Below are 288,358 nucleotides of genomic sequence, written 5' to 3'. Positions count from 1 at the left end.
TTCATTAAATATGGAGACAGATTGTACAATCTCCCTGATATGTATGAAAACCTATAACTTTCCTTTTTAAGAGTTTGTAATAAGAGTGAATGTGAGCCAACACTGTGCACATTAAATAGTCTATTTCAATTAAGTATAGTTGTGGTTCTTCTCATTTCCCTGATTTGGCTCCAAGAAATGGAAACTTCTAAAGGGCTATTTTCCTTTTGGGAGGGTATTGAATCTTCATCTGAGTTTACACTTCAGTTCATGAAGAGTCTACATTTTATATACGCTCTGCTAGATTAGAATAACTTTTCTCTGACCAAAGTCATATTGATGCATTCACCTGGCTCATAGTCTTGTTAATCAGATGAGATGGACCAAATTCTTCCCTGCTCTATGTCTCGATGATCAGGCAGTTTCTGTTGGTTGTTTTCACAGTATGATCTTGAATTCTTTATTAATGAAAGACCAAAGATTTATGAGAGCACATAGTTTGTTGTGAGGAAAGGAATGTGTTCCTCAAGGAAGCCTGTTCCCGAACTGAATGGCTTTGATTATTCAATATTTGGAAACCAATTTTGCATATGTTAAAATGCATGATTTCTTCACCACTGATGTCTTCAAGATAATTTCATGGATAAGTAAGATACAGATTAAAAAATGAATGAAATATTGGCAACAATAAAACAATTCAATGAGAAAAAAGACAATACCTTCCTAATTTGAAATAGACACTGAATTCAAAACTTTTGGCTAAGAATCTGAAGAGCAGGACAAAAGTAAATGTTTCTGAGGAGGGGTCAAAACTGAAATTTTGTGAAGATGAATTAGAGTGCATTTGTTGTCTTTGCTTAGCTCAGTTGCCTTTGACAGTAAACATTGGGTTTCACCAAGAGCACATAAATCTTCAGCCATGGCACTTGTGATCAGTGAGTGAGCTGAACTGTTGAGAAACCTATCATTTGCTGAGAAGGAGAATGAAGTGTGGTGGGATTGCCAGAAAGATATTGAGGCCTAAGGCTCAGTGCCCAAGCAAGAAATTCACAACTTCTGTCAGTTTGAGAAATTAGTACTTCATTTATTTGTTCCTTTTTAACAAGTGAAATGTTAGTTAAAACATGGATAACCTTTTTTCTTCTTCTTCTGCATGCCAGAGTTTATTTTATTAAGAAATTTTCAGGCTCCTTTCATTTTTGATAATCAGAATTTACTTAGATAGATAGATAGATAGATAGATAGATAGATAGATAGATAGATAGATAGATGGGTGGGTGGGTGGGTGGGTGGGTGGGTGGGTGGGTGGGTGGGTGGGTGGGTGGGTGGGTAGGGAGGGAGGGAGGGGGGGAGAGAGAGAGAGAGAGAGAGAGAGAGAGAGAGAGAGAGAGAGAGAGAGAGAGAGAGAGAGAGAATTTGGTGGTTTACCATTGAGGTTTAGTACCATAATGTAGGTGGGCTAAGTGTTACATGTAGGCCATGAACTATGTATTAACCACTTCTGGACTAGTCAAGATCATGACTTTAATTTAAAAGGGCACAATCCTCTGAACTACAAGACATCAAGAACTATACCATCTCACTCTCTAATTTTACTACAACTATTTTATCAGGTTTGTTTGTTTACAATATTGGAATGCTGCCAAATCCAACAGACTGACAGCTTATAGAAAATCTAAAATTCATTTTATGTAGGAACATTAGTGAATATTGTAATATTCACTAATGAATCTTCTTTCACTATCCTTTTTCAGTATTTAAATAAATGTATTTTGGTGTAGGTTTCTATGATTTAGAATGCTTTCCCTTTCCTTCAAGAAATTTTAACAGCTCACTTGTGGGGATTTTATGTCAAATATATTTGCATCTGTTTTGAATTTGGTCTTTTCTCACCTGGAATAAACTACTAGATTATGTTAAAAACAAACCTGTATAGAGAAAATTTGTAGCAGCAAAAAATTTAAAAACTTCCTTTGGGATTGGCTGTTTGGAGCAGAATAGCAATATGTAAGAGATGCAACCTGAAAAACTAAATTACACTATAACCCTTAAATAAGATCACCCACTCAGATAGGTTGGAATTATTATAGTTGGATTTGTCTATTTCTGGCCACAGAATCATATTTTGACATAGCAGCTGTTTTTGATGTTGTGAGCCCAGCCTGCATTAATGAACTTCACCCTCATTATAGCTGTCTTTAAAACTGTCTGTCATGACAACCCCTGATATTGAATGCTGAAACTGCCCCAAATTGGGAAAACTTACATTAAATAGCACTGAAGAGATACCCGGGACAATAATCTTGGTCTGATCTGATCCTCAAATATGCTTGATAATGATTTTGAGTCAAGGGTGGCTGCAGGGACAGCCTTTAATGGGACAAAATGGGACTCAGGTGGGAAGAGTGACCCACGGGAACCCTAACTGTGCCCCTTAAAGAAGATTGCCTTGTCTTTCAAGTGTGTTGAAGGACACCATCCTATCAGAAGCATGGAAGCAAAGTGCAACTGTTTCTGTTCATGGAATGCAAATGAAGCCATTTTTTTTAATCTCTTTGGGTAGCAAAACCTTTTGCAAACCAGAAGATTTCAGAGTTTCTGATCTACCAGATTGTCACAATAATCACACGACACTGAACCGCAACTACTCAACCACATTTTAGTGGTTAATTTATTGTCCTTTTTGCTGTGTAAATCAAAAAATATGTGATTATGTCAACTGACTTTTCGTTAGCAACCCAATCATTTTTTTTCTGGATTTCCATAACATAAGGGATAATAAATAAATAACTACACAGACTAAAATATGGTTGTGGTTCAGTGTTTCATTTGATCATTGTCACTCTACAATAATTGTTAACTGAAGCACAACTAGATGTGGGGTCTGATGCAGAGTTGGTATTCAGCAGGTTCTGATCAGTTCTGGAGAACTGATAGCAGAACTTTTGAGTAGTTCAGACAACTGGTAAATACCACCTCTGATTGGCCTCGCCCCATCTATTCTCTGCCTCCCGAGTCCCAGCTGCTTGGGAGGAAATGGAGATTTTGCAATATCCTTTATTAATTTTTTATTTTTTATTTATTAATTTAATTTATAGGCCGCACCCTCTCCACAAAGGGACTCGGGGCGGCATACAACTCAATATACAAATAAATAACAACTAAATAACAAGGAGGAGGTAATCAAAAAACATTGTACAATTCATAAATAAATAATCATAAGTTAAAAACAACACAAGAAAATTTAAAACAATTAAAATACCCAAAAAATCAGTTAATTTAAATTTAAAATTGTCCAGGGGGGATTAGAGAATGTAGATTATAATTCAGGCCATGCCGGCTAGTTGGAACAGGTGGGTCTTGAGTTTCGTGCGGAAGGAGCGGAGATCTGTAGTTGTCCTAATGTCGGGGGGGAGGTCATTCCAGAGGGCTGGGCCCATCACAGAGAAGGCCCTTCCCCTCGGCGCCGCCCTCTGGCATTGCTTAGTGGACGGCACCTGGAGGAGTCCCTCTCTGTGAGAGCGAATTGGTCGCAGGGATGTATGGGGCAGGATACAATCCCGCAAATAACTAGGTCCCGTGCCATGGAGCGCTTTAAAGATGGTAATCAACACCTTGAAACGCACCCGGAAGGCTACAGGAAGCCAGTGCAGCAGCACAGGAGAGGCGTCACATGGGAATACCTCGTACTCCCCATAACTGCCCGCGCGGCCGCGTTCTGGACCAACTGCAGTCTCCGGGTGCATCTCAAGGGAAGCCCCATGTAGAGAGCATTACAGTAATCCAGACGGGACGTCACCAGTGCATGAGTGACTGTGCGAAGGGCATCCTGGTCCAATAGGGGGCACAATTGGCGCACCAGGCGAACCTGGTGGAACGCCCCCCTTGCCACGGCTGCCACATGGTCATCCATAGACAGCCGGGCATCTAGGAGGACGCCCAAATTGCACGCCCGCTCCACGATGGCCAGCGATGGAATCAGCTGGTTGAACCGGGGGGCCGGTAGCCACAGCCACTCCATCTTGGAGGGGTTGAGTTTAAGTCTGTTGTCTCCCATCCAGACCCGTACGGCTTCCAAACACTGGGACATCACGTCAACGGCCTCGTTGGGGTGGTTCGGGGTGGAGATGTACAGCTGCGTGTTGTCAGCATACAGATGGTATCCCACCCCAAAACCACGGATGATCTCACCCAGCGGTTTCATGTATGTGTTGAACAGGAGGGGTGAGAGGACCGACCCCTGTGGCGCCCCACAAGTGAGCGACCTTAGGGTCGACCTCTGCTCCCCTGCCAACACACATTGCGTCCGGTCAGAGAGGTAGGAGCAGAACCATCGTAAAACGGTGCCTCTTACCCCCAGCCCCTCCAGCCGGCGCAATAGGATACCATGGTCGATGGTATCGAAAGCCGCTGAGAGGTCTAATAGAACCAGGATAGAGGAACAACCCCTATCCCTGGCTCTCCAGAGATCATCTACCAACGCGACCAAGGCCGTCTCTGTGTGCTGTGCCCGGGTCGGAAGCCGGACTGGCGCGGGTCTAGATAATCAGCTTCCTCCAGGTGACGCGGGAACTGTATAGCAACCACACTCTCTACAACCTTCGCTAAGAAGGGAAGGTTGGAGACAGGACGATATTTAGCTAGCTCAGTTGGGTCCAGAGAAGGCTTCTTGAGTAAGGGCCTCACAACCGCCTCTTTCAAGGCAGCTGGTAGGAACCCCTCGCTCAATGAAGCGTTCACTAGTCCCAAGAGCCAGCCTCGTGTGACCTCCCAGGATGCCAGTACAAGCCAGGAGGGACATGGGTCCAATAAACATGTGGTGGCTCGCAGTCGCCCACGCAACCTGTCCAAATCATCGGTGGCAACAGAGTCAAACTCCTCCCAGAATGGTCTCTCAAGACTAGCCTCGGACGTCTCCCCTGGATCACTGAAGGAGACCCATTCCCTCCGTATCTGAGCGATTTTATCCTGCAGATATTCCCCAAATTCCTCTGCCCTGCCCTGCAAGGGGGCTTCCCGTGGCCTCTGTGCAGGAGGGAGTGGGTCACCCGAAATAGGGCGGCAGGGCGGTTGTCTGCAGATGCAATGAGAGTGGCACAATATCGACGTTTGGCCACTCTCAATGCCACAAGGTATGTCCTTAAATAGGTTCTTACCTGTGTTCGGTCAGATTCGGAGCAAGAGGATCTCCATCTGTTCTCTAGGCATCTCTTGTGGTGTTTCATCACCCTCAGCTCCTCGGTAAACCAAGGGGCCAGGGTGGATCTTTGCCTCAGGATAGGCCGCAAAGGCGCAACACGGTCTAAGGCCCTGGCGGCCGCACTATTCCATGCGGCCACCAGGTCCTCCATCCGGGAGCGGGTCAGGTCGACAGGAAGTGGCCCAAGCTCCATCTGGAACCTATCCGGATCCATCAGGCGCCTGGGGCGGAACCATCTAGGACAGTCTGGTTCCGCCTCCCCGCGGTGGGGGGTAGTGCCAGGGAAGTCAAGCCGGAGAAGTGAATGATCTGACCATGACAGGGGTGTGATGACTAAGTCCCCTATTCCCAGATCACTCGTCCACTGGTCAGAGACAAAAACAAGATCCAGTGTGTGGCCTCCCTCGTGCATGGGGCCCTGAATTAATTGAGTCAGGTCCATGGCTGTCATGGAAGCCATGAACTCCCGGACCACCTCGGATGCTTCTCCCATCGACGGCAAGTTGAAATCCCCCATAACTAACAGTTTGGGGGTGACAACTGCCATCTCTGCGATCAGCTCGAGGAGTTCGGGCAGGGCCGCTGATGTATAGCGAGGAGCCAAGTATACAATCAGCAGGCCCAACTGTCTGCCTGGGCCCCATCTCACGCCCAGAGACTCACACCCGGATGTCTGTGGCACAGTGAACTCTCTCGGTTCCAGACTCTCCCATATGATCACCGCTACCCCACTACCCCTACCCTGGGCCCGTGGCTGGTGGAATACATGGTAACCCGGTGGGCACATTTCCACGAGGGGCAGACCTCCCTCGTGGCCCAACCAGGTCTCCGTTATTCCTGCGAGGTCTGGCTCCCCCTCTGAAATCAGGTCTTTTATGAGGGGGGCCTTGTTGACAACAGACCTCGCATTACACAGCCTCAGCCTCAGGCCCTGGCTCTGTAGATCCTGACCACCTACTATGCGGGGGTTGGTACAAGTGACCGGGCGTGTCCAGCGACCACGGTCTCCCAACCCACTGCAAGCTTTTTGTCTGTCCTTGCACCCACCCCTCCCTACGACCGTTGGTATAACAAGGCCCTCTGTAGGAATGTTATTTCCCCCCCTCTCCCCTGCTCCGCTCACTCCCCTCCTGACCACACCTGTTCGCCTGGCACTAATCCCATTCCTGGTCTGTTTGGCCCTCCCCTCCCCTTTAGAGCCCCTTAAAACTGTTAAAAAACTTTTTATTAAAAAAAACCTGAGCTTCTGTTTCCTCCACCTCTCTGGTTTAACAAACCCGTCATCAAGGTGGGCCCTTGAAAGGGCAGAGGGCCATATCTGCGAGAGGGGGGACTCTCGCAGCAGCAGCAGATCTAACCTCGAATAAATCTTGTTACACACAGGGCCGCATACGTTTTCGGGTGCTGTGGTTGTTGTTCTGGTTTTATAGGCCGGAATTCCCTAAAAAAGGGGGATAGTTGTCCATCCCAAGGTGGAAAGGATGGGTGGTGAGTTCACCAGCTGGTCTGCGAATGGAGCTGAGGTGCAGTTCATAATGGGCGGTAGTGGTAAAGCCCAAAGTCAGAGTGGTAAGTTGGTAGCTGAAAATAAGCGTGCGGAAGAGGCAAGAGGCAAGTTCTCAGGAAAGCAAAGCAAAAACGGCGGGGTAAGAGTCGAAACCTTTGGCATATGGCCACTCGCTTCTCCAGCGTCTCCCCCTCCACAGCCTGCCTTCGTCGCGAGTGGTCCTCCGCCTACTCGGCGACCCAAAGCCGTGTTCCAAGGCCCGCAGGACTGTTTTAATCTCCTCCACAGCCCTCCACAGTCCTCATACAGATCTTCCGGCGCCATCCTGCACCTCGGGCCTGATCCTCCCTCTCGCGGCCCGCCCCACTGGTCTGGTGCTTATGGCGACCGAGGAGTTCGGCGCTCGGCGTCTCCAACCGCCGCCGCCACCGCCACCTCCATACCGTCGCCATTTGGCCGCTCGGGTTGTTAGGGTCGCCCCCATCGCCGCTCCTGTCCTCGTTGTTCCTCCGCTCGCTCCATTTCGCTCCGTCCCCCACCACCTCGCTCGGAGACGTTCAAAAACGCTCGGAAAACACCAGCTCCGAACGCCAGCTCCGAGCGGTAATCCCAGCTCCAACTCCAACTCCAGCCAGGCGTTCTCCTACTCCCATCCGGCTATCCGACCATCCCGGCGCACTAAACTGGGTCCAGGGCGACGCCAGGGGTGGTCACCAACAAACTCCCCCAGCCCTCGAGGTGGAAACAGGGCCGGCAGCATCCCTACTTTCCAAAAAGCCCCCGCGATCCTGCGGAGCTTAGAGGCAAGCCGCCATTCCCCTGGAAGCTCCTCCTCCTTCCCTTGAAGTGGGGAGGAAATGGAGATTTTACAGTATCCTTTCCCTGCCATGCCCACTAAGCCATGCCCACCAAGCCATGCTATGCTACAGCCACCAAGCCACACCCACAGAACCGGTAGTAAAAAAATTTGAATCCCACCACTGATCTGATGAGAACCTCCTCAAGGATTTATTTGGAAGAATACTTAATACATTAGGAACCTAGAAATTTGGCAAGGGTCACTAACTAAAGCTGTTCGATTGGATTAGTTTTCAAGACAAAGAACTACTCCTTAAATCTCCTTTTAGCTTTTTGCCGACAACCATCAAACTGACTCAGCGATATCAGGTTAATGTTTGACTTTGGTAAATTAATGCATACCTGAGAAAGCACATTCTTAAATTCAAGAGCTTCTAATCTAGGAAGAGCAACACATGACTGTAGGACTACTTGCAGCCATATAGTGTAATTTTAACAGAACTCTATATTTAATTAATTCAGATCTCTGCAAAGAAATTTGTCCCTTCTTCCTTGTGGGAAGAAGCTGTCAGAAAAAAAGAGAAAGAAAGTAGCAGCAAATAAAGAAAAAAAATGAGATATTTGAAAGACCAAATGATTTTGCCCAAATGACTTTAGTTCTGGTCGTGCCTAAAGTTGTTACTGTTCGTCCAAAAGATTACAGAAACTGTACTACTGGGAATACAAGCATTAATATTTTTAAAGGCTGTTAAACCTCTGCTTATAGAAATTAGTAGCTGTTATTGACCCACCCCCAACTTTCTAACAGGATCAAATCAAAGTCTTAATGTTTTATTGTATTCGTTAAATTGTACACTATCCAGAACCCCACTGTGAGAAGACTGAGAAGATTATTAACACTTTCATAACATGAAATATTAGTAAGGAAACAGTTGCCTTACTCGGCCTGGTGGTACAACTGGTCCTGAGCAAGTTGAATGGCTGGTACTAGCAGTGGTCCATTGGGTGGTTGAGTCCAGCTGAATCTGGGACAAAATAATACCTTGTTTATTTCTCCATTTCAAGCACCAGTAAACAACTATCTGGAAAAGGCTAGCAAGTAGATAGATTTGCCAAGGATGGACTAAGACAGGCAGAAGACAGGTGAGGTAGCAGCAGAAAGACATTGGTGGGTATATGAATGAATGAAGAGACTAATCTTAAACCTCTTGTCTTCTACAGTGCAAATGAAATTGTTAAGAAAACACTGTCCAAATTACAATCTTGAAGAACAATGCTGGCTAGATCTTCTATCAAAATGGTAATTACCACTGGCCTGGCTAGGTGAATTTTCCTGTTTCCCTTCTTCTATTGTGTTTCTTTCTGGAACTGGATACATGGCTTCCATTTATATATATTTTTTCCTCTTGAGTTCTCTCTGTTGACTTTCCTAGTAGTTCAATTTTTTTTTTGTTGGGCATTGTCTGCTCACATGAGAATTTTACTCGTTTACCAATAGAATGGGGGGGGGGAGAAATCCTTTTCTTGGTCTGAACTAATTCAACAATTCCCTGGTACATTCCTGAACTTACATTCGGTCCAGTCCACCATAGAATATTATCATTTTGAACAAACATTCATCTGTCTTACAGAAAACTAATAAACTTTTGTTGCTGTTCCTATTACCTAGGGTTGAATGAGAAATTGGCAGAATTTTCATAGTTTGATCCCAGTTCTAAAATATCCAAAGTTATGAAATACTGTACGGAAATGCTGGCATTGACTCGACCAAGTATTGTGGAAGTGAATGGTTTCAAGTGTCAAAAAGTTGCCTTAGTGCAAGTGTTTTCACTCCCCTCTGTACACAAGCTTTATTAGAGAGTCTCTATTTCAATATTAAATATCAACCCTGGAAACAAGGTTTTGGACAGGAGAGGTAGCGATGTTGATCAGGATTCTTGCCGAAATGTTTTACATTCTGCATTAATAAAGAATCTAGAGTTAAATTGTTTATCCTAGTTGTACTTGGACAGATAGATATCTTTCCTAAGATATCTTTCCTAGTCTGAACATTTTTCAATGTCTTGACCTCATCTTCCAGGACTCCAAACCAGCATGATCATTGATTAGAAATCTAGGTTTTGATTCCATGCAGTTCAAGAGTACTCAAAGAGAGGAATGCCACAATAAGCATGATTTCTAGAGTCTGGTTTGGGAGAAGGAGCCGAGAGTCTTTGGGTTATATCTTTATTCAGCACAAAACATTTTAAGCCAAATATCCTTTCTGAGCCTAGCCAAACTCACAGGGTTTTTGTGAAAATAAAATTGGGACACACAATGCAAGTCATCTTCAGCTCTAGGAAAGTATAGTATATAAATAAACTTCAATTAATTATATAATAAATGGAGAACAGTGCTTCAGTCTACACTATTTAAGTATAATCATCTGCTAATGCTTATTATATTGAAGTTCCTTTAACACAATTATCAGCTCCTTCGGTGATTTTGAAAAAAAGCAGAATGCAGAGTTTTAAAAAAATAGCACTGCCAATCTGTCTCTTTCTCTTTTTCTCCTGCTGCCCCCTAAATATACCCCGTGCAGGGTAGGTTGTGGGAGCCAGATCCCTCAATATGAAGTGCTGCTGTTTCTATTGGTCTGAACTTATGGCCCTTCTGAGGTTGTCAGGGTGATTGACAATTGAATGAGTTCCACGCAATCAAGAGGGTTAGATCTTTGAACTTAATAAATGAATTTAAATGCATATGCTCTATTTCCAGATGCAGCAGTACATTTGATCATCAGATTTATTCCTGGTCTAAGGCTGCATATGGTACCTATATTCTGTGTATTTATCTGGAAGTTACTCTTAGGGCAGGTAAGATACCTTTTTGAAAGCATGTCGGTAGAATTGCAATATAGCGTATGTTGGCATGTGATATTGGAATGTAAACCTAATTCTTCTGTTTTACTAATAAGCGTATCATGCAGAGGAGACGCCATGCTCATGAGTCCCATTGAGAGGAACTTTTTTTCCGACCACGTTTTTAACTCTGGGGAGTACCACTATCATCACCACCTCTGTCATCTTCCAAGCAGGCTAGGAAAATGAAAAAACATTATGGAAATTTAAGTTCAGGCTTGACATCATTGAGCTGCGGTGGCACAGCACCGCAGGCTACTTCAGCTGCCTGCAATTTGGCAGTTCGAATCTCACTAGGTTCAAGGTTGACTCAGGCTTCCATCCTTCCAAGCTGGGCAAAATAGTTGGGGGCTATATGCTGATTCTGTAACTCGCTTATAGACACCTGTAAAAGCACTGTGAAGCGGTATATGTCTAAGCGCTATTGCCTGTTTAGATAGTGTGGTCTGCACTGCTTTCTTTCCCCTGTACTTGTGGGTAATAGAAAAAAAAAGTGCAAAAGCAGAATAACCAGTGAAACCAGACTACAAAAGCAACATGACCAAGAATCATGTGTTGATTGCAATTCCTAAGAGTGGTGATTATGGGTGGTCATCCCGTACATGTAGAGGGCACCAGGTTACATGCATACTGTTTACATACCCACAACTACACTTCTTCACATAGGATTCTGCAAATGCTCTGAGTACACACATAATGGCATTGCACTAAAATGTAATATTCTCTGTAAACAAATAGAGAAAGCAAACAACTTCTGCTGAGGTTGTACCACCCTTGCTTGTTTATTCTTTCTATTTCAATTTTATTTCCACAAATATGCACAGGTTCAAACCATCCTTCATTGATCCTCAGCATTTGAAGTCACTGGAGAAGCTGCAGCAGCTCACGATTCCCCCGGGGAAGCATAGATTATGACAGTGTCACTTCCTTCCTACTATCTTCTTGATGTTTTGCCATTCTCTATTAAATTTCCCAATCCAATTTTATCAAAGAACCCATTCTAGTCAATTTCATAATCCCTTAGTCCAATTTCCTACTCCAGGCTAGAGTGTCCCTGTTTCTACAACAAGAGTGCACCCTCCCTAGTAGTGTCTCGTAAATAAAACTGATAGCTCTGCAATTTTGAAATAAATGGTTCTTGGCAGTGCACAGAGGATGTGGTCACATGACAGTTGCATCTTAAAAGCAATGCTTAAAAAAAAACCAGTAAATAGTATAATGATTGGAGCATGTATCATGTGTTCTGTGAGAAGAAGCAGACTGATGAATTGAAGTGGGGTGCCGCACTGCATCTTCCTAAGCCTTTAAATGGCCTCTGGCTATATAGGCAGCATTCTCTAAATTGGAGCACAACTTATCCCAAGGTTATGTCTGGCTCACCTGGTATCTCTCTACCTTTTCTTCTCTGAGAATCTCACGAGTCTTACAATATGCCCCAAGTGTCAGAATTTCATAGCACATTTAGATCAGCCTATTTTACTTCTTGCCAGAAAACTTAGTCAATATTTTTAATCAGGTGTTGCTATCTAGGCTCACATGTGGAGTTTTGTAAGTAGCAGAAATGAGAAATGTAAAGGTTTCAGGTTTTACTGAACTACAGCTGAAATTAAACTGCTTTTACTTCCTTCCTTCTGACCTATTTCCTGACTTGAACATTAGTCATCCTTCCTTCTCCCCTTCCCCTCTTATCTTCTCCCCCAACTTACAATGTCAGCCGAGTGTCACATCAATTAAAGCACAGAACCCATCATTTGTCACTTTGAATTTTGAGAAGCCCTTTCCCTGACATGAAATAAAATGCCTCTCCATTTCAATTTTAAATAGAGATTAAAATCTGAATGAATTGGTCACTAGTAAATGTGGCACATCTCAGATTCTTCTTAGCATTGGAGGACAGAGAAGCAATCACTATGTCCTGAATGCTATGTTCTGATGGAGCAATGGGTAGTGGTTAGCAAGGCTTTAAAAAAACTTTTCTGCTGGAATAAGTGAGGTGGTTTAGTCCAAACAACACTTGAATTGGATTCAGAAGCAAACTGGCAATCATTATAGGTCATGTAACAGTTGTGTCACATATGCCATCCATGTCACTGCATTCTGTACCAGTGGTAGCTTCTAAATACTCCTTCAAGGGTAGCCCTATGTACAGTGCATTGCAATAATTCAACTGAGAGATGACGAGGGTATGACTGACTGTGTGCAGGGCTTCATAATGCAGAAAAGGGTGCGACTGATGTACAAATGAACACCACAAAGAGTCTGTTAGCCATGACTGCTTCTATTTGTTTAGGCTAAATATATTAGCCTTTGTCATACAACTTACCTCTAGACCTCTAATTTTTGGGCTCCTATTTGGGCAGGAGTTGTGAGTCCAGGATAACCCCCAGACTACACACATTGGATCTGTCTGGGATAATTCAACCCCATTTGGAACTAAGAATGATAAACCCCAAGATCTCAAGGCCTCATGAACCCACAGCCACACTCACCTTACCAAGATTTACTGGTAAAACACATTATTGGAATCTCCATTTATAGAATATACACTCTTCAGTATGTGATGCAGTAAAAGGAAAAGACAATCTGTACCTTCTACCACTTATGCTTTGATTGGATTTTCGTACAGCACATTTTCTTCATAATGATGGAACATCATTACCCAAACAAGACTGAATTGTTTTCTATCCATGCAACTGTTCCATTAAATAAGCAAAAGGAGATGAATTGACATTGGCAAGATTTTCCTTTCCTTTTCTTGCAGAGAATTAGCTAGACTGTGTAAAGTGCCAGTACAAAACAAAAATTGTACCTTATTTATCAAATGTCTAGGTCAAGATCCTAATTAATAATCAAGGTCTGTTCTGCACCCAGTGCTTATCAACATCTTCATAAATGACCTGATGAGGGGATTGAAAGGTGCTCAGCAAATTTGCAGATGACACAAAGCTGGGGGAAGCACATAGGCAGGAAAAAAACAGATGCACAGGTACAGGATAAGTAGTACCTGACTTAACAGTAGTTCCTGTGAGAAGGATTTAGGTGTCCTGGTAGACCACTGCTTAAATATGAGTCAGCAGTATGCAGTTACTTAAAAAAGCCAACACAGACCTAGGCTGCATCAATAGAGGAATAGCATCACAATCACAGGAAGTGATAGTACTGCTTTATACCATCCTAGTGAGGCCATGCATTTAGTTCTGGTCACCCCAATATAAAAAAAGATGCTGAGGCCCCAGAAAGAATACAGGGAAGACCCCTAAAGTGATTAGGGGTCTGGAGTTAATTCGTATGATGAAAGGCGAAGGAGACATGATATCTGTCTTCCAGTACTTGAAGGGCTGTCATGGCAGTCACTTTCTTCTCCAGAGTACCTGAGGGTAGGACAAGAAGCAATTGGTGGAAACTCATCAGAGGCAGATTCAATCTGGAACTGAAGAGGAATTTCCTGACAACAAGAATAAGTGAGAACCTGAGAATGTTTCTTACAGTGAGAACATGAGAATGATTACCGGTAATGAATGGGACAGCTTGCCTTCCAGAGTTGTGGGTGCTTCATCACTGGATGTTTTCAAGAAAAATTGGCCAACTATTTGTCCAAGATGGTAAGAGTAGGGCCATGATGGTGAACCTATGGGACGCGTGCCAGAGGTGGAACACAGCACCTCCTCTGATGGCACACGAGCTGTCACCCCAATTCACTTCCACCAGGCATGCGCACTCACCTCCCACTACCCAGCTGGTCTTTGGGTCTCTGCCACACATGCATAGGGAGGTGGGGGGGCATGCAGGGGGCATGCACGCATGTGGAGGGGCAGGGCAGATGCATGGGGACCACACGTGCATTACATTTTGGGGGTTCTGGCACGCAAATGTGTGCTTTGGGCACTTGGTCCGGAAAAAGTTAGCCATCACTAGAGAAGGGCATTAGACTAGAAGACCTCCAAGGTCCCTTCTAACCCTATGATTCTCATCCTCTCACATTCCTGTTTCACCTGTCCAGTATCTCTGGCTATTTTGGTGATAAAAAACAACTGGGCTTTTTTATTCCAAAATTACTTGTCTTTAAACTGATCTGTTTCTCTCACCACCAAAATGCAGAACAGTTCCCAACCCCAAACCAACAGTTTCTCCCAAGAGCCAGCATAACTGCATCTTTGTTGCTAAAAATCTCATTCCTAAATCACACTGAGTAGTATTTGTATTTCCTGGCAAGATTTGGGAGAGCCCTTGGTAGTACTTAAGAAGTACTTTAAAAGCCCAAATTTAAGCTGTTACAAACACAGCTTGAGGATCAGTCTCATTCACAGTCCACATTTTTTTTCTAGGCTTTGAACTATCTTGCTTGAAGACTAGAAAATTTATTGTAAATGGCTGAGAGATTTAAATAGTCAGCCATTAAAACTCAAACAAACAAATAAATGGGAAACATAAGTTTCTGAATGTTCAGTTTCATAATTAATAAAAGAAATGTCCTACCTTGATGAAATTTTGTTTTTATTTGCCTTCTGAACAATATAGTTTTTTCAGACAAACTGCTAGTAATGCCAGATGCTTCCGACTTAAATGCATCAATTTACTCAGAGGTTGAGGATCACATGTGTAGTTACTCATTTCTCATTTCCCAGCTGTAATGAGGTCTCTTCATTGACTGGACACAGCTGCAGAAAATCTAAAGCATGTCACCGGGAGCAGCTTCTAACAGGCATTCTGCACTAGAAGTTCTACACAGGAAGAATTTAACAGCTCAAAATGAAATTTAAAGTTCAGCAATTAAATAGGTGACTATTAATTCATTTAGTTAGAAAGAAGGGATGGAGAGTTGGGTATCGATCATAGTTATGAAATATTATAATACCGAGCAAAGACTAGAGATAAGATAATCTGCCTTCAGATTAAATTCATTTAAGCCAACTACTTGTCTTAACTAATATAAAATGGATAGATTTAATTGAAATTAGAAATGGAATAAGTACTAAGTGCACAGAGAACAATTTCTGAAATGAAAATGTGGCTGTGACCAATTTTGATGAACTAAAGCCAAAAATATGTTTATCATACTTCAGCATTTTCTTTCTGCTCATTTCTTTTCCTGGTGACCTGATAGTACTGCATCTAGTCATGTGGAAAATACAGGTTTTTTCCCCACAACTATTTATTTACTACCTTTATATGACAACCTTCTCACTATCCCAAGTGACCCTGGGCAACGTATATAGGGTGGATCTACCACCTTTGGAATTGACAGAATAACTCACTTTCACTAAATTTCATTTAGATTTAAAGACTAAATCTGTTCTATCAGGTCAGCTGGACATTTCTTAATGGGACATCAAGTGTCACATCACACTGTTTAATGTGGTAACACTGGTGGAAGTAAAGAGGTGAGAATTAGAAATCACTAACTTCCTCTTATTTTCCTAGCTTCAATTCTTTCCTCTTATTCCATTCAGGGACCATATTAGGGGAAACCAGACAGTCTGGTAAGCTAATTCTACTTTATTGTAAGGCTATATTAACAGAGTCTCACAAGTCTGAAAGCACTAATCTCCCACCATCTCTTTTACAGTCTGAGAATCTGGGGAGAATCTCTTCTGAGCATCTTTCTTCATTCATTATACAATTCTGGGCTACTCTGACTGTTCCCTAGGTGGATTTCTTCCCCCCAGGGCGATGAAAGATGTAGTCCATCCAGTCTGGAAAACAGCAGGATTACCCATCCTTAAATTAAATCATGCTTCCCCCCTCCCCATGTTTCTATCTTATATTTTTTCTATTTGTGAATGAAAATAATTCCCTGGAACTCTTTTTTCAGAAGAGATTTGTACAGCCCATGGTTCCTGAGTCAGTTTGGCTTATTTGAGCCCATTTTAGACTACCTCCTGTCTTCTCATCCATTCTTTCTGCGTCATTTTTCTGCTCTTGCATCAGGGTTGTCTTGCTGCAAATAAATAAAGCAGAACCAATGACAACAAGCCATCAATGCCAATACAGAAGGCTGAAGGACTTGTGTTTCTTGGCAGTTGCCCAAAGCTCTCCATGGCTACTTTGCTGAGAGGAGCTCTCCGTGGTACTGATTCATTGAAAAAAAATGCAAAAACTTAATTTGTTTGCTTCTCAAGACTCTCTGATGATTAAAGTAACATTCCAGTTATGTGGTACTACAATTTTTCTCATCCCTAGACAGCACGGGGTCTGTTTACAAGATGTCAGGTAGAAAGGTGCTTTGTTTATTTGAACAAAAGCCCTCCGTTTAAAAGTTAAGCAAAGCAAAATTTAAAACCTCACACGACTTAGTCTTTCTCTTCTGTTATTATCATGTAGGAATCTCAGGATTTTTCTGATCAAAAACATGTTATGAGTTTTCCAGAGTTATTAGATGAGATGAACAGACAAATCATTAAGTAAACATTTCAGTTGTAACAATGACCGCTTATTTTAAATGTCAAATGAAAAACTGCATTTCTTCAACATTTTTAGAACTACCTTTTAGTTCTCTCTGTCCCTCCCCCACACCTGTAAAAACAAGAATATAGAAATAGCTGAGTTTAGTAACAAGTTTCATAGTGTTTGATTTACAAAGAAAGTAACACACAGGATCACATAAAGGACCTGAACCCACAAGAACATTTATGGTCCAAAGCCTTCAGGTACCCCTCTGCTTTTTTTCTACCAATCCTTGCAGGTATCCATATCTCCCAGATTTGCAGGTTCAATGAGGTTCTGAACACTCTGTCTCATTTCTGAAACTTTTTTTCTCTTGCACTTGAAGTTGGGTACATATATGTATATATTTGGGAAGAGAAAGACTAAACACAATGAGAGACTACAGGTAATACAAAGTATAAACGCTGTCTATTTAGTCTCTGCCTGTCAGGACCTTCAGGCAACTATGAATCCACTTCCCTTTGAGTTAAGGCTCTCTCTATTCATGCTCTGGATTTCTAGAGAAGAAAAACTTGAGGCCTGAGACTTTAGCAAAGAAGATCTCCCTATATTTCCTTCCTTTTTTAAGAGGGAGAGCAGAAGGATGGTTTTACTCCTTTATTCACATCTTCAGCCAATTAACCTCAACAACAACATTCTTGACTCCCATAATGGAAAAGTTCTGGCATTGGGGGAGATACATATCAAGAAAAGGAAAGACAGACTCTTACACACATTTTCAAAGGCAAAAGAAAATCACAACAACCAATATACAATCAGAAGAAGATTGGATGAGTCTCCATGGATTTGTAACCAACATACATATTTAAATGCATATAGGGAAAGAGTAGGTCTAATGAAATCTGGGTATGGAAAGAAATGAAGAATACAGTGACTCTTTGATGGAAAACTCATTGAAGTTCCTGGGATGGCTGTGAACAATTCCAACTCATGAACAGTGATTCTCTGGCAGGCTGCAGGCTGCAAAGTTTTATCTTCCAGCAATTTGGCTCTCCCTGTCTGCATCATTTCTCCACAGTTATAACTGGAGAAAAACAAGCCTTCTACTAGAACTAGTGTATTTCTTTCCCCTGAATGCAAACTGTTGTTTAGAAGGAATTGAAGGGAGCATTGAGGGACATAAAAGCCCAGCATCCCCAATCTCCCGCACACACTGTGATAGTTACACCTCCAGTGTAATGAGGCTGTGGAAAATGCTTCCATTGAAGCAAATAGATCCATTTGAACCACTGAAGTAGTTTTAGGACTACTTGCACTTGTGAAAAATGGAGGAACTTTAAATCAGCATAAGGCATATGCAGAAGTGTGTGTTGCATACAATGGTATGAGAGAGAAAATGAGGGAGATCTTGTCCATGTTTCTGTTGATATATCTGGCATGCTGCCTCTGGGGGAAAAGATGAAAACAGGGCTGCAATTTCCAGATTCTAGAAAGGGTTTTAATTTCTGCCAGTTTTGTCTGGTATCTCCTGAAAAAAGTATAATTTTTTAACCTTCTCCTTAATATAGCACCAAAATTCCTCACATAGGCTTAGCAGCAGTGGTGGGTTCTAGGCAGTGGTGGGTTTTGAGAGCAGCAGCCACCGTACCAGAATGGTGCTTTGGAGGGCCCACCCACCAGCCCTCATTCCTTACCCGTATTTAAGACAATCGGGTAATTTGTGCACACATGCGCAGCATATGGCACCTGTGCAAAGCTCTGCTGAGTAGCTGGAGCCCCGTCACAGTGTACCGGTTGCGAGGGGATCTGGAACCCACCACTGCATAGCAGCCTCAGCCTATGCTTTCACTAACTCTTTCACTAAGTGGCATAGTTGTTAAGTGAAACAACATATGATCATATTCAATTTATGATGTCAGTTCTGCTGTAGTCATTCAGTGTGATGTTATATTACTGTGACTTTCAACTTATTGCCAATTCTCCCATAGACTCTGCTTGTTGGAAACAAGCTTGCAAATGGTGATCATATGACCATGTGACATTGCAATGGCCATACATTTGAGGACCATTCATAAAACTACTTTTCCAGTAGTGTTCTTGTTGTATGAGGCAGGTCATTAACTGAGGACTACCTGTATATTACAAGAAAAATCCTTTCTCTATAGAGCTTAAGATGACTTACTTGATTTTATCTCCTCTTATCCCCTCAAGGGATAGGTAACTGGTCAAGTAAACTGGTCAACAAATAGAAAACCTCCATTCCACCAATAGAGACTTGTGAAAGATTTCATGGATGAGTGAGGATCTGAAGGTGGCAGATCTAGTCCAAATCCTATCAATAATCATGTTAATCCGTCTTTCCCTTTTTTCAAAATTTAAGCAATGCAAGAACTTGAGCAGGCAAAATTGCAACACATTTTGCAGTGATCAAATGTTCTGCTTTTCTCAATAGGATTCAACTCCCCCATTTCCCATAATTATCTAATAGCACATTGCACATTGCATATTTGGAGCATAACAGATTGAACAAAGATAACTTCACAAGTCATAATAATTGCTCGGTTAAGAACAGGGGAATTGGGACGGGTGGGTGTTAGTCTAAAGTCAAGATTGTATCTGTAACTACACAGTATATGCCCCACCCCTTTCCATGTGGCTCATCTGTGCACTTCACTTATAAAAGAGAGGTTTAGTTGCAGCTGCTGCCTTGACTTTTATGACCCCCCCACTCTCAACTGACCAGGTAAGAATAAGTACTTCCTAGTCACTATCTTTAGCAAGTTCAATGCTGAAGCTTGACAAAAGGAAAAAGGCTGATGGAGGAAAATAGGAATGTAATCCATGAGAGCAATGCCTGAAATGGTCTTCCAGGATGAAAAAGTAACTGCAGTCTTGACAGATTAGCTGGACTGGAGCCTAGTCTGAAAATTGTCAAAATTGCATTCATTGTTTCTTAGGCTAAAAAAACAGAGCAGGTTTCTGGGACTCTCCCAGCTTAGGTCCTTTGGTAATAATTGCAGTTACCTAACCAGCCATTGCCACTAGAGGGGGTTATATATCTATATGGGGGGCTGGGGGTTAGTTTAAATAAACAACTCCCAGCGTCTCAAACCAACAATGCTCCTTATTACAAACTGCCAGCATTATTTCCCTGTCTTCTCTAATTAATTTTAAAATAACAGATTCATAGATCTGGAATTGTCCAATATCCTGCTCAGTTCAGGAATCCAGTTTAAAGGACTCCTAGCATATACCTGTCCACCTCTGTTTATGCAATGAAGGGAGCATACAACCTATCTAGATAACTAGATCCCTTTGTTGCACCTTTCTTATTAGAATTTTTCCCCTAGCAACCAACCAGAATTTATTTTCTATAACATTAGACAATTATTTTCTGTCTTGCCTTAAGGCAGGGGTGTCAAACTCACGTCATCACAGAGGCGTCACGTGACATATCAGGGACTGCCCTCCCTTTCGTTAAACCGAGCATGAACATGGCCAGTGTGTGATGCATCCTGCCCATGAGCCAGGAGTTTGACAGTCCTGCCTTAAGGATATTTTCAGGTGATTTTATTTTTAGGTATTTGAAAACAACTTTTTCTTATCAAGGTTAACTATAACAGCCTTCCAGTTCTGTTCATAGTCATTAGTCTCACGTCCATTGATCATTGTCTTTGACCTGTTCCAGTTTCTCTGAATCCTTCTTAAAATCTGGAGTCTAAACACAATATTTCAGGTGGGCTTTAATCAATGCAAAATAAAAGCAGATGATAACTACCTATGATTTAGGAGCTATGTTCTTGTAACATTTGTAAATGAATTTGTAATCTACTAACCAGTCTGACCAGGTTAGAATTTAGTTATGAAATTTCAGGAAATATCAAATCTGTGGGCTAAATGAAGAAGTTTAAAAAAAAATCCTAGAAGAGGCAGAAATATTTTCTATTGTTGCTTATTAAGCAACGTGAATTTGTTCATGAAGTTGCCAGTTGAACTTGACTTGGATTTGATTTTCAGTTTTTAAAGTGTCTTTCACAAGAATTGCAAACCAGGATCCCTCTGCATTACCATTGTCTTACTGTTCTTCCATTACTTTACATTTGTTTCTACAAAATTGCATTACTCTTCTATTTTCACACCCATCTAATGATTTTAAATTGTATTTCTGAATTTCAATCTATTAGCTACTTCACCCAGTGACATATCACCTGCAAATTTGTTTAGTATTTCTTCTCCACCTTCAACCAAAAAGGAAGCAGTTCGTATTTTGTTTCATTTTGATAAACTATTCAGTAGGGGTTAATTCCCTATTTATAACCCTCCCCCTCTTCCCCCCTTCCTATGATTATGTATAGGCCAACATGAGGTCAGTTGAGTAGCAATCCCTGAGTCTTACAGCTGCTACCCTTGGATTGTAGGTTTCCGCTCAGCTGGACTTCATTATTATTTTTAAACGTCAATGTTATTTAGAATATTTAGGCACCCTTCTCCCTCCCAACTGAACTCTTATAGATCATATAAGCACAGTGACGCCTCTCAATATTGAAAAAAGTCACATGTCCTCCAAAACTAAATAGACTACCAAGGAAAAATGATTATTTATATGAATGTGTTTGCATATATAGAACAATTGGTGCATATGACATTATGTCTGCAGCTTCAGTTAAGATCATGATGTTGCAATGTTTTATGTAGGATGTAACAGATATCAATTAAAGTCTTAGGTATTGTACTGAGGCTTGCTTATTCTAACCCTGCATTTTCAGCAGAGGATAGTCAATGCCTCTGGAAAGTTAATGTTGATTAGGCAGCACTAATTCCAACTGTAAGTCTTCAAATTGCAATTTAAAAAAAAAAAACGATAGAGGTTTATTTAACTGTCATAATTGATGGGCAAGATTTCCCTGGGCCAGGCTGTGGTAATCATGAGTTCTTTCATCAAGGGTTTAACTGGTGAGGGGAATAATGGAATACATGCACAAGCTCGCATATCGTCTAAAGTGGATTGGGCCCTACTGATTCCAGGAAGGGGGAGGGGGGAATCTATGAACCTCCACCCACAATTCCAGGGAAAAGCTGACTTGTAATGCTGTCACTACCACTTTTCTGCAAGGACTCCTCTTCTATACTGATTTACTTGGGGAAAGACAAATGGAGATCTCCAGGAGTTTGAGCTGATTGAAGGATTTGTGCCAAAGGCTGGTTCCTGTCCTCAGCATGTGTGTCACTAATGCATTAAGCATTCACTTTCTTATGCATAGCAAGGTCAAAGACCTAGAAGGAAGTTGAAAGGCACAAAGGGGGTAGGTGGGTGGGAGAAATGACAATGACTTCTGAAGAGCTTAATTTCAGTTAGCTACTTCCTCAGCCCAGGATGTCCTTCAAACACACAGAGAGCTCAGAACACTGTCCATAAGTGAAACGGGATTCTATCCAATATATAGCTTACATTAGTTCCTAGATCTCCAACCCATAGATTTCTATGGATCTTCTTTCCTTAACTGTTATCTTGGCCTTGTAGAGAGCTCTGATGGGGAAGAAGAATAACCAATGAAGTTGATGAATAATAAAAAAGAATAACTGTTCCCACTCTGATTTTGATAGGTTCTTCAGAGTTGGATTTTCATGAACTTCAAATGTCTTTGTCTATTTACTTGGACTATCAGGTTAAATTTTCCTTTAATCCTTTCAGTTTCTGAAGATCTTGGAATGGGTTTCCTCTTATTAATTATAGGGGCTGTCCCAATTTGTGAAACTCATTCCCATGACTCAAGACAGTTATTGTGCAAGCAAAAACATAATGAAACTATTAGGCCTATTTTGAAAACAACAATGAACAGGTGACTATTAGGGGCTCACTTATCCATAATAACTTCTTCCCACTTGAGAGATATGGGAGGAGAAGGTCAGTTATGCACCAATATATATAGCTAACTGATTCTTATGTCCCAAGGTGCTTTTTAAAGAGGCAACTGTACTTTCTGGTTTTTCTTTGAAGTCTTCTTCAGAGCTTCTTGAATAAAAAGCAAAATGTCTTCAAAGCCAAACTGCCTCTTGAAAAAGTACCTTTGGGATACCCATGACTGAGAATCTCCATAGATATTTAACTGATTCTTATATAAAGTTAAATATGGCTTAATGGGAGGAAGGTTGATCATGTCTCTGTGCTTGTATGGATTAAAATAGAATCTCTTTCTTTCTTTCTTCTATTTAATGTAATTCTGATTTAAATAGCACTTAGCAATAGCACTTAGACTTATATACTAATTTACAGTGCTGTTACAGCCCTCTCTAAGTGGTTTAGAGAGTCAGCCTATTACCCCCCAACAATCTGGGTCTTCATTTTACCCACCTTGAAAGGATAGAAGGCTGAGTCAACCTTGAGCCTAGTGGGATTTGAACTGCCAAATTACAGGCAGCCAACAGTCGGCAGAAGTAGTCTGAAGCACTGCACTCTCACTGCTGTGCCACCGTAGCTCATAATAATAATAATAATAATAATAATAATAATAATAATAATAATAATAATAATAATAATAATAATAATAATAAATATTTATTTCTTAGCCGCACCCTCTCCCGAAGGACTCGGGGCGGCGTACAACAAAACATAGGAAATAAATATATCGACATACATATAACAAAACATATACTAAGACATATATACGACATATACAAGGAGGAGGTGAACTGATAGATAAAAACAAGTAAAAACACAATGTTTAAAAACCCCTAAATAAATTGAATGCAATTAAAATACCCCAAATAAAAAACCCGTCAGGAGCGATATAGTTGGATCAAAGTTGAGCCAGGCCAGCAACTTGAAAAAGGTGGGTCTTGAGCTTTACACGAAAGGAGCGGAGGTCAGAGGTATTCCTAATATCCGGGGGGAGGTCATTCCACAGGGCTGGGCCCGCCACAGAGAAGGCTCTACTCCTAGGCGCCGCCCCTCGACACTGTCTGGTGGACGGCACCTGGAGGAGGCCCTCTCTGTGCGAGCGGATTGGTCGCAGGGATGTATGGGGCAGAATACGATCCCGCAAGTAACTAGGACCTAAGCCATGGAGCGCTTTAAAGATTGTTATCAAAACCTTGAAACGCACCCGATAGACCACAGGAAGCCAGTGCAGCTCGCGCAGGAATGGTGTCACATGGGAGTACCTAGTACTCCCCATAATTACCCCCGCGGCTGCGTTCTGGACCAACTGTAGCCTCCGGGTGCATTTCAAGGGAAGCCCCATGTAGAGAGCGTTACAGTAGTCCAAGCGAGACGTCACCAGCGCATGAGTGACTGTGCGTAAGGCGTCCCGGTCCAGTAGGGGGCGCAATTGGCGCACCAGGCGAACCTGGTGGAACGCCCCCCTTGCCACGGCTGTCACATGGTCATCCATGGACAGCCGGGCATCCAGGAGGACGCCCAAATTGCGCGCCCGCTCCACGGGGGCAAGTTGAATGCCCCCGATGGCCAATGATGGAATTAATTGGCTGAACCGGGGAGCCGGTACCCACAGCCACTCCGTCTTGGAGGGGTTGAGTTTGAGTCGGTTGTCATCCATCCAGATCCGTACGGCTTCCACACACTGGGACATCACTTCGATGGCCTCGTTGGGGTGGTTCGGGGTGGAAAAGTACAGCTGAGTATCATCAACGTACAGATGGTATCCCACCCCGAAACCACGGATGATCTCACCCAGCGGCTTCATATATGTGTTGAACAGGAGTGGCGAGAGGACCGACCCCTGTGGCACCCCACAAGTAAGGGGGCGTAGGGTCGACCTCTCCTCCCCTGCCAACACATGCTGCGTCCGGCCAGAAAGGTAGGAGCCGAACCACCGCAAAACGGTGCCCCGGACCCCCAACCCCTCCAGCCGGCGCAGCAGGATACCATGGTCGATGGTATCAAAAGCTGCCGAGAGGTCTAATAGGACCAGGATAGAGGAACAACCTCTATCTCTAGCCCTCCAGAGATCATCCACCAACGCGACCAAGGCCGTCTCCGTGCTGTGACCGGGGCGGAAGCCGGACTGGCGCGGGTCTAGATAATCATTTTCCTCCAGATGCCGTGGAAACTGGTAGGCCACCACACTCTCTACAACCTTCGCCAAAAAGGGAAGGTTGGAGACAGGACGATAATTGGCCAGCTCCAAAGGATCCAGGGAAGGCTTCTTGAGCAAGGGTCTCACCACCGCCTCTTTCAAGGCGGCCGGGAGAGACCCCTCGCTCAGCGAGGCATTCACTAGGTCCAGGAGCCAGTCTCGTGTAACCTCCCAGGATGCCAGTACAAGCCAGGAGGGGCACGGGTCCAATAAACATGTGGTGGGTCGCAGTCGTCCACGCATTCTGTCCAAATCCTCGATGGCAACCAAGTCAAACTCCTCCCAGGTCGATTCCTCAAGACTCGCCACGGACGTCTCCATTGGACCACTAACAGGGACCCAATCCTTCCGAATTTGAGCGATTTTATCCTGCAGATATTTCCCAAATTCCTCTGCTCTGCCCTGTAGAGGGGCCTCCCGCGGCTTCTGAAACAAGAGGGAGCGGGACACCCGAAACAGGGCGGCAGGGCGGTTCTCTGCGGATGCAATGAGAGTGGCACAATATTGGCGTTTGGCCACTCTCAATGCCACAAGGTATGTCCTTAAATGGGCTCGTGCCTGTGTTCGATCAAGTTCGGAATGAGAGGATCTCCAACGACTCTCTAGACGTCTCTTGCGGCATTTCATCACCCTCAGCTCCTCGGTAAACCAAGGGGCCAGGGTGGATCATTGCCGCCGGAGAGGCAGCAAAGGCGCCACCCGGTTCAAGGCCCCGGAAGTCGCATTATTCCACGCGACCACCAGGTCCTCTACCCGGGGGCGGGTCAAGGTTACAGGAGGTGGCCCAAGCTCCGTCTGGAACCTATCTGGTTCCATCAGGCGCCTGGGGTGGAACCATCTAGTGCTTTCCGGTTCCGCCTCCCCGCAGCGGGAGGTAGCACCAGGGAAGTCAAGACAAAGGAGTGAGTGATCTGACCATGACAGGGGAGTGATGGTTAAGTCCCCTCCTCCCAGATCACTCAACCACTGGCCAGAGACAAAAACGAGGTCCAGAGTGTGTCCTCCCTCGTGTGTCGGGCCCTGAATCATTTGAGTCAGGTCCATGGCTGTCATGGAAGCCATGAACTCCCGAACCCCCTCTGATGCTTCTTCCATCGATGGCAGGTTAAAATCCCCCATCACTAAAAGTTTGGGGGTCTCAACCGCCACCGATGCGATCAGCTCGAGGAGTTCAGGCAGGGCCGCTGATGTATAGCGAGGAGCCAGGTATACTATCAGCAGGCCCAACTGTCTCCCAGGGCCCCATTTCACAACAAGGGATTCACATCCGGACGTCTGTGGCGCAGTAGACTCCCTCGGCTCTAAGTCCTCCCGAATAATTACTGCCACCCCACCGCCCCTTCCCTGGGCCCGGGGCTGATGAAATGCTCGGTAGCCTGGTGGGCACATTTCCACGAGGGGAAGACCTCCCTCGTGGCCCAACCAGGTCTCCGTTATTCCCGCGAGGTCCAGCTCCCCCTCTAAAATTAGATCGTGAATGAGGGGGGCCTTGTTAACAACGGACCTCGCATTGCATAACAACAGTCTCAGGCCCTGGGTCTGTAACTCTTGACCACCTAGACCGCGGGGATTGGTACAAGCGACCGGGTGTAACCAGCAACCACGGTCTCCCAACCGACTATAAGTTCTTAATCTGTCCTCGTATCTGCCCCTCCCTGCGACCGTTGGAATTAAAGAGCCCTGTATAGGAATGATATCCTCCCCCTCCTCCTCCCTTCCGCTCCTTCTGCTCACGACCACACCTGGAGGCCCAGCTCTCACATTACTTATGTGTTTGATCTTTCTGCAATATGTAAAACCCAACTTTTAGTTTTTCAGTGTTTCCATATGTTTGCATATATGTTTATATGTACATTCATCCTTGGAATAATCTGTATCCCAGCAAGTAATAGTAATTGTTGTTGTTTTTAGTGTCTTTGAGTCAGTGTTGCCTCCTGGTGATTGCCTGGAAAATCCCTGCAGTTTTTCTGGCAAGATTTTGGAAGGGGTCACCCTTGTCTTTTTCCTGGGACTGAGAAAGAGTGTCTGGCCCAAGGTCACCAGCTTGTTTCATGCTTAAGGCAGAGCTGTAACTCATGGACACCTGCTTTCTAGCCTTGTGCCTACACTATAGGCAAGCATTCTTTGTGAAACTTTCTGCCTCAAATGTCCTACAAATGTGAATTATATAAACAAGCATACTGGTTCACAAGTTCCCTTGCAGGAACTAGGCATGGTTAGTCTAGTGAAGAGAAGGACCAGGGGAGACATGATAGCAGTGTTCCAATATTTGAGGGGCTGTCACAGAGAGGAAGGAGTCAAGCTATTCTCCAAAGCACCTGAAGGCCTGACAAGGAATAATGGATGGAAACTGAACAAGGAAAGATTCAACCTGGAAATAAGGATAAATTTTGTGAGAACAATCAACCAATGGAACAACTTGCCTTCAGAAGTTGTGGGAACTTCATCTTTGGAAGTTTTCAAGAAGACTAGATTGCCATCTGTCAGAATGGTGTAGAGTCTGCTTGTGTGGGGGTTGGACGATGATCTTCAAGGTCCCTTCCAACTCTATTAATCTGTATCTATCTGTATTTCACAACCAGTGTAAGATCCTAAGATTATCTATTAGAAATAAGACTTTTTTTTTAATCAGGCATACTTAGAAACCAATAAGTATGCATAAGATTATAGCCTCAACTGTAAATTTTATTCACAGCAGAAAACTATGCAAATGATCAGGGATGGTCAATAATATTGTGCAGGTAAGATTATCAACCTTGCTGTCAAGCAAAAACAAGCATTTAATGGAAAGATAGAGGACAAGAAAGTTGGGGCAGTCAGGCACAATATAGGTTATGTAGATAGTAAACACAGGGTCAATCAAAATAGACTCAAATGTCTATATACCAATGCACAGAGTATGAGGAATAAACAGGGTGAATTAGAAATTCAGGTAAATGAGGACTTCCGGTTCCGGTTGCGGTTCGCAACGGGCACGTTTTGCTCACCCCGCGCACTCCTGGTAAGCTCCCCTTTGATCGGGGGGGGGGCACAGGACGCCCTGGAGGGGCTCCTGCTGAGGGGGCGGCATAGCGGGGGATCTCCTGTGTTGGCGGTGGCCGGGGGGCCCCCGCATCGCCCTAGGCACCGGGAGGCAAGAGGGGAGGCGCTGTGGTGTCTTCGCGTTGAGGCAGCCAGATGAAACTCGAGATTCGAAGGACGCAGTTGCTGTGCAGTGAGATGGAGATTCCCCCCATTCCCTTTGATGATTGAATGAAAATAAACAGACTGTCAGCTATTTGTAAAGATCTTCAATTCGTGGCTGGGAAGTGTGATTGGAGGGAGGGGGATCCCCCCCCCTTGGACAAGCAGCTTGAAACTGTTTTGCTCCCTGCCCCCAGAAGAGGAGGGGGGAGCCTTGGAATGGAATCACCCTTGTAGCAAAAAGCAGATTTCCTTTACTGCAATTGTGAAATGAGGTGATGATCTGTTGTATTTTGAAAACTTTGAAAACTTTTGCCTTGGGATCCCGGAGCTGGCAGGGCAAGATGGCACACTTCCGTTGTCTTTATGTACTTTGAAATTTGACTCCACCTACAGAAGTTGCTGGCATTTTGTCTTTGTCTCCGTGGCACTCAGAGAAGTCTTGTGTTACATCTTAACCTGGACTTGGAACAAAGGACTTTATTGCTTTATTACCTAGGTCCCTATTTGTCTGGGCTCCTCTGCCTCGCAATCTCTCTCGGCTACCCACCTCCTCAGTTGCTCTTTTTCTGTATTGACATTTTCATCTCTGAGCTCTGATTATCACAATGCCACCCAAAAGACCACCACCGGGGAAGCCGGGATTTGCGGGCTCCGCCCCAACATCCTCAACGTCCAGCCCCAGCAGACAACAGACACTAACTTCCTTGTTCCAGCCCAAGCCCTCTGAGGTGGACTTTCAACAGATGTTTGAACAACTCTTAAAGGGGCAGGAGGAATTAAAAAATCAACTGAAAGAAATGAACGAGCAGATCACTTTACTTTACTTTACTTTATTTAGATTTATAAACCGCTCCCTCTCCCCGAAGGGACTCGGGGCGGTGTACAGGCAGGGTTAAAATCAGAGGGAATAAAGACCATGTGACCCAAAATTCACAGAGACTGAAACTTTTGGAGGAGGGAACGGCTGAGATGAGAAGAGAGGTGAAGGGAGTGCAGAAAGGAAATCAAGAACTGGAGAACCACCAGATAAAAACGGAATTTGAATGAATTTCCTTCTTTCTTAGGTTCCAAAATGTAATTGAGGTTGATGATGAAAACTTGAGGGATATTATGGCAAATTTATTGGCTGAATTTATTGGAAAAGACAGACAACAGATGGGGTGGGATATGGACCTGGTTTATAGAGTAAACTCAACATATGCTAGAACACACAATGTTCCAAGGGAGGTACACATCAAATTTCTTAGAAAGACCACAAGAAACAAGATTCTGAGTGCACAAAGGGGGCAAACATTAAAATATAAGGATAGAGAAATAGCCATTCTGAAACAGATCCCAAAGAAAAAAATATTCGCTCTTAGCGAATAAATTATACCAGAAAGGGGTGTGGTTTCGATGGCTGTTGCCAGAAGGTATGCTAATATTCTGGGAGGACACGAGAGTTAGAATCAACACGACCATTGAGGCTGAGGCCTTTATGGAAAAAAATAAAGTCCTCCTAGATAAACCTAATGACACTACTCCGGACATACAGGACACGGGAGGTGCCGGAGCCATGCCAGGGGGGGAGAAGAGGCAACATTGAGAAAACTCAGATCACAAAAATGAACTTGAAAATCTGTGTGATATAAAATGATTGAAATTATCTTAAGATAAAAGTTTATTGCTGACAAAATAGTACTTAGTAATAACAAACTAATGTATTAGTAAATGAAAGTTATGAGAATGGGGGGGGAGGGCCATTTCCTGCATAATGTAACTGTCAAAATTTGTACTTCATCCATTACCCTTTTCCTTGAATATTTTGTTTTAAAAACCAATAAAATTTTGTTTATAAAAAAAAAGAAATTCAGGTAAATGAGGTCAGATATGATATTGTTGCCATTACAGAAACTTGGTGGGATGAAAGCCACAAATGGAACATACAGCTAAAAGGATTTAAATTATTTAAAAGAAATAGACCAAATAAAAGAGGAGGTGGAGTTGCACTATATATAAGAAATAACTACACCTCTACAGAAATAGAGCAGAGCAATGATGAAAACTATCTTCAATGCATTTGGGTCAATATTAAAGATTTGGAGGGGGGATGACATTGCCATAGGTTTATCCTATAGGCCACCCAACCAAACAGAGGAAATAGACAAACATTTTGCTAGTCAGTTAACCAAGGTATGTAGGAAGCACATCACAACAATGGGGGATTTTAACTACTCTGACATCAACTGGAAACAAACTCTGCACCAAAAGAAAATCCAACAGGTTCTTAACAAACCTAGCAGACAACATTGTTTCCCTAAAAGTAGAGAAGAGAACAAGGGGATCAGCCATACTGAACTTAATTTTCACTAATAGAGATGAAATGATAGAAGGTGTTGAAGCTACAGGAACCTTGGGGGCAAGAGATCATGTAATATTGGAATTCAACATTATGCAAGCACAAGCAATAGAATAAAGTAAAACTGGACTTTAAGAGAGCTAATTTCAGTAAAATTAGAGAGAGCTTGGGAAAGATTCTGTGGATGAAATCCTCAAGGGGAAAACAACTCAAGACGCTTGGGAAATTTTGAAACATGAGATTATAAAAGCCCAGTCTAGTACAATACCAATGAAGAAGAAAAATAACAGCTCTCAAAAGAAAGCAGCATTGCTGTATAAAGAACTCTCTGACAAACTGAAAGACAAAAAGGACAAGTATAAAAAGTGGAAAGGGGGGCACATCATTAAGGCAGAATATCAGCAAATACCCCGAGCCTGTAAAGATGAAGCAAGGAAAGCTAAAGCTCACACTGAACAAAGACTTGTGACAAAAGTAAAAAAATAACAAAAAAGCTTCTTCCAACATGTTAACAAGAAAAAAGTCAAGGAAACAATTGGTCCATTGCTGAGAGAAAGTGGCAAGAAAGTGACAAGTAGTAGGGAGAAAGCAGAACTATTTAGCTGATTTTTTGTATCCGTCTTTACAAAAAGGGGAAAAAACAGTCCAACTTATCAAAAATAGTACCACAAAAAACAGATTAGGACACAAGTTAAAATAGGGAAGAAAATTGGAAGTGAGCACCTTTCTACCCTAGATGAGTTCAAATCAGTAGTATCTGATGGATTACATGGTTCTCAAGAAACTGGCAGACGAGATCTGAACTATATCTTTCAGATCTTGGAGCACAGGATGAAGTAGACCATAGCCTACTACTAGATAAAGTCGAAAATGTGGGTTAGACAGCATCACCACCAGATGGATTTGTAACTGGCTGACCAACCTCACTCAATGTATAGTCCTCAATGGAACTGCATCTACATGGAGGGAAGTATGCAGTGGAGTACCCCAAAGCTCAGATTTTAGGCCCAGTACTCTTCATCTTCATCAAATTTGCAGATGATGCCAAGCTGGCAGGAATACCCAACACTCGAGAAGATAGGCTTAAGATACAGAAGGAGCTTGACAGACTTGAACATTGGGCACTATCTAACAAAATGAAATTCAATGGTGAAAAAAGTAAGGTTCTACATTTAGGCAAGAAAAACAAAATGCACAGGTATAGTATATGTGGTACCCTGCTCAATAGTAGTAACTGTGGAGTCCTAGTCTAAGCATTTAAATAGGAGCCAGCAGTGTGCAGCAGCTGCCATAAAAGCCAACATAGTTCTAGGCTGCATAAATTAGATGGATAGAATCAAGATCACATGAAGTATTAATACCACTTTATAATTCCTAATTAAGTGTGGTAAGGCCACACTTGGAATACTGCATCCAGTTTTGGTTGTCCTAATGTAAAAGATGTGGAGACTCTAGAAAGAGTGCAGAGAAGAGCAACAAAAATGATTAGGGGAAGGTGGTATCTACCCCCAACGAGAATTTCAAGAATGTTTAAAGATAAATCCGAAAAGTGTTGGAAATGTCATCAGATACAGGGTTCTTACTACCACATGTGGTGGACTTGCATTGAATCTAAAAGTTACTGGAATAAAATTCACATGTGGTTGGAGAAAATGATACACAAACACATAGATCATAAACCAGAGATTTTTTTATTGGGAATTATACCAGAAACTTACAATAAAGACTTGAAATATTTGATTATAAATGTCTTAACAGCAGCTAGAATCGTATTTGCAAACAACTGGAAAAATGGAACAATACCAAAACGAGAGGAAGTTATTGTGCTGAAATGAGCAAATTGACATTTGAAATTAGAGAACAAGAAGATGAGCAATTTTATAAGATATGGGACTTGTTTTACCAGTGGTTGGACAAAAAACCCTGGAAATGAAAAATGTTTTATGTATGTTTTAATTGAAGGAGACAAGCAATAATACAATTATGTTGTTAAATAGATCAATAATGATACAATGAAAGATTGATTTACATATGAACTGAATAATTTAGAATACTTTATTTTAAAATGAAGGATAAGGATAATAATGAATCTGTGTGCATTTGATAAATGATTGGTAATATTATGCATAATACTAGATAGGGATGTATAATTCAAAGATATTTTGTTGTTGATGAATAGTTTAGTAAGGAAGTAATGAAGGATTGGTATATTTATGAAGCGAGCATTTATACTTTATTTGAAAATGAAGGAATAATATTTTTGTTTGAATGTAGGATATACAAGGATAACAATGAACATAAACATATTTGATGGATGATCAATGGGACAATGCATAATTGAAAGTAGTGATGTATAAACATAAATAGTTGGGGGGGGGAATTTTGCACTGTAAAAATAATTAGAATGAGATGAGTGATTACATAAAGGTATATTGTTATTAAATAGAAAATTAAAAATGCAAGGGATCTAGGCTTGCTGAAAGGAAAGAAATTTTAAATTGTAATTGAACATATGATGCAAAATGAAAGTAAGGTACCTATTCATATTAGATGAAAAAATTGTGATTGTATAGGTAATTGAAAACATGGATGCACAAAGCTTATAACCAAATGACATGCTGTACATAATGGATGAGATTTTTTAATGTTTTTTATGTTTAAAAAAAATAAAAAAAATAAAATAAAATAAATGATTAGGGGACTGGAGGCTAAAACATATGAAGAACAGTTGCAAGAACTGGGTATGTCTAGTTTAATAGAAAGAAGGACTAGGGGAGACATGATAGCAGTGTTCCAATATCTCAGGGGTTGCCACAAAGAAGAGGGAGTCAAGCTATTTTGCAAAGCACGCGAGGGTAGGACAAAAAGCAATGGGTGGAAACTAACAAAGGAGAGAAGCAACTTGTGTGTGTGTGTGTGTGTGTGTGTGCGTTTAGGGGATATTCCAATGATTGATTAAAACTAGGATGTGTGTGAGAGAGAAATGTGGGGGGGAGAGAATTGACAAAATATGGTTCTGGGCAGCTGGTACAACTTGTTTAATAGTATACAAAGATTGGCATAAGACTATTTCAATAATGCACTGGGATGAGTTAAGGCTAATTGCATGTGCTGGTGGGATAACATTGGAAATCCAGACTATCTACTTCCAAAATAATCTGCAAGTGAAGAAAAGCTCTCAGTTTTGCAAACTTTAGCTTAAATATTGTACACGAGATAACCATTTTGCTTTATTTTATTGTAGGGATTCCTCTTCATTCAAAATGAAATATAAAAATGCCCAGTGGGAGTTGAAGCAAGGAAGAAGGGCGTGTGAATTGGTTGGGATGGCTCTATCCCACAGTTTCCCTTGCATCTCTCCCTAGGACTTCTTGTGTGGATTCTGTATGCCAGGATTAGTTTCAGAGGAATTCAGATTGTGTCTGAAATCCAGCATCCTCTCTTTTTATAGCTGCCAGGGTTCCTCCAAGCCCTGTCGCTACCATTTAGCATTACTCTGGAAAGCAAAATCTGTAGATGGCTAGAGGGACTGTTGCTTTCATCAGAAGGATTAAAAGGCAGGAAGTGATGGGTACTGACCGCTAAGAACAAGTGAATATTGCCACATGTGTTACAACCTCTGACCAAATATATAAAAAAGCAAAACAGCCCTGTTGGTCTATTTCTTAGGGAACTTGGGCAGGTGGGAAGTTAGATTCAAATAGTAAGAGATAGGAATGATAGGAATAAAAGTGGGCAAGGAAAAAAAACAGAGAGAAAATGGGACTATAAAATGGGAAATATTCATTTGAAGAATATCTGATAGTATGTAATCATACACTAAGTTCCAAAATCTTACTAAATCTTGGTCTGCTTAACTTTGATTTCTTGAATATATATTTTGCTGGGTTTGCTCAACCATCAGGGGGTGCAACCACTGAATTTCAATTGAGTAAAAATATTATGGCGTGGTGTTAAGTATGGACAAATAACCCATGGCATTCTTTGAAAATACAGATTTAGTATTATTCATACAAAAATGGAGTTTGAAGTATGTACAGAATTCAAAATACTAACTTTAGTGAATCTTAGTCACAAGCATACAGTTTTCTCATCCTCATGGTGCAGTTTCAAAATAAGAGTGAAACTAAGGAGGAGGGTGAAATCTTAGAAGCTAGAGATGATGCTAGCACATTTCAAGGAAATAGTCACTGTGATTCTATGTTTCTCTTTATGAACAGTTAAGATAGAACTGCAAAAGCAGAGCATAGGTGACAATCTGAATGATGCATAATACTGGTAGCAGAAGGTAGCACTGTGCAAATCAAACATTTTTTTAAAGCAAGCAATATATAGAGCTTTTATTATTATCTCCAATTTAGCATGGTTTAATTTAAATCTATTTGGAACTTGTTTTGGTTGCCCAAGATGCTCTGAGATACGTAGATGTTAAAAGAGCAACAGCGCCTCTGTGTCTGATAGGGCTCACTTTGCCTTCACCCGGCAGTAAGTTCAGATAGGCCAGACAGACTTTCAATTATGCTGCCAGATGAGGTTTTTGAGGTATAAACACTAAATTTTCTTAATCATACAATTTTTTTACAGAGCTGATTCGTGATAACAGCATCCAAAGGAAAATTCAATATTTCTTCCATTATATCAGACAAAATCTGTTAAGAAAGGAGAGAACACATAATAATACAATCTCATCACTACTGCCTTGACCATGGTAATACTGTTTAACTAGTTCTGGAAGGCCATGAATTCTCCTTTCTTTATCTATTTCTACTTTACTGTGTGATAGTTCAAGAGTACTTATTAATTGCATAATAAGGAATCAGAGCAAGGGTGGCACCGCTTCCAGAAAAAATCAGAGGTATATAATGATGAGATTATTTGGACCAAAGTCTGTCCTACCTGTAGCATAGTAGTTGACATCTTCTGAGAGATTAGATATTCCAACTTCTATTCAACTTCTTGATCTTCTGGAGGACTATATGGGCCAATTGAGTGTTATGTTGATATTACCAGAAATGAATGAGTCAATGTACCTTGGCTTGTTTTTGGTACAATTACAGAAATCATGACAATTACAGATGACAGTATGTCTTCTGTTATCATAAGAAAAAAAAGACACCCAAACCATCATTTTGCATTTGTGGAATGGAGAATCAGAAGGTGAATGAGAGATTCGGGGAGGCAAGTCACCATGTATTCAAAGAAGCAAGTCACTATATAAGGCAAATGAGAGATTCAGAGAGGTAAGTAGGCTACATAGATCTACAAATAGGTCAGAACAAGAAACAGACACTGTGTAGGTCTAAAGTTACTTTTATTAAAGTGTCTCTATTAACAGAATCATGCAAGTCTGAATGTGCTTCCCCTCTTCTCTCCTTTACCTTCATGTGAATTAGTGGGGCATCTCTCTTAGATGTTTAAATCAATCTCTTCATAAAGACTTACATCATATTAATTAATTTTTTGCTTTAGTAATGGATCTTCTCTTTCTCCATCAAGGCCATCCTTTATGCCAGGGGAGTCAAACTAGCGGCCCACGGGCAAAATGCATCAAGTGCTGGCCACGCCCACCCCAGCTCCACAAATGGAAAAAACATCACAAAACGTCACATGACGGTAATGTGATGTGGCGACTTTGACACCTGTTCTTTATGCTATCTACATCACCATTCTCACTCCTAAATTCCCTTCGCCTTTTAATTTTAAAAAGGATCTGGAATTGTGGCATTAATATTTGGCTTTCCACTCCCAAAATTTGGTGGCATAATTTCAGATTTCATAATGGGATCTGAGGACCTCACATAGCTTGAAATTTACCCACCATGCTGCAGAGAATGGAACAACCTATTCCTGGTGAGCCAAAGAGATCAAAATAGCTTTGTTCTGCAGATGTAGAGGGTGTTTCTTTAGCTACAAGCCCAAAACCATAGTTTTCTTTCTGTATGCAGAAAAGAAGAAAAATAAGGAAGAAATTATGTATATTTAGTTCTGTTTATTTCAGACTAACCAACAGATATGTAATATAGGCAAAATAAAATTAATCCAGTACTAATTTAATACTTTAAAATGTACTAAAATTAACAGCTTAAATAACTAAGATATCATGGTCCATGGCTCTAAGACTAATCCCTGAGATACCAAATAAAATTAAAATATTAATTATTATCTTTTTCAAAAAAAAATAGTGATAGCATTATATTCTAAGATCAAAATATACAGTAAATGTATAATAGTCCAGTTCAGTGAAAATTCATTCGATTCCTATTGCATTTTATGTGCTGCTGCACAAATTTTGACAACATTACAAGTAATAGAAAAGTCATTGTCCAAAATTATTAAATAACAATAAAACTGATTTGCACAATCTCATATTCTTATGAGTAATGGAAAAATGAGCAAATTGCAAATATTTCTAGAGTATATAAGATGAAGAAGACATGTCCCAAAGTTTCTACTTGATTATTCCTACACGGCCACAAACAGTCCATGCAAAAGAGTCTCCTATATTTTTTTCTAGCCCAGCTAAGGGAGGGAAAGTGAAATGTACCAAGACATAGGCCCTCCTATATCTAGGCCATTTCCATTTTATTATGGGGCTTTTGCTTTTGTTGTCTTGACTGCTGGTGACTATAAAGATGAACTCCTTCTTGGCAAGGGAAAAGTCCTTCTTCTTAGGGTTGAGGGAGTGATTGGCCCTTTTTGTCTGTCCCTTAGCAGTTTTACTCATACAGTCTCATAACAAAATGAAACAAGAGTAGCATTTATTCCAGTATTTAAATGCAGGCTAAAATTCTATGGAGCTTTCAATGGAATAGTAAAGGAGATCATCTGAACATCTGTTAAGTGTCTTCCCCCAGAATCATCTGGTCATCTGAAATTAAACAAAAAAAATACATATGATTGATTCATATTTATTTATTTTTTTGCTATTAAACACAGTAACAATCCTTTGAAGCCATATTATAATAATGATCTGTTTACTAAGCCATAGCAACTAAATCCACAGATGATGTCAAAGCAAAGACCTTGATTTACAAGATATAATAGCAGATATAATAGGTTCATTTAATCAAAGCAAGTAAACTACATTATTTGTGGACCCAATCTTTATCTCTGATTCTGCTATGTATTTGACTGAAAATGCTAATTTCTGAAGTCAGGTTAGACTAAGTTAACACTTAAAGAGAAACCCATAAGGATGTCCCACCCACAATTTAGCTTAGAGCATGAGTAAAAACAATCCCAAGAGGAAGACAACCATTTTCATATTATTGCCATGAAAACAACATGAATTTGTCCTTGTAATCACCAAGTTCCATTCAAGGGAAGCTTTGTTTTTAAGAATGAATATCAGTCTCTATCTATCTATCTATCTATCTATCTATCTATCTATCTATCTATCATCTATCCATCCATCCATCCATCCATCCATCCATTCATCCATCATTTATTATCTATTCAAAACACTAATATTGTTAAAGATTTCCCATCATTTGTATGCCTCTCCAAGCAAAGACACTGGGAAGTCTGATTAGGTCCCCATGAATTCCCAATGGCAATATATTAACTAGAGCAGCTCACAGACCCAAGAACTGCATTTATACCACATACTAAACAATACAAAGCTTAATTTAACAGAAGCCAAACTTAAATTAGTTTAAATTTATGGTCCAGTTTTCTGGATTCATTTTATATCCATTATGGAAACATAATATGATTGCCATATAATTGCTGAAAATCAGAAGGAATCTGGTACAGAAGCTCATTTTCACACTAACAAGGAATATCATAGTTGGAATTGTAGGTGGATATTGTTTTAATTCACATTCTTGGAGTTTCACCATAGAAGTAAGAAATAATCCAAATTGCTAATTTGAGATAGGCAAACAACAAATGAAGCCCCTCTTCAAAAACACATAAACAAAGTGTATAGTTCACAGTTGCAAAACATGCCAATGTCACTAGCTTAGAAGCCTTTCACAGGGGATTAAGCAAAGTCATAAAAGTTAGGCTTGCCTCCACCTAACAGCCAGGAAAATTAAATAGAACCTCTACATTCAAAAGCAGCATACCTGCAAGTACCCACTATTGGAAACAAAAGGAAGAAGAAAGTCTGAATACATTTAAAGTTGAGGTAGGAACTGATCTGTCTGTCATGTTTCAAGTCTAACACTAGAGAAGGATCTGGCTGGAATGGGATTAACCCTTTGGTATTTTCCTTCTTCCAGCCAGGCTTCAAGCTGTTTTTGGATGGCATTAGCTGAACTATGCTAATAGCTTTCCTTCCTGTTCCTCTCTGTTTACACTGACAAGTATCGAATTGTGCTGTTGAAATCAAAGCTCACTTCCTTCCAGAAGATTAAGGAACCCTCACTTGTAGCCTTCTATCCTAGGTTGTTGACAGGAGCTAAAACTAATGATTTATTATCCCAGAACAGGTTTTTAGAATGCTGCCTTTTTCAATAGAAGCAAGTGATTCTTCTATTACTCTGGAATGGTGTCATGAAACCTTCCCCTTTTGACTAAATGGAGTGTGAGGAGCAGTGTGGAGCTGAGAAATTTTTTGGCCTGTCTGTCTGGGATCCCTTAATTTCATACAATTGTTCCTTATTTTGAAATGTCTGAAGAAATGTTTGGTCTGGTTTTTTAGTGATTTCATCCAAAATTCTGATTTAAAGGCAAGAACTCATTCAGAGGTCTCTAAATAGTGAGGCATAAAGTTTCTCCCAAGCTCTTTGGTGATTACATGTCCATGTTGCTTTCTTGGTGGCAAAAAAAAAAAAAGATTTGTCAATGAATTCTTCTCAGATGTGTTTGCAGTTTCTAGCTGGCAACAAAGATAATTTCCTACATTTTATTTAATTGAAGCTTACATTAATAGACTTAAGGTATCTGTTCTACTTTTGAATAACCTCGCTCACACTCTCAAAGTTTCAAAAGAATTGAAAACACTATAAAAAGGAAGAAAAACTGTCAGGGATCCTTTATTGATAAACAAATGCAATAAATAAAGGGAGAAAGTTATACTTCAGCCAGAACAAGGCTGTCAATTTAGTCATTTAAATGTATAAATGAGCATATTAGTGAGAGTTAGTTTGATGTAGTGCTTAATGCACCAAGCTAAAAACTATGGGATTGTTAATTCTAGTCCATCCTTAGAAACAAAGCCAGTTGGGGTACCTTGGGCCACTTTATCTCTGCCCTAAGAAGCAAGCAATGGCAAACCACTTCTAAAAATCTTACCAAGGAAACTGTAGGGAGTAGCCCAGGCATTCCCTGTGGTGAATGCTGTCTCCAAAAGCACCAAATTTATCTCTCTCCCCCTCTCCCTCCCCCTTTTTTCTCTCTCTTTCCCTCTCTCTCGTTTTCCAACTTGTCCATGTCTATGTTACACCTCCTATCTTTGAGTCCACTTTCACTCATTAGATCCTCCAGGCTCTTCCCTGACCTAATTAAGGTCTGCCTTCTTGTCTCAGCCTGTGTCTTACATGAAGGATGCATACATTTTTCTACTCAAGAGCTGCCCTTGACCTTTGAGTAGCTTGTCTGGGACTGCATTCCTAAAATACTGCATGGAATCAGAGCAAAATAAAATGTGATTTCATTTCACATTTAAATTCAATTAAAATGATACATAATTAATATGATCAAGCACATGCATGGTGATTTAATCCCATCTTTAATGTTAAAAAATGCACTTTAGAAACATATTTTGGAGAGTTATTGGCTACCTTCAGGCTTTTGACCAGCTGCAGGAGGTTTGGGGCTGAGAATCTCAGCAGAGTGAATGATAGCAGCATCACCACTGCAGCTCTAGATCGGGGTGTCAAACTCATGGCATCATGTTGTCATGTGACTTTTGTGACTTTTTCCCCTTCACTAAAATGGGAGTGGGCATGGCCAGCACATGATGCATCTGGCCTGCAGGCCGGGAGTTTAACATCTCTGCTTTAGATCCTCCCTTGGAAATGAAAGGAGAAAGATTGGGAGGCTGGAACAAAGAAGGAAATTATCCTAGTATGAAAGCAAGAGTTTTTTCACCCTGATCTTCCTTACTTTTCCCAGTCTAATGTCTTGCCTTAAGTCAATGTTTTTCAACTTCAGCAGCTTTAAGATATGTGGACTCCAACTCCCAGCATTACCCAGCCAGCGCAGGATTATGGGAGTTGGTCCATCCATCTTTTTTTTTTTTAAACAAAGTTTTATTGGTTTTTTTAAAATTTGCAAGGGAAAAGGTAGTGGAAAAGTATACAAATTTTGGCAGTTGCAAAGTGTGGTAGGCGCCCCCTCCCTCCAAACTCATAGTATACATCTGGGTAAAAGTCATTAATACATAGTCATATATAATCAGCATATTAATTCTATTGGTACTTTCAATCAATTTAGTACATAGTAGTATATAGTCCACATGTTAATTCCATTGGTACTTTCGGTCAGTTTATGTCAAAGAGATTTTCTTATTCATTTTTGTGATCTGAGCTTTCTTGATATTGCCCCATCTCCCCCCCGCCGGCAGGGCTCCGGCCCCTCCCGTGTCCTGCATATCCGTTGTAGGATCTTCTGTTTTTCCTAGGTGTATTTTGTTTTTTTCCATAAAGGAATGTGCCTCTATGGGTGTATTAATTTTAATTCTTGTCTCCTCCCAGAATATTAACATACCTTCAGGCATCAACCATCTGAACCACACCCCCTTCTGGTATAATTTATTCGCTAATTGCGAATAATTTTTCCTTTTTTCCCTAACTTTCTTGGGGATCTGCTTCAAGATAGTTACTTCCCTATCATGGTATGTCAGGGCTTGCCCCCTTTGTACACCCAGAATTTCGTCTCTTGTGCTTTTTCTAAGGAATTTAATATGTACCTCCCTGGGTACATTGTGTGTTCTGGCATAAGCTGAATTCACTCTATAAACCAGATCTATCTCCCATTCCATCTGTTGTTTTTCTTTATGAGTATATTTAGCCAAAATGTTTATCATGATGTCCCTTATGTTTTCATCATCTGCTTCCATCACATTTTGAAATCTAAGATAAAAGGACATTCTCTCAAATTCTGTTTTCATTTGTTGGGTATCAAGTTCTTTGTTTCCCTTCTGCACCGCCTCCACCCCCCCCCCCTCATCTCCGCCACCCCACCCTCCACAAGGTCCAGTCTCTGTGAGTTCTTATGAATTTGGGCTTGGTTCTCTTTAATTTCTTCTTTCATTTCCTTTAATTGTTTCTTAATTTCCTCTTGTCCCTGTAAAAGTTGCTGAAGCATTTGTTGCAAATCCATCTCTGTACTTTTAGGTTGCATCAGGTCTGTTATCTTTGATTGTGTAGCAGGACTGGAAGTTGCTGATGTCGGGGCAGAGGTAGCAAAGCCAGGCTTTTCAGGAGGTGGTCTTTTAGGAGACATTGTTTATAGAATAAAGAGCTCAGTCAGTGTAGAGAATGGACAGCTAGGGCGGCAGAGCAGCCAGATGAGTCCAGGAGGCAGAGGATCCAAGCAGGAGAGAATTTCTCTAATCAGCCTGGCAATAGAGTAAAGTTTTTTCACCCCAGAGAGTTCAAAGAGTAGCAATCCACAAGAGATTCATCTGAGTAGCACGGAGACAAAGACCGGAAGCCTGAATTTTTAAAGGTGGAGTCAGGTTTCACAGTTCATGAAGACAATGGAAGTGTGCCATCTTGCCCTGCCAGTTTCGGGTTTAGAGGCATAACAAAGTTTTCAAAGTTCCCAAAGTCCTCAGATCATCAGTATATTATGGGGTTAAGTTCAATGAAAGTCACTTTAAGCAAGGGTGTGGCATAATTGGTTGGCTCTCCCCCCTCCTCCTTCCCCTGGGGCTGAGAGCAAAATTGTTCCAAGCCGCCTGTCCGAGGGGGGGGAAATCCCCCTCCAGCCGCACCTCCCAAGTTAGCTGAAAGAGAAAGTTTTAAACTGCTGAAAAGTCCTTCAATTCAACAAAGGGAGTGAAGGGGGGTATGCGCCTCACCACACCACCGCTGCTTCCTTCTGCTTGTTCATTCTCCGTGCAGCCTGTCAGCGAAGACGCCTTACGCGCCCTCCGATCTGCTCCCCGGTGCCTTGAGCGCGCAGGGGACCTCCCGCTGGCCGCCGCTGATGCAGGGATCCCCCGCGATGCCGCCCCTCCAGCAGGACGCCTCTTCGGGGCGTCCTGTGCCCCCCAAAGAGTGGGGAAGCCCACCGGGGAGCCGGAGCGAGCAAGCGAGTTGCCCGTCGCCGTCAGCCGCCGGAACCGGAAGTCTGGGAGTTGGTCCATCCATCTTACAGCAGTTGAGGGTGAGAAACACTGATTTAAGTAATGAAGTTGAAAATGCCTTCAACTTCTGTCCTCTTTTCAATTATCCTATTGCAGTCCTCATCCCTCTGTAAATGCCTAAATGCTATGGTCCTGTCACCAACCTCTCTCCCTTTCTTAAGAAATGGGTAACTTCAAAGTTCTCTGAAAACCAGCAGCTAAGTTCTCTAGTATATCTTGTAGAGCAGAAAATAAAAGCAAGAGGGGGGGAGGGAGAGGAGTTGCAAAGATAGAGAAAGGAAGGAGGTGAATCACTTTCCCTCTTTGTGTCTGCCCTGCCTCATGTTGGCCTTGACTCCTCACAAATTTCTTCCACCAGCTACAGATGCTTGTTTTCTATTATAAACCACATATGGTTCCAGGCCACTTCATTTATTGTCTCTTCAGTATCTTTCCTTCAAGGGAATCTATATGTCAAGCATCGCTGAACAACCCATGGCTTGTCACCTACCTCAACCTTCAGGTATTCAAACAAGCCTAGCATTGACAAGAGTCACACTCTTTCCTACAGTTTATGGAAAACAGAGCTAGTTTCCAAGCGTCTAATAGTAGCAGGACCAAACTTCATTGATCTTGTTCATCTGCCTGGTGGAAAATGAGCTTCACAATTGTACAGCTTGAGATGACTAGTTTCCTCCCCTGTGTCAAATCCTGAAGCTGCTGAAGATGGTCTTGAATGGATGATTATATGATGGCCCAGGTTCCATACCTGCAGCAACAACTACACAACAAGGGGACAAGTTGTGGAAGAAATAGCAGGCCTACCTCTTGTGGTTTTTCTTACATCCCTTGCCTGTTCCATGCTTAAGCAATCAAGGTGAAAAGGACTGGGAGGAATAAAGGAATTAGGATAACTGGGATTATTTATTGTTTCCAAAGCAACAGAAAAATGGGGCAGGGAGATTATTTGACAAGATTTAACCATCTTGGCTTTTGCTTGTTTTTGGTTGTGGCTGCTGGCATATTAGTCTCAGGCTTCTAGTTGTGGTAACTGGGGAGAAGGGAAAGATGACATGTGTCTTACAATAGACCATGGGAACAATGCTCCCTGCAAACGTCTGTGACTGAACTAAGCCTCATTTGCCTTCCCCTTGCTCAGACTTCTTTCTGAAGGAACGGAGCATCTCTCATATCCTCTGATTCTCTGGATAAGGAGCGGACAGCCTGGCAGGCATGTCACACGATATCTGCATGTTTCTGCTCCCTCTCAAAAATCACACTCATAAAGTTTATGGTAAGTTGCTACATATTGGTGCTAGTGATTTCCTGGAGCTCCCCAGAAGGAAAAAAAAAAGCAGGTATTCTTCTTCCACAGTTTGTCAAATGCAATTTGGAGAAAATGCATAATCAATTCCAAAAATTTGAAAATGCTCTTCTTTTTTTTATGAACAAGGATCAAAATTATCTGTCACAGCCGTCCTCACTTCCAGTCCACACAAAAGTGAAATGAAATAAATTGCTTGCATTGTTGCAGTTCCCCATCCCCCCATCCCCCCATCCCCAGGGCCGGATTTTCCTATAGGCTAACTAGGCTTCAGCCTAGGGCCTCAAGATCAAGAGGGGCCTTTTATTTTTATTTATTATCCGTGCCACATTTTTTATAAAGGTTAGTACCAATTACAACATGTTTCATTTAATATATTGATATATATCACAGTAATGATGTATTTTATTATCTCTCATGTAACTTACAAACTTAAAAATGGGAGGTGAAAGAGCCCCATAAGTGGAATAGCCTAGGCCTCTTTTCATCTAAATCCGGCCCTGCCCATCCCCACCCTTTTTTATGCTGTATTTGAATGTTTGTATAAAAAATATCTCTGTACTTCTTATGAGTATTGAAGAAGCATCAGGGGCTCTTTTCTTTTGAAAGCCCCTGAATCTCCACAGCCACGAGATATAGCGAGACAGGAATTCTTGCAAATGAGGAAGTGGACTGACCACAAATTCCACAGAATCACAACGTTTTTTTTTTAAATGCTACTTGCCCTGTGGTTTTAAACATTTGAACTGCTTAGCCAGAAATTAATGGGTTCAGCTGTCAAAGACAAGTGAGATAATTTGGTTGTAGATCATTGGAACTGTTTTTGAACTTTCTCACCTAAAGAAATAAAACGTATTAAACTTTGTCAGGATACATTGGAAATAATTATGTGCGTGCATGTATTTTATGCTATTAAAAATTGGTATATGTTTTCACATTCATTTATAGTTATCCATAGCCCTTTGCTGGGTGACATGGTGGCTCAACGGTTAAGACTCTGAGACTGTTGATCAGAAAGATTGGCAGTTCGGCGGTTCAAATCCCTCGCACCGCATAATGGAGTGAGCTCCCGTTACTTGTCCCAGCTTCTGCCAACTTAGCAGTTTGAAAGCATGTAAAAATGCAAGTAGAAAAAATAGGGACCAATTTGGTGGGAAGGTAACAGCATTCCGTGCGCCTTGGGCCTTTAGTCATGCCGGCCACATGACCTCGTAGACGTCTTCGGACAGCACTAGCTCTTCAGCTTTGAAATGGAGATGAACACCACCCCCTAGAGTCAGGATTGACCAGCACATATCTGCTGGTGGAACCTTTACCTTTGCATCTTGCTCTGGTTTTGAATAAATACTGAGAGATATGTGAGTCAAACCAAAATAGCTTTCTCATATTTACCTACAACATGGAGGGGGTGAGTATTAAAGACTACACTGGAAGTACTGATGCACAACCCTGCTCTGCAGTGTGCATCCATGATGTAATGGATTAGTAGTCTGTTTCCTGCTTTTGATGCACGTGTAATTTGGATCATGTGGTTTGAGGGTGAGTAATCAGTGAGTAGTACATTCTTGGCAAGAGTGCAAGTCAAATGCTGATAGCCCCTTTGCCGATTCCCACTTCCTCTTTTAATGATCTGGGTGAAATTTTACTTGGCAAGAGTTCCTGATTGGCAAGCAACCTCCTGTATCTCTCCGAGTGGCCCTTTCTGATGAGATGTGACAACTGTATCAAAGGCAAGAAAACAGCCAATATCTTGGGGCAAGTGTCTTGCAGGAAATGATATTCATACACAGACAAACAAACAGGCACTCCACCAAGACTGAATCAAGACATCAGGCCTGGAAAGAAACAGTTTGTCATTCTCTTAACCTTCTAATTAATGGGTGCTCTGTGTGTGTATTGCATGTATGCAGATAAGACAGAGGGAGACATGTGCAGAAAGGGGGCTATGTTGAGTTTGCTTGCAGGAGAACAGCTGCCTCGCTTAGGGATATATTGCACTGCATGTACAATGACTCTTCGCAGGCAGAAATGCAAGTCCATGGGGGGATTGCAGGAAAGAAAGTAACTTGAACATGATGCTACAACAGATGGGAATGGATTGTGGAGGGGAGAAATTAACACTTCCTGTAGATCTATTCACATGCTACCTCATGTGTAACATGCAACACGCAAACCAACTGGAAAACTATCTGTAGAGGTATGGAAATTAAAAATATTTCCATAACTTCCATGCTGATAATATGGTGACCCAAGAGAGAAATTTTTATCCATCATATCCAGTGGTGAGATAGTACAGACACTGAGATACTCATAAAGCATTGGGCAACAACCTTTGTGTACTGAGCATGCTACAAGCTTGGTTAGAATTTAGAATAGAATAGAGCTTGCAGATCTTCTAGTCCAGCTCAAGCAGGAGAACCTATACTATCTCAGATGAGTGACTGAACAATCTCTTCTTAAAAATCTCCAGTGATGGAGCTACAGTCAGAAAGTTCTCTTTGGAATGCAACTGTTTGCAAAAAATGATGAATGTGTCTAATAGTTTGTGCTTTGACCTCTAATTAAGATCTATATGTTTTTAATGCTATGTTTTGAGTCATCTGTATATATACTGGCCTCTTGTATATACACAAGGCCTCTTGCTAAAAGCAAGTAATTTTTATTATCAAAGAACTCAACGTTTTCATTCATTCCAGATTTAATGACTCACCAGGAGATTCTTCATTTTTCTGCTTTTTGTGACTGTGTCCCTGGAAAGTGCTGCTTCATAAATGATTCCAGCACAATCAAGACTGTCAGCAAAACTATAGCCTGAACCACAGAATAAAGAAATCAAGACTGTACACATGGTTGTTCTGAACAACAACACGGAAGAAATTCCTGATGGAGAAAATCTATGAAGGCAGACCTCTTTCTGCTTCTTGCAAGCTTTTTGAGGCGGGCATCCTGTAATTGGGCTGTTTCACCCAATTTCAAAAAGAATAAGCTGGAGGTCAAAAAGAATAAGCCTTGGAGGTCTTCTAGTCCTACACACACACCCCAGCCCAGCTCAAGCAGGAGATCCTGTCCCATTTCAGACAAGTGGCTGCCTAGTCTCTTCTTAAAAAGTTATAGTGATGGAGCAACCCCAACTTCTGAAGGCAAGCTGTTCCCCTGGTTAATTGTTTTCACTGCTGGGCAGTTTCTCATTAATTCCAGGTTGCTTCTCTCCTTGATTAGTTTCCATCCATGTTTCTTGTCCTGCCCTCTGGTCATTTGGAAAATAAATGGCCCACTCCTCTTTGTGGCAGCTTCTCAAATACTGGAATAGTGTTATCATGTCATCCATAGTCCTTCTTTTCTCTAGACTAGCCATATCCAGTTCGTGCAACCATTCTTCATATATTTTAATCCCCAGGCCATTAATCATCCTAGTTTATCTTCTCTGCACTTTTCCCAAAGTCTCAACATCTTTTTTGCAATATGGTGACCAAAACTGGAAGCCCAAGTGGGGTCTTACTAAGATTTTAGTAAGAAAACCTTACCAAATAAATACTTATTTACTTGTTTACCCAGCAGTCCTATTCTAATCTACCTATTAAGCACTTAATTCCCATAAGGGCTTTGAGGTTTGGATGCCTAGGTCCCCAGCCCTTTCTAGTTTAAAAATTAATATTAGCACTTTGAATGATGTAATAATACAAATTTGTAGTGGTTGGGAATCATTAGGACAATATTACTAAAGCTGGTATCCTTCAAGAACATCAATTTGAAGAAGACTGATATAGAAAATAAATTAATGTCTGAATAAACATCTTACCCAACAGTATCTTAGTTGTATGTTCCAAGTATCAGATGAAGTAGTATGGAGGAAGTCAAAATAATTATATAAAAATATGGATACATAACCAAATAGCTATAAAGCTCATTAACAGTATTTCAAAACAGTCCTTCACAATCTAATACCCTTCAGATGTGTTGGATTTCATTTTCCATAGTTCCCTATTTATATATCCAATACCTATTCATTCTGAAGATTATAAGACTGAAGATGCTGGCTGAGAGATAATAAAACAGACAGAAATCCAACAGTTATCTATCTATATCTTTATTTGCACACAGTTGCCTTCTGTTTGTCAATAATCATAGTTGAATTTTTTGCACTTTCCACTTTCATTTGCCTTTTGAGGTAACTAGTCCAAATTTATATATGTTGGGCCAAGGATACTTGAAAATTCCCAGCCCTTGTCTCTGAAAAATCAAAGGTTGGCAATTACCTTAAAGATATGGTTTCCAAATATATTTGGAAGACGAAACAGCATACGGGGAGAGGTTCAAAAACAATACAATACAATACAATAGCAGAGTTGGAAGGGATCTTGGAGGTCTTCTAGTCCAACCCCCTGCCTAGTTAGAAAACCCTATACCGTTTCAGACAAATGGTTATCCAACATCGTCTTAAAGATTTCCATTCACAACTTCTGGAGGCAAGCTGTTCCACTGATTAATTGTTCTAACTGTCAGGAAATTTCTCCTCAGTTCCAAGTTGCTTCTCTCCTTGATCAGTTTCCACCCATTGTTTCTTGTTCTACCCTCAGGTACCTTGGAGAATACTTTGACTCCCTCTTCTTTGTGGCAACCCCTGAGATATTGGAACACTGCTATCATGTCTCCCCTAGTCCTTCTTTTCATTAAACTAGACATACCAAGTTCCAGCCACCGTTCTTCATATGTTTTAGTCTCCAGTCCCCTAATCATTTTTGTTGCTCTTCTCTGCACTCTTTCTAGAGTCTCCACATCTTTTCTACATCATGGTGACCAAAACTGAATGCAGTATTCCAATAGTCCAGTATTCCAACTTACCAAGACATTATAAAGTGATATTAACACTTCACGTGATCTTGATTCTATCCCTCTGTTTATGTAGCCTAGAACTATGTTGGCTTTTTTGGCAGCTGCTGCAAACTGCTGGCTCATATTTAAATGGTTGTCCACTAGGACTCCAAAATCCCTCTCACAGTTACTACTATTGAGGAAGGTACCACCTATACTGTACCTGTGTGTTTTGTTTTTCTTGCCTAAATGTAGAACCTTACTCTTTTCATCATTGAATTTCATTTTATTAGATAGTGCCCAATGTTCAGGTTTGTCAAGATCCTTCTGTATCTTAAGCCTGTCTTCTGGAGTGTTGGCTATTCCTGCCAGTTTGGTGTCATCTGCAAATTTGATGAGTTCCCCATAGGAACAACAATCCACATGGTGCTTAAAAAACAACCTGCACCTGGACATCAGCAAGACCAAGGAGATGGTGTTGGACTTCCAGAGGAAGATAGAGGAACCTGCCCCACTTTATATTGAGGGGGGCTGTGTAGAGAGTGTCTCCTCCTTTAAATTCCTGGGAGTCCATCTCAGTGAAGACATCACCTAGAAAAACAATGCAATCCAGGTGGCCAGGAAGGCCCAACAAAGACTCCATTTCCTTAGGGTCTTGCATAAAAACAGGGTGGAACAACAACTGATAACCTCCTTTTACTGGTCCACAATAGAAAGCATCTTCAGTTATTGCATCACGGTATGGCATGCTGGTTTGACAGCGGGATAGAAAAACATTACAGAGGATGGTGAGCACAGCACAAAACAATGTGGGCTGTCCCCTGACACCACTAGATGAGATCCCTAGGGCTCGCTGCCTTAGAAGAGTGAGGAAAATCCTCAGGGACAACTCACACCCTGGACGGCACGTCTTTACCCTCCTACCATCAGGAAGGAGATATAGAAGCATAGCCAGCCGCACAAACAAGCTGAAGAACAGTTTTTATCCATGGGCTGTCAGATGCCCATGGCGAACTAACATCATAACTAAGTAGTACAATGGATTTGCAGGGCTGGCGCAACATGCAACCTATTCACATTGGTGTAATGTGACTGGGTGTTTGCTAATATGATCTATTGGGTTAGGGATTCTTTTTTCTTTTTTCTTCACTGTGAGTTGTATTGTGTTGGGGGGGATGCACTGAGGGAGCTCAACCAATCTCATTGTATGCATGTTGTGCACTGACAATAAAGAATTATTATTATAGAAATATAAGCTGCTGGACTCTTGTAAAGCAGGCTAATCTCAAGCTAGTGGTGGTGGATACAAATGCTGCTGAACACCTGGGCAATGATTCAGCACCTCTTTGAGATGGCCAATGAGTTGGTTATTTCCAAGGGGGTTGCCAACTTTTACAGATAGAAGGTTTTATCAGTGAACAGTGTCTGGTTTCACTCCTCTCTATGCTTAGAAATGAGAAAAGTTGGGTAAAACTTGATGCAACTATTCCCATGTGGGTTGATTCTTTCCCCTTTTGACTTCAAGACTCAGCTTAGTCATAGATTGTTTGGCATCTTTAATAATGAAAAAAAAGAATTTAATTAAGAACTTCTTCTAAAAAGAAAAAAGAAACACCCCACAGCTTCCTTCACTTTTCCTTCACTTTAGCTTACATTCCAATCTTCATGCTGATATTAAAATATGATTGAAAGAACTTCTCAAGGCTGTCTCTTTACTTGTTTATTTCAACTAATTCCTCGGAGCTGCATAGATAATTGTGGCTCTGCATTTTGAAGGTATCCCAGAACAGAAGTAGACTATAAGGCAAAGATAAAGGTCAGGGGTGGGTTGCTGCCAACATTACTGCTGGTTTGGCACGCAAAAACCTTTGGTTGACAAGCTCAGCATCTTAGCCACTGAGCCACCATGTCCCTTTAAGTAAACTATGCTGTATGAATAATCTCTTCCGCATCTCCAAATTGCCTCCCTTCATTATTTCCTACAGGAAAAAAATAGGACAACTATTTTTCCTCCAAGATAATAAAATAATTATTAAAATGTACATGAATTACTATATTTTGATTATTTGATTTGATTTCTAGACCGCCCCCTCTCCCCGAAGGAAACTTATTTTTAAAATAACAAAAATATTTCCTTTAAAATCACCCATAGTATCTTCCAGATGTAACATTTCTGTAGCAGTAAAATCAATATTGCTGATACTAGGTAGGTGGATAATCAATTAAATAGTTAAGACTAGAGAAAATTACATCTAATACCAGCGATGAGCACGGGTGCCACTCCGGGCTGTGTGCTTTCTCCATTTCTCTTCTTATCCTATACTAATGATTGCATCTATAAGGATCCTTCTGTTAAAGTTCTGAAGTTTGCAGAAAATACAATTGTCACAAGCCTTTTGCAACTCAGGTCCAGTAGCCTACAATGAGGGAATAACGTTTGTTTGTTAATCTACTGTCTGTGTCAGATCTTGTATGTTTTGGCTGCAGGATTCTTCTGCTCTAGCCTACATTGGCTTTAAGTTAGCTTGTACTTCTGCTAACAGTAATGGTACTTACCACAATCTAACGTTCTGCGACGCTCCAGTTGCTCGGCAGAGCTTCGCACAGGTGCCATATTTCTCAAATATAGGTAAGGAGCGCAGGCAGGTGGATGGGCCCTCTGGAGCATCGTACCGGAATGGTACCTGGTACTCCCAGCAGACACTGGTATGCCTGTACTGGGGCGTACCAGTCGTATCCTACCACTGGTTCAATCCATAATATCCAAAGGCTCTGTGGGTCTAAGGTTGGTGTGGTTCTGATTACTATAAAATGAGGCAGATTAATCCCAGTAGTGGCTGGTATTCTCAAATTGGCTTAGAGAACAGGGGAATAGTCCAGGGAATAGTTTCCAAAACTTAGGTTGTGGCTCTTAGAGCTGCCCCCCCCCCCCAACAACTGTCAAATTGAAAATCTTTTTTTTTTTTAAAGAATTTTATTGGTTTTTAAACATTTATGGGAAAAGGTAAAGGAGTACCTAGAACAGCGATGGCGAACCTTTTTTGGCTCGCGTGCCACAAGTGGGGGGAGTGCAGGGGTGTCGTGTGCGGGTGTGCCGCACCCATAATGCAATGTGCGACACCTCCCCCAGTGGGCATGCGCGCACAATGCACGACCCCCCCCCATTTTTACATGCTTTTTTCGCCCTCCCCAGGCTCCAGAGACTTTATAGGAGCATGGGGAGGGCAAAAAGAGCCTCCCCTGCCCCCCCCCGGACGCCCTCCGAAGGCTTCAGGGACCGTCCGGAGGCTTCCCTGAAGCCTTCGGAGCGCTTAAAACGACCCTCTGAGCAAACTGGAAGTCACTTCCAGTTTGTTCGGAGGATCCTTTTGAGCACGCCTTCGGAGCACTCAAAACGACCTTCTGAGCAAACCGGAAGTCACTTCCGGTTTGCTCGGAGGGTCGTTTTAAGCATTCTGAAGGCTTCAGGGAAGCCTCTGGACGGTCCCTGAAGCCTCCGGAGGGCCTCCGGGGGGGGCTCTTTTCGCCCTCCCCAGGCTCCTATAAAGCCTCTGGAGCCTGGGGAGGGCGAAAAATGGCTTTTAAAATGGGTGAACTCAGCTGGCATGCGTGTGCATGCATGCTGGCCAGCTGACAGGGCAGCGCCTCGCGTGCCGTGACAAATGGCTCCGCGTGCCACCTGTGGCACACATGCCATAGGTTCGCCATCACTGACCTAGAAAATTTTGGCAGCTCCCACGCTAGTGGTAGAATCCATCCAAATCTCACAATTTTTACAATATTAAAAACAATGTATAAAAGATAAGCAAAAAGCAGAATCTTATTCTACATTGTATCAACCGTGTGTTCAATCATTTTTCCTTTGTCACTTTCTAGTATATCAACAATTACAAATATTTCAAATACTTTTATTTTTGTGACCTGAGTCTTTTCGATATTGCTCCTTCCTCCCTACCCCCAGGTGAGCCACAGTCCCCCCTCCTTCATATCTTGTACCTTGCTACCCTTTTCACTACTTTCCCTGTGTTCGTCTTCTAGGAGAGAGAAACGTTTTTAATGAAGGCTTCAGCCTCCTGCACTGTATTAATTCTAATTCTATTTCCCTCCCAAAAGATCAACATTCCCTCTGGCAATAACCATCTAAACCAAACTCCTTTATTGTATAATTTCTTTGATAAGGAGGAATACTTCCTCCTTCTTTCTCTTATCTTTTTCGGAATTTGCTTAAGAATGGTGATTTCTTCATCTTTATATTTTAGTGGTCCCGCCCTTTGGACCCCAAGCACCTCATCCCTTGTGGTCCTCCTGAGAAATTTAACATGTGCCTCCCTTGGAACATTATGACTTCTAGCATATGCTGAATTAATCCTGTAAACCAGATCCATATCCCACCACAGCTGTTCTTTGTCTCTCTTAATGTATTCTGCTAAAATTGTACTCATAATATCCTTAAGGTCTTTATTTTCTGTCTTTGGTAGGTTCTGGAATCTGAGAAAAAAGGACATTCTTTCAAATTCTATTTTTGCCATAAAGTTTTCCAGGTCTACATTTCCCTTCCAGATTGCCTTAACCTCCTCCCCCAGCCCAGTCTCTCCCTCCTCCAACATCAAAATTCTCTGTTTGCTTTCTGAAATATGATGTTTAATATCTCTGAGTTCATCTTTGAGATCTGTCACCTCTTTTTTCAACTCATTTTGACCCCTCATAATTTCTTGAAACATTTGGGTAAATGTTGGGCTCTCTCCAGACCCTTCTTGTTGTAACAATGAAGTAATTTTCGTTTGCTGTATGCTTGGACTGGAGGTGGCAGATGCAGGAGCCGAAAATGACTTGCCCGTTGGTGGTTTCTTAGGCCTCATTTGTCTAAGTTCAGAGATGTATATAAGTCTTTCACAAAGAAAATGGCGTCAGCGGATTGCACAACTGTGCTGGTCCAAGCAGGCAGGCAAATCCGAAAGCGAAGAGTTAATTCTCCTTCACAGTTCCAAGGCACCGAGGCACACCAGAAAGGGGAAAGTCAAATAATCAAAGTCCAGAAAGGCCACGTAACAGGGAGGGTCCCGGTCTCCCTCAGAGAGGGTAATAAAACAATACCAGAGGGGTTTTTTTCAAAGGTAGTTTCAAAGGGCAGACTTCATTTGTAAGTGCAAAAACAAAGACTTGGCTCCTCCTTTCACAGGGAGAAGAACGGAGATCTCCATAAAGTTTTTTTTAAAAAAAGACAGCTCAGTAATCATCTCTTGCAATTGTGATAATGATCTTTCTCACATAGTTAGTTCAAGTGACGAGTCAGCCTTTGTTCTCTCTCCATTCCAATATAGAGAGAGATAGTTCAAATGCCGCTTAATCCGAGGGGGGGGGGGGTAAAGAGAAGAAACACCCCCTCTAATCTTCAGTTTCAAATAAATTGAACATGAATTTACAGTAGTCTGCTGCTTATCCTTTAATGACAATTAAGAAGATCAGGATGGCTCCCCCACCACCAGCATTCAGCCACTCTTCCTTGGATAAACTCCTTCCTCCCGGAGCCCATTCGGCGAAAGGGCGGGCAGCCCGAAGCTGTCCCAACCCCCCCCTCCGCTCCCCGGCTCCTAGGCGAGGCTGAAAACACCCCCGCCGGCTGCCGCTGCTTCCGGGGGGATTCAGCGACCTGCCCTTCGGCAGGAGACCCTTCCAAGGCCCCCTGTGCTCCTTATGGAGCCAACCAAGGAGATGAGCGGCGGACAGCACGTCCGTCACCAGCAGGAACCAGAAGTGATCCTCAAATTGAAAATCTTAACACAGAAGGAATAAAAAATAATGGAATGTTTGTTGACTTGTACTATATATATTGAATACCATTTAATTAAGTCCAAATATACTTACATTTAGTTTTCTCCTAACCTTTTTGTCTTCGGTTCCCACCCATTTTTAGAGTGGTCCCTGGCATGCCATTCAAAAATTAAAGGCACACTTTGGCCTGAATAAAGTTGAATACATGTCTTTGATTTAAAAACTGGATGGTTACCAATATAGTAATATATGAAAAATATATGAATTTGTGAAGGAGGCTACTGACTTTTAAAAGGTTCTATAAAATTGTGATGATATGAATAGGTTTTTTTCTTTTAGGCATAAAGTCAGCTGGGAGACCTTGGGCCAATCGCTCTTGCTCAGTGGGAAGCAGACAGTCTCAAACCACTTCTAAAAAAAACCTTGGCAAGACAACTGTAGGGAATAATCTAGACAGTCCCTGGGGTCATCACTGATTTAAAGGCACCACATATCTCTCTCCCCCCTCCTCCTCTCTATCAATTTACCAGCCAATGAGATAACCCCTTTTCTCCCTGAAGTAATATATTCAGGAGTACTAGAGCCCTAGTTGATTAATCTAATTGTTTAAATCATTTGCTCAGAATCACAATAAAATCACAATCACAATACAAATTTCCTTAACAAAGGGCTATTTGGGCAGGAGTTACAAAAAATGAATCTCACCTTTACAATATGGTTGAAATAAAATCTTATGAATGATTTAAATAATATAGTTTAAATGTATACAGTAATGAATTACTTTCATGAATCCATGAAGTACTCTGCAACCCCACAAGAACTCATGCAACTATAAATTTTATTTTTATGGGAATCTTAGATAGCCTTGCTACAAAAAAAGTTAACATGGAATTGAAGCTGGAGACAGAAGAAAGTAAGTTGTGTGCTTAGCAGTCCTCAAAATCAATTGAGAAGAAAAGACAGTGGCGTAAAATATCCAAACTTTTCAACGCCCACAGGGGCACCTATGTGCAGAATGTGAGTAATAAATAAAATGAGCTCAAATTTCAAATACAGGCAGATATATATATAAAACTTCATAGAGACTCCAGACATCATGATGGCATGAATTTTGGGAATGGAATAAAGCTGTTGAAAAAGATGACTTGTTCAGAATAAAGGATGCAATAAAACAGCTACATAGAAATCTGGGACAGTGAACATGGTTTCAAAATAAAAGGAGAGACAGAAAAACTTTTGTGGTTGAAGATGACTACAGATTTAACTAAGAAGAGGATGTGGACAATGCTTTCCTCAAACTAATTAGTTATTTCAGAGAAGTAAGGATTAAAATATTTCCCTCTCTCTCCCTCTCCCTCCCCCCTCTCTCTTCTCTCTCTCTCACACACATACACACACACCAAAAAAATCCTAATGTGCCTAGCTGATAATTTTCTATTTCAGAAAGGAAAAAAGAAAATAGTTACCCTTGCTTTGATTAATGAGATAAAAGGAAATTTCAGGGGGAAACCATTGTCAATGAACTTATGAACATCCATAATGCTGGCATAGTTATAATTTGAATTTGGATTTTCCAGGAACTCAATATCAAAAGGAAATTTATGGCTAGAAGTAAATTCCAATGTCAATGTTCCTCCCTTCTCTCCCCCCTCCCATATAATTTGTTATCCATTTGATTATACAAAAATCCACTGCAAATACCAATGTATAAGAATGTAACTGGACCTTTCTTCAAATATTCTCTCTTTGCTGCAGGCTCTGTTCCCTTTTCACCTCTGCTCTCCATTCCTCTGAACAGGGCTGTAACTAAGAACACCCGCTGCTCTTTTCTGTATCCAGCGCTGATCCTTTAAAAAACCAAATCAGAATTCTGAAATTGTCCAATTATTGTCAAATTCATCCCTCTATCATAATAAAAGTATCATATTTCTATATTTTGTACTTATGAACGAAGTTACACCCAACTCTTTAATAGTAAATCTGATGAGAATATCAAACTTAGCTTAATGTGATATGGAATTTTTGAGAACAGCAAATGATAATTTCATGGATTGCTAGGAATTGAAAAGAAGTGGCATAATGGTGGCATAATCAATCAAATGACAATTTGGATAGTATCTGTAACAACACTGAATGCTCAAGGAAAGAAGGAAGTGAAGAATCAAGATAATTTTAAAGTGGCAAAAATTGTAACACTTTGGAAGTCGATATTTCCAGTGGTTTAACATAAGACATGCGTAAGTTTGCAAAACATATGTGCCCATGTTTACAACAACTGTGCTGTTCACGGGATGTTACAGAATATCTTGTTCATCTGCTAAGATGTAACAAAAGAAAAAAATTATGATGGAAAATTACAGAAAATTTAAAGTCTGCCTTTTTTGAACTGTGAAATGTTTCCCCCAGCTTGCCTTGCCTAGCTCACAGACCTGGGAATTTGAAAAGTTTGCACACTTTTTCGTTCAATTAGTTGACAGTACTATATAGTGAGTTCCCTTACTTGTGCCAGCTTCTGCCAATCCAGCAGTTCAAAAGCATGTAAAAGTCAAGTAGAAAAACAGGGACCACCTTTGGTGGAAAGGTAACAGCATTCTGTACACCTTTGGCATTTAGTCATGCCGACTACATGACCATGGAGACGTCTTCGGACAGTGCTGGCTCTTCGGCTCTGAAAATCACCGCTTAGAGTCGGAAACAACTGGCACGTATGTGCAAGGGGAACCTTTACCTTTACCTTACTGTATAGTATTACCTTAAATTGGGATTTTAGAATTTTTCTTATGACCGATATGGTCTCCTCCTCCTCTTCCTCCTCCTCCTCCTCCTCCTCAGTTCTTCAGATGGAATATGATTAGGAGAAATAAACTTTGAAGCAGAGGATAAAGGACACTTAGCATTGGCTGGATCTAGGTAAAATAAATACAAATGGCCCTTGCTTAGTGACTAATCATTCAGTGACCATTCAAAGATACAATGACATGAAACAAGTGGTACATACAACTGGTCCTCAAAGTCTGGCCACTGCACTATCCTTGTAAACATATGACTTCAGTCTGGGCACTTGGCAAACTGGCTCATGTTTATGCCATTTGCAACCTTTCCTGCCAGCTTCCCACAAGCAAAGTCAACAAAGGCAGAGAATGTTGTAAGTCACTCCAGTAAACCTCCAGTGCCCAATAGCAGTCATCCCTGGACCCAAAACTGCTTGCTGCCGCTGCTGCAGTTGTGCATTCACCCAGGTCACCCAGTAGCAGCCAGGCCAAAAATCACTAGTGCGTGCCACCTATCTGCCTGTAGGCCTGCTTATAAGTTGGCTGGGACTTGTAACTTCTTGTCAGTTTCCTCATTGATTTTAGTTGTTGGAAGGCAGCAGGATGTTGTGATCAGGTTCTCACCCATAATTCTCACTTAACAATGGCAACAGGGATTACTGGAATTGCCATCATTAAGTGACATCACACTTTACATTTAGGGATGGAAATTCTAGTTCCAATTACCATTGTTAAGAAAGGGCTACCTGTACCCAATACATGCGGTTACACCAACTTACTCTCTCTTTTTCATAGGAAAGCTTGCCCTTGCCTGCTGTCATACTCTTCTTTCTGTAGACAGTAAGTGTAAAACTATAGAATTGACTGAAAAGCGCCACCCTTTTGAGTTTGAAGAGGCGAAATCTATGGAAAATGTACTTCATTGCTCCTTTTATAGAGACATTCAAACCGATTTATCCTGCCTTCATTCACTAGTTCTCTGGATCACTGATATTTGGCTCATACCCATATGCTATTCACAGATGAATTGCCATTTGTTACATGCACACTGCTAGATTTTACCCTGCAGCATTTAAGATCCGCTGGGCTGTGACAATTGGATCTCTCACTATATATGAGATTTTAGATAAAGGTAATCCATGGTTAACAATGGTCAGTGAGATTGGGAATTCCTCTGCTAAGTAATGCAGTTGTAAAGTGTGATGTTGTAAAGCATGATGTCATGTGACTGCAACACACAACTTACAATGAGGTTTCTGCAATTGCCATTAGTAGGCAAATACCATAAGGTCATTAGATGTGAGGTCACATGACAGCAGTGTTCCATTATCTGAGGGGCTGCCACAAAGAAGAGGGAGTCAAGCACCTTAGTGTAGGACAAGAAGCAATGGGTGGAAACTAATCAAGGAGAGAAGTAACTTAGAACTAAGGAGAAATTTCCTGACAGTTACAACAATTAATCAATGGGACAACTTGCCTCCAGAAGTTGTGAATGCTCCAACACTTGGAGGTTTTTAAGAAGAGATTGGATAACCATTTGTCTGAAGTGGTGTAGGGTTTCCTGCCTAAGCAGGGGGTTGGACTAGGAGACCTTCAAGGTCCCTTCCAATTCTATTATTCTATTCTATTCTATGATTGCCAATTGCAACCTCCTAGGTTTGCTTGTTGGAAGCAAGCAGTAAAATTGCAAATGGCAGTCACATGACCAGAGGATGCTGCAGTGACATAATTGCAAACCAATTGCCAAATGCCTGAATCATGGTCATGTGACTAGAGGGACACAATGACAGCCAAAACTATGAGAACTTGTTCTAAGTCTCTCCTTGTTCAGCCTGATCGTATCTTTGAAGATTCACTGAACAAGTGGGGGTCGCTGAGTAATGGCTATCTATATTTTCATATTTTATGTAATCTTAGATATAATCATGTTTACAGCCTGGACTGAGATTACCTTTGTTTGACTTTAGTTATGAGTCTTCAGGCTACTTTATAAATGTTTTTCAACTTTGGGAATGAATTTTTATCTATTAGTTTCTTAGGCCATTATGGGTGAATTTCAACCACTTATGAACATATTTCTTGTATTGTTGTGAGATCACAATAACGTCTAACTTGGTTACCTCTTCTGTGTATAAGGGTCTGTTTTTGAAATGGAAATGTTTTATTCTGTAGCTGGAGCAGGGGTGAAATGCTACCAGTTTGGTAGACCGATTTGCCTGTACCAGTAGTAAAAATGCTACCGGTTTGCCGGAACCAATAATAAAAAAATGCTACCGATTCGGGCAATTATTTCCAATAATCAGCTGTGATGCACGATTTATATTAGTTAGAATCATCTGCTTTCCTGCTTTCTGGCTAATCTAAATTGCGTGGCACACCTGATCATCGGAAATATCACGGATCCCCCACCACTGTTCTACTTACCTTTGCAGGCTTGCTTGATAGCAGGCACTGCCCACCCACTTGGACCGTATCACATCATTTTGATGCTCTGTGCATGCATGGAAGGTCCTGTACATGTGTGGTGGTGGCGAACTGGTAGTGAAGGTAAGTTGATTTCACCCCTGAATGGAGGATTGACCAGGGACTATAAGAATCTATAGGAAATGCACCAGAAAATTCTGGGATGGAGATGGAGATAAATCCAGGTCTGTTTAAAAAGATGTGCAAACAGTAGTAAAGCAATTATTCTTTGTTAGTACCTATAGAATTACGAGTGCTGTTTTGCTTTGCTTACATGAACATGTCCAGACCAGATTACCTTAAACCAGCTGGAGCAGAGAGAGGAGAATTTTAACTCTGAGATTCTTGTGGTTTATTTTCTTCCCTTCCTGGCTGAAGGCTTGATTACACAAGGTATTAATTACATTTATTTTTATTTTCCTTTGCCGAGGAGAAAGTAAGACTAGAATGAATTAACACATTCTTACATGAAGGAACTTTGTGCTATCGCACTTTCCCCCTCTTCTTAATGAGTTCTCACGAACAAATTCTTCCCAAATAGGGCAGGAAATTTATGGATCGTACATTATCTCCTAACACTAAACAGAATGTAAGAGGGAGAAGGAGATGGAGGGAGGGAGAGGGAGAGAGAGGGAGGGGGGAGAGAGAGCGTCTTTATTAGGCCCCTATGTCTTTAGAATATTGCAAGCAAACTTCTAAGCTACACCAGATTCTTCCTATAGAGTTTGAGTTTGAGACTTTTTTGAAAGAGCCAGTGTGATATCAAGAACAGAGTTCAAGATGACTCAATATTCTTCTCTCAGCCACAAAGTCTACAGAGAACAGTAACTGTACCCACTTCTTAATCTACTTGATAAGAATATTATGACGGATTATAAAGGCAGAAGAGACATGAAGCATTCTGCATTCTCCCAGCAAGGACACAAGGCAACAAAACAGAAAATATAAAAATAAATGATATTTTCTATATCTTGGGACCATCAGTTATAACTCTAATCTTCCTCAGAAAGTGTACTGAATTGCTATAAATGATATCAACAATATCAAAGTCAGGAAAAGCTAACTGACCATTTTATTGTAGACTAAGAAGGAACAAGAGTCCTACTATTCTTAAAGCTAATTCATTCAACATGTATGAAAACTCATTTTGAGATGCAACAGGCATCTCCCACCTAGGCGACTGGTCCTTCCTTTTTGGTGTGTGTGTGTGTGTGCCAGTGTGTAGGATCGAATAGCTTAATAGAAAAATGCATCGGAAAGCCTCATTTTATGAACTCCCAATACTCTCTTAGGATGTTGCAGGAAATTCTTTGGTGTCTTCTTTATTCTTGCAATATGCAGCTTGGGTTTACTATGCAAAGGTGACTCATTCTCTGAAATTTGTCATTTTCTCCTGCAGAATTGATTATGGGCCTAGGCAACCATAAAGTGTGTGTGTGTGTGTGTAATTCCAAATATATCAGATTTTCCAGAGATCCTTTAAAAGAAGAAAAAAAAGTTGATGTTGATTTCAACTGAGCAACATCACCGTCTTTTGCTTGTAGCTCTCCCAAAGAGAAGGCCATTGCAGTTTCATCTCAAGACAGAAAAATACCCACTGGTTTTCAGTGCAGATTAGAGACTGGGGATTTTTAGAATTATGCCTTTCTTCTGCCAGAGACAAGAAGCCTGCAGGGAATAGCAGATTGGGAGAATTTGGTTTTCGTCTTACACTAGAGGAGCACATTGTTGTGACAGTGCGAGAATGCATGAGGTCAAGAACATAGTAAAACAATATTGCTACTTAGATCACCTTTATTGTCCAGAAAATAGCACAGCAGCACAGCTATTCCTCCAGCTACAATTTGTTAGAAAATAGCACTCTAAACTGTTTGTGTGAAGTGAAGTGACATGAGGAAGTAGGAGGAGCCACCTTCCTTCTCGTTAAGGATGTCCCAGCAGTCACTGACCAACAAGAGTTCACAAAATCTGTAAACAAAGCAACACTCATAGTGATGAAAAGACTGCAGGAACTAATAGAAGCCTAATTATTAAGACATTTGTTATCAAAAACTTTTAGAATCCACTTTTAGAATCAATAAAGTTTAGGTATCAAGTTCACATGGACCAGAGGCGGGGAGGAAATGTAAATTATGGAATAATTTAGCAAAGAGAGGCAAAAGATAGAGTCTGCAACAATTTGATTAAAGCAGAAAGAAAAAAAGGAGGTGAGAACTGTGAAAAGACTTGTGTTTTCTGAAAGTGAAATGCAGCTTTCTCAACCTCAGAACCCAGTGAAATGAGTGGAAAGATGTATAGGGGATTATATCCATGTTTATAAGATTGGGGCATCTGAGTTTGTATAATAGTAATAATAATAATAATATGAAAGTCAGTTTGGTGTAATGATTAAAGGCAATTGGCTACCAATCAGGAAGCTGTGAAATCTAGCCTCCCTCCCTCCCTCCTTCCCCCCCTCTCTCTCCCTCTGCCCCCACCCCAAGGCAACTTGCCCCTGTAATCATCAGAAGTCAAGATTCAAAATCATCATCATCATCATCTAAACTGGAGATTATGTCAAATTAAGATTAGAGAGACTCTTATTATTCCCAGATAAGGATGTAAAATGTACTTTTTTTCATTAAATTCTAGCCTAATTTGGTGATCTACCATGATATAGGACAGCGATGGCGAACCTTTTTTGGCTGGCGTGCCACAAGTGGGGGAGCGCGGGGGGGGGGCCTGTGCGGCCGTGCCGCACCCATAATGCAACCCACGATCCCCCAGTGTGCATGCGCACACAACGCGCGCGCCTCCCCCATTTTTACATGCTTTTTTCGCCCTCCCCAGGCTCCAGAGGCTTTATAGGAGCCTGGGGAGGGTGAAAAGAGCCTCCCCTGCCCCACCAGAGGCCCTCCGGAGGCTTCAGGGATCGTCCGGAGGCTTCCCTGAAGCCTTCGGAACGCTTAAAACCACCCTCCGAGCAAACCCAGTGACTTTGGAACGCTTAAAACGGCTGTCCGAGCAACCCAGAAGTCACTTCCGGTTTGCTCGGAGGGTCGTTTTAAGCATTCCGAAGACTTCAGGGAAGCCTCCAGACGGTCCCTGAAGCCTCCGGAGGGCCTCTTTCCACCCTCCCCAGGCTCCTATAAAGCCTCTGGAGCCTGGGGAAGGCGAAAAATAGCTTTTAAAAAGGTGAACTCAGATGGCCAGCGCGCGCATGCACGCTGGCCAGCTGACAGGGCAACGCCTCGCGTGCCCTGACAAATGGCTCCGCGTGCCACTTGTGGCACGCGTGCCATAGGTTCGCCATCACTGATATAGGACGTTGGCAGTCTTAATCTGCCACAAGGGTAACCAAAAGGCCCTTTATTTTGTGTTTCTTGTTGCGACAGATTAAAACAACATCCCTTCTGAAAACAGAACAGAGTAAGTATCCAGTGAGATGGGGAAAGTATTTTTGAGCTCCCCCCTCCCAGAAATAAAAAGCAACAATTTTTCTCTGGTTGGGGAAAAAGTTGTCTATCTTAAATGATACTTGGGTTAATCACTGTAAGCATCTTTTTGCATGGCTTTTGAAGCACTACGTATGACAAAATCATGGAAATGTATGGTTCCACTGATGCCAATACTAATTACCTTGGACTTGGAGTACCAAACCCTGTGCTTTAAAAGGGACATGGAGAGGCCTGAGCAGGTGTAGAGCATAACTACAAGGAGGATAAAGAGTGTGGAAATTAAGTCCTAATAAAGAACAGTTAAACAAGCTAGGCAAACTTTATCTACAAAAGAGAAGACTGATACAAGATTGATCTATATAAAACAATGCCACAAAGAAGAAAATGTATGGTCCCACTTTATGGTAAAGCTGAAGATAGGACAGGAAGCAAAGGATGGCAAGAAGGAGAGCCAAAAGTTACTCAGGGGAGGAATCTCCTGATGGTAAGAACTGGAAATAGAAAAGTTTGCCTAGATCTGGGGATGAGCTCACCATTGTTGGGAACCAACTGAAAGACCAACTTTGGGGATGGCCTAGCAGATTCCTCTACTGAGCAGGTGGTGGACTAGATGATCTTTAAGCCCAATTCATACAGTTTTTTATTTGTATAGGCAATTACCGTAATTGCTTCTGGCTGATCATAAACATGAACAACATTTTTCAGTGTAAAAAAAGTAAAATGCTCAAGCAAGATCAAGCAAGCAATTATACATTTAATTTACTATTTTAAAATGCTTTTGTGAACAATTGTAGGTCCTTTACCATGCACCTGGGTGCAAAGTGAACTTTTTCTGCTTCATGTGCTTCAAAGTAGATTCCTAGGATTGGACAACAACACTGTATTCAACTATTCACTGTTTTTATTGCCTGATATTAATTATGTTGAGGGTGGGGGGAGAACCAATGATTTTTGACTGAACTCAGACTGTAGGTTTTTTTAAAAATCCTTTTATTTAGGAACATGATCAGTAATTTGAAATGCAATTTCCAAAATAATTGCTTATGGACGTAAATAATAAAATAATATGCATTCATTATCTATCCAATAAAGCACAATTGTATTACATTCTAAACTCTGGCATTCTGCTACATTATAAATAAAACCCACTTCTTCATGGAGGTAATTGGCTACATTCTTTCCTCAACCATTTATAAGGGTAGCGTGTGGGTGTGCACACATGTGTATGTATGTGCATATGTATCTATACACATGCATGCATGCACATACACACATTCATCTTATTATATTTAAATAGATTTGGATTTCATTTTACAATACGGCAGGATTTGTTTGATAGAAAATGCCAGCCAGATAAAATAAAATATGGTGTCTTTGAGAGGCATTGAACTATAGTACCTTTTATCTCTAGCCACAATAGATTTCTATAGAGTGATGAGAGTTGTAATCCAATGCATATGGAAGGCACCAGGTTAGAAGAACAAGTATCGGTAGCTCCAAGATATACTTCTAGCACCCTGAAATATCACCTATTTCCACATTTAATGGTTCAAATTTCGTTTCTGCTTTGAAGTTGGGTTGGAGGGAGGGGAAGGAGGGAGGGGTTTGTTTTGTTTTGTGTTTTGTACTTGACTTTCCTTAAGGTTGGGGAATAAAGCAGTTGTTTTATTGTTTCCTATATCAGTTTGGCTTACTTTTCCAGATGCAAGATTCTTATGGAGCACAGCAGAAGTTGCAGGATACCGGAAAGGAAGATTTTGCATTCAGGAGCTAAAGGGAGAAGAAACGACTCCAAACAATTGAAGCTGTGAATGGTCTGAGATGGCTGCTAAACTCTGTCTGATGAGACAATACACAGCTTCCCTGGGGGGACAACCTGGCCCATCAAGTCCGCTCTATTTGCAGTTTCACAGGGGGGGCATCACTCCGTTTACATAGGTCCAGACAGACCTTCCTGCTGGTGATTGTGGGATGTCTGCAAGGATTTCCTGACCTAACCTTCAGAACAAATTGGTGATGAAAACAAACAGGTGATTGCGAAATCTGCTGCAGTCAAAACTGCAGGAATATCTTGACTGCTGGGGCAGACTCCCAGGTTCTCCTTATGTGACCGGCAGTAGGTGCAGCTTTGTTAATTGTGGTACTTAATAACCCTTGAGATAATCCATTTCTGCAATAAAAGGGAATATTTCACTTGAACAATTTCTGTTTGATATGTAGGTCTCGGGGGGGGGGGGGTTGCGTGTGTGCATGTGTAGATGCTCCCCCAGTGTGCTTTGATCTCAGAGAGAAACTGGGCACATGAAATTCCAAGAAACATTAATAACTTTTTAAACAGGAAAAAAAGATGGGGGGGGCATTCTTTACAACAGGTGAGTAGAAAGGCATATTGCTACACCTAACTGAGAAATTATTATTCAAAATGTTTAAAAACAAGGATAATCTCTTTACTGGTTTACCAATGTGATCTATAAAAATATGTCTTTTTAATGAACAAGATACTACATTTCCCCCCCAAAAAAATTATTACCAGTTTATCAGAGTCTCACACACACATACACACAAACAACAGCAATGACATTTTCTTCCTTTCCTTTTCGGTCAAGCCCGCTCAATCCCTCTGATTGGATGTCCTCCCCTTCAAAATTGAAAAGGAAATGAAATGTAATTTTTATTCTGGCTATATCTATAATATATCAGAGTATAGATCCAGCATGCTCCTTAAAGGGCAAGGTCATTCTAGAACAAACAAACATAAAACTCAGCTCTGTATTCTTTGGAAATGAGGATTTTTCAGAATTAATGCAGGAGTGAAAGGAGAAAAGTTATATATTTCTTTCAGGTTGCAAAAAGTCAGATTACCCTAGATGTAAGCATTCCTTTCCTCTCTGTGTGTGTATGTGTGTGTGTTTGCGTATGCGTATGAGCGAGTGCCCGCATGCACACACACACACATACACACACACATATACTTTAGTTTCCTGGAGATCAGTAAGAAAAGTAAAGAGTTGTTTAGATAATCTCATTTATTTCTGATGAAATTGAATGCTATTAATACAGGCTTCAATCCCATACTTCTTTTTTTTTAATAATACTGAAATTATTACTGAGAATTATTGAATGGAAGAAAAAATATCATTTTACTGAATTGAATTTAGCTTGGCAATCAGTTTTGCAATATCATAGACCAATCCAGAATGTACAGAGTAGTTTTATGGTATTACTGAGTAATTCAGTTCATCTGATTTAGACTTGTTTTGTGAGAATTTGAGTGTAAGGCTTCTCACCTATATTCCAAAGTTAAAGAAAGAGTATTTTGAAATTCTTTACAGTTATGTAAATTGACTTGATCTGAAATAAGTTTTGCAATTTGGTACCAAGGCATGTCTAACCAAATCTTTGGCAATATACCGGTATAATGTACCCATAATAAGTTGTTTTGCATCTCTCCTTCCTCCAAACACCTGAATCCACCTTCTGTAATTGTGAATGTTGAAAAAAAAAATTAAAATGCCATGGACACTGACAATGTTAATTTAAAAAGTACTTATCACCACTTATTGCTTCAACTACTTCTAGATTGACTATTTTAAAAACTGTGCAAAAGTAAGATCCTCAAAAGGAGATGATTTTTTTTAAAAAAAATCTTCACATTAAAAGACTGAATTCTTTTTAAATGGGGCCAATCAAAGCGTTATCAAATTAGTCTTTTTAGTTGTCTTTGATCTGATTTTCTTCATAAGTGATGGAAATATCAAGTGGATTTCCTGATCAGTGTTAACCCTTCCCCCCTCCTTTTAAATTGAAAGCTAATTGGTAGCAATCTACTTGATTATTACTTGATTTTAGGCAAGGAAAAATGACTGAACAGACCTATGGGCTGAAAGCTGGTTTGCAGTTTGTTATACCTTGTATTGGATTTTATGCAGACAAGCAATAGCCAACTACATGTCAGGATAGGTTGATTGATTGCCACATCCCCAACCTTGTGCCCAGGGCATGCTACCACTATTAAGCATGTATGTCTTATATGCCACAGGTATGCAACAGTTTTAGGATAAGGATCCATTTGGCCTTTAATAATCTTATTCTGAAGGCTGTATTTTAACAATTGGGGTAGGATAAAATGTCAGCGTAAGTGAAATTAAAATGTACTTATTAAAGTGATTGATAGCCACATGTTTTAATCCTTTTTCCTCCCATCCCATTAAGGGTACTGTTCAGAAATAGTGTTTGGATAGGTTCTGTGAAAGAGAGGGACATACAGCTGAGGGCCTCCCATAGAATCTCCTTTATAAAAATTGCATTGATATTAAAATCACTCCTTTATCTATACAATGTGTACATCTTGTCCCTTTCTTTCTATCCGCCTGAGAGTTTTCATTTTAGAACAATTGAGACTGAATGACAAAGCAGCTTGGAAAGTTTGTGGATTCTGACTTTTGGATAGGAGTGAAGGCCCTTCTGGGTTCTTGGTGAGATGTTGCAACTGTTGTGGAAGAAGGGGCTGTGTAGGTGATTATTAGGCAGAGCAGGGACAAGGAAAATTCAGATCCAAATCCTCATTCAGCAGCAAACCAATCAAGGACAACAAGGACTTTCCAATCTGTCATTGGCTGTCAACCTTGATATTGATGTTGAAATGGAGATTGGGGAGAAATCATCTAGGATGGTGGAAGTCCCATGCTGGCTGGGTAATTCTGGAAGTCCACAATCTTAAAGTTGCCAAAACTAAGAAATCTCTATTGATTTATAGGTGAACTGTAAATGTAATAAATAAACACATTCAGCTTGCATTGTACTATTTTTGACTGCAGAGGCAGTCCACAGCAGGATTGTGGAAACAAGCAAAATGCACCATCCCCCGGTTAGTCGGAAGATGCTGATCAATTTTCTGCCGCTCACGATGGAAACGGGGACCGGCGGGTGTGAGGGGACCCGGTCACATCCATTCAAGTAATAAGCGCCGCTCGCCCTTGGAGGGGAAGGCAGAACCAGAGGGGCGGGACTTAAAAACTCTCCCCAGCCAATAGAAGAGGAGCCGTTTGTCTTTCTTTTAATAGGGGGCAGATCGAGAGCGCAGTTTTCCGAGGCAAAGAGGATGGATTGGCGGAGTAGCGAAGAAGTGATTAGTGCAGGAAAAGCTCCGCCGAGTCTTCGGAAAAGTCCTAAGGAAAAAATCCAGCGCGACTAACTCTGATCTTGACTCCGCCGTTGCCACTATCAACCGGATCTTGACGCAGCAAAGTCGCGAAAGTTTCCTCTCTCTCTCCAAACAGCCCGTTAAATGATAGCGGAGCAAGTCAGGATTTTAAGAAGACGCAGCCGTGCAATTAACTAACTGGCCTCGGTGTTGTTATAATTGACCGGAAAAGTGTGAAGAAGGCGAGCGCTGATGCGTCTTTTCCAGTCTCGATGAAACTCTGAGCGCTCCAGCGCTTCCTCCGGGCTTTCGACTTTCCCTCCCCTCCATCTCAAAACTTTTGTTTTGCTCTCCTCTCCCTCCTCGCTTCCCACCTGCCGCCGCTCCGAGCCGCGAATCTGTCCCGCGAGTCTTTTTCTTCAATGGGCGCCTTGGATTCACTCACCGGAGGACCTGCCAATCCGACCGCTGCTGCCCTCACCATGCTGAACGGGGCAGAGAGCCAAAACTTTGCAAAGGAGCCTCCAGACCTCCAGGGAACCACGACCAAAGACACGGGCGGTGGGGGCGAGCTGAAATTGGGAGCCCCCCAGGACCGCTTCTACTACCCCGATCCCCCCTTGCAAGAAGGCGGCTGCAACTTAGGGCTGGCCTACGGAAGTCCAATGGTGCAAAGTGCCTTTGCGGCGACCGACCCGGCCTCTTCGAGCAGATTTTTGGGGCCGGCAGCGAACAACTGCTCTTCCTACCGAGCTCAGCCTCCCCCGCCTATCCCAGCGTCAACTGTCCCCGCCGGGAATCCTGGCTTCTCGGTCTCAGCTAGCGATCTCTATCCCAGCGCCGGGGATCTGTATGCCAGCGCGCCCGCCGGAGAAGGCTGCTACTCGACAGCGGTCCAGCACGTGTTCTCACGGGCTCCTCTCTATCCCGTGCCGGGCTATCAGATCTCCGGAAAGACCCAGGTGGTCCTCAACAACTACCCGCTCTGGGCCAAGTTCCACAAGCATCAGACGGAAATGATCATTACCAAGCAGGGCAGGTGAGCCATGCGAGGAGACGCCACGGCAGCCCGGCAATTGGCTGGGGCTGGGCCGCGGGGGACGGAGGGCAAACGGATCTGGGGCTTCGAGAAGGGGACAAGTGGGGGTGCAGCCGCGAAGGTGGAGGAGGAGAGGGGAAGGGGAAAGACCCGCGTTTCTCTTTCCACGTTTGCTGAGAACTTTTATCCCAAACGGAAGAGCAGCCGGGATGGGGAAAGTCTAGTCTCATACAGGCACCAGCTGTCCGTGCGTGCGTTTGGTTGCAAAAACAGGTGGTTGGCTTGGCAGTTTCTCTCTAGGGCTCGCCGGGCAGGGACCCCGAGGACGAGGATGACGGTCCTGCTAATCTGCCCATATTTTTGTAACCGAGGGAGAACCAATCAGACTATCCAGTTGGCTTATTTCGGGGCGGGGGGGGGGGTGAGGAAGAGAACATTAAGATAAACATTTAAAAATTTCAAGGGTGAATTCTCTTCCCATTTGCAGGATCCCATCAGTTTAGATGCTTATCATTCTGGAAGAATCTGTGCTTCCTGTAGAAACTTTTCCCAAACCTTGGTTATATGGGAAAGTTGTTTTCCAGGAACCTGATGGCCTCTAGGTAGATGGTCAGAAACTTTATTTATACTCTTCCCCATGAAACATATGTATCCAGGCTTAATTTTCAATATTATATTGGAGACGTTGCTACCAATTTTTCGAAAGGCAAATTTGATGTGTCTCGTCCACATGAACAGCTGCCTAGCAGAATGGATAAAAGGTTAAATGATGTTACTGGTCTGCTGGGGCCCCAAATAATTTTGTATCCCCAAGTAGTAAGTGACATTGATTTGCTGTTATTTCTGTTTATTTACAGAATAACTAAGAAAGCAAGAAAGTGTGTAACTTTTGTTATTTATTATTTTTATTTTAACAAGCAGTAGTGCAATGGAAACTAAAAAGGGGGACAAAAAGACATTTTGGTTCTTAGAAGAATATGATTTAGATGGCTTAGATTTTTTATATTTTTATGTGCTGAATTTCAATATTTTTCCCTCATCAGAACTTCTCAAATTGAAAAATAGTATAAAAACTATGCTATTTTTTTAAAAAAGGATGTAGACTGCGTGAACAAAATACCTGTGTGTATGCGTTTAAACAGTTCTCTTTTGCTTTTTATGGGATGTAATTTTTAAAATCAATTTCAACTAGTACTTTAATCAATTGAAGGTTTAATTAATGCTCTTGATAGTTTAATTCCTAGTTACAGATTTCTTTCTCTCTATTTCAGGGCATTTTACGCTAGTTAAAAAAAGAAAGCTTTAGCTGATTAATCAGTGAGACCAATTTTAATGAGTGTCACTAAGAGTTAGAGGCACATCTGTTTATGTTTGTTTTCATGAGGCTATTTTAGTTCTGGTATGCTACTGGTAAGAGGGAATTAAAATGAGATTAAAAATGAAATGTGGATTTATAGAGATATTATTAAAGATGCCCTTATCTTACAGATTCACTTATCTTAAATGGTGCTCTTATTTCTTAATTTGAGAATTACCTATACTTCCTTCAGTAACCAAAATGTTTGTGTTAAAAAAAGGAATCACATTACTTTAGTAATCTATTGATTATAACTAGAAATTGTATTATTATAACTAATTATCTGGGAAGGAACACAACTTAATTAAATAAGATGGCTTTTGAACAGAAATATGTGGGACCATTTTGTAAATGAATTAACAATGATCAGATAATAAAAAACAGGTTAACTGGATTGATCACATAGGCTACAAAAATGTTACTGATAACAGCACTGAAACTCTATTAAACCAGAGAATTTGGGCATGTTGAGTGTTGGATTTTCCACATTAAATATAAAGAAAAAGAAGGAATATCAGGATGTCTTAGAAGTTTCAAACATGTAGCAGAAATAATACATAGTTATGGGACCACTCATATCAGACATAGCATTGCAAATACAGAGAAAAATCAAAAGTATGAAAAATGCAAAGAAGAAATGTCACAATACATTTCTTATAGTTGATAAACATGTTATTTTACATGTGGGATCTTAATTAAGTTTGGTCAGTCACTTCTCTATTGACCACCTTTATTGAAATATTATTTAGTTGTCCACAGTTATTTCAATTATTTATAAGCTGTTTTGAACTATTTTGATGTTAGTAGCTTTATTTAGTTCCTCCCAAAAACTCAGACTAAGTGATGCAATTTAAACAGTGGCTACTTTTTTTTAAAAAAATGTAACCTTCAAAATGATGGAGAAAGTCTATGAATTGACCAAAAGTTCTTAAATCACCAAATCCTAATTTACAAAGTTCTAGTCTGTTCATTTTCCCACTTGACATAAAAAGTGTTCAATTTGCTTTCTTGTGGTGTTTGTGGGCACATATTTGTCAAAACACCTTTATAAATCGTGGTTAAACATGCAATTAACCAGTGATCTCCCAGCACAGAGCTAGGAAAATATATGTTTTTTTCTCATGTGAATATGTCAGATGGCTTTTCAGCTGAGTCAGAAAAGAGATCAAATTTGATTCTTAAGATATACCAGCAGTTTGATTTTACAGAAAACAAGGACACAGGACAATATAAATAATAAAAAAGCCAAGTATTTACGATTACTTTATTTGAATTTGATTATGAAGAGAGAAAGTTAGTTTAGCCTTCTGATCTGTTTTCTAACTCAGATCATAATCTTTGGAATTTCTGAAGTAAGTGCCACATGGACCATTTGTAGAATTTATTTCTTTTATCCTGAGGAACTACAGAACTAATGAAGGATGTACTGCCACAAATCTCTTTTTCTAGAAACGAAACTCTGAACATATTAACACATAAACCTACCTATCTCACACCATTCCTCATATTTTCTCCAGGCAATTCACTGTCAGATTAGGAAATCTTTATGAAGATTACCATTGCCTTTTTTATTTTTTTTTGCCCTCTTCTCTCTGCTCATTTCTGCTCAACGTCCTCTCAACTGAGCTGCAGTACCCAAGGACCTACCTGTAGCAGAGACAGAGGAAAGGGAAGGATCTCACTACACAGCTTAAACATGCCAACCAGGTCTCTTCCGTTTCTTTCTCTTCTGTTCTGAGAAGGTATGAAAATAAAGAGTACAGTTATGGATTTTCATGCTTATCACTACACTTTTATTCTCCTACATACCAACTTATTCCAGAGTTTGTCTTAAATTGTATAGTGATCAATCCTAAGGAGAGATTGAAAATTAGGAGAAAGAAATGACATGGAAAGATGTCAAGATTCATAGACCAACGAGGTTCCCCATTGCCAGGCAATTTATGCCACAAAGCCACACAGGCTACAATAGAAGATGATGTTGTCTCTTCCGGCCTTGGGAAAGAGGACCAGGTCTTTTTAAAGTATTGATTTTCTGTAACTGAAGGATCTTTAAAGTGAAGATCTAACAAGTTTCAATTATATGTCTAACAGAAGACAAAGTCTCGCCTCAAATTCACACTTACATAGGAAATGTGGCTATTGAAGTTGAAGAGTTCACATGCAAAGATGAGTCTGCCTTTAGGTCCTGAAACTTTTACTCATTCTGCTCCCAAATTACTGTATTTTTCAGAGTATAAGATGCACCTTTTTCCCTCAAAAAAGAGGCTGAAAATCTGGGTGCGTCTTACACACTGAATACAGCATTTTTGGCCTCCTGAAACTCCGCCCCTTCACCAAAATGGCCGTGTTTAGCCTTTAGGAGGCTTCCAGAATACTCCTGGGGTCTGGGGAGGGCAAAAATGAGTGAAAAACGGGCCAGTTTTTGTTCAATTTCTGCCTCCCCCCAGGCCCCAGGAGCACTCTATAAGCCTCCTCAAGGCTATGTATGTTTTTTTTTACAAAAAATGGGCCGTTTTTGCTCGTTTTGGGGAGGGGTGCATCCCCACAGGAGCACTCTACAAGCCTCCTAAAGGCTATTCATGCCCTTTTTTGAAAAAAAAAAAAAACCAGGCCCGTTTTTGCAAACACAGGCCCATTTTGAGGAGGTCTGCAGAGTGCAAAAACTTTTTTTTTAATTTGCCTCTTCAAAATCTTTGTGCGTCTTATACTCCGAAAAATACAGTATATATAAAATGTCTTGGCATTATTATTTAAAGAATGATAGAGTTGGAAGAGACCTTGGAGGTCCTCTGTCCAAACCCCTGCTTGAACAGGGGGTCCTATACCATCCTGACAAATGGCTGCCCAATCTTTTCTTAAAATCTCCAATGTTGGAGCACTACAGCTATTGGAGGCACGACATCCCACTGAATAATTGTTCTCACTGTCTCTGTTGTGACTTTGACTTCATCTCATTCACAACCATGACCGAGGCAGACTTAAATCATCCTAAGTAATCTCTCCCAGCCCGTTGAAGCTTTGTCAGCGACTTCATTGTGAAGAAGTTAGGGGATTGCACTGACTTGAAACAGAGACACAATGGATTGGAAATGAAGACAGCAAATTCTATGCTCCTTGCTGTTTCAAATGCGGCTAAATTCTAACTTAGGCACATGGAAAAGTCTATACAAAAGTGATTGCCTTGGGCAGTTATTTGGGCGGTACAGCAGCAAACTCATCCTACCTATTTATTTATATAATTTTAAATTTTAAAATATCGATTTGTATATATTATCTTTTTAACTTTGTTGTATGCTGGCCAGAATCTTTTGATTGTGAAATTGATAGTTTGTCCAATTTAGTTGTCTATCTAACTCGCAAAACTCTGGCTGGGAACAAAAATATGGATGTATTGCAAGGAGAGTATCTTCGATATATATATATTTGTTAATTTTATAAGGCTACCAGATCAGAGCAGCAAAACTCTCACAGATCATTAGAGGGCAGCAAAGAGTTGTCATTTTCTGTGCTTCCCTCTGGCCACTGGATAATATTTGAGGCCTACTGATATTTGAGGCCTACTCAAATAATGGAATATTGTTTGTCCTTAAAACAGAATTCCAACTAGAAGATAATTTAGATGAAATTCTCCCAATTGGTGTCTTGCATTTATTTAGTTAAAAATTGGCAATGGGTATGTCTGAATGGCTTTTCTTGCATTGTTGGGCTAGTTAATAAATTCCAAGGCAAAGTGCAATCATGGAGATTCTCCCCACTGATTTTTAATTCAGATTGCATGTATGGGATCTTGGGGCAGTGGGCTTCAGTAGCAAACAGTTATATCCAACAGAAGTTTCTTCTGCTGACTCCAAGAAGAGACATTCTGAAGGACCTTAAATAAGTAATGCACAGGAAGTAGTGGAAAAAAGTCAGGCTATAACATTTTACTGCACTTCTATCAGTCAAAATGCACAGTAAAAGGCTATCTAGTAATTCTGATTTCTGAGACAGGAGCATCTCTTCATAGACCAAAACATCCTGATAACTACCATCACCATCATGTCTATTGGCTACCCTTTCGTGACATTGTGTTTAGTTTTTAGAAATTGGAGGGTGGAAGTAAAACGGGGGAAATAATTTCCTATGCAAAAATTCTGTTTGCGCCTGTGTATAAGGCAAAGATTACACAGAAGAAAAGCTCTGTATTCTGAATAAACCAGAAAAAATGTTTCCTTTGAAACACAGACTTCACAAGTGGTTGGGGAGGAGAAATATGGTGCTGAACAATATCAGAATTGTATCATTATTGTTGCATTTTCAGTCAGATGTTTGGGCATTTTTATTCACCTTTCCAATTGTTCTCAAGGACCTGGGAAAGGTAAGTGCTGTTTGATGGTCTTCAAGGTATTGTAGCATGATGTAAGCTATTCCAACTGACCGATGGTGATTTTATCAATGCCAATGGTGTTCAATTCTAGATGCTTTGCAATTGCACCCAACGGTCCTATTGCTATTGGTATGATCCATGCTGCATTTGTCATAATTATTCTATTTCTACTTATAACTCTTTGTATTTTGTGATTTTCTTCAATTCTTTTGCTTCCATTCTGCTATCTCCAAATATTGCAGTGTCTACTATCCATTTTTTGTCTTTCTAATCAACAGTTGTTAACTTTGGGGTGTGGTATAGCAGTTTCTTGTCTGTTTGAATTCTAAAGTCCAAAATTCACTGGACTTTAGAATTTTGGATTTTTTATTTTCTAATACTTTTGTGGTCCCATCAGTTCTTTCATGCAAGTCAGTGTACTTCTCACAGATAATCCAATGCATTGTTATTACTTTTTTGTCATGCCGTTGTTTGTGGTAAGCTTGTATAATATTCTTGCAGACGCTAACTAGATAGTCCACTGTTTCTTCAGCTTCTTTGCCCATCTTCTCAACTCTAGATTTATAAGTCTATTAAAGCTTGGTCTTGTGCAACCAAAAATAGTCACTCTGTCCCTTTATTCAATTTTCCTGCTATTAGCCATCACTAGTGTTGTTGTTATTTATTTGTCTATTAATTAAATTTATATGGCACCCATCTCACAGAAAACGTCCTTGTCTGCTTTGTCAGCAAGGTTTTTTGTGTATTGGCCATGTAATAATTTGCTTTGTCATCCTGTTCTTCATTTGATTTTTCTTGTAGGCCAGTTGGTCTCTTTGTTGTTTAGTAAGCCTTCATGGTATTCTTTGTACTATGAATTCAGTGCATCTTCTTCACTATTAGATATTCTTCCAATGCCCTGTTTCTTCTTCAACTGTCTGAAGTGTACTTCCCCACTTTAGCTTGTTGGTAAGTAGATCTGTCGCTGTGGGATTAAGGCATCATTCATTGTCCTTATTTTTATTATGTGTAATTATTATATTATTATGTAATAATGCATTATTATTTCATCAGTACGTAAAGAAGCAACATTTATTTTTTTTCTAACTTTTAGTTCTACTTTTGTTTTGAGCAAATTCTCTTCGAGCGTCAACCAAGAACATACTCCGGTTATGCCTAGTGTACTTATCCAGAATGGGCTATTGGAATATGGAAATGATTAGTTCAACAGAATGCAGGTTGTTTAGGTTGCCTCAATCTGGCACCATCTGGATGGGTTATTACTCTCAGAATTCCTAGAAGCACATTGGTCTGGCATAGCATCTGACTGGAAAGTTTTGAGATTGATTATTGATTAGGATGTTTTGCTGGTTTTTTATGGCTTCACTAGATGAAGGGCCATTTCTGAGCATAATTTAATGAGCTGTTACCCACTTTAAAACTACTGCATAGTTTGGATATACTACCTTCTTCCACACGTGTTTGCTTATTCAGTAAAATAATTTTCTGAGACTTTAATATGAATAGTTCATTTAGAAATAGCAGCAAGAGGAAGAGAATTGTTAGTGATAGCACTCTGCTTTCCCTCCTCATTACCTGGTGTGTGACTTTTGGGAGGCAGGATAAATAGCTCTGTTTAGGCAACTAGCTATTATTTTTTTCATTTTATTTCCTGCTTGTTTATTATTATTGTATTATTAGTCGTGTTTTTCCAAAAATAAGACCAGGTCTTATTTTTTTTGGGCCCCAAAATAAGCACTAGGGCTTATTTTTGGAAGGTTTTTTTCCCATGCGCGGCTCAGGGAGAATGAAAAATAGTCCTACCAGAAATTCGGGAAATTTATGGCCTCCAGAGGGCCTCCAGAGCCTGGGGAGGCTATTTTCACCCTCTCAGAGACTCGAGAAAAGCCTCCGGAGCCGGGGAGGGCAAAAATTCTGCCCCCCACCTTGGTGCAGATGGCTGACTAGGCCATGCCCACAATGTCCACACTCATCCAGCAACCAGGTAGAGAACCCCTTGCTAAATTTTTTGAAGCAGGAGGCCACAAGGTGCACTAGTGCCGCCGCCGTGAGGTGTGGGGATGGCGCTGTCCCACATGCCCTGTGCCCGCTTACCTCAGGGGCCCCCAGCCAAGCCCCCATGCCCTGACACTTGCCTCACCTTATGGTGGTGGCTCCAGCAACCATGTCTAGCAGGATCCCATGTGGCCACTAACCCACTTCTGCTTCCTCGTGGTCGCAACAGGACAGGAGACCGAGCAACATGCCAGTGCCACAACCATGAGGTGAAGTGGGGGAGTGGAGCTTCCCCATATGCCTCACACTGGCTTACCTTAGGGCCCATGTAGCCAGGCCATCCACATCGTGACACCTGCTCACCTCGTGGCCTGGCACATCAAACAACCAGATGGAATAGGTGATGAGCTGGCTGCACAGGCTCATAAATAGGGCTTATTTGGGGGGTAGGTCTTATATTAGGGACACATGTAAAACATGCTAGGGCTAATTTTCAGGATAGGTCTTATTTGGGGGGGAGGAAAGGTATTAAGCAGAGTTGATTGTTTTGCTTTTCTGAATTTTTGATATACAATATACCTTGAGATTTCTGTCATTTATAAATCTGCATACAATTATTCATTATTATTTTTATGATTATTAATTTGGATTTATTGTTTTATTTTTTGAGCTTGTGCTAAGTAGTATGTCTTGTGAAATGATGTTAATTTCTCATTTTAAATCTACCAATATGAAGAGCTTTCTGGATAGATGATAAGCTTATAATAAGGCCTGAAACTAATCAAGGATAGGAATGCCTAATTTGAAGTTCTTATTTTCTTAAAAAGTGTAACTATTAAATAAAATTCTTTGAAAAATATTCAGGATTCACTTTTTCCCACTCATAAATAACTATTGTTCAGTTTTTCTCATGCATATAAGTGTTTGGTACACTATCACATACAAGAGTTTTCTGGAAATAATTGGCCCCAACGTCATTTTTTAAAAATTGCCACTGATTTTGGGGCAAACTTATCATTCAATGAAGTTGATAAACGCATTTATTTATATTGCAACATTAACTCAATTAAGTGCATTCTTTTTATAAATAAAGGAAATAGAATCCTGAATGCATTGTTTTATGTAGCAAAATTAAACTATTTTTAATAGCGGTATTTTAAAAAATCCTAGAAGCATAGAATTTAAATCACCTCTGGAAAAGTGTTGAAATAGTTTTAACTGGGACCTGCCTGAAAAGTTTGAAACAGCATATGAGATTTCTCTCACACACAAAAGTCTGCTTTCTATATATGCAAACTAATACTTTTTAATTAAATGCATAGATTATTTTTTTAGGTTAATTGATTATTAATTAATAAACACATAGTAAACAATTGAAATTTAATAATGATTAATTGACCAAGGATGACCTTTTGAACACGGGATAGTGTTGTAACTGTTAGCACATTGTACCTACATGTTATTTTACTTATTGCCATATCTTTTAAAATGTATACATTTGTAAGATTCGAAGAGTAAAAACAGTTCTGAAACTTTGTCATTTCTTCCTGAAGCTAATCTTTTATGATGGGTAAGGAAAGGTGAGGAAATGAAACTTATGATGTAATGTTGTGGATTTTATTATTAAGCATTGTAAAATTTACTGAGTTTCCCGCCCCCATTCATTAAGATTTTCCATGACATCATGCTGTATTCCTTCTTAGATTGAAAAATAAATTAAAATTTGCAATTATATAAGGGATGGCAGAAATAGTGAAGATAAGTGATGCCAAACTGGAATTAAATGGTTGTACAGTAGTATTGAATATTAGCAGATTGTAACTCTGAATACTTTCACTGTTTAAAAAAAGCACATATGCCAATTGAAAGATAGCATTTCAGGGAGAGGATTCATTTGTGTCTCTCTAATGTACCACTCAAAACTATTCATTTAATGATTCTTCGAAGCTACGAAAAAAGTGGCTTATGGTTGGTTTTCACAATTAGCCCTGTCGCAGCATTCCCCCGTTCACGGGACACAACTTGACTTGGCAACTGGCATATATTTAAGACAGAGTCAGGTGATCACCCATTTGTAACTTTCCCTGCTATTTTCCAAAAAGCAGAGTCAATGGGGGAAGCCAGATTTGCTTACGACCTCACAATTCACTTAAGAACTGCAATGATTCATTTAATAACTGTGGTAAAAAAAGACATAAAATAAGGTATAACTCACTTAACAACTGCCTTGCTCAACAACAGAAATTTGAGGCTCAACTGTGGCTGTAAGTTGAGGACTACCTGTACTTTTTTAGCGTGAAAAATAAACCCGTTGAAAATTCATATCTTCCAACTCTTCTCCTTGACTGCAAGAATAGCTGCATTTATACATGACTGTGAATGGGTAGGTATCTGATTCAGGAAAATTGTCCTTTTGTAGAAGAACAAATAGATATCACTTCCCAATTATTGATTTAAAAGTGTTACTCCTTTATGAGAAGAAGTAAAAATGTGTAAATACAGCCATCCATATATTTTTCCTATGTGGATTTTCCTATCAATTGAACAGCCCATCTACAACTTCTGAAAGAAAATTTATACTGCTGTTATTTCAATTGGCTCCTGATCCAATCTTGGAATTCATTAAAAGTTACAAAGAAGGAGAGCATAGAAATCTGTAAAGGTGATGTAAGATCCACCACTGGCAAAGTGGTGGGTCAAGGGTGGAGAGAGGACCTTGGAGGAAAGGAATAAGAAATGATGAAAGCCTGAAAAATCAATGATCCTATACAGTTAATGAAGCCTGTTAGAATGTATCAAAATGTAACAATGCTTAATTGTAATAATTCCAGGGGTGGAATTCAAAAATTTTAGCAACGGGTTTTCTGCGGGGTAGCTGTGTGTGTGTGGCCATGGTGGGCGTAGCCTACTCAGCCTCCTACACCACAGCAGACAGGGAGGGCATTTTCATCCTTCCCAGCTCCGGAGGCTTTCGTTCAGCCTCTGGGAGGGTGAAAACAGCCTCCTCTGGGCCAGGGGTGGGTTCCTGCCAGTTCTAACCTCTTCTATAGAAGAGGTTCCACAAATCTACAGTGCCGTTTAGAACCGGTTCCAGCTCCCTTCCCCCGACCGTACGCACATCATCAAGATGAAGAGCGAGAGAAGGAATTCTGGGAGTTGAAGTCCACAAGTCTTAAAGCTGTCAAGTTTGAACACCCCTGGTTTTTTTTTCTAAAGGGTTAGGGGTTCAAGGGTCTTGTAACTTGACAGCTTTAAGACCTGCACACTTCAATGCCAGAGTTCCTGAGCCAACGTTTTGGTTGCTAAGCAAGAGCGTTGTTAAGTGAGTTTCACCACATTTTACAAGTTGGCCATGCCTACCCAATCAGTTGACTGCCAAGCCACTCCCACTCAGTCACATGTCCGGCAAGTCACTCCCACAAAGCAGCCACACCAACAGAAGAAGTTCTAAAAAAAATTGAAACCCACCACTGCTCTGGGCCCCAGAGGCCGGAAACAGGCCCATTTCCAGACTTATGGAACTTCCGGAAGGCCCATTTTTCACCCTGAGCCTCCATATGGGCCCTGCACTTACCTGGCATCCAAAATGGGCCACGTGGAGACTCCGGGGAGGGGAGGGGTGGGCAGGGCCAGCCAGTCCTTGTAACTACCGGTTCAGCGAACCGGCTGAATCACATCCCTGAATAATTCCACTAAGTATTAATATCCATTTAATATCCTTTACAATAACTGTGCAATAGCTTGATGGGCAAAAAATGTAATTAGGGTGTAGCATAAAATGTCTACCCAGAATGTCACTTGGCTTGTAACTCATGTATCAAGAAATATCTTGAGAATCAGAGTGGTGTAGTGATTAAAATACTACACTACCACACATTCAGCAAATAAATTCCCTGGGTGATTTGGGGCCAGTCATTCTTTCTCAGTCCAGCTATTTCACTTTTGTCTGGTTGACGTCAGTAGAAGTCTGTATGCCATCTTCATTTCCTGAATTGAAGGTGGGATATAAATGTAACCAGAAATAACTAAATAACGAAATGTATTACCAAGACAAGACATGGCCACCGGGAGGACAATTTGTTGAAGTAAATACAGTTGAAATGATTTCTTTCTCCATTTTGGTAAAACTTTTCTTCTTGTATCATGCTAAAAATTACAAACCCATGGCAATTTCTGAATAGATTCTGCGGGACGTACAGTAATGGGTTGCTAACCAGTTTACTACCAGTTTGTCAGTGGTGGGTTCCGGATCCCGTTCTAACCGGTATGGTTGGAACGGGCCCGGTGTCGCCCACATGGGCGCTCACGACAGGCTCGCACATGTGTGCAGCGTGCGCATGAATCGTACCTGCCTGCGACACCTCCACAAGCCTCCGTGATGCTCCAGCTGCCTCAGCAGAGAATCACACAAGTGTCGTATGTGCCATGCGCCATGCGCGTGCACGGAAGCGCCAAAGGCTTAAAGGACAGATAAGGAGCTTGGGTGGAATGGTACCCGGTGCTCCGAGCAGGCTCCGGTACACCTGTACTGGGCGTACCGCTGCAACCCTCCACTGTGGTTCGTTCATGCTCGCATGCGTGCACAACTCTTCTATGCATGTGCAGCAGCTTCTGGGTGGGTGGACAGAGCCTCCCACCACCACCACTACCGGTTCGGCCAAACCCACCACTGGAGACGTTGTTTTGCTGGGGGACGACAAAAGTTTTCAGACTGCAAAACAATAGTTTAAGTTGATTGTTTTCTTTAAGAACATTGGCATGGATAAAATAAGGCCCAGAAATTGGAAAGTCATTTTTTTATTATATCCCCTGGAAAACTTAGTTTGGAAATCTTTAAACTAAGTTTTAAAACCAGAAGTAAAATGATAATAAAAAAAACCTGGAATGCAAAATTTAATACAGTTAAATTAATTCTATTTCTTTCCTGATATGGTCTTGTTCTACATTCCTAATAAAAGAATTTTTAAAAATATATAACTAAATCAAGGCAACACCATGAGTATGTAAATCATAGCAATGTTATGATCAGAGGAATACAATTGACAGAATGTATTTTATGGATTGCAAATAAAAATTGCAGATGCTCATAGAAAACTTAATAAAAAAATGTAATTATCTATGGAGCTTCTCAATCATCCAGTTATGATTGTCCGAAAGGCACTTTTCAAAAGGCAACTGGACTTTTTTTTCCCCCTTGAAGACATTTTGCATCTTCTGAAGAAGTTAAAAAGCTTCTTGGATGAGAAGTGAGACGTCTTCAAGGGGAAAAAAACCCAGATAAAGTTGAGTTGTGTTTTGAAAAGCATCTTTAGGATATAACTTTATGATCCAACATAGACTCAGTTAACTAGCCTCCCTATCATCATCATCATCATCATCATCATCATCTTCATCTTCAGCAGCAGCAGCAGCAAGCATTAGTAGCTAGCACAAGTGCTGATGGTGGACCTGTTCTGCCCCTCTGCCCCGCCCCCCTACATCTCTGGATGAGTATTTGGGCTTTGTGGACCCTACCTACTCCTTCTTTTTCACAGGAGATACCATTCAGCACCTTCTCCCATATCATCCTAGTTTCCATGCTTGGTCTTGGATGGAAGGAAAGTGATTTGCAAACAGGACTGTTCTATTGTCTTCCTTTTCTTATTGTTTGATGATAAGGAAAAGTGGTCAGCTGCATTTTGTTGTTGTGATGTTGAAAGGAATATTTCAAAGCATTATTTCCATGCGTCCATTGCCTAATATAATAAGAAGAAATGCAAGAGAAAGGGAGAAGCAGTGGAGAGAAAGATACAAGCAGGAAAAAAAGGGAGGAATATTGAGAAAAGGGTAAGCAATATCAGGTCATTGGTCCACATAACACTTTTCATCGCTGTCAGAAAAGTTCCTTGGCCTGACAATCACTTGTTTAAACAGTGTGTCATTTGCATTGTAGTAGCTTATATATTTCCTTTAATGTGCAGTCTAATATAATACCAACAAGGTTCCTCTTTTCTGCCATATTATAGTTTTGCAAGGAAGTCTATTGTTGTAGGCTACTTATTTGCCAGTATAGCTGACCTCCCAAATGCATTTGGGGTTCTGAACCTATAATGCCTATTTTCCATACTCCTTTATGTTAAACTGGAACTTTTGATATAGCAACAGCAATAGCACTTACACTTCACAATGCTTTACAGCCCTCACTAAGCCATTTACAGAGTCAGCATATTGCTCTCAACAATCTGGGTCCTCGGTTTACCCACCTCGGAAGGATGGAAGGCTGAGTCAATCTTGAGCCGATGAGAAGTGAACTGCCAAACTGCAGCCAGCAGCAGTCAGTAGAAGAAGCCTGCAGTACTGCATTCTAACCACTGCACCACCACGGCTCATATTTTATGTTTGTTATATAACGCCAAAATTGTTTTCTGATGAACTCAATAGAGCAGTGATGGCGAACCTTTCAGCACTGACTGACGAAAAGGGAGCACTTCATTCACGTTTGTCTGGGCCGTGACCAGAAAGAGGAGCTGGCTAGGGGGCATGTCCATGCCGGAAAATGAACTTCTAGTTTATGGCGCACACATGCGCACTGACCAGCAAGAGTTCTGGTTACTGCCGTGCATCCGCATGCATCGATCAGCTGGCCAGGGCGCATGCTCACGCTGGAAAATGGAAGACTAGCCCTTCCGGTTTCTGGCACTGCTGCACTCACAAAGGCCAGCTGATCGTCATGTGTGCATGCGTGCCAGAAACCTGCCGAGGAACAGATGCTGCCCTGTGTGTCAGGTGACATGGCTTCGTGTGCCACTTTGGGCACGCGTGGCATAGGTTCACTATCATGGCAATAGAGTAACTCGGGTTTATTTTTCAGAATGAAAGAAAACTGACATAGCAGCTTGATCTCAGAATCGTAGAGTTGTCTTGGACTTTGGAAAGTATGGAGTTCACAGAGGAATCCTGTAAACAGGTAGTACTTTGGTGTGGGCAGTCACATCATCCATTTATATGGATAAGAGCTTTAAATTATATGTTCAGGGTTTTTCTGAACTGTAGCATTAATCTGTGGAACTTCCATGTATAAACTATCTAGAAATAAAGCCAACTTAAGAAAGTCCTTTTTGGATTTCCTCCATTTTAGTCACACAAAGGCCTGATGTTCTATGATATTCAATGCCTTTAATAATGAAATACCCTTGATTATTTCTCCTGGACTGATTGGTAGCTAGGAAGACAGGCAGGCAAGAAGGAGGGAAGGAAAGCCACAGTTTTAACTTGTTGCTTTGATTGCAACATGAAAGTGGCAGAACTCTTTTCTTATATCTTATTCTCTTGAAACCAAGTATTGATAGAGCCACATTTCAAATATAGGATTTTCACGGAAAAGACAACTCAAGATTACTTTCCTTCTGCAGGACTGTAGTGAATTAATTCATTCTTTAATTAAAATCTGTGTAAATTTTTCATGAATACAACCTTTTCACTTTTACTTCACTCACTTTCTCATCCCAGAATCTGTAAGGAACATCTTACGGAGAGTCTGAGGGATTTTTTTTCCATTTAAATGTATTTCACCTATTAACAAAGAAGCACACTCTATCTTTGAGTGCTATTCTATATGCTTATTTGGGAATAACTCCTTTTTATTTGTGACTTAAGATTTGAAACAACATATAATGATCACTTGGTGTAAGTTGTGCTCTCTTTTTTTTCATTATCCTTCCTCTTCTTGCCCCAAATCACTCACTATTTTTCTGCTTGTTCACTTTTATGTTTTTGTTTTGTTTTTTTACTCTTGCAAGACACAGATAAATGTGTCTTGCAAGTGGTAACTGGCTTTAACGTCAAAAGCACTAACTTCAGTGTATATTATCCAGCTAGATACTACAACCTCCATAATCAGACAAAAATATCCTGTTGAATCTTGGCTGATGTTCCTTCATGGTATACTTAATAGTAACTGTTCTAGGAAACATAATGATGGTCTAGGATTTTTAGTATCACCCAGAAAGATGGTTTTAACATAAATTGTGTTCTTGATGATGATCTTTTTTTTTCTTCAGTTGCAACCCACCCTCTTATCTTTCCTTCTTCACCAAACTTACTTAGAGTCACAATATTGTAAGGAACTTAAATGGCATATAAATCAACACAGAAATACAAAGTATGCATATAACACTTCTAATATTGTGAATGAAAACCTGATGTAAATTCAAAACTGATCTGGATATTATTGGCAACTTCTGTTTGCAAAATATATGAGACTTGATAACCCTATGTTTTTCATTCTTAGTTTTTTCCCCTCCTACTTTCCTTAAGGTAGTCTTTTGATTAGTTTTCTCTTTCTCTCATCCTCCCATTGTCTTCTTTTCTTAAACCTTACAAAGAATTTTCACTTTGATACTATACCCAACCTGCTCCAAAGGTTGAAAGTCTAAATGCATTAAAGTCACTGCATTTCCTGTGCATTCTTCAAGATTTTTGCAATTGTAGAAAAGTCTTCCCTCCCAACCCCCCTTTGCTTCTAAGCTCTGGGTGCTTCACCAACATCAGAAAAAGAAAGAGAACTGGATCCCAAAACATAACAAAAGATCCATATTTAGAGCTAAAACAGAACTTTGCAATCTTCACTAGCTAGGGATCCTTTTGCTTCTGTGTCCCAATGAATGCATTAACTACAGGTAGTCTTCAACTTACAACAGTTTGTTTAGTGATGGTTCAAAATTACCACATTACTGAAAAAAGTGACTTATGACCACTTTTCACACTTACGACTGTTGCAGCATCCCCATGGTCATGTGATCAAAACTCAGATGCTTGGCAACTGACCCATGTTTATGACCTGGGGTGTCCTGGGGTCATGTGATTACCTTTTGGGATCTTCTGACAAGCAAAATCAATGGGGAAGCCGGATTCACTTAACAACCGTGTTACTAATTTAAGAATTGCAGTGATTCACTTAACAACCATGGCAAGAAAAGTCATAAAATGGGCAAAACTCACTTAATAATTGTCTCACTTAGCAACAGAAATTTTAGGCTCAATTGTGGTTGTAAATCAAGGACTACCTGTATTCCAAGGCCATCTTCAGTTCTAAATAGATGGAACAGAACTGTTCTATGCTATTATTTTTCTGAGCAAGAACTGGACGGTGAAAACTCTATATCTCCAACACCTTTTTTGCTTCTTCTAGTGAGTGCCCTTCTCACTTTTAAAAAATTACAAGGGTTTCTTACCATTTTAGGATGGGAAATTCACAAAAACTACAGTATATGCAATAAACTAACCAGTTTCTCAGTCATCCAGGTCATGGCTGTCCCAAACGTGCTTTTTCAAAAGGCAACTGGACTTTCTTTGGGTTTTTTTCCTTGAAGATGTTTCACTTCTCATCCAAGAAGCTTTTTCAGTTGAGTTCTTCAGAAGAAGCTTCTTGAATGAGAAGCAAAAGGTCTTAAAGGAAAAAAACAAAGAAAGTCCAGTTGCCTTTTAAAAAAATACCTTTGGGACAATAGACCTTTCCCTCCCCGCCCCGCCCCTTTTATTACCATGACAGAGTAAACTCCTTATACTACAGATTTTAAAGCAGAATGTCCTGGCTCTGCTGATGTATGTAATGTAGCTGCACCAGCTATCCATTTTAGCTCCATGAATTGCAGCTCTCAGATTCCATCTCCAAGTGTCATAGTTTTATGCCTGTTGTCTATGTGTCTTTAAGTGTGGAATGTCGATCTCTTTTAAAAATTAATCCTTTTGCTCATTAGTTTAAGATACTTCGAGTAGTATCTTTCCAGTTTCTATCATGTATGTACATTTAAGTTAAGCAATGACTATTTTTCAATCAGCCTGTTTAGAGAGGTTTTCAGTGGATTTAGTAGGTTCAGCCAAGGTCTTATCTGCTTCTTGTAACTGGGATCTTGAAAGTCCCCTTAAGGGAGCCTCTCTCTGGGTGTTGATCTTGGATGCAGAGATAAGGGAAATGACCTTAACAGGATCATATAAGAAATCTTACCTAGGCAGAGTAATGAAACATTCCAAGTCCAAGGAAGCAAGATAACATTTGAAAGCAATATCAACATTCAGACAAAATGATTCACTGGGATATAAGGAGGAGGGAAGGTCAAGCACTTGCAAGTTTTTGTTATTATAGCCTATCACTGTGACTTTTGAACTGTGCATCCCAGCATTAATTTGCTACACCAGGATGTAGTGGGATATTTTACCACTTTAAAAAATCTGGATGGGGAGGAACTATATATGATTCAATCTTATCAACTCTGAGTGGTGTGAGTGTTAGAATTACTTGAACCTTAGATGGGGTACCACTTCCTCATTTAAGAATGTTGCACAATTTGGGGAGTTTCTTGGACTCGTGGCTCTTCCCAATGAGCTGATATGTGGACTGCTGCAGGCAGTCTGATAGGGAAGACTCTACCAACAAAGGAGAACCCCAGAAATCCACTTAAGACCTGTGTGGTATTCATGCAAGGCTCCAAAATTCTCAGATTTTGCAAAATCACTTCATCGTCTGTAGTTGATATAAATTTGTTCTGCCCACTTGTAATACTGCAGAAAAGAAATGCTTACAGAAAAAGAGGAGTGGTCAAAATTCTGCTCCTTACCTTTTGCTTCAAACATTACAAAGCAGTGATGCATAGATCTAAGCCTTGCAACTTGAAGTTGTGTGGACATCAACCCCAACAATTCCCTAGACAGAATCAAAAAATCAAGATGGAAGTCCCATCCATTATTTTTTTTTAGCAGCTGCTTTGACTTGTGTCTCCTGAGTAGATGTGCTGGTTATCTCTAACCATACAGGTTACTGCAGTGAGTCATTAGCTATTAGATATGTCTTATTCTACATATAGTAAGACCATAAGAAATTAGAAACTGAAATTGTATAAAGTTAAGAGCTCAATCTGAAAGAAGAGAAACTAGAATATTTGTAACTAGTGAAATGTTGAAAACATTTAAGGCATCCTCATTTGTTTTTTGTTATTGCTTTTTGAAATACTACTGGTAGGATGATCGGGGCAGCTGTAGCAACAGTTTGATTATCTGGTTTACCCCCTCTGCCCATTTTGAAGTGAATGACCAATGATGCAGACCCTCCTGTCCAGCATACATAATTCTACTCCTTTAAACTCAAAGTTTTAATGAGGTTAGTGGGTGGTACTGTGCTTATTGTGGTGGAATCTGGCTCTGAATTACGAGGGGGAAGGAGTAAAGAGAAACATCAGCTTTGAAACATTGCTATGCAAGAACCAGTACAGGAGGGATCCTCCCTAATTGCTTATCAGCATTTATCTAGATAGTTATGCAGAATATGCTTTAGTTTGTCAAGATTTTGTCTACGATCTAATATTCAATAAAGAAACTGCTTTGAGCTTTTATACACATCATTCTTGGCTTCCCGGGCCTGACACTTACAGATTTAATGAAGGAATGAGAAAATAAACCAAATATTGTTTTCTCCAATGTATGGTGGAGGGCAAGTGAACGGCTTTGCTGATGTTATGATTGATTGATGTAAGAGAAATTTGAATCAGTAATGATGGAGAGAGGGGGGGAGGGAGAGAGAGAGAGAAAGAGAAAGGGAGAGGGGGGGGAGAGAGCGAGAGGTGCATATGTACTTGGAGGAACACCAAAATCCCCATATCCTTGGTGAAAAGTTGGTGAGACAAAGGAGATGCAGGATGAAACTGAGGGTGCAGGCAATCTAATAATAAATATTCAGAAAAAGCCTACAAGGGAAACAGAAATCGTGAAAATTATCAATAATTTCACATCTTCCCAAACATGTAAAAATTGCACAAAAATTACAACGCTAGCAGCAAGTGATTGTGATTAGCATGAACCAGAAATAAAATGATGCTGGAGTAAGAAAAATAGTGCCTCTTCCCAACGTCTTTTAAACAGTAAAAAGTAAAGTCATATGAAATCCCTTCTCAACAAAAGCAGCTGAAACCCCTGTTCTTTGAGAATAAAAGCAGAAGAAACTATTATCAGAATCTGTCTCTCTTTCCTAGAAAATATCAACAGGAGTGCCAGCAATATTTTTTTAAAAAAAGGTCTTTTTTTCACAGAACTGCTAAGCAGCTGTTTAACAAAAAAGTCCACCGCTCTTCTAGAGAATGTGACAATAAGAAACCTGGATAAAACATAGCGAGCATTTTGTAAAATATAGATTTGTTGTCTAATCATGCTCATAACCCAAACCAAAATGGCCGTAGAGGGAATGCCCTGAGAACAGAAGGAATGCAGCATGGCAGCAGGATCTTTAATAAGTCAGTAGCAGACGTGGGTTACTGCTGGTTCGACCCGTATAGGAGTCTCCGCCCACCCATCCAGACACTTCTGTGCATGAGCGTGCAGGAACTGGTAGTAAAAAAATTGGCAACTCACCATTGGTCAGTAGGTGCTGCGCAATGCCTACTACCATCACTTCATTGGCAACTCTGTCACCAAGGTGTTGTAGACTTTCCATATGGCAAAGTTTGTGTTGAGAAAAGAGGAAAATAACACTTTAACAGTGGAACAACTAAAGATGACTTTAGAACTAATGAGGGTTGGAGGTGAGATAGAATACATCATGAAGACATATCCCTTAAAAACATTGAGGCACCTTTGGTGGAATGGGAGCAATGATGAAATTCATTTTTTTTACTACCAGTTCTGTGGGCGTGGCTTGGGCGTGGCAGGGGAAGGATACTGCAAAATCTCCATTCCCACCCCACTTTGGGGCCAGCCAGGTGGAATTTGCCGGTTCTCCAAACTACTCAAAATGTGCGCGACCAGTTCTCTAGAACTGTCAGAACCTGCTGGATTTTACCCCTGGATGAGATGATGAAGTATTCTTACAGATTAATAAAAGAGAATGTCCCTGCTCTTTACAGGACAAGCCATCAACAAGAGAAAAGGGTTGGATGGAGAAATAAAAAATCTTTAGCCTGCTAATTTCCCTATGTACAAACAGACACAAACCCATGGAAAAGCTATTATTTGTAATCTCTCTCTTTTTGTATATATGCCTACTTGTATGTTGTCTAAGCTGAAGAACAGAATTCTTTTTAAAAAATGATTTTACTTCTTTGTTGTAAGACAGTGTTTGATTTTTACCATGAGGTTTCTTACTTCAGTTCTGCCAACTGTTTGAGGTTTGTGGCACAAACACAGCAACAAAAGACAATACTGTGAGTTAAAACTTTACAGTACCATATCTCAAACTGAAGATCTTTTTCAGATTGTAAATGGGGATGCAATCTTTGGCACTGTTCCAGAACCTGGTTGTCAGGAAAGGTTAGATGGAATTCTCATATCTTTGTAATAGGAATGGGTGAACATCTTTTTCCTCCCGAAGGCTGAATTCATTTTGTGGTTATTTTGATTAGAAGCCACGTGATAGGCAAGGTTGAAACAAACCAAAGTTAGGACCATAAGATCATGGATAGATGTGACTGTCCCAGTGAGATGCAGATTGGGGGTGGGGTGGGGCATAAGGTAGCTTTCATTTTATCATCCAGTTTTCTCACTGGAAATAGGATCTGAAACTGATTCCTTAAAGAAACATCTATACATATTATAATACCAAACAGAAGCTTAACTTTGCTACCCATATTCTAAACCAGGGGTCTCCAACCTTGGCAACTTTAAGCCTGGTGGACTTTAACTCCCAGAATTCCCCAGCCAGCATGGTGTATGCTGGCTGGAGAATTTTGGGAGTTGAAGTCCAACAGGTTTAAAGTTGCCAAGGTTGGAGATCCCTGCTCTAAACAATTATTCTATTTAAAAAATAGAATTTATTACAGATTAGCAACGAAATCTAAATAAAATGTGTTAAATAAAATCTGCAAAATTAAAGTTACAAGGCAGTACATAAAAAATAAAATACTGGTAGCCCTTGTTCAGCAACTGTCCCAACTTAGCAATAATTCATTTCAGTTATGGTAGTGATGAAAAAGTAATTTTATGATCAATATTTTCCTTTACAACCTTCACAGGTCAAAGAAAAGCTGAAGAAAGATCCTAATTAAACACAGACAGTTTCACTTAGCATCTGCTTTACTTAATGACCAAATTGCCAGTCTCAGTGGTGGATGCTAAAGGAGGCCTAGCTATCAAACATATCAGATAACAGATCATCCCTGCACTGCAGCCATACATGAACTGCATGCTATTTTCAATGACAAATGTTGCCCTGGGGTCTTTTATCTGCTAAGAAAAAATAAGAAGTAGGACAATTAATCAGCAGCCTCCATCATCTTATCAATATGGATACAATACAATACAATACAATACAATACAATAGTAGAGTTGGAAGGGACCTTGGAGGCCTTCTAGTCCAACCCCCTGCCTAGGCAGGAAACCCTATACCGTTTCAGGCAAATGGCTATCCAACATCTTCTTAAAGACTTCCAGTGTTGGGGCATTCACAACTTCTGGAGGCAAGCTGTTCCACTGATTAATTGTTCTAACTGTCAGGAAATTTCTCCTCAGTTCTAAGTTGCTTCTTTCCTTGATTAGTTTCCACCCATTGCTTCTTGTTCTACCCTCAGGTGCCTTGGAAAATAGTTTGACTCCCTCTTCTTTGTGGCAACCCCTGAGATATTGGAACACTGCTATCATGTCTCCCCTAGTCCTTCTTTCCATTAAACTAGACATATCCAGTTCCTGCAACCGTTCCTCATATGTTTTAGTCTCCAGTCCCCTAATCATCTTTGTTGCTCTTCTCTGCACTCTTTCTAGAGTCTCCACATCTTTTTTACATCGTGGCGACCAGAACTGAATGCAGTATTCCAAGTGTGGCCTTACCAAGGCATTATAAAGCGGCATCAACACTTCATGTGATCTTGATTCTATCCCTCTGTTGATGCAGCCTAGGACTGCATTGGCTTTTTTGGCAGCTGCTGCACACTGCTGGCTCATATTTAAATGGTTGTCCACTAGGACTCCAAGATCCCTTTCACAGTTACTACTACTGAGCAAGGTACCACCTATACTGTACCTGTGCATTCCATTTTTGTTGCCTAAATGTAGAACCTTACTCTTTTCACCATTGAATTTCATTTTATTAGATAGTGCCCAATGTTCAAGTTTGTCAAGATCCTTCTGTATCTTAAGCCTATCTTCTGGAGTGTTGGCTATTCCTGCCAGCTTGGTGTCATCTGCAAATTTGATGAGTTCCCCATTTATTCCCTCATCCAAATCATTGATGAAGATGTTGAAGAGTACTGGGCCTAAAACAGAGCCTTGGGGTACTCCACTGCATACTTCCCTCCATGTAGATGCAGTTCTATTGAGGACTACCCATTGAGTGCGGTTGGTCAGCCAGTTACGAATACATTTAACAACAAATTACAGCAAACCCACTGGAGGAGCTAGGACTGAATGGAAGAGTCCTGGTAAGAAAGCAATGGGTTTAGTGTAAACATCTGGACAATCAGGATCATTTTAGTGTTATTAGGGTAGACACTTCACCATCCTTTATTCTTGGTTTCCAGTGGAGATCAGAAGACATTCATTTCTACTTTAATCTAAGTCCATATCTAGAATCTCCTTAGTTTATACATTCCTAAACTAACCTTGAACTGCAAGCTACAGACCTATAAGAGTTAACAATTAAATAATAATAATATTCTTCCTTTCTAAACCTCCTATGTGTAGTATTTGTACCCAAGGATGATTTACGGAGAGCCTAAAAATGGCTTGCACATGTTTTTCTGTTATTCCAATTGATCACTATAAATATTCTATTCAATATAATTGCCTGTTTATTTAAAACAGTTGTAAAACATGGAATGGTGGTGAAAGGTAGAAGAGAAGGATGCTTCACAATTGCTAATAATATATCATGGTCAACTACAGGATGGGAGGCATAAGGTCATTAACCTTAGAACATAAGTTACCTAGCCTTCCTAAAGGTAGAAACTGAAACTAAAACAATTCATTTTGGTCACTAACCAGCAAAATAGAAAATCCTTTCTATTGTTTGCTTTGACAGTATAAATTTTATCAGATCCGGGGTTCTGAAATGGAAAAATAAGAGGAAGCCCATTACAGAGGGCTGACCGAACAGAAAAAATGCCATCCTGATTTGGTATCTCTGAAAACAAGTTTCAGTTTAGCAAAATTTTGAAGCAGACATCGAATGACTTTCAATCTCAGTTCCCTCACTTGTAAATTAGACATAAGAAAAACCAGTTGTATACAATTGTGTAAAATTTAAATCCAGAGAATGTGTTAAAATTTTGAGTAGTGGTTACAACACCTGCAGAGTTTTGCATTTGTAACTAGGAGGAAGATAGGATTGAAGGTAAGAGGAGTTGTGCTCTTTGTCTCTTGAGTGGTTAATGTGGGCCCTGTAACCTTCTCCCAGCAACGTTAGCTCAGGAAGTAAGCAGCCCACCACACTATCTGCTCAGTTCTTTTGGTTGTTTTGTCAAAGTGGAGAGAATGAGTTTCAACTCCCCTTCTGAAAGTTAGTTAAGACACACTGAGCCCCCATCACAGGCATGGACCCATCAAAGGATTGTAGATTGTGACAGGAATCAAAAAAAGCAAACAGAGGACAAAAATTATGATTTATTTACTTAGGAAAGACCTTTTCAAAATTCTCCTTCCCATTAACATAATTGTTTCTTCATAGTTGTTTGCTAGAGGAAAATAACCCGACTTATTTTAAACAAAGTGGTATCCTCGCGAAAGATTTTTTAAAAATCCAATATCTGTGCTTATTTAGCTCCATGTACATCTTGAAATTATTTGAAGAACTCAGGGTGATTTATATGCTTTTTAATGTTCCTGTTTTGTCTTTACAATTATCCCATGATAAAAATTAGGCAAAGCCAGCTGGATGATTTTCGACCAGTTGTATTCTCTCAGCCCTAGGAAAGAGACAATGGCAAGTATTACTTTTGAAATCTTGCCAAGAAAATTACAAAGACTAATCCAGGCATCAACACTGACTTGAAGGTACTAAAGGTTGAGGTTCAGTCAATACAAATCAATTGGTTATATATTTTTCCCATATTTTTTTTACTTCAATTGGATTCTATAGAGCATAATAGATATATCCCAAATGGGATCCATGCATAAATTAATCAACAGCCATTCTAACACAGAAACAAATTTAACAAAATTGGGTGTATTAAGTGAAAGCAGCTTAAGTTTTTATCTTATCTTATGAAGCATATTATGTGACTCCATCTTGTGTCTAACCGAAAGATTCATGACTTGAATCTGTGTCTTCCTACTGTCAATCCAAAATAATATAACTTTGTTGAGATCTCTAATAGTGCAGAAATTCTGCCAAACGTGGCATTTACAGGCTGGCAGTTCAAAATGCAAATGGAAAACAAGGTGCTTGGAGTGAAATATTTTATTTCAGTTGATCTGAAATAGCCCATTCACACTTCAGATCGAGTATGTCTGCCCAAATCATTTCTTAGACTCATATTGCTCCAACATGTTGTAATTGTAACTCTTTTTGGTGTGAGAATTGTAGATCCAACACATCTGGGGTGTGTCTCAAGCGATGAAATACTTTTACCTTGTTATATTTTGTGACAAGGGAGTTGCAATCTTTGAATACAATTTACATGGACCTTGATCAAAGAGAGAGAGAGCGCACCTCCACATCAGTGTTTTACTTCTCAAAGTCTCACAAACTATTTAAAAGTCATCTACCATGTCAAAATCCGCAGTCTAAACATTTCTTACCAACTAGAAATGTTGAGAGAAAAGAATGAAAATCATGACCCCATCCTGAGCTGCTGTAAGTTTCACAGCAGCTTTCCACTTACCCCACCCTACATCTCATGCTTCACATGAAAATGAAAGAGAAAATGAGATGAAAATACAACTATAAATAAGTAGCTTGATTCTTTTGTCATGGTTCATCCTTTGCCAAAGTAAAAGAATCAGAAACAGAGAAATCCTATCAAGTTTGGCTAGATTGCTGAGGTGGAGCCATTTAGCCAGTATTCAGCCAGAATTTCCCTTATAGGGACTGTTCTATCTTCCAGCAATTATAGCTTTGAACATAATTTACTGTATTTATAGATAGTGACATTATCAGCAGCTTCAACATGCAGTAGGAAGATTTGCAGATTTATGGTTATTTATCAAATTTGTATGTCCATTGATTTTTAATGACCCATGTGAGAGCTTGCAGTCTTAACATTTTAGTAAGATCTCTTGTGTTCTTTTGTTGCAACATATTTTAAGATAGTTGGATGTGGCTCCCAAATTTAACAAGGGGTGGGCAAATTGACTTCTAAATATAAAAATCTATTTTCTTCCTTTTGAATTGAAAATTTCCAGTTACTTGAATCAACTTCAAATTCAATAATAGCAAACTATGACTTTGCAACTATAATTAAATAGGATGCAATTTTCATATTCGCATTAGAAATGTTATAAGTGGGGCATGTGTTTCATACAACTGGCTAATCTTTCTTAGGTATTTGTATGTACATATTTATAATTTGATATTTAAATACTCTTAATATAGTTGCTGTAATAACTTCAAAAATTCTGCACAATCATTCTGTGACTTCTTTGGGGTATAGGTGACAGATGACTTGATGACATACATTTGTAAGTTCATAATACAACATATTTTTAAAAAACAGTTGCTAGGCATTTAGTTGGAATCAATAGGAATGTAAATACTCCGTTCTCATGTGGGGTCGGTGCTCTCTGAACTTGCTTGTTTTCTTGACGTTTCATTACCCTAACTAGGTAACATCGTCAGGGCTAGTAAGTTACCATGTTCCTCTGATGTCCTTCCACTTCTTTGAAGATTCTGCAAGTATACTTGTGCAGGTTGACAGGTCTTCCACCTGTAAGTATTGTTTCCCATGTAATGGCTTAAGACAGGGCTATCAAACTCGCAACAACACTTTGCCATCACGTGATGTACCATTTTTCCCATTTGCTAAACTGGGGGTGTGGCCAGCATATGATGCCTCCGGTACGCGGGTGGAGAGTTTGACCACCCCTGTCTTAAGAGAAAAGAGACAAGTCAGTAAACACTCCCACTAGGGAGGAATGCTTGTGAAGTTAACAGATTTTTCTGAAATGGATAAATTAACTTCTTTGATTAGAGGTAAGATGTTATCTGTATTTAGTGCTGACTGAAAGTCTCTTACAGACTTGTGATTTATGGTTTTGATTATTAGACAGGATAAGATACAGAAAGTACAGTAATGTGATGTAACTTTAAAGAGTTAAAGTTATGTTAGGTACTGGTGCGATTAAGCACTAGCAATGAACCCCAGGTCGAGGTTATAACAGAGCAACCCTATAAAGTATACGCAGCGTGCGATAGATAAAGCAACCACACTGAATAATGGATAGTAAAGTAACAAAATAAACTTTACTTTTTGAAGAATATAGCAAAATCCATAAACACAGCCAAAAAGTCATACACAGAAAAAAACAGTCCAATACTACCAAGATAACTTGGATACAAGTAGCAAATAACTTACACACAGTAAGTAGTAGCAACAGTAGTAACAGTTAGACAGCAGTTTTCATACATCAATCAAGAGAGAGAGAGAGAGAGAGAGAGAGAGAGAGAGAGCAACAACATCAGCTGCAATTTAAATGCTGTAATCTACTAATTAGCAGAGCTCCTCTCTTAAAGATACATAACATGCCTTGTGCAATATATTGTCTACCCAACTTGTTGGTTACACCCTAACAAGTTACATCACATTACTGTTCTTTCTGTATCATAGGTCAAAATATATTCATACTTATAACTGCCACGGAAAATATCAGAAACCATTTCTTTATACTTTTCTCCCTTTTCTATTTTTCCTTAAATTTTATTCCATTTATTTTTATTTTTATTTCTTATTGAAATTGTGTTAGATTTTATCTTTTAGTTCAAAAGTTTTTAATATAAATGTTATATAATAAAGTAGTAGTAGTCCTCGAGTTAAGATCAGAATTTCTGTTGTTAAGCGAGACATTTATTAAGTGAGTTTTACGACCTTTCTTGCCACAGTTGTTAAGTGAATCACTGCAGTTGATAAATTAGCAACCCAGTTAATAAATGGACCTGACTTTCCCATTGACTTTGCTTATCAGAAGGTTGCAAAAGGAGATCACATGACCCCAGGACACTGCAACCGCCCTAAATATGAACCATTTGATCACATGATCATGGGGATGCTGGAAAGGTCGTAACTGTGAAAAACAATCATGTTACTTTTTCCAGTGCCATTGTAAACTTTGAACAGTCACTAAGTGAACTATTGTAAGTCGAGTACCTGTACATGCTTTAAAAAAATCTCTCTGGCTTCTGAGAAACATTTAGTGAAGGAGGACACAGCTCTACTGTCAAAATGCTTTTACTATTAGGTCTTTTTCCCATTAACATTCAATCAGAATTTGCTTTCCTGTAATTTCAGGCTATTGTTCCATGATCTTCTGGTATCCTTATGAGACTTAATCAGGGTTAATTGTTTTTCCCCTGAGTCTCCACTTACTGGGTTCCTTGAATCACTAGTCATAGTCTTAGTTTCCAATCTCTTTATTATTCTTTCTTTATACCTGTTCCAGTTTATCTGATTTGATCTTCAAGTGTTGTTGCCCAGAAGTGTGGGGCTTAATTGGCATTTAGATCAAAATACTAAGCAAGCTCTAATAGCTACTTTGTTTGGTTGTTTTCTTTTACTGATTGTAAACTGATTTTTTTTTTAATTTTACAGTTTAGGCTTGTATTATGTATTGGTTAGAGTTCTTTATGCTATTGTATTGTCTTGGTTTTTGGTTTTAATTTTTTGTCACCCAGATGCTTTGCTGTGAGATGAGTTGCCTTTTTTTTTTCCAAATAATTAACAAAAAGCAAACTCAAGGTAGGTTCTGACACAGAATATAAAGGGCAGTGCCAGAAAGTAAGGCAGGTATATGCTATGAAATTCTTTATTAGCACAACAGTCCTAAATATTAATGCTCCAATTGTTTTATCAGTTAAAACTGGTTGATCTCTGACAGTTGTAGAATAGAGAAACTGTGCTTTAAGAGGGTACAAATAGTTATCTTAAGTGATCTGCAATGTTTTGATTATTGGCAGGTGCAATCCATTAATCTTTTTTAAAAAGTGATTATACATTTGCTGCTAGAGTCTTATCCACTATTCGTTAAATGTAAGCCTATGCAAATACAATGTTTGTACTAAATTTTTGCACATTTTTACTTGGGTTATTTTTGTGATTATCATTGGTAGCTCATACCAATAAATCTGATATTTCCATTTATATATGGAGCAGTCTAGGTAATTTGTGAATTATTATTAGAAAAAAGACAATTCTGAGTAAAGCTCATATTTTCAATCACATCCCAGAGTTCAGATATTAGGGTCATTTCTCAGCAATTGGCCTGAATTTTCTATGTTCCCATTTTTAACAGTTGGGGATGTCAAAGGTTTCATGGAGATTACAGATCCCAGTTTGAAAGGAATAATTTCCTACTCTTCAAAATATTTATTTTCCTTGCCTCTTTAATTATTGTTGAAAATATGAGTTAGGACAAGAAAGAGAAGGTCATTCAGTTAGGAATATTTTGATCTTGAATAGTAACTTTAATTGAAGTTATTTTTTGTTGAGCCAAATTTTGGAATTTATTTAATATTGAACTTCAGTGAAAAAGAAGTAACAAAGAACTTCGGAGCATACATAAATTTTGATGACTAAATAAACCTAGAATCTGCACTAGTGTTTTCACTAATTTTCATTAATCAAGCTGAACTTATGCTATGAAAAGTGTTGGAAGTTGGATGGTGGACAGTAGATCACATTTTTAGGGTTAATCCAAACTTCTTCCAGCTTTTTTTGGGAATGTAATATGAAAAGATGATAGAAATAGTATGTAAGCCACCCATACTGGCTCTGAAAAACAAGAATTGCACCTACTCTGTTTTCCATGAAACTGTTGGTTCAAGCTAGATTTCCATCCTAGAACTTGATTTCTATGTGAGAGCTTTACCTAAGGAAAAATAAATGCTTCTTGGTGCGTAAATGGGTTTAAAGAATAGGGCCACCAAGATGTAACTCTGAAAATGAATTAAGAACAAAGTGTATGGGGGAGGAAAATCTTGGCATTCCAGTGGTCCAAGCTTTACAGTGTTTCAGATAACAAGGAATTTAGGGTAGTGAAGCAACACTATGAGGTTTTTTTTTTTTAGTTGAATCCTTTAACTTCATAGTTGAAAATGAATCTTACTTTTATTTAATGTTAAACTGATGTGTGCAACTTAGAGTATTTTCTCAAAATATTATTGATGCATGGCAATCACAGCATTTTTGTATTGAATCTACCAGGCTGAGTTAAATCTCAGTCCACCTAATTTAAAAAATATGAGTGTCCTTCAATAATCATCACAATTGAAGTGGATGCAGTTGGAAGGAAATAATTCGTTTCAACTATGTCCTTATCAATGGGTTGGTTTTTAAGTTTTAAACCTTGATTTTTAAGTTTTAGGTTTCTAGAATGCAAACCAGAGTGTCAATTAAATCCTTACATTGATTAACTTATTTTGTCTGTTCATGCTGTACCTTTCTTGAAAAGCCTCAGAAAGATAAGTCAGAAGGATAAAATGTCCTTCTGACTTATCCCTTTTGGGAGAGGGGGCGGTCTAGAAGTGCTAATTAAATTAAATTAAAATTAAAATAAAAGCCTAAATTAGTGACATAATGCAATTTTTAGAGCATTATCCTGTATCTCAAAATAAAAATATAGTAGTAAAATCATGCAGAAAATAGATGGGAATATCTAAATTTCAGAAGGATATAAATTCATAAGACAAAAATGTTGTTGTTGTTGTTGTATTGATGTTGCTATACTCCCTTCTCACCCAAATTTTGTTCCAAACTGTTTCTAAGGTCTTTTTTTTTAGAAATCACAAACATTGATAGAAAATCAAGAGGGGCAGCTGGCACAGAGATCATCCTAATCTTAACTCCCACTTACCAAATTAATATGATGCCCATGTTCTACAACATGCTAAACCTAGACAAAAAAACTATGATTTCTGTCTTCATGTAACACATTATATGTAAATAAATAAATAAATCACATTTTTAATGTAATGATTCAGTACACATAGCATGCAAAGAGAAGGAGAAGGCTGCCTCAATATATTGAAACACAAACCAACCAAACTCATTTTAGCTTAGTCCAGTGTGTGGAGTGAATTTAGTCATTATGTATCTTGGTAAGTATTTTATTTGTCAGGTGTGTGTTTGTATGTGCATTCATGCATACATTTCATGCTACTTTAAGTTGGGGGGGGAGCAGGAAGTAATGCATTCCTCTTTTTTGATTGGGTGGGTGTTCTGACATCCAAATAATCTCTCTCCTGATTTGCTATATTTTCAATGAAAAATAAACCCTATATTCTCAGATGAGTTTTAATGCCAACTTTTGATTTCAGTTACACTACAGTGTAATGTTTTTTTTGGGGGGGGGGTAATTTTTATAGTTAGATTTAAGAGGCAGAAGTGGAAGAGGGATCTGAGAGAGAAGAGTTTAAAAATATGAAGAACTTTTTAATGAGGGGTGGACCCTAATTCTATCATCTTCTCTCCCATCTCATCAAAGGCAGGAATTTTGATGGGCTACTTCTGCTTGAGATTAAATTTACTATTAAGTGGGATTAAAATATTGACTTCTGGTTTCTGGGGAATTGATCTGTTAAGAACAGCTTACTTTTTTTGGTTTGGAGATATTTCTTGTTTGACAATTAAAGGGGTGGGGCAAGTCAGTGTGTTGGTAATTGGGAAGGATAGTCTCCCACCTACCCCCAAAATAGATGGTAGAAAAGAAAAGAAATGATTTTATTTCATTAAATGAATGTGACTCTTCTCAAACAATATCTAAGTTAAAAAATCCAAAATCCACACCTACGAAATCTCTATATTAGCCAGAATAACACAAGAATATATAATCTCTTTTCTATGAAAAAAAGCAGAGACTGTAAATATGTACTATTTTTGCAGGATTGAATTTGGCAGAACTTAATGCTGTCAGATAGATCCAGCTGAAAAATGTAAATTTTGCAAATTGCCTTCCAGTTTTCAGGTTTATGATCTGTTCTAAAACCTAAAATAATAGTTTTTGTAGTGTTTTCTACCTTTTGTTACAGTGTCGCAGAAATGTGGTTTCTATGTTGATTGAAATTATATCCAGCTTCTTTTTCAAAACTCAGAATAGCTTTAGGTGGCCAAAACTAGCTGAATTCAAGGGTTCTAACTTAACATTGTTCAGGCATTTTGAGGATTTGTTCATTTTAAAAATGAACTTTAAAGGGCTTTAAATTGCCCATCAATCTGGGCCGTCAAGAGGAAATATCTAAATTTAGAATTTCTTCTCCTTGGACAAATGAATTGCATTTCTCATTTAATGAATCATGTCTAAATGAGTAGGTATAGATATATATCAATATATGCAATGTTGTCCAACCATTTCTAATTGAGGGGATACATTTCTTATTTTGTTATTATTTTCAAGGATATTAACCTCAAATGAAACGCTAACCTGTTTTTTCTTTTCCAAGTACAGGTAATCCTCGACTTATAACCATAACCGAGCCCAAAATTTCTGTTGCTGAGCAAGATAGTTGTTAAGTGAATTTTGCCCCATTTTACAACCTTCCTTACCACAGGTGTTAAGTGAATCACTGCGGTTGTTAAGTTAGTAATACGGTTGTTGAGTGAATGTAGCTTACCGCATTGATTTTGCTTGTCAGAAGGTTGCAAAAGGTGATCATATGACCATGGGACACTGCAATTTTCACAAATATGAACCAATTGCAAACATTCAAATTTTGCACAACAGAGATGCTGCAACAGTTATAAGTGTGAAAAAAATCATATCACTTTTTTCAATGCTGTTGTAACTTCAGTCACTAATTAAACTGCTGTAAATTGAGGACTACCTGTAATTTTATATGTAGTGTTACGGGTAGTCCTTAACTTATGCCCGCAATTGAGCCCAAAATTTCTGTTCCTAATGGGATGGTTGTTAAGTGAGTTTTGTCCCATTTTGCAACTTTTCCAACCACAGATGTTAAGTGAATCACTGCAGTTGTTAAGTTAGTCACACTAACTTCCCCATTGACCTGTTTGTCAGAAGGTTGCAAAAGATAATCAAATGATTCTGAGACATTGCAACCATTATAAATATGAATCAATTGAATTAAGCATCTGAATTTTGATCATGTAACCACAGGGATGCTGCAGTGGTCATAAGTATGAAAAACAGTCATAAGTACCATTGTAACTTTGAATATGTGTGTGTGTGTGTGTGTGTGTGTTCTATTTGTGCTGATAAATAAATAAAAGGAGACTAGTATAGATCTATTTCAAGCTATTTACCTCTCATCAGCTAGCCATACCCTTACTGGGATTCGAACCTGGGCTGTATTACATATTAGGCAGATGTATTAGCCACTAAGCCACAGGCTCTCCTCCTTATCAGCTGAGCCAGGGAAATAGGTAGGAAATATTTGGGCATACCATACTCACAAATACATACCTATTTCCCAGGCTCAGCTGATAAGGAGGAGAGCCTGTGGCTTAGTGGCTAATACATCTGCCTAATATGTATTACAGCCCAGGTTCAAATCCCTACATACACGCATGTGTGTGTAGATGATGGATACACACATAGAGATGTATTAGATACAGATATATAGATAATTGTAAATGATAATCTATAAATCTAAAAATACGGAAGAGTTGCTAGGGCACAGGATATCTTTAAACCACTTATATAATTTTAAAAATTATAGAGTAAACTGGGACCATCAGTCTTTAGATACAAGGTAAGCATAAGTATTCTGAACATCATGGAGATCATGTTAAAAAAATGTCTGTAGAAGGAATTCATTGTCTTGATGTAGGAAAGAAAAGATGAAATTTACCCTCAAAGATTTGGAATCTATGCCGTCCCAATATTGCCAAGTGGCAATTCTCAATATTTACAAAAATTCAGCAAAATCTAGAGGTCCTAGGTCCTCTAGCCCTTCTCACTTGACATATATATTGCATTTCTATCACAAACTAAACAATACACCTAGAACGTCTAGACTGGTTGAGCTGATTCCAATATTTTTAAAAATTGATATATTATAAAAGTAGTGAACCTTTGAATGTGTCATCTCACTTCTTGGTGGGCATCTCTGGAATGGTAAGATGTACCAGATTTCCCCACTTTAATATTGAAGGCATAGCTTTGTCCCCAAAAGAAAAAAATTAAATATTCACCCTTCAAGCTACATCAATGCCATTTCTGAAAGTGCCACTTTGAATTGAGGGATCTGATGGACTTCCAACCCATAGGCTCAGCCTACGTTAGAGAAGCCTTTAAAGCAAACCTGAAAGCTAGAAAAGGGAGGTGTGGCCTATCTTCTTACCTATTGTTTAGTGGAACTCCCAGGAACTAGGTGAGTTTTTCTAGCCCAGTTTATTGAATTTTAGGGTGAAAGAACTTATTGCAGTCTGAAATAGTGTAAAATGAGATGGATGTGAAGAAAAACAATCTATTTGGTTACTTTGAGATATGATGGGTGGCCTACAAATCTTACAAATCGATAAATAAATATTTGAATAAGTATTTCTAATGATGAAAATCGTTTTGTTTTTTTGTATAACTGTACAAATGGGATAAAGGGAAAATAATTGAGTGATATTAACAAATTGGTTAGCAGGAACAATACTTTTTGATTGGGGAAACACATTCATGTGAAGATGGGCTTATTGCCTTGAATTACCCAAGGGATAAAAATCTAAACATAATAAATAAATAAATGCAAGCAGTACATTTTTAATTCAAAAAAGATGTCAATTCAAAAAAGAAGTTAATCTGTAGGACATCACTTTTCACAATCAGATTGCCAATTAGATGTTTTTATTTACTATATTTCTTATCTTACAAATATCCTATTCCTAAGCATTGGAACTTTGTATGATATATTGCTATTCATGTCATCATGTCAGTATACAATTATAATTTGTATACAATCCTGTTTCATAATCAGCCACACAATGTTCAAAAGCATACATTCTTTTGTTTACTTTAAATCTTTCTAGTAATTATTGACAAAAATATTCATCTGCCACGAGTTCTTCTCTTTATTTTATTTTACATTCTCCTTGTCAAAATTCTGGTATTTTACAATAAGTAAGCCATTTTATTTGCCTATTATTTTTTGTCTATAAAATGATTCTTGTGCTTAGAGTGAAAAAGGTGTTTTGGACACAACCTTGGTTTATATCTATTTCACATTCTCAATAAGAAAAAACTAACAATGATTTTTTAAAATCCACATTAACCTTGACTTTGTTTTATCATAAATATCCATGTCACTCAATTTTCAAGTCATGTCCTTCTAACCCATAAAGCATTTTATTTCACAGCTGAACCCAGTCTTCCATGAAAACCAAACAGCAAACTGCAATTAGGTAAACTTTTCTTTTCTTTGCAGTTTGTAACACCTTATACAGGTAATCCCCAACTTACTACCATCCCATTTAGTGGCAATTCAAAGTTGCAATGACACTGAAAAAAGTGACTTATGATTGCTTATTACACTTACGATCATTGCAGCATCCAATGGCCATGTGATCAAAATACAGACACTTGGCAATTGGTATGAATTTATGACAGTTGCAGTATCTCAGGGTTATGTGATCTCCTTTTCTGAGCTTTGATAAAGTCAATGGGGAAGCCAGATTTACTTAACGATCATGTTACTAACCTAAGAACTACACTGATTCACTTATCAACTGTGGCAAGAAAGATCATAAAATGGCAAAACTCACTTAACAACTATCTTGCTTAGTTGAAAATGACAATGACAATGGAAGTGTGATCATAAATCAAGGTCTACCTATATTTAACCAGTGTCTTTTGGACACACAAGTTTTTTTGCCACTATTTAAATGGTAAGTTGTCAGGACAGGAATTGTCTGCAATAAAAACATCCTTGTAAGCAAGACATTGATTTTTATCATTGAAATTCTCCTCAGCAATGACAGTTGTAGTTTCACCCATCTTAACATGTAATTTTAACTTCATTCATATATTAACAGTTATTTTGAAATAATATGTTAATTCATAACACATAGAAATAACGTGTACTCTTGAAGATATCAGATAATTTACCTTCTTCTGAATTTTAAAATCCAGCATATTCAATTCTATTTGATCTTCTATCTTTATATTATTTGTTAATCTTAAACCCTGATAATCAGTAGTGGGTTTCAAATTTTTTTAGAACCTCTTCTGTAGGTGTGGCCTGCTTTGTGGAAGTGGCTTGCTGGCCATGTGATGGGGTGGGAGTGGCTTGGCAGTCATGTGTCTGAGTAGGCGTGGCCAACTTGTAAAATGTGGTGAAACTCACTTAACAACGCTCTTGCTTAGCAACCAAAATGTTGGCTCAGAAACTCTGGCATTTGAAGCACACAAGTCTTAAAGCTATCAAAGTTACAAGACCCTTGCACTCCTAACCCTTTAGAAAAAAACCCCCAGGGGTGTTGAAACTTGATAGCTTTAGGACTTGTGGACTTCAACTCCCAGAATTCCTCCTCCAGTCATGTTGGCTCAGGAACTCTGACATTGAAGTGTGCAAGTCTTAAAGCTGTCAAGTTACAAGACCCTTGCACCCCTAACCCTTTAGAAAAAAAACCCCTAGGGATGTTCAAACTTGTCAGCTTTAAGACCTTAAGGTTTAGATAGGACTCTTAGAGGCAGGCGGGGCAATTGGTGATCCAGCCAATCAGTGGGCTGGGCAAGCATGGGGCGGACAGGCAGGGGGAAGGAGGGAGCTGGAACCGATTCTAAACGGCACGGTAGATTTGTGGAACCTCTTCTATAGAAGAGGTTAGATCTAGCAGGAACCCACCCCTGCTGATAATGTACTCAAATATTTTAACTTGTCCATTAGTGTTCTTTTAAATGATCTTCCAGAATCAATATCAAATTACTTACAAAAGGCCTTAACTTACAAGTTTCTTTTAAATCTTTATTCCCACAATCCTCTCGTTTTATATCTCTAGTCAATATTTCAAGATAAAAATAAACAAGAGAGGAGACATTGGGTATCCATGTGTTGTTCCTTTTTGTATCTCACAGGGGTTGTTAGATCACCATTAATCACATACATCCCTGCGGCCAATCCGCTCTCACAGAGAGGGCCTTCTCCAGGTGCCGCCCACTAGGCAATGCCAGCGGGCGGCGCCGAGGAGTAGAGCCTTCTCTGTGATGGGCCCAACCCTCTGGAATGACCTCCCCCCCGACATTAGAACCACCTCGAACTTCCGCGCCTTCCGTCAAAAATTGAAGACTCACCTGTTCCGACTAGCTGGCCTGGCATGATTATAAATGTTACATCTATGAACTCCTGGTAGTATATTCTCATCTGGTTATTTTAAGGGTATTGTTTTAGTTTTAATTGTTTTTAGGGCTTTTAGCCTCATATTTATTCTTTTGTACAGGACTCTTAATTTTAACCTCCTCCACATACATACATATATTTATAGCTCTATTTATATTTGTATTTTATCTGTGATTTATTGTGGACTGTACACCGCCCCGAGTCCCTTTTTGGGAGAGGGGGCGGTTTAGAAATGTGAAAAAAAAAAGAAGAAGAAAGAAGAACAAGTTTTGGGGTCTTCTGGCAGTGTGGGCAGGTGCCATGTCCTGCTGGAAAATGAAGTCAGCATCCCCATGAAGCTCGTCTGCGGAAGAAAGCATAAAGTGCTCCAAAATCTCCTGGTAGACGGCTGCATTAACCCTGGACTTAATGAAGCACAGTGTACCAATACCAGCAGATGACCAGTGGAAACTTCATACTGGACTTCAAGCATCTTGCAGTGTGTGCCTCTCCATTCTTCCTCCATACTCTGGGTCTTTGGTTTCCAAATGAGATTCAAAAGTTGCTCTCATCAGAAAAGAGGACTTTGGACCACTAAGCAACAGACCAGGTCTATTTTTCTTTAGCCCAGGTAAGACGCTTCTGATGTTGTTTGTTGTTTAGGAGCGGCTTGACAAGAGAAATACGACATTTGAAGCCCATGTCCAGGATCGGTCTATATGGTGGCTCTTGATGCACTGACTCCACCCTCAGTCCACTCCTTGTGAAAGTCCCCAATACTTTTGAATGGCCTTTTCCTGACAATCCTCTCCAGGGTGTGGTCATCCCTGCTGCTTGTGCACCTTTTTCTTCCACACTTTTCCCTTCCACATAACTTTCTATTAATGTGCTTTGATTCAGCACTTTGGGAACATCCAACGTCTTTTGCAATTACCTTTTGAGGCTTTCCCTCCTTATGCAGGGTGTCAATGATAGTTTTCTGCACAACTGTCAGGTCAGCAGTCTTTCCCATGATTGTGATTCCTACTGAACCAGACTGAGAGACCATTTAAAGGCTCAGGAATCCTTTGCAGGTGTTATGGCTAATTAGCTGATTAGAGTGGAACACTTTGAGCCTAGAATATTCCACCTTTTCACAATATTCTAATTTTCTGAGTTTGTGGATTTGGGGTTTTCATGAGCTGTAAGCCATAATCATCACAATTATGACAAATCACGGCTTGAACTATCTTGCTTTACATGTAATGAGTCTATCTCATATATTAGTTTCACCTTTTAAGTTGCATTACTGGAATAAATAAACTTTTGCACGATATTCTAATTTTTTGAGTTTTACCTGTATAAAGGATGCTTATTAATTTCCTAATCATACCTTTTGCCCTACTTAATGCTTTGTGCTACATGTACATACATACATGTACTTCTTCAAGAAAAGGTATTTAATATTAGCTTAAATTGCTGAACCACATGTGTGTCTCTGAGTTTTCATTTGACAACTCGGGAATATAAGAATTTTCTGACAATATACAAGTTAGTCATCTATGGGGAAATGCTATTTTTAGTATAATGCATATACCTACATTTACCTACGCTGCCCCGAGTCCCTTTGTGGAGAGGGAGCGGCTAACAAGTCTAATAAATACTACTAATACTAAATTTTACATCATTTGCCATATAGGGAAAGGAAGGTTATCTGTGACAATCATTAAGTCTTTAAAAATAATGAACAGAAAATAACACTTGTTATATTCACTTTATGTTTCAGCCCCCTCTTTACCCTATTCAAGATGCTCCTGTATTTCAATAGATTAAAAGGAAAAAGACAATGAATCATGATGGGTTGGTTCAAATACATATATATGGTGTGTGTGTGTGTGCATGTGCGTGTGTATATGTGTGTGTGTGTGTGTGTGTTGTATTTGTGCTGTTAAATAAATAAATTTATTTATTTATTTATTTATTTATTTATTTAATTTGACTTCTTAGTCGCCCCCTCTCCGCCCAGGGACTCGGGGCGACGTACAATAGCAATGGTCACAACAATATAATATAATATGGAGGAGGTGGAAAATAAATAAATAAATTACAGTACTTTAAGACAATTAAAACCCCAATGACAGTTAAAATTTAAAAATTAAAATTAAAATTAACAATTAAAAATGCCCAAGAGGTGGAGAAGCTCTAAATTTAAGCCAGGCCGGCTAGTCGGAACAGGTGGGTCTTAAGTTTAATACGGAAGGAGCGGAGGTCAGTTGTTGTCCTAATGTCTGGGGGAGGTCATTCCAAAGGGTAGGGCCCATCACAGAGAAGGCCCTACTCCTGGGCGCCGCCCTCTGACACTCTCTGGAGGACGGCACCCGGAGAAGTCCCTCTCTGTGCGAGCAAATAGGTCGCAGGGATGTGTGGGGCAGGACGCGATCCCGCAGGTAACTAGGCCCTGTGCCATGGAGCGCTTTAAAGATGGTGACTAACACCTTGAAGCGCACCCGGTAGGCTACAGGAAGCCAGTGCAGCTCGCGCAGGAGAGGTGTTATATGGGAGAACCTCGTTCTCCCCATAATTACCCGCACGGCTGCATTCTGGACCAACTGCAATCTCCGGGCGCACCTCAAGGGGAGCCCCATGTAGAGAGCATTGCAGTAGTCCAGGCGGGACGTCACCAGCGTGTGAGTGACTGTGCGCAGGGCATCCCGGTCCAAAAGGGGTCGCAATTGGCGCACCAGGCGAACCTGGTGGAACGCCCCCCTCGCCACGGCTGCCACATGGTCATCCATAGCCTGCCGGGCATCTAGGAGGACGCTCAAATTGCGCGCCCGTTCCACCGGGGCTAATTGCTCGTCCCCGATGGCCAGAGATGGGATGTACTGGTTGAACCGGGAGGCCGGGAGCCACAGCCACTCTGTCTTGGAGGGGTTGAGCCTGAGCCTGTTGTCCCCCATCCAGACCCGCACGGCTTCCAGACACCGGGACATCACTTCGACGGCCTCGTTGGGGTGGTTTGGGGTGGAAATGTACAGCTGCGTGTCGTCAGCGTACAGATGATATCCCACCCCAAAACCACGAATGATCTCGCCCAGCGGCTTCATATATGTGTTGAACAGGAGAGGCGAGAGGACCGACCCCTGTGGGACCCCACAAGTAAGGGGCCTCGGGGTCGACCTCTGCTCCCCTGCCAACACGCATTGCGTCCGGCCAGAGAGGTAGGAGCGGAACCACCGCAACACGGTGCCTCCTACCCCCAACCCCTCCAGACGGCGCAATAGGATACCATGGTCGATGGTATCGAAAGCCACCGAGAGGTCTAATAGGACAAGGATAGAGGAGCAACCCCTATCCTTTGCCCTCCAGAGATCATCCACCAACGCGGCCAAGGCCGTCTCCGTGCTGTGGCCGGGTCGGAAGCCGGAGTGGCGCGGGTCTAGATAATCAGATTCCTCTAGGTGACGCGGGAACTGCTGAGCCACCACACTCTCAACAACCTTCGCTAAGAAAGGAAGTTTGGAGACAGGACAATAATTTGCTAGCTCCTTTGGGTCCAGAGAAGGCTTCTTGAGCAGGGGCCTCACCACCGCCTCTTTCAAGGTGGCTGGTAAAAGGCCCTCACTCACCGAAACGTTCACCAGTCCCAGTAGCCAGCCTCGTGAACCCTCCCAGGAAGCCAGTACAAGCCAGGAGGGACATGGGTCCAGTAAACATGTGGTGGCTCGCAGTCGCCCGCGCAACCTGTCCAAATCTTCGGTGACAACAGGGTCAAACTCCTCCCAGCGTGGTCTCTCAAGACTCGCCTCGGACGCCCCCCCTGGAGCACTGAAGGGGGTCCATTCCCTCCGGATCTGATCGATTTTATCCTGCAGGTATTCCCCGAATTCCTATGCCCTGCCCTGCAATGGGGGATCCCGCTGCCCCTGTGACAGAAGGGAGCGGGTCACCCGAAACAGGGCGGCAGGGCAGTTCTCTGCGGACGCAATAAGGGTGGCACAATATCGGCGTTTGGCCACTCTTATTGCCACAAGGTAGGTCCTTAAGTAGGCTCTTACCTGTGTTCGGTCAGATTCGGAGCGGGAGGATCTCCACTTGCTCTCTAGGCATCTCCTGTGGCGTTTCATCGCCCTTAGCTCCCCGTTAAACCAGGGAGCCCGGGTCGATCGTTGCCATCGGAGAGGCCGCAAAGGCGCAACCCGGTCTAAGGCTCCGGCAGCCGCATTATTCCATGCAGCTACCAGGTCCTCTGCCCGGGAGCGGGACAGGTCTGCAGGAGGTGGCCCAAGCTCCGCCTGGAACCTATCTGGTTCCATCAGACGCCTGGGGCAGAACCATCTAGGACAATCCGGCTCCGCCTCCCCGCAGCGGGGGGTAGTGCCAGGGAAGTCCAGCTGGAGAAGTGAGTGATCTGACCATGACAGGGCCGTGATGGCTAAATCCCCTATTGCCAGATCACTCGACCACTGGTCGGAGACAAACACAAGGTCCAGTGTGTGGCCTCTCTCATGTGTGGGGTCCCGAATTACTTGAGTCAGATCCATGGCTGTCATGGAAGCCATGAATTCCCGAGCTACCTCGGAAGCTTCTCCCATCGACGGCAGGTTGAAATCCCCCATCACTAATAGCTTGGGGGTTTCAACCGCCATCTCAGCGATCCGCTCGAGGAGTCCGGGCAGGGCCGTTGATGTATGGCGGGGAGCCAAGTATACTATCAACAGGCCCAACTGTCTCCCTGGGCCCCATCTCACGCCCAGAGACTCACACCCAGATATCTGCGACACAGTGAATTCTTTCGGTGCCAAATCTTCCCGAATAATTATCGCTACCCATCCACCCCTACCCTGGGCCCGTGGCTGGTGGAATACACGGTAACCTGGAGGGCACATTTCCCCGAGGGGCAACCCTCCCTCCGGTCCCAACCAGGTTTCCGTTATTCCTGCGAGGTCCGGCTCCCCCTCTGTGATCAAGTCACTGATGAGGGGGGCCTTGTTAACCACGGACCTCGCGTTACACAGCATCAGCCTAAGGCCCAGGCTCTGCCGATCCTGTCCACCTAGGCTGCGGGGGTTGGTGCACGTGACCGGGCGTGTCCAGCAGCCGCGGTCTCCCAACCGACTACACGTTCTTCTAATGTCCTCGCGCCTGCCCGCGAGACTAGTATAGGGAGACTAGTATAGTCTAGGGAGACTAGTATAGTCTAGGGAAACTAGTATAGATTTTTTCAAGCTATTTAGCTCTCATCAGCTAGCCATACCCTTACTGGGATTTGAACACGAATACATACCTATTTCCCTGGCTTAGCTGATAAGGAGGAATGCCTGTGGCTTAGTGGCTAATACAACTGCCTAATATGTAATACAGCCCTGATTCGAATCCCAGTAAGGGTATGGCTAGCTGATGAGAGCTAAATAGCTTGAAATAGATCTATACTAGTCTCCCTTTATTTATTTATCAGCACAAATACAACACAAATATAAAAAGTCAACATTAAAAATAAAAATATGGTTTTCTGCCTGGATGGTCTTCTGTAATGAGCCGAACGACAGAAAGAGGGAGTAGTGAGCTCCCTCCCATATTTGGGCATACCAGGGGTTGTAACACACACACACACACACACACACACACACACACACACACACACACACACACACACACACACACACATATATATATATATATATATATATATATATATATATATATATATATATGTTTTCGTAGATTTTCACGGGTACAGGTATGCAGCTCTTGGCATATTCGGGTCTTTTCCCGTGTAAGATTGAGAGTATCTTGCTGATGTATATATATGCAGATCTTGGCATATTCAGGTCGCTTCCTGTGTAAGTTTGAGAGTATCTTGGTGACGTTTCAATGAGATCCCACTCGCCATCTTCAGGCTGGTGCCTTTGGCTTCATGCTTGTGCAAGCAAAACGTAATTGGAGCTGCCGTCTTTCTATAAATATTGGTAGGGGTGTGTGGAGTGCTTGCTTTGTTGCTGTAAACGGGTTGGTTGGATGTGTTGTTATATCTTGATTAGTTGATGGAGTTGTATGTATGCAGATTAGTCGGCTATTTTGTAACATCCTGTGTGGCTGAGGTACTAGCTGTGTGCCCATTAGTCTTTTGATGCCGTTGTCCTGTTCTGTGTCTCGGTACTTGGGGGGTTGTCTCCTTTTGGATTAGGTTGTTAATTGTGTTTCTTTGGAGAATATATATATATGTGTGTGTGTGTGTGTGTGTGTGTGTATGTATGTATATGTATATGTATATGTATATATATGCAGATCTTGGCATATTCAGGTTGCTTCCTGTGTAAGTTTGAGAGTATCTTGGTGACGTTTCGATGAGATCCCAATCGCCATCTTCAGGCTGGTGCCTTCGGCTTCGTGCTTGTGCGAACAAAGCGTGATCGGAGCTGCCGTCCTTCTATAAATATTGATGGGGGGGTGTGGAGTGCTGGTTTTGTTGCTGTAAGCGGGTTGGTTGTCTTTGTTGTTACATCTTGATTAGTTGATGGAGTTGATGTATGCAGATTAGTCAGCTGTTTCGTAGCATCCTGACTGGCTGAGATACTAGCTGTGTGCCCATTAGTCTTTTGTGTTGTAACGACCTGGCTAATGGGCTGTGTGATGACATCCTGAGCTCTAGTGTAGTGATATCCTGAGTCTATGAAAAATCTATGAAAACAAATATATATGTATGTATGTATGTATGTTTGTATGTATGCATGTTTGTATGTATATATATACATATACATACATACACACACACACACACCACACACACACACACACACACACACAGACAGACAGACAGACAGACAGACAGACAGACAGACATACATACATACATACATACATACATATATATATATATATATATATATACATACATATATATATTCCTTTGAGAACTGTAACAAGTGTGTCTCGTGCCAGGTTGCTGACAGTCCTTTTTGCACAATCAGAATGCCTTCTTTAAGTTTCTCCTCACCCCTCAGTTATATTAGTATATATGTGGATGTATGGTAAAAGATTGCTAACAAATTGTACCCAGCGTGGCAACCATAATCCATTTTATTAGCACCAATATTGCAGAATGTGTTTCAAAAGGTTGATAGCTAAGTTTGATACTTGCTATACAATGATCTAATAAGAAATTATTTTGCATAGGTCCCATCCAAGTTGATCGGAACTGTTCAGACAGGAGTTATTTTAATTATGCAGAAAAACTTTTGTAAGCAAGCACCACATTATTCAATGTCTGTGTATGTGTGATTTGGATTCTCCATTCTCAAATATCAAACAATTTGCCCTGGGAATAAACTTTTCATGCCATCTGACGTTTTGTCCATCTGTCTTGAGGGGTTTTCTCTCTCCCTTTCTCCTCTTCTCACTTTCTCTGAAAATAGTAGCAGCGTCTATTTCTGAACCGGAAATGTGGCAGAAGGGGAACGAAAGAGGGAGGGAGGAGCAATAGGGAAATGGTAAGGTAGAGAATCTGCTTAAGGTCAGAGGGGGTGAAAAAGAAACAGAGCTGTTCTTACATCTGTCGCAGTCAATTCAACAGTTCTTCATGAAAGAAAATATAGAACTTGTTCTATTCTGTTTGAGCTGCCCTGTTGGAATTAGGCGAACCAATTGTGAATGGTTGGAAATTGTCCTTTGGGAAGTAAATAAACCTTCTTAGGGCTAAATGCAGCCATCAAAGAAGCTGGAGGGTGTATTGTACATTCACGACCACCAGCAAGAACAGATGGGAAGCAAAGGATTATTTTGATTCAGGATGAAAATTTATCTCTTTTCTTTCCTCTTCCTTTCTTTCTTTGGAAGAAATACTTCTAACACAGTGATGGAGAATTTATGACACATGTGTCAAAAGTGACATGCCACAATGTTTTGGATGACTCATCAGCATTCAACAATACCTGACAACAAATACACTTGAAAATACACTTTGGAGGCTATGGAAGCTATACAAGAATTGGTGTGTTCCTGCATGACCTCCAGGGTCTTCAAAAATCACATGAGAATAGAGCATTTTTGGGTGGTTTGCAGAGCATGTAGGGGCTAAAGAAAAGCATTCTCCAAAACTTTTTCAAGAATAAAGACCTTGTATGACCCAGAGCAGCCTTTGATAGACCATGGGAGCCAGTTGCACTTTGGACAGCAACACAAAGTAGCATTTTTGAGGGTCAGTAGTAGTGCTAGGGCTGAAGTTTGAGGCCCAGGATACTTCTCAAGCTTAGTATCAACATTGCTGCCACTACTGTTCAATGTGGCTTAAATGTGGAAGGAGATAAATAATTGTTTCTCTTTGGTTTGGAAAGGAGGGTTAGCTGAGGGTGGGTGACATGCCGCAAAGTCAAGTTAGACATTTGCTTAATTTTTGATATGCCAATCAATCAATGAAAGATTAATTTTATATTTAAGCATTGAACCATAAACATTTCTATGTTCAATAATGTTGTTGTTGTTGAATGATGAGACAAGATATTTTGTTTATAAGCCAGCTTGCGACAGAATCTAATATTCATTAGGATGAAAGGAAGTGATTGGTCCAAAATCACCCATCTAGTTTCCATGATCCAGGGAGGACTAAAGCTAGGTCTCCCCACTTCTAGTCAAGCTCTTTAATCACTATGTCATACTTATTTTCTTATGTTTATTGGAGTATATCTGAATGAGTATTAATAAATACTTGATTGATTGATTGATCCAAATTATATCCCACCTTTCTACAGTAGCCTTTTTCATGCCAAAGATCCTCCTAAGCCCTCCTTCATATGTGTTCTGATCTGGTCAGCTTTTTCCAACATAGACACAAAGATATAAATCAGAAGAAACATCGATACTAAGTAATAAGAAACTCTAAAATGCAAAGTTATTCAACATTGCGCGTGTGTGCGTGTGCGCGCGCATGTGTGTGTGTGCGTGTGTGTGTGTAATATGTAAACAATATGTAGACTACCTGTGGGTACATAGTTGGAAAGTAAGAATTTGGTGGGAATGCATATTACATTAATTACTTTGCACAATTAAGATTTCAAATGCAATAGGGCCAAGCAAGGATTGTATCATTTTGTAATTACTTTCTAATAATAAGTAATACACAAAGAAAACTGAAGTGTGAAAGTTTGTCATAACCTTTTCTTAAAAATTGTGCCTTACTTGACCACAGGCATGTCTCAGCATACAAGCAGAGAACAAACTGAGTTTGTGGAAAATATGTAAAGTGATAGCCTACCTTTCTTTTTTCTCTTCCCCAATCCTTCTTTCTACCTCATCAATTAGGAGGATGTTTCCATTTCTGAGTTTCAACATCACCGGGCTGGATCCTGTGGCTCATTATAGCATCCATGTGAATGTTGGGTTAGTGGATCAGCACCACTGGCGATACCAAGGAGGGAAATGGGTTCAGTGCGGCAAGGCCGAGGGAAACATGCCAGGTATAACTAGAGAAATCATCTTTTTCTTCATTGTCTCTTCTCTCTCTTTCAGAGGAATAAAATTACAGTCAGGATTCTAATACAGCAAACATTTAAACAAATCTTTTAAGTGTATGTGCATGAACTACTATTCTGTTTTCTTTTCTAAAAAGAGGTAATTTACCACCTTAAATTAAATCTAGTTTGGCCCCATACTATAAAATGAATAATAAAAAATCAGCAATAAAAATATGTGCTTCCCATCCTCAGGCTTCTACCGCTATTGGACTCATCCTCCGGCATCTATAGCAGCATGAATGAGGAGAAGGTCCATGATAGTTTAAGCTTCTAGATAACATATTCGGTCCAATCCAAGATAATAAAATAATAAAAGAAATGCATGAATCTGAATGCTTTCTTCTGTGTGCATGCAGCATTTCAGATTTGGCGGGGGGATGCTTTGTAACACATGGAGGTGCTCCTGAATTCTCCAATGGCTACTCTTAATAATATTCCTTTTCCTAGGAATATGAAGTTATTATAGAGATGATCAAGCATGCTCCCAAGCACCCATTACTTTCAACATCACACAGCCCTATTTCTTACACTTATTATTTCTTCACATACAGTATTCAGGATTCGTTTTTGGTTCAATTTGGTCATGAATCTTTTATTTCATATATAGGAATTCATAGATTTAAAATATTTATCTGTTGCTTTTCTACAAAGACTTCCCAAAACATTTATGGGTAAACCTCAACATAACCATAACGAACACTGGAATTTCTGTCATATATCATGACAATCATAAATTGAGGCACCTAAGCACGACCAGCCTGATTTTATGACATTTTTGTGGCAATCGTTAAGTGAACATTACACTAATGTGGTTGTTAAATGAAATCCACTGTCTGCAAGTTGTCATTGTCACAAATTGGAAATAAATGCTGGTTTCCAGCAAAAAACACTGTAAATCAGTCATATGGCCGTAGGATACTCTAAACAGCCATAAATGTGGGCCAGTTTTTGAACATCCCAAAAGCGATCATGTGACTGTGTCTGCATGTTTGTGTGTGGGAAGGCATTGGAACTTTGAATCCAGGTTATAAGTACCTTTTGGGGGTCTGCTGTAACTTTAAATAGGTGCTAAGCAATGGGTCATAAGTTGAGGCCTACTGTATCCTACCATTGGGCATTAATAAATAACAATGAAATGAACCTGATGATGATGTCAGGAATGCACAGAGGTATTACACCAGTGGTCCCCAACCTTTCCTGCTTGGTGGACCATCAGGAAGGGGCAGGGGATGGTTCTCTATGAGGGGCAAACGCATGCAGGGGCGCTTGAACAAATGGAGCTTCATACATTCGTCACTCATGGAAGAGGAGCTGCACGCACACACATATGCTTGTCCACTGCTTTCACAACCCGTTCTGAAAGGGCTGTGGCCCAGTAGTGGCCCGCTGCCTTAGGGATTGGGGACCCCTATATTACACCTCAGATACTAAAAAAAAAAAAACGGTTCTTCTTATTACACTCTAAAGGAATAATATTTAATTGTCCAAAATAAGTAGTCAGGAGTGCTATCCAAGTTGGAAAATAGTATTTTAGATGGACTCTAAGGATCCTCAAAGGGATCTTTAAAAAATTAAGATCCTAGATGGAAATTAGGATTTTGGAGGAAGCCCTATAAGGAAGCAGTTATTTCCTGTTTCCAATCAATGAGACTAATAACAACATCCTGATATGGCAGCCTCAAAGGCAGGTGCTAAGTATCAGTTATTATCATTTTGGGTAAACTGAAATATTAGAGCCCTCTTTTAAAAAAAGAAAGGAAAGGAAAACAATGCTAGAAACTTTGAATCTAGAAAAATATTTTAAAGAAAATTTAAATGGCCACCCAACTCACCCTCAGTGACTCTGAGCAGCTTGCAACTAAAATATTTAAAATGTTTCTTTCACCCCATAATACCTGCCCAATCAGTTAACCCCATTTTCCATCTCCTCAATGACAGAAGCTACAATTGCTCCGAATATCTCTATGGAACCATTCCATTTTTTTACTGGCTTAGAACTTACCTGGAATGCTAAGGTGGAGGAAAATGGCTTTGAGTCCTAAATGGAATCCTTATTTATATCATTGATTATTTAAAAACAGCCGTACTATTAATACTAGTCCAAATATAAAAAAATTATTTTAGCAGATAATTTGTACATAAAATCGTCACACGGGATGGATGTTGTTTAAATTTCTCAGATTCAAATTGGAAAGTGAAAAAAAAAATCCTATCATTGTTGCCATTCCACCATCCCAATTGCATTTTCAAATATTACCCCAGTTTCAAGAACCATTGCTCCATCTGCTGCCAGAGATGAGAAATGGCACTGTAGTCATTAAAAACCTGTTAACAAAATGTTAGTACATCTTTAAATTTTTTTATCCCACTTTTATCATTCTTATAAACAATTCAGGGTGGCAAAAGTACATAATTAATTCCTCTTTCTATTCATGAAGACTATTCCTATAGACAACACAAAATTTATTATATGAAATAATAAATTAAAGATGTGTCTGAGCATGCGCAAAGTGTGTTTCCACTGCTATGAAGTAAACTACTATAAACTTGTTATAAGGCCCACTGCTATAAAGTAAACTACATGACCTGATTGTTCAATGGATTTGAAATTTAGAGATTAAGAATTTAAGATAGAACAAACTAGGAGTCCCAAAATTCTTCTGCTCATCAATCAGATTGTCCATTGACCCCTAAATGTTTACTATATAGAAATAATTTATTAAATATTACTTTAGTAATATAGATAGTCCTTGACATACAATCATTCATTTGGTAACTGTTCAAAATTACAATGGCACTAGAAAAAAGTCAATTGTGACTAGTATTTTCATTTACAACTACTGCAGCATCCCAAACTTATCAAAGTTTGGATGCTTAACAGATATTTACAACAATTGCAGCCTCCTGGCATTGTTATATGACAGGGGTGTCCAAACTTGAGAACTTTAAGACTTGTGGACTTCAACTCCCAGAATTCCCTAGCCAGCCATGCTGGCTGGGGAATTCTGGGAATTGAAGTCCACAAGTCTTAAAGTTCTCAAGTTTGGACACCCCTGTTATATGATCATCATTTTGTGACTTTCTCAGTCAACTTCCAACAAGCAAAGTCAATGTGGGAAGCCAGATTCACTTAACCCCCATATTATTCAATCCAGTATAGCAGTGATTCATTTAACAGCCACGGGTCATAAAAGGTCATAAAATCAGGCACAACTCACTTAACAACTGCCTTGCTTAGCAAGTTCTGGTCCCAGTTGTAGTCCTAAGTCAAGAACTAGCTGTACTACAAATAACAATAAAGGATAACAACAACAACAATTTCATTAAAAGTAAGTAATTTTTAAAATATGAAAAACATTTTAATGTTGATATCATTAATGGAAAGCTGCATTTGACAAGCATCAACAAGAGCACTGATATATAGTTAGAAATTGGTGAATTCTAGTTATAAGTGTTCTTCTTCTTCCGGGTTTGGACTGTTCCTATTCACCACCAGCCATTGATCAATCCTTGGATAATCCCATCAACCTTGGTGGGAGTCAATATTGACCACTTTGGACATAGTTTTGCACCTTTAGGAACCATTCTTATCCTAATTGTTTGCACAGCAGGTATTAGAACTTTAACATATCTTTATTTCAAAATATAATGCTTTACCTTAAAAATTATAATCCCTGGCTATGTTGCAAGATGAGTTGGGTTTAGGGTAATTTCTGTTTATTAGAATCCCCTTGGCCCAAGAAGCTAACTACAAATGTAAAGAGAATGGCATATGTATGGGATTTCACACTCTGGGTTATCCTATTTGTAGGCAGGATCATAATTCGTAAATACAATACAATACAATACAATAGTAGAGTTGGAAGGGACCTTGGAGGTCTTCTAGTCGAACCCCCGGCCTAGGCAGGAAACCCTATACCATTTCAGACAATCCTGTAATCTATATACGCCTGTTCTTCTCACTCCACCCATATCAAAACAGCATCCACATTATATAAATGTCATACTTCCTGCTAAAAAATTGGGAACTCTCATTTCAGGCACAGACCAAGCAAAACTTAGCAAGAATAGTTGGTCTGAAGTGGCTTCAAGTGAGTTTATTTACTTAAGAGTTTAGTATGCACTTTCTCCATACTTAAAACTGCAAGATACTTACTGGAAATGCCATCCTTCTGGCAGGGAATCGGACATACATGCACCCAGATTCTCCCAACACTGGAGCTCATTGGATGCGACAGGAAATTTCCTTTGGGAAACTGAAGCTCACCAACAATAAAGGAGCATCAAACAATATCACCCAGGTAATCGGGTTCCCGAATCTGGCTTTTATCCATCCCATTAACTTTGCTATTTAAAAAATTCAGGATTGTTATTGGGGTGGAATATGTTCAGCTGTAACTCACAGATCATGTATGAATGGTGTCTTATGTATTTGGCAGATGATTGTACTGCAGTCTTTACACAAGTATCAGCCTCACCTGCATGTTACTGAGGCCAAGCAGGGCGAAGTGGACGAGGTGCATCCCTCAATCTGCACTCAAACCTTTACTTTTCCAGAGACCCAGTTCATTGCAGTTACTGCGTACCAAAATGCAGATGTAAGTTTACATGAGAAGTGGAATTGCTTCCTTTTACTCTTCATATGGCAGAAGGGCAAGAAGGTGGTGGCAAAATATTTATTTGCCTGTTTGTGGTATTTCTATCGCACTAATCCTATAAAACTTCATACACTCCTGGCTTCCCACCCCCATTTTATCTTCGTGGTATTTCTGTGAAGGATTTTAGGCGTGTACGTGGAAATGGGGTCATTTGTATCCACTTCATTTAGCAACCAGAATTGGGGCCAGCAAATTGGTCGTTGAGCAAAGCAATTGCTAAGTGAAATTGTAATAGAGCTTATGATCTTACTAAAGCTTTCCTTGCTTCAAAGCTCGTAAAAGGGAGGATGTGTTGCAAATTTACTTTCTCATCACTTTCATCACTGCAAACAATTGCTAAATGAGAAATCCACTAAATGAGGATTATTATATTGAGTGCCATGACTTAGCTAGGATTTGAACCTGGATCTCTCTGGTCAGTCTAATCTTCTAACCACCACATCACAGACTGGTTCAGGGAACTTAATAATTAAAGTAGTTCAGTTAGGGAAAGTTATTTTTAACTATCATCCTGTTAATAAATATCCTCTTGGCAAGAACACATCAGCTAATTTAGAAAAGAAAAAGACAAGAGTGTTTGCAGGCAAAGAATTAAAATTCCCTGAAGTAACACAAGGATCATCATGTCATAGCATACGATAGTTATTTATTTTTGACACCATTGTTCCCATCATTATATAGTGGATTTTGGATAATACATATAACATGGTAAAAGAAGTCCTTGAGGATTTTATCCCATTATATGTTGCCACCTATAGAGGGCAATGTTCACCTCCATTTCAAGGCCATTGAGCCAGCTCTGTCCAAAGACATTTTCATAGTCAAGTGGCCAGCATGAAGTCACAGAATGCTGTTACCTTCCCACTCAAGTAGTACCTATTTATCTACTCACATTTATATGCTTTTGAACTGCTAGGTTGGGCAGGAGTTGGGACAAAGACAGGAGCTCACCCCATCGTGTGACTCTCAGGTCTCAAAACTAACTATCAGCTTTCCAGCTGACAAGCCCAGTGCCCTAACCACTGAGCCACTGTGTCACCCCACAAGAGCCAAAATAATAGTAATTGTAATAGTAATAATAGTAATAGTAGTAGTAGTAAACTCAGGATCTTGGAAAGGATTTGATAAGTAGATACAAATGCCAAATCCAGTCTAAACATCTGGTTAACTATATGACAAACCATAATAATAATAATAATAATAATAATAATAATAATAATAATAATAATAATAATAATAATAATAATAATAATAATGCAGATGAGATGAGATAGTTAAACTCATTCCTTTTTGATATTATGATACAAATCTTATCTTATATCTCATATCATCTTATTATAATATAATTAATATTACAATACATTACTATATTACATTACATGATATTATAATGATAATAAAATTTATAGCTACTATTTTATCACTTTTTCCTTGATTTTTTTTTCTAGATCACTCAGCTGAAAATAGATCATAATCCTTTTGCTAAAGGCTTCCGTGACAATTTTGATACGTAAGTCTATTGCATTTTCTTTCGATTTCTTAATGTATTCATTAACATTTCATGACCTCTTGTATTCTATTTGACCATAACACCTTCTGCCTCCTCTAGGTGTGTTACCACTTTAATCATTGCATAGAAATGTTTAACTAACTATGCCAAACTGTAATTTGATATGGTTTCTTAATTGCACAGTAATTAGAATATAAAATGGGTTGAATTGGGGAGTTAGCAAACAAAAATAGCAGTGGATAATCTGGTATTCTCCAGAGATCTAAAGATATAGCAACCATAATCCTTGACTATTAATTTATGCTATCTGGAATATATGTGAACTGTATGTGGAGGACAGCCAACTGTCCATCCTATAGCAGGACAAACAGGTACCATGACTTGAAATATGCTTTCAATTCAATCTAGTGCCCAAGAATGATTGTCTTTCCTAACTATCTGGTGCAGATTCCTTGTCTCACGCCCATTTGCTATTTTTTTTTCTTCTTCTCTTCATTCTCCACCCTTTGCCAGGATGTATACCACAACCGAGGGAGAGCGCACAACCCCATCTCCACCCAGTGTGACCAGCTGCCAGCAGCTCCTGTCAGGCAGCCGGTTCCAGCCTTTCTTGCATGACCAGTTTCCACTGCCCCAGAGCCGCTTCTTCAATCGGGAATGTGTCCCACTCCCTCTGCCACCCAAGGATCCTCCCCACTGGTATTTTGCTTCACAACAGCCTCCCCCTGCTCCCCTGGAATATGGTGCCTATGAGGGAGACTTCCGAGGGAACAAATTTATGCCCTATGGGGTAAAGCCATTTGCTCTCCAGCCTGCCTCCCATTCCTCCTTGCCCTACTATCAGGACCACCCATTTGGTCCTCCTCCTGCATGGAGTTCGCCACCTCAGTACCACCATCCCAAGCCCAATCCAGGGGCCCTGAGCTGGTTCCGGCCCATGCGGGATTTGCAGGCCTTGCCTGCTGGAGAGGAGAAAGGGAAGGACAATGAGGGCTGGGCTGAACCAGGCTCGGTGAAGTCTGCAGATTCTTCAGACTCTGGCTTATACGAAGCTGAGTGTAAGCGTCGCAGAGTGTCTCCATATGTCTCAAGTGCTGAAAGCTCCCCACCTCTCCGCAATGGGGAGCTCTATGACAAAGAAGGTGGTGGGGACAGTGGTTATTATGGGTTCTATGGCAACTAAGAGAAGTCAGAGAGATGTAATAGCAAAAGATCGGGGGGGGGGGGGGTTTCTGCAGAGGTAAGCTCATGTCAGAGGTTCCCTGTAAGATGCATCTCTTTGTGGGGAATAGTCCACTCCTCCATGGGCAGTGCCAAAAGTATCGCTAAATCATAGAATGAGGTTCTTTGTAATCACACTTCTTTATTCTACAGTTTCCAGGTGGTAGTCTTCTGGTGTTAAACATGCATTCATTGCGACATTTGTGGAACTAAGTGATGCAAGCTTTCATGGTGAGCCCAGATCTTGGCTCTTGGATTCCCTTATATTCATGTATAAGAGCTTTTGCTTGTGTGTGGCAAATGACAAGGACAGACATACTCCAGTAGAAATGCATCAACGCAACACATCTGCAGGTTCTCTTCACATACTGTAGCTATTTTCAATTTTGCTTCCAAGCTCTGCCATTCCTGCATATTGTTGAGCAATGAGAAACAATTTTATCTTCTTAAATGCATTGAAATGTTTAGCAAATATTAATATGTGAAATTCAACATGGAGAGATCTGATAAACTCACACATGTGCACAAATACTTCTTAATTCTGAAGTGCATGCCATAATGCTACACATCAGCTTGCTGGTTTCAGTTGTTCTGATCTACTAGAGATTGGAGCAGCAAAGTAGGTCTCAATGTAAATATCACCTGCTGAATTGGAAACCATGAGCATAACCAAGCTATGCATCTGTCTGATGATGCAATCTCTCTGCAGCGCTTTGCTTTAAAAGAGATATGCATTTTGTGCCTTTGAATGAGTACAAACAGACCTCTTCTGTTCTTGCACAGCTAGTAACATATCAATGTCTTTATCATAACCAAATTTAGGACAATGTAATTACACTCCAGTCTCTACCTATCTATCCATCTTAAAATCCCCACAATCCATTAACATATCATTGGGATTATTGTGGATAGAAAAACTGATTTAAAATTATGGCAAGCAATTTGGAATTTGGAAAAAATGTTTTTGGTACAAAACAAAAATGTACTATTTCTGCATTTTATTTCAATTCTGCATGCTTGCTTTCAAAACCAAGGTTCTTTTGGTCCAACCCACCCAGGGATTGGTAACTTCAAGTATCTTTTTGACAGAGCTCAGCAAATACATCTGATCACATACAGATGTGCTGTGTTCTCATTGCTTTGCGTTCACTTGGATGGGTGCTTGAATTAAAGAAGTCAGCCATTTATGCAATGTAAGAAAGGAGGAAATGTATTCCCCCGCCCCAAACAGAGGATGGTATAGATTCACAAATTCATATAGACACAAATTTGCCAACCAATACAAATAGAAGCAATATATCATATTATAGTGGGGAAAACTTTGACCAGTACATCTGTGGGTCCATCTGCTATATACAAAGATTTTGTTATTGTTTGGCAATTTTAATACCCTTGTTATCCCTTTGACAATTTAAAAAAAAGTCTTTTAACTAGAGTTTAGTTGTACTTCCTTTCAAACAGAAGAGGATAAGATTGCAGTAACAGCCTACATATGCAAAAACCATAGGTTACAGTAATAATTTCCTCATTGTTGTCATGGAACACTATCTCTCTAATTATGAACTAGAAATAACAAAACTTGTTTTGTGGCAAAACCAACCAACCAACCAACCAACCAACCAACCAACCAACCCTAAATCAAGAGTAGCTGAACCTGAGAGATGGGTCTTTGTGCATAAGCTTATTCCACTTAATAATTCACTGTATCGACTCTTTAGTCATGCAAAGAAATCAGAAATTTAGCCAGTTCTGGGATTCATAACTCAGCTGTAGGACAAAACCTAAACAGGTATGCAAATATGTATTTTCTTGTAAGCATACTTGGGCAATATGGACAATGCTGAAGTTCTTTGGGACTCTGGGACTGTTTAAACCATAAAGTCAAAGAAAATGATTCCGTACTATGACTCCATTCTAAATATCCTAGCACAGGTCCCCGATGTCTGGACTGCAGCCCATTCAGAACCAGACTACTCAAGAGGCAGGCAAGGACGCATGTGTGCAGCTCCACTCACACAAGCCAGCAGGTGCTTGCACTCACATGTGAAGCTCCATTTGTGTGAGCAGCAGGTACATGTGCTCCCCTCTCCCACTGCCTGCATCGGGCAACCAAGCCGGAAAGTTTGAGGGCCACTGTCCAAGAAGCAAAGTATTGCTGGTAAAAAGTCATGCACCATGAATTCCTTTCTAATGGGCAGATGTGACCCATCCGAATTCTAAAGAATTGAACAAGTTGTTCATAGGTCTCCTACATTGCAAATACTTGCTGCCATTTTTGCTTGCAATCTTAGGTCCCAGTTCACAGATTTCAACCACAGAGAAGGGCGAAGGCCAGATGTAATCAGCATTCAGGAATAGGTTTCCCAAGGAATCTTCCTACTCCTCTCTTCTGAAAATTGGTGGTGCAGGCAAAGGGAGAAAAAAATTACCTCTTGTATGCAAAATCAGGATTAAACGTATCAAAATTTTGGGTGGATTCTGTAGCATTTGCCATAATTTTCAGGGATATGCAACACACATATCCTTCAATATTTTCCAAAGCCAAAGGCAAAAAATGTTGTCAACCCTCAGGCCATTGTCCTACATATGGTGTCCCCCTCCACTGAATCCTTTTAAAGATTGAAAAATATCCCAGTGGGTTGGCCCACATAAAATAATTAGCTTTATGGACAATGGGCAGAGGCAGAGATAGGTTGTATTTTTATATTTCAACCTGTTCCTTTAGAAAGATTTCCCCTCCCCAACAAATCTTGTTAGTAATTTATAAGCCCTGATCCTGGAAACACTTGATGGTCGTTTGGTAATTTAATTATGCTAGACAATCAAAAGTGACACTCCCCTTTTAAAGTCTCTTGTTGGCCCACTAACTTCTACTGAATCACCTTGGGACAGTGGTGGCGGTCAGATTCAGCTGTTTACACTCTTAAAGATAACGAAAAAGATGTAGATGTAAAAGAGAAAATGATCTTTGTGGTGTTTTGAAGTTCTCTTTTCTAATTTTATTTTTCAGGACAACAAAAATCTTTATGGTTGCAAATATTTATTGAAAGTAGTGTACAGGTTCTGTGAGATTTGTTTTTGGGCTTAAGAATTTCTTTAAATAAACTATCGCACATTGGAGTGTGTACCATGTGAACATGTGTGTAAGTTTTTCATTCCTTGGGGACGCCATCATGATAGTAATTCTGTACATAAGAGTGTTGGCCATATCCTCACTGAAACAGAAGTGATCACAGCAACCCATCTTGCAGGGCGGTGGGGCTCAGCCCCACTAATGGAAGAGTTGCACCACATAGCATGCTATCTTGCCCAATGAATATTGCTCCTCTGAATTGTCTTGGACCACTATTGGTTGGGAATAAAATTCACCGATTCTACCTGATCTACTTCTGAACATGTGCTCATGTGTCTGCATATGCATGGGCCATATTGTCCTTCAGACAACAAAATATCTGAAAGCAGTTGTGGTTCAGGGGTGGCATTCAAATCACCACATACATGGTATTCTGCTGGGATGCTGTGGGCATTTTCAAGAGACATGATTTAAAAAATGAGCCTGTAGGTCTTTCAGAGGCCATAAGATGACTTCAGTTCTTGGTGACCTCACAGATTCAGGCAGTGTCTTCACAACAGAATTGAAGTGATCTCATATTTCTTCTATTTGAATCAGCAATAATTGTTGTACCATGAGGAATCCTTTTATATTATGTATAGCTCTCTTTCTCAGCAGTCTGGGGATGGGGGTAAGGATAAAATTTTTGGCGTGAACATGTGAGTCTATAAATATGGCTTACATGATCCCTAATTCCCCTCCACCTGATATGCTTGTTTATAGTAAATGAGGGAGAGGTCATAGAGCATAATGAACCCATAAACAAATCATACACTAGACTAAAATGTGGATGCTTACTCTGTGCTGCATGACATATAAATGGCCCTCAATGAATTAGGCCATTAGGGGGAGAGCCTAGATCAGAACTGTCACTCAATAGGCTGTGGTTCAAACATGGTGCCCTATCACCATCCCGTGTAGGCCAAAATCATAACTGATCATTAAATAGTCCATGAAATCAATGAAGGTGCTGGTCTTGGAATTAAAATGCTGGGATTAAATTTAATAATACTGGACAGGATGAGATAAGTGGGCAGGCTCTCCATCAAAAGTATTTTTTTTCTTTAGGTTCATGGGTTCTAGTGGTGGTTTTTGTAATGGGGTACACAGTGATTGGGTTTGCACATTACTACATTAGACTAAAATCAGTTGAGTGACTTAATATGTTTGAAGAATCCAGCCAGTCTTACCATGTTATGCGAACTAGGACACCATGTTAAGCCATATTGTAGTTAGTTGAGCAGAAGATAAGGCACTTTCCAGCACACCCAACCATTTGAATTTTCTAATCTTGGGGAATGTTAGTAAATGAAAAGAGTCTCATAGCAACAAAGAGACTGGGCCACTGATAAGCAAATGCTGGGTTTCACTATAATAACATTAGGGATTCATCAATTTCCTCATGCAAGCTATTTCCCCAGGCCCAGTACATTTCTTACTTCCTGCAACATGAAGATAAAAATATTAGATTATTTTCCTAGATTGAAGTACTGAGGAAAAATACAATTATTTCCTAATCTGTCAAAGTACATCTAAAGGATGTCAATTCTAATGCTCTGTGTAGGACTATTCCCGCAAAATCGATATCAGAGGACTTGCCTCCAAAATAGGATTTAGTTAGAAAGTAGAGACTAAATAATTTCAAGAGCTGCATCAACATCACATCTAGATATCACAGCTCTGCTCAGAAAAATTGGTACTGAGCCTAAAGGAATACTAACAATAGATTAAGCACTTTGATAATTTCTACTACCCTTCTAATAGTTGCTGAATTATTATCCATCTTTTGTAATTAAGTGACCAGAGATAAATAATTGGAATTGGAATCCAACAATTTCTGGAGAGAAGTTTCACTGCCCCTGTTGTTATAAACACTAGGATCGTGAAAAATATTTAAAAGACAGTCGTCTTTTACAAGGCTGCCTTGTAGAAACTGCTCCTAACTGTACTGTACATGTGCGGCTCAGTCAATTCACTGATTGTCCTAGTACACACCCACAAAACAAAGAAATTTCAAAGCAGCCATGAAAGTCTTGTAAAAGTCACAGCCACTTTAACAATCCTTAAAAAATATGTATTATGTTTCCAGTGTGTTCTGAATCACCTTCTTCAAATGATTTATATTGAGATAATCCACTACTTACAACTGATCACTTAATGAGTCTTTGAAGTTACGATGGACCTTCCAAAATCCCATTTTCTAAATTATGATGGTTGCATATATACAACCACACAATCCGTGATTTACGGAGACCTGGTTGGGCCATGAGGGGGGTGTTCCCCTTAGTGAACTATGCCCATCAGGCTTCCGGACGTTTTACCAGCCGAGAGCCCAGGGCAGGGGCGGGGAGGGGGGATGGCGATGGTTATTAAGGAAAGTCTCAGACCTCAGGAGGTCACTGTGCCTCAGATAGGCGGGTGTGAGTCCCTTTTTGTGAAATGGGGCCTTGGAGTTCAGGTGGGCCTTTTTGTTATGTACCTGTCTCCCTGCTACGTTTCATCAGCCCTGCCAGAGCTGCTGAATGTGTTAGCTGGATTGACGGTTGATTTCCCCAGGTTTATGATCCTGCGGGATTTCAATCTGCCTTCCATTGGCGAGACATCCGAGTCAGCTCGGGAGTTCATGGCTTCCATGACGGCTACGGACCTAACTCAGTTAATTCAAGACCCCACCCATAATACAGGACACACGCTCGACCTGATTTTTGTCTCTGGGCAGTGGATGAATGATCTAGATTTAAGGGATATTTCTATTCAACCCTTGTCATGGTCTGATCATTTCCTCATCAAGCTTGACTTCCATACTGCTACCCCTCACCGCAGGGAGGCGGAACTAACTAGATGGTTTGGCCCCAGGAGCCTGATGGACCATGAAAGGTTCCTGATGGAACTTGGGACGTTTCCTGAATCCCTTGCTCACAACTCAACCAAAGCCCTAGTGGAAGCCTGGGATAGGGCGGCCACTGGGGCCTTGGATCGTGTTGTGCCTTTGCAGCCTCTGACCCGGTGTCGATTCCGGGTGGCTCCCTGGTTTACCAAGGAGCTCCGGGAGATGAAACGCCAGAAAAAAGCCTAGAGAGTGGTTGGAGGGCCAGCCAGTCCGAATCTGATTGAACACTAGTAAGAATTCATATTAAACCCTACTTAGTGGCGATAAAAGCGGCAAAACGGCAATATTTTTCCGCTCTTATCCACAGATAACTGCCCAGCCACCCTGTTTAGGGTGACCCGTTCCTTACTTAACCAAGGAACTGGGAAGACCCCTTGCAGGGTAGGGCTGAAGAATTTGTTCAGTATCTGCAGGATAAAATTGCTCAGATCCAGACAGGCTTGGACTCTGACTGGGTAGATTTGGGTGAGTCGACGGGGATGAATCTTGTGGAGACAATCTGGGATGGGTTTGACCCTGTGACCCCCGAGGGCATGGACAGGATTATGGGGGGACTCAGTGCTGCCACTTGTGTGCTGGACCCATGTCCCTCTTGGTTAGTTTCGGCTTCCCGGGAGGTGACACGAGGCTGGCTCCAGGCGATTACCAACGCTTCATTGAGAGAGGCGTTCTTTCCCACCGCCTTGAAGGAGGCAGTGGTGAGGCCCCTCCTTAAGAAGCCTTCCCTGGACCCAGCGTCTTTAGCCAACTATTGTCCGGTCTCCAACCTTCGCTTTGTAGCGAAGGCTGTCGAGAGTGTGGTAGCACGTCAGCTTCCCCAGTACCTGGATGAAGCTGTCTACCTGGATCCGTTTCAGTCGGGTTTCAGGCCCGGGTACAGCACGGAGACGGCATTGGTAGTGTTGGTCGATGATCTCTGGCAGGCCTGGGACAGGGGCTGCTCCTCTGTCCTGGTCATATTAGACCTCTCGGCGGCTTTCAATACCATCGACCATGGTATCCTACTGCAACGACTCGGGGGGTTGGGAGTGGGGGGCACCGTTTTTCAGTGGTTCTCCTCCTACTTGTCGGATTGGTCGCAGTTCGTGTTGACTGGAGGGCAGGGATCAACCCCGAGGCGCATCACTTGTGGGGTGCCCCAGGGGTCAGTTCTCTCACCCCTCCTGTTCAACATATATATGAAACCGCTGGGCAAGATCATCCGTAGTTTTGGGATACGGTATCATCAATATGCTGATGATACCCAATTTTTCATCTCTACCCCAAACCACCCAAACGATGCCCTTGACGTGATGTCCCGATGCCTGGAGGCTGTGCTGATCTGGATGGGGTGGAACAGGCTCAAGCTCAATCCCTCCAAGACTGAGTGGCTGTGATTTCTGTCATCCCGATTTGTGCATCTTGTTCCATCTTTGATGATAGGGGGAGAAATTTTAGCGCCCTCAGAGAGGGCCCGCAATCTGGGAGTCCTCCTGGACATACGGCTTAGTTTAGAAGAACACCTGACGGCCGTGTCCAAGGGGGCCTTTTACCAGGTTCGCCTGGTACGTCAGTTGCGCCCCTTCCTGGATTGGGATGCTCTATGCACAGTCACCTTGCCACCAGTAGCCTCCCACTGTCCAGTGCGATCCCACAGAGTTGGCCTCCTCAGGGTGCCGTCAGCCAGTGTCGGCTAGTGACCCCCAGGGGGACAGCCTTCTCTGTGGGAGCGCCTTCCCTCTGGAATGAGCTGCTCTCGGATCTTCGCATAATCCCCGACCTCCGGTCCTTCCGACACGCCCTAAAAAGTTGGCTTTTCCAGCAAGCCGACATGGCCTGTTAATTTTATCTAATTTTTAAAATGTTAGTGTTATATTAATTTGGTTTGTTTCTTGGATTGTTTCTAATTTTCTTTTAAGTTTTGTAATATGTGTTTTTTAATGCTGTACGCTGCCCTGAGTCCTTTGGGAGAAGGGCGGCATATAAATCCAATAAAACAAAACAAAACAAACAATGATACGATTGCATTCTGGGCACATGGCAACCAGATCACCTTTATTGCCTGTTTGCAGTATCCTGCGGTCATGGAACCATGATATGTAATGTTCTTTGCCCATTTCTGGTATTTACTTCTGTTTTCTGGCCAAAATTGCCCATTGGGAAAAATGAATTCATTTAACGACCATCGTGCTTCTTTAACAATCATCATAAAAATGGCTATAACTTTGAATCCAGTCATATGTTGCCTCAATTTATGACCGTAATTCTGGGCTCAACTATGGTTTTAAGTCAAGTTCTTCTACCTGTAAAATGAAAGATTGCTAAGTACTTTTTGCTTTAAATTGATATTCACAAGAGACATGTATCAGAAAGACTTAGAAAATAAGCACCTCAGATTTTAAAAATGACTCCCCCACACTAGAACTTTCCAAACTCTTTTTAATTAGACATGCCATTGATTGTTCAAGCTACAGTACAAGGACATAGGCCAATTAATATGAACATAAAAGATGGAGTAGAAACTCAGGACCGGACCTGCCGGAAGAGGCAAATGAAAGCAGGTTGACCTGCACTTGGGAAAGACAAAACATTAAAGACACTCAAGCACACACAGAGGGACAGACTCACAGAGAGGACATCTACTCGACTGTGTATGGTTGAATTTTTTAAGTGCAGGTCACAGGGAAAACAACATTCTTCCCTGCATGCAGCAGTCATCACATTGTATCAAATAGCAAAATAAATGGATCCAAATTGTACCCTACAAGCTAAAAGAACTTCTTGGCCCCAATGTAATATGGGAATCACATGAAAATAAATTTTTCCAGGTCGTTTCTTATAAGCTTAGTGTAAGACTCAACACAATTTTACCCAAACACACCAATCCACAATATCTCAGAGCAAATTTGGAAGTTAAAGTACTTTCCAGGAATTCAGTGAATGATGCCATCCCCTTCAGAAACACATACATGTTATGCTGGACTAATAAAGCCAAGAGAGGTGTCCAAGTTGTACCAGGAGACACTGATCAGCACAGTGTTTGATATTGTACAACCCACAGTGCCTTCCTTCCTAATGATCTGTGATGAAATACTCAATTTAACATCAAAAAAGAAACATAAAGCTATGTAAACTTTTGGCTGTTCTGCCCTGCCTGCAATTTTCCAGTAATGCTGTACAACGATGGAGGTACATTTTTTTTAAATACTGAGAAAGCTCTGATAAATTTATATAAAGTATAAGATCACAGGAGACGGTCCTGGGACCACAGCCTGGCACAGGTCAAATATATTAGCATCATAAACATGGCTAATAATTTCCAGTCACCTGCTTTCCCCATGTATGGAGTGCTTTGGAATAGGAAATGGGGAATAAAACAAAGAATGCAAAAACTAAAGAAATAATTGTGAGAGCCTGGGTAAAGTGAGCTAGATCCTAATCTGAATAGTGGTTCCAGCCAATGAACTGTAGAACTGTCAAGTATCCAGCAGTCTCATATGTATGGCTGCTGGGCTATTATATGATGACTTCAAAACTAGGTGGGTACAGGCACAGATCTTTTCCTTCCTCCTTTGATCTGTCCATTAGAAGTAAAAGTCAGGTGCCCAGAATTCACACCATCCTATAGTCTTGCTATGTTTTACTTTATTTTGCTTCCACAGGAGAAAACCGAAACACACCAGTTTCTTCTCTAACCACTCTATATCAACCAGCCTATACTTGCTTTCAATTTTTATAATGTCCTATGTCTGTCATAAAAGGTCTTTCCACCCTTCTTCACTCAGTGCAATCACTGACAGACCCTGCCCTGAGCTACAAGAGCTATTAGAGGAATCCACACCCTTTCACTTGAGAGTATTAAAATGTCTCCTCCACAGGCCTCCATTTTAATTATTGCTTCAAATGCTAAAGAAACATAGTGGAGCAGAAGGGAAACCTATTTCGTGCTAAGGAGGAAGAAAGGAAGATAAACCACACAAAACAGTGGGATAAATAAGGAGTGTGGGGAAAGCCCAAAAGATGCTTTCTTACAGCATTCTGCCTAGAAAGATCCTGGTTTTGCCCAGACAGAAGTACCACATAAACAGCAAAAATCTGGCATTTGAGGATGGAGGAAACATCACTCCAACTGATGTCAAATTTCCACTAATGCCTTAAGAAGAGCTCTCTTCAGATGGTTGTTGCAAATCCAATTTGCCTCCAGAGGTGGAACTTCTAACCTAATTGGGCCATACTTCATCAAAGCTACACTGCTTGAGGCAGCATCCAACTCCTTTCAAAGGAATGTGGTGTACATTAAAAAAAAAGCATATGTGAAAACAGTCACCCCAGAAGATCACTGCTAGTAGCCCAAAGACCCAAATCTTCATGCCCCTAACTCCTTTGTGCAAACAATTGCTCCAATGCCTCCTACCCCAGAATAACATCCTCCAGCATACATTGCTGTTGGGTGTTGCTGTTACTTGAACAAAAGGCAAGCTTTGAATACAAAATCTCCTACTTATACGTTTTGGAGCAATCTAATTGACTAGCCTTTTCACCTGTTCTGCTCATCAAGTTCCAAGTGATATTAAAGTGCTTCCTATTGCCAACTTCACGTGTGACAATCCAAAAGTCCACCAATGTCTGCCTAACCAGCAGGCAGCAGTGCAAGCATGGCAGATGGACATGGGTTGTCTTTCTTAACAGTGCTGCTTTGGAAGTGAATAGCACAACATCTAAGAGACAGTGCCCCCTTCCTTCATAAGCTGCTGGTATTCCAGGGTTACATGCCTTGATCACTTTGTGCTTATCCAGCAAGAGACCCTTGCTGTCTATTGCCCCACTTTGGGAGATGGTGGGAAGGCACCGCCGCTCTTGCAAATGTTAGCTGCTACCACAAGACCGCACTGTCCATATTGCTGAATCCTGGCTCTGTCCTCAGCTTCCAGTAGGTATTGTTGCTTACCCAAGATTCCTTGCCATTGGCATCCACTTGCCTCCTGTCAGGAAAAAAAGGGGAGGAAACCCATCAGCAATTAGGCTTGGCAAAAGGAGAATCTTTAATACAGGAATGGGAAATTTTATAACACCAACTTATGTTTCTGCTGCAGAAACATAAGTTGCTCATCTCCAGACAACTCCAGAGTGAAGAATGCTGTGAATGACAATCCAGCCACTTCTAAAGGCCACCCAGTCTCCATTCGTATTTCTAAACTTTTTACATCCTCTCAGAACTAGAAAACTACAATGTTAACAAACTTCAACTCACCGTATATGTAGCTGATGTAAAAATAAAAAATAAAAACAAGATTACAACAGGAACTTCTGCTTAACCACAATTTACGGTTTTTAAGTACTGATCACATGTTTTAAAACCAATCTTTGCAGTTTTAAGGATTGGTTTATTTGCTTCTTTTTCACAATGAAAATTACAGTTTTCTGGATATTGAACTTTCTCCAGTGCAAGTACATACTGTGCAAGTACATAGTGAGTATGCAGAAGACAAACCAGTCTTGTGGATTTCTCGGAATAAAGGTAGCAGAGGTTTGCTTTACATATTTAATATTTGGGGCCTTCAGGCTTCAAATCATACTAAGGTATCGATATGCAAGGCATTGATTTCAGGCTGTCTTTGCTTTATTTAGATAGGATTTGATTCAGGGGTGGGTTCCTGCCAGTTCTAACCTCTTCTAGAGGTTCCACAAATCTACAGTGCCATTTAGAACCGGCTCCAGCTCCCTCCCCCCGCCCGTCCGCACATCATCAAAATGAAGAGCGAGAGGAGGAGTTCTGGGAGTTGAAGTCCACAAGTCTTAAAGCTGTCAAGTTTGAACACCCCTGGGTTTTTTTTACTAAAGGGTTAGGGGTGCGAGGGTCTTGTAACTTGACAGCTTTAAGACTTGCCTGCTTCAAATGCCTAAATTCCTGAGCCAACATGACTGGAGGAGGAATTCTGGGAGTTGAAGTCCACAAGTCTTAAAGCTGTCAAGTTTGAACACCTCTGGGTTTTTTTTCTAAAGGTTTAGGGGTGCAAAGGTCTTGTAACTTGATAGCTTTAAGACTTGCCTGCTTCAAATTGCCAGAATTCCTGAGCCAACATGACTGGAGGAGGAATTCTGGGAGTTGAAGTCCACAAGTCTTAAAGCTGTCAAGTTTGAACACCCCTGGGTTTTTTTTTCTAAAGGGTTAGGGGTGCGAGGGTCTTGTAACTTGACAGCTTTAAGACTTGCCTGCTTCAAATTGCCAGAATTCCTGAGCCAACATGACTGGAGGAGGAATTCTGGGAGTTGAAGTCCACAAATCTTAAAGCTGTCAAGTTTGAACACCCCTGGGTTTTTTTTCTAAAGAGTTAGGGGTGCCAGGGTCTTGTAACTTGACAGCTTTAAGACTTGCGTGCTTCAAATGCCAGAGTTTCTGAGCCAACATTTTGGTTGCTAAGCAAGAGCATTGTTAAATGAGTTTCACCACATTTTACAAGTTGGCCACACCCACCCAGTCACATGCCTGGCAAGCCACTCCCACTCAGTCACATGGCCAGCAAGCCACTCCCACAAAGCAGGCCACACCTACAGAAGAGGTTCTAAAAAATTTTGAAACCCACCACTGATTTGATTCTATCTCTAGTGCAATCTGTTGTGCTTATTGCCTTTATTTCTAGTCAATTATTCTAGCCACACTTCTCTCCCTTACAAATATAATGTTGTTTTTGCATGCATCTGATGAAATGATCTACATGTTTTCATGCAATTGTAAATGTTTTAGGTTTTTTTGGCATCATATACCCCTTATGTTTGCAGAGGAAGTTTGCAAACAAAACCTTTTAAAGCATTATGTTAGAACTATCCTTTCAGAGATGAAAAACATGTGGCTCACCCCTGTCTCTTTGGAGGGGGGAAGGGAAGGGGGGAGGAGTTTAAAGAGTGAAATAGATGTCCTAAGCTTGCAGATACCTACAGACACCACTCTATCTCCCCATTCACCCCATTTTGAATCCTTCCAGAAAATCAGTTTGGCCAAACCCTCTTTGAAATGCAATTTTTGATGTGACACATATAAAGTGGCCCTTGAGCCAATGGAATAAGGAACTGAACTTATTCCAGCACTAAAGCAACTACCCGTAGTCCTCAACTTACAACTGGACACTTAATGACCATCTGAAGTTCTGATGGTCCCACCTGAAGGTTACTTATAATCCAGAATCGAAGTTCCAATAGTTGCCACCCCCCTTCTGCTATCACATAACTGCACTTTAGGCAACTGGGCTGCGTTTATGGTCCTTGTCAACATCCCAGGGTCATGTGACTGTGCTTTCTGAGTGTTGCTAAAAAACCCTATATTTACTTTCAGCAAAACTGAATGTAAATATAGGAAGCCACTGGTTTGCTTAATGGCTGCAGATTCGCTTAATGACCATGGTGATTTCCTTTAACAACCACTGCAATAAAAGTTATAAAATCAGATTGGTCACATGACCGGCCCTTTTTACAACCATTACTAGTTCTGGTCTTGATGGACAGGCTCTATTATCGTCAAACTTTAAGTCCGGTTCGCATCATATTTAGTTTTTTGGAAGAAAAATAACAAAAGGTAGGTGCTACACATATGGCCAAGAAACCCAAAATAAAGCAAAGAAGGAAGCACCTGAAAAAGCGTGCATGGTGGAAAATATTGTTATCATCCATCACACGACGCCGATCTCGCTGCAGCTGCTCAATCCGTCGTTTTTGAGATTCTGCAGCCTGCACATTTCCCTCTTCCAGATACCTGGAGGAAGCCACCAAATTTAAAGACACTGCTTTTAATTCACACAATATACAGGAGGTCAGGATTATCACACACCTTTAAAGTCACTCAAGGGCAGTTTTAATGTTCATTCTTACTTTGTTTGTGTATCCATTTTATAACCGATATTGGCAATTCTGTAACTGCCAGAAGGTAAATTACTTGAATACCTTAGTTAGGATGATATTAATGCATATATGTGTGTGTGTGTGTGTGTTGTATTTGTGCTGCTAAATAAATAAAGGGAGATCTATTTCAAGCTATTTAGCTCTCATCAGCTAGCCATACCCTTACTGGGATTCGAACCTGGGCTGTATTACATATTAGGCAGATGTATTAGCCACTAAGCCAGGCTCTCCTCCTTATCAGCTGAGCCAGGGAAATAGGTATGTATTTGTGTTACAACCCCTGGTATGCCCAAATATGGGAGGGAACTCACTATTCCCCCTTTCTGTCTATCGGCTCACTGTAGGAGGCTATCCGGGCAGAAAACCATATTTTTAATGTTGCCTTTTTATATTTGTATTGTATTTGTGCTGATAAATAAATAAAGGGAGACTAGTATAGATCTATTTCAAGCTATTTAGCTTTCATATTTGGGTTGTAACACAAATACATGTATGTATGTATGTATGTATGTATGTATGTATGTATGTATGTATGTATATGTATGTTTTCGTAGATTTTCATGGGTGTAGGTATACTGGTCTTGTTGTATTCAGGTCTTTTCCTATGTAAGATTGAGATTGTCTTGGCAATGTTTCGGCAAGGTCTCACTCGCCATCCTCAGGCTGGTGTTTTTGGCTTAAAGCGTGGCCGGAGCTGCCATCTTTCTATAAATCTTGGTGGGGTGTGTGGAGTGCTGGATTTGTTTCAGTAAGTGGATTGATCATGATTGGTAGATTGGTGCTGGTTGGTGCTGGCTGTGGGTCCATTGTTGTTTTGTGTTGTAACGGCCTGGGTGGTGGGTGGGGCTCGTTTGTTTACCAGGGCTGGTTTCCAGATATCTGGTAGGCGTAGTAAGAAAAAAAAATTTCTCCCTTTTCCAGCACCTTAAAGCAACAGGACATGAAATTAATTTTGAAGGAACCAAGTTAATCTCCAAAACTGAACACTTCAACAAGAAAATAATTATGGAAGCTATCGAAATAGAGAAACACCCCCACAACATGAATAAATGTGACGATACCTCCTGGCTACTAGACATCTGGAAACCAGCCCTGGTAAACAAACAAGCCCCACCCACCACCCAGGCCGTTACAACACAAAACAACAACAGATCCACAGCTAGCACCAATCAGCACCAATCTACCAATCATGATACAGCCACACATCCAATCAATCCACTTACTGAAACAAAGCCAGCACTCCACACACCTCCACCAAGATTTATAGAAAGATGGCAGCTCCGACCACGCTTTAAGCCCAAAACTCAGCCTGAAGATGGTGAGTGAGACCTCACCGAAACATTGCCAAGACAATCTCAATCTTACACGGAAAAAGACCCGAATACAACAAGACCAGCATATATATATAAATTTCTTCCTGGCCTTTACCGTTGGTCAGGCCTCAACCTTGTGTCTGTAGATGGAAGGAGTCGTTTCAGCTCTGGAGTTAGTTCATTCAGCTCCAGCGCAAACTGAGTGAAGCCATAACTCTTCTCTTGGTCTCGAGGCATGAGATCTAGAAGAGAGAGGGGGAAAGGGGGGAGAGAATGAGAGTGAGAGGGGGAGGGGGGGAGGGAGATGCCTGTTAACAAACCTGTTATTAGCCACAATGTATTTATTTGATAATGTTTCTCATATGGTGTGTGAATTCAATAGGAATAAAAAGATTTTGCTGCAGATTTTTAAATAAATATTCAGTAGTTCAAACACCAACAATTATGAAAAGGGCGAAGTTACCTGCTTAAATTTGGTTTAATTCATTTCTTAATAAATATGTATTATTCCTCCTCTCTTGAAGGAACTAGAGATCAATTAACTAGAGAGTGGAATACTCTCATTTATTCTACAACAGAGCACCAGGCTCTTTGCTACCATCTGTTTATGGCACTTTTCAATGCAGGACATGGTTCTAACAACAATATTCCCTTTTTCTCCCCAATTTAAAGAAACCAAAGGTTTACTTTCTCCAACATGCTAGAAACCCAGAAGATCCTAAACTAAATGTTGTTTTATTTATACTATTTAGTGTGTCATTTTAATACAATACAATATAATACAATAGCAGAGTTGGAAGGGACCTTGGAGGTGTTCTAGTCCAACCCCCTGCCTAGGCAGGAAACCCTATATCATTTCAGACAAATGGCTATCCAACATCTTCTTAAAGACTTCCAGTGTTGGGGCATTCACAACTTCTGGAGGCAACTTCTGTTCCACTGATTAATTGTTCTAACTGTCAGGAAATTTCTCCTCTGTTCTAAGTTGCTTCTCTCCTTGATTAGTTTCCACCCATTGCTTCTTGTTCGACCCTCAGGTGCCTTGGAGAATAGTTTGACTCCCTCTTCTTTGTGGCAACCCCTAAGATATCTCAATAATGACTAACTGGGGCTCCACTTTTTGAAAAGTTTGGAAAATACCAAGCTAGGGGGAAGGAAATGACAGTGTTGTACAATGACACTGAAAAAATAACTACATGTCTTTTCTCTGCTTTCCCACTGCACTGTTTAAAAGCAATGATCTGAAAGCTGCAATCTGGGGAGGTCTCAGGTTCTAATTCTGTAATGCCAGAACTTCTGAAAACTAATAGTACTTGATTGCCCACCTTTGCTGTTTTATTCTGTCAAATTAACAACCAGACTTATGTTAACATGTTGATCCCTAGCAACTATCATACCAACTTCTAAAAAGTAATTTCAATTATTTTGAATTAATTACTTCCAATTATGTACCCGTGAAATCTATTCTCAATTTCTGGCACATGATATATTAGTTATCTTAATGGAAAACCATTTTCCTGGAAAAACTGGAAGTTGAAGATATGCTGTGCCCAGAGCAAGCTAGTTTAGTAGGGGCACATTAACACTTGACTATTTTTTTGTCTCAAACTACCAAGCAATTAGACATAATATCTCCTGGCAAAGGTTTATATCAGTCCTTATGGATTTAAAGACTGCCTTTGATACTTTCCCAAAGCGAATTTCATGGCCCAAATTTAGTACTGTTTCCACTGATACAGAGATTAAGAGATTTAATCTCTCTTCATCTAAGGTCTACTTTAGAGTGTGATGTCAAAAAGAATATAATTTGACTAATCCCATGCTCGTCATAGAAGGGTTTGCAGGACTACTTTCTTGCTCCAAATCTGTTTAATTTGTATTTAAATGATTTGCTGGAGATTTGTTCATCCAATTTTCAATTATCCCCCACGGATGACATTGACATCGCAATGACAGCTATATACAGCTGATGTCACCTTTATTTTATTACACTGATCACTGAGGGGGGTAGGAAAATACTCCACACAGGATATATTGTATGCTGTGTAAAAGGGGGAGAAAGGATGACAAACTCATAACATGAGAACATCAAATGATATAACATCTGTACTTATTGGAGACCTATGTATAAAGGTGGATAGTAAATACCATTTTTAAATGGACTTTATTTCTCTGATATGTTTCAAGCAGGCTCCCTCCAAGGTTGAATACGAATTAGTAACAAGGGGGAGGGGGTTGTCTCACTCTAAGCATATGCAAAGCAATACATTAGGGAAAAGAAAATCACAACATATCTTGACAGATGCCCATCCCTGTTTAGCATTTCCCAACAAAGGAATGCTACACACTTCCAAATAATTGAAAAGATAAGCACATACAAATACACAAATGTGTATACTAGGTTTTGAGGTTTCTTAAAAGATATATACTGAACATCTGATTATATTAAATGTAATTCATATTTAACTTTGTCATCTCCCCCCCCCATTTTGTTAATTTGGTTTATAAGACTACTAACACATTAAAGATCAGCTTCCCTGGATCTTATATTGTACAGATGGGCTGAAATTGCACATGTCTACCTATCAAATCTGGGGATTCTGGAAACTGTTGGTGAAACCGATCTGGAGCTTGCTAAGTTAGGTGAAACCTGGTCTATAAATAAACAAACAGTCCCATAAAAGCAGCTGATACTTCCCCACAGCTCAGCAATCCTTAGAAGAATTGATTTCTTACTGGACTTCCAGAGGCACTTTCCAACAGGAGGCACACCACGATACAACCCTTCATGCCACTTCCCAAAAAGTCGATGGATAACCTTGCCATTATGGCTGTGAATGGCACCCTGCACCTCATTAACCCCGGAGCCCCAGTAGCGTGCCTGCCAAAAAGAGAAGAAGTTAAGATAGGTAGGCTCCCTACCAGTTTTCTGTTCATCTGGTGGAAAGCCAAGGAAATGTCTGAGGAGATACAATGGAGATGGAAAGAAAGAGACAAACCTGAGGTTCAAAAGGAGAGAAATGAAATACAAAAAGGGAAAGGATCATTGATGACTCCCAAAAAGAACATGAGAGATTAGATGAGTATGGAATGAAAGCATCACCATATTGATTAAGAATATCAGTCAAGAAATCAAAGGAGAAGGAAATAAGTACCACAAGTAAGCACTTGGCCTTATTTTCAGGGAGGTCTTATTATTTTTGAGGTGCAGGAAGGGGCAGGTGTGGTCACCTCATGGCTGCTGTGTTGCAATATTTTTGGAGAGGCTTATTTTCAGGGGAGGGCTTATTTTAATGCATGTGCTCAAAAGCCCGATTGGGCTTATTATCAAGGGAGGTCTTATTTTCGGGGAAACAGGGTACCATAAACCAGGACAACAAAACACAGGAAGATATATCAAGGCAGAAGGGGTATTTAAAATTCTACTTCAGAGGGAACAGGCCATAGCTCAGTGGCAGTGCACCTGCTTTGTATCTAAGAGGAGTCCAGGTTTAAATCACAGCACTTTCAGATGGATCAATCTGAGGTTCCAGGGAACTACTACTAGTGAGGCTAAAGACAATATTCAGCCAGATGGAACAACAATCTACTATAGCTTGATATTCAATAGCCTCAGAGTTGACATTCCTGAATTTAAAAACAGGATGAAGAACTAGAAAGAGGAGTTAAGCAGAGACCAAAGAAAAACAGGATATGGCAGAAGTGAGGCAGATCAGATCCACATTAGAACTCACTTTGCAGAAAGCAAGCTTGCAGTGGTATCTGCTGTCTCTCGTGTTTCGAATCAACACCTCACCATAATGTTCAATCCAACGCTGGCCACTCAGGATATTGTGAATACAAGAAGTCACCTTGTTCCATTCATAGTGATCCCCAAACCTTTTGAAGAGAGAATAAAAATGATAAAAGGGTGTCAGAAGTGAGAGTATTGGGGGAGGGGGGTCATTAAAAGGGGTGGAACAAATAGGCTTTGTGACACACCTGGGAAGCTGGACATTCACTGTACCAACTGGAATTATCTCAAGCGATTTACCCCAGAACTTATTTTTCCACTTCATGTCTAAACAAAACAAAATTCAAGGAAAAAAAATGAAGTGTGAAGTCACAGTAACTATTACTTTAAGATTTGCATCAAATTAAATTGGGGTATTTAGATTATTGCACTTGGGACTACAACTGAGGTTTACCAAACATGCTGGGACTAACAATCCAAAAATTCCCAATCAATTGTGGTTCCAACAAATCAGTTTTATACAGCAGCGTGATCAACGTGACAGTATTCTGATGTTTTAGGTTACAACTCCCATCATATCTAATTAATCATGGAGATACCTCTAGGTGGATGTTATTTCCTATAAAATTAATCTTTTGGACTTTGTATAGCTCTAGTTCTAGGACAGAAGTACAAGTAACACTATTCTTTGTTTTGATCAAAAGAGCAGTCAATACTGTTTTCATTAGAACAAATTCCATCCGTTTTCCCTGTTTTCCAACCGTGAATAGCTTTTTGCCTCACCTTGCCAGAAAATGAAATTTTCAGACTCTGCATGGCAGGCAGAGATAGGGGGATGATGGCTCACCTGAAATTGGGGTGGGATAGACAAAAGAGGACAAAAAAGTTTAAATCATTGTGGGTATTTCAATCAACTTGATGATGTTCATAAATATATTTCACAATTATGGCTTTTATTTATAATTCTAAAATATTGAATAATTCTAAAATATTAAAATTCACAGAGCATCACAAATACTTTCACAAAATAGGTTGCTTGGAAGGAAGATTCTTGCTTATTCTCAAAACCACTTCCATATTGCCCATGAATAGACATGAAAAACTAATTTGTTAGAAAGCAAATTGTTCCCTACTTCCAATTTCATTTTTTCTTTCTTTCAAAGATTCTAGAAATAGTAACAGATGTCTCAAGGGACAGAGGTGTGCATTTGTTGACGTACTGGCATACATGCTTATGCTCTAATTCTAATCTGCATTCCAAGTTGGCAAAAAAAATGGACAAGTAGATTTCATGTACTTTTTATCACTGCAGCAGTCTTTTGAATAGAATTTAATTGCCATCATTCCCAGATAACATGAGGATTTGCAGATAATGGAAAGATTTGTTACAATTGTTTTCTTTTATTGCATTTATTCCCTATTTTTACATGAGGACTCAAGATAGCATACATATTCATTCATTCATTCATTCTGTAATATCTTCATCAAAGATGACCAGAAGATGCAGAAGCCGATAAAGGCAAGACTCTGAAATATTCAAAAAATATTATTCCATTTGAAAACTAAATCACCAAAAATAAAATATTAAGCATGGAATGTTAAATACCTTCTACATAATTAGAATTTTTTAAAAAAGGTGATCAGAGAAAAGTAGCAGTGTATTACCACTGAGATTAACCATTCAGGATCACTGTTAGGAAAGATGGCATGATCCAAATTATTATCTCTCATCAAAGGATTCCTCGTGATGACAAGTGATAAGACGACATGTGAATTTGGAAAAAGGCAGAAATCCAAGAGATTGAAGATGGAGCTGTGGATACACTGGTGCCATTCTGGGGGTTCAGACACTGATTCATTATGGGTCATTTTCAATTTACTGGCATCTGTTATCTGAGGCAGCAAGCAGGGTAGAAATGATTAATGGCTTGTCAATTTTTTTTCTGGCTCAGTTCAGGTTCTCGAAGACACTGGTAGGAGAAGAACTCAACAGATGCACAATGTTCTCCATTACCACTTTTCTCCCAGTAAGACACCACAACTTGCAAATTTGTGTCTCTTAGGCAAATGTTCCTCTTTGGAAGAGGGGCCTTTCTTTCTCCCGTGAATCAGCTGCCAAATCATTCCTCCTGATAATGCCAAGTTCCCTGCTATTCTGACTCAGAGATTGGAAATAAATTCCTTCAAGTTCACCCACACTCAACCATATTTCTCTCCCTATTAGTCTTGATTTCAAAAGCTGTAATTTTCCCCTCTTCCATTGTCATTCTATTCCTCATCCTACTCTACTCTAGAGAGGGAAGAAACCAATTATATTAGGTGGCATGGATTGGGGGGGGGGGGTAATCTCCATGTTCATTTGATACAATACTGTATTTCCCATATGCTTGGGCTGATATGTCTAATATCTAAAACTGGGACCATATAGATATTTATCTCTGACCAAAGATGGTATAAAATAGCAGATCTTCCACTTCATAAGAGCAGGAAGTTTCTTCTCATGCACTGAGAAATTTTCAAGTCTGGAATCTGTATTATATCCTCCCTCCTACCCCAAAATTATCCATGACTGCCACAATCTTACCCTGAGAATTCAGCACAGAGAAGAATGCAAAATTATCAGGTAATCATGCGTGAGATTTCAAGCATCTTTAATTTCAACGAATTATTTTACATTCACAGTAGGAGTCATAAGCACCATATTGCCAATATTTTGGTAACGTTCAGCCAAATCTGCTTTCCTGTAAATTTCTATCTGTTGGCTATAATACTTTCCCACAGATCATTGGAAAAAAACTCTGATCCACCTTTTACACCCAGCATAAAAGTCACTGGAAAACTTGTGATCCTCCCTGCGACAGCTGCTTACGCCCAATTACCTGTTCACTTAGGAAACGAAACCCCTTGTCGGGACGGACACACTCATAAGTTTCTCCCAACACAGGGTTGAATGGCTTGCTGCCAGCACGGTAGTAGGTAGAGGCATAGGCAGATACAGCAAAGGCAGCTATGCAGAGCTGTTAGAAAGAAGCAGAAAACATTAGGGATACCTGCAAGAAGTGGGAGGGGGGGGAGGGAGGGAGGGACCAGAATCAGCTAGGAATGTACTTGTAGGTAAGGGAGGACCCTAGGAAGTTTATTTTCTGTAGGTAACATCACAGAGGTTGATTTTCCAAACAGGCAGAACCTTCTTAAGACACATTCTTCTATCAACTGCTGAACATATACATACATACATACATACATACATACATACATACACATACATACATATAAAACTGCCCTTCCAAAGCCCAGATCTGCCCACCTATGTGACAAACATAGATGCAGCCCTTGGCCGCCCACAGATGGTCCATCCCTCCTGACGGACCATGGAGAAGCACATTACCAATCTTTCACAGGGGTCCAAACTGCTGTTGGCTGCATCCAGCAGGGCAGTGTACTCCAATTCTTCACAAAGGCGTTGCAGCATGTTGAGTGGCTCATTCAACTGCACCGGCATGGAGACCTTGGAGAGATCTTTGCCAATGTTGTTACGAAGAATGTTCCAGAGGCTGATGTCATTGGCATGGTTGTGGGAAGCTGGTAGGCAGTTCCTCCGGATTATCCCAGGTCCTGGCCCAGGAAGATACAAAGGAAGAGGCACTGGCACACCTAAGCTCATCTCGGAAGAGTTCCCAATACATTGCATAGGGCCCGAGCCTAGTATGGGGGGAAAAGTAAATTGTACATGCTGAATCCCTAGATATCACCTTGGGTACCCATTAGAGGCCCTCCTAACTGAAAGAAAAAGTTTCTTTAAATAAAAAAACAATATCTAAATAAACAAGCATTCCTCAGTACTAGACCCAAGTCTCCTGTGGTGGTACAAATTGCCTCAACTTCACAAGTATTCCGGTGAGCATTTTGATCATGTGAATGGCATCTCTGAATTAATTAATTTTCCTTTAGCTTTGATTTTTATTACATATGGTTTTTAAAGATGGATTGTTGTATTGTTAGCATTGTGGTGGGCTATTGTGCCTAAAGAAAGAAATAATGAAAGAAATAAGTAATATTCATTTTGCAAGCAAAGCATAAGTCTTGAAAAACATGTATTCATAGCAATGCTTGTTGATCCCCAAAAGAGTATTCTTGTGCATCCTAATGCATCCTCAATTCACTTTCTGGTAAATGATATTTCAAATCTGACATGACTACCATGACAAACATTTTTTTTAAATTAGTCTACCTACCTTGGCAGATAGGAACGTTACCCAAATTCCATATAGTATATGATGTTGGTCTAAAATATGTCTTTTATATTTATTCCATTTACAAACTGCTAATATACTATATATTCTTGATACAATGATAATAACTTGATTATCATACAATCATAAAGCATAAACTTCTTTTATTAACCTAATAGTTATTTTCCCACATCACACTACCCTAAAAGCAAATAAATCACCTAATAGATGCCCCCAACCACTAAAGTTTTAAAAGATTTAAAGTTTTAAATCTGACTTTAAAATTAGAGGCCAACATCCTGTTTTCTCAACCCAGAAACAATTATCAAAAATCTTGGACACAAAAGCATATTCTGCCAGTTTATATGATTCCAAATATCTAAAGCTCCTGAATTAAATCAAAGAATCATCATCCTGAACATATTCCCAACAGTGATATGACAGATATTTCATGGAAGCAAAGGAAGCAAAAGAGAAACCATTTTTGCTCCATTGTTTATCAGAGCACCTGGTATTCTGCCATGGAAGTACCATTACTAATTAACAATGGAGTACCTCAAGGTTTGTTTTGGGCCCAGTACTCTTCAATATCTTCATAAATGATCTAGATGATGGGATAAAAAGGGAACTCATCAAATTTGCAGACAACACCAAACTGGGGGGAATTGCCAACACTTTGGAAGACAGACTCAAGATTCAGAAGGATCTTGACAGACTTGGACACTGGGCCCTAATTAACAAAATGCAATTCAGTGGTGAGAAAAGTAAGATCCTATAGTTAGGTAGGAAAAACAAAAATATAGGACAGAATAGGCAGCCCTGGTTTAACATTGATAACTTTTGAGAGGATCTTAGTGTCCTAGTGGACCATTATTTAAGTATGAGCCACAAGTTTGCTGCAGCTGCCAAAAAAGCCAATGCAGTCCCAGGTTGCATCAACAGAGGGATAGCATCAAGATCAAAAGAAGTGATAGCATCATTCTATATTGCACTCATGAGGACCATAATTACAACCACTTCTGGGCACCACAAAGCAAAAAAATAATGCTGAGACTCTTGAAAAAATGCAGAGAACAGCCACAAACATGATAAGGGCCTTAAACCATATGATGTATAGTTAAGGGAATTAGGTACGTCTAGCCTAATAAAGACAAGGATTAGAGGTGACATGGTAGCTGTCTTCAGGAATTTGAAGGGCTGCCACAGGAAGGAGAGGGTCCACTTATTCTCCAAAGCACCTGAAGACAGGACAAGAAGCAATCAGTAGAAGCTTTTAAAATGCGATCCACTGTGAAATGAAGGAGAAATTTCCTGACAGTAAGAATAATTAATCAATGGAATAGCTTGGCTCCTGGAGTTGTGGGTGCTCCATTGTTGGAGGTCTTCAAGAAAAATTAGACAGCCATTTGTTCAGAATGCAACAAAGTTCCCTATCTGGGGAAGAAGGATTGGACTAGAAGATCTCCAAGGTCCCTTGCAACCCTATGATTCTATGAACTTCTGTTATAGTGGATAAAGACTAAAACTAGTAAACTATCAATTTTATTCCTGCCTAGGCTCACCTGGATGGATAGTCACTCTCGCTTAGAACTAGGAAGAAGACAATGGCAACTATTTCTGAAAACGCTGTCAAGAAAACTATAGATTCATTCAGGCAATCACACATCACTTGTTATGGAAGGAAGACCACACAGAAGATATACGACGATCCTTTCCAATCTAATGTACCTTCCAATATTTGTTTTTAACCAACCTGATCTTATTTTGGAATCACAATTTCAACACTTCATGAGGGAGTCAGGTTACAAAAAGATAATCTTTACTCAGCCTTCCATAATCTGACATATTGGAATGTCGACTCAAAACATTTCCAGCCAGCATGGCTAATCGACTGTTATTTCTGAAAGCTGAAATCCCATTATTATTGGAAAGCATGATAATTCCCCTTGTCCTATCTTTCAACCCCAGTTCCCTACGGAGGTTTCTCCCCCTATAGGCACACACCTGCCCATTCCTTGGATCAAGTACCTTTGTGATAACGGTCAGAACTTCCTGGCATATCCACCATCTCCTCTGAGATACTGTTGGTGACTTCACTGACACAGGATTCATCATCCGTGGCCTGGAGGAGCAACAGGAGGTTACACAGACCACAGCAAGTAGGGAGCTACCAGGGAAGAGCAAAAATGGGCAAGAAGAAAGAAAGGAAGGAACAAGGCTGCTATGTTGGGAAACTGAGGCAGGACCACAAGGTGAGAGGATACCGAAGGATGGATCTCCTAAGGATCCATTCTTTAATAAGTTTATGATGAGGAAAATATTGCCTAGGTGAGGCAAATACTACTCTGCCTATAGCCTCCAATCACAGTAGGAATCTTATAAACACAGGTTTTAAGCTCTAAAGAATGATACATAGACAGTAGGATATTTTCATTTCTCTATATAAAAAAGTGAAAGAGTAGGACAACTATTTTCTTTTATTCATAACCATAAAACGCTCAATGTAAAAGCTGAAGTAAGATTGCTTCTGGTTGATACAAATTTAAATAGAGCATATATCTAATTTTCCCCAGGCATTTGGGTCCGGCAATTAGATGTGCGCTGCAATTGATTTTTTTCTATGACTGGACTTTACTTATTTATTAATCAAGTTTATTTGGCTCCCCATCCCACAAAAAGTGACTCTGGGCAGCCTACAACAATACAGTAAAAACAGTAAGTAAATAAGACAACTATTAATTAACAATTGTATAATAATCATTAAAAAGAATTAAAAATTATAAATGCAAAGCTAAAACAGGAAATAATGGATGAAGATATACTAATAAGAGAAATACCTCATAAATTATTGTTTATCCTCAGAACTGAGACTATTTTGTCAATATTTATGTCTTTTAATCCTTGAAAATCATCTAGACTAACCTGTGAGAGAGACTATAGGAAAAGCCATACAAACAAATAAATAATAAACGGGCAGCTTATACCCGAAGAACTGTGAAGGGCAAGTCATTGTTTAAAGACAAGGAACTGTAAGGGAGAATATGGGCCTTAAAATTGCCAAAATATAAAATTTAGATGACAAATGGATGATAGACTCAGTTCTCCCTCTGCTCAATCCAAAATGGACATGTACAGTATTTCCATTTAAATTATGATAATTGGTATCAAATTTGGAGCTATAAACATATACTAAAACATTTGCAAATTACATTAACCTTACTCTTCTTATATTCTTTTATGGGAAGTGCTGGCTGTTTTGAGGACGTGGAGATTGAAGTGAAGGAAGAGAGCAATAATACGAACAACAAAAAAAGAATATTCAGAATCCCCAGCTCCATATTACAGGGCAATAATTAGCAATTTTAAGATGTGTGGACCAATTCCTAGAATTTCCCCAGCCAGCATGGCTAGCTAGAGAATCCCAAGAGTTGGTCCACACATCATAAAATAGCTACGATTGAGAAACACTACAGTAAAGGTTGGACATAGAGCTGCATGAGAGACAGGACAATACAGTCAAGTTGAGAGGCCTTTGCAACGGCAGAAAAGGCCCTTCTGTGTCTTTTGGAGAAACATGTCCCAGAGACATAGCAATAGGTCTCAATTTTATCCCAATAATCTAGATTTGTTTTCAAGTGGGAAAAGATGGTAACGGCAGGAAAGATCTAAGCTAAAAAAGCAAAAAGGTCTGGATTCTGCTAAGCTGACATTTTCCAATCAAAAAAGGGAACCGGGAGAGGCAGGCGCTGTAAACAACAGGTAGGGATTGGGGTGGTGCTAACTGATTAGAGAATGGAGTAGGAAGGTCAGCTGCTAGGGGAATGGGGGAGTGGCTTGGCTCTTGATTAATTGACAAAAGGAAGAAAGAGAAATGGAAAAAAATAGAGAGAAGTGATGATCACGTTACATCTAAAAAACAGAATACAATGATATGTTATAAGAAACATGAAATCATCCCTTTGGCCTTAGATTAAAGCTAACTTGACCAATTGATTATTTCTAACAAATAATAAAACAACTAGGTAAACTATAGCTGAGGTGTACTGCATATGCAATACACTGTACATGTTCAATTGCTAAATGTAATTGCACGTTTAGGTATGTCTAATAGCTATTTCTTAGCTGCCAGCAGATGGGGCAAATGATTCACTGAAAACCTGTCCATGCTATTGCCCTGAGCTGACCTTAAGCTCTTGCAGCTGGGTATATTATAACAAATTCAGCAAGAATTGTGCAAATAATTGCACCTCAATTTTCAACTTTCAGAAATAGAAGTGTGCTTAAGATGACAACTCCCTTGAGATGACAGCTCCCTTACATGGCCTCTGAAAACACAGCTATTCCTATCCAGCTGCAGGGTTCCTTCTACCAGGCAGATTTCCACCTGTTGCTGAGACTTCCCATGAAGATTGGGCATCATCTGTTCACTATGAATCACCTCAAGTTAATTAATATACTGAATTTCCATAGGTCTGTTCAGAGCAGTCCAAAACAGATGTGCCCCTCCCATCAAGGGAGAGAAGCATGCAAATTCTTAGCAAGATGTCTCCCAAAAAAAGAGTTCCTGAAATGCAAACTTTTCACAGCTATTGTCACTAACCTCATTCTCAGATGAACTGGCTGACAGAAATACCTCACAGGCATCAAAGAACTCAGTATGTGAATCCGAAAGAGAGACAATGCTGCAATTTGAGAGCTGTTGCTTCTGTCCTTTAACCAACAGAGCATCTGGCTGAAAGAGGGAATACAAAAAATTCTTCATTTTTTGTTTTGTTTTTATTACCGAATTTTCAATATTAATAATAAATAGGTCAGTCTAAATGTTACCTTCAAATAAGTAGCAAGTGTAAACTGAGATACAGTCTAAATCAGTCTTTGTCAACCTCTGCAATTTTAAGATGTTTGGACTTCCATATGTTGACACCAACTTCCACAATTCTCCAGCCAGCCTGGCTGGCTAGAGAATTATGGCAGTTGAAATCCACATATCTTAAAGTTGCTGATGTTGAATAACACTTATCTAATTCATCCTTCTTTGCTCTAGGACACGGGCGTCTAACTCAATCATGTCACGTGACGCATTGTGATGGTTTTTGCCTTTGAGGAGCCGGGGAGTCACCTTGGCCTGCAGCACCATGTTTGGTATATATTTCATTTTTCATTTATTTTTAAAATTGATACATTTTATCCTCCATTTCTGGGAAAACAAAGTAAAGCTGCAAGAACAATTAGGAGCCATTTGATTTGGTGGAATTCAACCGTTAGAAACTGTCCTATCAGGAAAGAAGAGGAGGAAGACAGGCAGTGGAACTGAATGGAACCCTAAACCCTTTCTCAAGCTTTTCTCTTCTTTTTCTTGGCATTCCAGAGATGGTAGCATCTCTGTCAAGTGGCCAAGGCTCAAAGGACCGAACATGGGGGAGGGAGGGAAGAGCTGCTGTCAAGATTATGATGAGGCAACTATAATGAAAGTGTTGCAGCATTTCTCAAAATTTAAAATAAGGTGTTAGAGACTCTTTCAAAGAAACATCTTCCTGCAAAACACTGTTTTTTTATGCTGCTGAATTTTTATCTATAAAGACTTCACATATGCCTTTTCTTGTTCTTTTGGGGGGTGGGGAAATGTGCTCTTCTCTTCTATAATTATTTTCACCAGCTTCTTTTTATGAAACTTCCCACTTTCTGAAAGATTTGTCACATAATTTAGGCCACGCCATAAGACAAGCTAATATTTCAAGAACTGTTAACAAAAAAATCCCATCTGCTCCTGCTTCCCTAATATTATACACATTTCTTACATAAATGTTTTTAATCTGATTACCAGATTGGGTATGTATATCATTCAGAGTCGGTTTTAAGACTGGAGTAACACAAAAGACTAATAAACAAAACAAAGAATTTATTCAGCCTTTTCATGCTGAAGTCAGGAACTTGACTTCCAATTTGTATCAATATTTACAGAGAATGATCATAGCATTAACAAAACCAAACTCCTTCCATATGATTGCATTTGACAAAATTAAGGCAGAAGATTTCATGGTTCCCTTCACTACTTTTCAGACAAGAAAATACCCAATTCCAACAGCAACAGGGAACATCTATTTATTTTTATTTTTAATTAAATTAAAATTATATAACCATTTATCTCATTGCTGCAACTTTAGGCAGCTACAATAATTGTCAGATGCCACAAGACAGGAGAGAAACTATTTGCCCTTGTGATAATTCTCTTAGCTGTTAACTATACTTTTCTCATGCAGCCTAAGGAAACATTTGTGTATTAATACACAGTGATTATGCTAGAGATACATTAACTGTCCTGTGATTTCTGGCCATAGAGCAATTTAAGTTACTATTCACTTAGGGAAAGGTTTACCTCATCAGCACTGAATGAGGCAAAAGAATCCAGAGTGGTATCTGAGGAGATGGAGAGCGAATGAAAGCGGCGTATACATTCAGGATTGTCAAGAGTCTGAAGAGAAGCCTGGAAGGAGTAAAAAAAAGTTATTTTGGCACAAGGGAAATGAGGAAGGGAGTGTTAAAGATTGTAAATTACAACTGATCATTTCCTAAACTGTGAAGAAACTGAGCTCTGACTTAAAGCACTCAGACAATCACATTATGCAGGGGACTAAATATGTTTGCCATGATGTAGAGCAGTGATGGCGAACCTATGGCACGCGTGCCACAGGTGGCACGTGGAGCCATTTGTCAGGGCACGCGAGGCGCTGCCTGTCAGCTGTCTCCAGTCCCCTAATCATCTTTGTTGCTCTTCTCTGCACTCTTTCTAGAGTCACCCTTTTTTAAAGCCATTTTTCGCCCTCCCCAGGCTCCAGAGCCTTTATAGGAGCCTGGGGAGGGCGAAAAGAGCCTCCCCCGCCCCCCGGAGGCCCTCCGGAGGCTTCATGAACTTCCCTGAAGCCTCCTGAGCGCAAAAAAACGGCCCTATGGGCAAACCGGAACTTTGGGAACAGACTTCCGGTTTGCTCTGAGGTTCGTTTTGACTGCTCTGAAGGCTTCAGGGAAGCGTCCTGAAGGTCCCTCAAGCCTTCGGAGCGCTCAAAACGACCCTCTGAGCAAACCGGAAGTCACTTCCGATTTGCTCGGAGGTTCGTTTTGACTGCTCCGGAGGCTTCAAGGAAGCATCCTGAAGGTCCCTGAAGCCTCCGGAGGGCTTCCGGGGGGGCAGGGGAGGCTGTTTCTGCCCTCCCCAGGCTCCTATAAAGCCTCTGGAGCCTGGAGAGGGCAAAAAAAGCATGTAAAAATGGGGGGTCGCGCCTGTAGTGTACGCATGCACCCTGGGGGGGTGTCACACATTGCATTATGGGTGCGGCACGCCTGCACACTACCCCCCTGTGCTCCCCCCATTTATGGCACGCGAGCCAAAAAAGGTTCGCCCTCACTGATGTAGAGGTTTTTACCAGTTTGATGGTAGTTATCCTCACCTATCCTTAGTTAAGAGAGTGGACTAAAACCAAGAGATGGAATAAAAGAGACACTGAGTTCTGGTCCCTCTGTAAGCAGAAGTCCAGGTGGTGAGTGTGGGACAGGTGCTTTCTCTCTGCCCAACCCCTCTCACAGAGTTTTCTTGTGGGGAAAACAGGAGGCAGGAACATTATGTATGCCACACTGAGAATTACAAAATAAAGCTGGAATGGCATCATCACCTTTCCAAGAAATACTTGTTTCAAATACAGGAAATAAGATGGTAGTGGGATGGTGGGAAGATCCTTGCAGTCTATGTAAAATGATGTGTGCTTGATTTGGGCTGGGGGGTGGGTGTAGGAATTTCTCAGCTAAGCCTTAAACCAACACTTAACAATTCTTTCAAAGGACCATGGCCCCTTACACCAGCTGTAGTAGTAGAGTTGATGCCATCTCCAAGGTCAACCTGTGCAGAAGACAGAGTGTCACGTTGCAGATCTAACATCTGCTGCAATTCTTGGAGACGGTCACGCTCAGAGGTCAGCACAGCCAGCACACTGCTGAGAGAACCATGAACTGGAACAAAAACAAAAAAAAATTACAGACAGCATTATATTCCATTAGTGCAGAGGATTCTGTTATCAAGAAAAGATTCCAGAATCCTCAGAATTTTAACTTTCTTGAAGAACCTCAAATTTTATAGACAGCAATTATCAAAGGGGGATTAATATATAAAATATTAAAATATTAAATAGACAAGATGGTGCCTCCAGACATTATGAGCTTCAGCCATCATTAATTTCAACCAGGATAAACAATTGCAAGAATGGTAGAAACTATAGCACAAAACTTCTGGAATGCAAGAGTACCTACTCTTGATGAATCAAGGTCCAATGAAATCTCACAAGATAGTTGATTTAATATTTGTGTGCAAGCAAGAGAGACAGTGTACTTTCAGGAGTAAGTAAGTAAGTAAGTCTCTTCAACAGAGACTGTACTTTTAGAAGGTGGAGAGAAATTTCTAAAGACACAACATTGCTTTCTCTTTCTGATGCACTCTAGCTAGCTTTATTTGTGGAAAATGGTGGAAGTTGTAATCCAACATATCTGGAGAGCAACAGATAGGCAAGATTCCTTATTATGTATGCTTCCCCTATTTTTCAAAAGCAAAGTTATATAATATATTAACAAAATCTGTACATTTTATATAGGTTACAAAAGGAATAGGAACTCTTTAGATCTCAATGGCTGTGACTTACCGTGACAAAACATATGTCTCAGGAGATGGGAAGAATTTAAGAAGAGAAGAAAGCAAATAATCAGAGCCCATAAACTCAAGGCCCTGGCCCGCGGGGTGCTTAGATCTGGTCCACAGGGCTGCCCAGGAAACAGCAAAGGGCTGGCCTGCGATGCCTCTGCAAGTGAAAGCAGGCTCCTGAGATCCATTTTCACTGGCAGAGGGTTACAGGAGGCTGTCGCAGTAAAAAACGGAGCTCAGGAGCCCGTTTTCCCTGGCAGAGCGCTCAGTCTACCACAGGCACCCCCTACATGAGTGATATTGAGCTGACCACACACACCCTAGCCCCCCATCCCAGGTAAAACACAACCCTAATGCAGCCCTCAATGAAATTGAGTTTCACACCCCTGCCATAAAACAATGGCTTCAGTCCTCTCCACAGTCCAAGATGGAAATCAGTGTCTCCCACTACACCATAGTAAAAAAAAGGCAGTCATCCCTGAAGCTTCTGATACAACTATTAATATCTGTACTGAGCTCACCTTTCTGAGCTAAGATCCAGAAACTTCTTTGGAGTTGGCTATACTCTGGAGGTACGCTAAACATGGCCTGGTGCTGACAGGACTCAAAATATCTTGAGAGATTGGGAACGGAGCCATGCAGGCGTCCCACCTGCTAGAAGAAAAACCAATTGGTTTTAGGCACCCACAAAACCTTCCCAATTCAAATCCTTTCCTCTCCAATTCCTTACGATGATTCCTTTCTCTATCCCAGAAAAGTACCTCATCTCCAAAATCAACTGTGGCCCTTCCTAACCTTGGGATGTTGATCACACTTATTGGTAGCAACTCTTTGGGCCCTTCATCCAGCCCTCTCTGTAGATCTGAAGTTGGGATCTTTTACATAGCAAAAAATATCTCCATTGCTGATTGATTGCTCCTCTCACTCTATATTTTCTACCTTTATGCCAAACGCTATCTACCCCATCCCCAAACAATCTCACCCTGCCTATGGTGTCATCCTTTGCAAAGCTCTGAGTGCACCAGATCCGCGTCGATCTCTTTGCTTTTCTGGGTCTTTCTGTTCCTGTTGAGGTCTGTAAAATCAAGATGCAATCTCAAACTGTACAACCATCAAAGATCAATTCCAAATCAAAATGCTAATTATAATCTAATCTCAGGAATGCTCTGATTTGTATTTGTTACTACACAGTGACTCATAACTGGCCTAAGTAGTGTGAAAGTAACTTTGTAGCCTTTGACCAAATATGTTGCTTAAAGAGTATTTTTTTTAATGTAAAACTTTGCAGAAAAGGAATGCTACTAACACACCTGTACCTTACCTGACTGCTTGAGATTAGAGGGGCAGAGGGAATGCGGTGGAGAGATTCCAAACTTTGTAGCATACGGCTGAGCTCTTGAAGCTTTCCCTGACATTCTGAGAGTTCTGGAAAAAAATAGAAAAAAGAAAAAGTAGACTAGGATATAGTAAGGCAGCACTGCCTGTTCTCTCAGAATATCAAAACACCAGACAATCAGCCGTTGGAAAAGAACACCCACTGGGGGAAATTTGCTAAGGGAAGGATAAATGGATGACCTACATTGAAAATGTATTTCACTGGCTAAATTCCCACAAGAACTTGCAGTATTCAGTGACCAAAACCTAAGGAAAATTGATTGGGAAGAACTTGTCCGCCTGTCCCACAAACCCACCCGTAACAGAACATACAATATTAATCTAGGTAACTGGTCAATCCCTTCATTGGGTATCTACTTACTCTGATAAATTCTATTCTAATCGCCTTATCTCTGAAGATGAAAGCTGGCTTGGAAATAGCCAAGGTTCAAATACTGTGACTACCAGCTAAGAAAGACCTTCTGATTGATAAGAAGTTTCATTACCTGCTGAGCACCTGCCCAGTCCTTTGCTGTCACTGAGCCAAGAATTCACCTTTTCTTGGGGACTGGCTAGTGAAGATAAGGCAGGGGCACTTTCTGACATCAGTATGTGGCGCCGTGAGCTGCAAGCCTGCAAGAACGAAGCAAGACAATATAGAAGAATGGAAACTAGAAGCAAAGGAGATGGATAATTCACTCCAGATTTCAGAATCTAGGATGGATCTTCAGCCTGTGAAACTCTTGGGTACACTGGCAAATCTGTAAAAAATGTTATCACAAAATGGATACCATAGAGGACATTCTCAACTACATTAAAAACTTGTCTGAGAAATTGAATACAAAGGAGAGTTTGGATAGTACCCTAATACTGATATTGACTTCCATAAAATACAATAGTAGGAAAATGCTTCTTAACTCCAGCTTATCTTCTGAGGACTATGTGGAATTTTCCATGTCATTTTCTTAACAATAGTTTGGAAGTGGTTCACTGTGATTTCGCTGGGATTTTAAAAAACTTGTTGCTTTGATGTCCCACTTTAGTAAACAGCCCTAGGATTTCCTGGTGGATGTTACCAAATACCACATCCGAGTTTTCATTGTCAACCAAGTTTGGCTAGGTCCTGCCACCCAACTGGCAGAAACATTTTAAAAAATACTCATTTCCAAGATGAATCTTGCTGATGCTCAGAGACTCTTAGATCAAAACACACATACACAAACACTGGTGTTTCTCTTTACCTCTTCTAAAAACCACCCAATTTACTAGGCAGCAAGAAAAAAATTTCTTCTTCAAATATAGTTTTATTTGCTGGCTTTCTCAGCAAAATAGAAGCAGCATTTTTCACCCAATTTACTTCTTCCTTTTCTGGCCTCTAAGTCCATGAACAGCTCAAAAGCATTCTAGGGAGAAGAGAGGAGTGGAGGAAGGAGAGGAGAATTATTCACTGGAATAATCTACACAACTTTGACCCATGTTGCAAAAAGTAATTATTTGGATAGATGCTATACAATTTCCCTCTGTTTGCATACAATCTACAAAAACAGTGAGGAATACTTAAGATGCTCCATTATCACATTTCAGCAGTGATGCTTACCATCAAGCAAGAAGGATCTATTTTACTGTACTCACTTGTGTGGGATGAGAGACTCTGCCACCACCTGTCATGAACGGTCTTCGGGATACATGTGATTTCTCTGCTTGCCGGTGCAAGCACAGCTTTGCAACCCAATTATTGAATAGCTCTTGGGATTTTATCTAAAATAAGTGAGGCCGAGACAAGACAGCAAAATGTTAAAAAAATAACATTTTGTCCCAAATATTGTGATTCTGAGCTGCAGCAGCAAGCTGCATCTTCTGCTGAAACTAATATTTATAAGATGGTAAAAATTTCACAAATGTTTCATTTCTCCTCTCTGACAGGACTGTTCCTGTTCCTAACAATCTGTTCCTTCTTCCGATACCCGAAGTTAGTAACTGCAAGTAGCTTCTTCATTTATGTAAAGGTAGGGTCAACTCTGCTAGTGGAAATTGTACCTCAAATTAGATGGGGATAGAAGATGATGTTTGAAATCTGAGGCATAAAACTGATTTCTAGGCCTTTATTTGAGAGTTGGCATGAATTTATGAGCTTCATCTTAACATAATTCCATGGCAAGAATTTGTGTTTTCTGATTTTTATGACTGGCAAAAAATAGTAACTTGCTATGGTTAGGGTAGAGATAACAGTTGTCATCAAGTATTTATTTGACGTAGAAGATTTAAAAACTGCCTCATTTCAGAAACTCTGCAAAGACCACGGGAAGCTTCAGATGCTTAATCATAATAAATAAAAGTGTGCAGCCACCAATTCATATAGAATCAACCTGCTACATTATTTTAAAAGCACAAGAAAATATAACTTAGAAGCTAACTCCTGCTTTTAGCAATGATGAATACGATCAAACTTCAAGATGCCATATACTCAGCTGTGCCCTGCATGCATACGTATGCATAAATACTTCTACCGTGAATGGGCTTTAAATATTCAGTTGGGATTTGAATTCTATTTTCACAAAAGAGAACAAGTGGACTCTTTATCCTTTACCAGAGATCCAGAGAATGATAAGCAGCTGCAAACAAAATGCTCGGTGAGGATACTATTATGCCTGCTGAACTCTACAGACATATTTTAGATATTAGTGTATTATTGTTCTGCAAAGCATTTTCCTGCTTTAACACATGGAGAAATGTTTTGTGCACCCAACACAATAACTTTGCAAAAACATATTTTCAGGTATAATTTGTCAGTTCAAGCCTTTCTCCATCACATACATTCTTAAACCAGTTCTCAGATTTTGAACAACGGAGAAAGAACATCTTAGCATTTGTAAGCCAGAGATTAAGGATGAATTGGCATATGATTGCAGAATTCCACCGATCTTTTTTTTTCCTTTCATCCTGGGTCATTCCATGTATACCTTAAGATGATAAATATTCTCTTCTGTGTCCAAGTCCACACGTTGGGCCTTTTTATTAATTGACATGACTGACAAACAAACATCTATGGAGCCATGTAACTTCCCCTTCAAGACCTAGAGAAAATATCACAAATATAGTTACACAGAGAAATTATATAAGACCTTTTCTTAAATATATTTCTCAGTAAATTAACTGCCCTCCTTTGTCCCCATCAGGATTCCTGTAAATATTGGTATATGACACTCAGTTATTCCCAATTCCACTATTCTGTACTCACATCTTGGCGTGTTGTGGCATATTTCAGAATGCCATCTTCCAAAACAAAATAACGCTTAGAGAGAGAAAGAGAGAGAAAAAGGGGGAAAGAATAAATCAATAGTACTGGACTTGATTGAATAAAATCAATAAACTATATCATATGATATTCCTTAAAAGTTGAAAGAGTTGGACAATATAGTTTCAAAATTGCTTTTATCATATTCACTGGTTTCTAGACTAGTCTTTTCCAATTCAATCAAGGACTATGCCAGCTGAGAATTTTAGAAGTTGTAGTCCACCAATTGGAAAAATTGGTTTAGATTGTTTACTAAAAATGGAGATCATAAGCATGAATAGCATAAATAGAATAATTAATATTCTACTATTTATTTATTGTTCAGTATTCCAATCAAAATTCTAAGCACCAGTCATGCCATTGTTCAGAATGCATATTCCATTCCTCCAGCAGTCAGTATTTGGTATAGTAGTTAAGGCACCAGGCTAGAAGCCAGGAGATTTGTGAATGCTAGGTACTTCCTTAGGCATCAAAATTGGCTGGGTAACTTTGGGCCTGTCACTCTCTCTCAGCAAAATCTACGTCTCATGATTGTTGTGGGGAAAATAGGATGCAGAAGTATTGTGTAGGCTCCTTGAATAATTTATAAAAACATTAAAGGTGAGATAGCAATAGCACTTAGACTTATTCATCACTTCGAACTGTTTTACAGCTCCTCTCTAAGTGGCTTACAGCCTTGTTCCCCAACCCCCGGGCCGCGGACCGGTGCCGGTCCGTGGATCAATCGGCACCGGGCCGCCCGAGGAACTTCAAATCATTTCACTGTGGCGGGCGGCCGAGGCACAGAGCATTGCGCCCTCCAAAGCCCGCCCATTGTGTGACAATAGCGAATGAAAATTCGCTATTGTTACACTGATGCTCCTCCTGGCCAATCAGGGAGCGGGTCCTGCTGTGCGGGTTCAGGCATAAGTGCACGGAGGGGGGGGCGGGGGTTCTCTGCTATTGAGGAGACTCAGCACTATGGCACGATGATCTCTGTATTGAAAGGGGGAATGCTGAGGCATCTCTGTATTGAAAGGGGCACGCTGGCAACTATGTTCAAGACAACAACTCTGCCGGTGTTCTGGATTAAAGTCATGGCGGAATACCCTGAGATTGCCACCACAGCACTTAAATCCCTATTGCCATTTCCGACAACCTATCTGTGTGAAGCGGGGTTTTCTGCAGTGACAGCAACCAAAACAAAACAACGGAATAAACTGGACATAAGCAACACACTTCGGGTGTCATTGTCTCCTATTACCCCCAGATGGAACCATCTCGTTGCAAAGAAACAAGCTCAGGGTTCTCATTGATTTGGCATTCTAGTGAGTTAAATAAAATAAATCACTTTATATTCATTTTTTGGTGTAGCTGTATTTTATTTTGAAGGCATGTTTAAATACAATTAAATTAAAATTATTAAATCAAAACAAGCGGGCCACGGAAAAATTATCAAACATTTACCAGTCCGCGGCGATAAAAAGGTTGGGGAGCACTGGCTTACAGAGTCAGCATATTGCCCCCAACGATCTGGGTCCTTATTTTACAGACCTCGGAAGGATGGAAGGCTGAGTCAACTTTGAGCTGGTTGAGAATCGAACTGCTGAATTGCTGGCAGCCAGCAGTCAGCAGAAGTAGCCTGCAGTACTGCATTTTAACCACTGCACCACCACAATATATAAATAAAGTAAATAAATACTTTAAAAGTAAATAGGTACTTTAAGCTTTTGTCCTGCTTAGATATCTTTTCTCTGAAAATTAATTCCACTCTTGAGTTTAGTCAACCACATCCCTAGATTCTTATTGCTTACACTGATGTTCACTTTTTAGGGGATTGTTCTGAGACAATTGTAAAATTGACCTGTTGTTCAACATCTTTTAAATATTCCAATAAAAAAATTATCCAAACTTTGAACTCTTTTTCATTGTACTCGTTAAACTTTATAAAACAGGCTAGATTGTTTGTAATTTATTTTCACAAATATGAATTCCTTAACAAATGAGGCAAAAAAGGTAATAAAATGGGGCACAATTCACTTTAGAAATATCTTAATAACAGAAACATTTCCTCACTTAATGACCTGTGTAATCCTTGTTTAATAACAACAATCTGGCTTGCTGGACATGTCATTACTAAGTGGTGTAGTCACTTACAACTATGTCATATAAGGATAGAAGTCCTGGTGTTCTTAAGTGATGATGACCCTGTATTTCATTAGAATGATCTCAATCAATTGCAGTAGACTTTAATGCTTGGTATGGCACCTTGGACATACTTGGAATTTCCAATACTTGAAAATGAGACACATTAATTTCCATTAAGAATTATTCACAGCTAAATATGCCTACAATTGTAATCCCAAAGCATCCAAAATAATTCACACATATTATGACAACAATCATTGTAAGAACTCTTGAAAGAACCACCTGTCATTTATCGGTCTCCTGATAGACTGAAGTGCAACTCCTGAAATTCACAGAAGCAGCCAGCAGATATTTGGGAGACCAACATTCACTTTATCTCCCAGGTTCAGGAGAGCTAGAGTGGCTTGGAATTGGAGGTGTTAATTTAGTGCTATAATTATTTAATTCAGATCAGTGGGGATAGCAAGACAAGTAGGGACAACTCGGGACAACAAGGAGCAAAGTTGCAGTTCATGCCCACCATTGAATCATAGAAACAAAGTCCACTTTATTGACACCATACCTTGTGCCAGCCTTTCAAGGGCCATTTTCGCTTCTTTAACAGGTAACCCTCCTGCCTTTCTGGCTGCTGGATGACCCCACTATGGATGTGCAAATCATCTATCACTTCCCAGCTCTCAGAACTCTATGTAAAAAAAAAAGTTAGAAACATGGGAGCTTTAATCCAAAAGGAGATCTTTGATGACTTGGGCTATAACTATCCAGACATCACTCACTATCCTGCAGCCCCTTATCACTGCCAGTTAGAGTTCAAGACCAAGTACTTTGCCTGTATTGCAGTCTGGAGTAGATAGATCCTTGAACAGAGTTGAACTACCACATTCAACAGTCCAGAAAATACAAACAACACAGGCAATATTAGGAATTACTATTTAGTAGCATTTAGAACAAAGAAGGGTAATTAACTTTCTCAAGGAACCATATGAGAAATGTGGATTGTGGTGGAGGGCCAACAATGCTACCCTGTATTCCCACTCCTGCACCCTCCAATGCCGTGCCAAGGCCCCATTGCCAATGCCACATGCCAGATGTGGCCCGTGGACCATAAAATACCTAGCACAGCTTCCCACCCCAACGCACCCATTAACCCAAGCACAATAAACAGATGTATCTAGTCAAACATTTGATCTGGAGTTCCTCCCCCAATCCCAGGGACATGTAGGGATCAGTTTTGTAGACAGTCAAAAGGATCCACACCTGCCAAGCGATGCTGTGTTTGGAAGATACAGTGCTATTCGACCGGGAAGGGGGCAATGCCCTTTTAGGAGATGACAGTTCTTTTTCATGGTTACCCATCCCTGGGAAGACTGTATTCTCTTGCCATGAACCAAGGAAGCATCAGCAATGCACTTTTTGGGAATGTGTCTTCATCTCCAGATCATCACCTTCAGAGGGCTGTGGCTATGAGAAAAGAAAAAAAAATAGACAAATTAGTACTCAGACATCCTGATCCCAAGGAAATGATATCACCCATATGGTGCAGTGGTCAAAGCATTTCAGTTATATTAGTTGTAGAGTTCTATTTCCTTATCAGATAGTATCTGTATTTCTTAATCATAACTACTTTCTTTTTGCTTTGCTTCTTTATTCCAAAAATTATAGCCTTTTTTCACAAATAATTCCTTGCCCATAACTCAGGTTTTTAAAGTGTCCCTTCAATGATTTATATAGATGTGATTCTAAAATCCTAGTCAAAAATTGGAATATAGATGATTTTTAAAATCCTCTTCTGCAAATCACTATGCAAAATCTAAATGTGACAGTTTTCCTCCTCTTTCAAAGCACAACCTGATGGAGGCTTACTAAGAAATCAATCTTATGTCCATTTGTACTGTCTCACAAAACAGGATACAGAGTTGTCTTCTTTTCCAGGGTCTGCTATGAAGGAAACAAACCATTGATCCAGAATGAAGGAAAAATTCCAGATTGTGACCTTTGTTTTGCTGTATAGCCATGTCTGTAAGGATTTATCCAGAGTATTAGCTATAATCAAGCTCTCCTTTTTGGCCAACAGCCTGCCTGAAAAAGATACCACAAAGCTTACTCCCTATCATGCTGAGTTAGTCTTAGCTTTGTCTTACATTGCAGTCTCTTCTAAAAGATCTCAGCCTCCTAATTTCTGACATTCTAGAAACAAGGCAGTGATTTCATGATCTAAACCTTAGACATTGGATAATCTTGCTTTCAACTTCTGCACAGCAATATGTAGAAACTGCTCTTACTCTCATACACAAAAATTGATTCATCCCCAACCCCACTTGAGCCTTGTTTCTACTTTCATTCTTTTCCTCCATCCCTATTCCAAAGCACAAACGGTGCACAGAAGCATCACATGCACTAAGCTTGGTTTTCCCTCTTGCAGAGGTTGTGGTGACTGCAAAATGTAGATTCCTCTGTTTTTCTCTTCCTGCTGCAAAATTTAGCATATAGCATAAGGTGGATTTTTTCCTCCTAGTGAAGAGAGAACAATTAGCATTTAACAAGAGGAAGAAACCACCCTGGTATTGCTATGACTGATTCACCTAATCCTCCTGCGGATAGAGGCTCAGGTGGCTCCTCTTAAACAAAACTGAACCCCATTTCTACCCGTGGCCCTCTGACCCATCTCACCTGTACAATTGTCAATACTTTTCTGGTTCTGTTGCAGCAGCTATTCAGTTACACCCTTTATGCATCAATCCTCCCTTAGCAAACAGGTTCTCAGTTTGTCACCTGATCTTATGTGTATTTACCCAGATGTAAGCTGCCCTGAATTCAATTGAAACAGTCATGCAGAACTCTGCAGCTTTAACGTCTCAGTCCTTCTCTGTTTCTTGCTGAAGACAGAAACAAAGGGAAGAAAGGGAATACATCTTGCCTAAGTTCTTGGTTGTTGTTTTTTAAGGTCAGTTGAGTTCCCTGAAGTAGAAAAGAGAATCTTACAAAGGGAGGTACTGGATGTAATTTCACATAACAGTTAATTGTGGTTCCCTTTACGGAAATGAGCCTTAGGTGAACTCTATCATAAATCCTGAAGCATGACACAAGATAGAAGAGTTTCCATTGTGCAGCAGTCTATTTGGATGCATTGATCTACCATTGATGTCAGATCTGCCATCCACCCCCTTCATCTTCACTTTGCGTTGCTGGCATCCAGCCATAAAAAGGGAGTGGGAGGGAAATGGGGAGGAAACACCGAGAAAGGGATGATAGGAACCAGAGGTGCCAATCCAAAACAACAGACAAGAGATCCAAGGATATAAGTGTGAGAATAATGCTGGCTCATGATTAAATGCAAACAAAACTGAAAACTTTTAATGTTTCTATGGGAGTACAAAGGATGGAAAATATTGAATCCTAAAGTCTGCTTGAGTACATTCCTTCAAATGACCTCTTCTATGTAAGCTGTCAATGTGTTTGTTTTTATTGTGGCAGCATAGAGTTAAATTTTAAATGAAGAAATCTGCATTTCTTTATGGCTAGCCAGATTTCTCCATGACTTTCTCTCTGCTTAATCGTGTGTTTTTTTAAAAAAAAATTTTTTTAAATAGACTGCAAGTGTAATTACCTCTTCTTGGAAATGCTTTAGATAATTGAACAAAGGCCTTACTCATAAAATAAACAAATTCACAAGTATTAACTCATGTTTCAAACACTGTATAATAACTCTGAAACATTTATGCGTAACATTTCTGTCCTGTTCAGGAAAATTTACGGCACAAGATTGCTTTCTGTCAAGTCCAAAAGTTAGAACCCTGGGTTCCTAAAATGTCTCAAAGATTAGAAGCAAATTATCTATCAATAAATTCCTCTCGTGCTTTTAAAATATTTTTCAAATTATTTTGAACATGCAGCATGAAAAAAATCCCCTAGCTGTGGCCTAGTTTGAGCCTGGAATGACTAGTGGGGATTTATACGGAGTAATTTATGAGATTAAGCACAAGTAGTCTTTGCTTATCAACCAGTTTGCAAGCGATCATTTGAGGTTATGATGGACTTCCCCACCTAATTAGCTAATTACAGATCTGATTTTAAAGAACAGATAGCGGCAACCTTTCCAAAGGTCATTGTAATTGCATTTTGGCAACTGGCTTGCTCCTATGGCTGTTTTCAGTATCCTGTGATCACATTATTTTTGTGAGTTTTATGGGTTTCTGTTGTTTTATTTGTGATTTGCAGCAAAAAACGGCGTTTGGGGAAAATAGGTTCTTTTAACAACCACTGCATTTGCTTAATGACTGCCACCCAAAAGGTAAATTAGGGCATGACTATCTGGTGACCTGCTTAACAACCACTGCAATCATAATTCAAAGCTCAATTATGGTCACACATCAAGGATGGCTATGTGTATTTCTAAGTGATTAACTACAGGTGGTCTTCAACCATTTTTAGTGACATTTGAAAGTTACAAAGGCACTGAAAAAAGTAACTTACAAGTGGTTTTCACACTTCACACTTACAACATTGCAGCATTGCAAAGTCTGAACATTTTAATCCCTTTTCTAATAATTGTTTTTGTGCATGATCAACCAGTGGTGTGGAAAGGTATTTAACCAAAAGTTTTGCATGTGGGGATTCAATCTCTGTCAGTTGTAAATCATGGTTTATGGCTTTATGTGACATTTGAATGTAGTTGTTTTCTTTATCTTGTTTAGTGAACCATAGCAAAGTAAGATATATTTTAAGCTCAGTGTGTGAACTTTTACTATACTGTTATTTGCACAGCAGGTTCACATCAAAACCATTTTCACATACAAATTATGTTTCCTGAACTGAATAAATTAAAATGGATGGATTAGGAAATGTGTGTTTTTCTGCCTTTATTAACTAATGAAGCTAACTATAATTATTCACTTTTGTCACTTACTTTTCTTTTTCTCCCTATTAGAATAACATACTTCATCCAAGCCTTCAATTTCACCGAGTAATAAAAACATACACATAGTAAGAAATCTGAATTTGAACAAACAAGTCAAGATGAATTGATGTAAATCAACCTAGTTTGTAAGTATATTGCAATGATTTGCATAATTATATTTACACGAAGAAATAAGTGTGTCGTTTGCACAAAATTTGCAGGTTTTTCTCATGCAAAAGAACAATTCCAGATTTGGAGTGAGTGTTTTGCTGAGAAGTTGTCTTTGTGAGAGTAGCAAAAGCAATAACACTTAGACTAATATACCATTCCGTAGTGCTTTACAGCACTCTCTGGGTGGTTTACAAATGTCAGCTTATTGTCCCCAATCTGGGTCTTCATTTTACCGACTTTGGAAGGATGGAAGCTAAGTCAACCTTGAACCAGTTAGGATCAAATTCCTGCCTGTGGGCAGAATTAGCCTGCAATACTGCACCCTAACCAATGTGCCACATGGCTCCCTGAGTAGGATTTCCTTAACTTCTTTTGCCAATCTCTAACTCAGCTGCTGAGAAGAGACAATGGAAGAGGATTTTCATTCTGCTTTCCACACTTTCAGAATTATCTGATTGACCATGATAATGCAGAATCCTTGATTAGATGAGCATCACTGCATGATTTAGCTGCACTGTTCTTATGTTCCTGTAGTTTACTTGAATACTTTGGGTTACAACAAAACCAGGGTTTGTACAACACTAACCAGAATTAATCCTGACTGCTTTGATCAACTCATCTGTTGGAAGACTTGAGCAGAAAGAGTGGATTGGTCTAGAACAGGAGTGTCAAATTCATGGCTAGCAGGCCTGATGCATCACGTGGTGGCCACCCCCAACCCCACTTCAGCGAAGGGGGAAAAGTTTCAATACGTCACATGATGACAATGTGCCGATGTGAGTTTGACACCCCTGGTCTAGAATGTCATTTAAAACTCCTCCCAGTTTCTAGAATAGCTTTACTCTGAAAGAATTTTGGAATGATAGATGGCTTTTCAGACCTACTCACTGCTATGATCAATAATTAAGGATATGTAGATACCATAATCTTAGGTTTACCCATTAATTCCCAACTATAGTATTACTGGTGACTTGCCTGGAATGTGGCACTTGAATTGTGAATTCAAAAGCAGTAGCTATTTCTGATCTATATTAATTTGAAACAAAAATTCCAGTCGCACTCTAACTGAAAATAAACAAATGCATGAAAAGTGATTTTTTAATCACTGATTTCAGAGAATCTGAACTTACTATAGAAATCTGACAAGCCACCCTATACTCTACAGCAATTCTGAGTGTCATACAGCTAGTCCCTGACTTACAACAATCCATTTAGTGATCATTCAAAGTTACAATGACACTGAAAAATGTTATTTATGATCAATTTTCATACTTGCAACTATTGTAGCCTTCCTATGACCACATGATCAAAATTTGGATACCTGGAAGCTGGCATGTATTTATGATGGTTGCGAGGTCCCAGGATCATGTGATTACTTTTTGGGACCTTTCGACAAGCAAAGTCAATGGGAAGCTAGATTCTCTTAACATGCATGCTACTAACTTAACAACAGCAGTTCGCTTAACAATTGTGGCAAGAAAGGTGATAAAATGGAACAAAACTCATTTAACAATTGTCTTGCTTACCAACACAAATTTTGGGCTCAAATATTGTCGTAAGTCGAGGATTGCCTGTGTAGTGAAAACAAACATAAAATATTTTGGTTTTTAAAAAAAACCTAACTTGAAAAGATGATGGTAATTATTTTTGTAATATCTTCTTCTAGAAGGATTTAATATACAACCTGCTTGAGCAGAGTTAATCCTAGGCATTTTACTAAGAAGACAAAACCATCTGTCCTTCCATTTTCTTTTTGTGTTAAGGCCTGTCTATTTTATGCATGGGTTCTTGTAAGATTTAAATACTCATCACTTGAATCAGTACATCATGCATCCTTAACATCTTATTTATGATTATTCTGCGTGCCTTTTTTTTTACAATTCTGTGCAACATCATTTGGTACCAAATGAAACCATGCAGTATGATCTGCCATAGTGATGAAATGGCAATAGTTATTTTACATTTTCCATCTTTCTCCCTGAAATCAATAGAACAAAAGCTTTGTACTGCAGTGACTTGTGTGCAACTGCCACAAATGTTAATGAAGGTTACAGAATAATGTTCCTTCTGTGTAAAGATATAATTAATGAGCCATTGATCAAAAGGCTGATATATTAAGTACTATAAATCAGAATATTCTATTCCATTCCATTCCTTCTTCTAATGATTTTTACCCCTAATAAAATTTTATGCCAGTGTTTCTCAATCTTGGCAACTTTAAAGTATGTGGACCAACTCCCCAAATTCCCCAATTAGTCATGCTGGCTTTGGAATTCTGGGAACTGAAATTCACATATCTTAAAGTCACTAAAAAGTTGAGAAATACTGCTCTATGTATTTCTGCCAACTCCATAATTTCCCTGATTTTTCCGATACTGCCTGTTTATGCTTCACTAAGTCTGTGTTCATGTATTTATGGAGTTTAAGGACATCTCAATGCCATGACTTTGAGCACCTTACGGAATACAACAATAAAAGAAATATCTAATGATTATAAATAATTGCATTCACACACCCCAAATATCCAAAAAACTAGATGACCCTTCAAAAGACCAAACATCAGACAGATTTTAAGGGCTTGGTATGGTGACCACTTATGATTCTGATCACTTAAGACGCAAACCATTGAATGTGAGTATCTACCTAAAACAGATTTGGAGCTTATCTATAATTTATAAATGTCAAGGAACCAAGCATCTGTGCAAGAACAACCCTATGCAGAAGACTGACACTTTAAACACTTCCAAGCTGCTGACAATCTGTTAATTCAAAATACACTGAGTCACCTGCCTTGAAAATTAACAATAGGTTTGTGCTTATCATATACCGTGTTCCCCCCAAAATAAGACATGCCCTGCTAATAAGCCCAATCGGGCTTTTCAGAGCATGCGCCATAATAAGCCCTCCTCTGAAAATAAGCCCGCCCCCAACTATTTAAGCGCATGCGCAACCGGTCCCCGCCATTACCACTGTACCACCTACCAGTACAGCTTGCGGGGCAAAAAGAGGGCTCGCCGCAAAAACAGCAGCAGGCGAAGCAAAGTGCTTCCACCTCCCACCCTTCCCTCCCACGCAAAAAGAGCCAGCTGCAAAAACAGCAGCAGGCAAAGCAAAGTGCTTCCACCCCCCCGCCCTTCCATCCCATGCAAAAAGAGCCCACCGCAAAAACAGCAGCAGGCCAGCAATGCAATCACCCCCTCCCAACTGTTCCTTCTTGTACAAAAATACACCGCCCACCCCAATGGTAAAGGCAGCCTGCCTGGTTCCCTTCCCCGCTGTCCCTTTAGCGAGGGGTAGTAGGTGGGGGGAAAGAAGCTTGGCGCACCTCTTACCTTTCCAGGTCCGTTGCGTTCCTCACCCTTTTGTCCAGTGAATCCCCTTGTAAAAAAAACCCATGAGTTCAACTCGCAAGTTTTTTTTTTTTACAAGGGTCTTCACTGGATGAAAGGGCAAGGAATGCAACGGACTTGGAAAGGTAAGAGGCGCGCCTCGTGTCCCAATACTGCCCACCTCACCCCAGGAGTGGCAGATAGGGGGGGAGAAGCATCCTAGGGCTACCAGAGACTGACAGCTCCGCTGTGTTCCTCGCCCTTTCGCCCATTGAAGCCCCTTGTAAAAAAATCCTTGCGACTTGAACTCATGAGGGTTTTTTTTACAAGGGGATTCAATGGGTGAAAGGGCAAGGAACGCAACAGACCAGGAAAGGTAAGAGGCACGCCTCGCTTCTCCCCCACCACCACCTGCCACCACTCGCTAAAGGGACGGCGAGGAAGGGAACCAGGCAGGCTGCCTTTACCATTGGGGCGAGGTGGGCAGTATTGGGACGCTAGGCGCACCTCTTACCTTTCCAGCTCCATCGCGTTCCTCACCCTTTCGCCCACTGAAGCCCTTTGCAAAAAAACCCTCATGAGTTGAACTCATGAGGGTTTTTTACAAGGGGATTCAATGGGTGAAAGGGTGAGGAACACAATGGACCTGGAAAAGTAAGAGGCGCTCCTCACTTCTCCCAACCCACCTGCCACCCCTCACTAAAGGGACAGCGGGGAAGGGAACCAAGCAGGCTGCCTTTACCATTGGGGCGAGGCAGGCGGTGTTGGGCTACGAGGCGCGACTCTTATCTTTCCAGCTCCATCGCGTTCCTCGCCATTGTGTTCAGGGAAGACTCTGGTAAAAAAAAACCTTCTCGCGACTTCAAGAAGTTTGATTGAACTACTGGATAAAGTAGAAGAATGTGGGTTAGACAGCATCACCACCAGATGGATTGGTAACTGGCTGACCAACCACACTCAACGTGTAGTCCTCAATGGAACTGCATCTTCATGGAGGGAAGTATGCAGTGGAGTATCCCAAGGCTCTGTTTTAGGCCCAGTACTCTTCAACATCTTCATCAATGATTTGGATGAGGGAATAAATGGGGAACTCATCAAATTTGCAGATGACACCAAGCTGGCAGGAATAGCCAACACTCCAGAAGATAGGCTTAAGATACAGAAGCATCTTGACAAACTTGAACATTGGGCACTATCTAATAAAATGAAATTCAATGGTGAAAAGAGTAAGGTTCTACATTTAGGCAACAAAAATGGAATGCACAGGTACAGTATAGGTGGTACCTTGCTCAGTAGTAGTAACTGTGAAAGGGATCTTGGAGTCCTAGTGGACAACCATTTAAATATGAGCCAGCAGTGTGCAGCAGCTGCCAAAAAAGCCAACAAGTTCTAGGCTGCATAAACAGAGGGATAGAATCAAGATCACGTGAAGTGTTAATACCACTTTATAATGCCTTGGTAAGACCACACTTGGAATACTGCATTCAGTTCTGGTCGCCACGATGTAAAAAAGATGTGGAGACTCTAGAAAGAGTGCAGAGAAGAGCAACAAAGATGATTAGGGGACTGGAGACTAAAACATATGAAGAACGGTTGCAGGAACTGGGTATGCTTAGCTTAAGAGAAAGAAGGACTAGGGGAGACATGATAGCAGTGTTCCAATATCTCAGGGGTTGCCACAAAGAAGAGGGAGTCAAACTATTCTCCAAGGCACAAGGTAGAACAAGAAGCAATGGGTGGAAACTAATCAAGGAGAGAAGCAACTTAGAACTGAGGAGAAATTTCCTGACAGTTAGAACAATTAATCAGTGGAACAGCTTGCCTCCAGAAGTTGTGAATGCCCCAACACTGAAAGTCTTTAAGAAGATGTTGGATAGCCACTTGTCTGAAACAGTATAGGGTTTCCTGCCTAGGCAGGGGGTTGGACTAGAAGACCTCCAAGGTCCCTTCCAACTCTACTATTGTATTGTATTGTATTATATTGTATTGAACTCGCAAGAAGGTTTTTTTTTTACTAGCGGCTTCCCTGAGCACAACGAGGAACATGACGGAGCTGGAAAGGTAAAAGGCACACCTCGCTTCTCACCTGCCCCAGAAAATAATAAGCCCTCCCCTATAATAAGCCCAAGGCCATATTTCGTGGGCCAAAAGAAAATAAAACCCTGTCTTATTTTCAGAGAAATACGGTACCAGACTTGTATTGTTTAAAAAATGTGTCTTGATACAACAAAGCAACATATTTCTCCAAGGCAGAGCATACAAATTGTACCAAACTAGTCTCTCTCTTTACTATCTTAATGTATTTCATATTTTTTTCAATGAGCTTAGGACAAAGTGTCACTTCCCTGCTTCCTTCTCTGTAGTTTTGTCTACAACTCTGTAATGTAGGTTAGACTATTGGATTTGTTGCTAAGTAGGATACTACCTAAGTAGGATCCTGAAGATGAAACTCAAATACTTTGGCCACCTAATGAAAAGGAAGGACTCACTGGAGAAGACCCTGATGCTGGGAAAGACTGAAGGCAAAAGAAGAAGGGGCCGACAGAGAATGAGATGGCTGGATGGAGTCACTGAAGAGTAGGCGTGAGCTTAAATGGACTCCAGAGGATGGATGGTAGAAGGCAGGAAGGCCTGAAGGAATGTTGTCCATGGGGTCACGATGGGTCGGACACAACTTCACAATTAACAACAACAAAATTAATGTTAGATCTTTTCAATACTAGCTTGGAACTCTAAAAACAACATTGTGTTTTGTAACAGGCAGCAAGCCTCAAAAGTTATTGTTTAGATTTGGAACCCAATGTGTAGACTAGGGGTGTCCAAACTTGGGAACTTTAAGACTTGTGGCTGGGGAATTCTGGGAGTTGAAGTCCACAAGTCTTAAAGTTCCCAAGTTTGGACACCTCTGGTGTAGACAAAGCAAGATTTATATACAAAAACAGTCAGAGTTTTCTTAGGAAGGCTGAAACAAAAAAATCTTATCGATCCCTTGCTAACTTTGCTATGCTTGCTGTTGCCGAATACAATACAGCCTCCATCTCTATCCCTAGCAGCACATCCATCCAGTTTTTCAGGCAGGGTGGCTCCAAGCATTATTTGGCTATGTTCTGCCTTTAGTGAAGCTTAAGAATATTTTTCTATGGATTTAATTATACAAGGTAAACGGAAGTTGCTTATGGCAACTATTCTGCCTGGCAGAGATGGCCTTTGCTCAGCAAGTGCAGGATGTGCATTGTTAATGGGTGAAAGATAAGATTGTCTGAGCTGGCAGGCGCTCAAGCGAAAGGCAACTGCTCAGGTACATTCCAGATAAGTGAGGTACTATCAAGTGTCATAAAGCAAGCAAATTATAGCTATCGATTATATTCTCAGGTTGAGACATTAACGTACCCGAACTATGCACTTTCCCTTCTTGAGATACAACTGTCTTCTGGTTGCCTCCTTTCTTTCTCAACTTGAGCACTTCCCTGCTTTTACTCCTTGCTTATTCTCAGCAGTAGCCTAGCTACTTAGAGAATCCTAGGAGTTAAAAACCATACATTCTCAGGATGCTTATCTGAGCTGGATATTCCAGAGATAATAGTCATAACATATCTGAAAGATACACTGGGGAAAAGTGCTATTTGTAAACATGGAATAACAGAACCAGCCATTCAGTCCCCTCTGTTAATATAAACAGATGTATTCTACTGTTTACAAGAAGTAGTATATCAAATACCCTCTAATTAAATTGACTTCCAATGTGTAGTATCAGCTATTACAAATGATAGCTTGCTGAATCAGTTGAAACACACTTAACCAACAGATGATAACCTGGAGTGCAATGAGACGAATAAGTCCACTTGGCTTCCTTCATAATTTCTGCCCCATCAACATTTTTTTTTAATTGAAAAATTTTTATACCAACAAATTCCCCCCCCTTTTTACCCCCCTCCCGACATATAATATAGATCACATACAAATACTATACCCTCTTCCCTCCCCCCATCTTAAGATAAGTTTCTCATTCAAATATTGTACCCCCTCATCTCCCAACAATCATAATTTAAATTTCTCTTATAGTGACAATAGCCCATTAACCCCATCTTCTAAATTAATTGAACATATATAAATCATAACATAAATTTCTCTTAAAGTAACAATATCCCATTAGTCCCATCTTCTAAATTAATTATACATATATATTTCCCCACCCTCCACCCTAACCCTCCCCCACCTTTCAATCAAACCCACCCCCCTGACTTCCGCTATGCACCACTCCAGTAATTCCAAACATCCCATATGTTATTTACTCTGTTCATCTGTCAATCTAAACATTCTTACCTAAAGGCTACATAGTACTTTATAGTCTGATATTTATTCTGTATATAATCAATCCATTTTACCCATTCCTGTGTATAATTCTCCTGCTTCTGACCTTTTAAGAAAGCTGAAATTTTTGCCATTTCCGCAAACCCCGCCACTTTCTGAATCCAGTGATCAATTGTCGGTAAAGAATCTTTTTTCCAGTGTTGAGCAATCAACAACCTAGCTGCTGTAACCATATACAAAACCAATTTTGTTTCCCCTTTAGTAAAATCCTTAATTATACCCAATAAAAACATTTGCGGAGTAAATTGTATTCCTTTCTTAAATACATTTTGCATAACCCACCATATTTTTATCCAAAAAGCTTTAGCCTTATTGCAAGTCCACCATACATGAAAAAAACATTTTAAAATTTAGTTATGTTACAAAAGAAAGCATCAGCCTTTGGCATTATATTCATTTCCAGCAATGCTCTTGGACATCATAAAGGCCCTACCATTCATGAATAAGCACCTTGAATGATTGAGAAATAAGTACCTTGCCTTCTATTTTATGACAGTTTCGTGATTTGCTATCTCCATTAAAGTAGAGGTAGTCCTTAACTTACAACCATTTAATTAGCAACTATGAAGTTACAATGGCACAAAAAAAGTGACTTATAATTGTTGTACTTATGACTGTCACAGCATCCCCACAGACAACATCAAAATTTGGGCACTTGGCAACTAGCAAGTATTTACAATCCCAGGGTCATTGATCACCATTTGTGATCTTCCCAGCAGGCTTCTGACAAACAAAGTTAAAGGGAGTAAGGTGGATTCATTTAACAACCATGTAGTTTACTTAACAACTGCAGTGATTTGCTTAACTGTGGCAAAAAAGGCTGTAAAATTAGATGTGATTCACTTAACCACCTTGCTTATCCACAGAAATTCTGATCTCACTTGTGGTTATAAGTAGAGGACTATAGTCAAATTGAAAGTAAGTCCTGCATGTGTTCTCAAAATTCCAAATGTCATATTTTTTTTCATTTTTTCATTTTTATTAGTTTACAATATAAAATACAAAAGCAAATAATAGGAAAAGTAGGGGAGGAAAAAGAGAAGAGAAAACGTGTACGGAAGAAGGAAAAAAAGAAAAAGCACTGATTTCGGACTCCCTTCATTGCAATAGAATAAGAAGTAACATCAAACCTTAACTTTTTACTTTTTATGTGCTTTTAGCCCAAAAAGGCTGATGATCCCTGCACAGAAGGCAACATTCAAAGTTTCAACAAGTAGGTGAGACTAAAGAGAGGGAAGGAATGTTGTGATTGTTTTTTTAGCAACACCCTTGGCCCTTAAATTAACGACAGTTGTTATTTGGAAATTTGAATAGTTGTTGACATTTCTCTGCTGCAGTTCTATAAGATTATTTAATTGAAATCCAGATATACTATTGCCATAATTGTCAAAACACATAAAATATACAGAACATGCTTTCTGGAATTCTTTCCAACCTCCTTGCCAGCAGTGATTATACATACAGTATATTAATCTATATATGTGCTTTGCTCTTGGTAGAGAGGCTGGAAGGATAAAAGAATCGGAATTTAGAAAGCATAGTTATCAAAATTCCAATATGGTATCTAATTATCTCTCCCATAAGGATATATTTTGGGTTTTTTCTCCACATCCCCATATCTGATCCACACCATTTTCAAATGTAATCTTTCTTTTACCAACTATTCCAAGCACACTAAATCTGATCTAATTCCATTCAGTTTACAAAGAGTTATTCTGCTGATAGTGTTCCCAGGCCCCTCTATACAGTAGATAATTTCTTTCCAACATCCCATGTGATTGGCATAAAAAAATACCTTTACCAATTTCCAAAATAAAACAGTGACAGTGATCATAACAATAGAATCCGATATACTTTTGATAACCTATAAAAATAAAAATATTTTTATTTCTTTAAATTACTAACATGGAGATACACAATATCCTGTGAAGCTCAAGAAAGGTTTCAGTTCTAGATTCTGGTTCTATGCTGAAATTGGACAGTTTATTTTAGGTTCTACCAACCATAACATCCAGGCTCTGGGGCTGAAATACAATTACTGTACTTAGTAACTGGCAACTTTCCACTGAGAATAATAGCACAGTCCATTGTAAGTGTCACTGTTCTGGAAAGATGAGAAAATATTGGACAGACTTCAGAAAGAAGGTACAAGCAATAAAGGGGAATGAAATAGCAAACGGTATTAGAAAAACTAAAGCATAATTAATTAAATTATGTAAAATTCAGTATGAAATATGATTTTACTTGTAAGTGAATAAATCTGTGATGATGTACCGTACCAGTTCGTTCCTTCTCTCTTAATTAGTTACACAGGTATAGAACACTCCAGTCCAAATTCAACAATAAACTTTGAGGTCGGGTTCTGCCTTCCAAGAAGAGAGTTGGACCAAAAGAAAAAAATGGGTGAAGTCACCAAAAACCAGGCTGATTATATTATCAGTTTTAATTAAATTTAAATTAACTTATTTAAATATAATTGTGCTCAAGCCTTCTGTCATATTAAAAACCAAAATTCAATGGCAACATTTATATATGATCTGCTCAAAGCTTGGAAGTAGATGACTGACTGACAAATACTTTAAACAAGTATTCAGTTTCTATGGATGTGAATGGGTTCCAACACAGAAAAAAAATGAACTTTTTACCTTTGACCACCATGGAAGTTCTATCTGAAGAACTGGATTTGCACAGCCCATATATATGCACCCAAATCACTCCTGCAGGATGCAATTTTTAAACATATGGGTGAACAATTCCAAATATATGCCATGCATGTAAATTTCAAAATATCACTTCTTTAGGGAAAGATGTCCAGATAAAAGCCCTGTCTTCTTCTTATCCTGGTCATAGGAGCTACTATACTAAAACTTCCTAGAGAAATTAGGGCTACCTATCCAAGCTGCAAACTTCCAGCGAATTTAATACAGAACTGAGAACAGAAACTCTTTCCTCCCATCTAGTGGTTATCCTTTTTTTTTGCAGCCCAGATATGGCAGCTCTAGATAAACTAGGGACTTTAATCAGGGACTTCACATAAAAGCATAGTTAATTGTCTTACAATATTTCCTTTCCAACCATTGTATGTCACATAGCCATATACTTTCCACATATTGTATGTCACATAGTAGAACTCAAATGACCATCCCACCTTTCTTCTTCAACATCTCTCACCCCAAACCCACATCCTGTATTATTCAAATGGGCAAAAGTCCACCACTCATCTATCTCTGACTCAGAAGTCTGAGTACATTCTCATCTTCTTAATAGGGCAAAATCCTTCAGATAACATTTCACTTATCTTAAAGAGACATCAGAATCAGCCAGCCTTTCTTATTGCCTAGTAAGAGTCAAAATCCACCATTTCTGATAAATCATTTCCTTTATCCTCCTGGAAAGCACTATTAATTTTTTCTTCCACAAGTCTCCTTTTTAATAAGGGCAAAATTCTTCCATAGACTTGTATGTCAACAGCACTTTTTTTGCAAGAAAAGAGATATACCACCTGAATAACCAAAAGTTATGCTCCCCTTACAATGCCATGTCACAATCTTCAGATCTACGCGGTATTTTCTAAAATTCATATCTATTCGTCAAAGAACAAAGAACTAGTGTAACTGCTACCGAGTTTTCCTTAGAACCTCCATCAACTTTTTGCCCTGGGGACAACATTCTCCACATTTTCTTTGCTATAGTAATCTAAGATTCCAGGACGGACTTGATAAGTCGACTAACAGTTATATTTCCACAATCTCACCCGAATGTTCCCATTCGTTTGTTTCTTCCAAGTTAACACAACCACCCAAATAAAAAAAAACAGAAGGCAGACCCGGGGCAAGCCCAGCGACCGAGCAACCCCGGTACAAAGTCACTATTCTTGCCCTCACCCTTTCCGAAACAAGATGCAAACAAATACGTCCCAACCCCAACTGAGAGCAGGAAGAGGAAAAGGCAGAGGTGGAGTTTTTTTGTTTTTGTTTTACCTGCACACGTCTGCGAGCCTTGCCTTATACGCTCTTCCTTTTGAGCTTCTTACAGCAACGGACGGTTATTGCCGCCGCAAACCGGAATCAGGAAGCAGCTGCCTAGCAAAGCCGAAAGAAATCCACTTCTGCCGATTCCTCTCTCTGGCCAACTCTTGTTAATTTATCTTTTCTGCTCTTCGCTCTCCTCTGCCACCCTGCCTCTTGGAGGACTGACTCATTAAAAATCCTGGGCAAAATTCTTACTAAGAGAAAGAAAAAACTCCAAGACAGCCTTGTGGTTTCATGGAAATAAGTATAGTCCATAATGGGATGATTGGTTAGAATGTCATAATTTAGGAGCCCAGACCTCTTCATCAAGCGAAGTGGTGCTGGAAAGTTTGCAAGCTGCTTAGTGACATTGATTATTAGAAGATGTACAATATTTCGGTATCCTTTTAAACCATAAGGTTTTCATTCTTTCATCACCCAATGTTTTCATTTATCCTGTTTACCAGTAATTTTCTAAAGTACAGTGATAAAACCAAACTCATTCAATAAATTTAACAATCAGATGATCATCTTCAGGGCCATGCAGAAGAATTTGTTGACCCCATCAGATAAAATTGCTGATTCATTCCTGCTTAGAACCCTTGACTGGTCTATGAGATGACCCATAATTTGGGAACAGTTTGTCCCTGTTAGACCTAAGGAAGCGAACATGTCCTCTATTCTTGCAATGTAACTACCAGTCAATTAGACCCTTGTCCCTCCTGCCGATGAAAGCCTCCAGGAGGGTCACCATTCAGGTGGGTTCATGCATTCTTCATTGCAAAAGGATACATTCCTGGGACATTTTAAGAAGGCCCCAGTTTGTCCTCTTTAAAAAGTCACTTCCTACCTGGAAAACTTTCATGTAATCTCCCATCTTCCCTTTTTGGGGGAGAATGTGGTAGAATAGGTAGCTGCTGATAAGCTTCAGGAAGTCCTGGATGAAACAGATTTTCTGCACCCTCTTCAGTCAGGATTCAAACCCGGCTATAGACAGCCCTGGATGCTCTAAAGAGATACACTCTCTGGTGGGAGTGGAATGATAGTGCAACCATTCCTGGTCTCCTTGACCTCTCAGCAGTCTTTGATACTATCGATCCTGGTATCCTCTTAGGCTAGCTACACAAGCTGAGGCTGGGAATCTCTGTTTTGCGCCGGTTCAGCTCCTTCCAAGGTCAAAATCAATAAGTGTTAATGGTATCCAGCCCCCAACTGCTCACTTGTATTATCCCACAGGACACCATACTGCCCTTTTTAAATATCTACATGAAGCTATTAGGTGAGTTCATCAGTCACAATCGGTTGAGATATCATGCTCAGTTCTACATCTCTACACATAGTGACCCAAGTGATGGTGTCTCTGCCCTCTCATGATGCCTGGAGGATGTAAAGAACTGGATAGAGAAGAATGGATTGGCTGAACTCTGGAAAGACTGGGTGGCTTTGGCTGCATGGAGTTTCAGGATCCAAGTTTTTGGCATCCTTAGTTCTGGATATGGTTACACTACTTCATTCAGACCCAATTTGCAAGAGTAGGAAGTTAGCACCCACCTCTCACCTAGAAAATGAAATATTTTAGGAAATATTAAAGGGCAGAATATTTCTCTCTAAAAGGGAGGAAGAAACTCATTCCCCCACCTCTTTGTCAATAAGCCATTAAGGCCTGGGCCAGTCTATTCTACATAACAAAGATCTCGCCCCTTCAGCTCCAGGGTGATGGGATTAAGGCATGATAGTATTAATCCTTTATCCCAGTGGTGGGTTCCTGCCGGATCGCACCGGATCGCGCGCGCTCCCTTTCAGCGCTCCACCTGGCTCGCGCGCTCCCTTCCAGCGCTACACCTGGCTCGCGCGCTCCCTTTCAGCGCTACACCTGGCTTGCGCGCTCCCTTCCGGCGCTAAAGCCGGAAGTACAGTCTTGCCCGGCCCTGGCGAAGCAACGACGCCTGCCTGCGCTCCACCAGCTCGGCTGGGAACGGAGATGTTTCCTCAGCGGAGCGGGGCGCCTGAAAAGTCTTTTCAGGTGCTCCGCTCCGCTGAGGAAACATCTCCGTTCCCAGCCGAGCTGGTGGAGCGCAGGCAGGCGTCGTTGCTTCGCCAGGGGCGGGGCAAGACTGTACTTCCGGCTTTAGCGCCGGAAGGGAGCGCGCGAGCCAGGTGTAGCGCTGAAAGGGAGCGCGCGAGCCAGGTGGAGCGCTGGAAGGGAGCGCGCGAGCCAGGTGGAGCGCTGAAAGGGAGCGCGCGCGATCCGGTGCGATCCAGCAGGAACCCACCACTGCTTTATCCATCTCACTACATGGCACCTGGGAAGATTACATCATCACCCAGCAATGTCAAGTAAGCCTGGGAGACAGTCTACAGAGTTGCCCCTGCATGGTCCCATGGGAATCTGACAACCAATCAGAATACAAGCTCAAGTTCAAAGCCCAGAGAGGGCATTAAACCAGGGACTTTCAGCATCTCTGCCCCTTTTTTCTTCACCCAACATCTTGAAGCATGTGATCCCCCCTTTTCTGTTCAGGAGCTCAAGCCATGTGATCCTGTCCATCATTAAGCCATTTTCCAAGCAGCCTCCATGTTTCCAGTGTCTTTTTCCCCATTTGGAACTGAACCCAGAAGGACATTTAATCCAACACAATTTAGGAGTTCTTTTGGACTCGTATCTCCTGCTTGAAGAGGAGGTGGCAGGTGTGACTAGGAGAGCTTTTGCACAACTCTCGTTTGTATACCAGCTGAGAACTTTCCTTGATCATGACTCCCTGCACTCATTACTCAAGCCTTAGTTATCTCTCATCTGGATTACTGCAACAGTTCTACATGGGACTATCCTTGAAATCTATTTGGAAGCTTCAGTTGGGAAAGTGTGGCAGTGAGTCTTTGTGGCCTCTAAGATGGGTAGGTAGAGAGCAGAGGACAAGGGGACAAAATACATATTATGTACATCTCTGCTTCATGAACTTCTCTGGCTACCAGTCTGCTTCCAAGTACAGTTCGAGGTGTTGGTTATGACCTTGAAAACTCTTAATGGCCTAGAGGTCCAGGCTACCTGATGAACTTTTCTCACCTTTCTACCCTTCTGCAGGAATCTGAAGACTTGGCTCTGCCAGTTGGCCAGGGGACCAAATGAGGGAGTTCCATATTGGAAGTGGCTGCTGGATTTATAGCACACGCCACCTCCCCGCTTGCCCTTTGCTCTCCATCCACCCATCTTTTAGTTGTTGTTTCTCTATCAGGGTGCAGAGAGAAAATATCTGCTGCAAACTCTGGGTAGGGTCAGGAAGGACTTATGGCTAGCAAACGCTCAGCTCTTCTCAGTTACCAACTCCGCTCCTAAACAAGGGATTAGAGTCCTTTTAAAAAAGCAATAGCAATACCACTTAGACTTATATCCCGCTTCATAGTGCTTTACAGCCCTCTCTAAGCAGTTTACAGAGTCAGCATATTTCCCCCAACAATCTGGGTCTTCATTTTACCCAGCTCGGAAAGATGAAAGGCTGAGTCAACCTTGAGCCAGTGAGATATGAACTGCCGAATTGCAGCTAACAATCAGCTGAAGTGGCTTGCACGACCTCAGCTCTAAAAAGATGTACTCCCGTTATTCTTTTTCATTGTTTATTTTATTATTCTGCTATTGTACTTCTGCTTTCTTTACACTCTTTTCAATTCTTCCTTTTTATTGTTGAAAGCTATATAGTGTAGCTCCTTGGCAAGTTAGGCAGCAAATAGCTTTAACAATACATAAAAATAAGACAGATTTTCACAGCTGAGATAAAAGAGGGGTTTTTAATGTCATTATTTTATATAATTAAGTAATTACTTATAAATAAAATAAATTTATTTTTATTGAAAAAGAGGAGAAAATGGAACCAAATTTTCCATTGAGGGAGAAACTATCAAAATGAAGATCAAGTTAAAAAAAGACTGAATCCAGATACAGGGTATAGAAGAAGAAAAATCCCTGCAATTGCTTCAATCTAAGCCAAAAATGTTGGTTTAGAATGTGGAGGATCCAATATGAGTCACTCTCCCAGTTCTCTCTTGGTTATGTTACCCAAAGCAGAGTTATTTTAAGGATGAAAAATATTCCAAATGTCATGCTTCCTTTCCCTCATCTTATTATTATTATTATTAAATAATAAGATATTTAATTATTATTATTAAAATGACCACTTTTACCTGCAGGAAGTGGTAGCATCAGGTTTGTGGGTATTTATTTATTTGCTAAATTTATTTGCCACCTATCTCATCATGTGGCTATTCTAGGCTGCTTTACAAAAATGAAGAAGAGAGTAAACAGAAGTAAAATAATAAACAATGACCAAGGAACATAATAATAATACAACAATGTGATAACGATGGTTTTAATATGCCTGATCACCATATGATCCTTGACATCAAGCAAGACATCCTGGAGTGCAAATTCAAGTGGAGCTTAGGAAGCATTACCAACAACAAAGCTAGCGGAGGTGACGGCATTTCAGCTCAGCTATTTAAAATCTTAACAGATGATGCTCTTAAAGTGCTACATTCAATATGCCAGCAAATTTAGAAAACTCAAGAATGGACAGGGTTAGAAAAGGCCATTTACATTATAATCCCAAAGGGCAAAAAATGTTCAAATTATCAAAGTACACTCATCTCACATGCTAACAAGATCAAAATCCTATACGATAAACTTTAGCAATATGTGAACCAAAAACTATGAGAAGTACTATCTGGATTTCAGAGGGAGATGAGTTAGAGATCAAATTACCAACACTGGATTATGGAGAAGGTAAGGGAGTTCCAGAAAAACATCTACTCCTGCCTTCATGGACTATGCTAAAGCATTTGATTGTGTAGATCACAACAAATTGTGGTAGAGATGGGAGTAGCAGACCATCTTACCTATCTCCTGAGAAATGTGCATGTGGCTCAAGAAGCAAATTAGAACCAGACATGGAATAATTGATTGGTTCAAAATAGGGATAATATCACAAAGCTATATTGCTTATTTAATTTATATGCAGAGTATATCAAGCAAAATGTTGGGCTGGATCAGAGGTGGGTTCCTATTGGTTCGGCGAACCGGTATTGGTATGCTGACCTGGGTCACAGAACCAGCAGCGACCCAGGCTGGTCACACCCTCAAACCAGTTCCCTAGTTGCTGCTGCTGTCACTGCCATCTTTTTTTTTAGTTCTGTGCATGCACACAATTTCCATTGACCTATGCATGTGTGAAGCGCATGCATGAGCAAACCAGCTGTAAAAAAGCAGAGATGTCAACTTGCTGACAAAGGTCTGTATAGTCGAAGCTATGGTCTTCCCAGGAGTAATGTATGGCTGTGAGAGTTGGTCCAAAAGGAAAGCTGAGAGCTGAAGAATGGATGCTTTCGGATTGTGACATTGGAGAACACTTTTGAAAGTCCCTTTGGCTTCAAGATCAAATCATTCAATCCTAAAGGAAATCAACCCCGATTATTCTTTGGAAGGACAGATAGTGAAGCTGAAGCTCAAATACTTGGGCTATCAAATGAGAAAAGAGGATTACATGGAAATTACCCTAACGTTGGGAAAGATTTGAAGACAAATGAAGAAAAGAATGGCAAAGAATGAGATGGCTAGTATCATTGACACAGTGAGCATGGGTTTGCGCAGACTCCAGGAGACAGTGTAAGATAGAAGAACCTGGTGTGCTGTGGTCCATGGGGTCACAGGGAGTCAGATATGACATAGCAAAGGAAGAACAAGAAACCCAGCTAGTTGTCATTTATTCAGAAAATGGACTTAGCATGGTGGGTGATCCAACTCAATAATTAATGTCATACAATGCATGATATAAAGACACCAACTTTATATCATATCTTGAATTTTCATATTTCCTGAGGAAATATGCTATTAAAACAGAATAAAATATTTCATTCAAGCTGCATTATTTAGGAAGGGTTTTAAATGACTAAATTTAAAAACTTCCTTAGCACACAATTCAGCTTGATATTGAGAATATTTCACAGATAATTGAAGAAATTTTGTCTATAAAATATCTTGCAAATCATATTTTTCTAGTTAAAACTTGAATAATTATACAGGAGAAACTTGAAAAATTAGAATATTGTGCAAAAGTTCATTTATTTCAGTAATGCAACTTAAAAGGTGAAACTAATATATGAGATAGACTCATTACATGCAAAGCAGGATAGTTCAAGCCGTGATTTGTCATAATTGTGATGATTATGGCTTACAGCTCATGAAAACCCCAAATCCACAATCTCAGAAAATTAGAATATTGTGAAAAGATGCTATATTCTAGGCTCAAAGTATCCCACTCTAATCAGCTAATTAAGCCATAACACCTGCAAAGGGTTCCTGAGCCTTTAAATGGTCTCTCTGTCTGGTTCAGTAGGAATCACAATCATGGGAAAGACTGCTGACCTGACAGTTGTGCAGAAAACCATCATTGACACCCTCCATAAGGTAATTGCAAAAGACGTTGGATGTTCCCAAAGTGCTGTACCAAACCATATTAATGGAAAGTTATGTGGAAGGGAAAAGTGTGGAAGAAAAAAGTGCACAAGCAGCAGGGATGACCGCAGCCTGGAGAGGATTGTCAGGAAAAGGCCTTTCAAAAGTGTTGGGGACTTTCACAAGGAGTGGACTGAGGGTGAAGTCAGTGCATCAAGAGCCACCACACAGAGATGGATCCTGGACATGGGCTTCAAATGTCATATTTCTCTTGTCAAGCCGCTCCTGAACAACAAACGTCAGAAGCGTCTTACCTGGGCTAAAGAAAAACAGACCTGGTCTGTTGCTCAGTGGTCCAAAGTCCTCTTTTCTAATGAGAGCAACTTTTGAATCTCATTTGGAAAACAAGGACCCAGAGTATGGAGGAAGAATGGAGAGGCACAAACTGTAAGATGCTTGAAGTCCAGTGTGAAGTTTCCACAGTCGGTGTTGATTTGGGGAGCCATGTTGGTCTACTGTGCTTCATTAAGTCCAGGGTCAACGCAGACATCTACCAGATTTTGGACCACTTCATACTTCCTTCTGCAGACGAGCTTTATGGGGATGCTGACTTCATTTTCCAGCAGGACTTGGCACCTGTCCACACTGCCAAAAGTGCCAAAACCTGGTTCAACGACCGTTTGGATTACTGTGCTTGATTGGCCAGAAAACTCGCCTGACCTGAACCCCATAGAGCAGTGATGGCGAACCTTTTGTGGCTCCCGTGCCAAAGGTGGGGGGAGTGGAGGGGGGTCGTGCGTGAGCGTGCTACACCCATAATGCTATGTGCATGACCCCAGTGCGCATGCACGCACAACCAGTGCTCCCATTTTTGGCTTCGTTTGCTCGTAGGGTCGTTTTTTGCCCTCCAGAGCCTTTAAGGAAGCCTCCTGAATACTCCGGAGGGCTAAAATCGGCCCTACAAGCAGCCAAGAAGTAGGTTCTTGAATTTCTGGTTTGCCCGCAGGGCCGGTTTTTCGCCGCCGGAGTCTTCAGGGAAGCTCCTGAAGCCTCCAGAGGGCAAAAAAAATGGCCTCAAAAGAAGGCCATGTGCACTGGCCAGCTGACAGGGCAATGCCTCGCATGCCTGGACAAATGGCTCCGTGTGCCACCTGTGGCACGCATGCCATAGGTTCACCATCACGGCCACAGAGAATCTATGGGGCATTGCCAAGAGAAAGATGAGAGACATGAGACCTAACAATGCAGAAGCGCTGAAGGCCGCTATTGAAGCATCCTGGTCTTCCATAACACCTCAGCAATGCCATAGACTGATAGCTTCCATGCCATGCCTCATTGAGGCAGTAATTGCTGCAAAAGGGGCCCAAACCAAGTACTGAGTACATATGCATGCTTATACTTCTCAGAGATCCGATATTGTTCTATGTACAATCCTTGTTTTACTGATTGCATGTAATATTCTAATTTTCTGAGATTGTGGATTTGGGGTTTTCATGATCTGTAAACCATAATCATCACCATTATGACAAATCACGGCTTGAACTATCTTGCTCTGCATGTAATGAGTGTATCTCATATATTAGTTTCACCTTTTAAGTTTAATTACTGAAATAAATGAACCTTTGCACGATATTCTAATTTTTTGAGTTTCACCTGTACATGCTTAATTTAAGCTAAAACCCACTACATACTACTATGAATCCACATTTCTGGAGCATTTTAATACTTATTTGATCAAATACATAAGCACATTTAAAATGTGAAAAGCAATGAATAATTTCTATTCAAATACATTTTGTACTATAACAAAATATATGTATCTTTTTTCTATGTTCTTTCTTACACGTATACTCAAGATACTAGAGTGAGAATCCCAGTCCAGATAACTAAATTATGAAAGTGATACAAAGCAACCTATTTCTCATTAGAACTGTTGTAATTTCTATTCATTTATCATATTAATAGTGGACCATAAGTGGGAAAGACACCTGTCCATTCAAGGACAGCTGGTTGGCATCACAGAATAAATAAATTTATTATTCATCCTAGGTTCTTAAAAACTGATAAAAAGTATATGCTGCTTGGTGCCAGAGTAAATTTTTTTGTTGCTATTTTACATGTTTTCAATATGATTTCATCTTGGATCTGTTGGAAGTTTGTTTTTATTTTGTTGTTAATTCAGTTCTTAAAACATAAGTTCCTATTTAAGATTGTTTCTTGCCCAACCTAAAGCAGAAAATTATGCAAATTATTAATACATTTTTATTCATATTTAAACAATGTACTGCACCTGAATATATTTAATTTAAATGATAACGTCCATGGTCCTCTACGTATAGTAAAATTCTACAAATATGTAATATCATATAAGAACACAGTCAATAAGATTCCTTGTTCAGTCTAGTTCTGCAGCATTTTTTCTCTCCACATGGTCTAATTGATAGCCAGAACTTTATCAATCATACTAATTAACCCCTCCCACTAACCCATGGGCATGCAACAAGTAAACATGACAATTTCACACTAAAGAATTAAATTGCTTCCAGTTTAGCTGATGTTCCTATCTGCTTTTCCTTCAACTTTTTCATTTTCCTGTTGAACATATTGGTCCAGCAATGAACTGAGATGAACAGAGCCACGCTGCAGAAGTCTGCTAGTGTTGGATGTCATGAGTGAGAATACACCTGCAGTTTCTCCTTGGGCAGTTATTAGAGATGGCAGCTTAGAATAATTTACAAAGCCTTGCTTGCTTAGGATGACATTGTCGATGCAAGCTCCTGGAAAAAAATGAAACAAAAACATTCAAGTTAGGATAGAAATCTATATATTACTAAAACTCTCTTTCCTGTAACTGTTAACAAAACAGAACACTATAGGGCAACATGTTTTGAACCAAGGTATTTTAAATGGTCTAACTTACAAAAATATCCAAAATCCAGGATCCGTGCCTCCCGTGGAATTGAAATTTGGCAAATTTTATAAGATATTTTTCATGTAAATTGTAGAATCCCCATTTCAAATTTCAGGTAATTGTTCATAAAACAGTTTGTGATAAAATACAAATTGTCATAAAACATTTCCTCTGCTGATGTTTCACTGTACATACAATTCAACATGGGTTAACTTCAAGGCAGATGCAGAATGTATCTCAACTTTTCAAGTGAAGGCAATACATTAGAAGCTCTGTAAATCAATCAATGAATCAGAATAGAGCTGGAAAACACATTAGAGGTCTTATAGTCCAATTCCCTGCTCAAGCAGGAGACTCAGATAAATGACTGTCCAGTCTCTTCTTAAAAACGTTCAGTGATGAAGCACCCACAACTTCTTATGGCTGTCATGGTTGAAGAAATTGAAAAATCTGGTAAGGAAATATCTCTGAAAGGATTACACAAGAGATCACAGCAGTCTGTTTGCTTTAAAAAGTGTAGAATTTAAATTTAACTCCCTTGCAGATGCAGAATTATAAAAAGACAGACTGAGGTGGTGACTGAATGTGACCAGAAGAAAACAGAATGCACAAAAAGGTTTACCTAAAAAATAGTCTAGTAACTTATTAAATAAATAAAACTGGCCACACAATCACAGTTGCCTAAAATAGGCAATTAGTTTTCCACTGTGCAGCACTATGTACATCCTCATACTCAGTAGTAAAAAGGCATTCTATTACAATTTTCAAACTAAAATACTTGAAAGGTTCCATTGGAACCTTAGTTTCACAGGATTAAGAGAACAACAAAACTCTTCACAAGAGACCAAAGGGAGGGAAAACTCTGTAAATAAGGAATGAGTATTTCCCCCCTAATTCCTTGTGCGAAGGAAATTCTGAATTTTTCAGTTGTAGTCTCTTACATTCAACTTTCTCTTAGAGACACAGGGGGGAGGGGGGAAAGTCTTAGTCCCTTGTGAACAGGTTATTTTTCCCTTAGTCATTAAGATCCACAGGAAAAGGTAAGGTTTCTCAAGAACCTCTACCCTTCTAGATCAGGATTTTGTTTTGTTTTGAGGATTTTTTAAAAATAAGCAGCTTCTACCACCTGATAAAAAAAAAAATCCCGTCCTATGGCTATAAAGTAAGTTGCGAAACATGTTTCTTCCAGGTACTTCAACTGTACCTAACTAATCTGCCTCTTCCACAGCTTCTTTTCCAGTTGGTTATCTAACTCCATCATATGAACTTTCTCCACCTTGGATACTTCCAGACACCTACATTGTAAACATTGGTGAGAACTCTGAGAGTTAAAATCCACAAACATGAGAATGTCTAGATTGGAGAAGGGTGCTTATCCCACCCATCCCTCTATTGATTGCTAATTTTTTTGTTAATCAAAAAACATTTAAAGACCTCTCAGTAAAAAATGAAGCATATAGTATATCTGCAGACCTCATCCCTTACCTAACATATTAATTTGTGGCACACGCTTCAGGACTTGAAGTGTTTCCCGAGCCTTTGTTTCCATACTGACAAGTAGAAGGTTGCGTTCCACAAAAAGAGGGAGGAGATTCTTGTACTTCGATTCTAAAAGAAAGGGAATCATGATCTGGAAAAGTGGAGAAAAGGATTATATTACAGTTGACCTTACATTGAAGAATATCATAATTACAAAGGTTACAGCAAATCAGGGAAGGGGTCATATTTTCCCCAGAGATTTCCAAATAAGTTTTCCTGTTATATTAAAGTATCCTACTTGTGGAGGAGATTGGGAGAGAGTTGAAGGAACAAAGAAGAAACAAGCAAAACCTCTCTCTATTCCACTCAAGCAAATCAATGCTGGATCAAACAATGTCACTACATAAAATTTCATAATGGTATCATGAAGCTATAACAAAACTCTACTTTTCATTCACAGAAGTAAAATATGCTGAAACTATAATCCTTCTGTCTTTGCATGTAAACTTTTAAATGGCAAATAGGACCTCTTACAATGCTACCAATAAATACTAACTTCAAGAGAAAGAAAAACTTAGTCAAGATGAGGAAGGCACCAAGAATAACAAAGCATTAAGAACTGAGAAATAAAATTGTACAACCATATAATCTGACTGTGCTAGCTATTGATCAGTTAATTTATTTATTTATTTATTTATTTTACCGTGCTTCTAGACCGCCCCCTCTCCCGAAAGGGACTCGGGGCGGTGTACAGTCCATATAAAGAATATATCAGAATACAATCAATAAAAGAATTAAGTATGTACAGTTAAATATGGAGGAGGTTAAAATCTAATTAAAAAGAACTGTACAGAGCAAGTATATATAAATATAATATTAAAACCCCTAGGACACACACAAATTAAATTAAAAACAATACCCCTAAAATAACCAGTTGATAGTACGTTTACCAGGAGGAACAGTTGTAATTAAGCCAGGCCTGCTAGTCGGAACAGGTGAGTCTTCAATTTTTGCCGAAAGGAGCGGAGGTCAGTGGTGGTTCTGATGTCTGGGGGGAGGTCATTCCAGAGGGTTGGGCCCATCACAGAGAAGGCCCTACTCCTTGGTGTCGCCCGTTGGCATTGCCTAGTGGACGGCACCAGGAGAAGCCCCTCCCTGTGTGAGCGAATTGGCCGCAGGGAAGTATGTGGGAGGATGCGATCCCGCAAGTAACTAGGTCCTGTGCCATGGAGCGCTTTAAAGATGGTAATCAGGACCTTGAAATGCACCCGAAAAACCACAGGTAGCCAGTGCAGCTCGCGCAGGAGAGGTGTTACGTGGGAGTACCTAGTACTCCCCATCACAGCCCGCGCGGCTGCGTTCTGAACTAACTGCAGTCTCCGGGCGCGTCCCAAGGGCAGCCCCATGTAGAGAGCGTTGCAGTAGTCCAGGCGGGACGTCACCAGCGCATGAGTGACCGTGCGTAGGGCATCCCGGTCAAGTAGGGGGCGCAATATGGGCACCAGGCGAACCTGGTGGAATGCCCCCCTTGCCACGGCTGCCACATGGTCATCCATTGACAGCCGGGCATCAAGGAGGACGCCCAAATTGCGCGCCCATTCCACAGGGGGCAATTGTTCGCCCCCTATGGCCAGAGATGGAATCAGCTGGCTGAACCGAGGTGCCGGTAGCCACAGCCACTCAGTCTTGGAGGGGTTGAGTTTGAGTCTGTTGTCCCCCATCCAGACCCCGACGGCTTCCAAACACCGGGACATCACTTCGACAGCCTCGTTGGGGTGGTTTGGGGTTGAAATGTACAGCTGAGTATCATCAGCGTACAGGTGGTACTCAACCCCAAAACCACGGATGATCTCACCCAGAGGCTTCACATATGTGTTGAACAGGAGAGGCGAGAGGACTGACCCCTGTGGTACCCAAGTGAGTGACCTCAGGGTCGACCTCTGCCCCCCTGTCAACACATTGCTTCCGGTTGGAGAGGTAGGAGCCGAACCACCGCAGAACGGTACCTCTGACTCCTATCCCCTCCAACCGGTGCAATAGGATACCATGGTCGATGGTATCAAAAGCCGCCGAGAGGTCTAATAGGACCAGGATAGAGGAACAACCTCTATCTCTGGCCCTCCAGAGATCATCGACCAACGCGACCAAGGCTGTCTCCGTGCTGTGCCCGGGTCGGAAGCCGGACTGGCGTGAGTCTAGATAATCGGATTCGTCAAGGTGTCGTGGAAACTGCTGCGCCACCACATTCTCAACAACCTTCGCTAGAAAGGGAAGGTTGGAGACTGGACGATAATTAGCTAGCTCCGTTGGGTCGAGTGAAGGCCTCTTAAGCAAGGGCCTCACCACCGTCTCCTTCAAGGCGGTTGGTAAGGATCCCTCACCCAATGAGGCATTCACCAGGCCCAGAAGCCAGCCTCGGGTCACCTCCCAAGATGCCAGTACCAACCAGGAGGGACACGGGTCCATTAAACATGTGGTGGGTCGCAGCCGTCCACGCAACCTATCCAAATCCTCAGGGGCAACAGAATCAAACTCCTCCCAAGATGGTCTCACAAGACTCGCTGTTGGCAGCCCGTCCGGTCCACTGAAGGGGGCCCATCCGCTCCGGATCTGAGCGACTTTGTCCTGCAGATATTCCCCAAACTCCTCTGCTCTGCCCTGCAAGGGCGCCCCCTGCATCCTCTGTGATAAGAGGGAGCGGGTCACCCTAAACAGGGCGGCAGGGCGGTTATCAGCGGACGCAATAAGAGCGGCACAATATCTACGTTTGGCCGCTCTCAATGCCACAAGGTAGGTCCGTAAATAGGCTCTTACCTGTGTTCGATCAGATTCGGAGCGTGAGGACCTCCACCTGCTCTCTAGACGTCTCCTATGGCGCTTCATCACCCTCAGCTCCTCGGTATACCAAGGAGCTCAGTTAAATTATCATTTGATAAGTCATGAACAATGTATTAGGCAAAGAAGAGGATAAGTTCTCTTGGGATATTGTTTCTATAAAAACTTCTTTAAAAATTACAATTCATTGGCTGATCTTTCTGGAAAGGCAAAATATTTAGATTTTATTTTTAAAAATCAAAGGGAGCAGAAGAAAAAGACCTTTACTACACCGCACTATTACAACACTATATTTCTGAAAGTCTATACAGAAAACTGTACCTTATTAGGAAAAAATTTGACATGGATATTATACTTTCGCAGCCGATGCCTGAATAATACCATATCATTTCCAGGAATATAATTGTATTGGCACACAACAATCATTTTACTCTCAAGAAATATTTGTTTCACTTGACGCAATAACAGTCTTTCAAAGCCAGTCACCTGCATGAGAGAAAAATGGATTTGCAATCTTGAAAATACAGACAATAAAAATTCTAAAAGATTATATTCCATAGCTACAAAATACCAGTGGATCTCAAAAACATAAATTCTATAAAAATAATAAAAACAGGATTCCAATAAAAATAAAATAAAATGTTCCTCTAATTATAATGACCATTCATACTTTTTCAGGAGCAAATTTTATACTCAATTAGCTTTTTCTCTCTGTGATATCAGTTAAATTAAACCTATTAATCTACTGTACTTAGGTGTACATTACTTCAAATTCTGTCCAAACTTAGCAAGGCCCACAAGCTTGATTTAAACAAGTTCCATTAGAATTATTGCCATTTGAAAATTAAATAAACAACATATCCAAGAATATTCTACTACTATTTTGGAGGTTGGAAAATTCAAACTTTATGTAATCATGTAAGATTAAGCCAAACTAATATAAATCAAGTTGCTCAATTCAACAACAACTCAACTGTCATTCCATCAGAAAGGAAAGCAGAATTTCTATCTGGATGGTAATATGAGAAGTAGATGCTTTTGTTGTTGAGCAACATAAATTCAGTCTTTCTTCCAAAGTCAAAATACAAGTAAAATTGAGATGATCAGTTTAATGAATTCTGCTTTACAATACTGGTATAATTTAGCTGTTAGCCAAGGCAGTTGTATAACTTTATAATTGTTCGAAAATGGGTACCTTTGATGAATCATCAGCGCAAGTTAGCTTCAGCAAATTATTTGAATGCCAATAGTGCTACTGGCTTTATAAGGTTATTTCTATTATTCATATCTGACCAACAATTCTAGTTATATCTTAAATAATAAAGCCATGTATGAAAAAGTCCAATTTTATATAAATGAAAAGTTCCATAAAACGAATTGAATAAATACAGAGAAAGCCAATAGTGATCTATTGAACTAATTCTTATCCGAGTCAAGCAAATGCTTTCCTGAACATAAGAAAGATAGCTAAAATATAGATGAACAAGGATGAGGAAAGTATTTAAATTCAGATAACTGAGTAGAATAGCCATAGCTGGTTTCTGATTTTAGTGGAGCATAACCAAGGATATGAAGGGAAGTTCTTTATTGCTTTACAGTTGAAGAGCAGCACAAATTAACTATCTCCCAAAGGTCAGGAGGGAGCATAGCATCAAATACTTAAGTCATTATTATAATAATGTGGCTATCTATTATAGAACAGAAATGATATGAACCCTTTCACAATTAGAACTTTCACAGAACTATGAAGGGCAAAACTTTTCAAGAATTTTAATCACAAATGATTATTTATATCATTCCAACTATCCCAAAATAGAACAATGTTATTACTTCTTTAGAAAGAATGACACGGGGTTTCATACAGGTCTCTGAATCCAGAGGTTTTGGTGGGATGTACTCAGTCACTGCCATCAGCTTTTCCCTCATAATGTGCATCGGTTTCCAGTGACGTGTGACAGATTTGGAGCCATGACGAATAAGCTGCAAGGTGGGCAGCCAGCCTAGACCAATAGAGCAACAGGAGAATTTGACTACAAATTCCAAATAGGCAAGTGGGCTCTTATGTAACCACCATTTTTAACAATTTCATAAGAATCAAAGGATCCTAGTATTACAGAGAACCAAGATGCCAGCATTGTACAGATAATTTATATAAATAATTAAGAACATTTTTTAATCATAAAGCCATCAAAAATACTCTTGAAAATCATAACTCCTCACACTGAAGCCTTCTGTAAGATATTTAGGCTTAGTAATGAGTTAAGTATCAAGGGCATTAAATTTTGGACTGATTAATAGTACTGGATAGAATTTGCCTATAAAATCCATCTAAAAGATAAATCCAGATTTGGCTTCTGTTATCCTGAAGTATCCATAATAAAGGGAACTTTCAGGAATTTTTTATACAAAGAATAACATGCATCATACCACTATTAAATAAATCCATCATGAATTTAAATATATAACTTGTTCTTCCCTTTGAAGGTATGTAATTGTCTTGGAAAACAAATAAAGATAATTCTCAATTTATGATCACAATTGCGCTCAAAATTTATGTTGTTAAATGAGAAATATGTTAAGTGAATTTTGCCCCAATTTACAATTTTCTTGCCAGTTTTTTAAATGAAACATGCAATTGTTAAATTAGTAACATGTTAAGTGAATTTGGCTTCCCTGTTGACTTTGCTTGTCAGAAGGTCACAAAAAGTGGTCACATGACCCAATAAATATGAGTCAGTTGACAAATGTATGAATTTTGATCATGTAACCATGGGGATGATGCAAAGGTCATAAGTGTCGAAAGTGATCATAAGTCACTTTTTTCAGTGCTGCTGTAACTTTTAACAGCCACTAAAAGTATTGTACGTTGAGGACTACTGTACATAAAAGGCATAAAAATGATAAAAATTATTTTAAATCTAAAACAGATATTTATACAATATTTATATAATTTAGATTGTTTAGCTTAGAAGGTAAAGAGGAAAAGGGGATATAAGAAATATTTATAAATAAATAAATGTGGGAATAAAACAAAACTTTAAAAAAACCAATACCAAGGAAATTGCTCTGAATGCCTCCATCCATTGAGACTGCCACAAATTTCATTTTCAGTAGGGCAATTAAATAAAAACTAATCACATACTTTTTATAAGAAAGAAATCATTGGAGAACAGTAGTTGTTTTATGTTTGGGGGAAAGGGAATATTAATCATTGTTTGTATATAGATAAAATATTAAAAGCATGGAATATATAAATCAATGGACAATTTATTGAAAGGAGCAAAACTCATAGATTATCTTAGGTATTAACTATCATAAAAGAAAGTTCAAAGTACCTTTTACAATTACAAATTTTTATTTTGGATACTTTGTCCATAACTAGTGCACCATACAGCATTTTCCAATGTCCTCTACGTAATTATTTAAGTATTTTCCGATATTAAAACCTGCCTGGGGGGAAAAACCTCGATGTTTCACACCCCCTGCCCCCCCCCCAAAAAGACTGAACGTAATACTCCTATCAGGAATATACAGGAGACAGGCCAATGTCAAAAGCTCCTTGTTATTCCATTCCCTCTGCTTTACCGAGGTATGAATAGTTGGATAGGCCAAAACTGTGTCAGCCCAAAATGTACAAAAAGTCAGGATTTTTGCGATGTGGGCGAAAGATCGACAAAGAAGGAATGATTCAGGCTGAATTTCAACAGGGAGAGCTGTAGTGCTAGCCGCTAGATCCACACAGAAGAAGATGAGCATTCATCGCATACCAGATAAAGTGATTTAAAAGCCACAATAACGGATAATAATTTCCGGAGGCGGAAAAGCCCTCCGATTTTTCATTATCCCTTACCGGTTTTACAGATTCTTTTACCCCAACCGCCAACGGCAGCCATTTCTGAAAAAACGTGGATGTCAGAATAGAGCATCACGGGAGTGGAGGTTTAAAGGGGAAGGGAGCCCTTTTCTCTCAGCCCTTCAAAAGGAAAAAAAAAAGATTCTTCTCTCCTAGCAACGGGGGCTCGAGACGTCGTCTCGTGATCAAACCTTCCTCAAGTTTCTCTCCCTCTCTTGAGTACTGGATGCCTTGGAAAGAGATACAGAAAGACTACATCTCTTCGCTTTCTGCAGAGATGGTAACCCATATCTGGTAACCCATAACACGATTGCTAGTGGCACCCCTAGAAAGAGGCAGAGGTACCAGACTTCAGTTTTACAACAGTTTATTTTTAAAAAATGAAATAAGCCCGTTTCACCCTGTATCGGTATTTTTTTAACCTCAGCCACTTTAAGATGTGTGGACTTCAACTCCCAGAGTACCTCAGTCACAGGATGGATGGTTGAGGAATTTTGGGAGCTGAAGTCCATACATCTTTAAAGTTGCTTCGGTTGAGAAATACTGCCATAGATGTTGCCAAGGTCACACTACTAGTCCTTGGGTGGATATCCACAAAGAATCCTTACAAACTGTCCTTCCAAGCTGCTGCTACCGTATAAGCAACTGAATCTCCCTGGCTAAGGTTGTTGCTTTTGGGGGAGGGGGGAATACAAAGACTTTTGAACGCTACTATGGCTGTATTCTTTAGTTGCTAAGTAAATGCAAGGGATTGTTATGGTAATTCTTGCCCCCTCCCTCTAGTGGATGTAGACCGTTTCCATGAAGATTCTGAAACTATAGCTGTTGCAGACAAACGTCCCCGTTGCTTTTCTAGGCGACATACATTCATTTTTGGCCACCAGGAGGATTCATCAGTCATGCCAGAAGGTAAGTCCTCCACTTCGAAGGTATCGTAAAAATTCAAGCTAATGAAAATTTAGAGAACTGAACTACTGAATTACCACTATTGAAAGTTTGTTTATTTAGTTATCAATCAAATTCACACCGCCACACATTTCACAGAAAATGACTCTGAGTGGCTACAGCTATCCAATAAAACAGTAAAATAAATAAAAGTTAATATTTTACCATTGTAGAGGAGAAAAAGGGTCACTTTTAGGCAAGAAAGGAATGAGAAGCAAGGAGATAAGGTGTGCCAATTAGAAAGTGAGAAATCGGGCTATGCCTTATTAAGAAAATAAAAATTGAGAATTGTAGAATTAGTCATGTGCAAACTAATTGTTTATATCTATAGTGAACATATTTTATCGGGGGGGGGGGATAAACTTGAAAAGGGAACAAATTCTTTTCTAAATCGCAAGGATAAAAAAGTTAACTATATATAACTTTGCTTTACAAAAGAAAATTTAAGAGCAAAACCAAGAAAATAAATAAATCTAACAATCAGTTTTCTGAAATGAAATACTGTCCTTTATAACAACTTATGGTCACTATATTTATACATGACTATAAAACGGGACACTGAGCTTGTTGATCAGAAAGGTTGGCAGTTTGGTGGTTTGAATCCCTAGCACCGTGTAACGGAGTGAGCTCCCATTACTTGTCCCAGCTTCTGCTAACCTACCAGTTTGAAAGCATGTAAAAAATGCAAGTAGAAAAATAGGAACCACCTTTGGTGGGAAGATAATAGCGTTCTGTATGCCTTGGGCATTTAGTCATGCCCGCCACATGACCATGGAGACGTCTTCGGACAGTGCTGGCTCTTCGGCTTTGAAACAGAGATGAGCACCGCTCTCTAGAGTCAGGAACTACTAGCACATATGTGCGAGGGGAACATTTACCTTCACCTTATGAACCTTCATAATAACAAGGTTTGATTTTATCATGATACAGTTGTGTAGCTGGTATGCTGATTTAAACCTAGATAAACCAGAACCCTTTGTTTACTTGTTTTCAGCAAATTTACAACCCTCTACGGAAGGGGTGTGCTTGACAATATCTCTTATTGTCCAGAGGAATATGCCAGTACCAGTAAAGAAAGAGGACCCAGAGAAAATGTGAGTATTCCAACTATTGTTTAAATTGATACAAAACTTTCTTTCAGGTGCTGGTAATATTTTGGCAGGGTGGGAAGATGGTGGAAAGGAGAACAGGTATAATGTTTGTGGCTGAAAAACATCTTTCCAATTCCAGATCTGAAGCCTTGACTTCTGTACAGGTCCTACGGCTAGATAGAGAGAGAATTAGCTGCATTGCCAACCTGCCAGAATTAAAACATGTCCACAGCATCTATTTACAACAGGTAACATACTCTGCCACATTCTTTGCTACTGAATATGCCACTATCTTTGAAAGGCAATATTTTTTCTTTCTTTCTTGGCATTTGAAGCATGTACCTTAACTACCACTATGTATCACTAGCTGCATCCCAACTTACTTTGAAAAATGTTGGGAATGATAGCAACTGTCTATCCCTATTGGAGCACTGGGTTAGAGAAGCCTGTTTTAAAAATATTTGATTTCAAGATTTCAGGGTCTGAAAGTGTATCACTAACACACATACACACACACACACACACACACACATCCTGAAAGTAGTGACAAATCACTGTTTTAATATGATTTCTGTGCCCGGTGTCTTACCTATTTTCTTTGTTGTTGAACTACTGAAGATGTACACGAAAATATTATTTAGCAGAATTCATAAAGGAAGAATCTAAATATCTTGACAGGATGAATTAGAATTTGGTTTAGTACTAATCTTATTTTTATTTTTAAAGCAAATGCTAAATCCAATATTTATCTATTGCCATGAAGGATAAAATATTTTCCTTGGATGAAGATTGGGTGTGGTCTTTCCAAAATAAAGATAATCCGCCATTCTTAATAATATTTTTTACAATGCTTTATAAGGATAGAGCAGAAAAATGCATCAGAAAAATAGGCAGCAGAGATGTTCACAAATATATCTATATGTCCAACTTTCTTACTAGAGTTTTTCAGGTGTTTGGGATGACAGCCTTGTTGCTTTTATAGATAAAACAGTGCTACCCAGAAGGTGTCTCAAGGACTCCATAGAGACCTAATAGCTAGAAGAAATACTCCTTTTCAAATTACACACATACACATTCATATAGTGAATTATTTTTCCCCAGTGCCATTCCTGCATTTAATAACATGCTGAGATGTGCTATTTTCATTTTTAGAATCAAATAAAGAAAATTGAAAACTTAAACTGCTTTCCAAACTTGAAGTAAGTATATATTTAATTTACATGATTTAAATCATTAAAAAGGGAAGCTGGGAATATCTTCTTTAGTTTGTACAGAAATAAAACAATTCAGTGTGCGTTGAGTCCAAGTGGCTGTGATAAAATTATGATAAAATATATACATCAAATGATAAAAATCGATGAAATATTTCAAACAAATCACATTAACTCTGGATGGGGTTACACTACCCCAGACAGATCTGGGCCACAGCTTGGGGGTCTTCCTAGTCTCATGACACCTGCTCAAAGAGCAGGCAGCAGTCATAGCTAGGCCTTTGCACAATTTTACATTGTGTACCAGTTCCCTTACCTGGATTATGAGGCCCTATGCATGGTCAATCATGCCCTAGTAATTTCTCAGCTGGATTACTACAACATGCTCTAATGGGACTATCCTTAAAAAACTGCAGCAGGTGCCGAAAGTAGTGGCACTTGAAAATTCTAGACCTTACATATAATACCATTATTGTACAAGCTGCATTGGTTATCAGTTTGCTTCTGGAACCAATTCAAGATGTTGGTTATTTTTAAAGCCCTATATGACATGGGTCCAGAATATTTGAGGAGCCATCTCTCCCAATGGGACTAGTCTGTTCCACTTGCACCAATGGAAGAAGCCTGCTATGGATCCCATCTGTTATGGATCCCATCTGCTAAGAAATTCCAGCAGGCGGGCTTAAGGAGAATAGTCTTTTCTATTGTGACCTAATTTCTGTGGAAGAGACGAGAAAAGGTATTAAATTGATGTTGCTGGTTGACCTGAGGCCCTAAGGGGGGTGCTCACTGCTGGAGAAAGTTGACAGAGTAAGACCTCAACCTGTCCTGTCTTTCTCTTAGTTCTGGTTTCATTATAGTTGTTAAATTTTTAAGCTGTAGTTTTAATTATTTTTCTACTTGATTTATAATCTGTAAACCACCCAGAATCACCCTGCAGGGGAAATGGGTAGCATAAAAATGTAATAAATAATCATGTATAAATGTAAGTATAGCTATCTCCATATATTATATACTCCCAGCTGCTTTTCCTGTCAAATAAATCATGTAATAAATTTTTTGTGTAAGTTTTAGAGAAATAACTTGCAGTTAAATCACTGAGAGGGTTGTGTGTGTTGTAACAACTTGAAATAGAAGCCACTCACTCTTCCCTAGGCTTGTTTATGTCACGAATAAAAGGCCTATGTCTGGTGCGTAATATTACATCTACAGATGGGATCATCCCTAAATTAAAAAGTATTCAGTAAAGAACACTAACATGGTTATACCTTATTTTGGCTTGCTTATTTTTTAGATGAATGAAATATACTTACCACTTCAGTGAGAACTAGACCAATTTTAAAATTAGAGGGATTCAGAAATAAGAATAAAAAACTTGTAGTTGATTCCCAGTCCTGACAGGTAATGAAATACTCACTTGGCTTGGAGAGTTGGATTGTAACTCTCTCTGGTGGTGAGAAATAGATTGCATGTTTTATGACATCATTACCCATTAGTGCATCATAGTGTCAGTATATTTTCATTTTTCAGAACGGCAGTGTTTTAATAGTTTATCTTAAATATTTTACAACTTCAGTGTCTTGCCTTCTCACATGCTTCCAGGTTTCTGTCATTATCTGGGAATTACATCAACAAAGTAGAGAACCTCCAACCTCTCCTCAAGTTGAAATTTCTGGATCTTTCACAGAATTGCATTGATACTTTAGATATAGGTTAGTCTTATGTCTATTCCTCTGTTAATCTTTGTCACCTGTACCAGCCATCTCTAAACTTGTTTTCCTGGTATGTTGGAAATATGATTCTCAATAACCATTAATTATCAAGCATCTGAATTATGAGCTATATCCTCTACTAAAGGGGTGGGCAATTAATATTCCTAAGGGGGTCACATGAGAAACTGGGGTTATTGTGGAGAGCTGAACCAACAGGCTTGAATTCTGTTCACTTGTGTGCATATTGGACACTTACTGACATTTGATTTCTAATTTTCAACTAATCTCACATAGGCTGGACAGGGATAGTTAAAAGGCTGAATGTTGCTGAGGGGCTGTAAAATGCCCAGGACTGCTCTACAACTAGAAAAAATGGATCAAACAATGTTGATCAGTACTTATATTCCTCCATGGGTTGTGAAAATATTATATGAACCTATACTATAGAGCATTGTATTGTTGAAATTTGGTCTTTCATTTTGACTTGTAATATTAAACCAGATATGCAAGTTATTTATTTAGCAATTTAATAAAATAATAGTTCATTTTCAGTTTGATCATACTTCATATAAATATGAACCAGCCCCCTGCATCTCCAAAAAATTCTGTATCAATCTGTATTCATTTACACTCCCACCAGCTTCCTTATTTATGCCTTCTGGTTTATATAGATGAGCTGCCCCTGAACCTTGCAATCCTTGACCTGACTGGAAATAAATGCATGAATCAAAAAGGCTACAGGTAAAACCAGGAAAACAAATCATACTGATTCATAATAACTCATCCTGTAATTACCCTTTCTAATTTCTTGTCCTTCAAGATGAATTTGGAACTTCTTTTATCCCAGCCAGCATAAAACTACTATCTAGAAGGTATTAAGTTCAAGAAGGTAGCACCTCATCACTAAGGCCACTGCAACATAATAAAATAGGCCATTCTGAATTCATTAAGAACATGGGAAATGAGGCAGAATAGTTAGCTGGGTAATTCTGGGAGTTGAAGTCCACACTTTGCTAATGTTCAAGAAACACGGTGTAACTTATAGCATCGCTTTCATTTAAATAAATAAAAAATGAATAATTAAATATAAAAGATCTTGACTCCTATTTTCATTAATTACCAAAGAACAGAGCATAGAGATGAACTTTTATTTTCAACTTCATCAGTCTTGAATTTCCATTTCTAGAGAGAGTGTGTTGGCAGCTCTGCCCAATTTGATAGAGCTGGACCACAAAGGCACCCCAAAGCAGAAAGTCATTCTTCAAAATAATGAAGAGGAGGAAAATAGCTCAGAAGAGAGTGATTATGAGTACTGTCCAGAACTCTTTCAGCCGCTGAGCACAGAAAAAGGTATTCCAATTGCAGGAACAGATTTTGAGGGCTACATCAATGTGGAAGCAAAGATTTTCAGTTCTGCAATGAAAAAATGTTATCGTGAATATTGTTAATATTGAAGATATCAAGAAATATAGATTCCCTTAATGTTTCCTAGTAATCTTAGGGTCATTTATTTTCAATCTAACTTACCTCACAAGAACAATGAAAAAATAAAACGAAGGGGGAAATCATGGAAACACTGGTTAAAAGCAACAATACACAGGGAATAAATATTATGCATAGTAAAGAAGTACAATCATTACAAATATAGTCCTTGTTATTATCAATTTTAGTGACATTTATCTCCACCAAAGAACCTCTTTTATTCCCAGAGTAGAGATGGAAAAAAAGATCTGGTAGATATTAATCTTGGTTTAAAAATTAGTAAGATTAAATGTATTTTAATTATATTCACCAATTTTGTTGTATTTATTTTGTACAATGACAATAAAGGCTATATTACTATGTTTAATATTTTGATTAAAACTGTTATTCTTAAAATAAAGACAATGAAGATTTTGAACAACTTCTTAACTGAGTTGATATTTACTCAGGCTGCCATAATTTCTCTAGAAGATGCACCAGTTATAACCCAAAACTCAATGAAGAAACTTTCTGTACTTTTAGCTTTTAGCTCAATCTATACCTTGAGCCTGACACTACTTGTATCCATGCTAACAAAAGTAATTTGCATCGCCCAATTCTGCAAGTTCTATGCAAATTTGCTAAAAACAGCTAGACAATTTTTTAATGAATGGATTATGGCAATTGCAATTTTATCCTAATTCTCTTTTTTGGCTAGACTTTTTTGTTGATCTCCATAATGAATTCAGTAGCCGCTCAACCCGGCGGAGAGAGACAGCAGTGAGGGAACATGAAGTCCGTCTGGAAGAGCTGAGGCAACGACAGAATCTGAGACAGCTTGTGTTCAACACCAGTGAAGGTAGAACTGAACCCCTAAGTTTACTAAACGATTTACCTCAAACTGCGAACCATTTGGTTTTGAATCCACCAGAAAGAACAGAGAATCCAGCAGTTGATGCAGGACTGAGTATTCCAAAGGAAAAAAATGAAGGAACGATTCAGACCCAGCAGAAAATAGCAAAAGGAAAAGTATCTAGTGCAGCTAAAGCCGCAAACAAGAACATAAGAAAATGATATTTTGTTGAAACATTATTTTACTTATGTAATTCTTTTATTTAAGCAAACAAATATACTCCCTTTCATTTGTGAAGCATTGCCTATTTTTTTTTTTAAATATTCTGATCTGTTAGAGGAGTTAGGGGTTGCCAGTCAGAAAACTAAAAAATGTGTGGTCTACACAATAACTTGCAAGAAACACTTCTACTGAGAAAAAAGGGAGAGGCAGGGAAATTAATAGAAGGTATACTCATCCCTCTGAAATTTTCTTTCTAGTAAAATATAATGAGCTTCTTCTGTGCTTCTTAATATTGGTACAATGATAAATACTAATTTACCTTTGAAACATCAAAAGGCCCCAAGAAAAATAATGAATTATAAAATTGCACCTAGAAATCTTTGTTAAGAAATTCTAAATCTACTAGTAAAACTTGGTTAGGAACTAAAATTGTTTACATATATCTGAACCCAAATGTTTGCATTTTAGAGGCAAATTAGAGTGCATCTAAACCTACAGATAGCCATAAAAATCTCTGCATTTAACCTGAAATGTCTGGTATGAGATTATATACTTTTATTGAGAAAATCACTCTGCTCCAAAGTTTCTTTTCAGAAAGAAACTTTTGTTTCTTTGCAGTTCTAAGCTATTTATCGCTAAATTAGGATTTCTTTATAATAGTTTATTGAATACACACCATAGATTAATCCTGTAGAAAGCCATATATAGTAGTGTACTATGCTAATAGAGCAGTTTGTTTCATTTTGGCATAAATGTTATGTGATTATTGTGGTTTAGGTAAGGGTAAATGTTCCACTTGCACATATGTGCTAGTAGTTCCTGACTCTAGGGGGTGGTGCTCATCTCGTTTCAAAGCCGAAGAGCCAGCGCTGTCCAAAGACATCTCCTTGATGATGTGGCTGGCATGACTAAATGCCGAAGGCGCATGGAACGCTGTTACCTTCACATCAAAGGTGGTTCCTATTTTTCTACTTGCATTTTTACATGCTTTCAAACTGCTCGGTTGGCATAAGCTGGGACAAGTAACGGGAGCTCACTCGGTTATGAGGCACTAGGGATTCAAACCGACAAACTGCTGAATTTTTTGATTGACAAGCTCAGCATCTTAGCCACCGTGTCCCTTCATTGTGGTTTAACATATATTATAATTAACATGTATGTGAAAATAACACCAAAACATTATTTTGACATTTAATGAATAGCCATTTGCCGGGGGGGGGGGGGGCGCAGCGCACACCTTTGATTTTTTTTTAAGGGGATTTCAGGTTTCTCCCTAGTCCTATTCCTTTGCAACATGATCCCATCTCCTGCAGCATTAGCTGTTAAGAGCTACAGTGACATCATATGCATTTTGATGTCATTACACACGACATAAATAATTCATCAAATGTGCACATTTATGTCGTAATGCATATGATATCATTCCTCTGTTTGTCTCTTAAAGATTCCAAAGACCTTAGCCTCCCAAAACTGATACTGTAAATGCTATTCCTGTCCTTGATATTTATAAGTCCCCAGATGTTATATGGATTATTCATAGGAATTCAAAAGGCTACTTCAGTTTAGTGGACAAACCCCAAGGAAGTCTCACATAACTAGAGCTAAATGCTTCTATAGGTTTATCTGCAGAGATGTTCTATTTTTAGTTATATCTCTTTTAATTTTTCCTCCCCCAATCCATTTTTTAATTATAACACAAGCCCAAAATGAGTATACAAAAAATCACCACTACTTTTTTAAAAAAATGTATGTTGCAATAAAAGTGTTCTTAAAATTACCAAATGGTTAAAACCCATTGCACCAGGCAGAAATCTTGTACTCATGCCAGTGGCTGTAATTTCTAGAACTTAGTATATAATTGCAATCTAAGAGTATTACCATTATAGCAGGGGTGAAATCCAGCAATTTCTGGCAGGCTCTGGAGAACCATAGCAGAAATTTTGAGCGGTTCAGATAACCGGCAAATACCACTTCTGACTGACCCTAGAGTGGGGTGGAAATGGAGATTTTGCAGTTTCCTTCCCCTGCCATGCCCACCAAGCCATGCCCACCGAACCGGTAATAAAAAGAATTGAATTTTACCACTGCATTATAGTTTTCATTCTTCCATTCCCCAGCAACATAAAGGCAATAAGTAACTTTTTCCTTAAATTGGGCGTTGGTTCTTACCTGATACGCCCTTTCTCCAAATGGTGGAGACATCATCCAGGCATGGGATATGACTCCGTCAGGATCCAATAAGACTGGGTCTACAAGTATTAAAGACACGCCCACGAGGCTCTTCCCCAGAAATAGATGGAGTGAATTGTAGACCGCTGTGTAAGCAATCTGAAACGATATGTACTATCTCTCCCCAAGGGACAGAAAAGACAGGAAAGGTACACATCAGAAAGGAAAGTAAGCTAATAAACCCCTAAAATGGGTGGGGCTGGATGATGTCTCCACCATTTGGAGAAAGGGCGTATCAGGTAAGAACCAATGCCCATTCTCCCAGTAGGTGGAGACATCATCCAGGCATGGGACATACCAAAACCCAATAGTCCCATCGGGAGGGAAATAAATAGATAAAATTAAGTGGCCACCACTCGCTGCAGCACGCGCCGTCCGAAGGAAGCATCTGCGGATGCGTATCTGTCCAGCTTGTAGTGATGGATGAATGGGGTAATGGAAGTCCATGTAGCCGCTCGGCAAATATCCTCTAGTGGAGCCTGAGTAGCCCAAGCCGCAGACGTTGCCGCGCTACGTGTGGAATGCGCCGTGATATGCGGCGGAACTGGCAGAGAGCGGAATACGCCCGGGAAATGGCCGCTCTTACCCAGCGACCGATGTCCAAAGATGAGGCCTTGGATCCCTTCTTACTTCCAGGTAGGAACTTTATGAAAAGAGCCTCAGATTGTCTGAAAGAAGCAGTTCGCTTAATATAAATGCGTAAAGCGTGACGCACATCAAGGTAATGCCACTTACGTTCCAGCTCGTGTGGTGGTCGAGGGCAGAAATCTGGGAGCACGATGTCCTGGGATCTGTGGAAAACAGAATTTACCCTGGGGACAAAGGTCGAATCAAGCCAGAGGACTACCCGGTCCTTGTGAAAGATGCATAGGTCCTGCCTGGTGGATAAGGTTGCCAACTCAGAAATGCGCCCGCCGACGTAATGGCTACAAGAAAAATCACTTTCAATGTTAAGACATGCATGGACACAGAATGCAAAGGCTCAAATGGAGACTGGGTGAGAGACTCCAAGACTTTAGAAACATCCCAGGTAGGGAATCTGTGAATCATTGGTGGCTTGATGTTCGTGGCACCCCTCAAGAAAAGCCGAATCAGAGGTTCATGAGAGAGAGGCTGAGCTGCAGTCAGAGAAAGGACTGATGAGAGGGCTGCGACCTGGCGGCGGAGAGTGTCCCAGATCCAGACCACGTTGCAGGAATTGGAGAATTTGGGGAACAGATGCCTCAAGAGGAACAATGGCCTTTGATTGACACCAGAGAGAGAATTGAGTCCAAGTGGCGTCATGGAAGGGCGCCTGGAAGATTGAATAGTTTGGATAACTTCCGCTGAGAGGTTTGCAGTTCTTAGAGCTTCCCGCTCAACCTCCAAGCGGTGAGGCGCAGCCACGGAAGGTCTGGATGCTGGCATGCCCCTTGCAGAAGTAGTGAAGGGAATTGGGGCAGTTGGAGGAGCCACTGAGAGATTCATGAGGTCGGCAAACTAGGGTCTGCGAGGTCATCGAGGAGCAATTAAGATTAGTTCCGCCCTTTCCACCATCATCTTTTGGATTACCCTCTGAAGGAGTGGGGTGGGTGGAAAGGCATACAGAAGTCCCGGAGGCCAGACGGACCTTAGGGCATCCACTCCCTCTGCCCCTGGGGATGCGAAGTGGGTGAAGTACCTTGGCAACTGCGCGTTGTCCTGAGAGGCAAAGAGGTCGAGGACCGGGGGGCCGAACCTGACCGCCAGCTGCTGGAATACTCCGTGATGTAAGCTCCACTCTGCCGGATCTATGTGAGTGTGGCTGAGTAGGTCTGCCTGTACGTTGTGGATCCCCGATATGTGTTCGGACCGAAGTGACGACAGGTGGGCCTCCGCCCAAGACATTAGTTGATAAGACGGTGTCATCAGGTGCCGGGATTTTGTGCCCCCCTGCCGGTTTATGTGTGCTTTGGTGGTGGTATTGTCCGTAAGGACGAACACGTGTGCATTGACCACGAGAGATTTGAACCGAAGCAGGGCAAGGAACACGGCCTTGAGCTCCAACCAGTTGATACTGTTCTTTTGGTCAGAGCGAGACCAGGGTCCTTGGGCCGTCTGAGATAGAATGTGAGCTCCCCAACCCTGTAGACTCGCGTCTGTCATTAGCGTGATGTATGGGGGTTCGCGAAACAGGGAGCCTAGTGTCACTGCGGGAGAGAGCCACCAGCGAAGAGATTGCCTTACCTCCGATGTCAGGAGAATTCTGTGAGAGGAGCAACTGCAGTTTGCCTTTTGGTACAGGAGCAGGAGCAGGAGCCATTGAAGCTGGCGACTGTGGAATCTGGCCCACGGTACGATGTGGAATGCGGACACCATCTTGCCCAGGAGTTGAGATAGTAGGATGAGCGGAACCGCCTGCTGGTCGCGGATAGATGAGACCAGGGTGCGAATGCTCACCTGTCTCTCTGGGGACAAAAATACCTGTTCCAAAGAGGTGTCTATCACTGCCCCGAGATGCGTGAGACGGGTCGTGGGCTGCAGATGGCTCTTCTTCAAGTTGACCAGAAAGCCATGGTCTGCTAAAGTCTGGAGGGTCCTGGGGCGCCTGATGTGAGGACCTGGACAGTAACAAAGTATCATCAAGATAACAGAGAATTCTAACCGGCATAGATCTGAGATGGGCCGCCAGGGCGGCTAAAATTTTAGTAAAGACCCTCGGGGCCGATGATAAGCCAAATGGAAGGGCCCGGTATTGGAAGTGATTCCCATTATAAGAAAATCGGAGGAATTTCCTGTGCTCTGGAAGAATAGGGACATGGAGGTATGCCTCTGTTAGGTCAATGGAGGAGAGAAGGTGAGTGGGTCGAATACTCTCCAGAATGGACAACAGAGAATGCATTTTAAACCTCCTATAAACTATAAATTTGTTTAGAAATTTGAGGTCGAGAATGGCTCTCCAATCCCCCGAAGACTTAGGCACGATAAAGAGACGGGAGTAAAACCCCTGCCCTTGTTGATCAATGGGAACCTCCTCGATAGCTTGAATTTGGAGGTGTCCGATAGCCAATTCAACCAGATGCCTTTTGGAGGTGTCCCTGGAGATGGGACAAGGTACGAAAGTCTGCGGGGGAGTGGAAAGAAATTCCAGAGCCAGGCCAAAACGGACAGTGCGCCTGATCCAAGTATCGCTGGTGATGTCATCCCAGCGATCCGCGAAGGAGGAAAGGCGGCCTCCAATGGGGAAATCCCCCGGGCCTTCACTTCTGTTTACGGAAAGTGCGGTTTGATCCACCCTTGAAGGGTTTTCTATAGGAGAACCTCTGGGAGTTCCGATTGGACCTGTCCTGGAACTGCTGGCCTTGTCTCGGGGGAGCCTGGCGCTGAGGATGCGGGTAGGCAAATCCCCCATCCGTCCCGCGAAAGGAAGACCTGCAGAAGAAGGGAGAAGGTTTAGAATCAGATTTGCGATTTGCAGCAGGAAGCAGCTTGCGTTTGTCTTTGGACTCCACCAGAGGTGGACCAAAGAGCAGACCAGGTGAGAAAGGTGCAGACGCCAAGCGCCATTTCATTCTGGCCTCCGCCTGCCACTGCTTCAGCCAAAGGAGACGTCTAGTGGTGATGGAAGAAGCCATGGATATGGCAGAGAAACGTGCCGCATCCAGGGAGGCATCAGCGCCATACTTCATAGCCCCCTTCAACTTACTCATGTCCTAGTGGGTGCGGGAGTCCCCAGGAGGGATCCTGTCCTGCATCTGCTTCAGCCATCGAAGGGCAGCCCTATTGAAAAAGGAAGCAGAAGAGGCGGCCTTGACCGCCCAAGCAGCTGACTGATGAACCTTTACCAGCGACTGCTCGAAACACTTGTCCTCAGGTTGGAGGGCATCCTCAGGAGCATTGGCGGCCGCGTTAGGAGAAGACAAGGAGACCACTGGAAGATCAATGGAAGGAACCTCCAAAAGTTTAGTAAGTTCTGGGCTGACATTATACAACTGTTTGTCCAGAGTAGAGGAGAGGTGCCCTGACCCCGGGGAACCCCACTGGTTTTGAATCACCTCCAGAAACAGCTTTGCGGAAGGAACAATGTCCTTTTCAATAGGAGGACGTGAGAACAGGGGATCTGTGGTGTCTGATTTATCTGCCTCTGTAGAAGTAGAAGGCTTCGAAGCCGGAATACCAGAGACATTCTTAGCTTTAAATAAAAGAGACCGAAACATGGCTGGTTTGAACAAGCCCAACAAGGCAGAAAGAGCAGGAGACAAGTCCTCATCTGACAGTTCAGAATCGTGAGTGGCCTGATCCTCAGTACCCACAGCAGAAGGCTGAGAAGAGCCTGCAGAAGGACCCCCTTGATCTTGGTTAGAACGCCCCCTCTTGGACTTATTAGCAGAGGCCCTGTGAAGAGAGGCCGGGGCAAGGGCCCGATGTTGCAGGCCAGCAGCTATACCCCGCTCAATAGCAGCAGCTATGATGTCAGACATCTCATCGGGATTCATGGTGACAACCCTGGGTGCTGGGGAACCCACATCAATATCCGGAGTAATGCTGCCATCCCCCTGAGAGTCAGAGTCACCGTGAAAACCAATCCCATCCTCCGGGTTCAAAGGAGAAGCTGGTGGAGAGGCATCCCCATTGGTGTCAGTGGAGAGATCCTCCATAGGATTAAAATTAGAAGGAACAGGAGCTCTAAGAGCTGGACTAGGAGCAGAGCAGTGATTGGTTTTAGAGGTGGCCTTGCTAGGAGCAGGGTCACATGCTTTGTCAGGGTAGCACTGAGAATAGGTGCCTCTTGAACATCTTGAGAGGGAGCAGGCCTATGGGCCTTAGCTGGCCTTGGAACAGAATGCTTGGGCTGGGGCCTCTTTTTGCTCCTAGGTTCCATTGATGGGATCCTCGATGGTCGCCATTACTCACAGCTTCTGTTGAAGAAGGCCTTCCCGCCCAAACAAAATGGCCACCATCAATTTCGCGCCCAAATTAACTGCCGTCTGTGGTAGGCCGGGACCTGGTAGATTGGGGCCTGAAATGGCGAGCCGACCAAGCAGCTTGTTGCCTAGAATTAGCCCAGCGCCTTGTGCGGCAGCGAGGGAAGCCAGTAGACCGGGATCTGGTAGATCGGGGCTGGCTGGTAGACCAGGCTGACTGAAGCTGGTAGACCAGGACCTGGTAGATCGGGCTGGCTGAAGCTGGTAGACCAGGACCTGGTAGATTGGGGCCGGCAGCACAGCTCAGCGAACGGCACTTCAAAGGCAGCTTTTCTTCTATGGGCGGCGTGGCAGCAGCGATCAGCCCAATAAGCCTGAGGGCAAGCCTCGTAGGCCGGGCGAAAGACCTTAGGCTGCTGAGGCAGCAAGGTCTGAGGAGAACTAGCCTCGTAAAGGTTCTGATCGGCTCAGAATGAGCCTGAGGGAGATAAATTTGAGGAGGAATGCCAAATGGAGAAGTAGAGAAGATTTAGGATAGAATTAGAAATTTTTTGGTAAGGAGAGATAGAAGACACAGCTAATCCAAGGATCGACTGAGTCTATTTCTGGGGAAGAGCCTCGTGGGCGTGTCTTTAATACTTGTAGACCCAGTCCTATTGGATCCTGACGGAGTCATATCCCATGCCTGGATGATGTCTCCACCTACTGGGAGAACAACCACATGTTGAAAGGACTGGAAGGTAATCAAAGGTGATACTAATCTTTAAAAGGAACCTAGGGAGATCCCATAAATTATATGTTTGTCATGTAACATCTGTTCCAGGCAAATTGGTAGACATGTAATTAAAGAAAAACAATTAAGCAATAAATAATTTGACATACAGAAAAAAATTGCTGAAGGAAAATCTGCAGAGATTCCACAGATAAAACCTGTTTCACAAACCTTGTAAAGTTGACAGTTTCAACAACACTTATGAAAAGCTGAGTACATTTAGCACATGTGGAGTAAGAGGATCAGTCCTTTTATGGACTGCAAACTAAAGGCAGAAAGAAATGAGTAGGAATAAATGGGAAGTGAAGTTCTTCAATGATTTGTGTTGGGGCTTGTGCTTTTTAACTCGTTTATAAATGAAATACCTTTGAGTTAGGGCTAAATATAAACATAGTATGTTTAAATAAATGTAAATAAATATAAATATATTTGAAATGATGAGAACAGGAACCGAAGTCAGCCAAAGCTCAAGATCTGAAAGTCATCTGAAAACAAATATTCCTGTCAGCAAGGAAACAAATTCAGAAAATAAAGAAATCTTAGCTCTGCTCCAGTTTTATCTATACAACAACTAAGAAAAGAAATAGATTCAGCTCTTCACTACTGCTAACATGACACTCAGGGATCATAATCTGTTGTTAAGATTGGCTCAGAACCTTTTATAGAAACCCTAAAAAGAAGAAAAATCCAGACAATATGTCAGTAGCACAAGGATTAAGCCTCAACCCACCTGGCCATTAAGTCTACATCACCTATACAGTTTGAGTTCTGCATCTATAGAATTGCAAAAGAGTCCTGCCAGTTCCTGGGGTTTCACGGTGACAGAGCCTGTTGACACATTTTTCACACTTTCCAGAACTTGCTGTTGAAATGTTTTCATAGCTTCCTGCAGTTTCTGCTGTTCAAGCTGGGAATGAAGGAGAGAAAGGATGGTATATGAACAGAGACTCTTAAGATGCTGTTTTTAATTACAGCATTGCTTTGCCTGATGAAAATTGGAGCAGATCAAGTCCAAAAGCAAATCCAAAAGCTGGCAAGAAATGCTAGGAGATTGCAGTATGCTACAGGGAGTGGGGCCAAATCCTCACCCATACTAAAATCTCAAGTAAAACAGAATGGAAGGTGAACAAACTAAAAATAATAGACAATATATGGAAAAGCAATACTAACCAAATTACAAGACTTACTTTAATTCATCATCATCTCTACTTCTAAGTTGCTTCCTGCAGGTCTAATATTCAGAACTTTACCAAGAGGGGAAAAAACTTACTTAGCTCTTTCTGATCTGGTTTAGCTGATGGTACTTCCTAGTGGAAACATTTAGGGTTTTTTTTAGGTATTTAAAAAAAATAGTGCAATTTCAGAGATGGATCCTTTTAAGTTTCTCAGTAATGCCTAAAGCCATTTAAGGGCAGCTTCAGCTGCAAATGGACAATGGGATAGAGGCACAGCTAGCAAGTTTTGCTAACCAGGGCCAGAAGGCTTTGTGTCTATTTATTGGCTATTGCAACTAAAATATCTGACTGCTTCTGTTAGACTAAATTTGTTAGTCTTTTTAAGGCAACTCTAAAGAGGCCCACACATGTTCCACCAGGACTTCACTGTCAATTCTCCAAGCTATTTGAAGCAATTATCAAAAACATAGATGGGATTCTGAAAGATCATTTGGTGGAAGCTCAATGCTAGTTCTACAAAGCATGATGCAATTAACAGAATGACAACCTAGACTCTGCTTAAATGCACCCAACAGAGGAGCATTCCGTGGCCCTCTGTTACACAATCCATCAGCTCTTACCTTTTCTTTCTAGCTAACATTTGATTTCCTGCCAATTCCATCCATAGTGCCTTCTAGGAGAGGTAAAGCCTGACAGTTTAAAGCTGTGAGGGTTTCACGAAATAAGTGGAAGTTCACCTGATTACAATCCGTAACTTCCAAGGCTAGTTGATGTTCCTTGTAGAGATTGTGTCGACGGTCCACTCGACTTTGAAATCTTGGAGTCTCCCTAATTGGGTCTTTTTCACCAAAACTTGGCGACTTCACCTGAGGGAAGGGAGTAACATTGGGAACAAAGACAAATGGTTTGAAGATAGACCTGCCAAGAAGAGAAAATGGAAGCCATTAGTGTGATATTCAAAAATCAGGCTCTCCTATTAATTTAAAATTTTAAAATCTCTAAAGCACGAACAGGGAGCATGAGCAGGAGGGAAAGACTAAAACAGCAGTACAATCCAGCCAGTCCTTGGATTACAGTGTATGACTATAGCTATGTAACCCAAACTTCACATGAAATATTTCTCTTTTTCACACATATGTAGCATGCAATCTGAAGTACAGAAAAATGGCTTCAAGCTAGAAATGATGAAGAGCATCTGCTCCTACATTTGCCTGATTCCTTTCAACTGCAGCCATAAATAATGAAGAACATGCTGCTCAAATGTGTTCAGATATATTTTGCATCCATTGAAACTTCCAGGGGAGCGTTCTGAAAAGCTGAGGTTGGCAAGAGGTTCATTCTCATCTTACTGGGAAAACTGTTTTACACAGCGATAAGAAAGTTAACAAAATTTTCAAAACAACGCACAGGAGCATCAAAAGAAGCCAGCATCTTTTCACTGCATCAAAACATCACAAGAAAGAAAATCAGACACTAGCTGCTTTAAATTTCCTTTGGAAATATGTCTCATTTGAAAGTAAAAATACTTGCTCAAGTTCATGTGATGTCACATTTTTTCCCTAAGAAATCTTACAAATCTGAGCTCAGAGATATTCATTTCTTAGATGCATTGCTTCCAGTCCTAATTGCTATGAGATGTCTGACATTAAGAAAGTCACAAATGTGTCCCAATAACTCATTTTATATAACATGCTGACATTGTGTCATCTTCAACCTACCATGGAGGCAGATAAATGTCCCAATTATAAAGTAGCATTCTCCTCGTCTCCTGGCAAAATTTTGCACATTTCATTGACAGTGTGATTCCTGATAGGAGACTGGGATCTGCCCACCATCTTCTGGCCACTTCAAGTTATTGGAGAAATAACTCTTGCCCTCTCCAGTTTTGGGGCACTGCCTTCTATGGATAACAGGATTTGCCTATGTATTTTCTGACCAGCACTTTCCAAAAGAGTTTCTGGGCTTTATAAATCTCATAATATACACAGGTTTAGCACTATTAATAACTGTTTTTAAAATATGGATTTAAAAATGGAGGGCTAGCTCTCTTAAGTGAGAATACAAGTCCTGTGCTGCCTAGAAGAACAATATAAACTGGGGTAAAAAATACAATACAAAAACAAAATCTAGCTGTGCATTGCTGGTTTTGTTACCAATGAATGGGAGGAAAGTCTGGCTTTGCCCTATGTGTGCAGTTGAAGATTCTTTAGACAAAACTGCTGCTCACCTAGAAGGGTCTGGGGTGGCAGTGAAAAAATGGACACAAGGAAGAAGGGGATCTTGAGGGAGGATGGATACCATACTTCCTGTGGTACAGAAACCTTCAGAATCAACACAGATCCCACTGGCTTTGTCACTTAAAATGGACATAATTGTCTCAGCAGTGATCTGTCCTACAACGATAAAGAATGTTAACATGAAAACCAAAGGAAAAAGAACATCAATTGTCCCATCACTTTAATTGTTAGAATATTTTTTACATTTGTTAGAATTCATAGATACCCTGAAAAGAAGGTACCACTTGTAAAAGCACCACAGTAAATTTAGAGAACAATTCATGGAGGCATTGAAGAAAGCAGACAGATGAGATGGTAGGACACTATTTGCAAAAACACCTCCTCCAACTGCAATGGACTTCAAATAATGTCCAAACAGGAAATACTTCAACTCCCAGGATTACCATTCACAGTAGCCAATATTGAAAATGGAAGCTGGAAGGTACAAATTAGAAAAAATGCTCTGCACTATTCCAGTATTTTGCTGAACTGGGATTGAGTGAATAATGTTTTGCTAAGGCACCTTTCCATGAATATGGTGCCCATCAGATGTATTTGACTTCAATTCCCAGAATTGGTTATGCTGGGAATTCTTTGGATTGAAATTTCACACACGTGGAGAGTAATAGAAGCTGCCTTCTAACACCTAGATTGATTCAATCAGCATTCTAGGAGTTGAAGCATTGAAGGACAAGCTTAGGAAAGGTTGCTTGAAGGAATCCCCAAATAGCAGGACACAATTTCTTCAGATCCCCATTTCCATATGAATTTGACCTCCAATATCCTTCTCCTCATATATTCTGAAAGCCCACCTGAGTGTTGATGCAGCAGTTTCTGGCCAGCACAATACCGAGCTTTGGCTGCCTCCATGCGGACAGGCTGATGGATGAGTGAAAACACTTCTGTGAAATTGAACTCTCCTTGACCATTCCACCATCCTTGCTCTTGAGCATGTTGTCTCAGACTCATATGTTCACTGGTAATGTCAATACCAATAGTTAACTGATTTGAAATGTTCCGGGCACCTTCTGTGTAGTTGGAGGAAAGATAATACTGTTTACTAAATTATTAGAATTTGCTCTATTGCTGGCACAGTCTTTTTTTATACGATAAGTTCAGGTAGTCTTTTTTAGAAAAGGCATTCCCTTTCCCACTCATCTCACACAGAAGAAATAGAAATAACATTTATATACCACTAAGGTGCTTTACAGCCCTCTCTAAGAGGCTTACAGAGTCAGCATATTGCCCCCAACAATCTGAGTCCTCATTTTACAGACCTCGGAAGGATGGAAGGGTGAATCAACCTTGAGCTAGTGAGAATCGAACTGCTAGCAATCAGCAGAATTAGCTTGCAAACAGTATTCTAATCACTGCGCCACCCCAACTCTCTCACACCTAGAAATATCTTTTCTACAGTGGATCTCTGACATCTGAAATTTTATAAGTATTGGGAAGAAAGAATAAATAACTCTTTAAAATATGCTTAAATTACTTCATTAGTTAAGCTGGTTTAGATGATAGCAATAGAATTTAGCATTTAGGCTTACATACTGCCCCATAGTGCTTTGCAGCACTATCTGGGTGGTGTACAATATATGCATTATTTGTATATTGCCCCCAACAATCTGAGTTCTCATTTTATGACCATGGAAGGATGGAAGGCTGAGTCAACTTTGAGTCCTGTCAGGATCAAACTCCAGGCTGTGGGCAGAGTCAGCCTGCAATACTGATATTTAACCACTACACCACTAGGGCTCCACAGCATAGTTGCCATTATGCACTTGTCAATAGCCTCACTTGGAATACATGTAATCCTCAACTTACAACCACAATTGGGACTGGAATTCCAGTTGCTATGTGATGCAGTTGTTGAGTGAGTCATCACATGACCGGACCTAATTTTACAACATTTGTACTATGGTCATTAAACAAACTAGGTTTCCCCAATTGATTTTGCTTGTCAGAACCCAGCGTCAAGTTTCAAAAATCAAGAAAGGCATGCTGAGTTTCTTCTAAGCAGTTTCCTTTTACTGTTCCTCAACTATAGACAGAAATCTAGCCAAATTAAAGCATAGTACTTGTATCATTAAAGATCTCCCTGAAAATTTCTAGGGAACAGCTGTTTTGACCCTCCTCCTCCCATGAAAACCAGGGCTGTCAAACTGATGGCCTGCGAATTGGATGCATCATGCTTAGGCCACGCCCATCCCAGCTCTGTAAATGGGTAAAACGTCGCAAAATATCACAGGACAGCAATGTGACATGGCAAATTTAACACCTGTGATCTAAACTTTACTGTCTCTTGCTCCTCTGGAATGCAGCCCCTCCCTCCTGGGAATCTGGACTACCTTCCACTACACCCCGGTAGGAAGGTTGAAAATCGCACGACTGCATGCTGCTGCAATCTTGCAAATGTGGATGGATTGTCAAGCACACAAATTGTGACCAAGTGACCGTAGAAGACGGGATCTGACTGTTGTAATTTTGAGGTCAGATTGTAAGTCACTTTTTCTGAGGCCATTGTGACTTCAAACTTTTAAACAAAAATATCATAGGTCCAGAATTACCTACAAATGTCATACCCTGATCTCCCAGATCAGCAATCTGCAAAACTAATGAGAGCCGGACTCCAGTAACAATTTGGCTTAAGCCTGAAGAAATGTCTAAGCAGCTTAGATGGAGTTGTTTTCTCTTATATTCTACCAGAAATCCACATTGAAATCTCAAGTTCAAGTAGCAGAAAGGCCAAAAGAGAGCAAAAAAAATATTAATGAAGGCTATAAATCAATCAATGCTAATTCTTAAAAGAGCATTCTTACAAAATATTGGAATCTTCCAGGGAAGATCCAACATATGGCATCCTTTATAATCAAAGGAGGAAGTGACTGACAAAGAGACAGGGATCTTAATTTATCTTTATAGTAGCTTGCCAGGAAGTTCTTACAAACATGTTTTCTCAACTGAGGTTAACATTTTGCTGGTGGCATACAGAAGTAAACCTTGGAGGAGATCAGAGTAGAACGAGGATAAGAAATAAATAGATGACATCTCATATATGGGAAAAGAATTTTTTGTTTTCGTCTCTGTGGGTATTTGGATTTTCCCTCAAGTTTTAAATCTTTAATAATGTTCCTTCTTGAAATGCAGGAAGTTGCAGTACAAATTTGTCAATTATGCTGAGGAATGTTTGTTATTCTGTCAGATTGAGCCCTGGGACTGCATAAACTTCTGCATGATTCTCAATTTTTAATCAGCTTGCTGAGGATTTAAAAAGCCCCCCTGGCCCAGGAAGAACTCTTTAACCTGGGAAATGAATGTCAAATTACAGCTGAAAAAGCCTGTTTTGGCAAAGAGCAGGCAAAAATTTTACAAACTAAATTTATGCATGGTTACTTAGAAATAAGGCTACCGAATGAAGTGGAACTTTCTCTCACATAAGCAAGAAGTTCAGAATCAAAATAGTTTTTCTTTGATATCATTATTAAATTTATATTTGTTTCAGGTCAAATAAGTGGAGGATGGGGTTTGCACATCTCTGCTTTCTAACCTTACTGGAAATGTTCTACGCTTAAAACAGCTATAATTCAAGGTTAAAGCAACTTGAAATGGAGCTCTTTGCCATTCAGATCACTACTACTAGCAAGCTTAGGACAAAATTAGGATACATCTGATAAGATTAAAATATTGTATTTTAAACTCAAAATCCTTTGCACCCTTCTAATATGTCATAGTACATTATTTAAAAAAAACAAGTAAACCAAATGCCCACCTTGGATCCTCTGAGCCACCCAAAACCGTCCTGCTGTTTCCAACACCCAGGCTTCAGTGCGATCCGCCAGGAGAAAGGTATTATGGTAGACAAAAGGAGTTGGCTCCTCCTTGCAGCTGCCTCCTTGACCATAGCTTTCCAGAAGAGCTGTTATGACTCGGACTGCTTCACTGGCACTACTGCCCCTCTCCAGACCCAATCTGAAATATAGTCGTCATTGCTATTAACATTTCAAGTGTGTTTACCAACTGCTTGATTAATGTATTAATTGTTATTTCTAAAAAGTAATCTATTATTTCAATATATATGATAAAGGGTCTTTTGGGGGTGAAGGTGGAAGATAGGATCAGGATAGAATGTCAGTGGGATATCAATTTGGTCAATTATCGTCCTGTCTCCAACCTTCCCTTTTTGGCGAAGGTTGTAGAGAGTGTGGTGGCTTTTCAGTTTCCACGACATCTGGAGGAGAATGATTATCTAGACCCGCGCCAGTCCGGCTTTCGCCCTGGGCACAGCACAGAGACGGCCTTGGTCGCGTTGGTAGATGATCTCTGGAGGGCCAGAGATAGGGGCTGTTCCTCTATCCTGGTCCTATTAGACCTCTCGGCGGCTTTTGATACCATCGACCATGGTATCCTGTTGCGCCGACTGGAGGGGTTGGGGGTCCGGGGCACCGTTTTGCGGTGGTTCGGCTCCTACCTCTCTGGCCGGACGCAACGTGTGTTGGCAGGGGAGCAGAGGTCGACCCTATGCCCCCTTACTTGTGGGGTGCCACAGGGGTCGGTCCTCTCGCCACTCCTGTTCAACACATACATGAAGCCGCTGGGTGAGATCATCCGTGGTTTCGGGGTGGGATATCATCTGTACGCTGATGATACTCAGCTGTACATTTCCACCCCGAACCACCCCAACGAGGCTGTCGAAGTGATGTCCCGGTGTGTGGAAGCCGTACGGATCTGGATGGATGACAACCGACTCAGGCTCAACCCTTCCAAGACGGAGTGGCTGTGGGTTCCGGCTCCCCGGTTCAACCAGATAATTCCATCTCTGGCCATTGGGGGCATTCAACTCGCCCCCGTGGAGCGGGCGCGCAACTTGGGCGTCCTCCTAGATGCCAGGCTGTCCATGGATGAACATGTGACAGCCGTGGCCAGGGGGGCGTTCCACCAGGTTCGCCTGGTGCGCCAATTGCGCCCCCTATTGGACCGGGACGCCCTACGCACAGTCACCCATGCGCTGGTGACGTCTCGCCTGGACTACTGTAACGCTCTCTACATGGGGCTTCCCTTGAAATGCACTCGGAGACTGCAGTTGGTCCAGAATGCGGCCGCGCGGGTGATTATGGGGAGTACCAAGTACTCCCATGTGACACCTCTCCTGCGCGAGCTGCACTGGCTTCCTGTGGTCTATCGAGTGCGTTTCAAGGTCTTGATTACGATCTTTAAAGCGCTCCATGGCTCAGGACCTAGTTACCTGCGGGATCGTATTCTGCCCCATACATCCCTACGACCCATCCGCTCGCACAGAGAGGGACTTCTCCAGGTGCCGTCCACCAGACAGTGCCATGGGGCGGCGCCTAGGAGCAGAGCCTTCTCTGTGGCGGGCCCAGCCCTGTGGAATGACCTCCCCCCGGATATTAGGACCACTACTGACCTCCGCTCCTTCCGTGTCAAGCTCAAGACCCACCTTTTCCAAATAGCTGGCCTGGCTCAACCATAACTTCGTATCGCTCCTGATGGGTTTTTTAATTTAGTAATTTTATTTAAGGGGATTTTAAATTGTGTTTTTAATTGTCTTTCACTTATAAGTCAACTCTCCTCCATGCACATATGTATATGTCTCTGTTCTTTTTGTATATATGTTTGTCTTATGTGTATTTTTATTCGTTTTGATTGTACGCCGCCCCGAGTCCTTCGGGAGAGGGTTGCGGCTAATCAAATAAAATTATTATTATTATTATTATTATTATTATTATTATTATTATTATTATTATTATTATTATTATTATTATTATTATTATTATTATTAATAAATTAAGACAGAAACAGTATTTTAATCTTTTCTTAGTTCCCATTGTTGAGGACTAGAGATTTCCCTGCATTCTGTAGCAACCCACCATATCTTAAAATACCTTCCAAAACCCATGTGGATTTAGTTAGACTAGAGACTTCTTCAAATTGGAATTAGCTGTTCATGACCTCAAGAATACAGCCCTAGGATTTGTCAAATTTGCTCTGCCTTGTTTCTTGATTTTTTAAAAAAAAAATTCCCTCAGCCTACAGCATTCAGATTTCTTAGTAGCCTTTCATCCGAGTACAAATCAGAGCAGTTGCTACTTTGGTTCAGAAGTTTGGTTCAGCTAAGTTTGGCTAGTGGCTAGTCTGAAATCAATTAAATTAAATTAAAATTAATTAAGGAAATGTGTATGGGTGCAAATTGATGCATTCTGAACAATTATAGTTACAATTAAAATCATAATAATTAATGGAGAGCCGGCTTAGTGTAGTGGTTAAGGTGCTGGCTTATAAACCTGGAGATTGTTGGAAGAAATGGCAGACAGATGACAGGTCTGCAAAAGGCTGACAGAACTGACAACTGCAGCTACAAATAAGCAATATGTAGATCGATATTTTCAACCCTCAGGGGAGGGGAGGAGAGGAGAAGGGGAACGGAAGGGAAAGGACTCCATATACTTACTTCTCATGAGCAGGCTGCAAAGGACACTAAATGTGCATTTCCTTTGCTAACCATCTTTGGAAAGTGCCAATTAACTGCTTTAAAAAAGCTAAGCACCATCAAAATGACAAGGCTGGAAATACTGAGTGCTTCAATCCTTAATAATCCTTTGAAATCAATTTTAAAGAATAAATGCAATATTGTCAATATTGGAGACATAATAAAACAACCTATAATGGCACTTGAGACTTTGTGGAGGAATTGTGAAGGACTTCAATCTGACTTCTACATACCGTGTTTCCCCGAAAATAAGCCACGCCCTGCTAATAAGCCCAATCGGGCTTTTCAGAGCATGCGCCACAATATGCCCTCCCCTGAAAATAAGCCCGCCCCCAGTCCCCGCCATTAACACTGTACCACCTACCGGTACAGCTTCCGGGGCAAAAAGAGGGCTCGCCGCAAAAACAGCGGCAGGCCAGCAATGTGATCACCCCCTCCTGCCTGTTCCTTCTCGTGCAAAAAAACACCGCCAACCCCAATGGCAAAGGCAGCCTGCCTGGTTCTCTTGCGAGTTGAACTCATGAGGCTTTTTTTAGAAGGGGATTCAATCGGCGAAAGGGCGAGGAACGGAACGGAGCTGGAAAGTTAAGAGGCATGCTTCGCTTCTCCCCCCCCCACCTGCCACCCCTCGTTAAAGGGATGGCGGGGAAGGGAACCAGGCAGGCTGCCTTTACCATTGGGGCGAAGTGGGTGGTGTTGGGCCGCGAGGCGTGCCTCTTACCTTTCCAGCTCTGTCGCGTTCCTCGCCATTGTATTCAGGGAAACCCCTGGTAAAAAAAAACCTCGCGATTTCAAGATGTTTGATTGAACTCGCGAGAAGTTTTTTTTTTCAACCAGCCACTTCCCTGAGCACAATGGCGAGGAACGCGACGCAGCTGGAAAGGTAAAAGGCGCGCCTTGCTTCTCACCTGCCCCAGAAATAATAAGCCTTCCCCTATAATAAGCCCAAGGCCATATTTCGTGGGGCAAAAGAAAATAAGCCCCTGTCTTATTTTCGGGGAAACACGGTATCAATATGTTGTGTGTTTTATAATACCCTGTTCCCAGATCTAACTAGTAGATGCTATTATGTAAAAATATTTGGGAAAGAACTTATCTGAATAATTATGAAGTACAAAGTAAACAAGAATCTTTCACTGGCTTTAGAAAAAAGTTGAATTAGGCTCTAAAAATTAAGAAGGAAAATAAAAATGTGAATTCAAGAGAGTAATTTGTATGTCTTGCTTGCTGGACTTCTTAAAGAGATTTGTATACGTTTTGAAGGAATTCAAGACAAAGGTAAATAATTATTTGAATAGATTCATTTTATGAAAAAGGAAGGAACATAACGTTGTTTTATTTGATCAGAGTTAAAATAGGACATGGTAATTTGGGAGGGTGGTTCTTTCTGGATTTCTGACATCTAAATTGATAAAGATGTTGGATATTGGATTTGCTTACAGTTAAGAGTATGGAATGCTGAGTTTTATATTTGTTAAATAATGTCATTATTTCAAAGTTCTCTTTCAGCTTTTGCTGATATCTAGTTTGGAAAAGATAATGTAATTTGAGCTGCCTATAGTTAAGAGTTGAGTTATGGGATGAAGACTTTTATATCTGTTAACTAAAATGTGGAGAGATAGTACAATTGCTTACATTTGACCTGATGAGAATAGTAAGTCGCTTTCTTGAGGTTTTCCTTCCTTTTTTGTCTTTCTTGCACTTTTTATTTTTTTTCCTATTTCTTTTTAGTTTGTATAATTTTTTATTATTGTACTTACAATTTTTAATAAAAAATATTAAAATATAGAAATCTGGAGTCTCTTGAGTTGTAAACTTCCTTAGGCCTGAAAGCTGGCTAGATGACTTTGGGCAGGTCACTTTTTCTCAGCCCAATTAACGTCACAAAGTTGTTGAGGAAAACAGGAGGCAGGAGTACAGGTAGTCCTCAACCTACGACCATAATTGAGCTCAAACTTTCTGTTGCTAAGCAGGACAGGTAAGTGAGTTTGCCCCATTTTATGACCCATCTTGCAAATTGTTAAGGAAATCACTGCAATTAAGTTAGTAATATGGTTGTTAAGTAAATCTGGCTTTCCCACCGACTTTGTCATAAGGATGCAAAAGGTGACCACATGATTCTGGGACACCACAACTATCATAAATTTATGCCAGTTGCCAAGCATCCAAATTTTGATCACATAACCATGGGGATGCTACAATGTTTTTAAATATGAAAAATGGTCATAGCTCACTTTTTTCAGTGCTGTTGTAACTTTGAATCAGTGGTGGGATTCAAAATGTTTTACTACCGGTTCTGTGGGCATGGCTTGGTGGGCGTGGCAAGGGAAGGTTACTGCAAAATCTCCATTCCTTCCTGATCAGCTGGGACTCGGGTGGCAAAGGATAGATGGGGGCGCGGCCACTCAGAGGTTGCATTTACCGGTACTCAGGACAACTCCAGAATTGGTCAGAACCTGCTGAATACCATCTCTGCTTTGAATGGTCATCGAACAAATGGTTGTAAGTCGAGGACTACCTGATTAGGCATGTCACTGCTCTGAGAATGTATGTATGTACGTATATAAAAGATGGGATAAAAATATCAACATCATCATCACAACCACCCTTGATGATTAGGACTTCTCAATATACACCACACCTATCATCCTGGCTTTTCTAAAAGCTAACAAGTTGGGGAGATCATTTCAAAGGGGGCACACCTCCTCATCAGGTGACATTGCTTCAAGAAAAGTGTACCTATCCTATTAAATATGTGGGATGGTGTCAGCCCAGACAAGCAAAAATAATTGGAAAAAGGCAACACTGCAAATAACCTGGATTTGTGCCATGTAAGTTTTATAAATGAAACGTCACACCTTGAATTTCACCTGGAAACTTGCAGCAAGCAGCTGACAAATAGTGATATTACATGGATATTCTCAACTGCATTGAAAACTATCTACACCCTGCATTCTGGGCCAAGTGCAGCTTCCAGATGGTCTTCAAGGAAATGTTGCAACAGTCCAATCAGGGGGTGACAAAAGCGTGAGTGATGTCAAACAAAGCCTCTCAATCCAGGAAGACCTGGAGATGCTTGTGCTGGGCATAAAGTTAAAGAAAATTCATATATTTTAAAATCAAATTTAGGGAAAGGACAGAATCAGCCAAATGTTATAGTCTGTTCCCGATGCTTTGAAAAAATCTCTATTCTTAAGGAAGCAAAAGGCATATACTTTGCGGTATTCAGGAATATACTTGACGACGATAAATTCACTGCTAGCCTGACACTCCCCCAATCTTTTCGGGGTAGTGCACACATTTCAAATTTTGAGAAAATTTCACAGAGTATGGCTGTTAAGAGGATGTAGCTAGTTAAAAATATGTATTCTACCGAAAGGCCAAATGGCAAGATCAGAAAATAAATAATTTGCCTGAAGGGAAAGCAAAGATGGGAAATTAACCCTGAAATACAAGCTTCTGAACTTACAGTTCAAAGTCTTTATTCAGACATCATGGTTAATGTATGAATGTGGTCTTTGCCTGAGCCTGTCTTCCTATCAGATCAATAATAAAGCAGTACGAGTTCTGATGTTGACTTGATAGGAGGCCAGAAGCAAAGGCAACATTACTACATAATGTTCAGTGACGATGCAGCATTGTGGCAAAGACCTAAGTGTCACAGTTATAGAGAGGCAGAGAATATGCAGGTGTTGGGTGTGGGTTGTACAAGTTACACAACACATTATATTGTTTCCTACCTGACAAGATCCATGCCCAGCAAGGCTTCCTCCTCCCCAACTGGCTCTCGACTCCACACACCTTCATTGCCAATGCAGACACCATGTTCATTGGCACCCATTTCAGCTCCCCACAGCCAGGCAGGGCGACTTAGGATCACTGCATGTGTCTTTTCTACCTGGTCCACTTCAATATATGTGCACTGTGGTGAAAGACATCAGAACTCTAGAGGTTTAATTCTTGCTCTATCTCCAAGCCTGCTTTACCACAACATGAAAGTCAAAATCTCACTTGGAAAAATGAAATTACAAACTTCTCTTAAGGTCAAGAAAACCTCATAAATGTCATAAAATATGTCATAGAGAGCTGTGCTAATCTGAGAATGCCTTTACTCTTTTTACATGATTAGGCAAACAGCTACTTACTGTGATATACAAATACAAGGAAAGAGGGGGTACTGTCTTTGGACACAACACTTATCCTTATATTTAAATATAACTTTCCTTCCAGGATGGGATGTGTTTTCCCACAAGACTGCTCTGGATATGATCACATAAATTTTTTTTCTTGATCCCATTGTTGAACCCCAGTCCCACCCGCTCACCAGCTGAGCATTCTGCCCAACTTGCCGATGATCGGAGGGGAGCACTGCTGCTGCCAACAGAGGATCCGGATGCCGCTCCTTGGGCACCATGTGCAGATGCCACCCTCTCCTTCCCAGACCCAGGACATTCGTCAGATGGTGGCTACAAGGTGGCCGGGGAGGGAGGTGTCCAGCCAGCCGTAAGGCCTGAACCATTGCCGATAAAGCGCGCTGGGAGGCAGAAGCTTCCAACATTGACTGCAAAAATTTTGTTCACATGCATCACACTCATTGAGTACCGAGGCTCGGGCCTGATTAAAAGTTTTGTTGGCTTGAGGTTACTGAGTGTGCTTGCTTCAGCTCTACCCAGGTCCGTCCTCAGACCTTTGAGACACACTTTGAATGTGCTGTATTTTTACTTCATCTTGGAGATTTCATGCATCAAATTTGACAAGCATGTCAATCTATGGTGAATGAACTAATTATTCAGAAGGTGGTGTGTTTTTATTTGGATTCCTGTACTTAAGAGCCAATGAGACCTAAACAACCCTTCCAACCAACCTTCTTTCCAATGACTGACTTCAACTCACCTGAACCTTTGTCCCTTTGACATGACATCCAGCTGGAAAATAGACAACCTCCTGAACTTCATCTTTTGGCCGATCTGAATTCTTGCCAAAAATGACCTCTTTGGCAACAGAGGCTGGGGGAAGTGAGACGAAGCAATCACAGGAGGATGGTACAGAAGGGTGAAAGCTGGCCATTGTATCTGCATAAAGCTACAGAGAGAAAGTTGAACATTGCAATCTTCATTTTCTGGGGGGTTATTTTTTTAAATAAAAATCTTTTTTTCCCTACATGACAGGAGGACCATCTCTTCTTCCACAACCAATAAAGTTTTACTCAAAACTAATTGATTGGCTCAGATTTTTGCATATTTTGTTTTGTTTGGAAGAAGAAAACCATCAGAATCAAAACAGAACTGACAATGGCCTCTAGACTAGGATTATGGCAACATGTTACTCAAAAATATTAAAATACTTTTATATCACAGTAGGGAGAATTGAGATGAGCATCTGGCTAGCTTATTGCAACTCATTCTACACTTAGAACAGCTACATATCCATGCAGGGCCTTTTCAGTAGTGACTCAATTCTTCTTGAACTTCTTGAGGTCATGAATTGGCCACAATTGTCTTTAACCCAACATGTTCCAGATTGCATTGTGGGGAAAGTTTTCTATATGAAAGGATTTTAAAAATAACTATTACTGGGTTGTGTTGTCTGTACCACATGGTTTTCATTACATTACTAAAGCTTTAAACTGAAAGATATAGACAAAGAAATTATATAAATGCAGTATTTCCTTTCGAACTCTCTTCAAAACCACCTTTCTAAATACGGTTTGCCACAATTTCTTCCTTTAGTACCAGGAATAAATTATATATTTGTCTCTAGCCTCAATCTTTCTTCCTAACCTTTCTTCATTTTCCTGCCAAGACCTCCTGCTCCTTGGGCATCTTAGATTTTGTGCACTGCATCAAACAGCAGCAATCACTTTGAGGTGCCTAAATCCTTCACCCACTGTTTGCATTGATTCCCCTCTTTCTATTGTTTATCCCTTTCGTTGTGGAGAATATGCCTGGATATTTCTTTGCAATGCGACGCACCTGCTTTGTTCAGCAGATCCCATTTAAATTTCTTCGTAAAGTTACCCTGCAACGATAACCCAACCCTCCTTTGATGCTTTGCGGCTGTCGAGCTGCCTTCGCACTTCAAACAGAGCCGCTAGCCAGCCAACCAGTTTACTCTAACGTCTTGCGCGAACTCAAGTCACGTGTTTATTTTACGGTCTGGAGTCCCGCGAGAACAGAGTGAATATAAGAATATAAGTGGTTTAATTACGCTCAGGTGTGCCTTTTCTGCAATTATACTTTTTGGGCTTTCAAGTCCCCCCCCTTTTTTTGCAACTGATGAAAAATCCGCTCCATTCATCTATTTTTGAAATAACGGTTCTTGTTTATTAGGAGACAACTCCCTCTCCATTCCACTCTCATATCAATGCAAACTGCTGAGATAAAGCAAGCAAACATTACAAAAGTCTAATTTCACGTCCGCGTGTCCTCACGCCCCTTCCACAGCCCCCACGGCTTCCCGATTACGTTTTATCCCAACCCCAATTCCTCTAGCGCTTTCAACTCACCAAAGGCCCCTTCAACTGGGACTCTAAGCTTTCTTCGGGCTTCTTGGATCTATCACGACGACGGCAACAGGTGAAGAAAATACTTGGCCACATTGACCCTCAAACTGAATTGCCCTGGGATCTGGCCGGAAGTTGCAAAAAGTTTTTTTTTTGTTTTTTGTTTTAATGAGATAGTCGGTGAGAGGGACGCCAGGTGGCGCCTGCAGACTATATTCAGTACCTTCCCAAATTGCTCAGGCTATACGTGCTGCTAAGTGCATTGGCTTTTTGATTAAAAGAAAAATTACTAATGGAAGAAAATTATGCTTGTAGATATTCTAAGCTACAGTCACCCATCAGGCTCAGAGTCTGGCGCTGCAGCTTAAATTGTTCTTGATGTTTGGGAAGGCAAATCTCTTAAGCAGCTCCGCGGCAATTGAAGTTCTCTTTGAACTTGACTCCCGTTTCGGTCTATGGGCAAGAGAACTTGCGCTCCGTGTAGCAAATGGGCCGCCGTGTCGCCCCTCACATCCTTCACTATCTCTTCTCTTCAAGGAGATATGTATTGCTTAACGGTGGAAAACAGCTGGCTGCATGGCCGATCCCTGTTTTTCCTTGGGAGTGAAACAGAGCAAGGTTTCTTCTATCTATATTGGAAATGGGAGGAGAAAGATTACTCCCCTCCACAGTGTGAATGTCAAGCTACATAAACTGCTGAAACTCTATAATTATAGGGCAGTGTTTCTCAGGCATGATCTCTTGAAGATTTGGGCTGGGGAATTCTGGGAGTTGAAGCCCACATATTCGACTAGATCAGATTGAGGAATACTATTATAAGGCATCGTAACAGAATATTGAAAGCCTGACAGTTTCTCTCTCCCTCTAGTAAAGGTAAAATTTCCCCTCGCACATATGTGCTCGTAGTTCCTGACTCTAGCGGGGCAGGGTTCATCTCTGTTTCAAAGCCAAAGAGCCAGCACGGTCCGAAGACGTCTCCGTGGTCATGTGGCCAGCACGACTAAACACCAACAGTGCAACAGTGGTTCCTATTTTTCTACTTGCATTTTTTACATGCTTTCAAACTGTTAGGTTGGCAGAAGCTGGGACAAGTAATGGGAGCTTTGTTACGCAGCACTAGGGATTCAAACCACCGAACTGCCAACCTTTCTGATTGACAAGCTCAGCGTCTTAGCCAGTGAGCCACCATGTCCCTCTGATTTACCCCCCAAAATCCCCGTGGAGTAATCATGAAGGTTTTTTCCCTTTGTTTTTCTGAGCTAAGCTGGTGTTTTCATAAAGCTGCCATATACAGGTAGTCCTAGATATAAAAACCATTTGTTTAATAACCAAAGTTACATTTGCACTGGAAAAAAAAAGACTTATGATCAGTTTTCACACTTAGGACCATTGCAGTCTCCCCATGATCATGTGATCAAAAATTTGCGTTTGGAAACTGGCTTATATTTAAGACAGTTGCACTCTCCTGGGATCATATGATCACCATTTGTAACCTTCTCAGCTCGCTTCTGACAAGCAAAGTCAATGGGAGAAGCCAGATTTGCTTAGCAACCATATGATTCACTTAACAACTGAAGTGGTTCGCTTAACAACTGTTGGTAAACAAAGTTATAAAATGGGACAAAACTCAGTTAATAACTCTCTTACTTAGGAATGGAAAGTTTGGGCTCAATTGTGGTTTTAAGTCAAGGACTACCTGTACTATATAAAGCTTAACTCCCAACTCTCCATTGCGGCAGCTGAAAACCTACTTTCAAATCAGCTCCTCTATACTAAAACTGCCATGACTTCATCACTGGGTTTAAATGCTACAATGCCTCAGCCACAAGTGCCTTGTATCTTATAACCATGTCAGCAAGTATTTTGGAAGGTTCTCAAGACTGCCAAAGCTATGAGAGGCTGTTGTACAGCAAGGATGCTGCTTTTCTGTACAATATTGCTGACCTCTGCTCTTTTGGTGTCAGGTTGAATTGACCCAGCAATCTTCTGGTAGATTTCGGAAGTCATGTTTAAAATATCCCTCTGGCTTTGGTGCTCAAAGCTGCAAGGGGTTATTTGTGACACATGATTATAAAGTTTCCAAGAGCAGCTGACAGGTGTTAAAGTGAGATGTGTCCAGTGGTCTTCAAAAGAACACTGGCTCTCTGTTGAAATCACACCTCTGTGGAATAGACACGGCAATGCCTAAACTATGGGGGTATTGCCGGTGCCTACTCAAAGAAAAGTGGAGAAAATGGCTCCTTAATCCTTCTGTCTGTGAATTAGATCTTGGGGAAGTGGGGCAACAGGGACCCCAAGGTCCCATTCCCCTGGTCTACCCACTTCTACTATTTAAAAGTTCATCAGAGAAATAAGAGAGAGAGTTTGGACAGAGTAAGACAATACACTGCAAAAGGGAAAAGGCCTGAAAATGAAGGACGAGGCATACCTATTCTAGCTTCAAGTGGTCAATACAGCAGAGCAAGCCATCACCCCTAAACCTCCCTTAACACAAAGTCAGAAAGCACCACTTCTACAGGAGCCACAACTGAGAATATCTGCATCAATATCCTCCACAAAAATAGTGGCATAACTCACTTAAGATAGGCTAAAAGGGAGATAAGTAGTTAGATAGGATAAAGGAGAGTTGAATAGTTTGGGATATTTAATATTGTAGGAATGTAGCCCCTTAGCATATTGTGAACATCAGGTTATCACAATAAATCATAACTTGATTTAATTGGGCACTTCATATTAACACAAAAACTGTATTTTGTTAATCTGGGCTTGGCATGTTGTGTACAACCAGCAGTGAGTTCCACAGAATCTATCCATAGCAGTGACATGTAGTGTTAGATTGGGTAATGAAAGGCACAAAAGACTAAGATAACAACAGCTCTTTATTTGGTCAAGTACAGGCATCCACTGAGTGAGAGGTCTGGCAGCTCCCTTTTTAAAGGGGAGCTGGCCAGTGCTTCAGCCAATCAGGTCTCTCTCTGTTCCCGCCTGAAAAGAGAGGACCTGACTGGAAACTACTATTGTCCTTGCAACAACTAGAGGGGGGAGTATCTAACAGCCCTCCCCTCTAGGATGGAGCATTCTAACAAGTGACGTAGTCATGCAGGTAGGCGCGCCTCTGGATCGACCTGCTGGACCTGCACAGTTCAGACGGTGGGGTTTCTCTGCGCTGGGCGGTCGGACCTGTTGCTTCTCCAGACTCATCGGGTGGAAACTCCTGGAAGCTTTTGGAGGCCTCAGCTGGCACCGTCGGCGGAGGACTCGCCCGTGCCCCGTCGGAGTCAGATAAGTCCCTGAGTTCCTCCGTAGTGGTCTGTGGGTGGTGTGGCTCAGCCTGTGATGGTGTTGGTAGTGTTTGCCAGAGTGGGGAGTTCTCCACTCGTTCCCGGAGTTGGTCGATGTGCCTCCTCCAATGTCATCCGTCCTCGAGCCTTACGGAGTAGGATCGTGGGCCCGAAACTCCGACGATGGTTGTGGGTAACCACAGGGTCCCCCCTGTGTAATTGTGGGCGTAGACCGGGTCACCTATGGTAAATGTCCGGATCTTTCCCGTGGAGTCGGGAGGTGTATTGGAAGAGTAGTTGGGGTGCAGCCAGTCTAAGTGGGACCTGAGTCGGCGTCCCATGAGTAGCTCTGCTGGGCTCCTGCCGGTGGTGGCGCTCGGCGTGATGTGTTGGACCAGGAGGTAGTGGTCTATTCGCGTTTTCCAGTCGCCCGGGCCCATTCTGCTTAAGGCCTCCTTGGTAGACCTTAATTAATTTTAATTTTATTAAATTTATAGACCGCCCCCTCTCCCCAAAGGGACTTGGGGCGGTGTACAGACCACAGTAAAAACAATATACAAAAATTAAATATTTTTAGAAACCCATAAAAACAGATTAAATAATAGGCTGTACAGTATAGTTAAAAATTAAAACAACCTAAAAACCTACCCCTAAAAATTTAAAAAACAGGCTAGAGGGAAACAAAACTACATTTAGGCCAGGCCAGCTAAGTTGAACAGGTGGGTCTTGAGTTTCTTACGGAAGGAGCGGAGATCAGTAGTTATTCTAATATCGGGGGGGAGGTCATTCCAGAGGGTCGGGCCCATCACAAAGAAGGCCCTGCTCCTGGGCGTCGCCCGCTGACACTGCCTAGTGGACGGCACCCGGAGGAGTCCCTCTCTGTGAGAGCGAATTGGTCGCAGGGATGTATGGGGCAGGATACGATCCCGCAAGTAGCTAGGTCCTGTGCCATGGAGCGCTTTAAAGATGATAGTCAACACCTTGAAACACACTCGAAAAGCCACAGGTAGCCAGTGCAGGCCGCGCAGGAGAGGTGTTATATGAGAGTATCTTGTACCTCCCATAATTGCCCGCGCGGCCGCATTCTGGACGAACCGCAGCCTTTGGGTGCATCTCAAGGGAAGCCCCATGTAGAGAGCATTGCAATAGTCCAGTCGGGACGTCACTAGCGCATGGGTGACTGTGTGCAGGGCGCTCCGGTCCAATAGGGGACGCAATTGGTGCACCAGGCGAACTTGGTGGAACGCCCCCCTAGCCACGGCTGTCACATGGTCATCCATTGACAGCCGGGCATCCAGGAGGACGCCCAAATTGCGTGCCCGCTCCACAGGGGCCAGCTGTTCGCCCCCGATGGCCAGTGATGGAACCCACTGGTTGAACCGGGGCGCCGGTAACCACAGCCACTCCGTCTTGGAGGGGTTGAGCTTGAGTCTGTTACTGCCCATCCAGACCCTTACGGCCTCCAGGCACTGGGACATCATTTCGACAGCCTCGTTGGGGTGGTTCAGGGTAGATATGTACAGCTGAGTGTCATCAGCGTACAGATGGTACTCGACCCCGAAACCACGAATGATCTCGCCCAGCGGCTTCATATATGTGTTGAACAGGAGAGGCGAGAGGACCGACCCCTGTGGCACCCCACAAGTGAGCGGCCTCAGGGTCGACCTCTGCCCCCCCGTCAGCACACATTGCGCTCGGCCAGAGAGGTAGGAGGAGAACCACCGCAAAACGGTACCCCTCACCCCCAACCCCTCTAGACGACGCAATAGGATACCATGGTCGATGGTATCAAAAGCAGCCGAGAGGTCTAATAGGACCAGGATAGAGGAGCAACCCCCATCTCTGGCCCTCCAGAGATCATCCACCAACGCGACCAAAGCCGTCTCTGTGCTGTGGCTGGGCCGGAAACCGGACCGGCGCGGGTCTAGATAATCAATTTCATCCAAGTGGCGTGGGAACTGTTGTGCCACCACACTCTCTACAACCTTCACCAAAAAGCAAAGGTTAGAGACAGGGCGATAGTTAGCTAATATAGCTGGATCCAGGGAAGGCTTCTTGAGTAGGGGCCTCACCACCGCCTCTTTTAGGACGGCTGGCAAGAACCCCTCTCTCAAGGAAGCGTTGACTAACTCCTGGAGCCAGCCTAGTGTGACCTCCCAGGATGCCAGTACAAGCCAGGAGGGACACGGGTCCAATAAACATGTACCATTCGTTCTGCCTGGCCATTGGATGCCAGGTGGAATGAGGCGACGAGGGAGTGCTGGATTCCCTGTGCCGCTAGGAACTCTTCGAATGATTTGGCTGTGAACTGTGGGCCATTATCAGACACGAGCACATTGGGGAACCCGTGGGTCGCGAACAGCCTCCGTAGTGCCCTGATGACAGCATCTGTGGTGGTGGATGTCATCAGGACTACCTCCAACCACTTCGAGAATGTGTCCACAACTATGAAGAAGGTTTGCCCGTGCACTGGCCCTGCGAAGTCAATGTGGACTCTGGACCACGGTGCTTGGGGTCACTCCCATTCTTTTGCGGGTGCCTCTGGGGGAGCTGGCCTGGACTCTTGGCATGGTGTGCATGTGACCACCCACTCCTGAATGTCTCTGTCCATATTGGGCCACCACACATAGCTCCGTGCCAACGCCTTCATTCTTACTATCCCAGGGTGACCCTTGTGGAGAGATCCAGTATGGCTACTCGCAGCTGTTTTGGGATGACCACCCGGTCCCCCCACAATAGACAAACCCGGATGGCAGACAATTGGTTGCGTTTCATGATGAAAGGGTTGAGTTCTGTTTCCACTGGTCCCTTGGGCCACCCCCTCCACACCCAGTTCAAAATCTGCTTGATGATGGGGTCTTTTTCGAAATGGTGTGCGATGTCTTTGGAGGAGATGGGTCCCGAGTCTAGGCAGTCGATCAGGAGTACCATGGCCTCAGGTGTCGGGTCAATGAGGAGCTCCGGTAGGGGGCATCGACTCAGTGCATCTGCGTGCCCCAACGTGTTGCCCGGATGGTGGATGAGCTGGTATGAGTATGCTGCCAGGAAGATCGTCCAACGGGTCATGTGGGGGGAGAGTGACACAGGGGTCGGGCGGTCTCCAGCCAGTAGTCCCAGTAGCGGCTTGTGGTCCGTCACCAGGTCGAAGTCCCTGCCGTACAGGCATTCATGGAACCGCTTGACCCCCGCCACTGCGGCCAGCGCTTCCCAGTCCAGCTGGCTGTAGTTCCGTTCGGCAGCAGACAGCGTCCTTGAATAGAATGCGATGGAGGCTTCCGTGCTGTTCGGCATCCGGTGGCTTAGGACAGCGCCAACTCCAAAGGGGGAAGCGTCGCAGGTCAGCACCAGTGGCAGGGTTTGACTGTATTGGACCAGGAAGGAGTCTGCTGATAAAAGTCCCTTCACCGCGGCGAATGCCTTGGCTTCGGCTTTCCCCCATGTCAACTCCGTGTTCTTCACTAGCAGGTGGTGTAGTGGTTCAGCAACCATCACTTTTTGCTTGAGGAACACGCTATAAAAGTTAAGGAGTCCGAGGAACGCCTGGAGCTCGGTCTGATTTTTTGGAGTGGGGGCTTCCCTAATGGCCCTGATTTTCTGGTTGGTCGGGTGAATCCCGGAGCCATCGATCATGTAGCCATCGATCAACTCCACCCTGGGTGCGTTTATTTTGCACTTTTCCTTTTTTAAACAGAGGCCCTTCGATCGGATTCTGTCCAATACAGCGCGAACTCTTTTTAAAAGTTGCGCTTCATTTGTGGCGGATACCAATATGTCATCAAAATAGGGGACGACTCCTGGTATCCCCTGCAACAGTCATTCCATGATACTTTGGAACAGCCCCGGGGTGATAATAACTCCGAATTGTAGGCGGTTGCACTTAAACGCCCCCCTTTGCGTTACAATGGTCTGGGCCTCCGCGGTAGCACCATCTACTGGCAGCTGCTGGTACGCCTGCGCCAAGTCCAGTTTTGCAAATATTTTCCCCGGGCCGGGGGAATGCAACAGATGTTGGACTATGGGTACGGGGTACGCACTTTGCTGCAAACCCTTGTTGATTGTGCATTTGTAATCGGCACACAATCTGATAGACCCATCAGGCTTGACCGGAGTCACTATTGGCGTTTCAGAGCGGGCGTGATCAACTGCTTCGAGGATCCCCTGGCTCACCAGTTTGTCTATTTCTTTGTCAATTTTCGGTCGGAGGGCGAAAGGCACTCTCCTGGGTTTGAGCCGAATTGGGGCCACATTGGGGTCTAGGCTAAACGATATGGGGTCCCCCTTGTACTCACCCAGACTGGAGGCAAAAACGTCATCGAACTCCCTAAAAATTGTTTCTGTGGCATTCCCGGGGGCGGCAGTGGTTGGTGCTTAGCCTGCTTCGTCTAGGCGTTGACTTCAGCCACGACCAACCCTAGAGCCTGAAACCAGTCTAGTCCGAAAAGGCTCTGGAGGTTGTCCTGCACCACGATCGCCTGCAGCTTCTTGGTGATCCACTTGTAGCGGACGGTGAACGTGCCTTGCCCCACGAGGGGAACCAGGTTTCCCTGATAGTCGCGGAGGCGGACATTGGGGCTCTTGAGGTCCTCCTTCGCTTCGTGGGGATCGTCTGTTTCAGCACTGCCTATGATGATCGTGAGAGATGACCTGGTGTCTATCTCCATCTCGCAGGGGGCACCCTCGAGGAAGACTGTGACTTTCAGCGTCCTGGGGCAGCTGATTCGGATGTGCCTTACCGGGACCGTGATGTTCAGTTTCGGGTGGCGGCTCTGGTGTTCCTGGGCGGATGCGGTGAGGTTGGCCACTTGGTCGTTGGCCTCTGACCATCGGGGGTCTCTGGCTGGGACGTTGTCTTCGGTTTGCCCCCTTCTCCACTCTCTCAGGGTGACCAATTGTCACCGGGAACTCGCTGCAGCACACTCTGGTGATGTGTCCCCTCCGCTCGCATCGCTGGCACGTCGCGTCCCGGAACCGGCAGATTGCTCTTGCGTGGTTGCCTCCGCAGCTGGCACAGGGCAGGCCAGGTGACTTGAAGTTTCGTGTCGGCGCTGTGCGGGTACTGCGCATGCGGTGGCTGCTCTCTTTGTCACTTTCAGAGCGCTCCTGCTCGATGGTCTCATGGTGGACGCGGGCACTCTTGGTTGCCTCAGCAGGTGCGTGGAGGCGCTGGGGGGTCTCGACAGACTTCTACGCTGACTCGGTTGCTCTTTCCTCGTCGAGAGCAACCTGGAGGGAGACGTTGCTTCTCGCCAGCAGTCTTGCCTGTAGGCTCCGGTCTCGGACCCCCATGATGATCCGGTCCAAGATGACGTCGTCCAGCTCGCGGAACTCACAATGGGCTGCGCCTTTCCGGAGCGCGGCAATGTACTCGTTTATTGTCTCGCCGTCCATCTGGTTCCTCATGTTGAAGTGATAGCGCCGAACGTACTTGGATGGCTTCAGAGCGTAGTGCATCGTCAACGTTTGCTGGAGGGTGGTCCAGGAGATGGCGTGTAGCGACATTGGCGTGGAGAGGTTCTTGGCGGTCTCTAGAACTTCGCGGGCCACAGTAACCCAGGAACAGGTTCTTTTTCCGGGGTTCCGGAACGCCCCCGAGATAGTTTGCCTCCAAGAGAATCTCAAACCGCAGCAGATAAGCGTCCAATGCTGGGTTGAACGGAGGTGGTTGGACATAGGTGGCCATCATGACTCTCTCTGGGTTCATAATGGCCAGTTGCTGCCTTCCTGCGCTCCGGGTGGAATTGCTGCCTTGTGACCGAGCTCTTTATTAGTGAGTTTCGCTCTTTTGTCTGCCTAATTGCCTTCCAATCCCACCTTCGTTGCCAGTGCTAGATTGGGTAATGAAAGGCACAAAAGGCTAAGATAACAACAGCTCTTTATTTGGTCAAGTACAGGCATCCACTGAGTGAGAGGTCTGGCAGCTCCCTTTTTAAAGGGGAGCTGGCCAGTGCTTCAGCCAATCAGGTCTCTCTCTGTTCCCACCTGAAAAGAGAGGACCTGACTGGAATCTACTATTGTCCTTGCAACAACTAGAGGGGGGGGGGTATCTAACATGTAGCAAGGAACAATTATATGATAATGCATATGTCCTGACATCATTCCACAAATGGTATGATTGATATCATAATGTCTGATGTAAATTCATATGTCATTTACATAATAACATTTAGACACACCTTTGTCATCTGCTTGCCCCCATGGATGCCCCCTGGTCTCATCCTGGTGCTCTAACCATTACTTTGCACTAATTTGTTCAATCCACCCATGTCTCAACTAGTGAGCTTCAGATATGTTGGGTGGAGTATGCCAATTTTAGGAGCTGAAGCCCAATCCAACTGAAAGGCATGAAGTTAGAAAAAGCTACTTCAAAATATCCCTTCTCATTTGTCCATCATATTCCTCTTGAGAGGGGGGGGGGTTGGTTTCAACTAGTCATTGGATCATGTAATTTGGTAGGTGATCAGCCTAATTATCCAGAGTTGGTGTTGTAAGGATGAAAACTCATATGTTCATTGACATTGCTTTACGTCACAGAGAAAAGAAGTACTGATAGATAGATCAATAAAATAATGATTATATTTTCCCAGGCTTTCCTCCCATTCTGTCCTATTTCTGTTTCACGGGTTTGAAGCAATGCAGGTAGATCCAACTCCACAAAGTCGACAGCTACCTAACAGGTAGGCAGCTGACTCCTGTAAGTATTCCTATTCCCTGAAATTCCTCTGTTGTATGTGATGCTTTAGAATAGATTTTTAAGCAGAGATTGAAAGTCAAGAGGTTATGGATCTCCTCTTCAGTGTAAAAGAACTGTTACCCCTCCCTCCCCCTGGCACCATCTGCTCTGCAGCTGCATAGTTAATACAGGATGAGGGTGTGAATACTAACCTGATAAATTTAAAGAATGAAAATGTAATTTACTTTCTAACTAGGCAAAATCTGCTGACAGCATAAACTATTCTATCTTTGACTTGCTGCCCATAGTTAAGATCAAAGTGCACTCCTTAAATATCAAGAATCAGCCAAATGATAACTCCGCTAAAACACAGATCTTCTATATAAAGTTTGCCAGAAAAGCAGTTAGTAGGGAAGCCAATGGGCAACCTTCCCTTTACACCTAGGAAATGAAAGAGCAACAATCCAAGAGAGCTGAACGCTCTCCTGGGAAAGGGTAAGAAACAAACCTCCAGTGGGCATGTAACCGAAGGAGAGAGAAATTTAAATTGTAAGTACTATCTATAGTTTAAACAAATCATCTTACAAATATTAAATAATAGAGTAAATAGAGGTTAATGGAGAACAGAAAGAACAATTATCTTAAAGCCAATTATTACATAGGTAAGAAGTAGCTGATTGATTTACAGTACGCTGCGTGGCTTCCATCTAGCACACGTATCAAATTCGCCATGTCACATTGCCATCATGTGATGTTTTGCAACATTTTTCCCTTCATGGAATTAGGGTGGGAGTGGCCAGTGCATAATGCATCTGGCCCACAGGCCGCCAGTTTGATACCCCTGAATTCTAGCAGAAGAACAAATTTTATTTATAATTCCTAGTATTTTAAATAAGGCGTTTTCTGCTTCATTAATCTTCTAAAACATGTGTTCTGCTTAGAAACTCATCCCATTCCTGTCAATCTGGCAAAAGAGTATTGCCACTTTAAAGAATAAATGTGAACCACACCAAGGACACTTTATCAGTTCTGTCCCTGAGATATGACACACCCACACTCTCTCCCCAGAAAGATAGCTTACAGATGACCTTTGGGGGGGGGGGGGGAATCTGATTAACTCTTTTAGTGCCCTGTCCAATTCAGAACAAGCTAATATTGAAAGTCTGGATGATTTGAGAGAAACTCCAATGGCAATACACAAAGCAGCCAGACCTTTTATTGATCTGGTTTTACCAATTACCCAAGACAGTTGCCATCACTTTGAGAGAAGACCTGTTGGTCCCCTCCTCTGTCCTGTGGAATCTAAATAGGCAGATATCGACATAGCCTGTTCAAATCCCTCCACCCTGACCCCTTTTGAAGTAGTACAAAATCTAGAAACTTCAAAGAATAAAAAGCTGGTTGCTGCTGACAGTTAACAGGAAGGTTTTGATTGCCTAAAATTCTGGGAACCACAATCTGAGTCAGGTGGTGGCTGCACCAAAAACATGAGATGGGTATTTGCAACTTAATGTACTCAATAACTGCCACATGTTTTAGTCTTCCAGGCAAACGTTTGTCCCAAGAATCACATGAAATCGTGACAATGGCAGCCCCTGAGAGGAAGAATATTGCTGGGGCAGAACCAGGGGGTTCTCAGGGGTTCAGGAGAACCTCTTGCTAAGATTCTGTGCAGTTCAGAGAAACCCAAAACCCACTTCTGGCTGGCCCTGCCCACCCCTCCCCTCCCCACATGGCCCGTTTTGGATGCAGGTAAGTGCAGGGCGCACACGGAGACTTGGAGAGGGCGAAAAATGGGCCTACCGGAAGTTCAGGAAGGCAGGAAACAGGTCCCTTTTCAGCCTCCAGAGGGCCTCCGGAGCTTAGGGGGTCATTTTCGTCCTCCTGGAGGCTCGAGAAAAGCCTCCGGAGCCTGGGGAGGGCAAAAACGCCCCCCACCCCCAGCCATGGTGCAGGAGGCCAACTAGGCCATGCCCACCCAGCAACCAGGAAGAGAACCCCTTGCTAAAATTTTTGAATCCCACATCTGGGCAGAACCAACCACTCCAATGAATTATAATGACATGAAGCAACAATTTGCTAATGATTACAAGAGCAAACCACCACAAATTTATTTGACCCCAAACAGCAGCATTAGAATGGCAAAAGCACTCCAAATTACAACCAATGTGTCTTCCTACATACTGAAGGAACTTTGCTGAAGGAACTTTGCTGTTTCATCTTTAGAGTGACTGCATGAGCCATATCATTCATTCATAGACCTCAGTACATCCCCAGTCAACCTGTATGACAGCAAGCAAGGAAGTTCTGCATCAGAATCACTATCCTTGCTCTCTTGGAATAGTGCTGGATGGGAAGCCAGAAACAGAGACTTTGCTTTTATAAGCTATGTATGCCAGTGCATAATCCTTATGTTCCAAGAGACATGGTCAACAAATGCTCTCTTTTTTTGAGGGATATAAATCATGATCTCTCTCAGCAGTTCCTGGCATTAGAGGAGGGAAATTTCATGCTGGTCTAAACATCCATATCTCAACACTGATATTGTTATCTTAGACTCATTTGAAAGCCTTACACAAAAGCTAACGAGAAATTACTTCTCATTAATTCTATATATCTCCCCAAAACTCTCAACCATGTATCATGGAAATTTGGGGAAAAGTAGAACATTACATCAATGCTCTTCAGTTATACTTTCCCGCTGCCCATACAGTCATTGCAAGGAATTTCAAAGGCAGACTAGACCCAAATGACAATCAGCTGTTTGCCAAATTTTCCAAAATTCCACCTATTTTGCTGACTGTATCCCTGCCATTAATGAGAATATCTAAAGACCCCACTGGAAATTTTAGAGGCTTACAGATGCTTTTATAAGTTGGATCTGCATATTTTTAATAGGATGCCTTTCCAATTTGAAATATTGTTGATCAGGGGTCTCCAACCTTTGGGCTGTGGCCCACAGCTGGCCCTTGAGCCTTTTGGAACCAGACCACAGAGGTGGCATGTGTGTGTGTGTGTGTGCATCTCCATCCATGTGAGCAATGGATAAACGCATGCATACAGGCTCCATTTGCACGAACGGCATGCAAGCGTGCCCACTGCTTGCATGAAACTATCCCTTCTCTCCCTTCCTCCAGCACTCGGTATGCATAGCTGAAAAGGTTGGGGAACTCTACTGTAGATTGATTCTGAGATGTTTGCATGCCATTTGTTTGGAGTCAAAATTACTAATTAGCATCGCAGTCCACCTAATGATCAAGACAGTAATTTCAAGATAAATGAAATTGATAAAATGAAATGTAAACCGCTGTGAAAATATAAAAAAGCTGGTTCACTTAAACCATGGTTTAATAAATCACAATGCCCTGATTCATACAACAAGCAAAGCCATTAATCAAATTGTATAATCCCATATGCATGATATGTGAACCATATCAGCAAACTGACTAGCAAGGAAAGAATGATTACTCAATAATAAACCTTATTTGGAAGTATCTTGATACAAAAGACACTCTGTATTTTATATAAGCTCCCAAACAAAGATTTTATTGGGCAATTCTCTTCCTCATCATAGATTGACACAGAATCTAGACCTCATCATATTCCACTTATAACTATTTATCTTTTCCAATTTCCCTTCTCTCCTGGAAACAAAATGTTTTATTAAAGAATAGTGGAATAGTTGTACAATATTTTTGGATTAGTAAAATCCAAATTTTCCACATAGACAGAAAAATATGGACAAGTCATTGTATATTTTAATATATTATAAAATTGATCTGATGGATCCATTAGTCATGCTAATATTCCAAAACACACTTTCCTAATTGATCACAGGTTCAGCTGCCTGTATTACCCCCCTTTTTAAAGATGCCTTCACCACCAGAAGCTCTGCCATTCAATATATAAGATGATAGTAACACTATTTCCATTGCTACATCTTTTTATTTTTAATTATTTTAATGAGACTTGTTTCAGTCATGATTTTAATAATATTATTTTTCTGCATTTTTAAAAAAAATATTGAACACTGCTTTGAGAAATTGATTGAAACTGAAATAAATAAATAAATAGGCAAACTAACAGGAAAAGTAGGAGGGAGAGAAGGAGGGAGGGAAGGAAGGATTCAATTCCTAAATAATTTCAAATTATACATGAAGTTATCCCTAATGCTTATACATAAACAATCTTGGGTAATTTTCATTAAACTGTAAGGAGTGGGGATGTGTTAAAAAATTCAAGGCAGCATACCAACCATACAAAGTCTTTTTTTTTTGTTTCAAGTCTGTTGTTTTGTTTACTGTGAACCTTTCCAACAACTTAATATGCAGTTTGATGCTAAAATTTGGCAGTATTTTGACAATAAATGAGGAAGGGGCTGCAAAAATAAAGTTTTAAGGAGCACAGAAGGAACTGAGTTGTTCCTTCTTGTGTTAAGGCTACCAGTAATTGTCCTGTTCTTTCCTCAGTGAGCCAAAGTTGGTTCATCCCAGAAGCAATATATCCATGGAGCAACAGGCCTTAGCTTCTGCCTTGCTCCTGGGCGTCTGAATTCCAAGCTCCTGGCTCATGCCCTCTGAGTGCTGCCAGGTGGGTGCGAGTGATTTTCCTGGTTGACACACACCCATTTCTCAACTGGCCTGTAATTGACATTCTCTTTCAGATGTTGCTGTGATTTTGCCTTGGAGACTGGACAGAGGACTGCACCCATTTGAATCAAGTTTGAACAAGTTGTTTGGCAGCAGAGAAAGTGTCCACTTGATTTTTTAAAAAATACACCACGGAAGAGGGTGGAGGATGTGAGATATAGTGAGCAACACTCCCCCATTCCAGTAGCCTCCTCCCTCTGATTGTACCCAAGGCATATGGATGGTGTTACACCCTGTTGCTTCATCTACAGGTTTCCCTCCTTTGCAACCGGTTGGTTCAGGCCAGAGCTCACTCCAGCATTAGCTTTCTGGGCCATGCTTTGAAATCTCCACCTTCGGCTATTACAGATTATAAAGCCTTGCCTTTTGAGAAAATTCTGCCCATTTTTTTTTATTCCGGGGGAAAGTTTTGGTAGACCTTGGCTTGGACAATCATTAGCTATGCAACTTTCGAATATTGATGATTTGGGGGCATGGGCGAATCTTCCTCGTCCTCAAGCAATTGGAATAAAAATAAGTTTAAAGGCTTAGATGCAGGTGGCTCAGGAATGAGCTTCAGGACAGCCAAAGCTGAATAAGTAGGATATTTTGTTTTAAACCTTGCAGCAAAAACAATGTCATCTGGGAATGGAGTGGACAGCTTTTTAGATATGGTACCAATTTGATGGAAGAGTCTCTTTAGACTCTTCCAGTATACCTGCTAAAACTTTATATATTATTTTCTTCTGTTTGATCTTGATAACTTGTTTTACTCTTAAATATATTTTATTTTAATTTCATGGCTGTTCTTTTAGCCGGATGTTTTAGTTTTATTTATTTATATATTTGATACATCACCAGACCAACTTTGGGCTTCTTTTGTAGAGTTTATTTTTACTTACATTTTATGCTGAGGTGGGTTCCTACCAGTAAGGACACATGCTTGCCACACCCCTGAATCGGGTCCCTGGTCCCCACAACGTCTTCTTTTGACCTTTTAAAATGTTCTGTGCATGCACAGATCTATTTATAGGTAACTGCGCATGTGCACAAGCAAAGTGTGTGTGTGCAAAGTTGTGCACACACCGAACCGGCAGTAATGCCGGCAGAAACCTACCCCTGATTTTATGCCTTTATATATTGTTTATATGGACTATAAGGTTGGACCATAAGAAAGGGTGAGCGCCAAAGAATTGAGGCCTTTGAACTATGGTGCTGGAGAAGACTCCTGTGAGTCCCTTAGACTGCAAAGTGATCAAACTGGTCAATCCTAGAGGAGATCAACCCTGACTTCTCTTTAGAAGGCCAGATCCTGAAGATGAAACTCAAATACTTTGGCCACGTAATGAGAAGGAAAGACTCACTGGAGAAGAGCCTAATGCTGGGAAAGATTGAGGGCAAAAGAAGAAGGGGACAGTGGAGAATGAGGTTGCTGGATGGAGTCACTGAAGCAGTAGGCATAAGCTTAAATTGACTCCAGAGGATGGTAGAGGACAGGAACACCTGGAGGACACAACTTTGCAACTAACAACAAAAAGATATTGTTTTTATCTTTTCAAAGAAAAAATGTACAGACTAACAGAAATGAAGGCATTACATATAAAGCATTGATTTTACCATTTAAATTTCCAGTTGGCTTTCTAGTTGCTGTGTGACATTAGAGCATATGAGCCAACTTCACTGAGATTATCCTAATTAAGATAGGATAGAAAAGAACAAGAGGACAGTGAAAAGAAGGCCCTTGGATTCTTTGCAACGTTTTGAATTGAGGTGGGTGGGTCAGGGATGACTGCAAAAGTGGTCCAAAGAGCTAGGCGGTGGCTGTTCCCATGTGGTAAAAGTTTTGCCCTCTTTCTATGTGGTCCACATGCACGGAACAAGCCAAAATAGTAGACTTCAGTCACATGATGGCACCTGCCATGTTAACTTTTTATCACGTGACATCCATGTTAAGTTTTATTTATTTATTTAATGACATTTGTATACATGCCTGCCTGCATAATGTTTCATTTTTTCCAAAGAAAAAAAATTCTGCATTTGCGGGGGAAAAGGAGACGTATAAGGGAAATACAGATAGTGTTGGACTTACGACTGAAATGGAGCCTGCCCATTATGGTTGCACATTTTGTTGTAAAGTGCGTCATGTGACTGACATAATTTACAACCTTTATTTGCAGCCATCGTTAAACATACACCATGGCCATAAAGCAACTGCCACAGTTGTTAAGTGAACACTGCAGTCATTAATCGAACCCATTATTCAATATGGGGCAGTTTTTGCCCAGACTGGAAATATATACTGTTTTTTTGGCAAAATGTACATTGTAGCCCCATGATCGAGGGACGCTGCAAGTGGCGTAGAGGCAGGCCAGACTGAATGCTTGAAATGTGATCATGTGATCACCAGGGAGGGCATCTGTCGGAACTTTAGAAATGGATTGTAGGTACTTTTGGGACTTCAGTAACTTCAAATGTTTGCTATCATAAGTCAAGAACTACCTATACAAGAGGAAAACAATTTAATGCTACAACACAGAGGCCACAAAAGTCTACCAGCAAAGTATAGTTATCTCGTTATAAATCTGTCGTGTGGAAATTTCTTAACCCCTTCTATTTAAAACGAGCTGTTGGTTGTGAATATGCCAGTGCTCAAATTAAAGGCATATGGGATGGAGAGCTTTTCGGTTGAGTGCTTAAAAAAAATTTTTTTTTAATTAAATGTTTTGATCTTTAAAAAGAATAGAGAAGACACAGCAAAGAAAAAAACACAATAAGGCAAAGCAAAACACAGAACATACATAACAATATACAATAATTTTACAGCTTTCTCTATCGGCTTTCCTTCTTAGCTTTTATAATTCTCCTTTCTGCATTGTCTTCCTCTCACTATAACCTTGTCCTATGATTTAACAAACATAGTATTAAAACTTATAATAGTATTCATTATTTATATCCATATATTTCTATTCTCTATTTTCTGTCTTGGCTTCTGTTTTCTAGCCACTTGTACATTTTATTCCATACTTTATAGAAGTCCCATTCCATGGGACTATTTTAGTTCTATTGTCATTTTATCCATTTCTGCGCATTCGAGTATGTACCTGATTGTAGTTTCATCTGAGGGTGTATTGATTTTTTCCCCTGTTTTGTGCAAAGGCAACCCTGGCTGCAGTGAGTATGTGTATGATTATGTATTGAGATCGTTTGTCCATTTTTTGATCCAGAAGTTCTAATAAGAATGTTCGGTTGAGTGCTTTTTAACCACAGTTTTTGCCATTTTTCAGAGAAAAATTATTTAGTTAAAATAAGGGTGGGAGAAGTACATTTCAGTATTAGCTGGTCCTTCTTCAGGAAATTCAGACATTGGGACATCCCAATATATTGTTAAATGAATTAAAAGAAACACACAAAGACCTTGTTCTCAATTAAGCAGACTTATTTATGCAAGTTAAAATTCAAGGTAGTACCAGTTGGTCTGATGGATTTTGAAATGAGTGAGCTGAAAATATTTGGGAAGAGAGGAAACATTTCAAGTCACTACATTAATGGTTCCCCCCCCCCCCCATTAAGGCTACAAAAAACCCTAGGAGAAGAATGCGGGCCAACAGTGAACATAGGCTCTAGGTCGGAAGTATTTTGGTCCTGCCCAACCGGCTGATCAAGGGAGTTACTTTGATTCCTCCCTGTATTTGTTTTGAAATAACAAGCTAGAGGGGGAAAAAAGATCTTCCACACATACATTGGGCAATGGAGATTGTATCTCCAGTTACACTTCAACGGAATTATACAGAGCTTGGAAAAGGGTGTGATAATAGATGATTTTCAAGGTCAGAACAACTTTCCAAATGATAACTTTAAAGATGATTTCTATGGTAAATTCTGTGAATGGATGTTCTTTTGGAAAGAAATGACTTTTTGTTTGTGTTCTTGATTTGCACATACCCTATCCTCGCTTGATAGATATGAGATGGAATGTAGCTTCAAGTTGCAGGCACCTATTGACTAATCCCTAGGAAATCTCCAGTGAAAGGCAGGTCATCACTTTCACTCTTTGTTTCACTAACCCCTTTTTAAAGTAACAAATGTGTTGCTCAAATAGGGATTTTCCCTTCGAAATGATTTATATATTAAAGTGCATACAGCTATCTTACCCCTTCCTCCATCAAATTAGAATTCAGGCTATCTACGACACAGCACAGTACTATGTCTACTAAGTAACATTGCATTCAGTAGGCTTACTTCCAAGTTAGTAAGCATACAGTGAACCAGTTCAATATTGCATGCTGGTTTGTAATAAATTTATGGTAGCCTGAAGGGACCATTCCTTATATAATTTGAGTTCAGTACCACAATATATGATAATGAGATGATTAAAAGGTATGAAATACAGCCAATATATTAACATTTATGGTTTGGTTGAAGTACTGTTTGCAGAGCACTATATAATATACATATTAGCCTCCAGAAGTTTTTGGCTACTTGCAAAGGAGCACTAAATGCTAAAGTAGATTGTTTAATTCAGCACCCTGAACCAATCATCTCAGCCACAAGTTCACAGAAAAATTGATTATCAAGATCTTTGTCAAATTCATTTTTCTTTTCATGTGAAATTGACATTTTTTATGAAAATATGATGATTAACTGGGATAGCCAGATGCAAGAAAGGACAAGCTCTACTAAATTTAAGAGTTGCAGACAAGAAATTAAAATCACATTTAGTTGAATGACAAGCTTTACCTGCTGAAATTCCCGCTGATGATGATTCAAGGTCAGTGAAACACTCAGTTCTTGTCTTTTTTTCTTTTTTCTTTTGCAGTCTACTAGTGCTAAAATTTCATGTCCCCAAAGATTTTGCCTGCTATGAATATAATTGATTGGTATGGCATCCTTGTGATTATTGTATGGGTATATAAGTTCACTGAGGTAACTGAACCATTATCAGTAACCCTAATCCTAACCTATTTGATGAGGGAGAAAGTATGAAAAATCCACAATAAATGGATGTAATCATTGAATTTTCATTTTTAAGCAAGGAGGCTGCTAAATTAGTCATACCCAAATTTATGACTTTTTGCCACAGTTGTTAAGCAATTTGCTGCAGTTATTAAGTGAATCTGGCTTTTCTTGTTAACTTTGCTTATTGGAAACTGGCTGGGAAATCACAAATGGCAATCACATAACCCTGGAATACTGTAACCATCCTAAATACATGCTAATTGCCAAGTGCCTGACTTTTAATAAGGGAACTAGGGATGCTGCAACAGTCATAAGTGCGAGAACCAATCATAAGTCACTTTTTCAGTGCCATCTAACTTTAAACTGTTGCTAAACAAATGGTTGTAAATCAAGGACAACCTATATATCATCCAAGATGTTCTAAGACTACAAAATCTAGGTATTAAAGTTCTCATAACCCATTAATGCTATTTGCTAACACCTAAGTCATCCTCTAAATGTTTGCTGTCCAGGTATAATAGTCCTACCCATCCTATGCAAAATTTCAAAGTATTGTTAGGTGCTTTCCCTCGGAAGCTTGAGAAAATTATTAATTAGTACAAAGGTTTTTTTTTTTGTGGGTGAAAGAAGTTGGGAAAGATGATTTGCCCATCATAATCAATTTCTTTTTACACTAAGTAGTCACAGTGGAACCCATAGGTTTCTAGTATCCTTTCCTGAACTTGATCCTCACTTAATCATATCTGGAGAAGTAGACCTAATGAAATTGAAGAGTTCAAAGTGACTTGTGACTTATGCTTTTGGTGGGTTGACATTAAGTCTGGATGGCCTTTTATTGGCTGGATTTACCCAAGATGCGCAGCTAAAATATCATTCATGAATTCATTGCTCAATATAATTAGCAAGCCTAACCAATGTGCTCACATTTTTAGTAATATTCCATGAGAATTCAAGCAACTGAATTAGTTTAATAAATACTTATTAGTTAATAATGGGCTAATTTGTGCATACACAGCCATTGGTTGTGTTAGTGTATCATATTAAGTTGTTGAATGCTTAACTATGATTTGTCTGATTAAACTACAGTAACCTAGGATCCTTCAGGCTATACCATAGCCATAATTAATAATCAATAGTGACTCAGTTTACACAATATTCTGAATCCCAAACAAGTAACCACATTTTGATCTAGCATATTATGTGAACTCATACTTTCGTATAAGTTCTTATGGGACAATGGGGCATTCCAAAAAGTCCTATAGTCAAGAATGTCTTGTAATTGAAGGAATTTTCAAAAAGATTTGTAAATGGGTTTTTTTTTTTAGTATTTTTTTTTAAATGCCTTCCTTCTTTGGAAAAACCTATTATGGAGTGTAATTTTGTGCATATACAGTGCATTTTGGAGCCATCTCCACCAAAACAGCAATTCTTCCCACTTCTATAATTAAAAGAAAGTGCTCTTCCATGGCATACTCTACAATCTCTCATTTTAGCACCATTTATAGCTTTAGAGTGCTGCATTAAAATTGGTTTTCTGAGTATTCATTTTTCCCTATTATGAAGATTTTTTTGGGGGGGGATGAGTTAGCATTTTAAAGTCATCATGATCATGATCATCATATCTCATACAACACAACTTCTATCTTTTAATGGCTTTGCCATAGTGGTATGATACCAGACCAGTTTGACCATTCTCCGTTGGTTCAAGTTGGATGACAAATTAAATATTCATACTGAGCTTTGAAGTTGGGCATGAAACATCTGAGGATTCCAAAAGCAGCAAGAAAATGTTGGAAACTCTTGTAAATCAAGTTCCATAGAGGCTAATTCAAAAAACTGTTCCCTTGTTCCCAAATATTCTAGGAAACCGTGAAAAAAATTGTTTGAGTTTATATTTTGCAGTGAGCCATCATGAGGTTTATTTGATTCTGGCTTAGTGTAATTGTGTTCCAAAACCATAGTGCACAGATTTTGGTTCCTGGCTCAGTGTGTTTTGTGGATTAGCCCTCACACAAGTAGTCCTTGAATGACAACCACAATTGCTCCCAAAATTTCTGTTGCTATGTGAGGCAGTTGTTAAGTGAGTTTTGTTCCATTTTATAGCCTTTCTTTCTACAGTTGTTAAGTGAATAATTGCAGTTGTTAGTTGCATGGTTGTTAAATGAATTCGGCTTCCTCGTTGACTTTGCTTGTCTGGCATTCTCAAGAGGTAATTGATAATGACGGTATCAACTTTTAGCATTTACATAGATTTTCTTCATGACAATGTAGCGCTGACTTTTTCTTTCCAGTGCATTTATCACCACGTATTTGAGTTCATCCACCTTGTCTGATCATCCTCTTCTACTTTTTCCTTCCACCTTTTCCAGCATTAAAATCTTCTCCTGGACTCAATTCTTCACGTAATGTATATGAATTAAATTGGATCTATCATATATGGCACATGTGAGAATTCTGGGTTGATTTGTTCAATTCAAATCAAGTCCATTTCTTTGATTGCTTGGCTGTCTATGGTATCCTCAGGAATCTTCTCCAAAATTTAACTGCATGAATACAGGTAGTCCTTGAGTTACAACATTTTGTTTAGTGATTGTTCAAAGTTACAATGGCAACTCTGAAAACAGAGACTTATGACTGTTTTTCACAATTACCACCTTTGTAGCATCCCCATGTAATCAAAATTCAGATGCTTGGCAACGGATTTATATTTACGATGGTTATGGTGTCCCAAGGACATATGATAATCTTTTGCAACCTTTTGACAAACGAAGTCAATGGGGAAGCCAGATTCACTTAACAGTTATGCTACTTAACTTATTGATCACAGTGATTCACTTAACAACTGTGGCAAGAAAGGTCATAAAATGGGGCAAAACACACTTAACAAATGTCTCCGCTAACAACAGAATTTTTGGGATCAATTGTAGTTGTAAGTCGAGGACTACCTGTAGTCCTTCTATCCTGTTTCTTTAGAGTCCAACTTTTGCTTCCATAGACTGTCACAGGGAAATATTCGCTTGCACTTTTCTGATCTTTGTAAATATGGACACATAATGACAGCTGAATACCTTTTAGCAATAAAGTTACATAAAAAATATAATTGTGGCTAAAAGTTTTGTTTGGCTTAGAACTGACATTATGTCTATGGTACTTCATCAGTGGTAGGTTCCGGATCCCGTTGCAACTGGTACAGTGCAAAGGGGCCCAGCGTCCACCACATGAACATGCGCAGCATGCATGCATACTTACCATCTGCGACGCTTTGCAACGCCCCTGCAACACTCCAGCTGCTCGGCGGAGCGTCATGGAGGCGCTGTATGCTCTGTGCATGTGCAAGGAAGCCCCGAAGAGCTCAAATACAGGTAAGGACGGTGGGCAGGTGGGTGGGCCCTCCAGTGCACTGTACCAGAACGGTACTCGGTGCTCCCAGCAGGCACCAGTACGCCTGTACTGGGGCGTACCAGTCGTAACCCACCACTGTACTTCGTGGATCTAGGCGTATTTATTTTTAAATGTTTTTTGAGGATTGTAGACATAAACACAACCACCTCATGTATATGTTTATGTAATTATTTGGTGACTTTTAAATGTCATGTTAGCCAGTTTATATACAATATTTACTCTGTGTTTAAAATATTAGAAGTATTGTTAAAAGGAAACTGCATTTTAAGGATGTGCAAAGTGACTTTTCCTTTATCACTGAAGCATAGGCGTCCTTTCTTAACCACAAAGATGCCCAGCTGATGAAACATATAATGTAATGTTGGAAAACAAGCTTTACATTTTCATACTTTCAATCACAATGTTGCTTGTACATATTTACGTCTTGGCTCTTTGAGGTAGATCAAACTTAGGAAACCAAAATTATGAATATTAAAACTATTTTTATTACAGGGTTACAGTAACAGAATCTTGTAAGTCTGAAAACTCCTCCCAACTCCCTACCTTTATCTACAAGTGAGCTAGGGAGGATCCTATCTGCGATGTTTTTTTCAGATTACATTTCTGCTTTGGACACGTGTAGTTTATCTGATCATTGTCTTGCTGTGTTCCTCTTGTTCCTCAGGATTATTCCCAGAACCTATTAGACTAAGGGATGGAATTGGCATTGCAGCGTCTTGGCATACATCACTTGTGGACACTCAGGAAGCTATTCTTGTCTTTGCAATGTTGCAACAAGAATTTGTTGTTAGTGAATTCTACCATTAGTGGTAACACTTTTTTCACCCATCTCTGGACACCTATCTAATGTACTCTACTCTGTCTCTCTGCAGAGAATTTCAGTGTCCTGGGAATTGCAAATTGATATTTTTTTAATATACCTCCCCGCTCTCCGCCATCATATGTAACTATTGTTATAGTTACTGACAAAAGGGCCTGGCTACAAAGATGCATACATGTTGATCTTTTAATATCACAATTTACACAGAATGTTGAAAACTAAAAGGAAAAGATGGATTGGCAACTCTCCTTTTATCAGCACTCAGTTTTTCTACAAAACAGAGAAACGCTACCAATAGGTAGCGCTTTTAGTCATCCATTCAGTCAAAACAGAAAAAGCTTCTTGGATGAGAAGCAAAATGTCTTCAGGGAAAAACAACGAAAGGCCAGTTGCCTTTTGAAAAAGCACTTTTGGGAAGACTCGCAATAGATACATCCCTAAGGTGTGTAGGGAAAAGGTAGCATGTATTCATTTGTTTGTGGAATACAGATGACAGGATTTTTATGCTTGTAGAAGTTACAGCGGCTCCAGATATGGGGTTTGACTGAAGGTTGACGTTTGGTTTCTTCCTATTGGTCTGCTGAAGGGAATACCAAATGTCTCATGGTGGTTTCTGCATGATCTTAAGAGTTCTGAGATCAGTAGAAGAAGAAGAAAAGATTGAACTGGATTTGAAGCCTGAAGAAGGTGGTGAAGTCACAATATGAAAAGACTCCCTGTTACCTTGGAGAGCCTTTCTCACAGCTTAGAAAATTATTCAACTCATAGGATGTTCTCCTCTCCATCCTTTCCGGATTTAATTTTTTTCTAGTTTAAACTTGGGAAAACAGTGTGTTTAGTTTTGTTCCTAGCTATGGGGTCCCTTCCCCACTTTTCAAATGCTTATTCACACATTACCTGTTACCACCCAACTAGAAAAGGTTTAAAGCAGAACTGCATGATGTACATATATTTCCAATTACTCTCAATGAATAGTTTTCTCCATTAAGCCTGGATAATACGTATACCTTTTACTTCATGAGATGAAGTCACCATCAACCAGCTCAATCAAAGAGAATGATCCCTTTGCTTTGGGCAGTCTTCCAAAGCTGGGTAGGAAATATTGGGAGGAAAAACAACAGCCATCCCAGCATTTGCATACAATCAAATCCTACATTTAGAGCCTTGCATGGATATGAGACTGTAATTCTGTGATTTGACTTGAAAGTGATAAATCTAATAGATTGTACTTTAAATGTGTGTGTGTGTGTGTGAGAGAGAGAGAGACCGAACAATGGAATAGTTTTTCAATTTGTATTTTAGCATACAATGTTATTTATTGTATTCTGCATATAGGCTTTGGTGGCTAAGCCAATATGTAGTGTTACTCGTGTAGTTTGTTCTTAATCGCATCCCCCCTAAAAAGGAGTCTGCAGAAGAATAGATGTGGAGATCTGAATTGGAAGGACTCTGCCATGTGGTATTAGGGGGAGTGATATAGTAGTCTTCATCCATTTTAGCCCTTTGCCCCCACAAATTGCAATGGGGAAATTCCCCAACTCTTCCATCATGTTTATATTTTGAATGGGCAAGAATATATAGTCTTACTCTGAGTTTAGGTAAAATTGCCACTTTTCAAATTAATTACCTGATATGTTAAGTATGTATATAATATATGTCTATTAACAATTTCCTTTATCTTCCTTCCCACCTACCCAACAACCTGAAATGTTTTTTTTTTCAAATTCTTGTATCATGCTAAGTTAAAGCTTAGCTTTGTTCAGTACCATCATCCTGCTTTTTTCACAGAATTCCATACAGGATACAAATCGTAACCCTAATCCTCCTATTTATTTTTCAATTTTCTATGAAATATTTAAAGATGGATAGGTTTGGGTGTTAAACCAAACCAAGTTAAAAAAAACAAGAACAAGTCATTGATTTTCCTTTCAATGCAAAAATAATAACAATATGATTTTGATTTCTAAGTTAATAAGTAACCCTAAATTAAGTTTCTAAGTATTCTGGAGATTAATTCAGAAGATTCTGAATTCTTGAGATTAATTCAGAAGGAGCAGTTTTTCCAATATTCAGCTTTAAAGCATTCAGTGATCTTCAGTATAACAAATACAAAATGAGACTAAAACTATGTGCCAAATAGTGAGTTGTTCTGAAGTTACAACTCATTTGAATGGTTTATTGTTTATTGTTTACTCCTTTGATTTTTATTCCACATTTTGTATAAGACTCAAAAGGACATACAGTACATAGTGCTCTTTCCCTGAAAAATAGGTTGGGTGAGAGAATGACTGACTCAAAGTCACCTAGCCACCTTCTACGAAGGAGGCTTGACAGGAATCTAACAGATTAGGGGCCCCAACCATTACAAGTCAGAAGATACAAGAGAGCTCTTCCATCCTTCCTTTCTTTTAATAGTTAGTTTTTTTTCATAAAATAAAAATGAAAGGTCATCTGTGTTTGCAAATCCAGGAAGTTTGCAAATGAGAGAGACGTAGTTCTTCCAAACCACCTACTTTTCTGCCTCTAGATTTCAGGAAGCATCATGAAAAACAAACCAAATCTTGAGACAATTGTTCCAGGTACAGTTGTTAATGACGCTACAACTAGAACTGGTGTTTTCATTTGTTGAACCTACAGTGCTCACGGAGACCTGATAGGGAATTGGAGCTTGTGCTTTCTGGTCAGACACGTAGGCCAACAACTATTTCTGGCTTCACCTTTTGGTTTTGTGCCCAAACCCTGACTCTTTACCTCTGAATAAGGATTTGGTTTGTTCATCAAGATGCAAAATGGATAAACACTCTTGCAATTGTGATTCCTTTGCCCATTACTGATTTTCTATCACTTGGATATTAGCAGTTATAAGATAAGGCATGCCAGATAGCCTCTCCAATGACAGGCTACAATGGTCCAATATTCTTCTGTAGCAACACTCCTTTCAAGCAAATCTTGAGAGAGGTCAGAACATCCAAGCACGAAGGAAGCTTAGATGTTCTGGTCTGCATTCGATGAAATAACATGGGTATTAATTTCGTTTAATAGCGTAACTGCATCTCCCTTTTGATGAACTTCATAAGGTGCATCCAACCCACAAGTGTTTATATGGCCTGAAATATTAAGAGGGAAACGCCTTGTTTTTATCAGTTCCATTCTAAATGAAATTGTCAAAACACAAATTTCATGTCTTAATGTCTTTTACTATTCTTTTAATGGTATCCGTCATGGAACAAATGATGCAGCCACCATAGGAGGCAACTTTAAGGCCCCCACTTTTACTTTCCTTGCTCTATTAATACTTCCAGCGATGCAGCTGGAACCAATTGTATTGCTTCTGCCATTCCATTGGACTATTTCAGTGACCTGGAGGGGGGGGCGGATCTGCTGCTTGGGTAACAGTCTATGCTCCATATTAATCTACCCAGGCCTTGTGCTCTGGAGAGGACACTCCAGCTTTACCTCTTTCCAGAACACGATATCGTAGTCTTTTGAGACTGATGAATACCAATGCAATACTCCCATCTAAAACATATTATTAATTTAGTTTCACTCACTTGGGATGACTCTGGGTGGCTTACAAGAATAAAACCCCCAATACAAATCCAACATACACATATCCCACCCTTCTGGCACAGCACTCAACACATTTGGTTGGGTCATTATCACTGAGGATCCTGTTGGCAAAACCACATCTTCAGGGCCTTTTGGAAGAGTAACAAGATGGGGGGCATTCTTATCTCCATTGGGAATGATGCTCCACAGGTAGGGAACCACCACAGAAACAACTTTTTCTTGGTCCTACTAGGTGGATTTCTTTGATGAAGGGGATCTGTAACATAACTGGCCTCCCTCTCTGGTGGGTGAATAGATGCAATTAGGAACATATTCCAAATATCTTATTTATATGTATGGGATTTCAACTCTGAGGATAGATCTTGGAGACATCTGTTGAGGCCACTTTTCCCTTTCCCTTACACGTCTATTCCTATGTCCCCTTTTCTACATATTATCATGGGATTTTGGTAATCCAAAACTTCACTTTGCAATTTGTTAATTTGGGGAAAGTGGGCCATCTACAGTGAAAAAGACCATGATGTAAAATGACAAGAAAAAATGAGAAAAGCACAAAATACTTGGAAACAAAGGAGGTGGAGATTTAAACATTGAAACATGCACTTTATTCAATTTACATTTCAGTATTTTCAAGTCATGACTTACTTTAGAAGAAAATATTATTAGGTTGTAATAAGTGAGCTAAAGGATTGCTTGTGAAAAAAAGCTATAACTATCTGATAGCAAACTTTTTGAAAAGAAAACTATTTGCACACCACAGTTCACTCTATTCTCAGACCTAATAGCAAGAACCTTCATTCGTCTTATTTTCACTGACATCAGATGTTTTGCAATCTATCCTTATTTGTCACATTTTCTTGTTCTAATGCTTTCAGGTCAGGCTCTGCACATAGGATCTGCGTAAGGAAGGTTGGGGGAATGTTTTTAAATATTTGTTAAATAAACAAAATCGGATTAGCTGCCTAGAGTGGGACTACTCTAGACAGCTTACAGTAATAAAAAGGAGGAAAAACGAAAAGGCACATAAACAGAAAGATAGAACAATGAAGTAAACCATGACAAAGAAACACAAATGAGAATAAATACATAAACTATAATAACTAAAAAGATGGATGGTGGAGAGCAGAGAGCAAGGGGGACGAGGAAGAGGAGTCTGCCATCAATTTAGCAGCCACCTCCACCACAAGGATGTCCCTTGCTTGCTCTACATCCTTCTGGTGGTGATGTTTTCAGTCTCCATTTTCATTGCTGCTGGTTGACACCTAAGAGTCTTCCATAAAATAAAACTGAAATAGACAGTGGATAATGAAAAATGGGCAAAACACTGTAGTCAAGAAAACTAAATAGACAGTTTACAAAGTCTCCAGAAGAGAACTTGGTTCCAAAGATACTACTTTTAAAGCAATTCCTAATTTTCTTTATTACAGTGTAGACGTTACTGTTTCATTCAGAAGTGTTTGGATATGGCACCACCTTGCATGAAAAGCTTGGGAAAAATTCCTGCATCCAGATCTACTTCAGGCTTTTTTCAGTAAGAGCACTGGCAAAATACAACACTATTTGGCAGGAGACAAAAGAATTTCCTCTTGGCTTCAATAAGGCTTGAAGAAGCTGTGATTACTAGTTTGATCTATGTTAACTCTATTGAACGCTTCCCCACAGAGATAAGTAAGGCTCCTCTGCCTATATTATGCTGCCTGGAAGTATTCCAAATAGAAATTACTTTTGGAAAATACGCAATACCTCTCACCTGATCCCTGTTCTGTTCAGCAACTTAGGAGGAATTCACTGAAGGCAGAGAAAAAAATATCACAGCGCCTCTATTCTGTCCTGCAAATGAATGAACTATAAAACAGGAATACACTTCTTCTTTTGGGTTCAGCACTGCTGTGAGTCTTTGTCACGTTGTTCAAAACGTAATGAAATGCATTTAACATAGTTATTCTCCATGCATTCAATATTTTCCCTGTCCATCACGTTATACATTATAATTCAGGAACAGCTTCTGAAGGGACAGCATCCAAAGCTCTTACAGCTGCATGGAATTCAGGTTTGGCATTTTTGAGCTATACAGATAGTTCTCAACTTATGATCATATTTAACCCTCATAATTAGTTGTACGTTGTGATGGTCATGAAGCAAATCATCATGTGAATGACCTGCTTTTACAATCTTTATGGTGCTTGTTAAGCAAATGTGGTGGTGATGAAGTGAATCTGTTGTTTTCTATGAGCCATGGTTTTGTCAGGAACTGGAAGAAAATGCTGATTTCCAGAAGAAAATCATGATTGTATGACTGTAGGAAGCTGCCAAAGACTGTAGATGCAGGTCAGTTGCTGAGCACCAAAATGTGGTCACATGACCTCAGGGAGAGGTATCCTTTGGCAATGGGGTCATAAATAACTATTGGGGGGAATTGTTGTAACTTCAAATGACCTCTAGCCAATTAATTATAAGTTGAGGACTACCTGTATTTCAGGTGACATATTTCAACTGACTTTCACTGTTTTTAACAAAAAATGATAAGACAAGGGTTGTAAAATTATTTTATATCCATAAAATATCGCTCAGATCTAACAAGCAATAAATGGGATAAAAAGAGCCAAACCAGGAGAATATGTAATATTTTATGAATAGCCTTTTTACTGCACTGGAAATTCTTTTTTCCTTTTTCTTTTTTTCCATATTTCTTCTGCCAGTTCTTTCCATGTTTTACGCTACAGTTCACCCATTCCTTGGAAAGGATTTAAAAAATATATGTAAAACTGGCTCTGTGTATGTTAGAACCCAAGAACTAGACCAAGGCATTTTTTTACAGGTAATTTTTTTGAGCTCAGCTGAAAGGATTGTAGTTACTTGGTTATGTAGCTTGGAAATTCCATTCAGTTGTAAGATACACTCATTATCTATTTGTGCCAAGGAGAATTACAGATATATTTTTTTTACAGAGCTTTACTCCATTAGATCAAAGCATACATAAAACCTTGTGATAAAATATGTCAAGCAGGATATTGTAGTTGTCAGATATTGTTCTAGAACTGGATATCCTAGAGTTTGATACTTTTAAAAAGATAATTTCCAGATCCTGTTAATAGTATTTCCTCTAATTATAATTTAAAAGAAAACCTCATCATCTATTATATACAGCATTTCTATTGATTCCTCCACCTATTGCTCCTTATATGGCATATTTCAAATATTTATGTACATAAAAACTGGACTGGAAAAAGTCATAAAGGAAGCTATTGCTACTGTAATAATGAGTGCCATTATTCTGAATTTGGAGACTTTGGATTTTAAAGGAAAAAGAAATCCTATTAGCATTTAAAACCCACACTTGTTAATATAAACGATGCTGTGCTTCAATGCTTAGATAGCCTAGACATTGGTGTTTGAACATAGATCTTTTAAATGTTTGTTTTATTATGTTTTACTAATCTAGGTGAAATATTAATATATTAATATATATTGCTAGTCCATATATGATACCCCACACAATAGATAGATAAATCCACATGGCCTTATTTTATCACACATTTTCACGATAGTTTCAAAACTGCTAATTGTTGTAACTGATGTTGCAAAACTCTCTGCTTTAATACAGAACCCAGGTACATGTCCTTCATGAGTTGTACTACAGACCAGAAAATTGTAGATGGGATTATTTTAAATAAAAAAGCCACTTAGGATAACTCTGGTAATGTTAGAACAATCCTTTAGTATTACATGTTACAATGCCAAGGGCTAAAAATGTATCCTTATGAAAAAAAATAAAGTTTGGAGCAAACAGCAGATCTTGGCAGCACCAACTGCAAGGCTTTAACTTCCACTTAGAGCAGAAGCAAGGTTTTGAAATCGGTGTTCTCTGATTGTTTTGTATTTACTTTCTTCCTTCATCCCCCTTTTTAAATTCTTTGCAGACATACAGCTAGAATTTGAAGTATTATTTACTCAAATGTTTGGTGATGTTTAGACTTGGGTGGAGTGGGTTTATAATTGCGATAACATTTACTACATAAAGCAACCTATTTTGTTTTAAAATAGAACTTTTAGGTAGGAAGGACCAAGAAAACAAAAAAGCAATCTTTTGGCTTGTAATTGTCACAATCTTGCAAAAGGCAATGTGTCTCATCTTCTGAAAGTGGAGGGGACAAGAAATTCAGATAAAACCTCTCTAAATTAGGGAAGAAGTCTCAATATCAAATGAATATAATACTCTCAAACCGTCCTTACAAAGCACTAGCTGAAGTACCTCATATCGAGCTCACTCATGCAGCTTTATTTTTAACAGAAAAGTTAAATTAAAATGTAAGGCCCAGTTTGTACAGGAGACAGGTGCTGCAACACACCCTTTTTTGCCCCACACAATTGGGCCATCTCATTGGAATCCTTGCTGGGCCTGCTTCTCTGGCTTTTGGGAACTCTTCCCACCTCCCCCTCGCCTGCATCAGCTCTCCCCGGGGCAAAGAGAGTGGCAGGCGAGAGAGAAGTGGGTGTGGGAAAGGAGCAGGTGTCTTAGGCATTTGGCAGGCACTCAATGGACAGCAAGTTGCACAAAATGCACCCAGCAGATGCAGCCATTGCTCGTGGGATTTCCACACAGGAATGAAGTTTCTCCTGCACACACACAACCCTGCATATCTTAAGAGACATAAAGGCCTACTAATCTTTAGTGCATAAGTGTCTGTCTTTTCCAGAATACGTGACTTCATTTTATAGCCACTTAGAAACCAAAATCGAGGCAAGAAACACTTTTTTTTTGCATTAGGCCTTTTTCATATATATGCTATGTTGCATGTGTATATTCAAAATTTAAAATAAGGACAATTGTGTTATCTTGCCATAATAAAGAAGCTTTTGACCAAGGGACCAATTTGTTATTTGATATGCTTAGATGAAGGGCAGATTCAATCATTTCTGCTGTCCTTTATTTTCAAACTGGATTTGAACAGAAATAATCCTTTGAATACAGGATAGGAATCTATAAAGGCAGAGGCAATGTATTTCTGGAGCCAGACAAGCAATAATGTATTTTGAAGTGGAGAGTCCGGACTTGTTTTCTCTATAAACACAGCAGGTGAGCATTTTTTTCCCCAATCAAGGTTGTGTCCAACAGGAAGAGATCTTTTCAAATATTAAGTGGCACACGAGGATTGTCTACAACTCATACACTGTGCCATAATTTGAATAAGCACACAAACACCTTAGATGGCCATTCTAGTGTGATCATGAGTGTTGCTGTATGTTTCCTTCAGAAATGTTTTTCACTAGAAATCTTTCAGATAAAAACTATCAGCAAACTTTAGTGCTTATAAAATAATCCTGTGGGATATTGTCCTGGAAGTAATCAGTTTGAGAAAAAAAAGAGGGCATGTTGTCCCTCTCATCTCAGAGAATCTCTAGCTTAATTTCAGGCATTTAGAGTAATGGAGGAGTATAAATTCATTGACTTACATATCTGAATTCTGTCACAAGCAAGGAGGAAAATTAGGGAGCCTTTTAACTCATGCATAATGTTGTGTCCTTGTTGTAGAACTTCCACACAAAGGGACATAGAATTAGGAAGAATTTCCTCATAAAAGCTTAATAGCTAATACACTGCTTGAATATACAACATTTCATTTGATATTAATTTTTGGAGTGTCATTAAACTGAAATTCAGTACTCAAATTAACCACTTTATTTACTCCCTCTCTCCCACTACCCTCTTTGCAACATACTCTGTCAGTGAAATCTGTTGTCACTAGTTGTCTTGGTTAATAGGAAGAAAGTTTTGTTAAACGCCATGCAAAGAATCTTATTTAAGGGCCACTAACTTGCACATCCCTAGCTAAAGTGTAATGGATCTAAACTTGTAAATGTTAGAACTGCAACTGTTGTAAATGTTATAACTGCAGCCAGAGAGATCACATTAAAAGAGCCAATATCCCCCCCCCTCTTAGAAAAACATAGGATTCTTCCTTTGGGCCGAGTTAAATTTTTAATGAGCATTTCCCAAGCAATTGTTGTTAGATATTGCCTTCCTCCCTTGTTTTCTGGCCTGGACATGTCTGGACACCTTCATGTTATGAGGGTGCATGAGATCTCATGTGATTTTGCTTTTTCCTTAAAAATCCTCCCTTCTGCCAATAGTATGAAGTGTACAGTATACTGTGCAGGAAGGAAGGGCAGGAGCAGCCAAAAACATTGCCATCAGCCAGAAAGTGCATGAGTTAAATCCCCACTGGGTAACAGTTGGTGTGGTTGAACTTCCCATGTGGGGTCATTAATGAGGAAGAAAAATGCTAAGATTGCGGGGTGTAGGAAGTTGCTTTGAAGAACCGAAACAAATTGGGGATGGGTTGAAGGAGATTGAGTAAATTATCCTAAATCAGAATTGCCTATAAAACCTCACCATCATATAGAATATAATTAGTAGAGGATTACAATATCAGTTGGAACAGTATCGAACTTGTTAAATTTTAGAGAGAAAACTGTGGGGTAAATGTAGACAGTTAATGCAGTTGTTTTAGTGAAGACAATTGTGTTCAAAGTAAACTTCCAAATCTTGATCTTAAAAAATATTTTAAGTATCAACCAGTGTTACTATTTATGGTAAACTCAAGTGGTCTGCTGAGAAATTAAGAGACGGGCACAAGGAATTACTGCTCTTTCTGCAAAATATACCTCTGGTCACTGGGACCAGAGTTTTAATCTTCTGAGCTTTCGGACTAGTGTTGGAGCCCCTCTCTAGGGAACTTCTCTCTCACCAAAATGTGTGCTTTGGGCTATTTATGTGATGCTGGTTGTGTGTGGTTGATTGAGGTGTTGATGGCCAGTTATTAAGTCATTGGCTGTTGTGTACTTACGCTGCCAAATCCTTGGCTCCTAAGTACCTGATAAGCTAGTGGTAAATCAGCACTCCTGTTGAGTGGTGGGGCCTGTTTTCCAGGCTTCAATCATTTCCCTGACTACCTTTGGACCAGCTTGGCCAACAATCCTAGTATCTGCAAAATGGAATGTATGTCCTTGTTCATTGTATTGTAAGGCTACCAATGAGTTTGGGTCTTCTCATCTTACAGCTCTCCCTTGTATACTTGCAATCGGATGCTTAGCTTCCTCCTTGTCTCTCCTATATAGTTACAGAAGCAATCCATGCAGGTCACAAGGGCAATCATAGTCACAGAGGCAATTCATACAATGCCTCCATAAGTATGTAGGACAGACAGGGAGAAAGCTAACCACCATATTGCAAGAACACAAGGGAGCAGTCAGATAAGGAGACCCCAACTCATTGATAGCCTTACATTGCAATGAATAAGGGTGTATATTCAATTTTGCAGTTACTAAGATTGTTGGCCAAGAGGTCCAAAGATAACCAGGGAAATGATTGAAGCCTGGAAAACAGGCTTGTTGTCAACAGGAGTGCTGATTTACACACCTTATCAGGTACTTAGGAGCCAAAGATTTGGCAGCACAAGTACATAACAGCCAATGACTTAATACGTGGCCATCAACACCTCAATCAACAATTTAAAAAAAACCACACACAACCAGGCATCACGTAAATATTAAGCACAGAATAGCCCAAAGCACACATTCTGATGACAGAGAAGTTCCCTGAGGATGGGCTCCAGTATGTCTGAAAGCTCAGAAGACTAAACCTCTGGTCCCAGTGACCGACCCAGACGGAATCCTGCAACTTTATCCTGGGACATGTATATTTGCCTTCATTCATGAAAATATACCTCAAACACTTACCTGGCTCAAAAAGAATTACTAGCAATCCAGAGTATACAGTATGGTGCAGCCCTTCCACATTCAGTTTCTGAGCAGAAATCTGCATATTTCTATCCAAATTAAAAAAACAAGTACAAATAAGATTTTTTTTTTAATGCTTATATTATTTTCCTTGCACAACATGTATTGTATTTGCAATTTGCAAAAAAATTGCACATGATGTCTGAAACAAAAATTGTTCTAGGATCAGATCTTAAATCAAATCTGATTTATCCTGGTTAATTTGTGAGTCAGTACTGTGAGCAAAAGTTAAATCACTTTTTACACAGATGGAAATCAAGAATGTTCTTAACATAAATGAAAGATAGCCTCAATTTACGATAACCAATTCATGTGCTTGAACTAGTTTGCCATCTGCTGTAGTAAGAATGCAAAAAACTAAACAAAACAAAAAACACATTCTTAATTGCTGAATTTGCCCTGGGGCAATCAGAAACTGAGTCCTAACCCACAACTTTAGTACATACTTTCTTTGCAAGGATACTTTAAAGGCATAGTGAAGTAGGGAAAAAGGCTTGGAGGACTGAGAGAACATACATTTTTAAAGTGTGTGTACAGAAAAAGTGCTAGCCATTTCTACTCAATCAACACAAAACAGATTTTCCCCTTATACTAAGGAAATCCTGTTATTTCTGTGGAATTAAAGAAACATCCAACTATAAGTGTTCTAGATATTAACAGAACAGCATATTAATTATGAGAAAATATGGTACTTCCATCCTGCTCTACACCCAAAAATATTCAGTTGTTTTTTCTCAGCGGCAGAAAAAAAATCATTTTCCAGTTCCTTCAATTTTCTCTATCTTCTCATTCTTTTTTCTCCTATGAAAAGGAAATGGTCATATGTCCTGGAGAGACCAGATGCTTTGTGTTTGGTTGAAAATATAAACAATTTTAGAAAATCTATTTTTAATAGATAATCTAAGCAAAACACTAGCACCAAAGGCATATAGAAATGTATGTTTCAGTTGGGACTGCTGGAAACTTTAAAGGTTGAATTATGTTATTCCATATTACAAGTGTCACCAACTGCCATAAAAAGGCTAAAGTACTTTTACAGCTACCTGTATCCATAATTAAGGATATGGTCTAAGAACTCTGCTTTGGGAACAGAGTGAGGTAGCTGTCTGAGATGCAAGCCAAGAATTCTACTCATGATCCTCCCAAAAAAATCCCCCATGGAAACTGAAGTGTGCATTAAACTGGATTTTCCATGTTACCTACTAAACTGGAACCAAATGTGGGGTTCCACTATAACCCTTTGTATGTTTTTGTTATTTTTGTATATAGCAAAAACATGAAACATAACATTCAAATGGAAGGAGGCAAGGATTACATCCCTCCATTTGTAACTGTCTCAAGATGCCACTTACCCAACCCACCTCCTTAACCATGTTTACAACAGTATCTTCCTATATTCTCTAAACAAAAGTACAATATGAGGTCCCACCCAAAGCTGCTAAAGGCCTGGACTTTCCAAACTGTCCCAACAATATCGCTCTTTCCTCCTACAAAATAAATAACATTGCATCTAAGGACAGGCTAACGTTCATGCCACAGGACGGATTGATCCTATAGGCATGAATAGGAAGTTACAGACCCAGGATTGACCATTATAGAAAGATGGGAAGGGCTGGACATCCTTGAGAAAAGATGAAAAGAAAAAGGCTCAATTAGACTGAGGAGTAGCACTTGAAGTGCTTCCCTCAGATTCCCGTTTGATTTTAGCAGGAGGCTCTTGTCCAGTTTTAGCCTCTCCTTCTGCTTCTTCCTTGGCACCATCGTGTGTCTTCATATGCTTGCTTAGATGGTCACTTCTCATGAAGACTCGATTGCAAACAGGGCAGGTGAATTTTTTGGTGCCTGTATGCGTCTGAAGGTGCCTTTGCAATTCATCAGAGCGGGTGAAGCGCTTTCCACAGAACAACCAATTGCAGACAAAGGGACGGTCACCACTGTGCCATCTCAAGTGAGCCTTCAAATGGGATGTCTTCGCATATGCCTTGCCACAACCAGGAATATGACAGTTGTGCAGATGCTTCTTTTTGGAATTATCAGGGCACTGGCCCACCCTTTCAGCTTCTTGACAGTTAGGGCATCGACAAGCAGCCTGGCCAGAGCTCCGGGTCACTGAACGCCTTGAGCTTTTTGGTCTTCCGCTACTATCCCCAGCTTGCTCCATTGGGTGAGGCTCTTGAGTAGAATCCAGGGATTTAATAACTTCTTGGTTCATGAGGTGTGGTGCTGAAGGCAGCAGGTGATGAGGTGGACCACAGAGTTGATGTTCTGCAGAACCATAGCCACCCAAGGCTGGCTGAAGCCCACTTGTGTGGCCTGGTGGTTGGAGACCACTTTGAAGATCCATCCAGCTAGATCCAGCATGGAGATCCCACCATGGATTGACATTATTGTCATCGGTGGGATTGCCTGGATGTGTAGGTCTAAACCAAGGTTCATAATGCTGAGACATATCCGGTGTTGCTTGTAAAAGCTTAGCGTATGACCCAGGTGGCAGCTGGCTTTCGCTGTCCAGATCTACCCTTGAAGATCCATGCAGCTCGTAACCACTGTTACCCGAGTATTCCGTGTCAGGTGCAGTCAAAGGCAAGTGCTGGAGTTCTGTAGGTTGCAGAGGGGATGGAAAATCTCCCCCACTTTCTGGGCTGGTGTGAGGTTGATACGTCTGCAGAGGCTGCAGCTCCAAGTGGCTTGGAGAAGAACAAGGTGTTTCTGAGCACTGGTTGCCAAGAGAACCACAGACGGCTGTGAGCATTGCAGAACTCCCGTGGTGAGTAGGTTCTCAGACACACCTAGACGTAAAAGAGGGAAGAGGGAAGAAAGAGACGTAAGACATCACCACTCACAGTATCCATGCATTAAAATTAACTCTCGTTTAGTTAGCACAACCCCAACTTTCTGGTTTGGTCTCCAACCCAAGAGTTTTGACAAAATGGAACAAAATATGCCTAAAATGTAAACTCCTTGTCCTAATGAATTTCAAGTTCATGGGAATAATTTTGTGACTAAATTGTGTTAGCACTTCTTGCTAATAATTATTTTCCTAAGAAAAAGCTCTGAACTCAAAACACATTGGGAGTTTGAGGAATTTCCAATAAAAACTGGTTTGTATTATTGTGTTTAAAAGCTTGACCCATGTTCATTGTTCTGATGCATCTTTGAAGGTAGACCTCTTATGCTGTCTGACAATTATTGAATAATATTTTGATGTTTTCATCTGCGCTGTTTGTAGAATTTGTACAAAGAAATGAATAACAGTTGAACCAAGAATTTTCTTTTTAAATCTCCTCCAGTATTAACTCGCTAGACAAACAAATGCAATTTTTAAAACTTTCCTCTTACATGAAAAAACAAATACATTGGTGAACAAGATGAATCTTTAAACAAACTCCATTGACATTATTAAAGAACTTGCTGTTTACAAATACTGCTGAAAACTAGAGACATTAGGCAAGAAAAAAGCCAGTTTTTAAATATACAGTATAAATATGTCATTCGAAGAACGTATGGAAGAAATCCCAAACTCAAAGGTGAAGATCCTATAATGTTGACATCTCTTGAGTACATATACTGTAAAGAATATGTAGGCTCTCTACTGAGAAATATTTTCGAATATTTGCTGCACTCACATGGATTAAAGTACGTGATTTTCTCACTCGTCTTTCAAAGCCAGCAACGGCAAACTAGTAATTTCCTTCAAATAACTCTGATATGAACACCTGCCGTAATATCCAAGGTCCCTTGAAAGAACAATGGTTCGCAAGAGGCACTTCATACCATGATACTTCTAATCAAGTAAGATATATATTTTCATGGTAGTTATCTTATATTTATCTTTAAAAGGGAAAAAACAAGCACTGTGGTAGAGGTTGTTGGGGTGGGAGTATGGGGTGGAGAAAAGACTTAAACATAGTTTACTGCCTTTTCCTTCTTTAAAAGCCTCTCTCAGAGACAGACCCTCTAATCGTCAGCTTCAGAGAACAGATAACAGTAATTATATCATCTGTATGCAGTTTAGTTGCACAATTCTCACTTCAGCCCAGAGGAAGGAGAAGGCTTGCCAAATACCTAGAATACAAAATACTCAGCCGGTATTTCTCCAGAGGGAGGGAGGGAGGGAGGACCAATGCGGATCTGAATTGCTGAATTATCTTTGTCTTTCAAATATGTTTCAAATGTAAATATAGAAGACATACTTAAAAATAATGCAATCTCTCTCTCTCTCTCCCCCCTCCCCCTCTCTCTCACACACAGAGTGACTGTTCAATATAGAAAGTTTACTCCTGTCAGGTTGCAACCAATTACTCTGGATAGTCCAGAACACAGATAAGATCAGAGGGGATGGAACATCCCAAAGAATGCCTATCCCTTTCTCCAGAATACCATGCTCTGACTCACTGTGTGTCTGTGTGAGAGAATTACGCTTCCTGTATTTGCACACACCTCAGAAATCTCTTACTTCTATCTATGCCAGATCAGCTTTTCCCAACTTGGTGCCCTCCAGATGTATTGGTTTACAACTTTTATGAAGAATGATGGGATTCGTAGTTAGGACTTCCCTCAGGTTGAGAAGGTCTAATCAGTGAAGAAACTGTTCCAATTTAACACTCTTCCACTCCTCCCTTTTTAGAGCAAATGAAGTTGTTACCATAACTGGATCTTCCTCCTAAATTATTCCTTGTGCAAACAACCGGCTTGTGCAAGCAATGAACAATCACATTCTTTTTGATGCTCAGAAATATCAAAGGTACCTTTCTTCTTGTCTCAATCAAGGAGACAACACAGACAACAACAGAAGGGAAAGTAAAATGTCTCAATAGTTTACTCCAGAGTCCTAATAATACATGGCTATTGGAAACACTAATTTGATTTGCTTTTATTGTAAATCTTAACAGTTTTGCGTATGTATGTATGTATGTATGTATGTATGTATGTATGTATGTATGTGTATGTATGTATGTATGTGTGTTACAACCCCTGGTATGCCCAAATATGGGAGGGAGCTCACTCCTCCCTCTTTCTGTCCTTCGGCTCATCACAGAAAACCATCCAGGCAGAAACCCATATTTTTATTTTTAATGTTGCCTTTTTATATTTGTGTTGTATTTGTGCTGATAAATAAATAAATCCCAGTAAGGGTATGGCTAAATAAAGGGAGACTAGTATAGATCCATTTCAAGCTATTTAGCTCTCATCAGCTAGCCATACCCTTACTGGGATTTGGGCAAAGCACATATGAATATAAATGTATCAGGAGAAATGTGAACATATTAGTTTTTGTAGGAATTTTAAAAAGTTCACAAGATGTAATAGGAGAAACAATTTCAAAATGGATAAAAAAATAATCAATTCCTCTGTGTCAGCTTCAAATTTTAAAAAGAACCAGAATATGTTGCTTATGAGTTACATTACCTTCTATTTACTTGGAAATAGAAACTATCACTTTCCTTTCTAACTTTTAAGATCCGATTCTTAAAATAAATTACAGCAGAAGAAACTGGGACTTACTATTAAGTTTGATAGATTTTCAGTAAACTGTTGAAGATTGTTTTTAATCCTAGTTACTAATCATGACTGGGATTTTGCAAGATTGCATTAATGACTAATATCTCATTTGCATTATTCTTTTCCCATTTTATTTTTATTTATTAAATTTATATGCTACCTGCTTCAATTTATCTAACTCTGAGCAGCGACTCTGGACTACTTACAATACAATTTTTTTGTGTTTATTCAGAAATTGCCCCTTTCCTCCTGTTTATTCAGTGGCACATAATCCAAAGCTACTGTAGTTTTGGATTATTTTTATTTTATTTTCCGCGTGAAATTCTGGAAACTATACTTGATGTAATAATAGTAGTGACTCTATTAAAAATAATCATCATGACAAATAAAAACTTAAAATATAAAAGAGTTACTTTGCTGAAGAAGGCAAATGATCAGTCTTACTTTGCTTTTCAGAAATACATTATAAATATTTGATTAGTGCAGTGCTTCTCAAATAGTGGGGCGGGGCCCCCAGGGGGGGTGCGAGGCTCTGTAAAGGGGGGCTCAGCTCAAATTATTTTATATATTTTTGTTTTGCAGGTTAAAGTTTTTTTTAATATTGTGTTCCTTTAAATCCTGTGCTCCTTTAAATCTTTTCTGCTACAGTTAATAAAGCTATTCTTTGTTGTAAATTGATCCACATTTCTTTCTTTTTTTATTCTCTTATACGTTAATAAGGATACAGTGTTATGCAGAGGTGTACTTATAACAATTTTATAGACAAATGATACTATTTACAGTTGTGCGGGGGGGCGCGAAATGTTTTCTTCTTCCTAGGGGGGGCATGACAGAAAATAATTGAGAAGCACTGGATTAGTGTAAGATGACATTCTCCAGTGAAGTTCTAAGATAACTCTTGATAGGAAGAATCCAGACCAATAACAGAACTGCTCTGGTTTTTTTAAAGCTCATATCTGCTTAAAATTTACATACTCTTATTTTACATAGGTACTTGCACCCAATACAATACAATACAATAGCAGAGTTGGAAGGGACCTTGGAGGTGTTCTAGTCCAACCCCCTGCCTAGGCAGGAAACCCTATACCGTTTCAGACAAATGGCTATCCAACATCTTCTTAAAGACTTCCAGTGTTGGGGCTTTCACAACTTCTGGAGGCAAGCTGTTCCACTGATTAATTGTTCTGTCAGGAAATTTCTCCTCAGTTCTAGGTTGCTTCTCTCCTTCATTAGTTTCTACCCATTGCTTCTTGTCCTGCCCTCAGGTGCCTTGGAGAATAGTTTGACTTCCTCTTCTTTGTGGCAACCCCTGAGATATTGGAACTCTGCTATCATGTCGCCCCTAGTCCTTCTTTTCATTAAACTAGACATACCCAGTTCCTGCAACTGTTCTTCATATATTTTAGTCTCCAGTCCCTTAATCATCTTTGTTGCTCTTCTCTGCACTCTTTCTAGAGTCTCCACATCTTTTCTACATCGTGGTGACCAAAACTGAATGCAGCATTCCAAGTGTGGCCTTACCAAGGCATTATAAAGTGGTATTAACACTTCACGTGATCTTGATTCTATCCCTCTGTTTATGCAGCCTAGAACTGTGTTGGCTTTTCTGGCAGCTGCTGCACACTGCTGGCTCATATTTAAATGGTTGTCCACTAGGACTCCAAGATCCCTCTCACAGTTACTACTATTGAACAAGATACCACCTATACTGTACCTGTGCATTTCATTTTTCTTGCCTAAATGTACAACCTTACTCTTTTCACCATTGAATTTCATTTTGTTAGATAGTGCCCAATGTTCAAGTTTGTCAAGAACCTTCTGTATCTTAAGCCTGTCTTCTGGAGTGTTGGCTATTTCTGCCAGCTTGGTGTCATCTGCAAATTTGATGAGTTCCCCATTTATTCCCTCATCCAAATCATTGATGAAGATGTTGAAGAGTACTGGGTCCAAAACAGAGCCTTGGAGTACTCCACTGCATACTTCCCTCCATGAAGATGCAGTTCCATTGAGGACTACATGTTGAGTGCGGTTGGTCAGCCAGTTACGAATCCATCTGGTGGTGATGCTGTCTTAACCCACGTTCTTCTACTTTATCTAGTAGTAGGTTATGGTCTACCTTATCAAATGCCTTACTGAAGTCCAAGTAAACTATATCAATGGCATTCCTCTGGTCCACTAATTTTGTCACATTATCAAAGAATGCAATAAGATTAGTGTGGCATGATCTGTTTTTGACAAAGCCATGTTGGCTTTTGGCTATTACTTTGTTTGCTTTTCTGGTTTAATAGCTACCATTTTGGGTTTTTTTTATTTTGAAATCTCTAGTTTTGTTTATGACCATGGTCTCCCCTATGGACAGAAAATGTTCCAATGACCAATTTATTGCAATCAAAGTACACTTCACACATTAGAAAATGCATGAAATTTTAAGCATTAATATAAATCATCAGCAAAACATCAGTATATTTTCTCAGATGGTATTACTAAGATGCTATTTCACCAATATAAGGGTTATTTGAAAAAAACATATTTATTTGAGATGTATATGATAGTATGCTATCATCATTGCTAAGTACTTCATGTTGATCGCTTTATTTTAAAAACATTACCCACCATACCCAAAAGTTCAATTTGGGTTATATAATTTATTCTTGTTGTGTTTGCTTACAATCAAGAAAAGTATATAAAACATAACTATTAGGGATTTGTTTTTAAGGAGTTTTTACTGCAGTGTTACAAGTGGTTCTGTTTACGAAGTTTATGTTTTCTTTTAATTATGTTGCAACCTGCCCACAGCCTTCAAGCTAGGGTGTGATAAAATTCTCTAAAATCTTTTCTATGTCCTGTTGTAAATTAAGGTTAGTCTGTTTAGAAAAAGATAACCTCTATGAAGATTGGCTTGATGGCTATTCTATGGTTGTGTGCCTTCCATTAGCACCAGATCCCCAAATTATGAGTATCTTCTATACTGGGTGGCCAACAGCATTTGGAAGAAAACAAATCTACTAAGAAACAAGTCTTATTTTGTTCTCTGGGCTTACTGCCAGGTACATTTGCATCAGATTACTGTTTGAACAAGACTATGGCCTTAATTTATTATTTTTATTAATTTTAATCAACTAAAATCAATTAATAAAACAATATATGAGTATAAATATCCACTCTAAAAAGTCTGCAAAATGTATTGTCTGCATTCTCCCAATTTTCCACATAGGTGGAAAAACTTCTTCAAAAGCAGTGCCTTTTATAAAACATAAATTAATCTTGAAAATTAAAAAAAATGCTTATTTTCCACTCCAGGTAAGTGAGTTTAGTTTTAGTTGATCATCTGACATTAGATCTAATACCTAATATTCAATGACTTCAGTGATCCTGGATACAATACCAAAATTTTATTTGTGTTGTATCTTTTACTCCAGTATTTATTCTGAAAGCAAGGGGAGATTAGTATGCATACAATCAGTGGTCATTTTACTGCAAAAAATGCTAGTTAAAGTTCAAAATAAATAAAGAAATATGACAACAAATTTATTTATTTATTATCCCAATATGTTAAGATAAATCTGGTTAAGTGCATATAAAATATTGTTTTATTGTCATGCGTATTAACTGGTGTGCACTTTATATTTACTTAAACTCATTATAAGCACAACAAAACCTCACATTTAGTCACTTATGCCCCATTAATTTTTAAACTGCAAAACAGAGATTTACTATGAAAAGATACAATGATATCTTTAATTAGCTTGAAGGAAAATAATAAATAGGTTTTATGATATCTAAATCTGAATTCCATCTGACATCTCTGGTGGATCAAAAATCCCATTATCAAAAATGTGCAGTAATAGTAATTCCATATATAATACAATAATACAATACAATAGTAGAGTTGGAAGGGACCTTGGAGGTCTTCTAGTCCAACCCCCTGCCTAGGCAGGAAACCCTATACCGTTCCAGACAAATGGCTATCCAACATCTTCTTAAAGACTTCCAGTGTTGGGGCATTCACAACTTCTGGAGGCAAGCTGTTCCACTGATTAATTGTTCTAACTGTCAGGATATTTCCCCTCAGTTCTAAGTTGCTTCTCTCCTTGATTAGTTTCCACCCATTGCTTCTTGTTCTACCCTCAGGTGCCTTGGAGAATAGTTTGACTCCCTCTTCTTTGTGGCAGCCTCTGAGATATTGGAACACTGCTATCATGTCTCCCCTAGGGTGTATATATATGTAGGATGCCTAGCTCAGTACAGCTGCTTTAAAAGAAGACGTATGTTAAATAATGTAAATTATTGAGTATTTATTTCTTGTAAAAATTGTAAGACACTCAATTGCAAACAAACAACAATAACATGATATTCACATGAAAGATAGATGTTCAACTTCTAAAGAAAATGCACTCAGTGCATAAAGAAAGCTAAAAAATTTTAACAAATCAAAGAAATGCAAGCAATTCTGTTTTTTAGTGTGGCACTTGAGTTTTCCAGAAGACACACACAGTAATAACGTAGTCTCCCTATATGTGAACATATACATACCATTTTGAAATTGGTTTAAGATAGTGTTATTTCACCTCAAAGAACCCCACGACAATCTCTTCTGAGAGAAATATTTATTTGAAATAAAATTTTAGCATTATTTTCCCTAATTAACATGCAAATGAAATTAATTTTTGAATTAAAAATTTAGTATTATTTTCTCTAATTATCAAAACATATTCAATCTGAAATACCTTCTTCAGAATTCCTCAATTTTATGTTCTATTAAAGGCCAATGCAAAAAAATAAAATAAAACTTGTATATTAGATGAGTAGATTTAATTCCACCCCAACAAATATTAAGGTGAAACTAAATGAAATTTAACGTGGGGAAGCACCTCAAATGGAAATTAGCAATTTTGTACTACAAAAATCAAAGCATCTTTTCTTAGTTACAAATTTCTGGGATTCTTTGGAGGAATGGTGATTCTTTTGGGATAAAGCAGGCCAATTTAGTGAATATGTTTCTTTGCCTGGCTTTATTTATTTTTAACTTCCTCATTTTTTATTGAATGAAGGCAAGTTTATTCAGCACTTAGAATGAGATCTTAAATTATTAATTTAAAATATATTGAAGGGAGCTGTTGTAGTCAAACTTAATTAAATTGCAAGAAGGAATGTGTGATGCATTTGAGAGACATTTTTAGCCTCCCTGATAAAATGTTCCTTCCCTCCATCCTTCCTTCTCTCTCTCTCATTCAATTTTTATCCTGTCTTTATTACTTTATAAATAAATCAAGACAATGAAGCAATTAACACTATTTCCTCCTATTTTCCCCACATCAATACTGTGAGGTAAGTTGGGCTGAGACATAACTTGTCCAATATCATCCAGCTGGTCTTCATGCCTAGAAGTCATAGTTTCTATGATAGCATCTTAATAATATCAAACTGCCTTTTTTTTCTTACCTACGTAAATTAAATTTACAAAACCAATATTATTATTAACAATGATGCACTTCAATGGTTAGATGGCTTATACATTGGTATTTGAACATAAATCTTATTTTTATATTTTATTTTGTTCTACTAATCTAGATGAAATGTTAATATATTTTGTTAGTCCATATATGATAGGTCATGCACTAAATAAATAAATAAATATGCTGATTAAAAAGGTATAGGCCTCTCTATTGTTCATAGGGATTTTTTAATTTTAAGAATTGTATTATTGTTCCAAGCTATTGTTTTTCATTTTGATGGCAAATTTAGCCATGAAGTTTCATTTTCATTTAAGTAATATTTCTAAGGAAAAACTGGTAGAGACAGGATTACGTCCCTTTTGGACAACTGAGTTGCAAATTTAATTCACCTAAAGCTACATTCTTTGATCCTCTATTCAACCCCCTATATCATCTGCCTCTCTGATATTTGGTTCTTGATATTTTATCATAACCCTAAGGCTCAATTTCAGTATGATATTTACAGATAAAGTACTTACTTGGTTAAATTGCTCCCATTCCATTCAGAGGTATGCATCAATTGTGCACACAATATTAATATTCCAGATATTTGGGTGAATATGTTGTCTGGTGTGCCAAAATTGTATACCGGGATAGCAAGTATAATAAACACATTTAAAGCAAGAGTTGCATGAAACAGTTTATAAATCAGGGCTTTACTTCTATTTAACACATTTATATGGCGGCCCATTTCATGGAATATGATAGTACTTGGACAGTATACCTTAGTTGGCCATTATAAAATTATAGTTTCTTCAATTTCCTCTTATATTGTCTTTTTGCTCTTTATTTTCTCTTTTTTAAACTTTACTGCTCTCAAGCCATCCATTAACATCAGTGTTATACTTTCTTACTACTGGTCATTAGGATTACCTGTGAATGTTTTATTGACTTGAAGGATAAGATGGTGCTTGTTTCTCATTCTTTGAAGAAATAACAACAATACTGAATTGATGAATTTTACAGTACCAGTGATAGGGAAAACAAGGTCAGAGAATTTAGAGAAAAGGAAGTTAGGACAACACTGTGAAATCTCTTCCAAAACCCTTCTTACCTGCCCAATAAAATAGATTCCTGTTGTATACCTTTTGTGCTTCAGAATTTGTTGCATTGGTAATTCAGCTTTAATGTGACTGCTTATCAGATTCGAAGTACTGAGTGTGTGTGTGTGTGTGTGTGTATGTCCCCTGCATGGTGTTCTCTCTCACATTGTATTCCATTGAGATTTAGCTAAAGTATAAAAGGCATTTAGTTGGAGAGATATTTGTATTTAAGACATGCTGATTTTGAATGGAAGTCAATTATTCAATTTTCTAAGGTGTTAAAAGCTAAATTGAAAATATCAGTTATATATCTCATCCACAGAAATAAGAACTGAATTATCCAGTTTTGGAAACTCAATGTATCTAGGCATTAAAATATGAAATCTAACTTCTTTGATTTAAGATTCTAATTCACTCATCAAAAACTATTTTATTTGATCCTTTAAATAACATTTTAAAAAGGATGGACATTAGATTTCTTATGTTCCCAATTTAAAGTCCTTTTAATTATAATCAACAGCTTTCAGTCTTTTTAATGCCAGGTAATACATGTTAAACTGCAACTTTATGGCTTTTCTACCAAGAGGTATTTTCTTGAGCCATTCTGCATACCTTCTCCAATCAGCCATCCCAAAACTCAGAAGGGCTTTATCTTTAACTAGATTCAATGCCATCCCAAAGGTCCTTACTGAAGGGAGACACTTCCCGTTGAACAGAGACTGTGTACATGCAGTGAAGGAATAATTGAAACTATGGAAAATACTATTCTATACTACCTGTTTTTCGCAGGTGTTCATCAGGAATGTTGACTAAACATCTTGGTTGTTCTGATTTGTTTTACGTTGAGTTGTTACTATTGCATTAATATGATTTTATTTTCATGACCATAGCTAAGTACTATAGATGTTGTTGTATGCTGAAGTGTTTTTCCTAATCCTTTTTTGATATTTTAGAACAATTATATTTTTCCTTTCTTATTCCAATTGTGATTATTGGGTTTAATTTACTGGTCTAATCAGATTTATTTATTTTATTTAAACCTTATACAAAGTTGCCAAACCTCTGTCTAATTCTGGGTGACTTTTAATCAAATGACCTAATAAAAGATCAATTAGCAATTTAGGAAATTTGATGGTTGTTTAATTTATATGATTTTATCTTGTTCTGTTTTATTTGTTACTGCATTTATATAGTTGCCAATCTCACTTGATAACTCTGGGAAGTCTACAGGATTAAAACAAAAACTAAACAACCAGTATAATTTATAAATTAAAATAGTTAATTGGGGTTTCAAATCAGTACAATTTAATATAGGAAGAACATTACTTTTTACTGTCTTAATATGCTGTTGAATTATATTCCTAAAACATACAATTTGTCATCTCTGAAGAGCTTTGACTGACGATTCGGGAGTACAACAAAGAAGATAATTCTATGTGATTGAAAATTAAATCACTCTCATTTTAAGGAATGGATTCAGGATATGTGTTTGTTATCGATTTCTGAAAACTTTTATGTTCTAAAAATAAAAAGATAACACAGTACACTGCTACATCGCCTAGATTTAATATAAACAACTGAATTAATACTTATTATTTTTCTTTGTTAATTAAGGGGGGCTGATTATATTTAGTTCATTTAATTATTGCAACATATTTATTAAATTTATAAGCCACCCGTTCCATTGTCAGGAGACTCTAGGCAGGCTTAAAATATTATAAAACAATGATATAAAATAATTAGAACATGACATTAAAAACATAAAGTATTAGTTTTTTCCTTCACTGAATATTCACTAATTAATATATATAGGGGTGTGTGTGTTTGTATTTCATAATTTAAACAAATAAAATTAATTATTAAAATTGGATATGTTAAATGCACATTCATGTTCTTTTGCTAAGCTATAAGCAAATTTTCACATATTAATACAAAAACACAAAACAATTTGGAAGAAAAGAATGAAAACATCCTTTTTATCAAATTGAATGATACTACTTTAAAATATGTAGGAAAAAATTGCCTTAAAAAGACTATCATCAGTAGCTTCAGGAAATCTAAAACTTTTTTTAATGCATGCTTCTATATTTTAGCCAGTGCTTAAATGGCACATATTGTTCCCTTCCTTTTCTGACCCTTCACAACTGTCACTCAGTTTGCATCAAATATACATTTGTACTGTTACCACCTGTCTCTGTCAATGTGCTACAATAAAATTGCAGCAGCATAAAATAAATGGAATGCTTTGCTTTCAAGTAAACATATCTGTCAATCTTGTTTTTTTGTGTCACTTCCACAATCCAGGAAGAAAACATCTTGAATTTTCTCATTAGATAGGTTGGTTTAGGTTTATAGGTTTATTGGACTTATATGCTGCCCTTCTCCCAAAGGACTCAGGGTGGCGTACAACATAAAAACACATATTACAAAAGTTAAAAGAAAGATTAAATAAAATATCCAAAAAACCCAATAGACAATTTACAATGAGATTTAGAAATTAAATTAAAATTAACAATTAAAATTTATAATTTATTTTATTCAGGCCAGGCCGGCTTGCTGGGAAAAGATTCTAACCTGAAGCTTGTTTTCCTTTCAGTTTTAAAATCAATTTACAATGAGATTTAGAAATTAAATTAAAATTAACAATTAAAATTTATAATTTATTTTATTCAGGCCAGGCCGGGTTGCTGGAAAAAGATTCTAACCTGAAGCTTGTTTTCCTTTCAGTTTTAAAATCAATTTGGAAAACTGCACCAGTGTGTTAAATCCATCTTATGATATCAGTGTATCAGTTTCAATCTCATTTTTTTAAAAAAGCATCTTTTGCAAACTTCATCTCATTTAGAAAGTGTTAGGGTACTATGCATGTATGTCATTCTTTGATTCAGCGGAAACTCTTAGTCAACCATCTACTTGTATCTGTTCTAACACTCAATTTCTCCATCAGGCAAATACTATAAAGCCTGTAAGTAATCCTCTATAGGATGACTAAAGTCATTTTTGAAGGGGAGCGGGGGAGGCCGTTTTTCCAGAGACTCATTTTTTTGAGTTAGATGACTCTTTAAAGTCTTAAATAAATATGTAAATAAAGCAAATTTTATGAGGTGACACTGCTTTTGGTTCTGTAGTGGCATTGTGAAGGCTGAAATATGAATTAATAGATTTGTTTGCTGCCCATCTTGCCACAAAGCACAAGGAATGAATATAGGTAATTCTTGATTTACTATCACAATTGAGCCCAAAATTTCTGTTGCTAAGAAACACAGTTAAGTGAGTTTTGTCCCATTTTAAGACATATAATGCCACCGTTGTTAAGTCAATTGGAGTTATAGAATAGAATAGAATAACAGAGTTGGAAGGGACCTTGAAGGTCTTCTAGTCCAACCCCTGTTTAGGTAGGAAACCCTACACCACTTCAGGCAAATGGTTATCCAATCTCTTCTTAAAAACGTCCAGTGTTGGGGCATTCACAACTTCTGGAGGCAAGTTGTTCCATTGATTAATTGTTATAACAGTCAGGAAATTTCTCCTTAGTTCTAAGTTGCTTCTCTCCTTGATTAGTTTCCACCCATTGCTTCTTGTTCTACCCTCAGCTGCTTTGAAGAATAGCTCGATTCCCTCTTCTTTGTGGCAACCCCTGAGATATTGGAACACTGCTATCTTGTCTCCCCTAGTCCTTCTTTTCAAAAGACTAGACATACCCAGTTCCTGCAACTGTTCTCTCATATGTTTTAGCCTCCAGTCCCCTAATCATCTTTGTTGCTCTCTGCATTCTTTTTAGAGTCTCCACATCTTTTTTACAATGTGGTGACCAAAACTGAATGCAGTATTCCAAGTGTGGCTTACCAAGTTATTAAGTTAGTAACACAACTGTTAAGTGAATCTGGCTTCCCCATTGACTTTGCTTGCTAGAAGGTTGTTAAAGATGATGATGATATGACTCCAGGATACTGCAACTCTCATAGTTATGAGCCAGTTGCCAAGTGTCTGAATTTCAAACATGTGGTCATGGGGATGCTGCAAGGGTTCTAAGTGTGAAAAATGGTCATAGGTCACTTTTTTCAGTGCTGTAACTTCGAACAGTCACTAAATGGGGACTACCTGTACATGCAGAATAAAAATTATACGACCATTAAGATAAACGTAAATGCTGGAATTCTTAAAAAGGCATTTAATGACTGTTTTGATCTGAATGAGTAAAAATAGGCTGAAAATAGATTCTTAACTGGTATAAAATGCAGTAACTTGTAAGATCCATGGTGGTGCAGTGGTTATAATGCAATGTTGCAGGCAAGCTCTGCCCACTGCCAGAAATTCAATCCTCAGCCCTCCATCCTTCCGAGGTCAGTAAAAGAAGGAACCAGATTGCTAGGGCCAATATGCGGACATTGAAAATTACTCAGAAAGTGCTATAAAGCACCATGGGAGGTATATAAATCTAAGTGCTATTGCTATTGTATTCACTATTAGTAAATCCAGGTTGCTATAATCAAAGAAAATCTATCTTACATAGAGTTAGTGTACTGGTTTCAAGCCAATTCAAAATCCCATTTTTACCCTATGGAAGTTATTTGGTAGTTGCTATGGGTTTATTTATAGTTTTTCATATCTTGGCTTATAATTTATTGGTTTTATGGATAGATTTTACTATTTCATGAATGTTTTATTTCATTCTCCATAAGCTGTCTCCAGTCAGAAGACTAAGCAGCATTTAAATATGAGTGAATAATGACGGAGCTAGTCTGTATAGCCTTTGCAGAATAAAAGGTCATTATGTATATTGTATAATGGTAGAGTTTTATTTTAATTTTATGTTTTTACTATGCTTCCTGCTTTTATGATATAATATTACCCACTGAGACACATTTTTTGAAACCATATGTTTTTTTCTTTAACATTAAAAGTAACAATTTGATAACTTTTGGAGATTCTCTGAAGTCATGTTCAAGACTTTAGGATCACATTCAACCTTGCGACTTCTGTCTTAAACCCAGTTCAACTTCTTCTCTTGCCCATATGAAAAGCAATACCCAAGCCTTTATAACTGCTTTTACTTATATCCATCACAGTTACCTTATCTATTATAGCTGTCAAACTTTAGGGTAATATTTGCTAAATTGATTTGATTGGTCATGATGTTTTGGGAGAAAGATGTTTGATAATGAATACAAGTAATAACCTCATAAACTTTGTTCTCTCACCCTCCCACACATATATTTAAATAAGGGCTGCAGTTCATTGATCAGTGCTGCTGACTAAAGTTTTAATTGCAGATTAAATTTTGCTTCTCATATAATTTGTATGGCTGCCAGTATGTAAACAGTAGTGGCTTTCCCATTAAGTAGTTATGGCCACACACTTCAAAGAAAAAGTATCCCTGCCCATCAGGAATCTCAAAAACAGCATCTGAAGTTTGTAGCATATAGATTTCATCAATTAATTAAGCTTATTAAAAACTATGATGTTAATCTTTAAAAACAAATCCCATATACCTTTGTTCATAACTCTAGTTGAAAAAGCACTTAAGTAAAACTGAACCACAGTACTTATTCAATGCTAAACTGCCTCCAGATATTTGTTGAAATCTACGTAAAATTCTATTCTATGATAGTAATCATACAAAAAAGAAGTATTTTCTTTGTTAACTAAAATCCTTAGAATTATGTTCAAACTTTTCAAATCTGTTTGTAATCCCATTTATACTTCCTAATCTGCAGAACATAAAGATTATTTTGTTGCAGTTATTTTTGTAGCAAAGGTATTTAGATATTTAGCCAAATATTTGCCCTTATAACACAAAATCAAAATGTTCGAAATTTCTACCAAAATAACCCACATCATTTAATTCCTGGAAATCAAATGGAATAATATTTGACAACTGTAGCCTTTGGAGGTAAGGAATTGTATGTGTTTAGATCAATCTCCGCTTCAGAACAGATATTACGATAGGTTGTATAGAACAAACTGGGCAAAAACCCAAAATCTGCTGGCAGATGCTTATACAGTAATTTGTTACAAATTTCCAATTTTTGTCAACAAATATTTTTTAAAATTGAGTATTGTTTTAAAGGCATCCAAGCAGCTTCATCTTCCAATTGCGACCGCCTAGATACCCATCCTCTCCATAAATCAACAAAAAATAAATGTGCAACTTGAAATTAAAATTTATCTGCTACTTTCGCCTCTTCGTTGCCATATTGGAGAATAGTTGGTATAAACAGGAAGACTCTTTGTGCAGAAGCACCATAACCTTTATTCATGTGTTCAGAAAAGTTCCTGTGCTCAAATTCAATTCTAGATGTGTGCTTCCTACTCATGATATTTGGAGGTTCAAATAAAAAAAACATACTAGATTAAAATCTACTTGGCCCTGATTAAAAAGGAGAAAATATGACTTTGCCAAAAAATAAGATCAGGACTCTGTTCGGAGGCTGAATCCGGAGTGATACTAACAGAGAAAAATTTAAAAATGTTCACCATGTCTCTTCAAATAACCAAGATTGGAATCCTATACATGTCTATTTGAATTTGGAGTATTTTTTAAACTTCTGGATCCAAATCAGAGATGGGTTGCTCTCGGTTTGGCCAAACCGGTAGTGGAATTCAGGCCTGGGTCGCAGAAGTGGCAGCGACCCAGGCTTGCCCGCTCCCGAACTGGTTCCCTCACCACCACTGGTCTGCCACCATTTTTTATTTTAGTGACTGCGCGTGTGCAGTTCACTGTAAATTGTTCTGTGGATGCAGAAAGATCAATTTACATTGAATAGTGCATGCACGCGGGGGTTGCGAACCAGTATATAACCGGCAGCAACCCACCCCTGATCCAACTGTATAATCTATATAAACATGCATAAAGCTTCTTGTTTCCTGTTTTATAAGTACTTAGGTGATTTGTTGTTCTTGGTTCAGTTTGCCTGTTTTCATTTCACTGCAATTACCTTGCACCAAGTTGCCTGCTTTGAAGACATCAATTTGTCTCTCTCTTAAAGCATCCACATTTATACAGTTATAAAAATAACTGTAAAAGCATCCAAAGCACTATCCATACGACCAAACTGATACATTAAAAATCTATATAGCCAAAGACTTGTGTATCTAGCAATTGGCATTGCAACCTCCATTTAAAATGTTCAGTTTAGTTCAGTTTTAGAAACGTGCCAAAGCAATTCACTTAAGAGTACATAGTAACTTGTCAGCCAAACTCTGCATTATCTAGACTCTGTATGGAATGCTTTTTCAACATTGCTTTGATGAGTGAACCAACCTGAAACATTTGTCCATCATCTTGACTTTGCTACATTTCACCTAATTTTTATTACATAGTTTCAAAGTAAAACTTTGGACAATTAATTTTAAATGGGCATTATTGAAAAAAAATGCATTTGAAATATATGAAAGATGGAAGCTATATATAGCAACAACAACTATGATTCTTATGGCTTAGAAAGAAATGATAAGGTTTTATCATTAAATGAAATGAATAATGGAAATGAATGAGCCTCTGTGGTACAATGGTTAAAGTGCAGTACTGCAGGGTACTTCCGCTGACTGCTGGCTGACTGTAATTTGGTGGTTCAAATCCCACCAGGCTCAAGGTTGACTCATCCTTCAAGGTGGGTAAAATGAGGACCCAAATTGTTGGGGGCAATAGGCTGATTCTGTAAACCACTTAGAGAGGGCTGTAAAGCACTGAAAAGCAGTATATAAGTCTAAGTGCTATTGCTGTTGCTAATAGAAATTGCTTTGGAATGGAAAAAATAAATTACCTTTTAAAAAGTGGGTCATTACTAAATACGCATAAAAATAATAACAATACTTCTTGACTTCAAAAAAACATAAATAAAAATATTACAGGCCATAGCATTGTGAGATTTAAGCTGGTCTGTCAAAGAAAAAGAAACTCGTTTATTTTTAAATCCTTTTGAATTTTATGCTGGAATAGGTAATAGTAGGTACCCACATACACACTCTGTTTTCATTCAAGGCTTATCCAGAAGTACATAACATTATTTGTGGAATTATAACATTATATGTGAAAGTGCCTAATGTGGATTGTGCATGTAGCAGAGTCTTATTTTTGCTGTGAAAATGGCCCAATGATGAAAATGTTTTTTCCTTCTAAACAACTGAACAAATTTGCTTCTATGTATTCATAGAATACATAGAATATATATGTATTGTGTGTACGTGCGTGTGTGTGTGTGCATGTGTACGTTCATGTGTGCATGTGTGCGTGCGTGCATGTATGCATGAAAGAGGCTCATCAGAATTTTCTTGCATCATAGACAGCTTTGCTTTACAAATAAATTACTTCTGAATGCGATAACGCAATGTCTACAATTAAGGAAATTTCACTAAATGAACAACTTACCTTCTTTCAATTTTACTTTCGCTTCTCCAACACAATGAAAATGTGAACACCTGCAACTTGTTGCGCAAATACCATATTGTAATTCTGATTAAAGCACAATACCAGCTGGAGAGGTACAAACTTTATGTGATAGCAATATATTTTAATACACTAAACTAATTTTTCTATTTTTGAAGTTCAACTATTCTTAGAGATTGCTCAGAAAATGTGACTTGCTAAAGATTAGAAAGTAAATCCCTAGAGGATCTATGCATAAAATCCAACAGCCTATTCCATATCTTAACTCTAATCGCTGGGACTCTCATACAATTCAGCTATAAAACTTAAGCTCAAAGTTAAGATCAATGGGATTATTTCTAGGTAAATCTATAAGTATAATCTTTATTGTCATTGTACCTAAATACAACGAAATTGTTTTTAATCTCACTGATGCAAAATTATAACAGAAACGAAAAAAGAAAAAGAAAAAAACTAGCGTGTGCAGAAAAAAACTACATTAAATTTTAACATTAATTCTTGAAAAGTTTAAGGAAGGGAAACGTTATTCATTACCAAGGTGAACATTGTTCCACACCAACAGAGTTATTGCCAGTTTAATATTAGCATGATGGGAAATATGCATGCGATAGAACTTCTTACCAAGTTTGCTAAAGAATCATCAGGGTTTGAGAAATCCAAGTTTTTTTCCTTTGTTAGTTCAATGTTAGTCTGGGAGCTGGTTTGTTAGTCTAATACAATTAATTGATACATTTCAAGAAAAACTTTTATTCAAAGAAAATTGGCGTAATTTGCTATTTAAAAAGTGAACAGTCAGTCAGGAAATATCTAGTTCACCTTCTTTGCCAAAAGTAAACCACTGGTTTTCCAGTCTCTGAATGTTCTAATATATAAATACTGCTGGACTGATTAAGCGTTAGAATATGCTTGTAAAATGGGATGGTAGAGAAATGGACAACATAAAGTTTAATAAATGAATAAAAATAATGCACACAAAACATCCTTGATGGGATCATATATGATTTCCAAAAAGTAACAAGTCTTGGTTTTTTTTAAAGGGGGAGATAAAATTAAAAATAGATGATAGCCTTCACCCATGGCATGACTATCTGAAGGTTTGCTTCACTCACTACACAGAAGCATGTCTGCCATTTAGATATACAATAATTACTTAGACGCAGCCATCTCCCCCACAAACGATCCCATAGGTAGTCCACAAATCTACACTGATCAGTTGTAATATAAGTAAATATTTTATAGGTACCCATTGAGAATTGAACACGCACAATGGCTCTCAATTTTCTGGATTTCTCTTGTTCACTCCAGCAGCCATACCACAATGCAAAGTTAGCAAAGAGGACACTCCAGCAGCCTCATGCCAAGCTCCATGAAGGAAACATCAGGACAACAAACAGGATAAATGCATGGGCACATCTACTAGGATGTTTCAGCCAAAGATAGATGGGAAACAACAATAACCTGGATGATTGAAAATCTCCATAGATAATTACCATTCAGGTGTGAGGAAGAGATACCAAAAAGGTGCAATTTTTTTTCATAAAGACAGAGTGATGAGAAATAGGGAGGTCTTTTTTCCCTTTGAATTATGGAAATCCAGCTTAAGGGATTGCAGCATTGCATCATATATATATATATATATATGATGCAATGCTTGAGATATATATATATATGTGTGTGTGTGTGTGCCCGTGCGTGTGTGCCCGTGCGTGTGTGTGCGCGCATGTGCCCGTGTGTGTGTGTGTGTGTGTGTATGTATGTATGTATGTATGTATGTATGTATGTATGTATGTATATCAAAGATATATCAGAGCCTAGATACAGTTAATATTGAGTACTCATGGAGAATACAGCTTGTACTGTTACGCAATTTCCATTTACCTCAGGCAAAAGCAATGGATAATGAAAGGGAAAGGGGAAGGGGAATAAATGCATTTTGGCAATATATTAGATCAACTGAAGGCTAACAATCTACTAAATGTGTAGATTTCCAGTTTCCCCCAAGATTGCTTATCATAAATTTTTTAATCATAAAAAAGGAGGGAAAAAAGTTTCTTTTCCATTTCCTTTTTCTAACCATTTCACTATCGTGGTCATGAAGCAGTCTCAGAAATTCGCATGTTTTTGTGCAAATTTACAAGGTTTTTGTAAAACCTTCATTGCTGTAACACTTCAATGCAAAATTTCCATTGTTCCAATGTTCCAAAAGGCAACTGGACTTTCTTGATTTTTTTCCTTGAAAACATTTTGCTAAACATTTTCAAGGAAAAAGATCCAGCACCTGGGGGGGTGTATCACCAAGTATTTTTAAAGGGTACTCCAGTTAATATAATTTGTGAAATTGTAAGATTATTAGGATATAAATCTTGGTAATGAAAACAGAATCGTAATGCTAGGCGAGTTCTCCCAATTCCAAAGCCAGACACTATGTCAGAAACCAGTTCCTAAAATCAGAATGCTTTTAATAATACAATGAAAGAGAATCACCAATAATATCAGCTTTAAAACCACCTGCAGCCTAGTTTCTTATAATGAAAGACTGCATGTAGTAGCGCACAGCTGCTCCAGTTTGAGATTACGTTTTATCATTGGCCTTGAGCTAGGGACAGTAATTAAATCAAGCCTTTTAAATGTAATTTTAAACATGGATTTCTTATTTTAAAGGAACAACCCAAACTCATTCATAAAATCTACACCGTTCTGAATCAAGTTCCATCTATATCTATATATAGTGATATCAATATTTCTTTATTGATATCATTCTGAAATGTGATTATTTTTGAAAGAATTTTGTTGCATCTGGCTGCTGGACTAGTACTTGCAGTAAACCACTTTTATCACTTTAGTGATGCTTTAAAGGTTAACAACTTTGAAATATATTCACACCTAGCCAAGTCCTAACCCAGCCTTTTCTGAGTTGAAATCAAGGTTTAAAATGAGCTTATTAATAATCTCCTTACATTATAGTAGTACATTATTGGTCCTTCTCTTTTTTCAGCAATATTTAAAAATTTAAATCTGAGTTGTATTCTTAGATTAAACACACATAAAGCCACAATTCTTAAGTCACTTTTATGCAACAAAACGTATAGCTCAATAAGACTGCAATTCCATATGTACTTACCTGGAGAATATTAAATTCAAATAGACAAAAATAATTATACTTTCATACTGAAATATAAAGAAAAGTGATTGTATTAATTTCCTAATACAGTTGATTCCAATTACACAAACCCTGCTTTCTCTGTAATCATTGTTTATTTCAGTTATTTTAATTGGAAAAGGTATCTATGCTTTCTCAATGAGAAGTCATACTCCATTCAACGGGACTTGTACTGGAGCAAAACGTGCGCGTAAATTTAATTTGCTCCATTGTTCTGAGTATCTCATGAAATAGAAATATTTTTTTTCTTTTTGAAGTTTTTTTTTATACAGGGAATAAAGGACACGACAAGGAACTCCAAACTGAAGTATCTGCCAAAAGTTTAGAGAGTTTGTAACGAAAGAGTAGAGGCCAAATGAACGTTTCTTACAGTTTTATCCACCTGTACCCTTCGTTGTGCACGTCCCTGTCTTTTACTTAGTAGGAAGTTTGGGTCTTCCGTAAGTTCAGCATCTTTGAACGCGGACTAGTTTTCTAGCACGAAAGAAAAGGCAAGGGAAAGAAACCGAGAGGAAAAGAAATTGAGTTACATACTGGTTTAAACTTGCTGGTGGAAGCAGCGGTCCTCCAGCAGGTTTTTCCACATTGGTTTGTCAGGAAAACGTGTTGCGGTCTCCGAAGCAAAATCCAGAATCCGAAGAAGTGAGGCAGTCCTCGGGGAACCCAGAGCGAGGGAACGTGACCGAGGAAAGCTAGACAGGTATATGCAAGTTAAGAGCTACTCTACGAGTGACTGGTTAAAGACTTCACAGCTGGGAAGGACGGAGTAAATTGAAGTCACGCCCCTCAGCCCCACCCAGTACCTGATGGCTTTAACCCTTCAATGTATGGACAAGTGCTTTGGCAATGGGCCCCACGTAGAGAGAAAAACGCGCACACTCCTTTCTCGGAAGGCTAGCTAACCACACAACGCGTTTGCTTACACATTCTCGGTTGGGGAGCTATAAAAATCCCTTAAAAGACCCGCATCTTTAATTCATTTCGGTTCACTTGGCTCCTGATCCCGGGAAATAATTCTTGGCTGCAGATACTGTATTCAACCCCATCCCATTTTGCTTTTGGAAGCCCGATCGTTGCGCACGTACAATTTCATACTCACCTACAGCTTGGTTTTTCCGTTGCAGTTACGCGTCTATATTCACTAGGTTGTAGTCCAGTTGTCGTTTGCCTAAGCTCTACCTGCTTAGGAACTAAGTTAGATTCGTGTTTTAACTCTTCTGTCCCAAACGGAGATATATTTCAAAAAACTAAAGCTTAACTTTTGTCCCAGGAAAATATGATCTTATCCGAGCAGCAACTGGTAAAATGTTCCCATTTAAGTGTTTGCAGAATCCTAACTACTTGTATTCTCGTAAATCAGATGTACACTCCCGTCACATGCATCCCTTAACCTAACGCCATCTATAATGTGTGCTTTAAGATTTTAACTAAAGAGCCAAGCGTGAATAAATCAGTTTACTATGTGATTGCACTGTATATTATACTAACGCAGCATTAAACTACATTTAACCTCAGAACTGAAATCCAGG

At 40.1% G+C, this 288,358-nt stretch overlaps 6 protein-coding genes and 1 long non-coding RNA gene across 17 annotated transcripts; 3 read left to right on the top strand and 4 right to left on the bottom strand.

The window, feature by feature from the left end:
• Nucleotides 1-68,305: 68,305 nt before the first annotated feature.
• TBX21 (T-box transcription factor 21) lies at nt 68,306-123,448 on the top strand. Its single transcript, XM_081969732.1, has 6 exons — nt 68,306-69,390; nt 115,747-115,901; nt 120,138-120,259; nt 120,398-120,556; nt 122,065-122,126; nt 122,640-123,448. Exons 1-6 carry the CDS (start codon nt 68,774-68,776, stop codon nt 123,307-123,309), a joined length of 1,785 nt encoding a protein of 594 aa, XP_081825858.1. The 5' UTR covers nt 68,306-68,773; the 3' UTR covers nt 123,310-123,448.
• Nucleotides 123,449-131,485: 8,037 nt separating this feature from the next.
• Nucleotides 131,486-178,852, bottom strand: OSBPL7 (oxysterol binding protein like 7). Of its 7 annotated transcripts, XM_081969724.1 has the most exons (25): nt 178,631-178,712; nt 177,392-177,463; nt 164,771-164,854; nt 163,236-163,439; nt 162,541-162,663; nt 159,795-159,848; nt 159,517-159,630; nt 158,189-158,314; nt 157,063-157,189; nt 156,504-156,607; nt 156,165-156,257; nt 155,704-155,836; nt 154,349-154,500; nt 152,876-152,983; nt 151,100-151,231; nt 148,528-148,621; nt 145,656-145,969; nt 145,147-145,284; nt 143,051-143,114; nt 142,516-142,594; nt 142,269-142,413; nt 141,271-141,415; nt 138,650-138,776; nt 136,953-137,075; nt 131,486-134,310 (listed from the first exon to the last, which is right to left on the bottom strand). In XM_081969724.1, the coding sequence occupies exons 4-25, from the start codon at nt 163,332-163,334 to the stop codon at nt 134,202-134,204; spliced, it is 2,703 nt and encodes a 900-aa protein (XP_081825850.1). In that variant the 5' UTR covers nt 163,335-163,439; nt 164,771-164,854; nt 177,392-177,463; nt 178,631-178,712; the 3' UTR covers nt 131,486-134,201. The 7 variants fall into 7 exon arrangements, with proteins under 7 accessions (XP_081825850.1, XP_081825849.1, XP_081825851.1 ...); XM_081969723.1 differs by lacking the exons at nt 164,771-164,854; nt 178,631-178,712 and adding an exon at nt 178,727-178,776; XM_081969725.1 differs by lacking the exon at nt 164,771-164,854.
• Nucleotides 178,853-184,247: 5,395 nt separating this feature from the next.
• On the top strand, nt 184,248-187,417 carry LOC309381282. The gene is made up of 2 exons (XR_014173529.1): nt 184,248-184,951; nt 185,348-187,417. It is a non-coding gene; the product is annotated as an uncharacterized lncRNA (long non-coding RNA).
• MRPL10 (mitochondrial ribosomal protein L10) lies at nt 187,023-196,359 on the bottom strand. The gene is made up of 5 exons (XM_081932087.1): nt 196,274-196,359; nt 194,254-194,423; nt 192,745-192,909; nt 189,595-189,739; nt 187,023-187,975 (listed from the first exon to the last, which is right to left on the bottom strand). Exons 1-5 carry the CDS (start codon nt 196,347-196,349, stop codon nt 187,746-187,748), a joined length of 786 nt encoding a protein of 261 aa, XP_081788213.1. The 5' UTR covers nt 196,350-196,359; the 3' UTR covers nt 187,023-187,745.
• Nucleotides 196,360-196,839: 480 nt separating this feature from the next.
• Nucleotides 196,840-202,485, top strand: LRRC46 (leucine rich repeat containing 46). 2 transcript variants are annotated; one of them, XM_081931847.1, is made up of 6 exons: nt 196,840-197,185; nt 198,216-198,315; nt 198,452-198,560; nt 199,465-199,511; nt 201,126-201,235; nt 202,422-202,485. In XM_081931847.1, the coding sequence occupies exons 1-6, from the start codon at nt 197,176-197,178 to the stop codon at nt 202,451-202,453; spliced, it is 408 nt and encodes a 135-aa protein (XP_081787973.1). In that variant the 5' UTR covers nt 196,840-197,175; the 3' UTR covers nt 202,454-202,485. The 2 variants fall into 2 exon arrangements, with proteins under 2 accessions (XP_081787973.1, XP_081787972.1); XM_081931846.1 differs by lacking the exon at nt 202,422-202,485 and adding an exon at nt 201,907-202,216.
• SCRN2 (secernin 2) lies at nt 202,370-228,312 on the bottom strand. Of its 4 annotated transcripts, none has more exons than XM_081931845.1 (9): nt 228,117-228,312; nt 226,505-226,693; nt 225,352-225,533; nt 218,876-219,075; nt 215,919-216,134; nt 215,058-215,223; nt 213,568-213,748; nt 212,408-212,562; nt 202,370-202,648 (listed from the first exon to the last, which is right to left on the bottom strand). In XM_081931845.1, exons 1-9 carry the CDS (start codon nt 228,207-228,209, stop codon nt 202,525-202,527), a joined length of 1,506 nt encoding a protein of 501 aa, XP_081787971.1. In that variant the 5' UTR covers nt 228,210-228,312; the 3' UTR covers nt 202,370-202,524. The 4 variants fall into 4 exon arrangements, with proteins under 4 accessions (XP_081787971.1, XP_081787968.1, XP_081787969.1 ...); XM_081931842.1 differs by having other exon boundaries at nt 202,511-202,648; nt 212,386-212,562; nt 228,117-228,298; XM_081931843.1 differs by lacking the exon at nt 228,117-228,312 and adding an exon at nt 227,584-227,723 and having other exon boundaries at nt 202,511-202,648; nt 212,386-212,562.
• A 27,735-nt stretch (nt 228,313-256,047) lies between these two features.
• Nucleotides 256,048-288,122, bottom strand: SP6 (Sp6 transcription factor). The gene is made up of 3 exons (XM_081970999.1): nt 287,929-288,122; nt 287,364-287,521; nt 256,048-266,029 (listed from the first exon to the last, which is right to left on the bottom strand). Exon 3 carries the CDS (start codon nt 265,990-265,992, stop codon nt 264,889-264,891), a length of 1,104 nt encoding a protein of 367 aa, XP_081827125.1. The 5' UTR covers nt 265,993-266,029; nt 287,364-287,521; nt 287,929-288,122; the 3' UTR covers nt 256,048-264,888.
• Nucleotides 288,123-288,358: the final 236 nt, after the last annotated feature.

The sequence above is a fragment of the Natrix helvetica genome, assembly GCF_964273705.1.
Source record: "Natrix helvetica genome assembly, chromosome: Z".
In the NCBI taxonomy this organism is placed as follows: domain Eukaryota; kingdom Metazoa; phylum Chordata; class Lepidosauria; order Squamata; family Natricidae; genus Natrix; species Natrix helvetica.
This window is presented reverse-complemented; position numbering and strand designations above follow the sequence as displayed.

Bases quoted from the DNA above. Each gene is read 5' to 3' on its own strand.
- TBX21 (XM_081969732.1), top strand. From the start codon at position 68,774: ATGGGCGCCTTGGATTCACTCACCGGAGGACCTGCCAATCCGACCGCT. The intron at 69,391-115,746 runs GTGAGCCATGCG...CTCATCAATTAG, and splicing joins ATCATTACCAAGCAGGGCAG to GAGGATGTTTCCATTTCTGA. The intron at 122,127-122,639 runs GTAAGTCTATTG...ACCCTTTGCCAG, and splicing joins TTCCGTGACAATTTTGATAC to GATGTATACCACAACCGAGG.
- OSBPL7 (XM_081969721.1), bottom strand. From the start codon at position 163,334: ATGGGTAACCATGAAAAAGAACTGTCATCTCCTAAAAGGGCATTGCCC. The intron at 156,608-157,062 runs GTAATGAAACTT...ATTTTTTTCCAG, and splicing joins ACTGGGCAGGTGCTCAGCAG to AACTCTCAGAATGTCAGGGA. The intron at 141,416-142,268 runs GTGAGTTCTAAT...TCTTTTTGGCAG, and splicing joins GCAAGCTTGCTTTCTGCAAA to GCACGCTACTGGGGCTCCGG.
- MRPL10 (XM_081932087.1), bottom strand. From the start codon at position 196,349: ATGCTCTATTCTGACATCCACGTTTTTTCAGAAATGGCTGCCGTTGGC. The intron at 192,910-194,253 runs GTAATAACATTG...TCTCTCATGCAG, and splicing joins GTGTCATTCTTTCTAAAGAA to GTGACTGGCTTTGAAAGACT. The intron at 189,740-192,744 runs GTACAGTTTTCT...CCACTTTTCCAG, and splicing joins TCAAATTTTTTCCTAATAAG to ATCATGATTCCCTTTCTTTT.
- LRRC46 (XM_081931846.1), top strand. The intron at 198,316-198,451 runs GTGAGTATTCCA...TTCCAATTCCAG, and splicing joins AAAGAGGACCCAGAGAAAAT to ATCTGAAGCCTTGACTTCTG. The intron at 201,236-201,906 runs GTTAGTCTTATG...TGGTTTATATAG, and splicing joins CATTGATACTTTAGATATAG to ATGAGCTGCCCCTGAACCTT.
- SCRN2 (XM_081931845.1), bottom strand. From the start codon at position 228,209: ATGTGGCCAAGTATTTTCTTCACCTGTTGCCGTCGTCGTGATAGATCC. The intron at 219,076-225,351 runs GTAGGAAACAAT...ACTATATTTCAG, and splicing joins CTGGGCATGGATCTTGTCAG to ATTGGGTCTGGAGAGGGGCA. The intron at 202,649-212,407 runs GTGATGTAGACT...TTTTCATTGCAG, and splicing joins GCAGAACTCAAACTGTATAG to AACTGAAAATCTTTGCTTCC.
- SP6 (XM_081970999.1), bottom strand. From the start codon at position 265,992: ATGCTCACAGCCGTCTGTGGTTCTCTTGGCAACCAGTGCTCAGAAACA.